At 42.9% G+C, this 288,358-nt stretch overlaps 1 protein-coding gene across 1 annotated transcript; it reads left to right on the forward strand.

Annotated features, from left to right (window-relative positions):
• Positions 1-75,272: 75,272 nt before the first annotated feature.
• Positions 75,273-209,891, forward strand: LOC106597376 (cadherin-7). The gene is made up of 12 exons (XM_014188578.3): positions 75,273-75,645; positions 95,234-95,733; positions 141,743-142,037; positions 148,051-148,170; positions 151,113-151,280; positions 151,848-152,035; positions 161,472-161,725; positions 162,487-162,623; positions 172,123-172,244; positions 187,517-187,634; positions 187,992-188,243; positions 204,513-209,891. Exons 2-12 carry the CDS (start codon positions 95,410-95,412, stop codon positions 205,016-205,018), a joined length of 2,484 nt encoding a protein of 827 aa, XP_014044053.1. The 5' UTR covers positions 75,273-75,645; positions 95,234-95,409; the 3' UTR covers positions 205,019-209,891.
• The last annotated feature ends 78,467 nt before the right edge of the window (positions 209,892-288,358 follow it).

Raw genomic sequence — 288,358 nt, forward strand, 5'->3', positions numbered from 1 at the left:
TCCACCGCATCTCTAGATATCGCCCTTCCGTTTCTGCGGTGAAATGTGGCAGAGAGGTGTTTGCCAGACCATGAGACAAACCCGAAAATCAGTCTTCTCAAAAAAATGTCTGTGGCGTCCAAACCGTTTGGCCTAAAGGAAGCACTTTGAAGTTTGTGGAAATGTGATATTAATGTAGGAGAATTAAAACACGTTTGATCTGGTAAAAGATAATACAAAGAAAAAACATGCGTTTTGTTTTTTGTACCATCAGATTTGAAATGGAAAGAGAAAGGCCATAATGTATTATTCCAGCCCAGACACAATTTCGATTTAGGCCACTAGATGGCAGCAGTGTATGGTGCAAAGTTTTAGACTGATCCAATGAACCATTGCATAGCTCTTCAAAATGTTGTATCAAGACTGCACAAATGTGCCTAATTGTTTTATTAATACATTTTGAAGTTCATAAGTGTGCACTATCCTCAAAAAATAGCTACTGAAATAGCTACTGAAAATTGGACAGTGCAGTTAGATTGACAAGATTTAAGCTTTCTGCCCCTATCAGATATGTCTATGTCCTGGGAAATGTTCTTGTTACTTACAACCTCATGCTAATCACATTAGCCTAAGTTAGCTAATGTGTGTGGGGGTGGGGGGGGGGTTGGGCATTCCATATGTTAGCTTAGACAGGACTTAGACTCTAGAGGGTTAATTCAGAACATTAACACTGTATCGGAAGCTGGTCCTTTAACAGAAGCAAAACAACACTGCTGGTTAATTCAGAACATTAACACTGTATCGGATGCTGGTCCTTTAACAGAGGCAAAACAACACCACTTGTTAATTATAATTGTAAAAAAAAATTGCGGCGCAGGGACAATGTTAATGTTTGACCTGACCAGGGTCTCCAGCAGTGCAAGCTTGATTGAATTCTGTATTCATTTAGACAGCCTCTGTTGGGAGTACGTCAGTAACAGATAGGGTTCAGCTAAGTTCTCCAGTTAAGTAACCACCAGCCAGCTGTTATGGCAATGCCAATATGGCAAATGCCATTTTTGTCTGCCTTTCTTTAGAAATTGGATAAGGCCTCAAGACGTGGCGGGTAGTGCAAGGAAGAACAGTCAACAGCAGACTGTCAACAGTGTTTACTTTTCTTTCTATGTTCTTTCTCCCAGAATGCATTCTGAGTAATAATACCCCATGGCTAGACAGCACCGTCCAAGCCTGCATGTTAAATGATTCATTCATTGTAATATTTCCTGGAAGCACTCAGTTGCATTTGACACACAAGTGGTTTGCTGAGAGTGATTGTCCATATTTGTGAACCCGGTATCTTATATATACAGTGCATTCGGAAAGTATTCAACCCCTTCTCTTTTTCCACATGTTGTTACATGCTTCCCCCCCCCAATAATGAGAAAGCGAAAACAGGTTTGTAGAAATTTTTACAAATTCATAAAAAAACAAAACCACAAATAACTTATAAGTATTCAGACCCTTTGCTATGAGACTCGAAATTGAGCTCAGGTGCATCCTGTTTTCATTGATCATCCTTGTTTCTACAATTTGATTGGAGTCAATTCAATTGACTGGACATGATTTGTAAAAGGCACACACCTGAAAAGGCACACACCTGTCTATAAAAGGTCCCACAGTTGACAGTGCATGTCAGAGCAAAAACCAAGCTATGAGGTCAAAGGAATTGTCCGTAGAGCTCCGAGACAGGATTGGGTCGAGGCACAGCTCAGGGGAAGGGTACCAGAAGATGTATGCAGCATTGAAGGTCCCCAAGAACACAGTGGCCTCTATCATTCTTATATGGAAGAAAGTTGCAACCAAAAAAATACTCTTCCTAGAGCTGGCCACCCGGCCTAACTGAGCAATCGGGGGAGAAGGACCTTGGTCAGGTAGGTGACCAAGAACCCGATGGTCACTCTGATAGAGCTCCAGAGTTCCTCTGTGAAGATGGGCTAATCTTCCAGAAAGACAACCATCTCTGCAGCACTCCACCAATCAGGCTTTTATGGTAGTTGACAGACGGAAGCCGCTCCTCAGTAAAAGGAACATGACAGCCCGCTTGGAGTTTGCCAAAGGCAACTAAAGCCTCTCAGACCATGAGAAACAAAATGTTCTGGTTTGATGAAACCAAGATTGAACTCTTTGGCCTGAATAACAAGCGTCATGTCTAGAGGAAACCTGGGACCATTTCTACGGTGAAGCATGGTGGTGGCAGCATCATCCTGTGGGGATGTTTATCAGCGGCAGGGACTAGAACACTAGTCAGGATCGAGGGTAAGATGAACGGAGCAAAGTACAGACAGATTCTTCACGAAAACCTTCTCCAGAACGCTCAGGACCTTAGACTGGGGGCGAAGGTTCAACTTCCAACAGGACGACGACCCTAAGCACACAGCCAAGACAACGCAGGAGTGGACTTGGGTCAAGTCTCTGAATGTCCTTGAGTGGCCCAGCCAGAGCTCAGACTTGAATCCGATTGAACATCTCTGGAGAGACCTGAAAATAGCTGTGCAGCAACGCTCCCCATCCAACCTGACAGAGCTTGAGAGGATCTGCAGAGAAGAATGGGAGAAACTCCCCAAATACAGGTGTGAAAAGCTTGTAGCACCATACCCAAGAAGACTCAAGGCTGTAATCACTGCCAAAGGTGTTTCAATAAAGTACTGAGTAAAGGATCTGAATACTTACAGTATGTAAATGTACATTTCAGTTTAAAATGTTGTATATATTTGCAAAAGTTCTGAGAACCAGTTTTTGATATGTCATTATGAGGTATTGTATGTAGATTGATGAGGGGGAAAAAAACGATTTAATCAATTTTAGAATAACGCTGTATTGTAAAAAAAAAAATCAAGGGGTCTGAATGCACTGTAAGTTTAGTTAATATTCATGTTTAGCAGTATTGATAACTGTTACGTTTGGGTCTTGTCGAATTCTTTCTGCAAGTGGTTCAATTGCCAATCAATTGACTGATTTCCTGATATGAATTGTAACTCAGTAAAACCGTTAATTGTTACATGTTGCATTTATATTTTTGTACAGTATACATGTATTTGTGCCTGAAAACAAAAGACATAATGAAGTAGCTAGACACTTTAATGTTGACACGTACTTTGCTCTGCCGTGCTGAAGTACCAAGACTAATTGATATTTCAGATAGAGAAGTGACAATGTCATGTCAGCCGAGTTCATGCCCACTAGTTTTGATTTACATTTGGTTGAGTGAAAGCAATGTGAAATCTTCCGAAAAATGTTGCCATGTCATTGGATTTACAGTAGGTTAAAAGTTTGGTGCAAAAACGACTAAATGTCCCTACGTTGATTACTACACATGCAAGTCCAATCAGTTTTTAATAACCATTTCGCTGTACCGTTAACAACTTCTGTATCCTGTGCATGTGACAAATAAACTTTGATTGTATTTGATATAGTGTGTTTACCAGAGGCAGTAATGTAACTTTTTGTTTAGACATGTAGCTAGCTAGCTAAACAATTAACCATGATCCCAACTCATAACATTACTACCCTGCATGAATCTACAGGTAGCTAAAGCTAACCAACTAGGTTCAATGTTGGCTAGCTAGCTAACATTTGGCTATAAATAGCAATGCAAATGGCTCTGATACAACAAATTTTACTACACAGATCATACACGTAACATTAGCTAGCGAGCAAGCCAGCTAACATTGGCTAGCTAGCTAACAGTATGCTTTAACTTGCAATTAAAATGACTTTGACAAAATTTGAAACGTATAATATCTGAAAATGTAGCTAGCTAGACTCTCTTACCCATATACATGTATGAACGCTTCTAACTTCCTGTCACAGATGCCATGGTTTCCCTTAGTTTGAAGATGTAATCCGTTTTTTGCAGTTCTTCAATATTATCTTTCAAAAAAGCTGTGTTAGAAAGGATTACCTACACACCCTGAGCAGCTCACGTTATAGACTGGTCTGCCATTCTATCTGAACTTATCTATTGGCCCAGCCCATCCATTATCTCAGCCAATCATGGCTAGGTTCCTGTCTTTTTCCGTGGCTAAACCAAGTAGGTTTGTAATTTAACAATTTTATTCATATTTACAGATGGCATACATGTTTTTTTTTATTAATGCACATGAAAGTTCACATTTTCCAGAAGGCATTTCTGATTACATTCAAATGTTTCTCTTGTGAAGTAGTGACGTGCGACATACGCCTAGTTTACTGAAACAAGTCACATATTGACGTGATCTGTTAGCTAGCTAACCAATTTGACGTGATCCATCAATCAATGTAGCCTATTATGTCAGTCAGCAGCTATCATGATTAAACACTCTTAAAAACAGTGTTGAAAAAGGGGATAATAAGGACAACTTCGCTAGTTAGTCAGACCTACGTTAGTTAGAGAAAAAGTACATTAGGTCTACTTACCACTATGTATAGCCAACAGCACAAAGTTTCAGTTTGGGTTTATTTGGGTTTATCTCAAGAGAAACTGCTCATTGAGCTAAAAAAAACGACAACAAAAAAAACGAAAGAAAAAAACTAATGGATTTCAAATATTTAAATAGATGTTGATAAATTCTGTCTTTAATAACTAAAAAATAACCGACATTTCAGTTGATCGCTCAGCACTGAAAAAAGAATTTCTCCCTCCATCCGAGACCCACTGCTGCGCAAATCAAATGCAACGTGGGAAACTCACTATATCTGCAATAATTTAATTGCAGTGGTTTTAACATTGGGTAGTTTTATGTTGTACTTCATGACCAGAGATCAAAAGATAAATTAACTCCTTGATAAATTAACCTGTTTGGGACAGCCGGGCGACGTTGTATTCGATCAAAGAGAGAAAGAAAAAAATGGAGTCCTCTCGTGCATGCGCGCTCCAGTGTCAGTGTTCCCTGCCTGACCACTCACAAACACTCCAGCTGTTTTTCGCCCAGAGACTGCAGAGCTCTCATTCCACTTTCTGGCGCCTTCTTAGAGCTAATGGAAGCCTTAGAAAATGTCACGTTACAGCAGAGATGCTGTATTTTTGATAGAGATGCCCTAGAAGGACAACAAATTGTCAGACAGGGAACTTCCTGCATGGAATCTTCTCAGGTTTTGGCCTGCCATATGAGTTCTGTTATACTCAGTGTCTTCTGATCCCTCCTGTCTCAGCCTCCAGTATTTATGCAGCAGTAGTTTATGTGTCGGGGAGCTAGGGTCAGTCTGTTACATCTGGAGTATTTCTCTTGTCTTATCCGGTGTCCTGTGTGAATTTAAATATGCTCTCTCTAATTCTCTCTTTCTCTCTTTCTGTCTTTCTCTCGGAGGACCTGAGCCCTAGGACCATGCCTCAGGACTACCTGGCATGATGACTCCTTGCTGTCCCCAGTCCACCTGGCCGTGCTGCTGCTCCAGTTTCAACTGTTCTGCCTGCGGCTATGGAACCCTGACCTGTTCACCGGACGTGCTTGTTGCACCCTCGACAACTACTATGATTATTATTATTTGACCATGCTGGTCATTTATGAACATTTTAACATCTTGACCATGTTCTGTTATAATATCCACCCGGCACAGCCAGAAGAGGACTGGCCACCCCTCATAGCCTGGTTCCTCTCTAGGTTTCTTCCTAGGTTTTGGCCTTTCTAGGGAGTTTTTCCTAGGGAGTTTTTCCTAGCCACCGTGCTTCTTTCACATGCATTGCTTGCTGTTTGGGGTTTTAGGCTGGGTTTCTGTACAGCACTTTGAGGTATCAGCTGATGTACGAAGGGCTATATAAATACATTTGATTTGATACTCACAGACACCATTCAAACAGTTTTAGAAACTTTAGAGTGTTTTCTATCCAAATCTACTAATTATATGTATATTCTCGTTTCTGGGTAAGAGTAGTAACCAGTTTAAATCGGGTACATGTTTTATCCGGCCGTGAAAATACTGCCCCCTAGCCCCAACAGGTTAATGTTCTGAATTAACCAGCCTAAGTTGGTCTGTGTTAAAGGTGCTACACATAGGATTTTTTTGAATTTTTGCATTGTAATTTATGGAAATCGCTCTCAAATATATTTTTTATTGCTCAATTTATTGCGTGTGTGTGTGTGTGTGTGTGCGCGTGTCTCTCTGTGTGTGTGCGTGTCTCTCTGTGTGTGTGTGTGTGTGTGTGTGTCTCTGTGTGTGTGTGTGTGTCTCTGTGTGTGTGTGTGCGTGTCTCTCTCTCTCTGTGTGTGTGTGTGCGTGTCTCTGTGTGTGTGTGTGTGTGTGTGTGTGTGTGTGTGTGTGTGTGTGTGTGTGTCTGTGTGTGTGTGTGCGTGTCTCTGTGTGTGTGTGTGTGTGTGTGTCTCTCTCTCTCTGTGTGTGTGTGTGTGCGTGTCTCTGTGTGTGTGCGTGTCTCTCTCTGTGTGTCTCTCTGTGTGTGTGTGCGTGTCTCTCTGTGTGTGTGTGTGTGTGTGCGTGTCTCTCTCTGTGTGTGTGTGTGTGTGTCTCTCTCTCTCTGTGTGTGTGTGTGTGTGTGTGTGTGTGTCTCTCTCTCTGTGTGTGTGTGTGTGTGTGTGTGTGTGTGTGTGTGTGTGTGTGTGTGTGTGTGTGTGTGTGTGTGTGTGTGTGTGTGTGTGTGCGCGTGTCTCTCTGTGTGTGTGTGTGTGTGTGTGCGTGTCTCTGTGTGTGTGTGTGTGTGCGCGTCTCTCTGTGTGTGTCTCTCTGTGTGTGTGCGTGTGTGTGTGTGCGTCTCTCTGTGTGTGTCTCTCTGTGCGTGTGTGTGTGTGTCTCTCTGTGTGTGTCTCTCTGTGCGTGTGTGTGTGTGTCTCTGTGTGTGTGTGTGTGTGTGTCTCTCTCTCTCTCATATGAAGGCTGAAACGAAGGACAAAAACAGGAGAGAAGGAGAAGAAAAATGGTAAAGAACACAACATAACTAAACAAACGAATGCTGGCAGGAACCAAAACAAACGAGGGAACGGGAGGGGGAAAAGAAAGTGAAGCTGAGGTTGAGGAGGTCACACCTTTCAACACCATCCCTCCCTTTCCTTCCCGTTCTCTCCTCCATCCCCCCCTTTCCTTCCCTTCACGTTCTCTCCTCCATCCCCCCCTTTCATTCCCTTCACTTTCTCTCCTCCATCCCTCCCTTTCCTTCCCGTTCTCTCCTCCATCCCCCCCTTTCCTTCCCTTCCCGTTCTCTCCTCCATCCCCCCCTTTCCTTCCCTTCACGTTCTCTCCTCCATCCCCCCCTTTCCTTCCCTTCACTTTCTCTCCTCCATCCCCCCTTTCCTTCCCTTCACTTTCTCTCCTCCATCCCCCCCTTTCCTTCCATTCACTTTCTCTCCTCCATCCCTCCCCATCTCCTTCTCCTCCACTCTCTCATGCACTTTTTCACACCAGGTCTCAACCCCCTCCACCTTTTCACTCCAGGTCAACCCCTTGCTTATTGCTGAAAAATATTCTCTTTACAGCTGTTTGAATCTGGTGGTCTACTGGTTTTGTTCCACCTGCTGCCGCTCCGGAGAAATCAATAGGAGAATATCACAGCTAATCACAACACTGGCAGGTAAGTAATACTGTGAAACACTATCATTCCACTATTAGCGGCAGATATATTATGGACATATTCTGAAATTACAATGCAACAAATCCGATGTGTAGCACCTTTAATGTGTTTTGTTTGTTGGTGGCCACATGGGAACAAAGTAGCTGCAGACGAAATCTATAAACTCTGAAACTCCCAGCTGTTTGTCCTCTTTCTAACAGTCTCTTCCGGCCATCGATTTTCTGAGTTAATGCTGACGCTAAGAGACCAACCAAGTCCTCTAGTCTTGTGGATGTCCTTGTCCAAAGCTGTTACGTTGGAAGGTTTTGGGATTTTTTCACGAGTTCCCATAGACGACTTGTGAAAGGCCTGGCGAGGACACTACAACCATTCTATATGAGATAATTACAGATCCATGAAGCAATGGGACATAAATTAACAGAGGCGGGGAACATCCATCAGCCAGGCCTCCCGTTCCTCCCATGGGCTCACCACTGTTGATTTTTCTCCCTTCTCCCCGGACCAACGACATCGATTCCCCCCACAGTGAAGAGCAGAAGAAAAAAAACATGCAGGGGGGGGGGTCACCCAAGTCTGACGACTTCCCAAGACACCTCATTTATCGATATATCTAAAATACTACTTATGAACGGAATTTAGAATATAATTTAGAACAGGCTAGTAATAGGGGTTGCAACAATTTCAGCTGATAATTTTAGAAAGAGAGGGTCCAGATTGTCTAGCCCTGCTGATTATGGGTCCAGATTTTTCAGCTCTTTCAGAACATCAGTTATCTGGATTTGGGTGAATGAGAAATGGGTGAGGCTTGGGCAAGTTGCTGTGGGGTGTGCAGGGCTGTTGACCAGGGTAGGGGTGGCCAAGTGGAAAGGTCAGGTGGCCAGCTGTAGAAAAATTGTGGATTTATCGGGGGTGACAGTGTTTCCTAGCCTCAGTGCAGTGGGCAGCTGGGAGGAGGTGCTCTTATTCTCGATGGACTTTACAGTGTCCCAGAACATTTTGGAGTTTGTGCCGCAGGATGCAAATTTCTGTTTGAAAAGCTAGCCTTTGCTTTCCTAACTGCTTGTGAATGTTGGCTGCTAACTTCCCTGAAAAGTTGCATATCGCGGGGGCTATTCGATGCGAATGCCGTACGCCACAGGATGTTTTTGTGTTGGTTAAGGGCAGTCAGGTCTGGAGTGAACCAAGGGCTATATCTGTTCCTGTTTCTACATTTTTTGAATGGGGCATGCTTATTTAAGATTGTGAGGAAAGCACTTTTAAAGAATAACCAGGCATCCTCTACTGACGGAATGAGGTCAATATCCTTCCAGGATACCCGGGCAGGTCGATTAGAAAGGCCTGCTCGCTCAAGTGTTTTAGGGAGTGTTTGACAGTGATGAGGGGTGGTCGTTTGACCGCAGACCCATTACGGACGCAAGTAATGAGGCAGTGATCGCTGAGATCCTGGTTGAAGACAGCAGAGGTGTATTTGGAGGGAAGGTTGGTTAGGATGATATTTATGAGGGTGCCCGTGTTTACGAATTTGGGGTTGTACCTGGTAGGTTCATTGATCATTTGTGTGGGATTGAGGGCATCTAGCTTAGATTGTAGGATGGCCGGGGTGTTAAGCATGTCCCAGTTTAGGTAACCTAACAGCACAAGCTCTGAAGATAGATGGGGGGCAATCAATTCACATATGGTGTCCAGGGCACAGCTGGGGGAAGAAGGTGGTCTACAGCAAGCGGCAACGTGAGAGACTTGTTTCTGGAAAGGTGGATTTGTAAAAGTAAAACCTCAAATTTTTGGGGCACGGACCCTGGATAGTAAGACAGAACTCTGCAGGCTATCTGCAGTAGATTGCAACTCCGCCCCATTCGGCAGTTCTATCTTGTCGGAAAATGTTATAGTTAGGGATGGAAATTTCAGGGGTTTTGGTGGCCTTCCTAAGCCAGGATTCAGACACGGCTAGGACATCCTGGTTGTCAGAGTGTGCTAAAGAAGTGAATTAAACAAACTTAGGGAGGAGGCTTCCAATGTTAACATGCATGAAACCAAGGCTTTTTCGGTTACAGAAGTCAACAAATGAGAGCACCTGGGGAGTGGGAGTGGAGCTAGGCACTGCAGGACCTGGATTAACCTCTACATCACCAGAGGAGCAGAGGAGGAGTAGGATAAGGGTACGGCTAAGGGCTATAAGAACTGGTCGTCTAGTACGTTCGGAACAGAGAGTAAAAGGAGCAGGTTTCTGGGTGTGGTAGAATAGTTTCAATGCATAATGTACAGACAAAGGTATGGTAGGATGTGAATACAGTGGAGGTAAACCTAGGCATTGAGTGATGATGAGAGAGGTATTGTCTCTACAGACATCAATTAAACCAGGTGAGGTCCGCGCATGTGTAGGAGAGGTTCTGCAGAAGGAACGAGTTGTGCGTTCCACCTGGCCACCACATTCAGCTAGTGTCTTTTGCTCCTATCACCTGCACATTAAGAGTGGAAGCCTTTTCTGTTCACATAGTTGAACTCGTTTTGGGATGGTGCTTTTATGGCGATGTGGGTGCAGTCTATTGGTCCATTTGTATTTGGGAACCCATTGATGGCAAAGAACCCCCCCCCCCTTGACTTCAACCTGTTGTTGATTGTGTATGGAAATTGTATGTTATTGTTCATCTTCCCTGTGGCTCAGTTGGTAGAGCATGGTGTTTGCAACGCCAGCATGGTGTGTGCAACGCCAGGGTTGTGGGTTCGATTCCCACGGGGGGCCAGTACAATTTTAATTTTCTTTTTTTAAATGCAGGAAATGAAATGTATGTATCCACTACTGTAAGTCGCTCTGGACAAGAGCGTCTGCTAAATGACTAAAATGTGTAATGTAAAATGTTCATTTTGCTGATGATTGCATCCAAAGCATTGGCTCATCGAGAGCTGTGAGACGCCGATCAACAAGCTCCTGAAAATTGCCCGTTACCAAAAACCCGAGGATGGATAGCACTAGGATGTGCACTGGAATGGCATGTTTTGCCTTTTAAAGTAGGTTTTAAATCCTAGTAAAAATACAAAAAAATTGTTTTGGAGACACGGTATTTTATGAGCCAATCTGTACTTTCTGAAGAAAAAGTAAAAAAAAAAAAAAAAACATGCTCTCTGCGAAATGCATAGTGTGCCAAATCTTCCAACTGAGCAAGATCAGCCATCTCTCATTCCATTTCCCATTAACTCAGTCTTTTATAGTATTTACACAATGGTTTCACTTTCACACGTGCCTCTAATTGAACAAATGACTGTAATTTATATTAATTATTATCATAAGAAATGCTCTGATATGGTCAAATTATGTAGCACGTCAAGATATGTTGCATGAATTCACAATGGAAATACAAAGAAATCAAAATATCCTTGAATTGTTACTCTCACAATTTCACACATTTTCAACATATATTTTCCCCTTTCTATGCCTGACAAGTAGTTTCCATAGTCTACCACTTGCCACTGTGCGTACGCATGGTAAATTTACACTCACACTTTGCATGGAATGGTTCACGCACGCATGATTGATAAATGAGGTCCCAGGGCTATACTGGTTGGTGAAAAGGTTGTGTGAAAAATGCAAAGCTGGGCCAAACATACTGTGTGGATCTCTACATATGCTGGTGTCATTTGACAAAGTGGTGTACAGCATTACCAATACACATGTACATGATGCGTCACAGTTCCTCTCAGTTGGTCTCTGACTCATTGGAAAGTAGTAAAAGTGAAACCTATCTGGTTTGTATCCGCCTACATACTCTAGTTGTGTTACGCTCCGTATTGCATGGGATTTGCATAAAAAAAAAAAAATCCCAATCAAATCTCTCTGTAATCTCAGTGTAAATATTCCATGGCAGATATAGTCAGAGCTCCCCCGCCGGACCTTGGAATGACTCTCCACCTCCCCATGCCTCTATCTTCTTTCTCCTTTCCCCTAAGGGAGAGGCAGCTTAATTATAAGCCATAGCGGATAATGGGATGGGGAGAGGGAACAGATGCCTGGTGCAAAGTCAGTCAGGGAGACTAGCTGTATTCCCTCAGAGTTTGTACTCTGGTCTCCAGTGCTCCCCCCACACTACACTCTTTGCTAAATCCATTGCTCATTAAAAAAGTATTTGCCTCATTAGCATAGTTTGTATCTTGTTATCTCAATTTCCACACCACTTGATAAGTAAGAGGGGGGGGATCACTTTATTTATTTTGTGTGATGGGGCACAAAAGAAAGAAAGTGAAATAATATGTTGTCTGTATGTGTTGATTATGTTCCTAGTGAACATTTTATGATGGTAATGCTGTGCTTTTGGAAAACTATTATTTATGTTCACGAAATCTAGATAAATATTAAGGAATTAAAAAAAGCTAGATGCTAGTACTTACATTTTAGTAGCGAATTTTTCCATTAGTTTGTTAGCTAGCGGACTAAACTCCACGATGAAGGAAGTCCTTCACCGTGGAGTTTAGTCCGCTATTATTTAGCTAGAATCACTCAGCTAGCTAATTAACGTTAGCTAGCTACAGTTGTTTGTGATGATATTGGTGATTTACGCCATGGCTACATCTGACACTATAGCTTTATTCTTATTCACGGTGATTCATTTTTCAAATTTACTTTCATTAAAATGGTTGTTCCCACTTAACATTCCCTTCCTTCATCTTTAGCGCTTGGTGTTGATGTTGGTAAATCAACATGGCCATGTTCTAACCAGCAGTTTCAGAGCACTCAAAAGGTGCCGTCTTGAAATGGATTAACCAGAAATAGAAATAGCTAACAGTCAATGAACATCAACTCTCACCCAGTAACGTCGAAGAAAAATCGATAACATAGGTGTTAATATCATAATAAGGGACAAAAGTTTACAATGAAGAAAGAAACAATTCTTAACAACACTCACTGCGGATACGACAAATAAACTTAAGGACCTGAGAAGCTGTGTCTCTTCCACTCTTGAAAGATAAAGCCCTTCACGACAATGCCTGAAAATCAACCAACAATACAATATTTATGAGCCAACGGCTGTCAGACCTGTTTCACAATTTGAGGAAGATTGTAAACAACAGCAGTGAGAGGATGGAGAAGAAAAAAAACCTAGCTAGTGGCTTCAAAGCTCATCTGAACCCCACTGACAAGAGGCACAGTACTGGTTCCATTGATGTGTTGCAGTAATCCAAATGACAAATGAAACATATCAAGGATAGAGGCTTTGTAAAGGCATTATCTCGTCTTTAATAGCCTGTCGAACTGTGCTTCGCAGTCGGAAAGGGAGTGTTGTAGGTACGCAGGCTGTGGTCAAACCAATTCCCCTTACTGTGGTAGCTAGGGATTTTTGAAGGGCCATGAGAATGATGTTGAGTTATTCTATTGAAGTGAAGATTACTGCTTTACCTTTCACACCTGGATCACATAGTTTACTTTTGCAAAGTCTGGACTGATACCTATCTGTATGTATGAAGCTCCAAGAAATTGATTCAATAGTACAATCGTCAAATGATGTGGAATAGAGTTCCATGTAGCCATGGCTCTATGCACAGTGCATTCGGAATGTTCTCAGACCCTTGACCTTTTCCACATTTTGTTACGTTACAGCCTTGTTCTAAAATGGATTAAATCGTTTTTCCCCCCCCCTCATAAATCAATGACACACAATACCCCCTAATGACAAAGCAAAAACAGTTTTTATACATTTTTACAAATGTATAAAAACAAAAAAACAAATATATCACATTTACATAAGTATTCAGACCCTTTACTCAGAACTTTGTTGAAGCAATTTTGGCAGCAACTACAGCCTTAGGTATGATGCTACAAGCTTGGCACACCTGTATTTGGGGAGTTTCTTCCATTCTTCTCTGCAGATCCTCTCAAGCTCTGTCAGGTTGGATGGGGAGCATCGCTGCACAGCTATTTTCAGGTTTCTCCAGAGATGTTCGATCGGGTTCAAGTCCAAGCTCTGGCTGGGCCACTCAAGGACTTTCAGACACTTGTACCAAAGCCACTCCTGCGTTGTCTTGGCTGTGTGCTTAGGGTCATTGTCCTGTTAGAAGGTGAACCTTCGCCCCCAGTCTGAGGTCCTGAGCACTCTGATGCTGGTTTTCTTTAAGGAGCTCCCTGTACTTGGCTCCGTTCATCTTTCCCTCATCCTGACTAGTCTCCCAGTCCCTGCAGCTGAAAAAACATCCCCACAGCATGATGCTGCCACCACCATGCTTCACTGTAGGGATGGTGCCAGGTTTCCTCCAGACGTGACGCTTGGCATTCAGGCCAAAGACTTCAATCTTGGTTTCATCAGACCAGAACCTCCTGTTTCTCATGGTCTGAGAGGCTTTAGTTGCCTTTGGCTAAATCCAAGCGGGCTGTCATGTGCCTTTTACTCAGGAGTGTCTTCCGTCTGGCCACTCTACCATAAAGACCTGATTGGTGGAGTGCTGCAGAGATGGCTCTAGGAAGAGTCTTGGTGGTTCCAAACTTCTTCCAGTTAAGACTGATGGAGGCCACTGTGTTCTTGGGGACCTTCAATGCTGCAGAAATGTTTTTTGGTGCCCTTCCCCAAATATGTGCCTCAACACAATCCTGTCTCAGAACTCTAGGGACAAATCCTTCGACCTCATGGCTTGGTTTTTGCTCTGACATGCAATGTCAACTGTGGGACCTTATATAGACAGGTGTGTGGCTTTCCAAATCATGTCCAATCAATAGAATTTACAACAGGTGGACTCCAATCAAGTTGTAGAAACATCTCAAGGATGATCAAAGGAAACAGGATGCACTTGAGCTCAATTTCGAGTCTCATAATAAAGGGTCTGAATATTTATGTAAATATATATTTATTTTTTAATACATTTGCGGCAATTTGTAAAACCCTGTTTTCGCTTTGTCATTTTAGGGTATTGTGTATAGATTAATTTAATACATTTTAGAATAAGGCTGTAAAGTAACAAAATGTGGAAGTCAAGGGGTCTGAATATTTTCTGAATGCGCTGTAGTACTGTACGCCTGCCACAGTCTGTTCTGGACTTGGGGACTGTGAAGAGACCTTTAGTGGCATGTCTTGTGGAGTATGCATGGGTGTCCGAGCTGTGTTCTAGTAGTTTAAACTACTAGAGGAAGGCAAAGTGATGAGGAAGGCACAGTGATCCCAAAATGTTGGTAAATACCCATCAAATTGCTGGGAGTTTATACATGGAGTGTGCGACTTTCTTTATTTTGATAGTTTATAGTTTATTCGCCGTTAGTCAGCACCTCCACACTAACTATTATTCTGGGTGTGTGCCAGCTCATGTTTTATTTTATCCACTAGTAGTTTAAAACAGACAACTTGGTGCATTCAGCTTTATTCAGCTTTGCTTCTTACCAAAAACAACTAGTGATGAAGTCAATCTCTCCTCCACTTTGAGCCAGGAGAGATGTACATGCATATTATTAATGTTAGCTCTCCATGTACATTTAAGAGCCAGTCGTGCTGCCCTGTTCTGAGCCACATGTCATTTTCCTTAGTCTCTCTTTGTGGCACCTCACAACTGAACACTAGTCCAGGTGCGACAAAACTAGGGCCTGTAGGACCTGCCTTGTTGATAGCGTTGTTAAAAAGGCAGAGCAACACTTTATTATGGACAGACCTCTCCCCATCTTAGCTACTGCTGTATCAACATTTTTACAATGTTACTCCGAGCAGTTTAGTCACCTCAATTTGCTAAATGTTCACATTATTTATCACAATATTTAGTTGAGTTTTATTCAGGGTTTAGTGAATGATTCGTCCCAAATATTATGCTTTTAGCTTTTGAAATGTTTAGGACTAACTTATTCCTTGCCACCCATTCTGAAACTAACTGCAGCTCTGTGTTAAGTGTTGTAGTCATTTCAGTCGCTGTAGTAGCACAACAGTGCATGACACTTTTCATTTGAATAAACTGGTGATTACAGTCTTTTAAATGTTCGTTTCTTTCACTCCATAATGTTTACAGTTCATGTGTTGAGACTATACTTATTTCCTTCATGTACAGGAAGCAACCAACCCACTGGGAAAACACTGGATGATTCAAAAGTTGTTTCCTCGTCAGATCAATGAAAATGACGTTGAACCGACGTAGAATAGACGTTGAATTGACGAGCGCTTCATTATCCATCTTTACCACCATAACAACAATGCATCACTGCCGTTAAAAATGTGACCTTTTTTTTCCCCTTCTCTCTCACAAAAGGATATCTGGAAAAACAGCTGGCTTGGTAGTGTAGTCCCCCAGGGGATCCCTCCCTAACAGGCTCTCCTGTTACGTCTTGTACAGTTGGATGGTTTGTTTGTTTAACATAGTACAAATACATACACCCCGGCATTTGCCCCCCCCCCCCCCCCTGCCCCATGACTGCTGATACCGATTATTAACCTTCCTGCTGAATCGTCAATTAATCCACTGTGAGGTTGTTGCCGAGCGCTTCTGGAGCCAAGGGGGATTTCGACAGCACTGCATCCAAAACGACCACTTGCGATATGAGTTGGTTTAAGCCTCATTGATATTCTGAGCGGTGGAGAGAAGAGCGGGGGGAGGAAAGAAGGGATGAGGGAATGTCATTCGTTACATATGTCATTTTCCCCCGGGGCCTCGGCCTGATGTGCTTTACAACCTCAGCCAATGGGACTACCCCCCGCTCCAAAACATACACACACACACACACACACACCTTACTCCAGCAACACACACACACACACACACACACACACACACACACACACACACACACACACACACACACACACTGTACACACACTGCTCCCCCTTCATACCTCCCCGAACCTCGTCCACCTTGGGGCGGTGCAGCCCGTCGGTGAAATGAGATTGCAAAATGGAAGGGGGAAGACATTTAAATGATCAAGTGGCCAAAGCCTGGAATCCCCCCGAAGTATTGTAATTGAGGTGAGGAGGTTCAATACATCAAATTAGGATTGGATGATGAAATACTGGGAGATGACCAGCACCATTCATTCACACTGGGAATTGTGACTGGGGAAGTGATATGGTGATGTGACCTTTCAGGTACTCCCCCATCTGATATACAGTAACAACTCCCCTCTGACCACAGATGGCTCAGTGGGTTAGTTAGAGCATGATGACAGTAACACTAGGGTTGTGGGTTAGTTAGACACTAGGGTTGTGGGTTAGTTAGACACTAGGGTTGTGGGTTAGTTAGACACTAGGGTTGTGGGTTAGTTAGACACTAGGGTTGTGGGTTAGTTAGACATTAGGGTTGTGGGTTAGTTAGACACTAGGGTTGTGGGTTAGTTAGACACTAGGGTTGAGGGTTAGTTAGACATTAGGGTTGTGGGTTAGTTAGACACTAGGGTTGAGGGTTAGTTAGACACTAGGGTTGTGGGTTAGTTACAGCATGATGACAGTAACACTGGGGTTGTGGGTTAGTTACAGCATGATGACAGTAACACTAGGGCAGTGGGTTAGTTAGACACTGGGGTTGTGGGTTAGTTAGACACTAGGTCAGTGGGTTAGTTAGACACTAGGTCAGTGGGTTAGTTAGACACTAGGTCAGTGGGTTAGTTAGACACTAGGTCAGTGGCTTAGTTAGACACTAGGTCAGTGGGTTAGTTAGACACTAGGTCTGTGGGTTAGTTAGACACTAGGTCAGTGGGTTAGTTAGACACTAGGGTTGTGGGTTAGTTAGACACTAGGGTTGAGGGTTAGTTAGCGCATGATGACAGAAACACTAGGTCAGTGGGTTAGTTAGACACTGGGGTTGTGGGTTAGTTAGACATTAGGTCAGTGGGTTAGTTAGACACTGGGGTTGTGGGTTAGTTAGACACTAGGTCAGTGGGTTAGTTAGACATTAGGTCAGTGGGTTAGTTAGACACTGGGGTTGTGGGTTAGTTAGACACTAGGTCAGTGGGTTAGTTAGACACTAGTTCTGTGGGCTAGTTAGACACTAGGGTTATGGGTTAGTTAGACACTGGGGTTGTGGGTTAGTTAGACACTAGGGTTGTGGGTTAGTTAGACACTAGTTCTGTGGGCTAGTTAGACACTAGGTCAGTGGGTTAGTTAGACACTGGGGTTGTGGGTTAGTTAGACACTGGGTTTGTGGGTTAGTTAGACACTAGTTCTGTGGGCTTTTTAGACACTAGGTCAGTGGGTTAGTTAGACACTAGGGTTGTGGGTTAGTTAGACATTAGGGTTGTGGGTTAGTTAGACATTAGGGTTGTGGGTTAGTTAGACATTAGGGTTGTGGGTTAGTTAGACACTAGGGTTGAGGGTTAGTTAGACATTAGGGTTGTGGGTTAGTTAGACACTGGGGTTGTGGGTTAGTTAGACACTGGGTTTGTGGGTTAGTTAGACACTGGGGTTGTGGGTTAGTTAGACACTGGGTTTGTGGGTTAGTTAGACACTAGTTCTGTGGGCTTTTTAGACACTAGGTCAGTGGGTTAGTTAGACACTAGTTCTGTGGGCTAGTTAGAGCATGATGACAGAAACACTAGGTCCGTGGGTTAGTTAGACACTAGTTCTGTGGGCTAGTTAGAGCATGATGCCAGTTGTGGGGTTGAATCCTGCATTGCTCTTTGGGATACGATGGGGTAAGAATGTTGTAAAAAGCCCATAAAGCATTTATATTATTCTTTAACAATCAATGGGTATATCATTCATTGAAATAACGATTGAAACAGCTGGAAATATTGCAGATTGTACCTTTTAATATTACGGCTGTGTTATACTTATCCCCTTTAATGACTATATCTGACCACAGTCATTTAGTTGTTTTTAAAGAGAATATACAGTGACACCTTCTTAGTGCAACAAGGTTAAACGCCTTGCTGTCTGCGCTATCTCGCTCATATGCTTCTAACTTCAAAGCTATATCTTCTCAGTGTTCACACAAGGTAACAACTGCCCTCAGATCAATTGGCAGAACGAAGCACAACATGGGGTTGGTGGTGCATGAATCTACTGTTGATTGGGGTATAATGCCTGGTGTGCTTTTTATTTGAGATTAATGCCTCCTTCAAACAGTCACAGCCCACACCATCAGCGGGTAGATATGAGCTACACACCTCTAATGACTACACCAACACTATCAAAACCAAACCAACCACCTTGCGATGCACAAAGCGGAACTGGGTGCCTGTTGCGAAGACGGTGTGATATTACTTGAAAGCAAGGATTTTAATGTAAGTAATTAAAGTTTGGTTTAGCTCAATTTATGAGGGGTGTTTCGTTTGGCTGTCACCTCTTTTGGTGACAATCCACAATCCTCAATTAGTTTTTCAGCCAAACAGTACAACCAGCCATTAGTACAACTTGGTGTTGTATAAAGCAGACAGATGGGGCTGGGGAAATGTAACTACCAGTCTAAATATACTGTGACTACTGTTCATGTAAATGTGGTAACAGCTTTTCCGTCCTCCCTATTCCCTTCCCTGTAAAACACGGTGCAGCCTAATGCAACAAAAAAAACAATCCCTTCTTAGCAATACGTGTTCTTGTTAACTCTCTGGTGTGCAGTTAAGTGCCCATCCTCATCATCGCCATGTCAGTTCACAGCAGTCCGCATCATTGGCCTACCCATGGTGCCTTGCTCCACCTGTGGTGTGATGGACACCTCTTAGAGGGCCGGGATTGATTGGTTGCTTGCTGTCAGCAGCTAATCAAAAGAACACCTGGCTAGAAGAATTGGGGCCACGTTCTCTTGACCTTCCATTAGAAGATGGGGAAATGAGAGTCAATGTGGCCATCTTTAAAGACCTTACCCTCAGGAGTGTTCCTTGGTAACATCCCAGAGGACCTTACCCTCAGGAGTGTTCCTTGGTAACATCCCAGAGGACCTTACCCTCAGGAGTGTTCCTTGGTAACATCCCAGAGGACCTTACCCTCAGGAGTGTTCCTTGGTAACATCCTAGAGGACCTTACCCTCAGGAGTGTTCCTTGGTAACATCCTAGAGGACCTTACCCTCAGGAGTGTTCCTTGGTAACATCCCAGAGGACCTTACCCTCAGGAGTGTTCCTTGGTAACATCCTAGAGGACCTTACCCTCAGGAGTGTTCCTTGGTAACATCCCAGAGGACCTTACCATCGGGAGTGTTCCTTGGTAACATCCCAGAGGACCTTACCCTCAGGAGTGTTCCTTGGTAACATCCTAGAGGACCTTACCCTCAGGAGTGTTCCTTGGTAACATCCTAGAGGACCTTACCCTCAGGAGTGTTCCTTGGTAACATCCCAGAGGACCTTGCCCTCAGGAGTGTTCCTTGGTAACATCCCAGAGGACCTTACCATCGGGAGTGTTCCTTGGTAACATCCCAGAGGACCTTGCCCTCAGGAGTGTTCCTTGGTAACATCCCAGAGGACCTTACCATCGGGAGTGTTCCTTGGTAACATCCCAGAGGACCTTACCATCGGGAGTGTTCCTTGGTAACATCCCAGAGGACCTTACCATCGGGAGTGTTCCTTGGTAACATCCCAGAGGACCTTACCATCGGGAGTGTTCCTTGGTAACATCCCAGAGGACCTTACCATCGGGAGTGTTCCTTGGTAACATCCCAGAGGACCTTACCATCGGGAGTGTTCCTTGGTAACATCCCAGAGGACCTTACCATCGGGAGTGTTCCTTGGTAACATCCCAGAGGACCTTACCATCGGGAGTGTTCCTTGGTAACATCCCAGAGGACCTTACCCTCGGGAGTGTTCCTTGGTAACATCCCAGAGGACCTTACCATCGGGAGTGTTCCTTGGTAACATCCCAGAGGACCTTACCATCGGGAGTGTTCCTTGGTAACATCCTAGAGGACCTTACCCTCAGGAGTGTTCCTTGGTAACATCCCAGAGGACCTTGCCCTCAGGAGTGTTCCTTGGTAACATCCCAGAGGACCTTACCCTCGGGAGTGTTCCTTGGTAATATCCCAGAATCATGCTTTGATGTCAAGTCGCTCTCAAAGGAGGTAGTTGTAGGGAGTGGGACTGTGGAGCTTGGGCAAGTTTCCAAAATTATTTTGTAGCTGGATTTCTCTAGGAAACCCAGCTTCAATTGAGTAACAATTGCAAAAACGATGTTTGATGAAACTGAACGAAATGTGTGAAACTAAGCATTTTGCTGTTTTACAAGTAGTGTGGGTCTGGGTCAATGAGAGAAATAAAGGTGGTCGAGATATCGACTGATGCTGCTGTTAATGGGGTGGCAATGTGAATTACTTATTAGACAGGATGATGTCTCCTTATTAGATAGGATGATGTCTCCTTATTAGACAGGATGACATCCTTGTCTGTTTATTAGACAGGATGATGTCCTTGTCTGTTTATTAGACAGGATGATGTCTCCTTATTAGACAGGATGACGTCTCCTTATTAGATAGGATGACATCCTTGTCTGTTTATTAGACAGGATGATGTCTCCTTATTAGATAGGATGATGTCTCCTTATTAGACAGGATGACGTCTCCTTATTAGACAGGATGACGTCTCCTTATTAGACAGGATGATGTCTCCTTATTAGACAGGATGATGTCCTTGTCTGTTTATTAGACAGGATGACGTCTCCTTATTAGACAGGATGACGTCTCCTTATTAGACAGGATGATGTCTCCTTATTAGACAGGATGACGTCTCCTTATTAGATAGGATGACGTCTCCTTATTAGACAGGATGACGTCTCCTTATTAGATAGGATGACGTCTCCTTATTAGACAGGATGACGTCTCCTTATTAGACAGGATGACGTCTCCTTATTAGATAGGATGACGTCTCCTTATTAGACAGGATGATGTCTCCTTATTAGACAGGATGACGTCTCCTTATTAGACAGGATGACGTCTCCTTATTAGACAGGATGACGTCTCCTTATTAGACAGGATGATGTCTCCTTATTAGACAGGATGACGTCTCCTTATTAGATAGGATGACGTCTCCTTATTAGATAGGATGACATCCTTGTCTGTTTATTAGATAGGATGACATCCTTGTCTGTTTATTAGATAGGATGACATCCTTGTCTGTTTATTAGATAGGATCATGTCCTTGTCTGTTTGCGCACACACACACACACACACACACACACACACACACACACACACACACACACAACCAGCTTGAGCGACTCTGATTTTAAACAACCTTAATGATTCCATTGTAGAAGGTAAAAGGCAGTGTATCTTCCTTTTCAAGGTGCCCAGTGTGGTAAGATCAAATATCAATAAACCATTTTATACGGGGTTACCCCTATCTCAAGTAAAACCCATGTCCTTGACCTCACGCCTGGACAAGCTCACTGAGGGGAGTGAACCTCTAGGTCATACACTATACCAGGATAGGTGCAACATCAGAGATGATGTACAATGGTTCCAGCCACTACCCCACCCATCTTGTCTCAGACCTTATCTCCCCCAAGGTCGAAGGAGGGAGTGACTGGTGCACAGACATTGTGGAGACAAGTAATTGGTTGCCCATTAATCACGCCATCCCTTCATATGGTTTGTATTAGGAAAAAGATACATACCCACGTATGAAGACAATGCTCCCTCCTGTCCTCTTCTCTTTCTGATATTCTGCATAGCAACAGGGACATGTGATGATAGACAAGCCTGACTTCTCCCCTCTCTGGGCCCCAGGTGACCGATGGTCACTCTGACAGAGCTCTAGAGTTCCTCTGTGGAGATGGGAGAACCTTCCAGAAGGACAACCATCTCTGCAGCACTCCACCAATTAGGCCTTTATGTTAGAGTGGCCAGATGGAAGACACTCCTCAGTAAAAGGCAGTGAGAGGAACTGGGAGACTAGTCAGGATTGAGGCAAAGATGAACAGAGCAAAGTACAGAGAGATCCTTGATGAAAACCTTCTCCAGAGCGCTCAGGACCTCAGACTGGGGCGAAGGTTCACCTTCCAACAGGACAACGACCATAAGCACACAGCCAAGAAAATGCAGAAGTGGCTTCAGGACCAGTCTCTGAATGCCATTCAGTGGCCCAGCGAGAGCCCGTACCCAATCGAACATCTCTGGAGAGACCTGAAAATAGCTGTGCAGCAACGCTCCCCATCCAACCTGACAGAGCTTGAGAGGATCTGCAGAGAGGAATGGGAGAAACTCCACAAATACAGGTGTGCCAAGCTTGTAGCGTCATACCCAAGAAGACTCAAGGCTGTAATCACTGCCAAAGTTGCTTCAACAAAGTACTGTGTAAAGCTTCCCGAAAACATATTTAAACGTCACATTTCAGTATTTTATATTTAATATATTTGCAACAATTTCAAATAAACTATTTTTTGCTTTGTCATTATGTGGTATTGTGTGTAGATTGATGAGGAAAAGGTCAAGGGGTCGTGAACTTTCCAAATGCACTGTAGATCGTAGCGGATTACTGTAAAAGCACAACAACAATATAATAATATATGCCATTTATCAAACCCACTGTCCATGCATTACAAGCACCATGCTCTACCATCTGAGCTACAGAGGACGAGGAACTTAGGGGCATGCATGCTGTCCTTGAGCTTCCAACCAGAACATCTTAAACTGAGCCATGTTATTTATGGTCTTTTTGAAGAGTCTTTCAGAAAAGAATGAGAGATTAAAGCTATTCCTGAGATTCCAAGAAATGTCACGCAGTAAAGTGGTTCTTGGTACTCTGACAGGAGAAAAAGCTTTGTGATGTAGTTTCTTCCCCATTTACCTAGTCATAGACCTTTACAGAAATGTTGGAAATGCTTATTTATCAGATTAACAAATGTTAATGACATCTGCAGTGTACATCACATGAGACCCATCACACTGTAATGATATTCTATAAGGGTCCTGTTCATTAGAGCAGGCAATGGAGAAACTTAACATTTTTATTTTTTTTAACATTTTGAAACAGAAAACAAAAAAGTTTATTGGACCACTCCAATCAATCAATCAAATGTATTTCTAAAGCCCTTCTTCTTACATCAGCTGATGTCACAAAGTGCAGTACAGAAACCCAGCTTAAAACCCCAAAACAGCAAGCAATGGTTTCAGTTAGTTTTCTTCTGTTGCCTGTTCTTCTTCAACAGGCAATGCGCCTGTTGAGCTACTGGCGCATTGCCTGCGTAGGCCTAAAAACAAATAAAAGAGTTTATAAAGACATTATACTACTTTTACAAAGTAAGCAACACTGTTTCAGTACAAACCGTCAACATGGATCTCGGGGTTTCTCAGTACAAACCGTCAACATGGATCTCGGGGTTTCTCACTACAAACCGTCAACATGGATCTCGGGGTTTCTCACTACAAACCGTCAACATGGATCTCGGGGTTTCTCAGTACAAACCGTCAACATGGATCTCAGGGTTTCTCAGTATGAACCGTCAACATTGTGTTTTCATGATTCACATTTAAATCAGCTAACGTGGGTTTCTGTAGTCATTTAAATCAGCTAACGTGGGTTTCTGTAGTCATTTAAATCAGCTAACGTGGGTTTCTGTAGTCATTTAAATCAGCTAACGTGGGTTTCTGTAGTCATTTAAATCAGCTAACGTGGGTTTCTGTAGTCATTTAAATCAGCTAACGTGGGTTTCTGTAGTCATTTAAATCAGCTAACGTGGGTTTCTGTAGTCATTTAAATCAGCTAACGTGGGTTTCTGTACTCATTTAAATCAGCTAACGTGGGTTTCTGTAGTCATTTAAATCAGCTAACGTGGGTTTCTGTAGTCATTTAAATCAGCTAACGTGGGTTTCTGTAGTCATTTAAATCAGGTAACGTGGATTTCTGTAGTCATTTAAATCAGGTAACGTGGGTTTCTGTAGTCATTTAAATCAGCTAACGTGGGTTTCTGTAGTCATTTAAATCAGCTAACGTGGGTTTCTGTAGTCATTTAAATCAGCTAACGTGGGTTTCTGTAGTCATTTAAATCAGGTAACGTGGGTTTCTGTAGTCATTTAAATCAGCTAACGTGGGTTTCTGTAGTCATTTAAATCAGCTAACGTGGGTTTCTGTAGTCATTTAAATCAGGTAACGTGGGTTTCTGTAGTCATTTAAATCAGGTAACGTGGGTTTCTGTAGTCATTTAAATCAGCTAACGTGGGTTTCTGTAGTCATTTAAATCAGGTAACGTGGGTTTCTGTAGTCATTTAAATCAGCTAACGTGGGTTTCTGTAGTCATTTAAATCAGGTAACGTGGGTTTCTGTAGTCATTTAAATCAGCTAACGTGGGTTTCTGTAGTCATTTAAATCAGCTAACGTGGGTTTCTGTAGTCATTTTATGAAGAGGGAAATATTACAACAAATTTAGGCATGTTTTTTTGGGGTTTTCCTCCTTGCTGCTCTTGCTGGAAGTAATATTACATTGTGTTGTCAATATTAAACACCAACTATAGACTATGATCTTACTGTGCAAAAGCTTTGTCTTGACATTTTTACATTGAACACCTTTCCACTTTGTTTACAGAGAGATCGAGATGAGATTATTCAGAGCACTATCCCACGTTATTGTGATACATCTGGGTTTTCATATTATATCAAGAAATGACAGGAGACAGACTCACAATCTATAGATGTTTGATTAGACTGTTGGGCGCTGTTCTTATTAGAACAGAATAGAGACTTTATTGTACATTTTTGTGAGATATCGTCATTTCGTATTCTGTCAATCTCAACCCCCAAAATACACACACACACACACACACACACACACACACACACACATTATTATAACACCTTATCCTGTAATTTAATACAAGCCGTTGGCATCTAGCAGTGAACAGTGATGTCACAGGCGAGGCAGATTTTCTGAACCCACGAGAGGGAAGGTTGTCAAGGGCATTGTTTTATGTCACCTTGAGTCGTGTACAGTAGTATGTCTCCGTCATTCCTGCAGGAACATTAAATGTCAGTGTAATAGCTTGTGCCATACATTGCAACCCAGTCATTACTTCTTTAACACATAACTGAGATGCCCCATTTTTATAGACTCCGCTGCACTCTGCATACAAAACACCCTTAGCCAGGATTCAGCTATCAGATTTCAAAAGAAAATACATTTGAAAATGTCGGATCCTTGGACGTGGTAAAGGTTAACGTTTCACACGTAGTGCTGTAAGAATGTTTTCGGTGTGTTTTACATGATTTTGTGAAGGGTTTGACGATGTAAAAAAATATATATATATTAAAAAAAACACTGAAAAGTTACTCCAGCATTTGGACCTTGACACTACATGACTTGTAAACAACAACAACAAGCTCTCCAACAAACAAACTAAAGTACATGTACCGATTGCCTAAACCCACGCATTCTCACACACGATGAACAAGGTTACCTTGTCGTAACAGTGTGAAAATAACTAGTTAATATATGGGAGGGACCATGAATAATATTCATATAATATAAATTGTGATATATAGGCTCATGTTGCTAGCAGACCTGGGTTACAATAGTAAATGTCTTCTTTTAAATAGTCTAGCCTCATGCATTTGGAACAGTCCCAAAAGAGCAAACCCTGCCTACCAAATTAATTTGAAAGTAAACTAATATTATTTGAACCCATGTCTATTTGCTACAGCCATACAAAATGTATTCACATTGCCCTGCACTTGGAGGTGTAGAACAAGTCCATACTCATAGGAAGGAAAACCTTTTGCATTTCCATTACATGTGCAGTGCTATAACCACATACAACAAAATGACGTTGTCAAACTCCCATAGTGAGCGATGGGTGTGCCAAGTGATAAAATGGATATTGGCTATGATCTATGACAACACACAGCTTTTACTACAAACGTACAGTAACACCACTGCTGTGTCTACAGTGCCTCCACTCCCCGGCCTCTACAGTGCCTCCACTCCCCGGCCTCTACAGTGCCTCCACTCCCCAGCCTCTACAGTGCCTCCACTCCCCAGCCTCTACAGTGCCTCCACTCCCCAGCCTCTACAGTGCCTCCACTCCCCAGCCTCTACAGTGCCTCCACTCCCCAGCCTCTACAGTGCCTCCACTCCCCAGTGCCTCCACTCCCCAGCCTCTACAGTGCCTCCACTCCCCAGCCTCTACAGTGCCTCCACTCCCCAGCCACTACAGTGCCTCCACTCCACAGTGCCTCCACTCCCCAGCCTCTACAGTGCCTCCACTCCCCAGCCTCTACAGTGCCTCCACTCCCCAGCCTCTACAGTGCCTCCACTCCCCAGCCTCTACAGTGCCTCCACTCCCCAGCCTCTACAGTGCCTCCACTCCCCAGCCTCTACAGTGCCTCCACTCCCCAGCCTCTACAGTGCCTCCACTCCCCAGTGCCTCCACAGTGTCTCCACTCCCCATCTTGTATACTGCCAGCACTGGAAACAAATATCTCACCACATCTGTAACTGTGCAAGTACACAGCACATACTGTAGATAATGAAGTGTCTTAAGGTTCAGGGGTCAAATGGCGGAGGATTGTAGGAAGTGACTCTCTCTGTGCAGTGGGTAAGAGTGAGCGAGAGAGAGAGAGAGGGGGGAGAGGAGAGGGGGGGAGAGGAGAGAGAGAGAGGGGAGAGAGGGAGAAAGAGAGCGAGGGAGAGCGAGGGAGAGAGAGAGTGAGTGAGAGCGATCGAGGAGAGAGAGAGGAAAGAGACGTGGGGAGAGAGCGAGAGAGAGTTGTTGTAATATACAGTCGAAGTGTATTGAGAGGAGGCCTCTTTGATCCAGAAGGTCACAATAGCACTCCTCATTAATTTAGGTTTTATTTTCCTCTGAGGTTCAGGCCTCTCCAGCAACGTTAGCATTAGCATGATGGAATCAGCTGAGGTTCAAGCCTCTCCAGCGACATTAGCATTAGCATGATGGAATCAGCTGAGGTTCAAGCCTCTCCAGCGACATTAGCATTAGCATGATGGAATCAGCTGAGATTCAAGCCTCTCCAGCGACATTAGCATTAGCATGATGGAGTCAGCTGAGGTTCAAGCCTCTCCAGCGACATTAGCATTAGCATGATGGAATCAGCTGAGGTTCAAGCCTCTCCAGCGACATTAGCATTAGCATGATGGTATCAGCTGAGATTCAAGCCTCTCCAGCGACATTAGCATTAACATGATGGAATCAGCTGAGATTCAAGCCTCTCCAGCAACATTCGCATTAACATGATGGAATCAGCTGAGATTCAAGCCTCTCCAGCAACATTAGCATTAACATGATGGAATCAGCTGAGATTCAAGCCTCTCCAGCAACATTAGCATTAACATGATGGAATCAGCTGAGATTCAAGCCTCTCCATCAACATTAGCATTAACATGATGGAATCAGCTGAGATTCAAGCCTCTCCAGCGACATTAGCATTAACATGATGGAATCAGCTGAGATTCAAGCCTCTCCAGCGACATTAGCATTAACATGATGGAATCAGCTGTGCGTGGGTGGGTGTGTTAGAGAGAGAGCATGAGTATTCTTTGTCTGGTGATGTACAATGGACATTTTCACCTACTTCAGTCCATTTCAGGCAGACAGTCACTCTCCCATGGCAACGAAACTATGGCATAAATAATGAATAGGTCAGAAGCTGCTATTAACAAGTTCTCTCAAAACCAAAGGGTACATTGCATTTGTTGAAATTACCAATGAGGCGCATGACATTATGTAAGATTGTACTTACTGTCATCAATCACACTCCCAACTAACATGCCATTGTGGTCACCCACCAAGGTGTATAGTGTGTAGCTTCAGGCCCTGTTCACTGTATAATACACTATTTCTATAGATGAGACAAAGCAACATACCCATTACAGAGAAATACTGTACAAACATTGAGGCCTTATTCTCCCCTGAGTACCGATAGCTGGAAAATGACTATTCCCAAACAAACAATTTTCCTCTCAAGTTGTTTGTTTTCTTTTCTTTCGCTGACAGGGAGCATATATGAAACCGTCCTTTAGTTGACTGGTGGAAAATCTTTTGCTTGTTTCAATAATTAACTGCCGTTATAAACCAAATACTTTTTCTGGTGGGGATCTTTCTTCCTGGAGGTTCTCAGGCGGTGCTCCTCAGAGCTCCCTGAGTGTTGTCTCCAAGACTTGGGACACACAGTACAAGACCTGGGACACGCAGTACAAGACCTGGGACACACAGAACAAGACATGGGACACGCAGTACAAGACATGGGACACACTGTACAAGACATGGGACACACAGAACAAGACATGGGACACGCTGTACAAGACATGGGACACGCTGTACAAGACATGGGACACGCTGTACAAGACATGGGACACACTGTACAAGACCGGGGACACACTGTACAAGACCGGGGACACACTGTGCAATACCTGGGACACACTGTACAAGACCGGGGACACACTGTACAAGACCGGGGACACACAGTAGAAGACATGGGACACACAGTACAAGACATGGGACACACTGTACAAGACCGGGGACACACTGTACAAGACCTGGGACACACTGTACAAGACCTGGGACACGCAGTACAAGACATGGGACACGCAGTACAAGACCGGGGACACACTGTACAAGACCGGGGACACACTGTGCAATACCTGGGACACACTGTACAAGACCGGGGACACACTGTACAAGACCGGGGACACACTGTACAAGACCGGGGACACACAGTAGAAGACATGGGACACACAGTACAAGACATGGGACACACTGTACAAGACCGGGGACACACTGTACAAGACCTGGGACACACTGTACAAGACATGGGACACACTGTACAAGACATGGGACACGCAGTACAAGACATGGGACACGCAGTACAAGACATGGGACACGCAGTACAAGACCGGGGACACACAGTACAAGACATGGGACACACTGTACAAGACATGGGACACACTGTACAAGACATGGGACACGGAGTACAAGACATGGGACACGCAGTACAAGACATGGGACACACTGTACAAGACATGGGACACGCAGTACAAGACATGGGACACGCAGTACAAGACATGGGACACGCAGTACAAGACCGGGGACACACTGTACAAGACATGGGACACACTGTACAAGACATGGGACACGGAGCACAAGACATGGGACACACTGTACAAGACAGGGGACACACAGTACAAGACCTGGGACACACAGTACAAGACCTGGGACACACTGTACAAGACATGGGACACACTGTACAAGACATGGGACACGCAGTACAAGACATGGGACACACTGTACAAGACCTGGGACACACAGTACAAGACATGGGACACGGAGCACAAGACCTGGGACACACAGTACAAGACATGGGACACACTGTACAAGACCTGGGACACACTGTACAAGACCTGGGACACACTGTACAAGACCTGGGACACACTGTACAAGACATGGGACATACTGTACATTTTTCCATTTTAGTCTTTTAGCAGACGCTCTTATCCAGAGCGACTTAGAGAAGTGAATGCATACATTTCATACATTTCTTTCCATACTGGTCCCCCGTGGGAATCAAACCCACAACCCTGGCGTTGCAAACACCATGCTCTACCAACTGAGCCACACGGGACCAAGACATGGGACACGCAGTACAAGACCTAGGACACACAGTACAAGACCGGGGACACACTGTACAAGACATGGGACACACTGTACAAGACAGGGGACACACAGTACAAGACCTGGGACACACAGTACAAGACCTGGGACACGCAGTACAAGACCTGGGACACACAGTACAAGACATGGGACACGCAGTACAAGACATGGGACACACTGTACAAGACCGGGGACACACTGTACAAGACCGGGGACACACTGTACAAGACCTGGGACACGCAGTACATGACCTGGGACACGCAGTACAAGACATGGGACACGCAGTACAAGACCGGGGACACACTGTACAAGACCGGGGACAGACTGTACAAGACCGGGGACACACTGTACAAGACCGGGGACACGCAGTACAAGACATGGGACACACTGTACAAGACATGGGACACACTGTACAAGACCGGGGACACACTGTACAAGACCGGGGACACACTGTACAAGTGGATGTGTACTGTACATTCTTCTCAAACATATTGTGATGGCTTTGTTTAAAAAATGTTCATGATTGATTGAAGAGTTTGTTTTGAAATGCCTGTATCTATACTAAAGAAGGCCAGTAAGAATATGAATTTCACAATTGATGTATTTGTTTTCTGAGTATTTGTGTGTTGTCCCTTTGGGGCCCTTAATTTTTTTTTTAAACATAACAAGATTCATTTTTCTGATAAATGTTCAGTTTTACCTTTAAATGAGGGTCCATGCAGGGAGTAATCAGGACTAAGAGTTCAGTCAAGACTTACATGGTCTAACTCTTCATTCATTTAAGATCCCATGATGCACCAGTGCTCTGACGAATCTTGTGCCGTAAGCAAGCGAATGTTCCAATACATCTGATCCTTTATGTAATGCACCGAACAACATAGGGACTGAGTTTTTTTGGGTAATGGGGTTGCTCCCTATGCACTTGCCAATGTTAATCTATGGAACGATATTAGTAACCAGACAGCAAACAGTGTTAATGTTTTTCCCCATTGATAACCTGAATGACAATGAACCTGACTCTCTCCCTGAGGACATGATGAGGGAAAATACATATTTTAAGAGGAAAAGCACATTTTTAGCACCTAAAAGAAATGCCTCTCTTGAAACGTATTGCTGTCTAGTTGAGAAAGATGTACATAATCTACTGTCTAAGAAAAAATTATGCAAGGTATTACACAAAAGGTCCAAAGCTATAAAGACACAAGGTGAGACCCAGATGCAGACATGGGAGGCAGATGGTTTGAGTCTCTGATATTTATTATAGTCTAAGGGGCAAAAGGCAGGTCGGGGACAGGCAAGAGTTCATAACCAGGTCAGAGTCCAAAACGGTACAGGGCGGCAGGCAGGCTCGAGGTCAGGGGCAGGCAGAATGGTCAGGCAGGTGGGCTCAGTATTGACAGGCAATTGTCAGAACCAGGAGGATGAGAAAAGACAGAGACTGGGAAAATCAGGAGCAAGGAGAAAACCGCTGGTTGACTTGGCAAACCGGACAAACAGAGAACACAGGTATAAATACACAGGGGATAATGGGGAAGATGGGCGACACCTCAAGGGGGGTGGAGACAAGCACAAGGACAGGTGAAACAGATCAGGGTCTGACAAAACCAGAGAAAGAATCTCTTATGGAACTGAACAATGACTCCAGTATCATTATAAAACCTGCTGACAAAGGAGGTGCAACAGTGATACTACAGTAAATGCAGCAGACTATGAAAAGGAAATTCTGAGACAACTTAGTGATGATGAATTTTACAAAAGACTCCCAAAGGACCCAACTAATCAATTAAAGTCTCTGATCCATGATAAATTGTCAACAAATTTTCAATAAAGGGGAAATTACAAAGCCAGAATATGAGTTTAGGAAAGTTGACTGCCCACCCACACGTCATATACGCTCTACCCAGAATTCACAAGAGCACCTATTCCAGGCAGGGCCATTGTGAGTAGGTATGGATCTCTGACAGAGAATATCTCTGCCTTTTGTAGACCATTTTGTGAAACCCTGGGCGATCTTCCTCCCCACGTATACTAGAGACTCTATTGATTTTATAAATTGTTTTGAAATCTGTGGACCATATACCTGATGTTACCAGTCTATATATTAACATCCCCCATCAGGCATCAGGGCGGCCTAGAGGCCCTCATGTTCTACCTCAATGAATGTCCCCCTAATGCTCTACCCAGCACCAATATGTATTGTGGACTTGGCTGAACTGGTACTAACCTCCAACTATTTTCTCTTCAGAGGAGACTTTTTCCTTCAGACCAAAAGGGACAGCGATGGAGAGCACTATAGCTGCTAATTATGCTAATCTATATCAAGGAATGAATGAAAAACACGTGGTGCTGAATCCACACCTTAAACCTTTTCTCTCTAATATTCTCCTAATTCTGAGATATTTGGATGTCATTTTTATGATCTATCCAGGTACCAAGGAAGAACTTTCGGAATTCCATGCTTATCTAAACTCTATGAATGAACACCCTCACTTCACCATTAACTATGACTGATCACAAATCAGTTTTCTTGATGTGATGGTTTATTAAGGACAAAACCTCCCTTCCTACAGATCTCTATAGGAAGCCTACGGACAGGAATACCCTCCTGAGAGGTGACAGCTTTCATCCACGTCCACTCATTAAAAGTCTCCCTATAAGTCAATTCAGTCGTATCAGAAGAATAAGCAGCTCTGATGCCTCTTATCAGAGACAGAACAGGGACCTCAGCACAAAGATTTAAGGAAAGGGGGATACAAAGACAATTGGGTAAAACATGCCCAATGATGGTTTTGAAGGTTTAACACAGTTGGAGAGCCTTCAACCAAAAGTCAAAGAAAAAGCAGAACATGTCCCATCATGCTTTATCCAATACTTACCATTGGGGAAGGCATTTAAGGACATTATCAGGAAACACTGGTACATTATTGATACTGACCCACAATTGAAACCCATTTTTAAACATCCCTCCACATATGGTTTTTAAAGACCCCCAAACGTGAGAGATATTGTGGTTACATCTGATTACCCATCAGAGAAAAGGGACACTTTTTTTGGACAAGGTTCTGGAGGATAATTACAAATGTGGCCAATGTGCTCAATGCAGCTTCATGTACAAATGCTGCTAAGTTACCCACCCCCTCACAGGACAAATATTTAAGATCAAGGGCCTGATTACCTGCATGTCCACCTATGTTATTTACATGTTGAAATATCCTTGTGGTCTGTCTTACATAGGAAAAACCCGTTGAAGCCTTAAGACACGGATCAGTGAGCAACGCAGCAATATACGGACAGGTGAGACAACAACAAAAAATCTGGTTGCTGCTCATTTTGTACAAGCTGGACTTCCTATTAGTTCTCTGAGATACATTGGAATATAAATGGTCAAGATGTCACGCAGGGGAGGGGACATTGAGAGAACTTCTTCAAAGGAAATCTTTCAGGCTCATAACACTGTCTCCTCTTGGCCTTAACTAAGAGTTTGACTTGAAACCGTTTTTAAAGTTTCAATATGTCTAAATTGTGTTTATTTATTTTTTTATCCTAATTGAATATTGTATGTATATTACTGTAAATATTGATCACATTCCCTGTGAATGATCATATATTTTGATACACTGAATGGTAATATTGTGAAACAATGTTATACATTTTTTTACCACCTGTTTCAGGAAGTGATGTCGCTGAGTACTGTCCCTGTATATAGGACTGTCCACCTCCACCTGGGATATGGATACCTGATGAAGACCTAAGGGTCGAAACGTTGTTAATAAATATCACCTGGGAGCATGAGCAGCAGTGTGCAGCGTTTTCCTTTCTGTTTTACATAATAATAAGTCATAAAAACATAAATGGGGTAAAATTAATCTTAAACTTCACAAGGCATTTGATACATGCAGATTTGAGTGTTCTTGCAGGGAGTAAAGCTATCAAGACTCCCCTAAAGTAAAAAACATTCAGTTCTGTGCAGAGGGACAGCAGTTGTCCAGTCCGAATCAGTTTATATTGCTTTAACACTCAACCTTGGACTAGTTGTGTACACCAGGGTTCCCCAACTGAATGTAGTTGATGAAGCATTGCCTGATGTGAACCATGCCTTGAACAAAGGAGATCTCAGAAGACCTAAGATTAAGAATTGTTGACTTGCATAAAGCTGGAAAGGGTTACAAAAGTATCTCTAAAAGCCTTGATCAGTCCACGGTAAGACAAATTATCCATAAATTGATCAAGTTCAGCACTGTTGCTACTTTCCCTAGGAGTGGCCATCCTGCAAAGATTACTGCAAGAGCACTGCGAAGAATGCTCAATGAGGTTAAGAAGAATCCTAGAGTGTCAGCTAAAGACTTACAGAAATCTATGGAACATGCTAACATCTCTGTTGACGAGTCTATGATACGTAAAACACTAAACAAGAATGGTGTTCATGGGAGGACACCACGGAAGAAGCCACTGCTGTCCAAAAAAACCATTGCTGCAAGTCTGAAGTTTGCAAAAGTGCACCTGGATGTTCAACAGCACTACTGGCAAAATATTCTGTGGACAGATGAAACTACAGTTGAGTTGTTTAGAAGGAACACACAACACTAATGGTGGAATTGTTGACGATCGACTATCGCCCCGTAGCACTCACTTCCATCATCACGAAGTGCTTTGAGAGACTAGTCAAGGATCATATCACCTGCACCCTACCTGACACCCTAGACCCACTCCAATTTGCTTACCGCCCCAATAGGTCCACAGACTACGCAATCGCAATCACTGCACACTGCCCTAACCCATCTGGACAAGAGGAATACCTACGTAAGAATGCTGTTCATCGATTACAGCTCAACATTTAACACCATAGTACCCTCCAAACTCCTCATTAAGCTCGAGACCCCCGCCCTGCAACTGGGTCCTGGACTTCCTGACAGGCCACCCCCAGGTGGTGAGGGTAGGAAACAACATCTCCACCCCGCTGATCCTCAACAGTGGGGCCCCACATGGGTGTGTTCTCAGCCCTCTCCTGTACTCCCTGTTCACCCATGACTGCGTGGCCATGCACGCCTCCAACTCAATCATCTAGTTTGCAGACGACACTACAGTTGTAGGCTTGATTACCAACAACGACGAGACGGCCTACAGGGAGGAGGTGAGGGCACTCAAAGTGTGGTGTCAGGAAAATAACCTCACACTTATCGTCAACAAAACAAAGGAGATGATCGTTGACTTCAGGAAAGAGCAGAGGGAGCACCCCCCCCCCCCAACAACATTGACGGGACAGTAGTGGAGAAGGTGGAAAGTTTTAAGTTCCTCGGCGTACACATCACGGACAAACTGAAATGGTCCACCCACACAGACAGTGCGGTAGCCGCCCCTCTTCAACCTCAGGAGGCTGAATAAATGTGGCTTGTCACCAAAAACACTCAAACTTTTACAGATGCACAATCGAGAGCATCCTGTCGGGCTGTATCACCGCCTGGTACGGCAACTGCTCCGCCCACAACCGTAAGGCTCTCCAGAGGGTAGTGAGGTCTGCACAACGCATCACCGGGCAAACTACCTGCCCTCCAGGACACCTACAACACCCGATGTCACAGGAAGGCCAAAAAGATCATCAAGAACAACAACCACCCGAGCCACTGCCTGTTCACCCCGCTATCATCCAGAAGGCCAGGTCAGGACAGGTGTATCAAAGCTGGGACTGAGAGACTGAAAAACTCAAGGCCATCAGACTGTTAAACAGCCTTCACTAACATTGAGTGGCTGCTGCCAACATACTGACTCAAATGCCACTTTATATAATGTTTACATACCCTACATTGCTCATCTCATTTGTATATACTGTACTTTATACCATCTACTGCATCTTGCCTATGCCGTTCGGCCATCCATATATTTATATGTACATATTCTTATTCATTCCTTTACACTTGTGTGTATAAGGTAGTTGTTGTGAAAACTGAGGATCTCTGCTGTAACGTGACACTTTGTAACGCTCCCATAGGCACTCAGAAGGCGCCAGAACGTTGAATGATGACTTTGCAGCCCATGGCTGAAAAACAGTAGCGCATTTGGATAGTGGTCGATCTGAGAACAATGAGACGGGGGCGCGCGTGCACGTGAAGAGTCCATTTTAGATTTTGAGTCTTTGAACGAAAACAGGGTTTCCCGGTCGGAATATTATCGCTTTTTCACGAGAAAAATCGCATAAAAATTGATTTTAAACAGCGTTTGACATGCTTCGAAGTACGGTAATGGAATATTTAGAAATGTTTTGTCACGATACGCGTCCGCGCGTCACCGTTCGGATAGTGTCTTGAACGCATGAACAAAACAAAGGATATTTGAACATAACTATGGATTATTTTGAACCAAAACAACATTTGTGGACGAAGTAGAAGTCCTGGGAGTGCATTCTGACGAAGAACAGCAAAGGTAATCCAATTTTTCTTATAATAAATTGGAGTTTGGTGAGTGCCAAACTTGGTGGGTGTCAAAATAGCTAGCCCGTGATGGCGAGCTATCTACTCAGAATATTGCAAAATGTGCTTTTGCCGAAAAGCTATTTTAAAATCGGACACCGCGATTGCATAAAGGAGTTCTGTATCTATAATTCTTAAAATAATTGTTATGTTTTTTGTGAACGTTTATCGTGAGTAATTTAGTAAATTCACCGGAAGTTTGCGGTGGGTATGCTAGTTCTGAACGTCACATGCTAATGTAAAAAGCTGGTTTTTGATATAAATATGATTGAACAAAACATGCATGTATTGTATAACATAATGTCCTAGGAGTGTCATCTGATGAAGATCATCAAAGGTTAGTGCTGCATTTAGCTGTGGTTTTGGTTTTTGTGACATTATATGCTAGCTTGAAAAATGGGTGTCTGATTATTTCTGGCTGGGTACTCTGCTGACATAATCTAATGTTTTGCTTTCGTTGTAAAGCCTTTTTGAAATCGGACAGTGTGGTTAGATTAACGAGGGTCTTGTCTTTAAAATGGTGTAAAATAGTCATATGTTTGAGAAATTGAAGTAATAGCATTTCTAAGGTATTTGAATATCGCGCCACGGGATTCCACTGGCTGTTGAGTAGGTGGGATGATTTAGTCCCACATACCCTAGAGAGGTTAACAATTTACAGACCTGTCACGCTCGTCGGAAAGGACGGACCAAGGACCACCAGCGTGAGTTGAGTTCCAGAGCTTTAATATACAGTGAAACTAAGAAAACAACAAACATGCAACGAACGTGAAGTCGTAGTGCTCAACACACTAACACAAAAACAATATCCCACAATGCAGGTGGGAACAGGGACTCCTTACGTATGATCCCCAATTAGAGACAACGATAATCAGCTGCCTTTAATTGGGAAACATACTCAAACCCAAACATAGAAATATAATTGACTAGAACACCCCCTAGTCACGCCCTGACCTTCAACACCATAGAGGCTTTCTATGGTCAGGGCGTGACAAGACCTTTTCCTTTTTTGCTTCCTTTGTTACATACTTCAAGCTCCAAAACCAAATAAAAAAAATTCACATGACAAATGTCCACTTATGAAATTGTTCATTTCTCATAACACCTTGCTCTAGTTAAGATAAGGTTAAAAAAGAGCTTTCACTTAACTGGAGAGCCAATGCAGAGGATTATAAACTAAACAGGCTATAAACACCAGCCATGTTCTACTGCAAGAGTGCAAGAGACGATCCCATGCTGTTGTGATTTGTAACCTGATCAACGCACTAAGCCCCCCACTCACAGCACAGCTCGCAGACCCCATAAAAGACATTGTAAAACCACACTAAGGCATTATGCAACGACAGACTTCAATACTTCAATATCCCGCCGACTGCTTGAGCTGTTTTGCAAAACTGCCATGATTGACGCAAGTTGCGTCTGTCAAAAGCAAAACAAAACAAGCGGCAAGGAGCCCTAAACAGTTTCGTGGTAAGTCTGTCAGCGCCTGAGATACTTTGCCCTCAGATTCATTCCTTCCCGCCGAGTGGATCCCCCCCCTCCCCCACACCCCATAATTCAATTTCCTATTCTGTCACGCATCATTAAATAAAGATCACTCCCATCCCACCTCAACACCGCAGGAAGCAAGGGCTGGACACCAAATGGCACCCTCTTACTGAAGGGCACTACTGTTGACAAGGGCCCATAGGTCTAAGGGGGGACATTTGGGATACACCTGGTCTTCCCTTTGTATATTTATATACACTGAGTGGACAAAACATTGAGAACACCTGGTCTTCCCTTTGTATATTTATATACACTGAGTGGACAAAACATTGAGAACACCTGGTCTTCCCTTTGTATATTTATATACACTGAGTGGACAAAACATTGAGAACACCTGGTCTTCCCTTTGTATATTTATATACACTGAGTGGACAAAACATTGAGAACACCTGGTCTTCCCTTTGTATATTTATATACACTGAGTGGACAAAACATTAAAAACACCTGATCTTTCCATGACATAGACTGACCAGGTGAATCCAGGTGAAAAGCTATGATCACTTATCGATGTCACTTGTTAAATCCACTTCAATCCGTGTAGATTAAGGGAGGAGACAGTTTAAAGTAGGAGGATTTTTAAGCCTTGAAACAATTGAGACATGGATTGTGTGTGTACCATTCAGAGGGTGAATGGGCAAGACAAAACATGTAAGTGCCTTTGAACGGGATATGGTAGTAAGTACCAGGCGCACAGGTTTGTGTCAATAACTGCAACGCTGCTGGGGTTTTCCACACTCAACAGTTTCCCGTGTGTATCAAGAATGGTCCACCACCCAAAGGACATCCAGCCAGCTTGACACAACTGTGGGATGCATTGGAGTCAACATAGGCCAACATTCCTGTGGAACGCTTTCGACACCTTGTATAGTCCATTTCCTGACGCATTGAGGTGTTCTTAATATTTGGTATACTCAGTGTACATCTAGATAGTCTATCTTGCAGTCTCATTTGTAGGAGATCCCCGTGTGTGAGCTATAATAATTGCAGGACTTTCCAAGTCAATATAATGTGTGTTGTAAAATGTCATACGTAGCTTGTGGATTTACAATGACTGTGTTCAATAGTAATAGAATCCAATTCAACGGGAGTTAGCATTTAGCATTTAGCAGTCACTTCTAAACCTGAGAAGGGACAACTTCTACATGTTATGCAACAAAAACAGTTAAATATATCCAAATCGGATTTAAGTAACCACATTGTGGGACTGTTACAACACATAAATCATGACAGATTTGACGAATAACAGATTTGTTGAATGTGCTCCAATCTGGTCAATGGAACATCTGTGTTCCATTGACTCCTTTACCGCATCTATGGAACGAAGGTGGTTCTTATGTTGCTATGGAACAAAGGTGGTTCTTATGTTGCTATGGAACAAAGGTGGTTCTTATGTTGCTATGGAACAAAGGTGGTTCTTATGTTGCTATGGAACGAAGGTTGTTCTTATGTTGCTATGGAACGAAGGTGGTTCTTATGTTGCTATGGAACGAAGGTTGTTCTTATGTTGCTATGTAATGAAGGTAGTTCTTATGTTGCTATGGAACGAAGGTGGTTCTTATGTTGCTATGGAACGAAGGTTGTTCTTATGTTGCTATGGAACGAAGGTTGTTCTTATGTTGCTATGGAACGAAGGTGGTTCTTATGTTGCTATGGAACGAAGGTGGTTCTTATGTTGCTATGGAACGAAGGTTGTTCTTATGTTGCTATGGAACGAAGGTTGTTCTTATGTTGCTATGGAACGAAGGTTGTTCTTATGTTGCTATGGAACGAAGGTGGTTCTTATGTTGCTATGTAACGAAGGTGGTTCTTATGTTGCTATGGAACGAAGGTGGTTCTTATGTTGCTATGGAACGAAGGTAGTTCTTATGTTGCTATGGAACGAAGGTAGTTCTTATGTTGCTATGGAACGAATGTGGTTCTTATGTTGCTATGGAACAAAGGTGGTTCTTATGTTGCTATGGAACGAAGGTGGTTCTTATGTTGCTATGGAACAAAGGTGGTTCTTATGTTGCTATGGAACGAAGGTGGTTCTTATGTTGCTATGGAACGAAGGTGGTTCTTATGTTGCTATGGAACGAAGGTTGTTCTTATGTTGCTATGGAACAAAGGTGGTTCTTATGTTGCTATGGAACGAAGGTGGTTCTTATGTTGCTATGGAACGAAGGTGGTTCTTATGTTGCTATGGAACGAAGGTTGTTCTTATGTTGCTATGGAACGAAGGTTGTTCTTATGTTGCTATGGAACGAAGGTGGTTCTTATGTTGCTATGGAACGAAGGTTGTTCTTAGGTTGTTCTTATGTTGCTATGGAACGAAGGTTGTTCTTATGTTGCTATGGAACGAAGGTTGTTCTTATGTTGCTATGTAATGAAGGTAGTTCTTATGTTGCTATGGAACGAAGCTGGTTCTTATGTTGCTATGGAACGAAGGTTGTTCTTATGTTGCTATGGAACGAAGGTGGTTCTTATGTTGCTATGGAACGAAGGTGGTTCTTATGTTGCTATGGAACGAAGGTTGTTCTTATGTTGCTATGGAACGAAGGTTGTTCTTATGTTGCTATGGAACGAAGGTTGTTCTTATGTTGCTATGGAACGAAGGTGGTTCTTATGTTGCTATGGAACGAAGGTGGTTCTTATGTTGCTATGGAACGAAGGTGGTTCTTATGTTGCTATGGAACGAAGGTAGTTCTTATGTTGCTATGGAACGAAGGTAGTTCTTATGTTGCTATGGAACGAATGTGGTTCTTATGTTGCTATGGAACAAAGGTGGTTCTTATGTTGCTATGGAACGAAGGTGGTTCTTATGTTGCTATGGAACAAAGGTGGTTCTTATGTTGCTATGGAACGAAGGTGGTTCTTATGTTGCTATGGAACGAAGGTGGTTCTTATGTTGCTATGGAACAAAGGTGGTTCTTATGTTGCTATGGAACGAAGGTTGTTCTTATGTTGCTATGGAACGAAGGTTGTTCTTATGTTGCTATGGAACGAAGGTTGTTCTTATGTTGCTATGGAACGAAGGTGGTTCTTATGTTGCTATGGAACGAAGGAACCATGCCTCCGTGATGAGTAAGGAACCTTGCCTTAGACCTGCAGAGTTGTGTTGGCTCTCCAACATAATGTTAGGCTTTAGCTCAGGGGGCTAACAGTCTTGTAATGCATTGGAGACCATACACCTACGATAGCATAATAGTAGAATCCATTTTGTTTATTTATTTTACCTCTTTTTCTCCCCTAATTGGTAGTCTTGTCTCATCACTGCAACTCCCGTACAAACTCAGGAGAGCTGTGCATCCTCCGAAACACAACTCAATCAAGCCGCACTGCTTCTTGACACAATGTCCACTTAACCCGGAAGCTAGCCACATGGGTCTCCCAGTCACGGCCGGCTGCGACAGAGCCTGGACTCAAACCCAGAATCTCTAGTGGCACAGCTAGGACTGGGATGCAGTGCCTTAGACCACTGCGCCACTCAGGAGATATCCGTTTATTTTCTTGTTGCAATTGAAAGATATGTTTGATAAAGACTACACTCTTAGAAAAAAAGATGCTATCTAGAACCTAAATGGGTTCTTCGCTGTCCCCATAGGAGAATCCTTTTAAGAAACCTTTTCGGTTCCATGTAGAACCCTTTCGGTTCCATGTAGAACCCTTTCCACAGAGGGTTCTACATGGAACCAAAAAGGGTTCTAACTGGAGCCAAAAAAGGTGCTCCTATGGGGTACAGCTGAAGAACCCTTTTGGAAGCCGTTTTTACTAAGAGTGTAGTCTGCCCTGAGTTCATTCTGGATGTAGCGTAGGAACTATGAGCTCATAGGATTTGAGGACAGGTGATGTGGAGTTCAGGCACCAGCAGCATATTTCTGTTGTGCTCACTTAAGAACACTACAGAATGTCTAGCATCTATCACTTAAGCACAGTCTGTGGAAGTTCACATATTTAGACATTCACCAAATCCTGAACCCTGAACCCGCTTGTAGGTTTGTTGTATGTTATTTCCACTTCTTGCCATCCATAAAAAAAGAAAATAACCCATGCTTTATGTCACAGTCATATAAAACTGCAGGAATGCAGCTATCTCTTTGTACCAAGAAAACTAAAAGCTTTTCTCTTGTAGTGTGTGTATGGAGGTCTCAATTCTGTTCTTTATATGTTCTGGCCTTGGATATTCTTGACGTTTTTTTTTGTTGATTACCACGAGCATACAGTGCGACCGTTGAATAAAATGCACAGAATGCCCTTTAATGACAAAAAAGCTCATTAAACCAACAATCCGTGCTCATAACACGCTGAAATGTTGCTTGTAATGTGTCCTGAAGTTTGCACCACATATGTTAAAAGTTCAACTCTATTGTCGTGTTTTCTTGAATCGAACCAACGATAATAGCATGAGTTTTTTGTCACCATAGACTAATAGTAATAGTCAATGAAGGCTATTGCAGTCGGATAAACAGTAAATTGATGCAGAATAAATGTTGCTACACGGACTAATTTTATACTGTATGAGTGATATAAGAAGGAATATTGAACATTTTTATTATTTTCTTTCCCACAAACACCTTTCATTGACTTCACCCCGAAATGTAAGTTGTTTTGAATTATTGTTATTTACATTTTTGCCCCTGTAGCCTACAGTAAGTCATTAAAATATGTGAAATACAGAATTACAGTTGTATGTGTTATATTGGAAAGGAAATAAATTCCCATACAACCAGAAGACCTCTGTTGCACAACTGTAACTTTGGATAAAATAAAGTCTGCACTAAATAGCTATATAAGACATTTACATTTACATTTACATTTAAGTCATTTAGCAGACGCTCTTATCCAGAGCGACTTACAAAATGGTGCATTCACCTTATGATATCCAGTGGAACAACCACTTTACAATAGTGCATCTAAATCTTTTAAGGGGGGGGGGGGGGTTAGAAGGATTACTTTATCCTATCCTAGGTATTCCTTAAAGAGGTGGGGTTTCAGGTGTCTCCGGAAGGTGGTGATTGACTCCGCTGTCCTGGCGTCGTGAGGGAGCTTGTTCCACCATTGGGGTGCCAGAGCAGCGAACAGTTTTGACTGGGCTGAGCGGGAACTGTGCTTCCTCAGAGGTAGGGGGGCCAGCAGGCCAGTGGTGGATGAACGCAGTGCCCTTGTTTGGGTGTAGGGCCTGATCAGAGCCTGAAGGTATGGAGGTGCCGTTCCCTTCACAGCTCCGTAGGCAATCACCATGGTCTTGTAGCGGATGCGAGCTTCAACTGGAAGCCAGTGGAGAGAGCGGAGGAGCGGGGTGACGTGAGAGAACTTGGGAAGGTTGAACACCAGACGGGCTGCGGCGTTCTGGATGAGTTGTAGGGGTTTAATGGCACAGGCAGGGAGCCCAGCCAACAGCGAGTTGCAGTAATCCAGACGGGAGATGACAAGTGCCTGGATTAGGACCTGCGCCGCTTCCTGTGTGAGGCAGGGTCGTACTCTGCGAATGTTGTAGAGCATGAACCTACAGGATCGGGTCACCGCCTTGATGTTAGTGGAGAACGACAGGGTGTTGTCCAGGATCACGCCAAGGTTCTTAGCACTCTGGGAGGAGGACACAAGGGAGTTGTCAACCGTGATGGCGAGATCATGGAACGGGCAGTCCTTCCCCGGGAGGAAGAGCAGCTCCGTCTTGCCGAGGTTCAGCTTGAGCTGGTGATCCGTCATCCACACTGATATGTCTGACAGACATGCAGAGATGCGATTCGCCGCCTGGTTATCAGAAGGGGGAAAGGAGAAGATGAATTGTGTGTCGTCTGCATAGCAATGATAGGAGAGACCATGTGAGGATATGACAGAGCCTAGTGACTTGGTGTATAGCGAGAATAGGAGAGGGCCTAGAACAGAGCCCTGGGGGACACCAGTGGTGAGAGCGCATGGTGCGGAGACAGATTCTCGCCACGCCACCTGGTAGGAGCGACCTGTCAGGTAGGACGCAATCCAAGCGTGGGCCGCGCCGGAGATGCCCAACTCGGAGAGGGTGGAGAGGAGGATCTGATGGTTCACACTATCAAAGGCAGCAGATAGGTCTAGAAGGATGAGAGCAGAGGAGAGAGAGTTAGCTTTAGCAGTGCGGAGAGCCTCCGTGACACAGAGAAGAGCAGTCTCAGTTGAATGCCCAGTCTTGAAACCTGACTGATTAGGATCAAGAAGGTCATTCTGAGAGAGATAGCAGGAGAGCTGGCCAAGGACGGCACGTTCAAGAGTTTTGGAGAGAAAAGAAAGAAGGGATACTGGTCTGTAGTTGTTGACATCGGAGGGATCGAGTGTAGGTTTTTTCAGAAGGGGTGCAACTCTCGCTCTCTTGAAGACGGAAGGGACGTAGCCAGCGGTCAAGGATGAGTTGATGAGCGAGGTGAGGAAGGGGAGAAGGTCTCCGGAAATGGTCTGGAGAAGAGAGGAGGGGATAGGGTCAAGTGGGCAGGTTGTTGGGCGGCCGGCCGTCACAAGACGCGAGATTTCATCTGGAGAGAGAGGGGAGAAAGAGGTCAAAGCACAGGGTAGGGCAGTGTGAGCAGGACCAGCGGTGTCGTTTGACTTAGCAAACGAGGATCGGATATCGTCAACCTTCTTTTCAAAGTGGTTGACGAAGTCATCCGCAGAGAGGGAGGAGGGGGGGGGGGGGGAGGAGGATTCAGGAGGGAGGAGAAGGTAGCAAAGAGCTTCCTAGGGTTAGAGGCAGATGCTTGGAATTTAGAGTGGTAGAAAGTGGCTTTAGCAGCAGAGACAGAAGAGGAGAATGTAGAGAGGAGTGAGTGAAAGGATGCCAGGTCCGCAGGGAGGCGAGTTTTCCTCCATTTCCGCTCGGCTGCCCGGAGCCTTGTTCTGTGAGCTCGTAGTGAGTCGTCGAGCCACGGAGCAGGAGGGGAGGACCGAGCCGGCCTGGAGGATAGGGGACAGAGAAAATCAAAGGATGCAGAAAGGGAGGAGAGGAGGGTTGAGGAGGCAGAATCAGGTGATAGGTTGGAGAAGGTTTGAGCAGAGGGAAGAGAGGATAGGATGGAAGAGGAGAGAGTAGCGGGAGAGAGAGAGCGAGGGTTGGGACGGCGCAATACCATCCGAGTAGGGGCAGAGTGAGAAGTGTTGGATGAGAGCAAGAGGGAAAAGGATACAAGGTAGTGGTCGGAGATTTGGAGGGGAGTTGCAATGAGATTAGTGGAAGAACAGCATCTAGTAAAGATGAGGTCAAGCGTATTGCCTGCCTTGTGAGTAGGGGGGGAAGGTGAGAGGGTGAGGTCAAAAGAGGAGAGGAGTGGAAAGAAGGAGGCAGAGAGGAATGAGTCAAAGGTAGACGTGGGGAGGTTAAAGTCACCCAGAACTGTGAGAGGTGAGCCATCCTCAGGAAAGGAACTTATCAAGGCGTCAAGCTCATTGATGAACTCTCCAAGGGAACCTGGAGGGCGATAAATGATAAGGATGTTAAGCTTGAAAGGGCTGGTAACTGTGACAGCATGGAATTCAAATGAGGAGATAGACAGATGGGTCAGGGGAGAAAGAGAGAATGTCCACTTGGGAGAGATGAGGATTCCAGTGCCACCACCCCGCTGGCTCGATGCTCTCGGGGTATGCGAGAACACGTGGGCAGACGAAGAGAGAGCAGTAGGAGTAGCAGTGTTAAGACCTTCTATCATATTATGCTTGGTTAGATAGGTAGCTAACTTCTGCACCTACATTCATTTGCTAGCTATACCATAGCTTTCTTAATGCTTTCAAATATGAAGATGTGGCTACAATTATGTTTGTGCTGTTGTCTGTGACTAATAATGTTCGTAACATGTTTTGTGCTGCTACCATGTTGTGCTGCTGTAATGTTGTGCTGCTGTAATGTTGTGTTGCTGTAATGTTGTGCTGCTGCCATGTTGTGTTGCTGCCATGTTGTGCTGCTGTAATGTTGTGTTGCTGCCATGTTGTGTTGCTGTAATGTTGTGTTGCTGTAATGTTGTGCTGCTGTAATGTTGTGCTGCTGCCATGTTGTGCTGCTGCCATGTTGTGCTGCTGCCATGTTGTGCTGCTGTAATGTTGTGTTGCTGCCATGTTGTGTTGTTGCAATGTTGTGTTGTTGCAATGTTGTGGTGCTGCTGTAATGTTGTGCTGCTGTAATGTTGTGTTGCTGCCATGTTGTGCTGCTGTAATGTTGTGTTGCTGCCATGTTGTGCTGCTGTAATGGTGTGTTGCTGTAATGCTGTGCTGCTGTAATGTTGTGGTGCTGCCATGCTGTGCTGCTGTAATGTTGTGGTGCTGCCATGTTGTGCTGCTGTAATGTTGTGTTGCTGCCATGTTGTGCTGCTGTAATGTTGTGTTGCTGCCATGTTGTGTTGCTGTGATGTTGTGTTGCTGCCATGCTGTGCTGCTGTGATGTTGTGTTGCTGCCATGTTGTGCTGCTGTAATGTTGTGCTGCTGTAATGTTGTGTTGCTGCCATGCTGTGCTGCTGTAATGTTGTGTTGCTGCCATGTTGTGCTGCTGTAATGTTGTGTTGCTGCCATGTTGTGCTGCTGTAATGTTGTGTTGCTGCCATGCTGTGCTGCTGTAATGTTGTGCTGCTGCCATGCTGTGCTGCTGTAATGTTGTGTTGCTGCCATGCTGTGCTGCTGTAATGTTGTGTTGCTGCCATGCTGTGTTGTTGTCTTAGGTATCTCTTTATGTAGTGTTGTGGTGTCTCTCTTGTCGTGATGTGTGTTTTGTCATATATTTTTTATTAATTAATTTTTATTTTTAATCCCAGGTCCCCGTCCCCGCAGGAGGCCTTTTGCCTTTTGGTAGGTCGTCATTGTAAATAAGAATTTGTTCTTAACTGACTTGCCTAGTTAAATAAAGGTTAAATAAAAACATTTAAAAAAAAATGTTTATATTGTATCAGATAGGAATGTATCCACTTTCCATGTGTGTAGAAAGAGTATAGAGATAGGTCAGTCTTCTTGGAGACCCTTGCTCATATCCATCTCATTTTTTGAATGTTGCTATAGGCACAGCCAAACAACAGAGGTAATGGATTCAACTTCTGCTTACTTCCCTACTGCAGCCCGCCAGTGACAAACTCGCCAGAGGAAATTATTAGAAAAAGTCCATTTATAGAGTATAAGATTCAAGTAAACAAATATAAGTGTCATTTTATATTTAATTCAAGTTCACTAACGTTAGCTTGACCTAACAGTAGGCTAGTTCTGTTGTGATAATAACTTTAGTTGAGCTATGGTAGAGTTAATTAAGGCCCGGGCCGTCCACCAAGCCAATAACTAGATTGATAAACCATAGGCTACATAACTATAAAACGTTGGTGAGCATCCACACCAGAGGAAAGATAACTGTTTATCGTTCTACAGTCCTACACTTGTCAATCAACTGAGCAACGCATCCTACCTGCCTATAAATAAGGCGGTAACACAAGACCATTTGTGAGTTACTCTTCCTGGGGTCCGGCGAAATGAAGGCAGTTTATACAATTTTAAAAACATTACAATACATTCGCAGATTTCACAACACACTGTGTGCCCTCAGGCCCCTACTCCACTACTACCACATATCTACAGTACTAAATCCATGAGTGTGTGTATAGTGCGTATGTTATCCTGTATGTGTACGCATGTGTCTGTGCCTATCTTTGTGTTGCTTCAGAGTCCCCGCAGTTCCGTAAGGTGTTTTTAAATTGTTTTTTAAAATATAATGATCTAACCACTAGGCTACCTTGCCACCCCGTCAGGTCTCTAACACACAGATACTGGTTCAGACCATTCATGAGGTCTCTAACCCACAGATACTGGTTCAGACCATTTATGAGGTCTCTAACACACAGATACTGATTCAGACCATTCATGAGGTCTCTAACACACAGATACTGATTCAGACCATTCATGAGGTCTCTAACACACAGATACTGGTTCAGACCATTCATGAGGTCTATAACTGGTTCAGACCATTCATGAGGTCTCTAACACACATATACTGGTTCAGACCATTCATGAGGTTTATAACACACAGATACTGGTTCAGACCATTCATGAGGTCTATTACACACAGATACTGGTTCAGACCATTCATGAGGTCTCTAACACACAGATACTGGTTCAGACCATTCATGAGGTCTATAACACACAGATACTGGTTCAGACCATTCATGAGGTCTCTAACCCACAGATACTGGTTCAGACCATTCATGAGGTCTCTAACACAAAGATACTGGTTCAGACCATTCATGAGGTCTCTAACACACAGATACTGATTCAGACCATTCATGAGGTCTCTAACACACAGATACTGGTTCAGACCATTTATGAGGCCTCTAACACACAGATACTGATTCAGACCATTCATGAGGTCTATAACTGGTTCAGACCAGTCATGAGGTCTATTACACACAGATACTGGTTCAGACCATTCATGAGGTCTCTAACACACAGATACTGGTTCAGACCATTCATGAGGTCTCTAACACACAGATACTGGTTCAGACCATTCATGAGGTCTCTAACACACAGATACTGGTTCAGACCATTCATGAGGTCTATTACACACAGATACTGGTTCAGACCATTCATGAGGTCTATAACACACAGATACTGGTTCACACCATTCATGAGGTCTATAACTGGTTCAGACCATTCATGAGGTCTATTACACACAGATACTGGTTCAGACCATTCATGAGGTCTCTAACACACAGATACTGGTTCAGACCATTCATGAGGTCTATTACACACAGATACTGGTTCAGACCATTCATGAGGTCTCTAACACACAGATACTGGTTCAGACCATTCATGAGGTCTCTAGTACACAGATACTGGTTCAGATTATTCATGAGGTCTATTATCACAGTCCAATCCAAAACCCATCCCACTTCCTCAATCACAGTCCAATCCAAAACCCATCCCACTTCCTCAATCACAGTCCATTCCAAAACCCATCCCACTTCCTCAATCACAGTCCATTCCAAAACCCATCCCTACACAGACTAAGGGGCCTGTACGGGCATAATATTCACTGACAGGATTTCTTGCAAGGTCTCGGCTACGAACTCACAAAGACCCAAGAAGCATTCACAATGAGTCCAATTTTCTCCAAATTTGATTTGATTTTGAATACATACACACAAACTATTTAGGTCAAACGACCTGGGTTGATGAGGAACCGTCACTGCTCGTGGGGCCTCTACTACCATTGTTTCTTCCCCGCCATTCCACTATTTCGGAGAGGCTTGCATATCCTGTTGCACACGGAAAAAGGTGGAAGAGTGGGGGGAGGGGCTAGTGATGTGTAGCTGAAGTAAGAAGCTAAATATTAGTTAGATATTAGGCCATTCATTAGCTAAATTATGGCGATAGGCAAAATATTTACCTGTCAAAGTGTAAGGAAAATAAATTAACAGATTATTAAATGGCAGATCTGGAGTTTGTTCCTCTAGGCTGTGGTCTGTGGTCCCCAGGCACACAGAGTTTGTTCCTCCAGGCTGTGGTCTGTGCTCCCCGGGCACACAGAGTTTGTTCCTCCAGGCTGTGGTCTGTGCTCCCCGGGCACACAGAGTGTGTTTCTCCAGGCTGTGGTCTGTGCTCCCCGGGCACACAGAGTGTGTTTCTCCAGGCTGTGGTCTGTGCTCCCCGGGCACACAGAGTGTGTTTCTCCAGGCTGTGGTCTGTGCTCCCCAGGCACACAGAGTTTGTTCCTCTAGGCTGTGGTCTGTGCTCCCCGGGCACACAGAGTTTGTTCCTCCAGGCTGTGGTCTGTGCTCCCCGGGCACACAGAGTGTGTTTCTCCAGGCTGTGGTCTGTGCTCCCCGGGCACACAGAGTTTGTTCCTCCAGGCTGTGGTCTGTGCTCCCCGGGCACACAGAGTGTGTTTCTCCAGGCTGTGGTCTGTGCTCCCCGGGCACACAGAGTGTGTTTCTCCAGGCTGTGGTCTGTGCTCCCCGGGCACACAGAGTGTGTTTCTCCAGGCTGTGGTCTGTGGTCCCCGGGCACACAGAGTTTGTTCCTCCAGGCTGTGGTCTGTGCTCCCCGGGCACACAGAGTTTGTTCCTCCAGGCTGTGGTCTGTGCTCCCCGGGCACACAGAGTTTGTTCCTCCAGGCTGTGGTCTGTGCTCCCCGGGCACACAGAGTGTGTTTCTCCAGGCTGTGGTCTGTGCTCCCCGGGCACACAGAGTGTGTTTCTCCAGGCTGTGGTCTGTGCTCCCCGGGCACACAGAGTGTGTTTCTCCAGGCTGTGGTCTGTGCTCCCCAGGCACACAGAGTTTGTTCCTCTAGGCTGTGGTCTGTGCTCCCCGGGCACACAGAGTTTGTTCCTCCAGGCTGTGGTCTGTGCTCCCCGGGCACACAGAGTGTGTTTCTCCAGGCTGTGGTCTGTGCTCCCCAGGCAAAGCTCCATTATTGATTAGGCCTACGTTTTGTTTTTAGACAATACAATTAGTATACCTGGCTACAACAACACAGTGCAATGAGGCATTTATTATTGTTATCAAGTGAAAACGCAATTATTTTCCATAGGCTGTAAACTGCAGTGATGTAGGCTAATTTGATGAACCTCACACATGTTGTTTTGTTTGTTGAAATAAGTGCATAAGCCTACAGCCTAGGCCTGGTTATGAAACCATTTGGATCAGTTTGGGTCTATCCTCAACCATTTACAAGGTCCAGAAAGGTACATGAGCAGGACACTCATATGGTCTATATTTTTCAGGATGCATGTAGCCCGGTGTTAAGATTGGCCTACTATAAAAAAAAATATGAATGAAAAAATATGGGCTTCTTCTTTCCAACTTCCTGCTGTAGACTATTTTACATGCAGCAAGCAAACGCAAGCATGCATCTCTCATCCAATACGCTATTAGTAGGCTAAATAAATAATCATAAGTGTCCAACAAGCTTTTGTTATCTAGCTTTTCCTGGGACTCCATAAGGTTTACGAGGAATAGCCGTGACAGCGAAGAGGAGCACAACAGAACAAAGACAGACGGGCTCCTGATGTAGCCTATAGCCTATGTTAGAAGCGTACGCATATTAGAACACAATTCAAAAGCTCAGAATTAGGTTTAATACTGAAGTGAATATATACAGTCAATTTACACAGCGAAAGAAAAGAAAGTTGGATCACTTAACCAAATCATAGGTAGCCGACACTATGTGCGCTCTCTCCCAGTCCCTGGGTACCAGCTCAAAATGCTACCCTATTGTTTCAGTTTTTGAAGGGACAATAAATGTATCCTGCCCTTGCTACAAAAAAAAACACAATGTAATGAATAATGTTATTATTGTTTTCAAGTGAATACAAAACTCTAGTCTAGGCTGTAAACAGCAGTGAATAGCCCGTGTTATTTAAATAACCACTCAAAAGCCTGGCTATTTGAATGCATATTCTGTTCGAAATAACTGTATCCAGCCTGCCTGATTGGGCTACCATTCTGATCAGTTATGGGGGTTTTTTTTCACAGCAGTTTGTCCTACAAGGTCCAGGCATATTAGCAGCCCCGTAATACGGTGTATTTTTATTTCAGGGTGTTTCGGCTAAGAGAAACGTGCTAATGCAGGAATCTCTAGTGGCACTCATATGAATTATGAAAATACGCGACCGTGGAGAAAGTTGTTTCCGCGTTTGGCTTTCATTATTTTTTTTTTTTAAGCGTTTGAAAATGAGGTGGATAGAACCCATGTTTGTTTTTCTTCTTCACACACTAATCCTTTCATTTCATTTTCTTCATGGCCTGTTCTACACACTCTTCCTCTCACTCCTTTTCAATGGGGATTTACATGCCTTTTTCATGCCTTATTTAGGTGGGTCACAGTCATCTCTGTCACACCCTTCAATCCCCTGCTCGAGTCACTTAGGAGCCTTCACCACATTGTCTCCCCCTAACACATTTGGTTTCCCCCTCTTTTGGTCTGTGGTTCACCCCCTAACAACACCACGTGTTTATATAAGGTCTGTGTAAAATGGAATCCCATGCTGCTTCTTGTGGGTGGAGGATGTGGCCCCTCTAAACAGCTCCCCTCTTTTCCCCCCCTTCTTTCTCAAAAGGAAGTATATCGGATCACATTCCTTCTTTTCTTTCGTTCGGTTCCTCATTTAATCTCGGTTGGACACAGCTATCCATATGCAGACATCTGAAGTGGAGGTGGGAAAGGGAGGAGGAGAAAGAGGGGAAGAAAAGGGGTGGGAGGTGGGGGTTCGTTGGGATGGGGTTTGTTCAAAGCTGAGCGAGCATGATGACCACACCGGCGGCCCTCCTCTTCTAACACCGTGTGAACGAGCGGCGATAGCGGGGGCATTCGCCCTCATTCAGTGGGCTCTCCGAAGCGTGAGCACACATCCCCCGCAGGAGATGAAACCACAGTGATTTAAAAACGACTCAGTCTCTCTCTCTCTCTCTCTCTCTCTCTCTCTCTCTCTCTCTCTCATAGAGAGAGGGAAAAAGGGATGAGGGATAGAGAGAGGAGGGGTCAAATACTACAGGCTTGACTGCTTCAGTGTCGTTGACAACAGCCACCTTACAACAAGGGCCTTGATTGATTGAGACCCACAGTCACTCCTTCACAAAAGAGGGAGAAAGAGAGACAGAAAACAGAGGCGCGAGAGAGGGGCCTAAAGGAGGGGAAAAAAGAGCTGTGACTGCACCTCCAACCCTCTCTCAGCCCCCAACCATCTCTCAGCCCCCAACCATCTCTCAGCCCCCAGCCCTCTCTCAGCCCCCAACCCTCTCTCAGCCCCCAGCCCTCTCTCAGCCCCCAACCCTCTCTCAGCCCCAACCCTCTCTCAGCCCCCAACCCTCTCTCAGCCCCCAACCCTCTCTCAGCCCCCAGCCCTCTCTCAGCCCCCAGCCCTCTCTCAGCCCCTAACCCTCTCTCAGCCCCCAGCCCTCTCTCAGCCCCCAGCCCTCTCTCAGCCCCCAGCCCTCTCTCAGCCCCCAGCCCTCTCTCAGCCCCTAACCCTCTCTCAGCCCCCAGCCGTCTCTCAGCCCCCAACCCTCTCTCAGCTAGCCCTCTCTCAGTCTCCAACCCTCTCTCAGCCTCCAACCCTCCCTCAGCCCCAACCATCTCTCAGCCCCCAACCCTCTCTCAGCCCCAATCCTCTCTCAGCCCCAACCCTCTCTCAGCCTCCAGCCCTCTCTCAGCCCCCAACCCTCTCTCAGCCCCCAACCATCTCTCAGCCCCCAGCCCTCTCTCAGCCCCCAACCCTCTCTCAGCCCCCAACCCTCTCTCAGCCCCAACCCTCTCTCAGCCCCAACCCTCTCTCAGCCCCCAACCCTCTCTCAGCCTCCAACCCTCTCTCAGCCCCCAACCCTCTCTCAGCCCCCAACCATCTCTCAGCCCCCAACCCTCTCTCAGCCCCCAGCCCTCTCTCAGCCCCCAGCCCTCCCTCAGCCCCCAACCCTCCCTCAGCCCCCAGCCCTCTCTCAGCCCCCAGCCCTCTCTCAGCCCCCAGCCCTCTCTCAGCCCCCAACCCTCTCTCAGCCCCCAACCCTCTCTCAGCCCCAACCCTCTCTCAGCCCCAACCCTCTCTCAGCCCCCAACCCTCTCTCAGCCCCAACCCTCTCTCAGCCCCCAACCCTCTCTCAGCCCCCAACCCTCCCTCAGCCCCCAACCCTCCCTCAGCCCCCAGCCCTCTCTCAGCCCCCAACCCTCTCTCAGCTTCCGACCCTCTCTCAGCCCCAACCCTCTCTCAGCCTCCAACCCTCTCTCAGCCCCCAACCCTCCCTCAGCCCCCAACCCTCCCTCAGCCCCCAGCCCTCTCTCAGCCCCCAACCCTCTCTCAGCTTCCGACCCTCTCTCAGCCCCAACCCTCTCTCAGCCCCCAACCCTCTCTCAGCCCCAACCCTCTCTCAGCCCCAACCCTCTCTCAGCCCCCAACCCTCTCTCAGCCTCCAACCCTCTCTCAGCCCCCAACCCTCCCTCAGCCCCCAACCCTCCCTCAGCCCCCAGCCCTCTCTCAGCCCCCAACCCTCTCTCAGCTTCCGACCCTCTCTCAGCCCCCAGCCCTCCCTCAGCCCCCAACCCTCTCTCAGCCCCAACCCTCTCTCAGCCCCCGGCCCTCTCTCAGCTTCCGACCCTCTCTCAGCCCCCAGCCCTCTCTCAGCCCCCAGCCCTCTCTCAGCCCCCAGCCCTCTCTCAGCCCCCAGCCCTCTCTCAGCCCCTAACCCTCTCTCAGCCCCTAACCCTCTCTCAGCCCCCAGCCGTCTCTCAGCCCCCAACCCTCTCTTAGCCTCCAACCCTCTCTCAGCCTCCAACCCTCTCTCAGCCTCCAACCCTCTCTCATCCTCCAACCCTCTCTCAGCCCCCAACCCTCTCTCAGCTTCAGACCCTCTCTCAGCCCCCAACCCTCTCTCAGCCCCCAACCCTCTCTCAGTCTCCAGCCCTCTCTGTCTCCAACCCTCTCTCAGCCCCCAACCCTCTCTCAGCCCCAATCCTCTCTCAGCCTCCAACCCTCTCTCAGCCTCCAACCCTCTCTCAGTCTCCAACCCTCTCTCAGCCTCCAACTCTCTCTCAGCTCTCACCCCTCAACCCTTCTCTCATCCTCAAACCCTCTCTCAGCTCTCATCCTCCAGCCCTCTCTCATCCTCAAACCCTCTCAGTCTGCAGCCCTCTCTCATCCTCAAACCCTCTCTCAGTCTGCAGCCCTATGTCAGCCTCCAACCCTATCTCAGCCTCCAACCCTCTCTCCTTCTCCAGCCCTCTCTCATCCTCAAACCCTCTCAGTCTCCAGCCCTCTCTCATCCTCAAACCCTCTCAGTCTGCAGCCCTCTGTCAGCCTCAAACCCTCGCTCAGCCTCCAGCCCTCTCTCATCCTCAAACCCTATCTCAGCCTCCAACCCTATCTCAGCCTCCAACCCATCTCTCAGCCCCCAGCCATCTCTCATCCCCCAACCCTCTCTCAGCCCCCAACCCTCCCTCAGCCCCCAGCCCTCCCTCAGCCCCCAGCCATCTCTCAGCCCCCAACCCTCTCTCAGCTAGCCCTCAGTCTCCAACCCTCTCTCAGCCTCCAACCCTCTCTCAACCTCCAACCCTCTCTCAGCCTCCAACTCTCTCTCAGCTCTCATCCCTCAACCCTTCTCTCATCCTCAAACCCCCTATCAGCTCTCATCCTCCAGCCCTCTCTCATCCTCAAACACTCTCAGTCTGCAGCCCTCTCTCATCCTCAAACCCTCTCTCAGTCTGCAGCCCTCTGTCAGCATCCAACCCTATCTCAGCCTCCAACCCTCTCTCAGTCTCCAGCCCTCTCTTAGCCTCCAACCCTCTCTCAGTCTCCAACCCTCTCTTAGCCTCCAACCCTCTCTCAGCCTCCAACCCTATCTCAGTCTCCAGCCCTCGCTCATCCTCAAACCCTCTCTCAGCCTCCAACCTTATCTGTCTCCAGCCCTCTCTCATCCTCCAACCCTCTCTCATCCTCCAACCCTCTCTTAGCCTCCAACCCTCTCTCAGCCTCCAACCCTCTCTCAGCCTCCAACCCTCTCTCAGCCTCCAACCCTCTCTCAGCCTCCAACCCTCTCTCAGCCTCCAACCCTCTCTCAGCGTCAAACCCTCTCTCAGCCTCCAACCCTCTCTCAGCCTCCAACCCTCTCTCAGCCTCCAACCCTCTCTCAGCCTCCAACCTGCTCTTAGCCTCCATCACTCCAAACTCCTCTCAGAAGCTTGCGAGAACAGCATCATCCTCCTCCTCCTCCTACACACACACACACACACAACCCCCCCAGCAAGAGGAAATGGAGGAGAAAGAAACCTTCATCTAATTAGGAAGTTTAATAAAGTCATTCCAAGAGGAATGCTTGTGTTTTTGTGTCCTTTGGGCAGACATTGTTTCCACATGGCAGGCTCACATGACTCACTGGCACAAATAAACACATCTCTTAAATATTTTCACACTTATTACTTTGTGTCACCTTGGGTGTTTGGGATCTTTTGTCTCACGGTGGAGACACCCTTGTGCTTTATTCTCTGTTCTTCCACTAGTTTATTTGCAATGCCTGAAGTTTAATTGAACGTTTCGCCACATATTTTGTTGTCTTCGAGAGAGTTGAGGCAAACTAAACAGATAAATACAGACAAATTAAAACATTACACATTTACATTGATTGTTGAGTTCAGGTCAAATCAAATTTGATTTGTCACGTACACATGTTTAGCAGATGTTATTGCAGTGTGTAGCGAAATGCTTGTGTTCCTAGCTCCAACACTGCAGTAATATCTAACAATTCACTACAATACACACAAATAATTTAACTAAGAAATATATACATTGTGTATGTAACACAAGCTGGGAGTGTACAGTATGTAACACAAGCTGGGAGTGTACAGTATGTAACACAAGCTGGGAGTGTACAGTATGTAACACAAGCTGGGACTGTACAGTATGTAACACAAGCTGGGAGTGTACAGTATGTAACACAAGCTGGGAGTGTACAGTATGTAACACAAGCTGGGAGTGTACAGTATGTAACACAAGCTGGGAGTGTACAGTATGTAACACAAGCTGGGAGTGTACAGTATGTAACACAAGCTGGGAGTGTACAGTATGTAACACAAGCTGGGAGTGTACAGTATGTAACACAAGCTGGGAGTGTACAGTATGTAACACAAGCTGGGAGTGTACAGTATGAAACACAAGCTGGGAGTGTACAGTATGTAACACAAGCTGGGAGTGTACAGTATGAAACACAAGCTGGGAGTGTACAGTATGTAACACAAGCTGGGAGTGTACAGTATGTAACACAAGCTGGGAGTGTACAGTATGTAAAACAAGCTGGGAATATGTAACACAAGCTGGGAATATGTAACACAAGCTGGGAATATGTAAGACAAGCTGGGAATATGTAAGACAAGCTGGCAGTGTACAGTGACTTCAGAAAGTCTTCATACAACTTGATTTATTCCACATTGTTGTGTTACAGCCTGAATTCAAAATGGATTAAATAGAAAAACTCTCACCCATCTTCACACAGCACCGCATAACGACAAAGTGAAAACCTGTTTTTAAAAATGTTTGCAAATCGATTGAAAATTAAATACAGAAATATCTTGTTTACATAAGTATTCACACCCCTGAGTCAATACTTTGTAGTAGTGATTACAGCTGTGAGTCTGGGTAAGTCTCCAAGAGCTTTCCATGCCTGGATTGTACAATATTTGAACATTATTGTTTTCAGAATTTATTAAGGTCTGTCAAATTGGTTGTTGATCATTGCTAGACATTTTCAAGACTTTGCAATAGATTTCCAAGGAGATTTAAGTCATTCTGTTTTCAACTCTCTCTCTACCGCACCTGCTATCTCGAACTGACTGACTGACTGACTGTCTGTCTGTCTGTCTTTGCTCTCTCGCTCTATCTATAATCTCTTACCATACAAACAGCAGTCTTCCCACCTTGTCCAGTTTGCTGTTGTATTTGCCAGCCAACTAGCTCTTTCGTCATCACTAGCCATGTATCCACCCCCCAAAATACATGATCAATATTTTTGTGTATGCTAAAGTATGACACTCGTTGAATGTAAATGCCGTGCAAGGTTAATTGATTCGATAGCTTCCAAGCAAATGCCAAGGGGACAAGGTGACTGAATCCCAGTTGGTTCTCTCCGTGCTGATGGGGCGATTCTGCTGGCAATCTTTATCTGGCACAGAATTATGATGCCTGAGATGCGTTACATCTGTAATACTCGTAATACTCAATTCATTTGTTCATTTATTCTGTCATTCATTCATTCACTTATTCAGCCATTTGTCCATTCACCCGTTCATCCAACCGTTCCTCCACCCTTTTATCCCATCCATCCATCCACTGATCTATCCATCCATCCATCTATGTACTGTAGTTATTTGTATATATGATAGGGTACCTTATCACCAGTGTGAATATACAAATAACTACATTTAACAACACATTGTTGAAACTTGGATAACTGCTTGTAAACAGATTATGCTTCACCTGCTTATTTGATTTCTTAATTTGGAAACATTTTAAAAAGAGACACTCACTTGTTTGAGCACGTAGTCTACGTCAGGTTCTAATCGACTCTGCTCAGTGTCAAACCATTTCTAAAACATTCTTATTGTACTGTCTATCTTAGTTAATCAGCTAAATTACAGAATACCAAAGCGGTTCCCTTGGAAACAAGGAAGGTTGACAATGACAATTTTTTTTTTCAATAACCTTCTTTACATAAGAGAACCTGGACTCCTTCAAGAAAGCTCCATGACCATGGCTTAAAGTAGCTTTCCAGTTTGTAACCTCAGCCCTAACTGATGTGCTGTCTGTCACCTGAAGCAGGATGGCAAATGGTCCAGGAACACAAGGAAAGCACAAAGAACAATGCCCAAGGACTAGTCAGCCCCTCCCCCTCTGAGAGGAAAACATGTATCTCTCTGTTACAGTATCCAGAGGACTGACTGCTGAATGTATCTCTCTGTTACAGTATCCAGAGGACTGACTGCTGAATGTATCTCTCTGTTACAGTATCCAGAGGACTGACTGCTGAATGTATCTCTCTGTTACAGTATCCAGAGGACTGACTGCTGAATGTATCTCTCTGTTACAGTATCCAGAGGACTGACTGTTGAATGTATCTCTCTGTTACAGTATCCAGAGGACTGACTGTTGAATGTATCTCTCTGTTACAGTATCCAGAGGACTGACTGTTGAATGCATCTCAACTGAAATATCACATTTACATAAGTATTTAAACCCTTTATTCTGTACTTTGTTGAAACACCTTTGGCAGTGATTACAGCCTCGTGTCTTCTTGGGTATGACGCTACAAGCTTGGCACACCTGTAATTGGGGAGTTTCTCCCATTCTTCTCTGCACATCCTCTCAAGCTCTGTCAGGTTGGATGGGGAGCGTCACTGTACAGCTATTTTCAGGTCTCTTCAGAGATGAGGACATTCAGAGACAAGAACATTCAGAACCACTCCAGGACATTCAGAGTCACCCCTGCGTTGTCTTGGCTGTGTGCTTAGGGTTGTTGTCCGTGCTTCACTGTAGAGACGGTGCCAGGTTTCCTCCAGACGTGATGCTTGCCATTCAGGCCAAAGAGTTCAATCTTGGTTTCATCAGACCAGAGAATCTTGTTTCTCATGGTCTGAGAGTCCTTCAGGTGCCTTTTGGTAAACTCCAAGCGGGCTGTCATGTGCCTTTGACTGAGGAGTGGCATCTGTCTGGCCACCCTGCCATAAAAACCTGATTGGTGGAGTGCTGCAGAGATGGTTTTCCTTCTTGAAGGTTCTACCATCTCCACAGAGAAACTCTAGAGCTCTGTCAGACTAGCCATTGGGTTCTTGGTCACGTCCCTGACCAAGGCCCTTCTCCCCCGATTGCTCAGTTTGGCCAGGTGACCGGCTCTAGGAAGAGTCTTGGTGGTTCCAAACTTCTTCCATTTAAGAATGATGGAGGCCACCGTGTTCTTGGGGACCTTCAATGCTGGAGAAAAGTTTTAGTAGCCTTCCCCAGATCTGTTCCTAGACACAATCCTGTCTCGGTGCTCTACGGACAATTCCTTTGACCTCATGGCTTGGTTTTTGCTCTGACATGCACTGTCAACTGTGGGACCTTATATAGACAGGTGTGTGCCTTTCAAAATCATTTCCAATCAATTGAATTTACCACAGATGGACTCCAATCAAGTTGTAGAAACATCTCAATGATGATCAATGGAAACAGGATGCAACTGAGCCCAATTTCGAGTCTCCTAGCAAAGGGTCTGAATACTTACAGTTGAAGACGGAAGTTTACATACACTTAGGTTGGAGTCATTAAAACTCGTTTTTCAACCACTCCACACATTTCTTGTTAACAAACTATAATTTTGGCAAGTCAATTAGGACATCTACTTTGTGCATGACACAAGTAATTTTTCCAACAATAGTTTACAGACAGATTATTTTACTTATATTTCACTGTATCACAATTCCAGTGGGTCAGACGTTTACATACACTAAGTTGACTGTGCCTTTAAACAGCTTGGAAAATTCCAGAAAATGATATCATGGCTTTAGAAACTTCTGATAGGCTAATTGACATCATTTGAGTCAATTGAAGGTGTACCTATGGATGTATTTCAAGGCCTACCTTCAAACTCAGTGCCTCTTTGCTTGACATCATGAGAAAATCAAAAGAAATCAGCCAAGACCTCAGAAAAACAATTGTATACCTCCACAAGTCTGGTTCATCCTTGGGAGAAATTTCCAAATGCCTGAAGGTACCACGTTCATCTGTACAAACAATAGTACGCAAGTATGGGACCACGCAGCCGTCATACCGCTCTCTAGGAGACGCGTTCTGTCTCCTAGAGATGAACGTACTTTGGCACGAAAAGTGCAAATCAATCCCAGAACAACAGCAAAGGACCTTGTGAAGATGCTGGAGGAAACAGGTACAAAAGTATCTATATCCACAGTAAAACGAGTCCTATATCGACATAACCTGAAAACTGCTCAGGAAGGAAGAAGCCACTGCTCCAAAACGTTAAAAAAATTTAAAAATAAATGTACTTAACCAGAGAAGTCATATTGAGATTGACACACGGAGACAAACAGACAGACCAACAGACCGGCAGAAATGACAGACACACAGACAGACCAACAAATAGACAGACAGACAGACAGACAGACAGACACACAGACAGACACACAGACAGACCAACAAATAGACAGACAGACAGACAGACAGACACACAGACAGACACACAGACAGACCAACAAATAGACAGACAGACAGACAGACAGACACACAGACAGACACACAGACAGACCAACAAATAGACAGACAGCCAGACAGCCAGACAGACAGCCAGACAGCCAGACAGACAGCCAGACAGCCAGACAGCCAGACAGACAGCCAGACAGTCAGACAGCCAGCCAGACAGCCAGACTGCAAACTTTGAAACAGACAACATGTAGGCAAATATTTTCATCAAAATGTGTAGGGCTATGCATGGGGCTATGTGTAGGGCTATGTGTGGGGCTATGCGTTGGGCTATGTGTGGGGCTACGTGTGCACACAGGCACATAAAAGACACAGTACCAAATCCATAATTCTATCTACTTTCAACCTATTCTTTCCTCTACAAGATCTCATTCAGAAGACTCCCGTGGGGACCACAAAACAGTGTGATGAAGCCCTCAGAATGAGAAACATTCAGCGCTCAGCCTTCCCAACGCCCTATCAGGAACTGGTACACACATGACAATTGTTCTTAAGTTTGAAACGTGTATTATTACAGGGAAGGGTTTACCTCTGTAGCTCAACACATACATCACTCAAGATATTTTGCCAAAAGACCTAGTCCATTGTCATTCAATAGCCTTGTCTAATAAACGGCCAACGAATATTGACTGAGTGCTGAGCCTTTGAGGACAAAAGGCTCACCTGACACTTCTGTTGAAAGAGAGAGAGTTGTGTGCTATTTAAATAAAAAAATAAAAAATAAAAAAATGAATGTTGGACAGTCTGCATTCTTCACTCTTTTTTATGAAACATCAATATTTTGACTAAAGAGCCACTATCAGCCTGTGCTTTATGAAGAGCCTGTATCAGCCTGTGCTTTATAACAAGCCTGTATCAGCCTGTGCTTTATGAAGAGCCTGTATCAGCCTGTGCTTTATGAAGAGCCTGTATCAGCCTGTGCTTTATAACAAGCCTGTATCAGCCTGTGCTTTATGAAGAGCCTGTATCAGCCTGTGCTTTATGAAGAGCCTGTATCAGCCTGTGCTTTATGAAGAGCCTGTATCAGGCTGTGCTTTATGAAGAGCCTGTATCAGGCTGTGCTTTATGAAGAGCCTGTATCAGGCTGTGCTTTATAACAAGCCTGTATCAGGCTGTGCTTTATAAAGAGCCACTATCAGGCTGTGCTTTATGAAGAGCCACTATCAGGCTGTGCTTTATGAAGAGCCTTTATTAGGCTGTGCTTTATGAAGAGCCACTATCAGGCTGTGCTTTATGAAGAGCCTTTATTAGGCTGTGCTTTATGAAGAGCCACTATCAGGCTGTGCTTTATGAAGAGCCTTTATTAGGCTGTGCTTTATGAAGAGCCACTATCAGGCTGTGCTTTATGAAGAGCCTTTATTAGGCTGTGCTTTATGAAGAGCCTTTATTAGGCTGTGCTTTATGAAGAGCCTTTATTAGGCTGTGCTTTATAAAGAGCCACTATCAGGCTGTGCTTTATAACAAGCCTGTATCAGCCTGTGCTTTATGAAGAGCCTGTATCAGGCTGTGCTTTATAACAAGCCTGTATCAGGCTGTGCTTTATAACAAGCCTGTATCAGGTTGTGCTTTATAACAAGCCTGTATCAGGCTGTGCTTTATAACAAGCCTGTATCAGGCTGTGCTTTATAACAAGCCTGTATCAGCCTGTGCTTTATGAAGAGTCTGTATCAGGCTGTGCTTTATAACAAGCCTGTATCAGGCTGTGCTTTATAACAAGCCTGTATCAGGCTGTGCTTTATAACAAGCCTGTATCAGCCTGTGCTTTATGAAGAGCCTGTATCAGGCTGTGCTTTATAACAAGCCTGTATCAGCCTGTGCTTTATGAAGAGCCTGTATCAGGCTGTGCTTTATAACAAGCCTGTATCAGCCTGTGCTTTATAACAAGCCTGTATCAGGCTGTGCTTTATAACAAGCCTGTATCAGGCTGTGCTTTATAACAAGCCTGTATCAGGCTGTGCTTTATGAAGAGCCTTTGAGCTAGATTCAATCCGATTGCCCTATTCACCTTTTAAAGGCAATGTTTCCGTGTTTGCAGAGACTGCATTCACTGTAAGTATATAAATTACCTTTAAACGTCAATCACGCTATAACGTGGATATCCCGCGATCTGGACTGAATCTAAGCGTTTATCAGGGCGTGTTTTTAACATGAACAAAAGGGGGATGCAGCATACATGAGAGTTACTGGTTGTGTAGGCTTTCATTCTAGCCCAACAGTAACACACCTGATTCATCAGATCTATGTCATTTTGAATAGCCCTAGTGCACTTAATGCTGAAGGATCAAATAAAACAACCACTGTCAGTAACTACTTTGAAAACAAAGTGATTTTGATATCTGGTTCAGGACTATCCTTGTCAATTCGTACAGACACAAAGGTCATTTTTGACTGTGAGACGTTTCTCACTTGTTTGTTTGTTATAATTTTTGGTTTAGCTGTCCCTCGAGATGCCTGTGTAGTTGTTCATTCTATATCAAAGGAAATGGGATGACAGACACAAGCTTCCCTGCCTCTGGGGAACCAAGTGTCACAATGGGACTCGTTGAGTGACAGACCTGGCTTCAAATACTATTTGAAATAAATTTCAAATACATTTTCTGTGGTTGTTTGAGCATGCCTGGCTTAATGAACCGATCGAAAAGTCAGGAAACTGCAAACCCTGCACATCTGACACTACAGGACTCAAGCAAGACTTGACTCAAGCAAATGCTCAAAGTATTTGAAAAATGCCAAATTGCTTTTGAACCCAGTTACGCCTCGTATCACTATTCTAGATGTATTTGTCGAGCAGTGAGCAGAATGTGACTTATGTCAAGAGTGATGGACATGGAATATGGGTAAGCCATCATTTCACATGTTAACCATATACTGTATCTGTCAGCCATGGTTAAAGAAACATTGACTAGTATGTAACACTGGAATAATAACGGTAATTAAAATGTTCCTTCGCTTTTGGCTCGATAGACAAACGGCTTCATGTACTGTACAGTATGCTTCAAGTTTTAACGTTTCAAAGTTTATTCTTCATGTGTACTGGATATAGCATGTGTAAAGCAGTACAGTGAAATGCTTACCCGCGAGCTCTTAACACAACAATGACGTAATAAAAGTAACAATATACAGTAGATAATTGAAAACAGAAATACAAGGGAGGATCAAATATATACAGATCAGTGGCAGTACCATATCAATGTGTTGAGGTAGGTATATACTGCACAGATAAACAGGGCTAAAAAGCGACTAGCAGCAGGATGAATACTAAATGAAATCAAAGTTTATTTGTTGCGTACAGCGTTTAGCAGATGTTATAGCAGGTGCAGCAAAATGCTTGTGTTACTAGCTTCTAACTATGTAGTAAAAATGTAAAACAATTAAAGAAATAATAAGAAAAACTTTTAATAACAACAAATCATAAATGTTGGGATCCAGTTAACCTCTATGGGATCGGGACATAGACATATCTGATATGGGCAGAAAGCTTAAATTCTTGTTAATCTAACTGCACTGTCCAATTTACAGTAGCTATTATAGTGAAAGAATACCATGCTATTGTTTGAGGAGAGTGCACAATTATGAACTTGAAAATGTATTAATAGACCAATTAGGCACATTTGGGCAGTCTTGATACAACACTTTGAACAGATATGCAATGGTTCATTGGATCAGTCTAAAACTTTGCACATACACTGCTGCCATCAGGTGGTCAACAACTACATTGTGCCTGGGCTGGAATAATACATTACGGCCTTTCTCTTGCATTTCAAAGATGGAACAACAAATTAAATCTAATGTGTTATATTCTTCTACATTAATTACACATTTCCACAAACTTCAAAGTGTTTAGTTTTAAATGGTACTAATAATATACATATCCTTGCTTCAGGTCCTGAGCTACAGGCAGTCAGATTTTTGTATGTTTCATTTTAGGCGAAAATTGAAAAACAGGGGTGGATCCTTAAGTTAACAACCCCAAATAACACTATCAGTAATCCAAATGCAATCTATTTACAACAAAAATATATAATAAGAATGATATGTACAGTAGAGCAGTAGATACGGTATACTCTGTTACAGTGATTAAGAATCCAGTATATACACTGGGTATACGTTACACAGGGATGCTGGCCCATATTGACTCCAATGCTTCACACAGTTGTGTCAAGTTGGCTGGATGTCCTTTGGGTGGTGGACCATTCTTGATACACACAGGAAATTGTTGAGTGTGAAAAACCCAGCAGCGTTGCAGTTCTTGACACATTCTGATGCGACTGGCACCACCTACCATACCCTGTTCAGAGGCACTTAAATATTTTGTCTTTCCCATTCACCCTCTTAATGCTTCTACACCTGCTTCTGCTCTTAATGCTTCTACACGTGCTTCTACACCTGCATTGCTTGCTGTTTGGGGTTTTAGGCTGGGTTTCTGTACAGCACTTTGTGATATCAGCTGATGTAAGAAGGGCTATATAAATACATTTGATTTGATTTGATGCACACATATACAATCCATGTCTCAATTATCTCAAGGCTTAAACATCCTTCTTTAACCTGTCTCCTCCTCTTACATTTACATTACATTTTTAGTCATTTAGCAGACGCTCTGATCCAGAGCGACTTACAGTAGTGAATGCATACATTTCATTTCATGCATTTTTTTTTTTGTATTGGCCCCCCATGCTGGCGTTGCAAACACCATGCTCTACCAACTGAGCCACAGGGAAGACATCTACACTGATTGGAGTGGATTTATTAACAGAATAACTCAATAAGGGATCATAGCTTTTCACCTGGATTTACCTGGTCAGTCTGTCATGGATAGAGCAGTTGTTCTTAATGTGTTGTACAGGCAGTGTATATAAACAGTATAACAAAAGACAGTGTACAGTAGTAGACATATTAGAATAAAGGAAAGGGAGGTACCTAGTCAGTTGTACAACTGAACGCCTTCAACTGAAATGTGTCTTCCGCATTTAACCCAACCCCTCTGAATCAGAATAAGCTGCAGTGTATATAAATATATACACTACATATAAATATATACAGTACATATACTCTAATAAATATATACATTACATATAAATATATACAGTACATATACTCTAATAAATATATACACTACATATACTCTAAGTAGATACAGTGCCTTCAGAAAGTATTCACTGCTCTTGACTTATTCCACTATTTGTTGTGTTAGTCTGAATTTTAAACTGATTAAATTTAGATTTTTTTTGTCACTGGCCTACACACAATACCCCATAATGTCAAGGTGGAATTATGCTTTTTGAAATGTTTACTCATTAATTAAAAAGGAAATGCTGAAATGTCTTGAGTCAATAAGAATTTAACCCCTTTGTTATGGCAAGCCTAAATAAGTTCAGGAGTAAAAATGTGCTTAACAAGTCACATAATAAGTTGCATGGACTCACTCTGTGTTCAATAATAGTGTTTAACATGATTTTTGAATGACTACCTCATTTCTGTACCCCACATATACAATTATCTGTAAGGTCTGTCAGTCGAGCAGTGAATTTTAAACACAGATTCAACCACAAAGACCAGGGAGGTTTTCCAATGCCTCACAAAGAAGGGCAGCTATTTGTACATAAAAATACATTTAAAAAAAGAAGCAGACATTGAATATCCCTTTGAGCATGGTGAAGTTATTAATTACACGTTGTATGGTGTATCAATACACCCAGTCACTACAAAGATACAGGCGTCCTTCCTAACTCAACTGCCAGAGAGGAAGGAAACCACTCAGGGATTTCATCATGAGGCCAATGGTGACTTTAAAACAGTTAGAGTTTAATTTCTGTGATAAGAGAAAACTGAGGATGGATCAACAACATTGTAGTTTTACTAACCTATTTGACAGAGTGAAAAGAAGGAATATAGAACTATTCCAAAACATGCAACAACAAAAAAATTACTACAAAGTGTAAAATATATTTTGCACAGGCAAAATCCGTGAGGAAAACCTGGTCCAGTCTGCTTTTCCACCTGACACTGGGAGATGAATTCGCCTTTCAGCAGGACAATAACCTAAAATACGTCAAATCTACACTGGAGTTGTTTACCAAGAAGACAGTGAATGTTCCTGAGTTACCAAGTTACAGTTTTGACTTGAATCTACTTCAAAATCTATGGCAAGACCTGACAATGGTTGTCTAGTAATGATCAACAACCAATTTGACAGCGCTTGGAGAATTTTGAAAATAATAAATGGGCAGATTCCAGGTGTGGAAAGCTCTTAGAGACTTACCCAGACTCACAGCTATAATCGCTGTCAAATATGATTCTAACATGTATTGACACAGGGGGTTGAATATTTATCTAATGGAGATAAATTAGTGTTTTCATTTTTCATAACTTCTTTACAAATGTTATAATTCTTCTTCCACTTTGACATTACAGGGTATTTTGTGTAGATTGTTGACCATAATTAAATTAATTTTAATCCCACTTTGTGTGTGTGTGTGTGTGTGTGTGTGTATTGTTGTTTCTAACTTCTTGCCCTTTGTGCTGTTGTCTGTGCCCAATAATGTTTGTACCATGTTTTGTGCTTCTACCATGTTGTGCTGCTGACATGTTGTGTTGCTACCATGTTGTTGTCATGTTGTGTTGTGCTGCTACCATGCTGTGGTGTCATGTGTTGCTGCCATGCTATGTTAGGGATAGGGATTTGTAATTTGGAAGTTAAACATGTAGCTAGATGTAGTAACGTTAGCTTAATGCTAACCAGCTGGCCTGGCACATCGTTGCCCATGAAAGGAAGTTAGGCTAGCGAGCAATTATTTTAGCCAGGTAGCCTAGGACAACAAAAACTAAAAGCGTGTACTGTATGTAGGGTTGCAAAGGGTCGGGATTTTGCCAGAAATTTTGCATGGGAAGTTAAGCCCTGGAATTTGGGGAATTTTGCTTAAATTCATCAAAAGAGTTAGCTTATAACAGTTAACCTTTTTTTGTGGGATACACATAAGGCAATTCTAGGCATATTTTGGTTAAACTATCCCCAATTCAATGGAATTGCAACCCTCTGAATGCACAGTGCATTCTTCCATCACATGTGCAGCTGATTCTCAAGATCTTGCACACTAATGAGATGCTATTGAGCCCACAGTACTACACTGCCTGAGCCAAGGACTACATGCTTTCTGGTAAGTTTTGATTAAAATACTGGGCGTGGGGAATATTTTATATGACATACATTATTTTTGGTTAACTAGTAAATAGTAGCCTACAGCAAAGTGTGTTTAAATCATTTCTAACTTGTTAGCAATTTCTGCTAGTTAGTTTTTGCTACCATGTGGGTTTAAGCTTGCTTGAGCCTGCTAACTGAGGAGTGTTAATGCACCTGTTTCCATACATGTTTCATTTTAAAACATTTATCTTACAAATGAGTTGTTTAATCTATCTGCTTAACTATTTATCTGTACATGGAATTGCGTTTGTTTGTTTTTTTACTCATTTTTCCCTAATCTTTACAGGAAAATGCCACGGGCACTATCTTATGTGTGGAGACATTTCACTGCAGCTAATGTAGAAGGAAAAGCTGTGCAAATACTGTGCCAAATCATATGTGAAGAATGCAACAAAGATGCAGAATCATCTGGCCAAGTGCATAAAGTTCCCTCAGCGCTCACAACAAGCAACCTCTGACAAAAGTCCCTCTACTTCTATTCAAGGTGAAAATTATGAATCAGACACCTTATCGATAGCAACAGCTCATGGTCCTCCTGGAATCAGATGTTTTTTGACTCAATGGAGGAACGTAGTCAGAGAAATGCTGATGAATGTCTTGCTCGAACTGTGTATGCAACTGGTTCCCCTCTGATGCTCACAGGCAATGTGTATTGGAAGAGATATCTGAATGTTCTTTGCCCAGCATACACCCCTCCAACCAGACATGCTTTATCTACTTAGTTGCTTGATGCAGAGTTCAACAGAGTTCAAGTAAACGTCAAGCAAATCATAGAGAAAGCAGACTGTATTGCCATCATCTCTGATGGGTGGTCGAATGTTCATGGGCGAGGAATAATTAACTACATCATCTCCACCCCTCAACCAGTATTCTACAAGAGCACAGAAACAAGGGACAACAGACACACCGGTCTCTACATTGCAGATGAGCTGAAGGCAGTCATCAATGACCTTGGACCACAGAAGGTATTTGCACAGGTGACAGACAATTTTGCGAACATGAAGGCTGCCTGGTCTAAAGTGGAGGAGTCCTACCCTCACATCACACCCATTGGCTGTGCAGCTCATGCATTGAATATGCTCCTCAAGGACATCATGGCACTGAAAACAATGGATACACTCTACAAGAGAGCCAAGTAAAATTGTTAGGTATGTGAAGGGTCATCAAGTTATAGCAGCAATCTAACTCACCAAGCAAAGTGAGAAGAATAAGAGCACCACATTGAAGCTGCCCAGCAACACCCGTTGGGGTGGTGTTGTCATCACGTTTGACAGTCTCCTGGAGGAGAAGGAGTCTCTCCAAGAAATGGCCATATCGCAGTCTGCCGATATGGACAGCCCCAGCAAGAGGATCCTCCTGGATTATGCATTTTGGGAGAGAGTGGTAAGCAGCCTGAAACTCCTGAAACCTATAGCAGTAGCCATTGCACAGATTGAGGGAGACAATGCCATCCTGTCTGATGTTCAGACTCTGCTTGCAGATGTAAGAGTAGAAATCCGTACTGCCCTCCCCACTTCACTGTTGCTCCAAGCAGAGGAAACTGCAATTCTGAAATACATCAAAAAGCATAAAGACTTCTGCCTGAAGCCCATACACACCGCAGCGTACACCCCAAGTATGCTGGCAAGAGCATCCTGTCTGGTGCAGAGATCAACAAGGCCTATGGTGTCATCACTACCGTGTCTCACCACCTTGACCTGGATGAGGGCAAGGTTCTTGGCAGTCTGGCGAAGTACACTTCCAAGCAAGGGCTTTGGGATGGAGATGCAATATGGCAGTCGTGCCAACATATCTCATCAGCCACCTGCTGGAAGGGACTTTGTGGATCTGAGGCTCTTTCCCCTGTTGTCTCCATCATCCTCCAAATCCCACCAACACCAGCCGCCTCAGAGAGCAACTGGTCCTTGTTTGGGAACACACACACCAAAGCACGCAACAGGCTGAACAATATTTGAGGCTTTTCGAGCCTGACAACGAGCCATCCTCAACAAGGTTGGAAAGTGACAGTGAAGATGAGGCCTCAGAGTCTGATGTTCAAGAGGTGGACATTGAGGAGGTCCAGGGAGAAGACATGGAAGCCTGAGAGGAAGACAACCAAAGCTTTAGTTTCTAGACTATCATTTTACAGATGTATGTTGAAAACGTTTTTTTTGGAAGATGCGACGGATCATTGGGCATCATTCAATATTCCCCTTTCTTTTGTTGTTCAGTGAAATCATCCCATGTGAAGAGTCAACTCATTTAATTAAAGTTCAATTAGACATTAAATTGTTTTTTAAAATTTCTATTGGAAGGATTTAATCATTTGCAATTATGTCTACTTATGATAAGGTAAAAAAAAAATTCTGTCTCCATATGATATGGTAAATATATCCAATGCAAAATAACGTCTACATTTAAATGGTATTAATATTAATTTGCATATATTTCTGTTAATTCCCATATATTCCAGTTAATTCCCATATATTCCCACAGAAAGTTTCTACCTCTGAATATTCCCCAAAATGTACACCCCTAACTGTATGACAGTCATAGACCGTTTCAGCAACATAAAAGAGGATGGCATTGGCGTTTCTCTACAAGTAGGGTGAGTCAGCATGTTTTTCTACTTGCGCACACACACACAGACACAGACACAGAGACAGACACAGAGACAGACACAGACACAGACACAGAGACAGAGACACAGACACAGAGACAGAGACACAGAGACAGAGACACAGAGTCACAGACAGAGTCACAGACAGACAGACAGACAGACAGACAGACAGACAGACAGACAGACAGACAGACAGACAGACAGACAGACAGACAGACAGACAGACAGACAGACAGACAGACAGACAGTAAAAAAAAGTCATATTACAAATCAGAATCAAATGTTATTTGTCAAATGCGTCGAATATAACAGGTGTAGTAGACCTTACAGTTAAATGCTTACTTACAAGCCCTTAACCAACAATGCAGTTTTAAGAAAATACCTAAAAAAAAGTAAGAGATAAGAATAACAAATAATTAAAGAGCAGCAATAAATAACAATAGCGGGGCAATATACAGGGGGGTACTGGTACAGAGTCAGTGACGGCTATATACAGGGGGGTACTGGTACAGAGTCAATGTGGAGGCTATATACAGCGGGTACCGGTACAGAGTCAATGTGGAGGCTATATACAGGGGGTACTGGTACAGAGTCAATGTGGAGGCTATATACAGGGTGTACTGGTGCAGAGTCAATGTGGAGGCTATATACAGGGTGTACTGGTACAGAGTCAATGTGGAGGCTATATACAGGGTGTACTGGTGCAGAGTCAATATGGAGGCTATATACAGGGTGTACTGGTGCAGAGTCAATGTGGAGGCTATATACAGGGTGTACTGGTGCAGAGTCAATGTGGAGGCTATATACAGCGGGTACCGGTACAGAGTCAATGTGGAGGCTATATACAGGGGGTACAGGTACAGAGTCAATGTGGAGGCTATATACAGGGGTACTGGTACAGAGTCAATGTGGAGGCTATATACAGGGGGTACAGGTACAGAGTCAATGTGGAGGCTATATACAGGGGGTACAGGTACAGAGTCAATGTGGAGGCTATATACAGGGGGTACCGGTACAGAGTCAATGTGGAGGCTATATACAGGGGGTACCGGTACTGAGTCAATGTGGAGGCTATATACAGGGTGTACTGGTGCAGAGTCAATGTGGAGGCTATATACAGCGGGTACTGGTACAGAGTCAATGTGGAGGCTATATACAGGGGGTACAGGTACAGAGTCAATGTGGAGGCTATATACAGGGGTACTGGTACAGAGTCAATGTGGAGGCTATATACAGGGGGTACCGGTACAGAGTCAATGTGGAGGCTATATACAGGGGGTACAGGTACAGAGTCAATGTGGAGGCTATATACAGGGGTACTGGTACAGAGTCAATGTGGAGGCTATATACAGGGGGTACCGGTACTGAGTCAATGTGGAGGCTATATACAGGGGTACTGGTACAGAGTCAATGTGGAGGCTATATACAGGGGGTACAGGTACAGAGTCAATGTGGAGGCTATATACAGGGGTACTGGTACAGAGTCAATGTGGAGGCTATATACAGGGGGTACTGGTACAGAGTCAATGTGGAGGCTATATACAGGGGTACTGGTACAGAGTCAATGTGGAGGCAATATACAGGGTGTTACGGTACAGAGTCAATGTGGAGGCTATATACAATGGGGTACTGGTACTGAGTCAATGTGGAGGCTATATACAGGGGATACCGGTACAGAGTCAATGTGGAGGCTATATACAGGGGGGTACCAGTACAGAGTCAATGTGGAGGCTATATACAGGGGTTACCGGTACAGAGTCAATGTGGAGGCTATATACAGGGGGGTACCAGTACAGAGTCAATGTGGAGGCTATATACAGGGGTTACCGGTACAGAGTCAATGTGAAGGCTATATACAGGGGGTACCGGTACAGAGTCAATGTGGAGGCTATATACAGGGGGTACCGGTACAGAGTCAATGTGGAGGCTATATACAGGGGGTACCGAGTCAATGTGGAGGCTATATACAGTGTGTACCGGTACAGAGTCAATGTGTAGGCTGTATACAGGGGGGTACCGGTACAGAGTCAATGTGCAGGGGCACCGGTGTTGAGGTAATTGAGGTAATATATGTACATGTAGGTAGAGTTATTAAAGTGAGTATGCATAGATAATAACAGAGAGTAGCAGCAGCTTTCCAGAGGTGTGGGGGGGTGGGGGGGCAATGCAAATAGTCTGAGTAGCCAGATACAACCTATAGTATGTTGTGATAATTGCATTGTTTGCTCTATAACCCATTAGTTCATAAACCACCGTGATATACAAAAAGACAACATTCACACAGTGGCAGAAATAAAATCAATTACACGTTTGTTTCATCACAAACCCGGAGAATAAAATCTGTCTGGTGAAGAATACACAGCAATTATTAACAAACAGTTACATGACCTACAGCATGTTCAAGCAAGTTCATGTTTTCTTCAGTTCACTTAACAACTAGTGATTTAGAACCACAGAGTTAACCTCAAGTCAGCACAGAGACAACAGGAGCCCTGCTTCCACTATTCCAGCACCATTTAAAACTTCAACGTTTAAACATCATCCATCATCCATCCATCAATCAACAAGGCTATAATACCAGTGAAAACAAAACTTAAACTATTTAGTCCAATCAATGTTGTCAAATATCATGTGGCTGTCGGTAGCCTAGTGGTTAGAGTGTTAGGCCAGTAACCAGAAGGTTCCTGGATCAAATCCCTGAGTTGACAAGGTAAAAATCTGTCCTTCTGAGCAAGGCAGTTAACCCACTGTTCCCTGGGTGCTGTGGATGTTGATTAAGGCAGCACCAGTACCTCTCTGATTCAGAGAGAAATAGCTATTTGACTACATGGGGACTAACAAAAGTTCTAAAGTTGGTCAAATTGTTTGTTTGCTATTCTTATGGGACTTCTGGTCCCCACAAGAATAGTTAAACACATCCACACCATTGAGATACCTAGTCAGTTGAAATGTGTCTGCTGCATTTAAGGTTAGAATTAGTGTTAGAATGACGTCAATAAGGCTTAGAGTCTGAAGTTAAGTTTAGGGTTAAGGATACATTTTCGGGTTAAGGTTAGGATTAGGGTAAGAGTACAGGTTAGGGGTTAGGGAAAATAGGATTTTGAATGGGACTGAATTGTATGTCCCCACAAGGTTAGCTGTACAAGACTGTGTGTGTGCGTGTGTGTGAGTGTGTGCAAGTAAAAACTAAAATGTGGGACTCACCTTACTTGGAGTCTCCAATGCCATCCTCCTTTCTTTCATGTTGGCAAACCGGTCTATGGCTCTGTCATACAGTACGCTTTTAGTTTTTGTTGTCCTAGGCTACCTAGCTAAAATGCTTACTAGCCTGACTTACTCGCATGGGAAACAATGAACCAGCTATGTTAGCTAGCTATTTACAGCTAAGCTACATATTGAACTTCAATCATCACAGGCCAATGGCACAATATATTCATTTATGGTGAGATCAGAATCACCATCATAATAATTTGCCTGTAGCGAGAATTAAGTCAAAACCACCAGTCCAAATCTCCATTCATGTCTTATGAAAGGACCGATTTAGCAAGCTAGCTAACGCAGGAAATCAACACAAACAGACCAGAAACTGACACGTTTTTCCAGACAATTACGTTTTGCGTTGGATATGATTTGATTGGCGGCAACATGTCATACTCTTCTGGTCCAGACAGCATCAGATACACGGGCTACACATACAGAGACAGAGGGGCGCTGTTTCCCCCACTCGGATGATTTCTCCCGTGAGATTCAGCCACTTGCGAATTGAAGGGAAATTATGAAAACACAGGAAGATGAAAGAAATGATTTTATCATTTGTATTTTTTTTTTTTTTATTGGTCAAATATTTGGGGAAGCCTGACTTCCATGAATACATGCAACTGTACCTAATGTAAAATATGATGGCAGATCTTTGATGTTATGGGGCTATTTTGCTACCAAGTACCAGGACATTTTAGCCCAAAACCTGGTTGCCTCTGCCAAGAGGCTGAAACTTGGCCACAAGTGGATCTTTCAGAGAGACAATGACCACAAGCCCACACACAAATCTACAAAGAACTGCATTGAAAACATATTGGTTTGAATTGAAAAAAAGGCGCAGACCGAAGGATATCAAAGGATCTGGAAAGATTCTGTATGGAGGAATGATCTAAGATCCCTCCCAATGTGTGCTCCAATCTCATAAAACATTTTAGAAAAAGGTTAAGTGTTGTTATCCTTACAAAGGAAGGATGCACAAAGTATTGAAAACAGGTGTGCCAATAATTTTGAAAGCTATCTATTTTAGATTTATTTTTTATTTTTTATTACTTGTTAAACAAAATATTTTTCTCTGTATTAGTATAATATAATGTTGCATACAATATAGCTCAGTATTTCAATTATTTATTTGAGTATTTTTGTTCATCTTTAGAAAGAGTGTGACTATGTCAATTTCATCCTCATGCCTTGTCTGCAAGACATGTTTTTGAGTGACAATAATTAACACACGAGCAGTCAATCTATTTTCATTTTACACAAGAGCATTGTGAGAGCACACCAGTATTTAGTGGTAATTAGCCAAGTTCAAGCCTACTATCCTACAGATATTCATTCTAATTCAAAATCATTGTTAAAATAAGAATGGCTATATTAACGTATGCCAATAATATTGTTGAGCCAGGAAAAGTAGCCTAGAGCCATGCGCTTGACTGCCTCCAATTCCACTAGGTCTATAAGATGCCATTTGAAGCAAGCTTCAGGACATTGTTTCACGACCGGCAGTTAGATTTTTCTCCAACTTTTCCCCCCCAGTATGCGGAATCGTCTCGGTCTGCTTCTCGCTGCAGCTGTGACTTCTCAATGGAGATCATTGTAGCGACAACACGTAGTTGGAGCTAGGGAGCTGAGCAGCACAGTTATTGCAATCACGTTGAACGCGCCGCTGTCTGTGGCAGTGGCATCGTCCGGACTGAGAGAGAGAGAGAGAGAGAGAGCGAGAGAGAGAGCGAGAGAGAGAGAGAGACATCAAACGACAAGTAGTGGTAAGGGGAGGTTTATAAGATGTTACAGCGCGGCTTTCTCAACACTTCAACTGTGGCAGTGCCTTTACAATGTGTTGGATTGGTTTTTGGAGCATTGGCTATGTGATTGCGGGTTCCTTTTGAGTGCGTTCCAGAGAGGAAAAGGTATGAACCGCTATTCACTTTCTATGTTAATTACCTGTCCAAGGGTGTGATTTTAAATTCTAGTGAATTTCTTTAACACAAATGTTCCGTATGCACTAAAAAAAATGTGTTTCTTCAAAACTCGGACTGCATATGTATATTTTCTCAGCAGAAATTGCCCTCAATAAATCTGGAAGAATAAAACAAATTGGAATATTTTCAAATCCGAAAATATCTATTTTGCCTAGCCTATTTCTCTATAAAGGTGTGTAAACTGACAGTGATGTTTGTTACATGGGATTTATATTTTTATATGATAGTGAGGCCTCTAATGATTTTTTTTTTAAAACATCGTTGATTCATGAATTAGCATTCTGTATAACATAAAGCTGTATAATTATGGGTACGGTTTAAACTGCGACTCATGTCAATGTTGTATTGGTTTAAACTTGGATGTATATTAACCGAGTTACTATTTAACATTACTTTTTGGACGAATGGGAACTATCATTAATAATGCTTAAACTGAAAATGTATCTAGGCTACCTTTATCGGTACACTTTTGAGTGACACTTTGGGTTTCATAATAAATATAGGCAGACATATGTCAGATAATTGGCGAAGGTTAACTCTTGCCGATATGAAATTACACAGTATCTCTCGGTATCCAACGTCTCTTGCATCGTTCATCAGTCGAGTCAATGATAGTGCGGTCTGAACAACGGAACTGGCCCTCCAGGTCCAGCGTGTAGGGCCTCTTTTGTCCACTGCGTGGCGTCGTGGATGGTAGTAGCCAATAGTTTAGTAGGCAATGCAAACGTATTTTCACGATTTCACTTATCTCATAAAAATATAGCAATAATTGCACGTTTTGGGGCTTATTCGGTAGTGTTTACCTGATTTAAGTAGAATCCTGTTTAAAAATATATTGTTATAAGTATCATTTATATTCCTAAAACATAAGTTGAAAATTATACTGTTGCTGCTTCCTGTTGTCATGGATTTTTGATTTACAGTTTAGTGTCAAGAAACTGGTTTTAATGTATAAATTCATAATCAATATGCTGAAATAGGTCGTGATATTTTGATTATTTGTTTTCAGATTACTTGTATTTTGCTAAATTAGTACCTAGATTATAAACTGCACAGCACCAACATTTGCCAAGCCTCCTATTAATTAGCTTGTTCTACTGTAGTCAGTAGCATGTGCAAATGAATCACTCACGTCGATATTGTATTAAAATCAATGAAACTGGGACAATAACAGCAGCCAGATGTACCATTTGCTCTCTTCTAAAAGACATACATTCCACAGACATTCTTATCCAGGGCGATTTACACTCGCAATCAGGGTTAAGTGCTTAAGTGCCTTGCTCAAGGGCATATTGGCAGATTTTTTTAACTAGTCATGTCGGAGATACAAACCAGCGACCTTTTGGTTACTGGCCCAACGCTCGTAACCGCTAGGCTACAAACCACAAAAAAACTTGGGTAAACTACAAATATCTGTCGATTAGATGATAGATGGCCAATACAAAATAGGAAACACAACACTTTTTTGCCTGGATAATTTCAAAGAATCATCACCTCACAGGTAGTTCTACATAGTGACATAGGTTGCCTTTTTCATAGCTGACTGTCAAATCTGTGTATTTGTTTGTGACCAGCAACTTTTATGCAGAGAGTGCTCTGAATTATTTGTGCTGTTCGAATTTGAAAATGACAACTGCTTTCTTCCATAGGGGCGGCGCACAATTGGCCCAGCATCTTCCAGGTTAGGCTAGTGTAGGCCGTCATTGTAATTAAGAATTTGTTCTTGCCTAGTTAAATAAAGGTTCAAATTTATAAATGATAATAAAAATAATAAACGACCATGTTGACCAAACCGGCTCCAGGCGTGCGTCCGAGTGCGTGCCACCGTGCTCAAGTTGATTTTATCTACAGCTCACCAGACACATTCCTGACACACAGGTTAAAATACCAAAAGCAACTGTGAACGAACTATATTCATTTGGGGACAGGTTGAAACACACATGAAACATTCATGGACATTTAGCTAGCTTGCAGTTGCTAGCTAATTTCTCCTGGGAGATAAACATTGGGTTGTTAAGTTACCTGAAATGCGTATGGTCATGGACATTTAGCTAGCTTGCTGTTGCTAGCAAATTTGTCCTGGGAGATAAACATTGGGTTGTTATTTCACCTGAAATTAATATGGTCCTTTTTACTGGATCTTTGTAGAATGTTTGACCCATTTTTGAGTCACACAGAATCCTGTGTTCTCTACTACAACAATTCATCCACAAATGACAGGGGAAACCTAGTTAGTTTTTAGTTAGTTTTCTTTGATAAAATCTCGCCTCGTAAATGTTTCTTCTTTGCCGATTTTAAATGGCGGTTGGAAACCTACTTTAGGATGCATTACCGCCACCACCTGGACTGGAGTGTGGAACTTGTTCATCTTTCTAACATCCAAGTGTGTATGTGTACATTTATTTTGCAACGGCTCCCTCACTCAACGCGGCCGGTTTGGTCAGCATGTTAGTCCTACGATGGACAGGGGTGTATGATAAAACCAATGGTACCAAACCAAAGATATTTGTCAGTTTAAAGCAAAAGGATGTGTAATTCCACTCAATTGTGTGTGGTGAAATTGCAAGCTTGTTTAAGGTAGTAAGACTAACTGTTTACATTAGTGAAATTAGCGCAACATAAAATAATTTTATTGCAAAATAATTCTACATTTCAATTTAAGATAATATGATATGTTGCCCACTCAAATCTTGTTTCTCACTCATTTAACCATTTGGAGAGTTTAAAAAAAAACAATTCAGTCGGGCGGTCTAGACTAGAACCTCCATACTGTCCGTGGTAGCATGCTGAAAGTTCAACGTCCATGCTGTAGCAACATGTGAGCTATAGGCCTATATCCCATGGTTATTCGATTTAAGTCATCTGATTGTAACATTTTTGGGCGGGAACGCAAAGTCAACATTTTATGTTTTGAAGAACATATATTAAATTTACAATATATTATGTATGCCAACAAATTGAGATGTCTAAGAAGTTGAATCAAAATATATCTTTCTTTAACAATTTAAGACAATATTTTTTTCGAAAATATATTAGACTGCAATGTATCTTAAAGGTGTTTCTTTCTAAACAGATTGTTGTTGTTTTATTTCTTTGTTAACGTTGGCCTATAAGGTTATGTATTGACGCTACTGTGCACACCTGTTTATTATTCGGGCTGAGCTTGAACAACAAGACATGATTGAGGATGATGGTGTAGACCTTGTTTTTGCCCGGCGGTAGGGACATGATAAGCGATCACGGCGGAGGCACTGCTTCACATGTTGATTATGTCCCTATACCGACCTAACGTCCTAGTAGAGATGCTAATACGGTGTGTGTGTGTGTGTGTGTGTGTGTGTGTGTGTGCCTTATTCCTTACAAAAAAAGATTGCAGTTTTGAAACTGCAGTAAAAGTGCAGTAACTGCAGTCAACTGTGGTATTTTGGACCAAGTGATTGCAGTGTACTAGTTATACTGCACTGTAACTGCAGTTACACTGCAACATTTCTGCAGTAAAAAAAAAAAAAAACGGTGTTATTTTGGACGCAGTATTTTCAGCCTACTGCAGTTATATTGCACACTGACTGCAATCTTTTTTAGTACGGGATGTCTTGCAGAAAAGATATAGGCCTATGATAAATAAACAAGTAGAATCACGTTGCTCCTGGAAATAAATCAACAGGCTCACCATTTCTATGTTGTTTTTAATAACTTACCTCTGTGCTGGCATGTTAATTAGTTAATGTGTTAAATAAGAAGCACATCAAGTGGCTAGCAGCATACCGAAAGTGCAAAAACACTAGGTTATATTTATGGTGTTGGTTAATAATGCCCCTCAGAAAAAGCTTGAAGGTGATGGGGTGATGTTTTATGTTGTCATTATTTTTGAGAGATGGTTTGATATATATTTATTAAAGCTTTTGTAAGAGTCGATCCAAAATAGGTTAATTAATGGGTTAGGGCGGTTTCGGGTTTGCATCATCCTGCCTATGTCTCCAAACTGTTTCTCAACCACATGCATGTTAACTTCTGCCTCAGTCTCTCTGTACCACAATAAAGAGCTGCAAATTGAGTCGGCTGGCGATAATAATGAGGCCATATGTTACTAGTCACTGCCTGCGCTGTGCTTGATGTCCAGATGCCAGGAGCGGCGGGCACTCTCTGCGTTTGAGCGTTCTGTCCCCAGCGGAGACTGGGGTCGTTCCCACAGCAGGGGGCATGTGCTCTAGAAGCCTGTGTTTGCACGTCGCTTCGAGGCAGCTCTCTTTCTCTAGCGAATGAGTTGAGGAGAGATAGAGAAGAAGGGGAGCTACGGTACAGTAGTGGGAGAGGGGAAGGAGGGGTTGATGTGGAGGGATGGTGACGGTGCAAGCGCTCAAATTGCACACTGTTTAAGTGCGCTCTCCTCTGGCTCTGTGGATTTTACAGTTACTAGTCACGGCGGGGAGCGCACGCTTGCCGCCTGTGCAACTCATGTCAGATGGCACGAGAGTCTAATGAGACTTCATCATCCTGTCTCAGTCCATTTGGGCGAGCCGCAGAAAAACTGTGTCCGTCGTGCAGTGCCAATACCGACAGAGGGCATATTTCCGGACAGGGATGAAAAATAAGTGGGGGAGAGAGAAAGGGGAAACGGGGGAGAGAAACATACACACACACACACACACACACACACAGAGAGAGAGAGAGAGAAAAGGGTTGGCAAGTCTGCTTTGAGCTATAGAACAATTTGCCCTGTGAGAGTGAGGCAGGGATCTTGGCCTGGAGGACCCATGGTGCCCTGGTGTGCACTGTGTACATATCAGGGAGGAGAGAGGATTAGGGGGGGGGGGGGGTGTGTGTGTGTGTGTGTGTGTGTGTGTGTGTGTGTGTGTGTGTGTGTGTGTGTGTGTGTGTGTGTGTGTGGTGTGTGTGTGTGTGTGTGTGTGTGTGTGTGTGTGTGTGTGTGAGGGTCTGATGGGGGGGGGGGTTGGACACTCGTTGGCAAATGTTTGGGAGGGGTCTAGTGAGACCCAGCTGCTGAATAAAAGATAAACGTACTGCTAGGTTGCATCCCAAATCGCACCCTATTCGCTATATAGTGCTCTACTTTAGACCAGGGCCCATAGGACTGGGATTCAATCCGATCACGCTTTGTCTGCTTTTTATAGGCACTGTTTCCGCGTTCGCAGACACCACGTTCATGGTAAAAGCTGCATATATCGCCTCAATCGGAAATAACATTTATTAAATGGTGCATAGCCGACAAAGCGCGATCAGACTGAATCCCAGCACTAATCTAGGAATACCTTGTTGGGCCTAGACTTGGAGCTCCGGTACCGCTTGCCAATTGGTAGCAGAGAGAACAGTCTATAACTAAGGTGGCTGGAGTCTTTGACAATTTTTAGGGCCTTCCTTTGACACCGCCTGGTATAGAGGTCCTGGATGGCAGGAAGCTTGGCCCCAGTGATGTACTGGGGCCGTACGCACTACCCTTTGTAGTGCCTTGCGGTCGGAGGCCGAGTAGTTGCCATCCCAGGCAGTGATACAACCAGTCAGGATGCTCTCGATGGTGCAGCTGTAGAACTTTTTGAGGATCTGAGGACCCATTCCAAATCTTTTCAGTCTCCTGGGGGGGAATAGGCTTTGTTGTGCCCTCTTCACGACTGTCTTGGTGTGTTTGGACCATGATAGTTTGTTGGTGTTGTGGACACCAAGGAACCTCTCATCCTGCTCCACTACAGCCCCGTCGATGAGAATGGGGGCGTGCTCGGTCCTCCTTTTACTGGAGTCCACAATCATCACCTTTGTCTTGATCACGTTGAGGGAGAGGTTGATGTCGGCAAACTTAATGATGGTGTTGGAGTCGTGCCTGGCCATGCAGTCAGGAGTGAACCGGGAGTATAGGAGGGGACTGAGCACGCACCCCTGAGGGGCACCCGTGTTGAGGATCAGCGTGGTGGGTGTGTTGTTACCTACCCTTACCACCTGGGGGTGGCCCGTCAGGAAGTCCAGGTTTCAGTTGCAGAGGGAGGTGTTTAGTCCCAGGGTCCTTAGCTTAGTGATGAGCTTTGAGGGCACTATGGTGTTGAATGCGGAGCTGTAGTCAATGAATAGCATTCTCACATAGGTGTTCCTTTTGTCCAGGTAAGTGTTCTGACTGGTTAAAGAGCGACTGCTCCTAAAAAGCATCGTCTCGTTTTAAAAATGTCCTTTGTGGCATTGATAGGAGTCAGAAACATTTCACGTAGAGTAAACATTTACTACAAAGTGTAAATAGGATAATTTTGTTCATAAAGTCAATCTGGTCCAAAACTGAGATTTTTGAGATGACAGGAAAGAATGGTATGTAACAGAATGAAAGGTAACATAACAGTTTTCCATGGGTTTGGATTATTTGAATCCTGCCCACATGGCCACAGCTGGCAGCACCCAAGTAATCATCAATTCGGAGCACGCCAGTACACGACCCAATTGATATGCCCATGGTCAATTTGGTTTAACATTCAATATCCATATGGGGCTAGTTAGAGACCATCAGTAAATTATACAATGTGCATGGGAAAATATTTTAAAAGAACAGTAGCTCAAAATTTCAATGACTTAAAAACCTCAAACCAACTATAAACTGAAGAAATTCATATACAAATATTGAAAGCATTTAACAAGAGAACTAAAAGATGTGCAACATGAAAATATTGTCCCATTTGCATTGTGTAATTTATTGATAGTCCCTTACTATACCCAGAGATGTGCTTGACTTCAGATAGCTTCAACCGGCTGATAGGCTAATTGGCTAAACAATTTGTCTAACTCTTCCCACCTGCGAACACACACACACTACACGCACATCAACCACACCCTGAAACCAACTCACGTAAGAATTCAGTCATTTCTTAGTGAACCAAGTATAAAACTGGTTATGGTAAGGGTTATTTTTATTTTTTATTTAACCAGGTAAAATCCATTGAGGTTAAAAACCTCTTTTGCGAGGGCGACCTGGCAAGAAGGCAAAACATGGAAATAGCAGCATGTCCATAAAACATTACAGAAAAATACAAAATACACACAAAAGACACAATTAAAGATTAGAAACAACTACAGTTATAACAAACAGTGTTGTCGATCAGAGTCTTTAAAACAGGCAAGGACACTAACTCCCCTAACTTTAAAATCTTCTGAAGCATGTTCCAGGATGAAGGGGCATTATGGGAAACAGATTGTTTCCCCATCTCAGTTCTAGCCTTAGGGACAGCAGCGACTGTGAACGAAAAGTGACTGATCTGGTCAGTAAGAAACAGAGACACAAAGGGAGTTGTCCCATCAAAGTGTACCAGTGCTTTAGCCTCCTGGTGGAGAGACAGGTCCATTACACCATAGCATACAGATCACAGTGATGGGTAAGTAATCTAGCGTTGGTAATGAGTCTTAAAGCACCATGATGCACTGTGTCCAGAGTTTTCAAGATACTTGCTGAGGCCTGCGTATAGACAATATCACCAAAATATCATCATAAAAAAATTGCTTTGAACAAGATCTTTTCTGACTAACACTGAAAAGCAAGATTTGTTCCTGAAATGGAAACCCAATTTCAACTTCCGTTTCTTGGTCAAGTTATCAATGTGAGTTTAAATTTAAACTTTTCTTCTAACCAAATCCCAACATACTTATAGAAGGTGACCCTATCAATTTGCTGGCCTGTTATAGTTAAAATCGGTATAGTGACTACATCTGTTTACTTTCAGGGAAGAGAACACCATGAACTTTGTTTTCCTTTCATTAAGCACATGTTTCAATTGGAAAATGTGCTTTTGAATAACATCAAAGGTCAACTGTAAGTCCTGAAAAGCCTTCTCAGTACTAGATGCGCTAGAATAAATAATTGTGTCTTCAGTATACAGATAGAGATTTGCAGAGTCAACCGTCTTCCCTATATAATTTATATACAGTGTAAAAAGGATCGGACCTAAAATTGAGCCCTGGGGAACTCTTTTTGTAAGCTTTCGAAACTCAGAATAAATGTTTTTTTTGTTACCTTTATTTAACTAGGCAAGTCAGTAAAGAACACATTCTTATTTTCAATGATGGCCTAGGAACAGTGTCTTGTTTAGGGGCAGAATGACAGGTTTTTACCTTGTCAGCTCGGGGATTCGATCTTGCAGCCTTTCAGATACTAGTCCAACACTCTAACCACTAAGTTCCATACCGTCCTTAGCTACACACTGTGTTCTGTCAGAAAGATAGTTTTGGAACCAATCCATCAACACTTAAACCAACCTTTTTTAGTCTATACAACAGCAGGGCATGGTCAACAGTGTCCAAGGCCTTCGATAAGTCAATAAAAAGTGAAACACAATGATTTTTCTTGTCCTGATCATCTAGAATATCACCTACAACCTTACTTACAGCAGTAACTGTACTGTGCTTGGTTCTAAAACCCGACTGGAATTGAGATAAAACTGAGCTATTATAAAGAAAGTCTTTCAACTGTGAGTTCACAAGGTTTTCCAAAACTTTTGCCAGTGCAGACAGTTTAGATATGGGATGACAGTTATCCAACTGGGACGGATCTCCACCTTTATGTAAAGGTGCAACATAGGCTGCTTTTCAGACTTTTGGAGTGGTATTACTTGCAAATGAAAGAATTTAATATATGAGTGAGAGGGGCAGCAACTCTGCACCAATTTTTTTTTTTTAAATGGGTTTAATTCATCCGGGCCAGCTGCTTTCTTAAATATCAATAGATTTTAGTTCCTTTACAGCTTCTGAAAGCTCAATCTCGGTAAAATTAAATGGATGAATCATAGGCCGGCATGTGGCAATTTCATTCACAGCCTCATTAGAGATTTTAGGAAGGAGTTCATTATCAAATAAATGCCCAGCTTTAGCGAAATGCTCATTAAACATGTCAAGCAGTTTATTATAGTCAGTCACATCCATTGAATTTGAGGTCAATTTCAGCGGAAGACCAGAGGAGTTCGTGTTAGCATTCATGGATTTAATGGTTTTCCATAATTTCGTCGGGTTATTAAGGTTTGCCTTGGTGGATTCGTAATAGAAGCAAGATTTTCATTTCCTTATTAACAAGGTGCACTTATTTCTCAGTGCTCTGATTAACTACCATTCAGTCTGGGAATTACCCTTTCTGGCTTTGGCCCATTGTGTATTTCGTTTATGGATCAAATCAGATAATTCCCCTGTAAACCAGGGATTGTCTCTACCGCTTACCCGGTACTTTTTGAGAGGGGCGTGTTTATCACAGATAGTAGAAAACATAGAATCAAAATAGGAGAATGCCTCTTCGATATCTTGAATAAGTGCAATCCTATCCTAGTTGCATGCATAAAGTTCATGCAGGTTTGTCTTCTCACAGAACTGCCTAAAATTTTCGTTTGACTATGAACCGAGAGGGCACTTTGGGGATTTTGGTGTCTCTAATGCAAATCAAATTTTATTTGTCACATGCGCTGAATACTACAGGTGTAGACCTTACCGTGAAATGCTTACTTACAAGCCCTTAACCAGCAATGCAGTTTCAATGATCACTTAAAAATCATTAGCAAAAATACCAACGGCCCAAGTATTTATGCGGATTGTTTGTTAGAATAACATCAATGATTCTCGTGACTGTATTTATCATTTTAGTAGAATTGAATGTAATGCACAGTCCTCTTATGCCCTCAGAGTTGTGAGATTCCAGTTTAAATCGCCCAAAAGGACCATTTCATTTATCCCCCAACCACACATCAATTCAGCCAGAGAATCCTGGGATTCTACTTTTGCAGATGGAGGTCTATAACGTCCTATCAAATCTAAGTTCACAGCTTTCGATAACTGCAACTTCAATGCTAAAAACTCATTAGATAAAGACCTTAGTTCGGTAACCATATATATATGTCTTTAATATAGATGGCTATACCTCTACTTTGTCGGTCACATTGTTAAACATTATAACCATCCAAGCCTATAGACTGATTTAGAACATATTTCTTAACCCATGTCTCGGACAGTACTAAGACATCTGGGTCAGCAGTGTGAACCCAGACTTTTATCATGTCCAATTTCGGCATTAAACTCCTCACATTAATATGCATCAGTCCCAACCCTGATCTAGTTATAAAATCATTTGGAGTGGGAAGTTCATCCATAGCCAATGGGTCTGGGTTTGGGTGAATGTTTCCTGATCCATAGCCAATGGGCCTGGCTTTGGGTGAATGTTTCCTGATCCATAGCCAATGGGCCTGGGTTTGGGTGAATGTTTCCTGATCCATAGCCAATGGGTCTGGGTTTGGGTGAATGTTTCCTGATCCATAGCCAATGGGCCTGGGTTTGGTTGAATGTTTCCTGATCCATAGCCAATGGGTCTGGGTCTGGGTTTGGGTGAATGTTTCCTGATCCATAGCCAATGGGCCTGGGTTTGGGTGAATGTTTCCTGATCCATAGCCAATGGGTCTGGGTTTGGGTGAATGTTTCCTGACCCATAGCCAATGGGTCTGGGTTTGGGTGAATGTTTCCTGATCCATAGCCAATGGGTCTGGGTTTGGGTGAATGTTTCCTGATCCATAGCCAATGGGCCTGGGTTTGGTTGAATGTTTCCTGATCCATAGCCAATGGGTCTGGGTTTGGGTGAATGTTTCCTGATCCATAGCCAATGGGCCTGGGTTTGGGTGAATGTTTCCTGATCCATAGCCAATGGGCCTGGGTTTGGGTGAATGTTTCCTGATCCATAGCCAATGGGCCTGGGTTTGGGTGAATGTTTCCTGACACCAAAAGCAGAAGAATAATAAAACACCTTGATTTATTTCTTGCTAAAATCTCTCTGCCCATAGATTATTTAAAATAATCCAAACTATAGTCATCTGATACAACAAACACAGTTTTTAGCCAGACCAAACCCTGTAGATGAGAACGTTTTATGAGCATGTCACAGTAGGAGTCAAATGGTAACACAATCGGATCACTCTGAAAGACAAAAGCTGCTATATCATCAGTCAAAGTAGGGTTTAACGGTATCTCTGGGTTAGGGAGATGAGATTGTTTTTGATCATTTAGACTATGCAATGAGCCATAAACCATGTAGGCAGCAATTAAAACCATTTGTACAAAAATACAAATTTTAACCACTGAAACCAACAATTCACTAGTTAGAACGGTCAGCGCATTCAACAGCCGTTGCAGGAATGTACTGACAGGGATTTTACCCAGTGTGTGGGTCTGGTCAATGCCCCCAGTCGCCTCGCAGTAGGCTACCGCATTGTGAGGCAGAGCGGGCCCAGTAGACCGGTCAATCACCGGTGGCTAGTCCACCTGGCAGGGGTATCCTGGGCTAGGAAGCCCAGCGCATCTAGACGTTATGTCACAGCGCAGATACCAACCCTTCGGCTTCCACCACACATCACAGCAAGGCAAGAGAGGAGTCAGAAGACTCCGCTAGAATGGCGAAATACAGATAAAGAATCTGACCGTGGAGGAGTATCCAAGGCTAGTCGGCCCAACGTGTCTAGACCGTCAGTCACAGCACAGATGTATTCTCTCTCGGCTTTCAGGGAGGGCACCACACCGGCTTTATCTCCTTGTGTAGAAACCAGCAGATGTCAATTTAACACTCTGATTGCTTTGATCCTGTAGGACATTCGATTTTGCCTGTTGTGTAATGACAACTCTCGCAGCCTTTAACGGTTTTGCTAAGTAATAAAAACTTGTAACACATGAAACAAACAACAAACAGTGTGACACAACATGCTCAGCAAAACTGCCCTGCCTCCATCTTGATTGAATTGTAGTGGGTGGTAAGGGTTAAGGTAAGGGTTATGGTTTGGAATAGGGTTAAAACATAAAAAAAATGTAACAAGTGCCTAGCACTGGGATTGAGGCCTCAATTGTCAGAACCAAAACGTGCAGTTTAAGCCCTCCCTCTATCCCCATCCACAACACCCTAGCAAGCCACGAGCCTTTACGAGATTGTAATAGGCAGCCATGTTGCCGCTAGTAGCCAGTATTGAAGGCATCTCCCGGAGACCTGGGGACATGGACAAACGTCGAAAACTGAAGTTGATCTGGTGTGACCTGGCTGGGAATAACATCCCTTAGGCTACCATCAAGTTTATACACAGCAGCACCAACTCTCAGGGCTTTATTCAGTCGAATCTGCATTACAGTACTTTTGCATCTAAACATATGACTTCTCTTGTGGCCAGATCAAATCTCAGAACGATTTTGTGTAGTTTAAAAGCTCACTCCTCAGCTTGATGTCCACTGAATCAAATTGCTAGTTTTTCAGTGGTACAGCTGGCTAAGACGATAGCAGGAGGGCAGTGGCGTGTGTTTGCGAGACAGAGGACCTGAGATCCAGTCTTGGTGTGAGCTGGTGAGGGAGGCAGAGGTATTGTTAAGCTAGGAGCGTTACACCTGTTACATGTGCATGACCGCTCCTGTAGGAATTTTGTTGGCTAATATAAAGAAAGATTTGACATTGCCAAGACAGATCAGGACAAATGCTTCCGCTGTAAGTGTGCAGTCATCAAGTTCTGCCCCGCTCTACTCTTGTCTGTGGTCATTGCACAATAATGACTCATATGGCAAGGGTGAACAGGGATAGGACATAACATGGACATCAGAGTTTCCCATAATTCCATTCAGTGTTCGCAGACCTGGGTTCAAAAGTGTTTTTTTGTAATATAGCTAGTTTGTAATCGCTCCCCGTCCCTTACAAATTTGCCATAAACCCTCAGTGATTGCATGTTTGAGGGTTCTGGGTAGGACTGTTTGATTTCATGGTGCCAGATGGGCAGGTGTTTGCACTTTTGGGACACCTCCATTGGTTCCATTGTGCAGGGCAGAAACTTACCAGTAGTAGTTGATCCCAGGTCTGGTAGTCAGGTCCATTCAGGTCTGTTAGTGGAGATGGCCCAGGACAGAGTTTTGGAAACCCTGATCTAGAATAGTAAAAAAAAAAAAAATGGCCCCCATCAGGAATTCAACCATCTACAAGCGACACACTCTACGAACTGAGCCAAACAGGAATAGAATAGTGAGACATTATCTGTTAATCTAGGTGGTAATTTCCTGTGCCACTGCCAATAGCTGTTTAGCTCATCTTGAACTCTACTTCTTCAATTCAACAGACTGTATGTACAGGATGCTGTTTAAAGAGAAGACATCTAGTCAGTTACTAAGCGCTTGTAATAACTCCCTGTAAAGTGAGGCTTATAAAAGAGATTAGAGGGTTTAGATAAGACATTTCCCCTTCATGCATCACCTCAGAAGCACTGCAGCGTGTGGGAAGAAAGAGGGACGGAGAGAGAGAGAGAGAGAGAGAGAGAGAGAGAGAGAGAGAGAAGAGGGGGCAGAAAGAGAGAGGGGGGATAGAGAGAGAAAGAGGGAGGCAGGGAGAGAGAGAGAGGGAGGCAGGGAGAGAGAGAGGGGGGGCAGATGCAGAGAGTGAAAAACAGAGGCAGGGAGAGAGAGAGGGGAAGAGGCAGAGTGAAAAACAGAGGCAGAGAGAGAGGGGTGGAGGCAGAGAGTGAAAAACAGAGGAAGGGAGAGAAAGGGAGGGAGGATGATCAAAGAGAATGGCATAACTTCATCTTGCCCCTCTGAAGGAAGGGCCTTGTGAATGGTGAAGAGAGTCTATGTGGGTTTATGTCAACACAACTTCCAGAGTTACGGTACCCCATTTCGATGTTGTTTTTTGTTGTTGTTGATGAAGAGACATACCCCTCCCCTCTGGATTTCCATGAATCCAATGTTCTGTCCGCTTAGTGAATGGAGATTCCATCGAGTTGAATAGCCATGGGGGGTATCTTGTCCAAAGGCCATGTTTCAGAAAAACAGAGAATATTGCATTTCCAAGAGTCCCGTTAATAGCAAATCAGTGATCGGAGGTCATTCATCTAATTATCAAGTACATTGGCCAATAGAATGGAGGGAAGTGGTGGCCGGTTTTCCCTTCTAAGTCTCACCAGGATGCACGCTTTACTACCTCTTTTTTGCCTGACTTTACTCTTGGGAAAGATTGGGATGGAGGTACACAAAGAGCCCAGGGCAGATGAGTCGAAGTTGAAGCTGGATTAGAGGGTCGTAACTGCTGATCTGATGTTCAAAAAAAGTTAAGATAAACGCCAAAATAATCAGAAAATAACAAAGTTGGGTCGGAGCTTGCATGACGGCAACCATACAGTCCTGCTCCATCTTGTTCCAGACTCTAAGCCAGGGATGGACAACTGGCTTGTAGTAATCATGGTCAAATTTCCAACCACGGGGGCCCATTGATTTTGTAAGTCACTCTCTAACTGCTAATTTCTCTCTCTCTGTTTTATTTGCAAGGTGGGATGGTTTAAGGCCTGCTCTGACTTCATGTGTGAGTATGGATGTTGGTACGCAGACTCGCGAGCCACTGCGATGAGTTCAGATTGTTTATGGCCCCCATCCCTGCTCTAAGTGTTTGGCTTTAAAAAGATTCTGCACTCTTAGAAAAAAATGGGTTCCAAAAGGGTTCTTCGGCTGTCCCCATAGGAGAACCCTTTTCATTTCCAGGTGGAACCGTTTCTTGGTTCCATGTAGAACTCTTTTGGCATTCCGTGACACACCTTCTGTGTAAAGGGTTCTACATGGAACTCAAAAGGGTTCTACCTGGAACCAAAAGGTTTCTTACCTGGAACAAAAAAAGATTATTCAAATGGTTCTCCTATGGGGACAACCGAAGAACCCTTTTAGGTTCTAAGAGGGTGTACTATACTACCGAAAGTCTTTCGCTCACTTTATTTCCCTAGAGACGCTGTAGAAGGATTCTAAGATTAGATCTTTCGTCACTTGAACTAAAGGTTATATCTATTTAAACTGCAGCGAGTCTCCTTAATCAAGCGCTGATGTGGAGTTGAGTTTTACTCGGAATGAAAATCTTTACTTTATTTTGTCCCAATAGTTACTTTCTGCCATCTTTTGTGCTCGCGTCATCAGTTCTACTGAGGAGAAAAGAGGGAGAGTTCTTGTGAAGCCGAAGGCCGTACATGACCGTTTATTCTGTTTATTTTAACTTTGGTTGTTGTTGTTGTTGTTGTTGTTGTATAATGCATCTGCAAGGTCTCCCTCGAAGGGAGCGTGCTGAAACTCTAATGACACACACACACACTCTAATGCCATTGCCTTTTAGTAGAGCTCAGGGTGATAAAATACATTTGTTTCACCCAACACACACACACACACACACACATGCTCCTGATGCCCTCAACGAACCCAAACAGTCTCCGTGCTAAAACAAATCTTCATGGTTTCATGGCCCTCTCTCTCTCTCTCTCTCTCTCTCTCTCTCTCTCTCTCTTTCCATTCTTCTGTCTCTTTCTGCCCCAACGACATTGCTTATGATCTATATCTTCTTTTCTGTCAAATGAGCAAGGACAAGCAGTTCCCTGTTGGGCAAACTTGCAGCAATTATCTTGTTCTCTTCTCCCTGTAAGTCTTCAGAAACCCCAATGGAAGGCCAAATGTAGGCCTTAAGGATGTACTCTTGGTCTAATGGGTATGGTGTTGATTTCACTTGCAGGAGACCAGGAGTTTGAATCCCACCAGAATTGTATTTATTATGCACACTGTAGAAAAAAGTTTTTCAGACCCCCCCCCAAAAAATAAATAAAAATGATTGGACAAGTTCCCTCCTCTGTTTTGGACCATTTTCTTCCATTTGGTACCTAATCGTCTTGTGTAGCCAGCCTTCCAAAATCCTGTCTCATTCACTTGACAATTGGCTCTAAGTAGAAATTATGTTTCCCCTCAGGAGAGGCATTTGTGCGGTGATGGGTTGGGGGGGAATTCTTGTTTTGTCTGTGTCTCTTATCGTGTCGGACAAAGTTTTTAGTGGCCTATGCAGCATTCGTTTTTGTATATTTTGATGCTAGCTTAATTGGAAACACAATGTCTCTTTGGAACTCCACCCTTGGTTTTATAAGTGGCAATTGATTTAATCTACTACTCAACCTTTTTTATCGTCTTTCTATCCAGTCTTTCGAACGGTAAAGTGATAATCGAGGCCTTCCATGGCCAGTTGCCTAGTGAATACGACACAGTAGTGAAATACGTGTAGTTCAACTAGTAATTTAACAAGATTTTTTGAAGTAGCTTAGTGTTAGTTAAATACATTTTTCAAATCTTGGTAGTGTTTTCAGCTGTTGGCAAAAAAAAAATCTAATATAATATGGGTTAAGGAAGCAACAATTTTCTTTCTTTTTCAGCAGCAGACCTGAATAATTCTCACTTGACATTTTTTGATAGGCTACATTACACATTCTGTGAACATCTGACTTCTCTCTTTCAATTTGTAGTCTATGACGTTTCAGATTTAGATATGATAATTTATCACAAAGTAGTTTTGATGTTTTAACTACTATTTTCAAAGTAACTTTAGTTAAATAAACTATATTTTCTGAAAGGTAGATTTAGTGTAGCTTAATTTGTGCTAGTGTGAAGTAATTGGTAACTTAGTAAACTATATTTCCAGGGTTGGTCCCCCGCAACCATTCAAATACATTGGACATTCCACTGATAAATGTGGTGTGGTAGATAAAGCAAAGAGGTCTAGTGCCTCCAACTCCCCTGGAGAACTTTTGGGATTGAGAATCAGTTTAACCAGCCATGCTCAAGTCAGCTAACCCAGACCAGTCCCATATGACTTACTGTTTTTCCTACCAGTAAATTATGGCACAAATATTTTGGGATATTCATTTAGACTTCCTTAACTTCTTTCTTTAGACTTTTTACAAGGTTTCCGGTGGGACTGATCTTGTAGCATTTCTCAATGTCATTCACCATCATCGTGGTCCTCTGTAGCTCAGTTGCTAGAGCATGGAGCTTGCAACGCCAGCATAGTGGGTTTGATTCCCGGGACCGCCCATACTTACAAATGTATGCGAGCATGACTGTACGTCGCTTTGGATAAAAGCGTCTGCTAAATGGCATATATTATATTATATTATCATGTATGTGGTGTATAGCAGTGGTGATCGGTGCCGTTTTAAGATGAGGGAGGACACATTTATTTTTTTCTTGAGCATGGCCTTATTTCTATTACAGCATATTGGATGACTGTCATTCATATTCCATTCAACCAGCTCAATGTAACAGTGATAAGTGTAGGCTACTACATGATACTCTAGTTGTCCCTATACCCATCATGAGGCTGCTACAACCTAGCCTATGAATGAAAGTTTATAACGTAGGTGCACACGTAGGTCAAGAGACAAATGTGAGGTGACAGACAGTGACACATGGACAGACGGTGACACATTCAATACCGTCTTGCACACTCTTGCTTGCATCTAGCTGATCTAGGGTGTAATCATTAGTCCGGCAGTTTCAAATGAGAGTTTCTATTGGACAAATTCAGCTATGTTTATCCCCGTTTTCGTTTGCTTTTGTTTAAGAAACGTTTTTCAGCAGAATCGGCGTAATGAATACACCCCTGATCACAGATAAACACGGTTTATGCCTCCCAAGTGGCGCAGCGGTCTAAGGCACTGCATCGCAGCTCTTAAAGCATCACTACAGTTTGATCCCAGGCTGTGTCACAGCCGGCCGTGACCGGGAGACCCATGAGGCGGTGCACAATTGGCCAGCGTAGTCCAGGTTAAGGGAGGGTTTGGCCGGCTGGGATTTCCTTGTTCCATCGCGCTCTAACAACTCCTTGTGGCGGGCCGGGCACCTGCAAGCTGGACGGTGTTTCCTCCAACACATTGGTGCGCCTGGCTTTCCGGGTTAAGCGAGCAGTGTGTCGAGAAGCAGTGTGGCTTGGCAGGCTCTCAACCTTCGCCTCTCCCGAGTCCGTACGAGAGTTGAAACTGAACATTTTGACAATCTCTCTCTCTATCTCTCTCTTGCTTCTCCTTCATTTTGGAATAAATGAATTTGTTCAAAAAATGTTATGCACTGCAGTGCTAACTAGCTGTAGCTTATGCTTTCAGTTCTAGATTCATTATCTGATCCTTTGATTGGGTGGACAACATGTCAGTTCATGCTGCAAGAGCTCTGATAGGTTGGAGGACGACCTCCAGAGGTTGTCATATCTACTGTGTAGGTCTATGGAACGGGGTGCGAACCATGAGCCTCCTAGGTTGTGTATTGAAGTCAATGTACCAAGGGGAGGACAGAAGCTAGCTGTCCTCCGGCTACACCATGATGCTACCCTGCAGAGTGCTGTTAAGGCTACTGTAGACCATTGCAAAACAGTGTGTATTAGTGAATTATTTGGTGACGTGAATATAGTTAGTCTAGTTTTATCTAAAAAGGATAACTTTTTAAATGTTTTAAAATTGTTATTTTTATGAAGTTCACTGATGAGGGTTCTCCCCTTCCTCCTCTGAGGAGCCTCCACTGGTGTATAGGCCTAATACTGAATGCCAAGCAAACGCCATTGTAATGCTGTGCAGCTGGAGTATTCTCTTCGTATAGCTGCCCACAGGCATAATGCTCTTTTAGCTCTTACAGTAAGAGCAAACAAAGGCTTCTGGAAGTGAGCAGACTGCTGATGTCATTTCTACACAACTCAAAAGGCATGGGCTCTACCAGGAGCTACAGTAAGTCACACAGAGACAATGAGAGAAGGTTTTCTCCACGTTGATATGAGCAGACAAATCGCTCCCAGGGAATCTGTGGATTGAGCAGTACTGTATTATATGACTGCTTCCTTGTTCCTTTGAGCATCTAAAAGGAAGTGTCCACTTGTGTTATTACTGCTCGTTATATACGCAAGCCGTGGCATGAGAATGTTCATCCTTACATTTATTCTCTTTCTACACCCCACCCTCTTTCTCCCTTTCCCTCTCCCCCTCCCCTCTCTTTCACGCTCTCCCTCTCTCCCTCCCCTCTCTTTCTCCCTCTCCCCCTCCCTTCTCTTTCTCTCCCCCTCCCCTCTCTTTCTCACTCTCCCCCTCCCTTCTCTTTCTCCCTCTCTCCTTCCCCTCTCTTTTTCCCTCTCCACCTCCTTCTCTTTCTCCCTCTCCCCCTCCCTTCTCTTTCTCCCTCTCCCCCTCCCCTCTCTTTCTCCCTCTCCCCCGCCCTCTCCCCCTCCCCTCTCTTTCACGCTCTCCCCCCTCTCTCCCTCCCCTCTCTTTCTCCCTCTCCCCCTCCCCTCTCTTTCTCCTCTCTTTCTCTCCCTCTCCCCCTCCCCTCTTCTCTTTCTCCCTCTCCCCCTCCCCTCTCTTTCTCCCTCTCCCCCGCCCTCTCCCCCTACCCTCTCTTTCACGCTCTCCCCCCCTCTCTCCCTCCCCTCTCTTTCTCCCTCTCCCCCCTCCCCCTCTCTTTCTCCCTCTCCCCCGCCCTCTCTCCCTCTCCCCCTCCCCTCGCTTTCTCCCTCTCCCCCTCCCTTCTCTTTCTCCCTCTCTCCTTCCCCTCTCTTTCTCCCTCTCCACCCCCTTCTCTCTCTCCCTCTCTTTCTCCTTCCCCTCTCTTTCTCCCTCCCTCTCTCCATCCCCTCTCTTTCTCCCTCCCTCTCTCCCTCCCCTCTCTTTCTCCCTCTGCCCCTCCCCTCTCTTTCTCCCCCTCCCCTCTCTCTCATTATTTCTGATAGGCTCCAATTATCAACTGCAGGTGTGAAGTAGACGTGTTCTGACACCTTGGCAACCAGCAATCACAATCCATCCGTCTGTCTGCTGAAGGATACACTTGCTCGTTAAACACCACCTGGAGTGTCTCTTCTGTTCAACCTCCCCAGTTTACTCAGTGAATGGTGGACAACGCTGGTGGATGGTGGACAACGCTGGTGGATGGTGGACAACGCTTCTTCTTGAGTCTTTTCCAGTAAAATTTCAACAAACAAATTGTATCACAAAGATGCGACTGAACTGTCCCCCCATGTGGAGTGTGATTAGTGTGTTGATTGTGCTCGTACCCATTTGGGAGATGGGCTGCTCTGGCCTGACCTTGAACTCAGTGCCCCTGCATCAGGTCAGGATGTACCAAAGGAGCGGCGAAGAGGGGGCACACCACAGGCAGAGGCGCAGCTGGGTGTGGAATCAGTTCTTTGTGCTGGAGGAGTACATGGGGGACGAGCCACTCTACGTGGGCAAGGTAAGAGTTTCTGGGGTGTATTACTACAGTAAATAGGTGGATGTGTGACTGTGCTAATATGGAAAACGTACAGGTCGATTGGGTGAAGTACATAAATATAAAAAAGGAGTTTGTGCTACTTGTGTTATCTAATATTTCTGTACGTTTTTATGCATTTGTTAGAGACGTGAATTCACAGGAAGGATATATGAGGAACAGAGAAACGTGTTTCAGAGAGTCTTGAGTTCACAGGCTTTCGCCCATCTCCGTGATCTGCTCGTGTAAAAAAAAAAAAACTCTTGATATAAGACTGCAAGAAGAGTACAGAAGTTTTTTTTTAAATAGCAGGGTAAAAACAAGTTCAGGGGTTTATTTAATGAGAAGAAACTTTCAGAAGGCTTGCTCATAGAGCTGACAGTATCCCCGTTCTACATGACAGACGACCATACCCCATCTGCAAAAATGGCTTTCTATCTGAACACTCTGTAACATTGCATCCTCCTGAACCAGGCCCCTGGTGTCCACTTACGTCTCCTGCTTAAGGTCTGACAACAATTCTGGTTTTTGATAGGGCACCTCCAACATGAAGTAATGAATGGACTGGTACATATATCCACCAGGAAGAGGAAGCTCTGATTGTTACACAATACAAGGGGGGGGGACCGTTCCTTCGGTTAATTTATCTTTCTTTGGGGTTGGCAGTGTGCTAGGGACCCCATGCTACTCCCTCAGTGCATGGTCCCGTGTGGCTCTGTTGGTAATGTATGGAGCTTGCAACGCCAGCGTTGTGGGTTAGATTCCCATGGGGGGACCAGTACGGTGAAAAAAAGTCTGAAGATGTTTCCACTCACTACTGTAAGTTGCACTGGATAACAACTTATAACAACAACAAAAAATGCAATAATGCCAGAGATAATACTTCAATGACTATTGTTGAATGGCACTGAGTTGGCAAATCAGAGGCATTGTAAAGCTACGTACAGCAACAGGGAGGTCTGTATCAGCTACGAAGACTGAAGATCCTTCCACTTAGCAGGAATGACACGGGCTGTATAAGAATTTACACATTTATTCTTCTCTCTTAATCAACTCTACCATAGGCTATAGAAAATAAAGACGGGTACTTAAACGGTGCCATTTTGTTATTAAGGCTCACGCTTATTCTCGTTTTACGATCTGAAAGAAAAACAGAACAGCAACTGTAGCAGAGTCCTCTGGAACGCGACTGAGAGGATATTTGATTCGCCAACCCAGTCAAATATGCGCCGACGAGTTCGTTGCTATCAAAGCCTTTCTTTATCTATTCCATTGCTTTCAGTATTCACACAGCTCTCATATGTAGATGGCAAGGGGCATACAGATGAACATGTCTCTTTCATTTGTGAATTCGAGAGGTTGTTTGAGCACACATGTCTCTCATGGCGGGGGTGAATCTAACGAGCGATGCGTTACACATAAATGAATCTTGAACATGAAAAGGGGAGGACAACACTAGGAAGTCGAGAACGTAACCATTTCTGCAGTTCTGAGCCCCTTAGTCTCTTCTGCACTTATTTAAATCCTTTCAGTCAGCGTATTGTCAGGCCTCGGGATACAAACCTAAATATCAGTCAGGATATTGTCAGGCCTCGGGATACAAACCTAAATATCAGTCAGGATATTGTCAGGCCTCGGGATACAAACCTAAATATCAGTCAGCGTATTGTCAGGCCTCGGGATACAAACCTAAATATCAGTCAGGATATTGTCAGGCCTCGGGATACAAACCTAAATATCAGTCAGCGTGTTCTCAGGCCTCAGGATACAAACCTACTTCAATGTGTTGAACTATACTATTTTTACTGACTGACAAAGGATTGCCACCCTACAGATGTTTACAATTCAAAATGTACAACACAATGTAAGGTTAAGGTAGAGCATAGAGATAGATGTATTCTCTGTAGAGCTAATCTGCAGTTGTCATAAATATATTTAAATATTTTATAATACATATACAGTATATTGTTAGGTGTAGTTTACAGTATATATTGTTAGGTTTAGTTTACAAAATATATTGTTAGGTGTAGTTTACAGTATATATTGCTAGGTTTAGTTCACAGCATATATTGTTAGGTGTAGTTTACAGTATATATTGTTAGGTTTAGTTCACAGCATATATTTGTAGGCTTAGTTTACAGTATATGTTGTCAGGTGTAGTTTACAGCATATATTGTCAGGTGTAGTTTACAGTATATTGTCAGGTGTAGTTTACAGCATATATTGTCAGGTGTAGTTTACAGTATGTGTTGTCAGGTGTAGTTTACAGAAGGTTGTAAGGTGTAGTTTACAGTATGTGTTGTCAGGTGTAGTTTACAGCAGGTTGTCAGGTGTAGTTTACAGTATGTGTTGTCAGGTGTAGTTTACAGCAGGTTGTAAGGTGTAGTTTACAGTATGTGTTGTCAGGTGTAGTTTACAGCAGGTTGTAAGGTGTAGTTTACAGTATATGTTGTAAGGTGTAGTTTACAGTATATGTTGTCAGGTGTAGTTTACAGCAGGTTGTCAGGTGTAGTTTACAGTATATGTTGTAAGGTGTAGTTTACAGTATATGTTGTCAGGTGTAGTTTACAGCAGGTTGTCAGGTGTAGTTTACAGTATATGTTGTAAGGTGTAGTTTACAGTATGTGTTGTCAGGTGTAGTTTACAGTATGTTGTCAGGTGTAGTTTACAGCATATATTGTCAGGTGTAGTTTACAGTATGTGTTGTCAGGTGTAGTTTACAGAAGGTTGTAAGGTGTAGTTTACAGTATGTGTTGTCAGGTGTAGTTTACAGCAGGTTGTCAGGTGTAGTTTACAGTATGTGTTGTCAGGTGTAGTTTACAGCAGGTTGTAAGGTGTAGTTTACAGTATGTGTTGTCAGGTGTAGTTTACAGCAGGTTGTAAGGTGTAGTTTACAGTATATGTTGTAAGGTGTAGTTTACAGTATATGTTGTCAGGTGTAGTTTACAGCAGGTTGTCAGGTGTAGTTTACAGTATATGTTGTAAGGTGTAGTTTACAGTATATGTTGTCAGGTGTAGTTTACAGCAGGTTGTCAGGTGTAGTTTACAGTATATGTTGTAAGGTGTAGTTTACAGTATGTGTTGTCAGGTGTAGTTTACAGTATATGTTGTCAGGTGTAGTTTCTGCCACATTGTGTATGCCTATCCAGACCTTTTAAAACTGCAAAAGGAGAATCAAGAGTGACCTTGGATAGGAGGTTGGGGCTAGAGGCTAGGGGTCAGTTTGGGATTGGGCCATTTCGGTTTTGTTTACTGAGTTAACTCTGCCTGTCTTCATACAGATGGCTTGTCTGTCGGCAATTGGAGCATATAGCAGACACTGTGTTTTGTGTTCTGGAGTCAGCGGATGGCTGTTCTGGTACTCAACATTTTTCCCTTGTTGACCACTCCACCTTTCCTTCCCCTTCAACCCCAATCCACCCGGGTTTCACATTCATGTTACAGTGGACACCGAGTCTTCCCTCAGCCCCCCCCCCCCCCCCCCCCCCCAAGTAGAGGCATATAGCACTTAGCCTATATCGAAGTGCTCTAAAAGTCTGCTCTAGTGCTGAGCGGTGTTACAGTACTACATAGAGACATAACAACATGGAACTCTATTCCACATCAGGTAACTGATGCAAGCAGTAGAATCAGATTAAAAAACAAAAATATAAAAAATACACCATATGGAACAGCGGGGACTGTGAAGAGACACACACAGAGGCACAGACACATGCTTACACAAACAGATGCTATATCACACGCACTCTACACACACGGACACCTGGATTTTGTATTGTAGATACAGTATGTGGTACTAGAGTAGTGGAAACAGTTTGGGGAAGGCCCTTTCCTGTTTCAGCATGACAATGCCCCCCGTGCACAAAGCGAGGTCCATACAGAAATGGTTTGTCGAGACCGGTGTAGAAGAACTTGACTGGCCTGCACAGAGTCCTAACCTCAACCCCATCGAACACCTTTGGGATGAATTGGAACGCCGACTGCGAGCCAGGCCTAATCGCCCAACATCGGTGCCTGACATCACTAACGTTCTTGGAGCTGAATGGAAGCAATTCCCCGCAGCAATATTCCAACATCTAGTGGAAAGCCTTCCCAGAAGAGTGGAGGCTGTTATAGCAGCAAAGGGGGGACCAACTCCATATTAATAACCATGATTTTGGAATGAGATGTTCAACGAGCAGGTGTCCACATACTTTTGATCATGTAGTGTACCTGCCTTAATATTGCTGGACCCCAGGAAGAGTAGCTGCAGGAACTAATGGAGATGTTTTAATAAATACAAATACTGGTGGTATATATATATAGGACCATGACTGCCTGAGAGATGCATCATCAGGACGGGAGGCAATCGTCTGCGTTGGGTTTGTCATTTTTTTCAGGCAGTCGAGTCATGCTCGATATTGTCGCATTGTGGTCATAGAGTCGTGGTCAACTTCAACTGACTCCAAAATGACTGGTATTTAGTCAGGATCATTATGACACGATTATGACATACATGCTCATGACAAGACTTTATTATGGCATCATAATGCATTAGACCCGTAGGCTGTAACAACAGTGTTACCAAAGTAACAACCTGGATACAGTGTTCCTACAGAGCTGCTCTGGACCATTATCAGAAGCTCATTCTAGGCTTAGTCAGAGTCATCACAAAGCACAGTGGGGCGAGGGGGGGAGGGGGGGGGGGGGGTGGTTGAGTCTTGGTGGCATTCAGCCCACAAAAGACACGAGTGCCTCGACATTGAGACTCGAGGGGGATCATTGAAAATGGACAGACATGAGCACTCGTTGTAATTGACTCATTTTACCTCAATTCTTGAAATGAATTGAGGTAAAATGGCATTAAGTTTTTAAGCGCCATATACATGGAACAAATTTCTGGAATACGCTACAATTGGACACACACTAGTGCCTTTCGGAAATGACATGTTCACAGAGGAAATTACATTTTATAATATTTTTATTTATTTTATTTCTCATGCTCCTGCCTTTGATTGTTATAATTGTGTCTTTAATTCCTTATTCCAATAGCATTTTGTGAATCAGGGATGCTTTGTAAAAGAGACATTGGTCTCAATGGGATGGAACATAATTGTCTGAGCCCGTCAGAAGTAAAGGAAGTGAGACAAAACAAGCTCAAAAGAGTCTCGCAGCCAGTCACCCTAACCTGTCAGTCGAGTTCCCACAGATCATACGCACTTGAATTTCCATTCATTCGACTCAATTGTCTGAAGACAAGGACCAAGTGGAGTGTTCCTCACAACAAACAACTCACGGGTCTCTTGTAGATATTTTTGTCTTTGGGTCGTTCCACAAAAAGAGTGTCTTTTGCATCCCTTTGATATTTTAAGTAAAAATTGTGCACCAATATTGAATTTTAAAAGCCTGTTATATTAAATGAAGTGCCCTTCGATATAGACCACATGGAGATTTAAATAAACCAGATTTTTTTTAATATGAATAAAGACTTGCTAAAGTGCCAAAAATTCAGCTTTTTGACATTTATTTATTTCATTTACGTTTGTCCCTCATTTTAAGGTCAACCCTGTGGCGTGAACTGAACTCTCGTTTTAATATGGTGAAACTATTCCTTTTTCAATATTGTTAACATTATGATAATGCCCTTTTAGTGTAAGAGCTGTTTGAAAAGACCTGCTGAAATTTCTGCCTGTTTTGGTGGGATGGAGTTTTGGCCTGCCTGATGACATCAACAACATTTTAACCAATCTCATGTCACATTCCATTTGGGGAACCATTTTATTTCAAATTGAATCAAATCAAATTGTATTAGTCACATGCGCCGAATGCAACAGGTGAAATGCTTACTTACGAGCGCCTAACCGACAGCGCAGTTGTAAAAAATATGGATAATAATAAGAGATAAAAGTAACAAGTAATTAAAGAGGAGCAGTAAAAAATAACAATTTAACCTCTCTGCGGTATGTGGGACGCTAGCGTGCGCTAGCGTCCGATTTCAAAAAGGCTTTACGGCTAAAGCATAACATTAGATTATGTTAGGACAGCGCCTAAACAAGAAAAACCACACAGCCATTTTCCAAGCAAGGAGAGGCATCACAAAAACCAGAAATACAGCTAAAATGAATCACTAACCTTTGATGATCTTCATCAGATGGCACTCATAGGACTTCATGTTACACAATACATGTATGTTTTGCTCGATAAAGTTCATATTTATATCCAAAAACCCCATTTTACATTGGCGTGTAATGTTCAGAAATGTTTTGCCTCCCAAAACTTCCAGTGAATGAGCACATCAATTTACAGAAATACTCATCATAAACGTTGATAAAATATTCAACAGTTATTTAAAGAATTATAGATACACTTCTCCTTAATGCAACTGCTGTGTCAGATTTCAAAAAAGCTTTACGGCGAAAGAACATTTTGCAATAATCTGAGTACAGCGTTCAGACACGAAACCAAACCCGCCATTTTGTGGAGTCAACAAAACTCAGAAATAATATTATAAATATTCACTTACCTTTAATGATCTTCATCAGAATGCACTCCCAGGAATCCCAGGTCCACAATAAATGTTTGTTTGGTTCGATAAAGTCCATAATTTATGTCCAAATACCTCCTTTTGTTCACGCGTTCAGTCCACTACTCCAAATGCAGGAAGCGAGAGCAAATGTCACGACGAAAAGTCAAAAAAAGTTATATTTACGTTTGTAGAAATATGTCAAACGATATATAGCATCAATCTTTAGGATGTTTTTAACATAAATCTTCAGTCATATTCCAACCGGACAATTCCAATGTCTTCAGAAAAGAAAAGGAACACAGCTAACTCTCACGTGAGGGCGCGCCTCTGAGCTCATGTCATTTCCTCCCTCTTCAACTTCCAGGCCCCGTTGTTCGCTCCATATTCACAGTAGAAGCATGAAACAACATTATAAAGACTGTTGCCATCTAGTGGAAGCCTTAGGAAGTGCAAAATGAACCCTAAGTCACTGTATACTGGATAGGGAATCACTTGAAAAACTACAAGCCTCAGATTTCCGCACTTCCTTGTTGGATTTTTCTCAGGTTTTTGCCTGCCATATGAGTTCTGTTATACTCACAGACATCATTCAAACAGTTGTAGAAACTTCAGAGTGTTTTCTATCCAAACCTACTAATGATATGCATATCCTACCTTCTGAGCCTGAGTAGCAGGCAGTTTAATTTGCGCACATCTTTCATCCAGACGTCAATATACTGCCCCCTACCCTAGAGAAGATATACAGGGGGGTGCCGGTACAGAGTCAATGTGCGGGGGCACCGGTTAATTGAGGTAGTATGTACATGTAGGTAGAGTTAATTAAAGTGACTACGCATAGATGACAACAGAGAGTGGCAGTGGTGTGGAGGGGGGGGGGCAATGCAATAGTCTGTGCAGCATTGTATGTCAACATTCTTAAGCCCTTTCTCCTGTCTACATCAAGCCCATTCTCCAGTCTACATCAAGCCCTTTCTCCAGTCTACATCAAGCCCTTTCTCCAATCTACATCAAGCCCTTTCTCCAGTCTACATCAAGCCCTTTCTCCAGTCTACATCAAGCCCTTTCTCCAGTCTACATCAAGCCCTTTCTCCAGTCTACATCAAGCCCTTTCTCCAGTCTACATCAAGCCCTTTCTCCAATCTACATCAAGCCCTTTCTCCAATCTACATCAAGCCCTTTCTCCAGTCTACATCAAGCCCTTTCTCAAGTCTACATCAAGCCCTTTCTCAAGTCTACATCAAGCCCCTTCTCCAGTCTACATCAAGCCCTTTCTCCTGTCTACATCAAGCCCTTTCTCCAGTCTACATCAAGCCCTTTCTCCAATCTACATCAAGCCCTTTCTCCAGTCTACATCAAGCCCTTTCTCCAGTCTACATCAAGCCCTTTCTCCAGTCTACATCAAGCCCTTTCTCCAATCTACATCAAGCCCTTTCTCCAATCTACATCAAGCCCTTTCTCCAATCTACATCAAGCCCTTTCTCCAGTCTACATCAAGCCCTTTCTCCAGTCTACGTCAAGCCCTTTCTCCAGTCTACATCAAGCCCTTTCTCCAATCTACATCAAGCCCTTTCTCCAATCTACATCAAGCCCTTTCTCCAATCAACATAAATTGTTTTGGGAAGTTCCAAGTCATAACTAGATAAGGATTGTACCTAGTTTCAGCGAACTGCTGCATCTTTTCTACTTTCTATTCTTGTGTTTGTTTGTCATTTATCTGTTGATTTTAAAATGGCAATATATCACCGTGGACAACAATTTGGTATGACTGTTTGTGCCTAACTATTTTCTGACTCTGACAGCCTTCTGTGATTGTGATATATACTGAACAAAAAGATAAACGCAACATGTAAAGTCTTGGTCCCATGTTTCATGAGCTGAAATAAAAGATCCCAGAAATGTTTCCAGACCTTCAAAAGCTTATTTCTCTCAAATGTTGTGCACAAATGTTTTTACATCCCTGTTAGTGAGCATTTCTCATTTGCCAAGATAATCCATCCACCTGACAGGTGTGGCATATCAAGAAGGTGTGGCATATCAAGAAGCTGATTAACAGCTGGATCATTACACAGGTGCACTTTGTGCTGGGGACAATAAAAGCCCACTCTAAAATGTACAGTTTTGCCACACAACACAATGCCACATTTCTCAAATTTTGAGGGAGAGTGCAATTGGCATGCTGACTGCAGGAATGTCCAACAGAGCAGGGGTGCTGAGGAGTATTTCTGTCTGTAATACTGTAATAAAGCCCTTTTTTGGGGAAAAACTCATTCTGATTTGCTGGACCTGGCTCCCCAGTAGGTGGGCCTATGCCCTCCCAAGCCCACCCATGGCTGTGCCCTTGCTCAGAAGTGGAATCCATAGTTTAGGGCCTAATTTATTTAAATTGATTGATTTCATTCTATGAACTGTAACTCAGTAAAATCGTTGAAATTGTTGCATGTTGCGTTTTTATATATTTTTTTCTGTATAATTTATCTTTTTGACCGTATATGCCTTGATGAATCATATGCATATTTCCCAATGCTGGAACCCCACTGCTAAAAGCAGCTACCAAGACCAAGAGGGTCTCTGAACCTCTCCACGTCTCCATACCGATCTGATTACCTGATTGCAAGGTGACTGGAATTAGTGTCAGTAGTAACCTTGTCAAAGCCTGGTTAATATGTATGCTACATGGTGGGCTGCAACCTTAATAAGACAGCTGAAGCCAAGTTTAATATCGTGCCGCAATTATTAAAACATGCGCCCTCCGGGTCTCAAGAGGGCGCTAAGTAATATTGATAGTTATTATGGATGCGCATGGCTGGAGAATATGTAAGTCGCTAAGGGGGTTGTAATTATTATAGGGCCTTGCTAGCAAGGGCTGTGGCCTGAGCCAGGATCCGTAGCAGTTAATTGGTGCACTCGGCATTTGAGGGTATTTCCCTTGGGGAATGTAAACCCAAGCTTCAGTCACTTTTAAAGCGGCGTACAAACTCAAACACAGAGTTAAACTTTCCAAGTTAATGTTTATATAGTCACAGCAGGCTGGTACTTTTATTTTTAATTAACCTGTATATGTCCACTTCCTCCAACAAGCCTAAAATAAAAAGCTCTTTCAAAATGGATACAGTTTGGCCTGAGCTAATCGCATTTTCCCCTATCCTCCCCTTGATGGCCCATTCCCTCTCGAGGGGAAGCCATTTTCCACTATCCTCCCCTTGATGGCCCATTCCCTCTCGAGGGGAAGCCATTTTTCCCTATCCTCCCCTTGATGGCCCATTCCCTCTCGAGGGGAAGCCATTTTCCACTATCCTCCCCTTGATGGCCCATTCCCTCTCGAGGGGAAGCCATTTTCCCCTATCCTCCCCTTGATGGCCGGGTCAACACCGAGGAGAAGCCATTTTCCCCTATCCTCCCCTTGATGGCCGGGTCAACACCGAGGAGAAGCCATTTTCCCCTATCCTCCCCTTGATGGCCGGGTCAACACCGAGGAGAAGCCATTTTCCCCTATCCTCCCCTTGATGTCCCGTTCACCCTCGAGGGGAAGCCATTCTACCCCAACCACCCAAACTCCCAACCTTCCTTTACTCCAGAGTACAGGAGGTTTGTGGCACCTTAATTGGGGAGGATGGGCTTATGGTAATGGCTGGAGCAGAATGAGTGGAATGGTATCAAATACATCAAACACATGGTTTCCATGTGTTTGATGCCATTCCATTTGCTCGATTCCAGACATTATTATGAGCCGTCCTCCCCTCACCAGCCCCCACTGATCCAACGTTTAGACAATTGAAGCCAGCCTCCCCACCACCACTGGAAAAAAGCATGTCAGTCAATACGGGCGAGAGCAGATTAAATATGTGTTCCCTACTCCACATTAATGATTCCCCCTCTCACCCTCTCATCCTCACCACATGAATGATTCCCCCTCTCACCCTCTCACCCTCACCACATTAATGATTCCCCCCTCTCACCCTCTCACCCTCACCACATTAATGATTCCCCCTCTCACCCTCTCACCCTCTCACCCTCACCACATTAATGATTCCCCCCTCTCACCCTCACCACATTAATGATTCCCCCTCTCTCACCCTCTCATCCTCACCACATTAATGATTCCCCCTCTCTCACCCTCTCATCCTCACCACATTAATGATTCCCCCCTCTCACCCTCTCATCCTCACCACATTAATGATTCCCCCTCTCTCATCCTCACCACATTAATGATTCCCCCCTCTCACCCTCTCATCCTCACCACATTAATGATTCCCCCTCTCACCCTCACCACATTAATGATTCCCCCTCTCACCCTCTCACCCTCACCACATTAATGATTCTCCCTCTCACCCTCTCACCCTCACCACATTAATGATTCCCCCCTCACCCTCTCATCCTCACCACATTAATGATTGCCCCCTCTCACCCTCTCACCCTCACCACATTAATGATTCCCCCCTCTCCCCCTCTCACCCTCACTACATTAATGATTCCCCCTCTCACCCTCTCACCCTCACCACATTAATGATTCCCCCCTCTCACCCTCTCACCCTCACCACATTAATGATTCCCCCGCTCACCCTCTCATCCTCACCACATTAATGATTCCCCCTCTCACCCTCTCACCCTCACCAGATTAATGATTCCCCCCTCTCACCCTCTCACCCTCACCACATTAATGATTCCCCCTCTCACCCTCTCACCCTCACCACATGAATGATTCCCCCTCTCTCACCCTCTCACCCTCACCACATTAATGATTCCCCCTCTCACCCTCACCACATTAATGATTCCCCCCTCTCACCCTCTCACCCTCACCACATGAATGATTCCCCCTCGCTCACCCTCTCACCCTCTCACCCTCACCACATGAATGATTCTCCCCCTCTCACCCTCTCACCCTCACCACATTAATGATTCCCCCCTCTCACCCTCTCACCCTCTCACCCTCACCACATTAATGATTCCCCCATCTCACCCTCTCACCCTCACCACATTAATGATCCCCCCTCTCACCCTCTCACCCTCACCACATTAATGATTCCCCCCTCTCACCCTCTCATCCTCACCACATTAATGATTCCCCCTCTCACCCTCTCATCCTCACCACATTAATGATTCCCCCCTCTCACCCTCTCACCCTCACCACATTAATGATTCCCCCCTCTCACCCTCTCACCCTCACCACATTAATGATTCCCCCCTCTCACCCTCTCATCCTCACCACATTAATGATTCCCCTTCTCTCACCCTCTCACCCTCACCACATTAATGATTCCCCCCTCTCACCCTCTCATCCTCACCACATTAATGATTCCCCCCTCTCACCCTCACCACATTAATGATTCCTCCCTCTCACCCTCACCACATTAATGATTCCCCCTCTCACCCTCTCATCCTCACCACATTAATGATTCCCCCTCTCACCCTCTCACCCTCACCACATTAATGATTCCCCCCTCTCACCCTCTCATCCTCACTACATTAATGATTCCCCCCCTCACCCTCTCATCCTCACCACATTAATGATTCCCCCCTCTCACCCTCTCACCCTCACCACATGAATGATTCCCCCTCGCTCACCCTCTCACCCTCTCACCCTCACCACATGAATGATTCTCCCCCTCTCACCCTCTCACCCTCACCACATTAATGATTCCCCCCTCTCACCCTCTCACCCTCTCACCCTCACCACATTAATGATTCCCCCATCTCACCCTCTCACCCTCACCACATTAATGATCCCCCCTCTCACCCTCTCACCCTCACCACATTAATGATTCCCCCCTCTCACCCTCTCATCCTCACCACATTAATGATTCCCCCTCTCACCCTCTCATCCTCACCACATTAATGATTCCCCCCTCTCACCCTCTCACCCTCACCACATTAATGATTCCCCCCTCTCACCCTCTCACCCTCACCACATTAATGATTCCCCCCTCTCACCCTCTCATCCTCACCACATTAATGATTCCCCTTCTCTCACCCTCTCACCCTCACCACATTAATGATTCCCCCCTCTCACCCTCTCATCCTCACCACATTAATGATTCCCCCCTCTCACCCTCACCACATTAATGATTCCTCCCTCTCACCCTCACCACATTAATGATTCCCCCTCTCACCCTCTCATCCTCACCACATTAATGATTCCCCCTCTCACCCTCTCACCCTCACCACATTAATGATTCCCCCCTCTCACCCTCTCATCCTCACTACATTAATGATTCCCCCCCTCACCCTCTCATCCTCACCACATTAATGTTTCCCCCCTCACCCTCTCATCCTCACCACATTAATGATTCCCCCCCTCACCCTCTCATCCTCACCACATTAATGATTCCCCCTCTCACCCTCACCACATGAATGATTCCCCCTCTCACCCTCTCACCCTCACCACATTAATGATTCCCCCCTCTCACCCTCTCACCCTCACCACATTAATGATTCCCCCTCTCACCCTCACCACATTAATGATTCCCCCCTCTCACCCTCTCACCCTCACCACAATAATGATTCCCCCTCTCACCCTCTCATCCTCACCACATTAATGATTCACCCTCTCACCCTCTCACCCTCACCACATTAATGATTCCCCCTCTCACCCTCTCACCCTCACCACATTAATGATTCCCCCTCTCTCAACCTCTCATCCTCACCACATTAATGATTCCCCCCTCTCACCCTCTCATCCTCACCACATTAATGATTCCCCCTCTCTCATCCTCACCACATTAATGATTCCCCCCTCTCACCCTCTCATCCTCACCACATTAATGATTCCCCCCTCTCACCCTCTCACCCTCACTACATTAATGATTCCCACTCTCACCCTCTCACCCTCACCACATTAATGATTCCCCCCTCTCACCCTCTCACCCTCACCACATTAATGATTCCCCATCTCACCCTCTCATCCTCACCACATTAATGATTCCCCCTCTCACCCTCACCACATTAATGATTCCCCCCTCTCACCCTCACCACATTAATGATTCCCCCTCTCACCCTCTCACCCTCACCACATGAATGATTCCCCCTCTCTCACCCTCTCACCCTCACCACATTAAGGATTCCCCCTCTCACCCTCACCACATTAATGATTCCCCCTCTCAACTTCTCACCCTCACCACATTAATGATTCCCCCCTCTCACCCTCTCAACCTCACCACATTAATGATTCCCCCCTCTCACCCTCTCACCCTCACCACATTAATGATTCCCCCCTCTCACCCTCACCACATTAATGATTCCACCCTCTCACCCTCTCATCCTCACCACATTAATGATTCCCCCCTCTCACCCTCTCATCCTCACCACATGAATGATTCCCCCTCTCACCCTCTCATCCTCACCACATTAATGATTCCCCCCTCTCACCCTCTCACCCTCACCACATTAATGATTCCCCCCTCTCACCCTCTCATCCTCACCACATTAATGATTCCCCCCTCTCACCCTCTCACCCTCACTACATTAATGATTCCCCTTCTCTCACCCTCTCATCCTCACCACATTAATCTCTCACCCTCTCATCCTCACCACATTAATGATTCCCCCCCCTCATCCTCTCATCCTCACCACATTAATGATTCCCCCCTCTCACACTCTCATCCTCACCACATTAATTATTCCCCCCTCTCACCCTCTCACCCTCACCACATTAATGATTCCCCCCTCTCTCACATTCCCCCCTCTCACCCTCTCACCCTCTAACCCTCACTACATGAATGATTCCCCCTCTCTCATCCTCACCACATTAATGATTCCCCCCCTCACCCTCTCACCCTCACCACATTAATGATTGCCCCCTCTCACCCTCTCATCCTCACCACATTAATGATTCCCCTCCCTCACCCTCTCATCCTCACCACATTAATGATTCCCCCCTCTCTCACCATCACTACATGAATGATTCCGCCCCCTCACCCTCTCATCCTCACCACATTAATGATTCCCCCTCTCTAAACCTAACCACATGAATGATTCCCCCCTCTCACCCTCTCACCCTCACCACATTAATGATTCCCCCTCTCACCCTCTCACCCTCACCACATTAATGATTCCCCCTCTCACCCTCTCACCCTCTCACCCTCACCACATTAATGATTCCCCTCTCACCCTCTCACCCTCACCACATTAATAATTCCCCCTCTCACCCTCACCACATTAATGATTCCCCCTCTCACCCTCTCATCCTCACCACATTAATGATTCCCCCTCTCACCCTCTCACCCTCACCACATTAATGATTCCCCCCTCTCACCCTCTCACCCTCACCACATTAATTATTCCATTAATGATTCCCCCTCTCACCCTCTCACCCTCACCACATTAATGATTCCCCCCTCTCACCCTCTCACCCTCACCACATTAATGATTCCCCCTCTCACCCTCTCATCCTCACCACATTAATGATTCCCCCTCTCACCCTCACCACATTAATGATTCCCCCCCTCTCACCCTCACCACATTAATGATTCCCCCTCTCACCCTCTCACCCTCACCACATGAATGATTCCCCCTCTCTCACCCTCTCACCCTCACCACATTAATGATTCCCCCTCTCACCCTCACCACATTAATGATTCCCCCTCTCACCTTCTCACCCTCACCACATTAATGATTCCCCCTCTCACCCTCTCACCCTCACCACATTAATGATTCCCCCCTCTCACCCTCTCACCCTCACCACATTAATGATTCCCCCCTCTCACCCTCACCACATTAATGATTCCCCCTCTCACCCTCTCATCCTCACGACATTAATGATTCCCCCTCTCACCCTCTCACCCTCACCACATTAATGATTCCCCCCTCTCACCCTCTCAACCTCACCACATTAATGATTCCCCCTCTCACCCTCTCATCCTCACCACATTAATGATTCCCCCTCTCAACCTCACCACATTAATGATTCCCCCCTCTCACCCTCACCACATTAATGATTCCCCCTCTCACCCTCTCACCCTCACCACATGAATGATTCCCCCTCTCTCACCCTCTCACCCTCACCACATTAATGATTCCCCCTCTCACCCTCACCACATTAATGATTCCCCCTCTCACCTTCTCACCCTCACCACATTAATGATTCCCCCCTCTCACCCTCTCACCCTCACCACATTAATGATTCCCCCCTCTCAGCCTCTCACCCTCACCACATTAATGATTCCCCCCTCTCACCCTCACCACATTAATGATTCCCCCTCTCACCCTCTCATCCTCACCACATTAATGATTCCCCCTCTCACCCTCTCATCCTCACCACATTAATGATTCCCCCTCTCACCCTCTCATCCTCACCACATTAATGATTCCCCCCTCTCACCCTCTCACCCTCACCACATTAATGATTCCCCCCTCTCACCTTCTCATCCTCACCACATTAATGATTCCCCCCCTTACCCTCTCACCCTCACCACATTATTCCCCCTCTCTCACCCTCTCATCCTCACCACATTAATGATTCCCCCTCTCTCACCCTCTCATCCTCACCACATTAATGATTCCCCCCCTCATCCTCTCATCCTCACCACATTAATGATTCCCCCCTCTCACCCTCTCATCCTCACCACATTAATTATTCCCCCCTCTCACCCTCTCACCCTCACCACATTAATGATTCCCCCCTCTCTCACCCTCTCACCCTCACCACATTAATGATTCCCCCCTCTCACCCTCTCACCCTCTAACCCTCACTACATGAATGATTCCCCCTCTCTCATCCTCACCACATTAATGATTCCCCCCTCACCCTCTCACCCTCACCACATTAATGATTCCCCCCTCTCACCCTCTCATCCTCACCACATTAATGATTCCCCTCCCTCACCCTCTCATCCTCACCACATTAATGATTCCCCCCCTCTCTCACCATCACTACATGAATGGTTCCGCCCCCTCACCCTCTCAACCTCACCACATTAATGATTCCCCCCTCTCACCCTCTCATCCTCACCACATTAATGATTCCCCCCTCTCACCCTCACCACATTAATGATTCCCCCTCTCACCCTCTCACCCTCTCACCCTCACCACATTAATGATTCCCCCTCTCACCCTCTCACCCTCTCACCCTCACCACATTAATGATTCCCCCTCTCACCCTCTCCCTCTCACCCTCTCACCCTCACCACATTAATGATTCCCCCCTCTCACCCTCTTCACCCTCACCACATTAATGATTCCCCCTCTCACACTCTCATCCTCACCACATTAATGATTCCCCCTCTCACCCTCATCACATTAATGATTCCCCCCTCTCACCCTCTCACCCTCACCACATTAATTTTTTCCCCTCTCACCCTCTCACCCTCACCACATGAATGATTCCCCCTCTCTCACCCTCTCACCCTCACCACATTAATGATTCCCCCTCTCACCCTCACCACATTAATGATTCCCCCTCTCACCTTCTCACCCTCACCACATTAATGATTCCCCCCTCTCACCCTCTCACCCTCACCACATTAATGATTCCCCCTCTCACCCTCTCACCCTCACCACATTAATGATTCCCCCTCTCACCCTCTCATCCTCACCACATTAATGATTCCCCCTCTCACCCTCTCATCCTCACCACATTAATGATTCCCCCCTCACCCTCTCATCCTCACCACATTAATGATTCCCCCTCCCTCACCCTCTCACCCTCACCACATTAATGATTCCCCCCTCTCACCCTCTCATCCTCACCACATTAATGATTCCCCCCCTCACCCTCTCACCCTCACCACATTATTCCCCCTCTCTCACCCTCTCATCCTCACCACATTAATGATTCCCCCTCTCTCACCCTCTCATCCTCACCACATTAATGATTCCCCCCCTCATCCTCTCATCCTCACCACATTAATGATTCCCCCCTCTCACCCTCTCATCCTCACCACATTAATTATTCCCCCCTCTCACCCTCTCACCCTCACCACATTAATGATTCCCCCCTCTCTCACCCTCTCACCCTCACCACATTAATGATTCCCCCCTCTCACCCTCTCACCCTCTAACCCTCAATACATGAATGATTCCCCCTCTCTCATCCTCACCACATTAATGATTCCCCCCTCACCCTCTCACCCTCACCACATTAATGATTCCCCCCTCTCACCCTCTCATCCTCACCACATTAATGATTCCCCTCCCTCACCCTCTCATCCTCACCACATTAATGATTCCCCCCTCTCTCACCATCACTACATGAATGGTTCCGCCCCCTCACCCTCTCAACCTCACCACATTAATGATTCCCCCCTCTCACCCTCTCATCCTCACCACATTAATGATTCCCCCCTCTCACCCTCACCACATTAATGATTCCCCCTCTCACCCTCTCACCCTCTCACCCTCACCACATTAATGATTCCCCCTCTCACCCTCTCACCCTCTCACCCTCACCACATTAATGATTCCCCCCTCTCACCCTCTCACCCTCACCACATTAATGATTTCCCCTCTCACCCTCTCATCCTCACCACATTAATGATTCCCCCTCTCTCACCCTCTCATCCTCACCACATTAATGATTCCCCCCCTCATCCTCTCATCCTCACCACATTAATGATTCCCCCCTCTCACCCTCTCATCCTCACCACATTAATTATTCCCCCCTCTCACCCTCTCACCCTCACCACATTAATGATTCCCCCCTCTCTCACCCTCTCACCCTCACCACATTAATGATTCCCCCCTCTCACCCTCTCACCCTCTAACCCTCAATACATGAATGATTCCCCCTCTCTCATCCTCACCACATTAATGATTCCCCCCTCACCCTCTCACCCTCACCACATTAATGATTCCCCCCTCTCACCCTCTCATCCTCACCACATTAATGATTCCCCTCCCTCACCCTCTCATCCTCACCACATTAATGATTCCCCCCTCTCTCACCATCACTACATGAATGGTTCCGCCCCCTCACCCTCTCAACCTCACCACATTAATGATTCCCCCCTCTCACCCTCTCATCCTCACCACATTAATGATTCCCCCCTCTCACCCTCACCACATTAATGATTCCCCCTCTCACCCTCTCACCCTCTCACCCTCACCACATTAATGATTCCCCCTCTCACCCTCTCACCCTCTCACCCTCACCACATTAATGATTCCCCCCTCTCACCCTCTCACCCTCACCACATTAATGATTTCCCCTCTCACCCTCTCATCCTCACCACATTAATGATTCCCCCTCTCACCCTCACCACATTAATGATTCCCCCCTCTCACCCTCTCACCCTCACCACATTAATTTTTTCCCCTCTCACCCTCTCACCCTCACCACATGAATGATTCCCCATCTCTCACCCTCTCACCCTCACCACATTAATGATTCCCCCTCTCACCCTCACCACATTAATGATTCCCCCTCTCACCTTCTCACCCTCAACACATTAATGATTCCCCCCTCTCACCCTCTCACCCTCACCACATTAATGATTCCCCCTCTCACCCTCTCACCCTCACCACATTAATGATTCCCCCTCTCACCCTCTCATCCTCACCACATTAATGATTCCCCCTCTCACCCTCTCATCCTCACCACATTAATGATTCCCCCTCACCCTCTCATCCTCACCACATTAATGATTCCCCCTCCCTCACCCTCTCACCCTCACCACATTAATGATTCCCCCCTCTCACCCTCTCATCCTCACCACATTAATGATTCCCCCCCTCACCCTCTCACCCTCACCACATTATTCCCCCTCTCTCACCCTCTCATCCTCACCACATTAATGATTCCCCCTCTCTCACCCTCTCATCCTCACCACATTAATGATTCCCCCCCTCATCCTCTCATCCTCACCACATTAATGATTCCCCCCTCTCACCCTCTCATCCTCACCACATTAATTATTCCCCCCTCTCACCCTCTCACCCTCACCACATTAATGATTCCCCCCTCTCTCACCCTCTCACCCTCACCACATTAATGATTCCCCCCCTCTCACCCTCTCACCCTCACTACATGAATGATTCCCCCTCTCTCATCCTCACCACACTAATGATTCCCCCCCTCACCCTCTCACCCTCACCACATTAATGATTCCCCCCTCTCACCCTCTCTTCCTCACCACATTAATGATTCCCCTCCCTCACCCTCTCATCCTCACCACATTAATGATTCCCCCCTCTCTCACCATCACTACATGAATGATTCCGCCCCCTCACCCTCTCAACCTCACCACATTAATGATTCCCCCCTCTCACCCTCTCATCCTCACCACATTAATGATTCCCCCCTCTCTCACCATCACTACATGAATGATCCCTCCCCCTCACCCTCTCATTCTCACCACATTAATGATTCCCCCCTCTCACCCTCTCACCCTCACTACATGAATGATTCCCCCCCTCACCCTCTCATCCTCACCACATTAATGATTCCCCCCTCTCATCCTCTCATCCTCACCACATTAATGATTCCCCCTCTCTCACCCTGATTTTCAGAAACATGAAATCAAACAAACTGAGATAGTAGGGTATAAAAATAAAACAATTAAAAAGTGAAAAAAGTGAAAAGATTGTTTGTGCTCCCTTAGTTCATTTCATGTTCTGGATCAACAAGCACCCCTCCCACCCCACAATCCTCTTTGGAGTGTTTCCCAACATATGAAATGTAACACTGGGTCTTTTAATCTAGCTGCCAGTCTCAGGGCTGCTCCACCATTTAATCTAGCTGCCAGTCTCTGGGCTGCTCCACCATTTAATGTAGCTGCCAGTCTCTGGGCTGCTCCACCATTTAATGTAGCTGCCAGTCTCTGGGCTGCTCCTCCAGTCTCCGGGCTGCTCCACCATTTAATGTAGCTGCCAGCCTCTGGGCTGCTCCACCATTTAATGTAGCTGCCAGCCTCTGGGCTGCTCCACCATTTAATGCAGCTGCCAGCCTCTGGGCTGCTCCACCATTTAATCTAGCTGCCAGCCTCTGGGCTGCTCCACCATTTAATGTAGCTGCCAGCCTCTGGGCTGCTCCACCATTTAATGTAGCTGCCAGCCTCTGGGCTGCTCCACCATTTAATCTAGCTGCCAGCCTCTGGGCTGCTCCACCATTTAATGTAGCTGCTGTCTCTGGGCTGCTCCACCATTTAATGTAGCTGCCAGTCTCTGGGCTGCTCCACCATTTAATGTAGCTGCCAGTCTCTGGGCTGCTCCTCCAGTCTCCGGGCTGCTCCACCATTTAATGTAGCTGCCAGCCTCTGGGCTGCTCCACCATTTAATGTAGCTGCCAGCCTCTGGGCTGCTCCACCATTTAATGTAGCTGCCAGCCTCTGGGCTGCTCCACCATTTAATCTAGCTGCCAGCCTCTGGGCTGCTCCACCATTTAATGTAGCTGCTGTCTCTGGGCTGCTCCACCATTTAATGTAGCTGCCAGTCTCTGGGCTGCTCCACCATTTAATGTAGCTGCCAGTCTCTGGGCTGCTCCACCATTTAATGTAGCTGCCAGCCTCTGGGCTGCTCCACCATTTAATGTAGCTGCCAGTCTCTGGGCTGCTCCACCATTTAATGTAGCTGCCAGTCTCTGGGCTGCTCCACCATTTAATGTAGCTGCCAGTCTCTGGGCTGCTCCACCATTTAATGTAGCTGCCAGTCTCTGGGCTGCTCCACCATTTAATGTAGCTGCCAGTCTCTGGGCTGCTCCACCATTTAATGTAGCTGCCAGTCTCTGGGCTGCTCCTCCGGCCTCTGGGTTACTCCTCTAGTCTCTGGGCTGCTCCACCAATCTCTAGGCTGCTCCTCCAGTCTCTGGGCTGCTCCACCAGTCTCTGGGCTGCTCCACCAGTCTCTGGGCTGCTCCACCAATCTCTAGGCTGCTCCTCCAGTCTCTGGGCTGCTCCACCAGTCTCTGGGCTGCTCCACCAGTCTCTGGGCTGCTCCACCCTGCTCCACCAGTCTCTGGGCTGCTCCACCATTTATCAGAGCAGCAGATGAAAGTCATCAGGTTGGCAATCACCAGCACTTTCTCCTGGCTCATCTTCGAGTGCCACTGCAACAGCCATTCTCTCTCACAGAGACACCACACACACACACCACACACACACACACACACACACACACACACACACACACACACACACACACACACACACACACACACACACACACACACACACACACACACACACACCCTAATAATGGAGCAAATGAATAGTCTGCCTTTGATATAATTAGGTAGATGGGCTGGTGGCTGTGGTATGAACAAGTTCGTTTAATTCAAGCCAGCAGAGCTCTTTATGTGCCGAAAACGATATGAGCAGACATTTCTGATTCTAACGCCGATGATAAAAGGATAAAAGCTCTGGATTTCATTCGAATGGAGCAGTACCATAAAGCAGTACAATACTATTTGCATTTATATAGCTAGCACCCTTGAGGCGTTCATTTATTCACCCCCCCAAAATATAAGCCAAAAGAATTTCAAACAATGAGACTGCAAGCACACAAGAGTCCAGTGAATCAATCTGAAGCTAATAAAATCCTTTCCCCCCAGGATTCAAATACTTTTTGAAATCATTCAAATATTTACAATGTTTGCTTTAGCCTGCATGGAGGTGCCAAATGGGTGGGGTTTGCTGTTTTGCGACTATTCTATTGGTTCCATTGCACCAGGCAAGCTCAATCAAGCCAAGCTTAAGAATTTGAAGGATTTCAAATAGTATTTAAACCCAGGTCTGCTAAGAACCTTGGAGGTGTGCTGGGGTAATTATTTTGGTTCTTTCAGATATGTCTGTCTGTTTAGGCATGAGGGGCTCTCCAACAGACTGAAAATAAAATGATGAAATCTGTAGGCGCTTCTCCACCTGAGCTTAGAGCGGAGGAAGACAGCGGGAGCCAATTTCCGTCCTGGATCTGTCGTTTATTGTTAGATGTTATGAACAAAGACTTCAAAGTGAGATGAGGAATGGAGGCCCTGAAATGTCAAGCATTCTTTCTTTTCTCCATCTCTCTCTCTCTTTCTCTCTGGGTCTCTCTCTCTTTCTCTCTGGGTCTCTCTCTCTTTCTCTCTGGGTCTCTCTCTCTTTCTCTCTGGGTCACTCACTCTTTCTCTCTGGGTCACTCTCTCTTTCTCTCTGGGTCTCTCTCTCTTTCTCTCTGCGTCTCTCTCTCTTTCTCTCTGGGTCACTCTCTCTTTCTCTCTGGGTCTCTCTCTCTTTCTCTCTGGGTCTCTCTCTCTTTCTCTCTGGGTCTCTCTCTCTTTCTCTCTGGGTCTCTCTCTCTCTTTCTCTCTGGGTCTCTCTCTCTTTCTCTCTGGGTCCCTCTCTCTTTCTCCTATATCTGTATCTCTTTCTCTCTGGGTCTCTCTCTTTCTCCTCTGTCTGTATCTCTTTCTCTCTGGGTCTCTCTCTCTTTCTCTCGGTGTCTCTCTTTCTCCTCTGTCTGTATCACTTTCTCTCTGGGTCTCTCTTTCTCTTTCTCCTCTCTCTGTATCTCTTTCTCCTCTGTCTGTATCTCTTTCTCTCTGGGTCTCTCTTTCTCCTCTGGGTCTCTCTCTCTTTCTCCTCTGGGTCTCTCTCTCTTTCTCCTCTGGGTCTCTCTCTCTTTCTCCTCTGGGTCTCTCTCTTTCTCCTCTGTCTGTATCTCTTTCTCTCTGGGTCTCTCTTTCTCTCTCCATTTACCTCTCTTTTTCTTTGGGTCTCTCTCTCTTTCTCTCTCCATCTCTCTCTCTTTCTCCTCTGTCTGTATCACCGTCTTTCTGGGTCTCTCTCTCTCTTTCTCCTCTGTCTTTATCGCCGTCTTTCTGGGTCTCTCACTTTCTCCTCTGTCTGTATCGTTGTCTTTCTGGGTCTCTCTCTCTCTTTCTCCTCTGTCTTTATCTCTTTTTCTCTGGGTCTCTCTCTCTTTCTCCTCTGTCTGTATCTCTTTCTCTTTCTTTCACTCTCTCTTTCTCTCTCCATTTATCACTCTTTTTCTTTGGGTCTCTCTCTCTTTCTCTCTCCGTCTCTCTCTCTCTTTCTCCTCTGTCTGTATCTCCTTTCTGGGTCTCTCTCTCTCTTTCCCCTATATCTCTCTCTCTTTCTCTCTGGGTCTCTCTCTTTCATCTCTGTCTCTCTGGATCTCTCTCTCTCTGTCTCTCTGGGTCTCTCTCTCTTTCTCTCTTGGTCTCTCTTTCTCTCAGGGTCTTTCTTTCTTTCGGGGTCTCTCTCTTTCTCCTCTGTCTGTATTACTTTCTCTCTGGGTCTCTCTCTCTTTCTCTCTGGGTCTCTCTCTCTTTCTCTCTGGGTTTCTCTCTCTCTTTCTCTGGGTCTCTCTCTCTTTCTCTCGGGGTCTCACTTTCTCTCAGGGTCTCTCTCTCTTTCTTTCTGGGTCTCTCTCTCTTTCTCCTCTCTCTGTATCTCTTTCTCAAGGCGTCTTTCTCCCGCTCTGTCTCTCTCCTCCACAACACAATAAGCTGAGGGCACTACACTCTTAGAAAAAAGGGTTCCAAAAGGGTTCTTTGGCTCTTCCAGGTAGAATCCCTTTTGGTTCCAGGTAGAATCTTTTTTGGTTCCAGGTAGAACACTTTTGGGTTCCATATACAGTGATTACTCAACTAAAAGTTTAGCAATTATGCTGCGGGACTTAGAGGTAATTTGTGGTTTAGTACAGTACCCTGTGTCACCACTTCATTGCTCCAGACCAGCGCAAGGGGGAGTTAGCGCACTAATTATGCTTTTGGGTCCCAAGGCACTACTGTGTCTCTAACCGACAATAAATGAGCGACATATATCAAATAGAAACTGATAATTGTGCACGACTTCAAAGTTGAATTTCAATTAACTGAATGATGAGGATGAAGAAAGTGATTGAATTTAGAACAATAGTGTAAGAATTGCTATTCCTCTGTCCTGCACGTGCACATCCTCAAAAATACACTTATTTTTTGTTTCTACTCATCAGTATACTTACTAAAACTGTTGTAACACTAAGGTTTTTATTGTAAGAGAAACAAAAATGTTCAATTATTTTCCATGATATTCTTAAGATATAGGTGTGTTGACTGAATATAAGCAAGTGATGTGTTTATTTAGTTATGGATCCATAACGAATTACTATGGGAATAAATATCACTGAATGACAGAAATATTGGAACAAAGTTGTCTAATGAAGGGAAACAAATTGTTGCTTAGTGGAAATTACTGATTCAAACACACACTGTCACTATTATGGCTATTAGCAGGGCTATTAGCAGGACAATAGACTCTTGCCTAAAAGGAGTTTAGGGGGAGAATTGTATCTTCAAATGTGTTTCTTAGTTAGGTTGGCTGTATCACAACCAGTCATGATTGGTTGCAATTTCAGTTTAATCCACCAGAAAAAACAGAACCAATAATACAACAAATATTGTTGTTAAACTCAAACATACTAATTGATAAAAAATAAACTTTATCAATTGGAGCCTTTAACACATGGAAGAAGGAAAAGTATTATAATTTTAATTAACTCTGTTTTTCACAAGCGTAGCAGGCTGTGAATTCTGCAAACAGGGTTTCTAGGATGGGCTATTAGCAGGACAATATATATTGGTCATACTGGTCATGACTCCCGAGTGGCGCAGTGGTCTAAGGCACTGCTTCTCAGTGCAAGAGGAGTCACTACAGTCCCTGGTTTGAATCTAAGCTGTATCACATCTGACCGTGATTGAGAGTCCCATCATCATCCAGGTTAGGGGAGGGTCCTTGTCCAAGAAATAGGCACAGTGGGTTTATGGTTTCTCTCATTCTTAAAACAGAAATAAATATTTTGACCTTTATAAATATTATTTTGGCATTTTTTCAGATTACATTTCGCTCACTTACATTTTTTAAAAATAAATAATCTCCAAAATATCGTTATATTTAGACTACCCGCTGTGGTCAACTATTTCAGCAACGTTTCGCGCTGCTCTGAGACAAGCATGGAGAAACGACAATGTTCAATTATATTCCATGATACTTAAGATATATGTGTTGACTATTGAATATAAGCAAGTGCTGTCTGTTAAATAATCAAGTTGATGGCACAGTCTGGCACCTACATAAATCTAAGTGACTCACTCATTCATGGCTTTGGATCAAAATAAATAAGTACCAACATTCTTTCTGATAGTCTTTAATAAAGAACTGTTTTGGTTATCCTGACCTGGACACCATGTATTATAATTGGCCATTATGGGCTATTAGCAGGACAATAGACTCTTAATAACACCTCTCTGTATTTTGATACTTTGTGCAAGGAAATTGATCAGCATGAAAAACTTTGTGGATGTGGCCTCCTGAGAGGAGCAGCGGTCTAAGACACTGCATTGCAGAAATAAATAATTAAAAATAACAAACTGGCTTTATTTACAAATTAGTGAGAATGTCTCACCCCATGTTCAATAAGGGCTTTTTTCTCGCTCACTCTAGGTTAAATGAAAACAAAATTATCTCAAAAATATCATTATTTTTTTAAACAAAGCAATTATTATTATTAATTAATTAATTTAGAATGATATAAAAGCCCCTTAGATATTCTCACAGACCAGATTTGCCCTAACGAAAAATGCCCCTTAGATATTAATATTAGAATCCTCCAATCCTCTAAAGGAAATTATTGGCAGAGTCACATACATTTTACATTTACATTTTAGTCATTTAGCAGACGCTCTTATCCAGAGCAACTTACAGTAGTGAATGCATACATTCCAATTCATTTCATACATTTTTTTCTCCATACATCCACGTCATTGAAAAAAATACCTGAGTCTCACTAGTGTTGAGTAATGTGCTGTTAAAAGTGCTGTAGGTCTTATTTATTTTGAAAGCATATTGAAGTTAAAAGCAATAGGATTTGAAGCAATAGCTTACCCGCTGTGGTCAACTATTTCAGCACCGTTTTGCGCTGCTCTGAGACAAGCATGGGAACTGGTCTTGATAAATCAATTAGTTTTTTATTTTCACTGAATCCCCTTTTGGGTATAGGTTAGACTACAATTATACAATTAGGGTGTAGAAATGTTATGCTCTGAGTAGCCTACTCCCGACCGTCAGGTTGTACAGCGCCATATTTTCTCTTCCATCCTAACAGAAACCCTGAGGGTTTCGTTTTTCTTGAAATAGAAACACCATAATAGTAATCAAATTAATTAAGCAACATTTCTTAAAATCAATCCCACATACTATGTTCTTACAAAAAATGGTTTTCAATTCTCTAGTACAGGCAATATTGAAGGCTATCAAATGTTTCTCAAAGATGCCCTCTGATGGTCAAAATAGCACTAACTAGCATTGATGGTAGCAATGGCTGACAATTAAATAACGTGCCATAGAATTCTGCGGCCGCCCACAAGGTGTTGTCTGTCCTCGGTTGCAACACTCACTACCAAGTTCCAAACTGCCTCCTGTGTGGCTCAGTTGGTAGAGCATGGTGTTTGCAATGCCAGGATTGTGGGTTTGATCCCCACGGGGCACCAGTACGGAAAAAATGTATGAAATGCATGCATTCACTACTGTAAGTCGCTCTGGATAAGAGCGTCTGCTAAATGACTAAAATGTAAATGTAAGCAACGTCAGCACAATGCCTGTTTGTCGGGAGCTTCATGAAATGGGTTTCCATGGCCGAGCAGCTGCACACAAGCCTAAGATCACCATGCGCAATTCCAAGTGTTGGCTGGAGGGGTGTAAAGCTTGCCACTGCTGGATTTCGGAGCAGTGGAATCACGCTTCCCCATTTGGCAGTCCAACAGACAAATCTGGGTTTGGCAGATGCCAAGAGAACGCTACCTCCCCGAATGCATAGTGCCAACTCTAAAGTTTGGTGGAGGAGGAGTAATGGTCTGGGGCTTTTTTTCATGGCTAGGCCCATTACTTCCAGTGAAGGGAAATCTTAACTCTACAGCATAAAATGACATTCTACACAGTTCTGTTCTTCCAACTTTGTGGCAACAGTTTGGGGAAGGCCCTTTCCTGTTTCAGCATGACAATGCCCCCATGCACAAAGCGAGGTCCCATACAGAAATGGTTTGTCGATTAGTGTGGAAGATCTTGACTGGCCTGCACAGAGCCCTGACCTCAACCCCATCGAATACCTTTGGGAGGAATTGGAATGCCGACTGCGGGCCAGGCCTAATCGCCCAACATCAATGCCCAACCTCACTTATGCTCCTGTGGCTGAATGGAAGCAAGTCCCCGCAACAATGTTCCAACATTTAGTGGACATCCTTTCCAGAAGAGTGGAGGCTGGTATAGCAGCAAAGGGGACCAAATCCATACCAATGTCCACGATTTTGGAATGAGACGTTTGACGAGCAGGTGTCCACATACACGACTAGTCTAGCTGTTATTCTGCCCTGCATAAAAATGAACAGAGTGCACTGACAAACTCTCTTGTTAAATTAATTTGGGAGATAGACTTTTCAATTGGTCATGTCTCTGTTTCCTATGAGTTTGAGAGATTGTAACTCAAGTTGACCAAGATATTGTCGAAAATGTAATTTATTGTGAACTTCCCCTTTTAACTTTCTGAACAGGACTTCCACCAGTGGGAATAACAATATTAGGACTAATGTTGGAGCAGTTTGAAGATGTTTCCAAAGAAAGATGGGACACAGGCTTTGTTTTTGTGATGGGAATGAGTTTATATGTAACATATTAGTCATTTACATATCGCAATCATTGCTTGTAAAACCTGTTACGTGAGTTACTTTCAAAGTAATCTGTATTCTATCCCTGTCTGCCTGACCTGGGACACAAAGAAGCAAACAGAACTTTCCACAAAATAACGTCATACTTCCTTAGCTAGTGTGCTAACCATTACCCTACCATAAGGTTGCTGTAGACAATAACTTCTTTACCTCTCCCATGAGAGTAAGGGTAGCACGTTACCGTAGTTACCCTTAGTGTAATAGCACTGTTATTACTACAGTTACAAATTGTTGTTGCATATTACTTTAGTAAATACTTTGCAAATACATAGTAAAGTTCAGCCGTTTTTTGGGGGGTTTGAAGAATAAGTTGTGCTTTTCCAAATGTTTCCAAACAACGTGCTATATAATAAAGGGGGATGATTGAGTCTAAGTATTGAATAAGGGCCGCCACCTGTATGGGGGTCTGTCAGCTCTCTGTCTCAGCCGCTGTAATTGAATTTGCCTAAGCAAAATCCCATGCACCGTCTGGGAGGGAGGCCTGCCAAACTCGCCCGACAACATGCCCATCACTCAGGATATGGCATGCATTTCGACGCCCCTGATTTGTTAGGAGGGTTTATGTGCTGGCGAACAGGGATGCTCATTGGGCGGGGAAACAGCCAGCAGTCAGAGACTGGTAATTGATGTGTGCTGACAGGCGATACAGCGCCACAACACATTCCTTAATCGGGTGACATTTGCGGCAGGGATGGTTGAGATTTAGGGTTTGTTGTGGCGGGGAAGGTTGCGATGTCGGGTTAGCCACGATACAGGAAGTGAGACAGATGAACACTAAATCAGTGTGTCTGAAACGAGCTGGGTTTGTAATCTCACTGGTGTAATTGGTGTTCGCCACATGCCAGTGGACAAATGAGCAGGCTCGTAATAGCCTGGTTCAATTGTCTCCCTTTATCTCTGTTGCAATATGCTGCGTTTGATAGACGTGAACATCACACACACACACACACACACACACACACACACACACACACACACACACACACACACACACACACACACACACACACACACACACACACACACAGATATAGACACACATGAACACACAGACAGACAGACAGACACACACACCATAGGTATGTACAACCGCCAAAGGGTAAAAATAGCCATCACCCTGAGATGGTCATCTTTGGGCCATTTGAGGACGCTGGGTAGTTTACAGCAGGGTTGAGGTCAATTCAGGTTTTCCATTCTGTCAATTCAGGTTTTCCATTCTGTCAATTCAAGAAATGAATTAAAATTCAATCAAATAGCCACTTAATTACAATGTCATTATGTTAATTTGGTCTGTTGAAATAATGTGGAAACATTAGTTGCCTAAACTCTTTTTTTTGGTCCGGTGTGATGTTTCTCCACATTGGTATGTTTGTGTCTAGATATACATTTGTACAATCGTTCTGTAGTCTGAAATCTGTTGTTTGTTGTTTACATTCTCTGTGGCAGATATAAAGCAAATAACTTCTGTCGCCATGCTTGTGTTTACCTACATTTAATACTAACCCATATTGTTTTCTTTGAGCCACCGAAAACTTGCATTTGGTATACGTTTCTAGTCATCCTTTCTGGTGGGCCTTCTTCTAAGCAGATGTTAGTTATTGTCCTCAGATGTGACATTGTGACACGGTACTCTAGCGCGTCTGTCCTGTGGAATGGTAGGAGATGACTACAAGAGATCTCAAAGACAGGGTTTAACCCACTAGACTTGGAAGAATGACAGCCATGAGCCTGGTTCTACTCTGTGTGGTTTTAGATATTTTCTGACATGACCTGATCATCCTAAAGGGATAGATCCTGAACTAGGGCAGTTGCGGTGACCGGATTACCACCACATCGGTAGTCATGAGTCAGGGGACCCACTGAGTCATGGTAATCTCCTGTAGGCCTACATGAATGAAGCTGATGCGTTGGTAGTACCCAGCTCGCTAACGGCCATCAGGTTGCTAATGCATGGCCTTGTACTAATCGCTCTATTGTCCCTCTGATCACTCTAATCACTCTAAACATGATTGAATTTGAATAATTCTGAGGATAAATGGTGATGTCTGAAATGGACTCAGGGATTTCCCAGCCTGGACACAATATGCACAAATACATTTGGGACTCGTTTCAGGAAACTAGGCATATGCTGCACTACTTCACAGGAGAACTATTTGAACGTAAACTTTTTTTTTATTTTTATCAAAATATATATATTTTTCTCCAGAAATGTCTTCTGGAACATGTGACCTTTCATGTGCCTTAATAACAATCTTGTATGACATCTGTAAATACAAATAGAATTGTTAAATTTCATGCCTAGTTGGTTTAGCCACAGAAAAAGCCAGCAACCTTCCCGCGAGCCATGATTTGCTGGACATGCCAAGAGATGAGTCCGCCATGTAGCATGCCTCTGTCTATAATATGAGCTGGTCAATATTTGTAGGTAATCCTTTCTAGCGCTGCTTTCTTTGAAAGATTTCAGATAGTAGAACTGCATAAGCGTTGCTCTCCACTTTCTGGAGGACCGAGTTTTGAAATCAGTGAAATTAGATTATGATAGCTAAGGAGATGGAGAAAATTCTGCCGTTTGATTGCAAATATGTAGACTGAGTCGAAACGACAACACACAGAAGGCTGTTGTAAAACACCTGTCTCCGGATTACATTTTCAAACTAAGGGCAACCATGGCATCTGTGACAGACATGGAGAAGCACCTATCCATGTATACGTGTAAGAGAGTCTAGCTAGCTACATTTTCAGATTTTCTAATTTGGTCATAAGTCGTTTAATTTCAAGTTAAAGTGTACTGTTAGCTAGCTAGCTAACATCAGCTGGCTGGCCAGCTAGCTAACATTATGTGTATGATCTGTGTTAGCTAGCTAACATTGAACCTGGTTGGTTAGCTACCTGCAGATTCATGCAGGGTAGTAACGTTATGAGTTGGGATTATGGTTCATTGTTTAGCTAGCTAGCTACATGTCTAAACAAAAGACTCCGCTATGCAAGTACTGTAACTATTTCTCTTAGAATGTTCATGATATCACTGCGACAACTATAGATAGACGTAGCTGGTTAACTTGCTCTGGCTATCTACTTCGATTTCAGAGCACTCTTGTCTGAGTGTGCCAAAGCGCAGAATAACTGACTAATCTACGAACACTCAACACCTGTTGAATATGGCCGGCGTCAGTAAATGTCTGCAAAAAAAGCTTCATTAAATTGTTACCAGCAGCACAGTTACAGTCACCAACTCTCTGGATAACATAAAAACAGCCTAACCAGCTCTGCTGGTGAGTGTGTGTCTCATTTGTGTCTGGAAGTAGCTAGCAAGTTAGCCAACATTAGCCAATTACCTTGGGTGCTTGACTGCTGTTAGGTCAGAACACTCGGATCGACCCTACTTTTCGGCCAGAGCGTCGAGTGTGCGCCCTGAATGTTCCGAGAGCAAATCGCTCTAAATTAAAAAATGTCCAATCTTAAAAAGCTTATTTTTAAGCTTTTTTATGAACGCCCAGAGCACACTCTGGATCAAGCAGTGTGCCCGGGAGGAGATGGATTCCTGGTCTCTGGATACAGAAGCCTGCCGGGGAAGCACGAGAGGCAGCCCCCCCAAAAAAAATTGGGGGGGCACACGGGTAGATTGGCGGAGTCAGGGTTGAGACCTGAGCCAACTCCCCGTGCTTATCATGGTGAGCATGTGCCTGCTCCTTGCATTCTCCCTCCAGTGCGCCTCCACGGCCCAGTATACTCTGTGCCAGCTCTGCGCACCCGGTCTCCAGTGCGTCTCCCCAGTCCGGTGAGACCTGTTCCAGCTCCACGAAAGAAGCCTCCAGTGATGATCCATGGCCCGGAGCCTGTAGGGATAATCCATGGAAAGAAGCCTGTAGGGATGATCTATGGTCCGAAGCCTCCAGTGATGATCCATGGCACGAAGCCTCCAGTGATGATCCATGGCCCGGAGCCTGTAGGGATGATCCATGGCACGGAGCCTGCAGCGACGCTCCCCAGTCCAGAACCTACAGCGACGCTCCCCCAGTCCGGAGCCTCCAGCGACGCTCCCCAGTCCGGAGCCTCCAGCGACGGTTCCCAGTCCGGAACCTACAGCGACGCTGTCCAGTCCGGAACCTACAGCGACGCTCCCCAGTCCGGAGCCTCCAGCGACGCTCCCCAGCCCGGAGCCTCCAGCGACGCTCCCCAGTCCGGAGCCTCCAGCGACCTCCACAGACGGCCTGCAGCCGGAACCTCCAGCGGCGGCCTGCAGCCCGGAAAAAGGGGGAGGCTTGCAAGCCAAAGAACACCATCCCAGCCGTGAAGCACGGGGGTGACAGCATCATGTTTTGGGGGTGCTTTGCTGCAGGAGGGACTGGTGCACTTCACAAATAGATAGCATCATGAGGCTGGAAAATGATGTGGATATATTGAAGCAACATCTCAAGACAGGAAGTTAAAGCTTGGTCGTAAATGGGTCTTCCAAATGGACAATGACCCCAAGCATACTTCCAAAGTTGTGGCAAAATGGCTTAAGGACAACAAAGTCAAGGTATTGGAGTGGCCATCACTAAGCCCTGACCTCAATTCAATACTATAGAACATTTTTGGGCAGAACTGAAAAAGTGTGTGCGAGCAAGGAGGCCTATAAACTTGACTCAGTTACACCAGCTCTGTCAGGAGGAATGGGCCAAAATTCAACTTATTGTGGGAAGCTTGTGGAAGGCTACCGAAAATGTTTGACCCAAGTTAAACAATTTAAAGGCAATACTACCAAATACTAATTGAGTGTATGTTAACTTCTGACCCACTGGGAATGTGATGAAAGAAATAAAAGCTGAAATAAATCATTCTCTCTACTATTATTCTGACATTTCACATTCTAAAAATGAAGTGGTGATCCTAACTGACCTAAGACAGGGAATTTTTACTAGGATTAAATGTCAGGAATCGTGAAAAACTGAGTTTAAATGTTTTTGGCTAAGGTGTATGTAAACTTCCGACTTCAACTGTATGTGTGAAATGCCTAGCGTTCGTCGTTGATCTCGGTCGGCACCAAGCCTTCTTGGAAAGGGTTTGGTTGGGATCTCCTGTGGGTGTAAGGCTCTGATTGTCCACAAGAGGTCACAATGTCCTTCATAGTTGTCTAGTCTCCATGGGTTTTAATTCCTCAGAATAGCTACTTAGCTGTACCAGTGATTGCCTGAGAGGAGAGTTTTCTCCTTTCTCCACCTCATGTGTCAGAGTTTGAACCACTTTATATATGCAACTGTAGGCTGGTGATGTCCTGGTCTGATAGGTGAGTTTATTTTCTTCCCCTCGTGTTCAAAGTTCCAACCATTTCACATTTAGCGACCGCTCCACACTTTTCTGGTATAATGTTAATTTCGTTAACAAGGCTTTTTATGCACTCTGGTGACGTTTGTGTCCGTCTGACACACTCTTCTGACCTCACTCGGGGGCATGGCTACTTAATTTGCAAAATATATGATTAGACTCCTTAAATCACACTCCTATCTTAACAAAAATACTTTCATCACTGTTCATGTCCTATGCACAACGTATTGGATGGAAACTTGACACATAAAGGGGGTTTCCTTTCAGTAATTACGGTATTACATCCATACAGTTTTTAATGACATCACAAAATGAAAAACAATATGACATTAGTTTTCTACACCTCCCCACTGACTGTTCCACACATTCTTTATGATAGAATTATTGTTCCATTATCCACTTTTTGGAAGTTAGAGTTTTGGGTGGGCAAAAATCTCTGGAGACAAAGTGACATTCCTTTAGCCAATACTGGAGGGTAGAGAGAGTGTCAAAACCCCCACACCAATCCCCTCCTCCCCTCATTTCAAATTTTGTGTCAAAACAGATTGAGCATGTCGGTAGAGAGCAGGGGAGGGGCCGTGTGGTACAGTAGCAGGCGAGAGAGAGAGAGAGAGAGAGAGAGAGAGAGAGAGAGAGAGAGAGAGAGAGAGCAAGAACTATTAACTCGCACTGGTAGACTAACTAATTGCTAGTTTTCATCTCATCTGATTACATAGTACATGTCTTGAATGCATCAAACCGAGAGAAGCTAGTTAACCTCTCTAGGGTCGGCGGGACGAAATCGTCCCACCTACTCAACAGCCAGTTGAATCCCGTGGCGCGTTAATCAAATACCTTAGAAATGCTATTACTTCAATTTCTCAAACATATGACTATTTTACACCATTTTAAAGTCAAGACTCTCGTTAATCTAACCACACTGTCCGATTTCAAAAAGGCTTTACAACGAAAGCAAAACATTAGATTATGTCAGCAGACTACCCAGCCAGAAATAATCAGACACCCATTTTTCAAGCTAGCATATAATGTCACATAAACCCAAACCACAGCTAAATGCAGCACTAACCTTTGATGATCTTCATCAGATGACAACCCTAGGACATTATGTTATACAATACATGCATGTTTTGTTCAATCAAGTTCATATTTATATCAAAAAACAGCTTTTTACATTAGCATGTGACGTTCAGAACTAGCATACTTCCGGTGAATTTACTAAATGACTCACGATAAACGTTCACAAAAAACATAACAATTATTTTAAGAATTATAGATACAGAACTCCTCTATGCACTCGCTATGTCCGATTTTAAAATAGCTTTTCGGTGAAAGCACATTTTGCAATATTCTCAGTAGATAGCCCGGCATCACAGGGCTAGCTATTTAGACACACACCAAGTTTAGCACTCACCAAAATCAGATTTACTATAAGAAAAATGTTATTACCTTTGCTGTCTTCGTCAGAATGCACTCCCAGGACTTCTACTTCAATAACAAATGTTGGTTTGGTTCAAAATAATCCATACTTATATCCAAATATCCTCTGTTTTGTTCGTGCGTTCAAGACACTATCCGAATGGTAAAGAAGGGTGACGCGCACGACGCATTTCGTGACAGAAAATTTCTAAATATTCCATTACCGTACTTCGAAGCATGTCAACCGCTGTTTAAAATCAATTTTTATGCAATTTTTCTCATAAAAAAGCGATAATATTCTGACCGGGAAAGCGTGTTTAGGTTCAAAGACTAAAGAAAATAAAACATGGGGTCGACTCGTGCACGCGCCTCAGCCCATTGTCCTCTGATAGAGCACTTGCCAAAAGCTCTAATGTTTTTCAGCCAGTGGCTGGAATTACATCATTCAGCTTTTTCCCGCCTTCTGAGAGCCTATGGGAGCTGTAGGAAGTGTCACGTTACAGCAAAGATCCTCAGTCTTCAATAAACAGAGTCAAGAAGCTCAAGGAATGGTCAGAGAGGGAATTCCTGTACAGAATCTTCTCAGGTTTTTGCCTGCCATATGAGTTCTGTTATACTCACAGACACCATTCAAACAGTTTTAGAAACATTAGGGTGTTTTCTATCCAAAGCCAATAATTATATGCATATTCTAGTTTCTGGGCAGTAGTAATAATCAGATTAAATCGGGTACGTTTTTTATATGGCCGTGTAAATACTGCCCCCTACCCCCAACAGGTTAAGCTAGCTAGCCAGCTAGGCTAATTGAGGCTAGCCTTCATAACGTTACTGTGCTTCTCCCCGTCCTACAGATACAAATAACAACCTCACCAATAACAACTCTATTCAGATTATTGTCATTTCACTTTTAATTCTGTCATTTTAATTCCATCTTCCATTGATTAGGTATCTCCTAACTTGCTTGCCACACAAGCAGAGCAGCAATGCCATTTTCTCTCTTTCTCTGCAGGATGTGCTAGGAACGGAGCGCATGTCTTTTTTTTGCCACTTTTTCCAAATCATAAATATAGAGTGGCATCATGCAGCCCATGTGTTTTGATTTCTAACACGTTGTGAGGTTTGTAGGCCTATCACAATTAAGACATTGTGAGGTTTGTAGGCCAATCACAACTAAAGTTGCCAATTAACTTTAAATTAAGAATAGAGGACCTGAAATTCTCACTTTAATGCCTTTCACAGAATAGCCACTCCAACACACCTAACACATGGATTGCTTTGCAATTGTTTGAGAACAATATCCTTTCTATTATATTAAGCTATGCCTTGTTAAAAGTTAATTTGTCGAATTTCTTTCCTTCTTAATGCGTTTGAGGCAATCAGTTGTGTTGTGACATGGTAGGGGTGGTATACAGAAGATAGCCCTATTTGGAAAACCAGTCCATATTATGGCAAGAACAGCTCAAATAAGCAAAGAGAATTGACAGTCCATCAATACTTTAAGACATGAATGTCTGTCAATCGGGAAAATGTCAAGAACTTTTAAAGTTTTCTTCAAGTGCAGTCGCAAAAACCATGAGGTGCTATGATGAGACTGGCTCTCATGAGAACCGCCACAGGAATGGAAGACCCAGAGTTACATCTACTGCAGTGGATAAGTTCATTAAAGTTACCAGCCTTAGAAATTTCAGCCCAAATAAATGCTTCACAGAGTTCAAGTAACAGACACATCTCAACATCAACTGTTCAGAGGAGACTGTGCGAATCAGGTCTTCATGGTCGAATTGCTGCAAAGAAACCACTACTAAAGGACACCTATAAGAAGAAGAGACTTGCTTGGGCCAAGAAACACGAGCAATGGACATTAGATTGGTGGAAATTTGTCCAAATTGGAGATTTCATCTCACAAAGACTGCCGTGTCTTTGTGAGACGCGGTGTGGGTGAACGGATGATCTCCGCATGTGTATTGGAGGAGGAGGTGTTATGGTGTGGGGGTGCTTTGCTGGTGACACTGTCTGTGATTTATTTAGAATTCAAGGCACACCTAACCAGCATGGCTACCACAGCATTCTGCAGTGAAACGCCATCCCATCTGGTTGGGGCTTAATAGGACAATCATTTGTTTTTCAAACAGAACAATGACCCAAAACACACCTCCAGGCTGTGTAAGGACTATTTGACCAAGAAGGAGAGTGATGGAGTGCTGCATCAGATGACCTGGCCTACACAATCCCCCGACCTCAACCAAATTGAGATGGTTTGGGTTGAGTCGGACCGCAGAGTGAAGGAAAAGCAGCCAACAAGTGCTCAGCATATGTGGGAACTCCTTCAGACTGTTGGAAAAGCATTCCAGGTGAAACTGGTTGAGGGAATACCAAGAGTGTGTAAAGCTGTCATCAAGGCAAAGGGTGGCTATTTGAAGAATCTCAAATATAAAATATATTTTGATTTGTTTAACACTTTTATGGTTACTACATGATTCCATATCTGTTATTTCATAGTTTTGATGTCTTCACTATTATTCTACAATGTAGAAAATAGTAAAAAATAAATAAAAACCCTTGAATGAGTAGGTGTGTCCAAACTTTAGACCGGTAGTGTACTATATATGGGTTGTATGCGTGGAAGCCCGGTGATGCTAAATCTGTTTATGTTAATTAACGGTCAAGTACCGTGAGACCGGCAGTCATTTACATGACAGTTACCGGTTGAGTAAAATTTCATGACCGCCACAGCCCTATCCTAAATTGAGGACCGAAATATTCTACATGGATAGATTCTGAACTGAGGACCAGCGCTCCCGATTGGCATAGTGCCGATAAGGCACTGCATCTCAGTGCAAGAGGCGTCACTACAGTCCCTGGTTCGAATCTAGGCTGTATCACTTCCGGCCATGATTGGGAGTCCCATAGGGCGGCACACAATTGGCCTAGCATTGTCCAGGTTTGGCCAGGGTAGGCCGTCAATGTAAATAAGAATTTGTTCTTAACTGACTTGCCTGGTTAAATAAAGGTTAAATAAAATAAAAAAAATGCATAGATCTTGAACTAAAGACCGGAGCATTCTAAATGGATAGATCCTGAACTGAGGAACAGAGCATCCTAAAGGGACAGATCCTGAACTGAAGAACAGAGCATCCTAAATGGATAGATCCTCAACTGAGGAACAGAGCATCCTAAAGGGACAGATCCTGAACTGAGGAACAGAGCATCCTAAATGGATAGATCTGGAACAGAGCATCCTAAAGGGACAGATCCTGAACTGAGGAACAGAGCATCCTAAATGGATAGATCTGGAACAGAGCATCCTAAAGGGATAGATCCTGAACTGAGGAACAGAGCATCCTAAAGGGATAGATCCTGAACTGAGGAACAGAGCATCCTACAGGGATAGATCCTGGAACAGAGCATCCTAAATGGATAGATCTGGAACAGAGCATCCTAAAGGGATAGATCCTGAACTGAAGAACAGAGCATCCTAAATGGATAGATCTGGAACAGAGCATCCTAAATGGATAGATCCTGAACTGAGGAACAGAGCATCCTGAAGGGATAGATCCGGAACTGAGGAACTGAGCATCCTAAAGGGATAGATCCTGAACTGAGGAACAGAGCATCCTAAATGGATAGATCCTGAACTGAGGAACAGAGCATCCTGAATGGATAGATCCGGAACAGAGCATCCTGAATGGATAGATCCGGAACAGAGCATCCTGTAAGGGATTGATCCGGAACTGAGGAACTGAGCATCCTATAGGGATAGATCTTAAACTGAGATACATTTGTAACTCAGTGAACCTGTACTTTATCAAGAGAAAGAAGCTGTACACAATATCAACACATGACAGCTCCTGTATGTTCCTTACCAGAAATGTACATGTTTCAAAACATGTTGGAAATACAATAACACATTTTATTGTAATTACGCAGAACAATTTGTCTGGAGAGCATGTATTTGTATTCCAAACATATTGGAAGCATTATTATTAAGTCATTTCACATGCCATGGAACATGTTAGAATTTCAAACAGAATGTGTTAATTCCCAGTAGGGTTGACTACTGAAAAAAGATGATGACTTATCATGAGAGGCTGAATATCTGGCCTAATTTTGAGTACTTATTTACATGATTTAAAAAAAAAAAATCTGAGGGTGGTGTGCTATGTTTTCTTAAGTCGTGGTCTGCATAATTTTCTTTCTATGGTCATTTTTTTAATATATTTTTTCACATCAGTTGGGAAAAACACCACTCAAATATCAGAAGTGTTCATTCCCTGTTTTTGTTTGCACAACTATTGCCCTTGTTGTTATTTGAGGAATCTGAAGGTACAGTATCTACATGTTAGGGACAATGACTACTACCTATTTTGGCAGCATCCAAAGCATTCTTCAGTTTCAAATGTTTTATTGATATTCTACTGCACTAACTGCAATGTGGCCTTGACGGAATTGATCACCTCACCTATTCAGAAATCTCAAAACATTTGAACAACTTTGAACAAATAACCCAAAAGCCGAAAACTAAAGCAAACTAAAGCATAAACAGTTCAACGTTTAAATTCAGCAGCAGCCAGACTTGACACTTTGGGCCAAAGTGTGTCACTACAATGCCGTGCATGCAATTTAAGCAGCTACGGGCAGTCACTTAGAAAAGACAATTGAGCTATGCCATGGAGACTGTCTTTTTATTGGGGCTGCAAGCCTTTGCCTGTAGAGAGTAAGGCGGATATGGACTTCTTTGTTTTTCTCCTTGGTTCAATACTGTATACACAGACTGAGCAGAACACAGAACAAAACACAACCCTGTCCCCCAAACACTCTCTCTCTCCTCTCTCTCTCTCTCTCTCCTCTCTCTCTCCTCTCTCTCTCTCTCTCTCCTCTATCTCTCCTCTCTCTCTCTCTCCTCTCTCTCTCCTCTCTCTCTCTCTCTCTCTCTCCTCTCTCTCTCTCCTCTCTCTCTCTCTCTCTCGCTCTCTCGTGCTCTCGCTCTCGCTCTCTCTCCGCTCTTTCTCCCTCCACTCACCACTCTCCTGAGTCTAGAGGGTTAGATTGAAGACCTGAAAAGTAGGATGGTTTCAATAGAAGGGGAGAAAAAGCTATGGGCTTGGTTTGTGCCCCCCCCCCACCCCCCCCAGAGACCGCGTTAAATAAGGCTTCTCAGACAGAGAAAAAAAATAATTCTCTATGTGAAACAGAGGGAGAGAAAGAGAGGGGGTTGATGGGTAGAGAGGGAAAGAAAGATAATGTAAAGGGAGTCGGGAGGGAGAAGGGCAACAGAGATTTCCTGTTTGATATCGTATAGAAGCCTTTTTTTATTCTCCAGACAAATATAAGAAGGAAGGATTGTCTTAACGTTATTTTATGCAAATAAACCCAAAGGTACCCATAGGTCTATGATTTTAGGTTTTTACGTAAAGCACTTTTATTAATAGCATTGATTTATTATAAATCTCAGTAATCCCCAATGTGATATGAAAAACACTTTGTGGACTTTGGAACAACTCCCTCACACAGGATGTCAGATTTGAAATAGATTTGATGACCAAAATTAGCATTTTAACTTGAAATGCTGTGACTAATATTTGAATGAATCCCATGGAAATAAAGAGCGAAGTTTGAACACAGGCTAAATATTGAGCTGTGAAAATCAATCTTGATAAACCAACTCTAATAAATAAGAAATGACGGAAAAACCTAATTTTCTTAAAACAGATCTCCGAAAACTAGGGAACCTGGAGTGGTGCCTGAGAAATGGAAAGCGTGTTGTATGTTGATGTATTGCGTTTAACAAGAGATCCTCGACCAGGGCTGGCAATTGGTATTCATGTGTTCCAGAAATGATCTGATTGTGAAAAAGACTGAGGTGTGCATAGTAAAAGAACAGAAGAACTCGACATAATCTCAACACACAATTCCCAGCTGTTTTATTGTATGTATTTTTCTACCAAATCAAAACAATTTCAACATGATCTATTCTACATTAGTTAAATGGTATGTATTTCTTAATAAATGGTTTCGAATTTCCTTATTCCGTGGAGTTTGGACTGAGACAGATCCCTTGGTAAGGTAATGTCATGGCTTTTTGTAGGCAGTCGAGGAGTTTGAACTAGATGTCAAAATAAATCCTATTTTCACTAAAGCAATGATTTTGGCCGATATTATGACTAAATGTACTACATTTTCTGGAATACTATCCTAGATTGTTTGGAGTGTTTGTTTGTTAGAGAAGAAAGAGAAAATCAGGACAGAAGAAAAAGGATATCAAAGTGAAACAGTTCTCTAAAGACACAGGAGACAATAATACAAGAAACAACACTTCTGTAGCTTGTCAACTATGTGTCTGTCTATCCCTGTTCTCTCCTCTCTGCACAGGCCATACAAACGCTTCACACCGCGTGGCCGCTGCCACTCTAACCTGGTGGTCCCAGCGCGCACGACCCACGTGGAGTTCCAGGTCTCCGGCAGCCTCTGGAACTGCCGGTCTGCAGCCAACAAGGCTGAGTTCATCTCAGCCTATGCTACCCTCCAGTCCCTAGACTTCCTGGCGCTGACGGAAACATGGATTACCACAGATAACACTGCTACTCCTACTGCTCTCTCTTCGTCTGCCCACGTGTTCTCGCATACCCCTAGAGCATCGAGCCAGCGGGGTGGTGGCACTGGAATCCTCATCTCTCCCAAGTGGACATTCTCTCTTTCTCCCCTGACCCATCTGTCTATCTCCTCATTTGAATTGCATGCTGTCACAGTTACCAGCCCTTTCAAGCTTAACATCCTTATCATTTATCGCCCTCCAGGTTCCCTTGGAGAGTTCATTAATGAGCTTGACGCCTTGATAAGTTCCTTTCCTGAGGATGGCTCACCTCTCACAGTTCTGGGTGACTTTAACCTCCCCACGTCTACCTTTGACTCATTCCTCTCTGCCTCCTTCTTTCCACTCCTCTCCTCTTTTGACCTCACCCTCTCACCTTCCCCCCCTACTCACAAGGCAGGCAATACGCTTGACCTCATCTTTACTAGATGCTGTTCTTCCACTAATCTCATTGCAACTCCCCTCCAAATCTCCGACCACTACCTTGTATCCTTTTCCCTCTTGCTCTCATCCAACACTTCTCACTCTGCCCCTACTCGGATGGTATTGCGCCGTCCCAACCTTCGCTCTCTCTCTCCCGCTACTCTCTCCTCTTCCATCCTATCATCTCTTCCCTCTGCCCAAACCTTCTCCAACCTATCTCCTGATTCTGCCTCCTCAACCCTCCTCTCCTCCCTTTCTGCATCCTTTGATTTTCTCTGTCCCCTATCCTCCAGGCCGGCTCGGTCCTCCCCTCCTGCTCCGTGGCTCGACGACTCACTATGAGCTCACAGAACAAGGCTCCGGGCAGCCGAGCGGAAATGGAGGAAAACTCGCCTCCCTGCGGACCTGGCATCCTTTCACTCACTCCTCTCTACATTCTCCTCTTCTGTCTCTGCTGCTAAAGCCACTTTCTACCACTCTAAATTCCAAGCATCTGCCTCTAACCCTAGGAAGCTCTTTGCTACCTTCTCCTCCCTCCTGAATCCTCCTCCCCCTCCCCCCCCCCCCTCCTCCCTCTCTGCGGATGACTTCGTCAACCATTTTGAAAAGAAGGTTGACGATATCCGATCCTCGTTTGCTAAGTCAAACGACACCGCTGGTCCTGCTCACACTGCCCTACCCTGTGCTTTGACCTCTTTCTCCCCTCTCTCTCCAGATGAAATCTCGCGTCTTGTGACGGCCGGCCGCCCAACAACCTGCCCACTTGACCCTATCCCCTCCTCTCTTCTCCAGACCATTTCCGGAGACCTTCTCCCCTTCCTCACCTCGCTCATCAACTCATCCTTGACCGCTGGCTACGTCCCTTCCGTCTTCAAGAGAGCGAGAGTTGCACCCCTTCTGAAAAAACCTACACTCGATCCCTCCGATGTCAACAACTACAGACCAGTATCCCTTCTTTCTTTTCTCTCCAAAACTCTTGAACGTGCCGTCCTTGGCCAGCTCTCCTGCTATCTCTCTCAGAATGACCTTCTTGATCCTAATCAGTCAGGTTTCAAGACTGGGCATTCAACTGAGACTGCTCTTCTCTGTGTCACGGAGGCTCTGCACACTGCTAAAGCTAACTCTCTCTCCTCTGCTCTCATCCTTCTAGACCTATCTGCTGCCTTTGATACTGTGAACCATCAGATCCTCCTCTCCACCCTCTCCGAGTTGGGCATCTCCAGCGCGGCCCACGCTTGGATTGCGTCCTACCTGACAGGTCGCTCCTACCAGGTGGCGTGGCGAGAATCTGTCTCCGCACCATGCGCTCTCACCACTGGTGTCCCCCAGGGCTCTGTTCTAGGCCCTCTCCTATTCTCGCTATACACCAAGTCACTTGGCTCTGTCATATCCTCACATGGTCTCTCCTATCATTGCTATGCAGACGACACACAATTAATCTTCTCCTTTCCCCCTTCTGATAACCAGGCGGCGAATCGCATCTCTGCATGTCTGTCAGACATATCAGTGTGGATGACGGATCACCAGCTCAAGCTGAACCTCGGCAACACGGAGCTGCTCTTCCTCCCGGGGAAGGACTGCCCGTTCCATGATCTCGCCATCACGGTTGACAACTCCCTTGTGTCCTCCTCCCAGAGTGCTAAGAACCTTGGCGTGATCCTGGACAACACCCTGTCGTTCTCCACTAACATCAAGGCGGTGACCCGATCCTGTAGGTTCATGCTCTACAACATTCACAGAGTACGACCCTGCCTCACACAGGAAGCGGCGCAGGTCCTAATCCAGGCACTTGTCATCTCCCGTCTGGATTACTGCAACTCGCTGTTGGCTGGGCTCCCTGCCTGTGCCATTAAACCCCTACAACTCATCCAGAACGCCGCAGCCCGTCTGGTGTTCAACCTTCCCAAGTTCTCTCACGTCACCCCGCTCCTCCGCTCTCTCCACTGGCTTCCAGTTGAAGCTCGCATCCGCTACAAGACCATGGTGATTGCCTACGGAGCTGTGAAGGGAACGGCACCTCCATACCTTCAGGCTCTGATCAGGCCCTACACCCAAACAAGGGCACTGCGTTCATCCACCACTGGCCTGCTGGCCCCCCTACCTCTGAGGAAGCACAGTTCCCGCTCAGCCCAGTCAAAACTGTTCGCTGCCCTGGCACCCCAATGGTGGAACAAGCTCCCTCACGACGCCAGGACAGCGGAGTCAATCACCACCTTCCGGAGACACCTGAAACCCCACCTCTTTAAGGAATACCTAGGATAGGATAAAGTAATCCTACTAACCCCCCCCCCCCCCTTAAAAGATTTAGATGCACTATTGTAAAGTGGTTGTTCCACTGGATATCATAAGGTGAATGCACCATTTTGTAAGTCGCTCTGGATAAGAGCGTCTGCTAAATGACTTAAATGTAATGTAATGTAATGTTATTCAGTTCTATAATTATTTTGAAGAATCCATTTGACACTGTACCAGTCAAAAGTTTGGACACACCTACTCATTCAAGGGTTATTCTTTATTTTTTGTTTATTCTACATTGTAGAGTAATAGTGAAGACATTAAAACTATGAAATAACACATATGGAATCATGCAGTAACCCAAAAATGTTTAAACAAATATTTTAGATTTTAGATTCTTCACATAGCCACCCTTTGCCTTCATGACAGCTTTGCACACTCTTGGCATTCTCTCAACCAGCTTCATAAGGTAGTCACCTGGAATGTATTTCAATTAACATGTGTGCCTTGTTAAAAGTTCATTTGTGGAATATCTTTCCTTCTTAATGCGTTTGAGCCAGTCAGTTGTGTTGGGACAAGGTAGAGGTGGTATACAGAAGATAGCCCTATTTGGTAAATGACCAAGTCCATATTATGGCAAGAACAGCTCAAATAAGCAAAGACAAACGACAGTCCATCATTACTTTAAGACATGAAGTTCAGTCAATTGTGTAAATGTCAAGAACTTTTAACGTTTCTTCAAGTGCAGTCGCAAAAACCATCAAGTGCTATGATGAAACTGGCTCTCATGAGGACCGCCACAGGAAAGGAAGACCCAGAGTTACCTCTGCTGCAGAGGATAAGTTCATTAGAGTTAACTGCACCTCAGATTGCAGCCCAAATAAATACTTCACAGAGTTCAAGTAACAGACACATCTCAACATCAACTGTTCAGAGGAGACTGCGTGAATCAGGCCTTCATGGTCAAATTGCTGCAAAGAAACCACTACTAAAAGACACCAATAAGAAAAAGAGACTTGCTTGGGCCAAGAAACACGAGCAATGGACATTAAACTGGTGGAAATTTGTCCTTTGGTCTGATGAGTCCAAATTGGAGATTTTGGTTCCAACCGCCGTGTCTTTGTGAGACGCAGAGTAGGTGAACGGATGATCTCCGCATGTATGGTTCCCACCGTGAAGCATGAAGGAGGAAGTGTGATGGTGTGGGGGTGCTTTGCTGGTGAAACTGTCTGTGATTTATTTAGAATTCAAAGCACACTTAACCAGCATGGCTACTGCAGAATTGTGCAGTGAAACCCCATCCCATCTGGTTTGCGCTTAGTAGGACAATCATTTGTTTTTCAACAGGACAATGACCCAACACACCTCCAGGCTGTGTAAGGGCTATGTGACCAAGAAGGAGAGTGATAGAGTGCTGCATCAGATGACCTGGCCTCCACAATCACCCGACCTCAACCTAATTGAGATGGTTTGGGATGAGTTGGACCACAGAATGAAGGAAAAGCAGCCAACAAGTGCTCAGCATTCCAGGTGACGCTGGTTGAGGGAATGCCAAGACTGTGCAAAGCTGTCATCAAGGCAAAGGGTGGCTACTTTCAAGAATCTCAAATCTAAAATATATTTTGATTTGTTTAACACTTTTTTGGTTACTACGTGATTCCATATCTGTTATTTCATAGTTTTGATGTCTTCACTATTATTCTACAATGTAGAAAACAGTAAAAAAAATTAAGAAAATCCCTTGAATGAGTAGGTGTGTCAACTTTTGACTGGTACTGTATATAGAGAAACTTAATATTGACACTGATTCCATTTTGAGGTGTCATTAATCTCATGTTTCCATAATTCCTAAGTAGTTTTATATTGTATTATAACCTCTGCTCTTCCCCTGTAGCTGCACTCGGACGTGGACAAGGGTGAAGGGCAGGTGAAGTACGTACTCAATGGAGAGGGAGCTACCTCCATCTTCACCATCGACGAGAACACGGGTGACATCCACGCCACCAAGCGTCTGGACCGCGAGGAGCAGGCTTACTACACGCTCCGGGCTCAGGCCAGGCACCGCCACACTAACCTGCCCGTGGAGCCAGAGTCTGAGTTCGTCATCAAGGTCCAGGATATTAATGACAATGAGCCCAAGTTCCTGGATGGACCCTACTCAGCCAGGGTCCCCGAGATGGCCCCAGTGGGTGAGTGACATTAAGTGAAATCATCAACCCAGCGTGCAAAACATGTCAATCAAATCATATCAACCACGTTATTTCAACCACGTCATGTCAGCCACGTCATGTCAGCCACGTCATGTCAATGACGTTATATCAACCACGTCATTTCAAACACATGTCAACCTGTTTTGCCTGCTGGAAAGGCCTATAGCGTGGTGCAGAACATTGATAGGGGGTGACAAGCAATAGGCATACACGGTAGTAGTATGGACACTGTAGGAGTATGAATACTGTTGTAATATGAATACTGTAGTAGTATGGACACTGTAGTAGTATGGACACTACAGTAGTATGGACACTACAGTAGTATGGACACTGTAATAATATGAAGACACTGTAGTAGTATGGACACTGTAGTAATGTGAAGACACTGTAGTAGTATGGACACTGTAGTAATGTGAAGACACTGTAGTAGTATGGACACTAGTAATATGAAGACACTGTAGTAGTATGGACACTGTAGTAGTATGGACACTGTAGTAGTATGAAGACACTGTAATAATATGAAGACACTGTAATAATATGAAGACACTGTAGTAGTATGAAGACAATGTATTAGTATGGACACTGTAGTAATGTGAAGACACTGTAGTAGTGTGGATACTGTAGTAGTATGGACACTGTAGTAGTATGGACACAGTAGTAGTATGGACACTGTAGTAATGTGAAGACACTGTATTAGTATGGACACTGTAGTAATATGGACACTGTAGTAGTATGGACACTAGTAATGTGAAGACAATGTAGTAGTGTGGATACTGTAGTAGTATGGACACTGTAATAGGATGAAGACACTGTAGTAGGATGAAGACAATGTAGTAGTATGAAGACAATGTATTAGTATGGACACTGTAGTAGTATGGACACTGTAGAAGTATGGACACTGTATTAGTATGGACACTGTATTAGTATGGACAATGTTGTAGTATGGACACTGTAGTAATGTGAAGACACTGTAGCAGTATGGGCACTGTAGTAGTATGGACACTGTATTAGTATGGCCACTGTAGTAACATGAAGACACTGTAGTAGTATCAAGACACTGTAATAGTTTCAGGACACTGTAGTAGGATGAAGACGCTGTAGTAGTTTGGACACTATAGTAGTATGAAGACACTGTAGTAGTATGGACACTGTAGTAGTTTAGACACTATGGTAGTATGAAGACACTGTATTAGTATGTTCACTAGTAGTGTGGACACTGTAGTAGTATGGACACTGTAGTAGTATGGACGCTGTAGTACTATGGACACTGTAGTAGTATGGACAATGTAGTAGTATCGTCACTGTGGTAGTATGAAGACACTGTAGTAGTATAGACACTGTGGTAGGATGAAGTAACTGAAGTAGTATGGACACTGTAATATTATGGACTCTGTAGTATGAACACTGTAGTAGGATTAAGATGCTGTAGTAGGATGAAGACACTGTAGTAGTTTGGACACTATAGTTGTATGGACAGCGTAGTAGAATGAAGACAATATAATAGGATGAAAACACTATAGTAGTGTGGACACTGTAGTAGTATGGACACTGTAGTAGTATGGACACTGTAGTAGTATGGACACTGTGGTATTATGAAGACACTGTAGTATTATGGACACTGTAGTAGTATGGACACTGTGGTAGGATGAAGGCATTGGAGTGGTATGGACACTGTAATAGTATGGACACTGTAGTAGGATTAAGACACTGTAGTAGGATTAAGACACTGTAGTAGTATAGACACTGTTGTAGTATGAAGACGCTGTAGTAGTATGGACACTATAGTAGTGTGGACACTGTAGTAGTATGGATGCTGTAGTTGTATGGACACTTATTGTGTTTACATGCGCACTAATAATTGTGTTATTAAAGTGATTATGGCAGTATGCAGAGTATGCATTTGTAATATAAACACCTTACTCTTAATCGCCGTAAAGTCGTAAGGTCAAAATGGAAGTAAGCATACATCTGGTTTTCTGAGCAATCTTTCAAATTATTAGGACATGTAAGCAAACACCTTAAATGGCATTTCAGCAGTTTATTTGATCTGGGCATATGCTAGCACCATCTGAGCTAGCCTCCCTCTTTAGCGCGAGTGAAGTGAGTTTGGAACAACTGAATGTATGCGTCTTGGAAGTAGTTTTCACATACAAACTTTATACTGTATGTCCCAACTCATAACTAAATATGCTTCCCAAAAAATAACATGGTCGCTGTGGTAGAATGTTTATTTTGATTGGTGATTTTCTGCATTCATCAGAGTGCCATCAGGTAGCCTGATCTCAGATGTGTCCATGGAAACAGGATTATTAGGGAAATTGTTCTTGTAAAGCATTTAAACGTTTTAATCTAACTATTATATCAATCTGACTATCTGCAAAAATCACATTATTGTGTGCATGTAACCGCCCTGTCGTATGGAGACTAGTATGGAGACTAGTATGGAGACTAGTATGGAGACTAGTATTGGAGGATGTTTTGTTTGACATTCTCAGTAGTTTTGTTTTTCAATTCCTGGCTTATAATATCTGGAGCAAATGTTTTGGCCGTTAGGCCATCGTCCTATAGGCACACCGCTTCGTGATAAGATGGAAAGCCAGCGAGGAACTGGGCAAGCTGCAGTATAATTGGCTCTTTTCTCTCTTGTGATTTTCATTGACAATGGACTGCTACCCAAATGGCACCCTATGCCCTATATTGTGCACTAATTCTGACCAAGGCCCATTAAATGTAGGGCTCTATTTAGAGAATAGGGTGCCATTAGTGTATCACACCATTGTCAATGAAAACGTCATGAGAAAAGAGCCGCTTATATCGTAGCTTGGACTGGTCCTCGCTGGCTTTTCATACGTCTTATCTAAAATCGTTAACACCAGATGGGAGATTAATGGAATTTATTAAGAGACAATGATTTGTTTAATCTGGTCATTAGAGGCCAGAGCTTGTTTGTGAGAAAGCCAACCTTTGTGACCAAAGACAAAATGGCTCTCAAGATCTCTCTTAAGCCAATTGGACAAACAAATTGGAGAAAGAAACCTGAAATCTGCCGTCTATAGTGTTTTATTTTGTACCTGTGGAAGAGTTACAGGGGAAAGGAGGGGGGGGGGGGGGGGTTGAATCAATTGGAAGCTGTGGATGATTAGGTGGCCATTATGGTATGAGGGCCAGATTGGGAATTTAGTCAGGACAATGGGGTTAACACCCCTACTCTTACGATAAATGCCATGGGATCTTTTTGACCACAGAGAGTCAGATCTGTTCTCCCATCAAGCAGCATCCGGTCTCCCATCCAGCTACATCCGGTCTCCCATCCAGCTACATCCGGTCTCCCATCCAACAGCATCCGGTCTCCCATCCAACAGCATCCGGTCTCCCATCCAGCAGCATCCGGTCTCCCATCCAACAGCATCCGGTCTCCCATCCAGCTACATCCGGTCTCCCATCCAGCTACATCCGGTCTCCCATCCAGCTACATCTGGTCTCCCATCCAGCAGCATCTGGTCTCCCATCCAGCAGCATCTGGTCTCCCATCCAGCAGCATCCGGTCTCCCATCCAACAGCATCCGGTCTCCCATCCAGCAGCATCCGGTCTCCCATCCAACAGCATCCGGTCTCCCATCCAGCTACATCCGGTCTCCCATCCAGCTACATCCGGTCTCCCATCCAGCTACATCTGGTCTCCCATCCAGCAGCATCTGGTCTCCCATCCAGCAGCATCTGGTCTCCCATCCAGCAGCATCCGGTCTCCCATCCAGCTACATCCGGTCTCCCATCCAACAGCATCCGGTCTCCCATCCAGCTACATCCGGTCTCCCATCCAGCAGCATCTGGTCTCCCATCCAGCAGCATCCGGTCTCCCATCCAGCTACATCCGGTCTCCCATCCAACAGCATCCGGTCTCCCATCCAGCAGCATCCGGTCTCCCATCCAGCAGCATCCGGTCTCCCATCCAGCAGCATCCGGTCTCCCATCCAGCAGCATCCGGTCTCCCATCCAACAGCATCCGGTCTCCCATCCAACAGCATCCGGTCTCCCATCCAGCAGCATCCGGTCTCCCATCCAACAGCATCCGGTCTCCCATCCAGCAGCATCCGGTCTCCCATCCAGCAGCATCCGGTCTCCCATCCAGCAGCATCCGGTCTCCCATCCAGCAGCATCCGGTCTCCCATCCAGCAGCATCCGGTCTCCAATCCAGCAGCATCCGGTCTCCCATCCAACAGTATCCGGTCTCCCATCCAGCTACATCCAGTCTCCCATCCAGCTACATCCGGTCTCCCATCCAGCAGCATCCGGTCTCCCATCCAACAGCATCCGGTCTCCCATCCAGCAGCATCTGGTCTCACATCCATTTTCATATCGTTCCTACTTTCGCTCCTTTTTATGAAATTACAAAATGAGTGAGAATTCCTGCTCCTTTAAAAATAAGAAAATATGCTGCTTGTGTAGCTGTGCTGTTCCTCAGTGCGACATATGTAAACATAATAAATGTTCTGGAACCTTCTCCACGGTTCTGCGCCATGACACCACATGGGAAGGTCCCCAAACGTCTTTATGGACTTTTTACAACCGAGAACATTTAACTATAATTTCTCTTTTGAGCCAAAGAGTCATAAATACTGCTTAAATGAGGGAACTGGCGGGTCCTATTACCGTAAAAAGTAATATATGTTTCCCCAAAATGTGAGAGCTTTAATGTTCTCTTTAAGTGCCACCAAAGTACCAGAGTGGTGACGTCTCTATAGCCCTTATGAAAGAAATATGTTCAAAATCACAATTGGCCGTCGAAGGTGAAACACATAAATTAAAATTAAAAAAAGTAGTGACAGAAAAAAAGACTAGAAACGTCCAAAAGTTTTTCTTCATAGACAGCAGTTGAATTGAACATAGTGAAAGAGAAGCTGGCTGTGAAGCTATTGAACAACAACAAAAGGAGGAGGTGGTCTTTTCAATCACAAGTAGAAACGAACAAAAGGGGGAAATTATTTCTCTCAATCCAAGGGTAAAGATACCCTGCTCTACCAATACATTTGAAGAGTGAATATACCTGGCTGAAAAGGTCCCATTTGGACTGAATTGATTGTGCTGAAGAATTACAAGGCCAGTTGAATCACCCAAGTAGTGATTGGTTGACATTTTATATGCCGATATTGTATTTTGCAGAATACACAATTTTCTGTGTGTGTGTGTGTGTGTGTGTGTGTGTGTGTGTGTGTGTGTGTGTGTGTGTGTGTGTGTGTGTGTGTGTGTGTGTGTGTGTGTACCAACAGAAATGGTGAAACATATGCATGCAATCAAAACTCGCAGCTGTAAGTCTGTGGTAGCTTTCATGTGTGCTGGCTTGAAAGTTATTGTTTTTCACATGGCTGAAATGATTAACTCACAAAACAACTTTTATTAGCATTCCAGTTGTTTTAATTAGGATCATGTCCACAAAGTTAATGGAGCATAAGCAGGCTCTATCACAAGTTTGATATTAGCAAAGTGATGTGTAGGAACAGTTTGAATTGCATATAAAGGCAAGACCAGCTCTAGCCTACCCCATGCAATTGCTACAACCCTACTGTACTCTATGGAACAATTTTCTTATAAATGGGGAACACGGTAGCCTTTGATGTAGACTTAGGGTTGTAATATTCTGCAAACTTTTCCCCAAAATCCCCAGTTTTACAGAAATCCTGGTTGGAGGATACCCAGATTTCCCGCTCATTCTCTTTTGATTCTGAGAATCTTCCGACTGGATTCCATTCATCAAAACTTGATGATGTGTTGATCATTTGAATCAGCTGTGTGCACCCCTTTGTGTCACCGGGATCAGGATTAAGAACCACAGGTGGATAAACACCAGTATCTAACCGGGTCCTCATGGGATCAAATCCTGGTCCACAGCTACTTCGACTCAAATATTCCCCCCCGAATTTCTCTGTCCGGTCGGGTTCAAAAGGCTTTTTTAATAGTTTTTTATTTTTTATAATTGAATTATTTGTTATTGCAGGCACATCTGTGGTGACGGTGGTGGCGACAGATGCAGACGACCCCACGTATGGAAACAGTGCCAGGGTGGTCTACAGTATCCTTGAGGGCCAGCCCTACTTCTCCGTGGAACCAAGAACAGGTCAGCAATACATCACATCATAGTGGTGTGTACTATCAAAAACCAGGCTCTTTGCTCTCTGCTGTCGTTTATACAGTAATTATACACCAGTGATTAAACCTCAGCAGGGTTATATTTTTTGGGGGATTACAAAACTGTGAAATATGAGAGATGTTGGAGTATTCTAACATTATGTTACACGGCAAAGTCAAGTTTCCCCAAACAATTACACTGACATTTTAGAGCGTTTTTATGTTTTGTCAATCTTCAGTTTATAGATTAAATGCACGACTGAGTGTTTCCTCACATTGCCGATGACGTTTGTCCCGTCTTGGCGGAAGACGTCGCTTTTTGAATCAACGCTCATTCATTTGAATTGTGTAGCTGGATCTGGTCCCTGGTGCCTGATGAGTTTTGATCAAGTTGTCTCTCAACACCACTTCAGCTGGCAACACAGCGTCTGATTGAGGCGGATGTAAACCTTAAATGCAATCAACGTGTTTTCATTACCGTGCTCTTTTCATCACATATAATGTAGCCTCGTCATCAGTTAAGACAACAAGTCTCTTGATTAAGCGTTCTTGAGAACGTGTTGCTACAGTCTAGTAAGATTCAAAGGGAAGGGAGAAGGAGGGAGGCTTTTGATTTGAACTCAGTGACTTTGATTCAGAGGAATAACTAAATATATATTGAAAGACGGGAATGTGAAACGGATGACGTTTAAGTGAACAAAAAAAAGTGAATTATGATGAATCCGTGTTAGGTTGTGTGTAGAACATTTTCTGGGAGAGATTTTAGAAGAAGTCATTTCTCTGCATCTAGATGATCTGAAAATACAGTGTTAACAACGATATGTTTCTAGAGGAATATACTGTATGTCCATTTGGATTTACAGTATGCAGCATCATACCTGCTATCCTCCACCTATTTCACCTTATAATTGGATGTACATCACTTCCAAAGGAGGAAATAATGCTTTAGAAATGAGTGTCAAACTTCCTTTTGACACAGCCTCTCTCTGTCTTTCCAAACTGTCACTTATCTGTTCAATAAAATCTGTCAATCCCTTAAAAATATATATATCAAAGGTAGAAATGATTATCTATTTATCCTTCCTAGGGAGTTTATGCTAGCCGCTTTGCTTCTGCACTTTGTGGTTTTAGGCTGGGTTTCTGTAAAGCACTTTGTGGTTTTAGACTGGGTATCTGTAAAGCTCTTTGTGGTTTTAGACTGGGTATCTGTAAAGGTCTTTGTGGTTTTAGGCTGGGTATCTGTAAAGCTCTTTGTGGTTTTAGACTGGGTATCTGTAAAGGTCTTTGTGGTTTTAGGCTGGCTATCTGTAAAGCTCTTTGTGGTTTTAGGCTGGGTATCTGTAAAGCTCTTTGTGGTTTTAGGCTGGGTATCTGTAAAGGTCTTTGTGGTTTTAGACTGGGTATCTGTAAAGGTCTTTGTGGTTTTAGGCTGGGTATCTGTCTGTAAAGCTCTTTGTGGATTTAGGCTGGGTTATCTGTAAAGCACTTTGTGGTTTTAGGCTGGGTATCTGTAAAGGTCTTTGTGGTTTTAGGCTGGGTATCTGTAAAGGTCTTTGTGGTTTTAGGCTGGGTATCTGTAAAGGTCTTTGTGGTTTTAGGCTGGGTATCTGTAAAGGTCTTTGTGGTTTTAGGCTGGGTATCTGTAAAGGTCTTTGTGGTTTTAGGCTGGGTATCTGTAAAGGTCTTTGTGGTTTTAGACTGGGTATCTGTAAAGGTCTTTGTGGTTTTAGACTGGGTATCTGTAAAGGTCTTTGTGGTTTTAGGCTGGGTATCTGTAAAGGTCTTTGTGGTTTTAGACTGGGTATCTGTAAAGGTCTTTGTGGTTTTAGGCTGGGTATCTGTAAAGGTCTTTGTGGTTTTAGGCTGGGTATCTGTCTGTAAAGCTCTTTGTGGATTTAGGCTGGGTATCTGTAAAGCACTTTGTGGTTTTAGGCTGGGTATCTGTAAAGGTCTTTGTGGTTTTAGACTGGGTATCTGTAAAGGCATTTGTGGTTTTAGACTGGGTATCTGTAAAGGTCTTTGTGGTTTTAGGCTGGGTATCTGTAAAGGTCTTTGTGGTTTTAGGCTGGGTATCTGTAAAGGTCTTTGTGGTTTTAGGCTGGGTATCTGTAAAGGTCTTTGTGGTTTTAGACTGGGTATCTGTAAAGCTCTTTGTGGCAACTGCTGATGGAAAAAGGGCTTTATAGATACATTTGATTGCTACAACTCAAACTGTGGTTATGATGGTTCTCCTGATGTTAGTGTTAGGGAGGTGCAGGCGTACAGTAGTCTATTTCCAGATTAAAAGCCTCTCCTCTGCCATCAAAGACAGTGTTTACAACCTACTGTAACGCGCTGCCTCACATTACATTGGGTGCATGAAACAGAGTGCTGACCATGGGCGCCGGGGTCAAACTGTAATAATGTTCCTGAGTTATGGAGCGTTCTCCAAGGATTATTCTAGAATACAGCAACATGGGCATTGTCATACCAGGGAGAAAGTATTCCCAGCGAGCATAAGCGGTTGCAATGACATCGTTATGACGTCTTTTATGATGTTGTGGTCAGGTTGTGTACTGGCTGTTTAAGGATGTTTTGTTAATGTCGTTTCATCAACAATAAAAAAATATGTTGTAATCTAATTATCTGACAAGATAAAAACCTAAATATGACGTCTTTTTTAGATGGTGTCTTAATTTCGCAAATCTCGCAAATTTAGCCCGCTGGGCTGGTGGTTGTGGAATTTGTCTATTCTTTTGTTCCTTTATGCTTTATATTTTCTTTATTCCTTTATAATCTTATAATGAATCTGAGTAATTAATGAATCCGTTGTTTCAAGCCGGTTGAAAAATTGCCACATAGAAGACATAACAGAAATTGATTCATAAAACATACCAAGTTATAATATAAATAAATGTCTTAAGTAAAGTGTTACTCAATCTTTCTTTGCAGGCGTGGTCAGGACGGCTCTGCCCAACATGGACCGCGAGGCACGGGAACAGTATCTGCTCGTCATCCAGGCCAAGGACATGGTGGGCCAGATGGGAGGACTCTCCGGGACCACCTCTGTCACGGTGACGCTCACTGACGTCAACGACAACCCACCACACTTCTCTCGCAGTAAGAGCCTCTTTACTTTATCATGGTCATTTAGCCCTAAACCCAACACTGCTATACACATCTAAAGGAACCATGGAACCTTGTTGGTTACAACTTGATGTTGTTTTTTAAACTAGAGACCTGTTTTTTGCACTGAGTCTCAATCCATCACATCCACTGATATCGCCCATCTGCGGTGAAAGGTGGCAGAGCTAGAGCGGTATGTTTGTCAGACGATGTGACATCCTGAAAAATCGTTCTTCTCACGAAAAAACGTCTGTAGCATCTGAATGGTTTGGCCTACAAAACTATTATAACGTGTCTGCGTGGACACAGAGTGAAGGGAGCAGCAAAGGCGATAAGCACGGCCACAAAGCGAAGGGAGCAGCCAGGCGATAAGCGCGGCCACAGAGTGAAGGTGGAAAATGGTCTCCTCGATAACTTGTCTGGGCTGGTTTCTCTCCCTCCATCTTTTTCCTCTCTCTGGATTTCCTTGTCTCCCCTCACCTCTCTCTCTCTCTCTCTCTCTCTCTCTCTCTCTCTCTCTCTCTCTCTCTCTCTCTCTCTCTCTCTCTCTCTCGCCTGTAGAAAGTTATCAGTTCAGCGTGCCCGAGTCCCTGCCGGTGGCCACGACGGTAGCCAAGATAAAGGCGCTAGACTCAGATGTGGGTCCCAATGCTGAGATGGAGTACAGGATCGTGGATGGGGATGGCCTGGGACTGTTCCGAATCACCCCCGACCCAGACACACAGGAGGGCCTCATCACTCTGCAAAAGGTACTATCAGACCTCAAGATAAGACCCAGATGCAGACAGTTCGAAGTAACATTTTTATTTTTATTTTTATTTTTTTTTACAAAAAACACGGGGCAGGCAAATGACAGGTTAAAGGGCAGGCAGAGGTCAGTAATCCAGAGCAGAGTCCTAAAGGTATAGAACGGCAGGCAGGCTCAGGGTCAGGGCAGGCAGAATGGTCAAAACCGGGAAAACCAGAAAACAGGGACTAGAGAGAAAACAGGAGTACGAGAAAAACACTGGTAGGCTTGACGAGACAAGACGAAGTGGCAACAGACAAACAGAGAACACGGGTATAAATACACAGTGGATAATGGGGCAGATGGGCGACACCTGAAGGGGGTGGAGATAAGCACAAAGACAGGTGAAACAGATCAGGGTGTGACAGGTACAATGCAGACCTCTCCTCTAAGAAGCCATTGCTGGAGGTCTCCTATAGTATCGAACAGTCCTAATAAGGACACCGTATAGGACTGATAGTGTCTGTATTAGGACAGTGGAAGTTGTCTCAGTCTCTTGGAGTTTGGAGTTGGTGTCCAAACCAAGTGAGTTTGACACAAATTCCATGGCTTTGTGAATGCCCAAATACTGACACTGTATAGGACAGAGATCAAATCACATTTTATTGGTCACATGAGTTGAATACAACAGATGTGAAATTGTGCGCGTGTGTGGCTTCAATGTGCATGTGTGTATGTTTTTGTGTGCGTATGTGTTGGAGTGTCAGTGTAGTATGTGTGAGTGTGTGGGTAGAGTCTAATGAGTGTCAATAGAGCCACTGCAATGGAGTTAGTGCAAAATAATTTATTTTGTAAATTGTCTGGGTAGCCATTTTATTAACTGTTCAGCAGTCTTATGTCTTGGTGTTAGAAGTTGTTCAGGTGCCTTTGGTTCCAGACTTGGCACCCCCGTTAGCAGAGAAAACAGTCTATGACTTGGGTGGCTGGAGTCTTTGACATTTTTTAGGACCTTCCTCTGATACCGTCTGGTATAGAGGTCCTAGATGGCAGGGAGTTCGGCTCCAGTGATGTACTGGGGCCATACTTACTAGCCTCTGTAGCAGATGCCAAGAAGTCAAATGTCAAGTAGTTTCCTTACCAAGTGGTGATCCAGCCAGTCAAGATGCTCTCGATGGTGCAGCTTTAGAACTTTTTGAGGATCTGAGGGCCCATGCCAAATATTTTCAGCATCCTGAGGGGGAAGAGGTGTTGCCCTCTTCACGGCTGTGTTGGTGTGTTTCGACCTTAATAGGTCCTTAGTGATGTGGACACTGAGGAACTTGAAGCTCTCGAATCGTTCCACTACAGCCCTTTCGATGTGAATGGGGGTGTGCTTGGCCCTCAATTTCCTGTAGTCCATGATCAGCTCCTTTGACTTGTTGAGGGAGAGGTCGTTGTCCTGGCACCACACTGCCAGGTCTCTGAACTCTCATCGCCGTCAGTGATCAGGCCTGGGGGCGGCCCATCAGGAAGTCCAGGATCCAGTTGGAGAGGGAGGTGTTTAATCCCAGGGTCCTTAGCTTAGTGATGAGCTTTGAGGGCACTATGGTGTTGAACGCTGAACTGTAGTCAAAGATCAGCATTCTCACATAGGTGTTCCTTTTGTCCAGGTGGAAAAGGGCAGTGCGGAGTGCAATAGAGATAGGCCATCTGTGGATCTGTTGGGGTGGTATGCGAATTGGAGTGGGTCCAGTGTTTCTGGGATGGTGTTGATGTGAGCCATGACCAATCTTTCAAAGCCTTTCATGGTTACATATGGGAGCTACGGGGCGGTAGTCATTTAGACAGGATAGGGAACTGGCGCCTGCGGCCCCCTTATCCTCTTACATCTAGATGTTCCGCTAGCGGAACGCCTCACCAATATCCAATCGTAGAGCGTGGCGCGAATAACAAATACCTCAAAAATGCAAAAACTTCCATTTTTCAAACATATGACTATTTTACACCATTTTAAAGACAAGACTCTCCTTTATCTAACCACATTGTCCGATTTTCAAAAAGGCTTTACAACGAAAGCAAAACATTAGATTATGTCAGGAGAGTACCCAGCCAGAAATAATCACACACCCATTTTTCAAGCTAGCATATAATGTCACAAAAACCAAAACCACAGCGAAATGCAGCACTAACCTTTGATGATCTTCATCAAATGACAACCCTAGGACATTATGTTATACAATACATGCATGTTTTGTTCAATCAAGTTCATATTTATATCAAAAACCAGCTTTTTACATTAGCATGTGACGTTCAGAACTAGCATACCCACCGAAAACTTCCGGTGAATTTACTAAATTACTCACGATAAACGTTCACAAAAAACATAACAATTATTTTAAGAATTATAGATACAGAACTCCTTTATGCAATCGCGGTGTCCGATTTTAAAATAGGTTTTCGGTGAAAGCACATTTTGCAATATTCTGAGTAGATAGCCCGGCCATCATGGCTAGCTATTTTGACACCCACCAAGTTTGGCACTCACCAAACTCAGATTTACTATAAGAAAAATTGGATTACCTTTGCTGTTCTTCATCAGAATGCACTCCCAGGACTTCTACTTCAACACCCAATGTTGTTTTGGTTCCAAATAATCCATAGTTATATCCAAATAGCTGCGTTTTGTTCTTGCGTTCAAGACACTATCTGAAGGGTGACGCACCGGCGCGTATCGTGACAAAAAATGACAAAATATTCCATTACCGTACTTCGAAGCATGTCAAAAGCTGTTTAAAATCAATTTTTATGCGATTTTTCTCGTAAAATAGCAATAATATTCCAACCGGGAGACGTTGTATCCGTTCAAACACTGAAAGAAGAAAAATGGAGTCGTCACATGCACGCGAGCGCCAGTGTCATTGTTCTCAGAACGACTACGTTCCAAAACCCCTACTGATTTTCGCCCAGGGACTGCAGAGTTATCATTCCACGTTCTGGCGCCTTCTGAGAGCCTATGGGAGCCTTAGAAAATGTCATGTTACAGCAGAGATCCTATATTTTCGATAAAGAGGCTACAGAAGGCCAAGAAATGGTCAGACAGGGCACTTCCCATATAGAATCTTACATTTACATTTTACATTTTAGTCATTTAGCAGGTTTTGGCCTGCCATATGAGTTCTGTTATACTCACAGACACAATTCAAACAGTTTTAGAAACTTTAGGGTGTTTTCTATCCAAATCAAATAATTATATGCATATTCTAGTTTCTGGGCAGGAGTAATAACCAGATTAAATCGGGTACGTTTTTTATCCGGCCGTGAAAATACTGCCCCCTATCCTAAACAGGTTATGTAGGCCCGCGGATCAATTTCCAAAAAATAACTTACTGTTGAGGGTTAGAATAGTAGAATATACAACCTGCAAATTCGAAATTTGGTTGTGCATCAGCAGTTTTTCCCAGCAACAAAATATCCCATAAGGCTAGGGACGGCTCTGACTGCATGTGTGGGACTAACCTGATCCAGCCTGGCACTAACCTGATTCAACTAAACAAAGGTCCAGATTTAAAACACACAATATTATGCCAGAACACACCAAAGCTCTCCAGGACTGGAGCTGGAGACCCTTGTTGTAATGACCGACCAAATCTCTTAGGGTTGAAAATAATGTTAATAAAGCCACAGTCTGTAAGACGTCCCAGTAATTTCAACGAAAGAAATACAGTACAATTCTGGAATTTGAAGAGCTTGACTTCTAAATGTCAAAGGCTTCTTTTCACTTAATCATAAAGGTATTGACTCTAACCAAAATATAATTACCACAAAAGAAACACTGAAGCTTCAAATAGAGTTGAACGTTTCTCTTTGACTTCTTTTCTTGTACAATTTGAATTAATTACAGACAGTGAGTGTACCTCGATAGCTCAATACCTTGCACTTGATATCTTAAAAAGCAATACTTTCATAACTCTGACTGGAGAATTATATTAGGAGCTCTGAGAAGGTAGAAGACATGTTAAGAAGATAGTGCTTCAGAAGACATTAAAAAGATACTGCTTCAGAAGACATGTTAACAAGATAGTGCTTCAGAAGACATGTTAAGAAGATACTGCTTCAGAAAACATATTAAGTGTCGTATATCTTTTTCTTAAAATCAATATTTTACCTTGGCACAGTCCTGTACCGTGAGTCAATATCACGGCAGGGTTCAGAGATTGATGGAGGCTTATATGAGTTCAGAACACATCTATATGTCTAATGTTTTAATGGCACATGCACAAGTACAGTGAAATGCCTTTCTTGCAAATTCAAAACCCAACAATGCAATAACCAATAACAATGTATTACTAGAAAAAACACAAGAAATAAGAAGAAATATGAAGAACACAATTAAGTAAGCATACTATATACAGGGTCAGTTTAATACCATACTATATACAGGGTCAGTTTAATACCATACTATATACAGGGTCAGTTAATACCATACTATATACAGGGTCAGTTAATACCATACTATATACAGGGTCAGTTCAATACCATACTATATACAGGGTCAGTTAATACCATACTATATACAGGGTCAGTTTAATACCATACTATATACAGGGTCAGTTAATACCATACTATATACAGGGTCAGTTAATACCATACTATATACAGGGTCAGTTAATACCATACTATATACAGGGTCAGTTAATACCATACTATATACAGGGTCAGTTTAATACCATACTATATACAGGGTCAGTTAATACCATACTATATACAGGGTCAGTTTAATACCATACTATATACAGGGTCAGTTAATACCATACTATATACAGGGTCAGTTTAATACCATACTATATACAGGGTCAGTTAATACCATACTATATACAGGGTCAGTTAATACCATACTATATACAGGGTCAGTTAATACCATACTATATACAGGGTCAGTTAATACCATACTATATACAGGGTCAGTTTAATACCATACTATATACAGGGTCAGTTAATACCATACTATATACAGGGTCAGTTAATACCATACTATATACAGGGTCAGTTAATACCATACTATATACAGGGCCAGTTAATACCATACAGGGTCAGTTAATACCATACTATATACAGGGTCAGTTAATACCATACTATATACAGGGTCAGTTAATACCATACTATATACAGGGTCAGTTAATACCATACAGGGTCAGTTAATACCATACTATATACAGGGTCAGTTAATACCATACTATATACAGGGTCAGTTAATACCATACTATATACAGGGTCAGTTAATACCATACTATATACAGGGTCAGTTAATACCATACTATATACAGGGTCAGTTAATACCATACAGGGTCAGTTAATACCATACTATATACAGGGTCAGTTTAATACCATACTATATACAGGGTCAGTTAATACCATACTATATACAGGGTCAGTTAATACCATACTATATACAGGGTCAGTTAATACCATACTATATACAGGGTCAGTTCAATACCATACTATATACAGGGTCAGTTAATACCATACTATATACAGGGTCAGTTAATACCATACTATATACAGGGTCAGTTCAATACCATACTATATACAGGGTCAGTTAATACCATACTATATACAGGGTCAGTTTAATACCATACTATATACAGGGTCAGTTAATACCATACTATATACAGGGTCAGTTAATACCATACTATATACAGGGTCAGTTAATACCATACTATATACAGGGTCAGTTTAATACCATACTATATACAGGGTCAGTTTAATACCGTACTATATACAGGGTCAGTTAATACCATACTATATACAGGGTCAGTTTAATACCATACTATATACAGGGTCAGTTAATACCATACTATATACAGGGTCAGTTTAATACCATACTATATACAGGGTCAGTTAATACCATACTATATACAGGGTCAGTTAATACCATACTATATACAGGGTCAGTTAATACCATACTATATACAGGGTCAGTTAATACCATACTATATACAGGGTCAGTTTAATACCATACTATATACAGGGTCAGTTAATACCATACTATATACAGGGTCAGTTTAATACCATACTATATACAGGGTCAGTTAATACCATACTATATACAGGGTCAGTTAATACCATACTATATACAGGGTCAGTTAATACCATACTATATACAGGGCCAGTTAATACCATACAGGGTCAGTTAATACCATACTATATACAGGGTCAGTTAATACCATACTATATACAGGGTCAGTTAATACCATACTATATACAGGGTCAGTTAATACCATACTATATACAGGGTCAGTTAATACCATACTATATACAGGGTCAGTTAATACCATACAGGGTCAGTTAATACCATACTATATACAGGGTCAGTTAATACCATACTATATACAGGGTCAGTTAATACCATACTATATACAGGGTCAGTTAATACCATACTATATACAGGGTCAGTTAATACCATACTATATACAGGGCCAGTTAATACCATACAGGGTCAGTTAATACCATACTATATACAGGGTCAGTTAATACCATACTATATACAGGGTCAGTTAATACCATACTATATACAGGGTCAGTTAATACCATACTATATACAGGGTCAGTTAATACCATACAGGGTCAGTTAATACCATACTATATACAGGGTCAGTTAATACCATACTATATACAGGGTCAGTTAATACCATACTATATACAGGGTCAGTTAATACCATACTATATACAGGGTCAGTTTATACCATACTATATACAGGGTCAGTTAATACCATACTATATACAGGGTCAGTTTATACCATACTATATACAGGGTCAGTTAATACCATACTATATACAGGGTCAGTTAATACCATACAGGGTCAGTTAATACCATACTATATACAGGGTCAGTTAATACCATACTATATACAGGGTCAGTTTAATACCATACTATATACAGGGTCAGTTAATACCATACAGGGTCAGTTAATACCATACAGGGCGCCCTCAGGGTCGTTAATACCATACTATATACAGGGTCAGTTAATACCATACTATATACAGGGTCAGTTAATACCATACTATATACAGGGTCAGTTTAATACCATACTATATACAGGGTCAGTTAATACCATATTTACAATGTGCAAGGATACTGGAGTGATGGAGGTAGATATGTATAGGAGTAAGGTGACTAGGCAACAGGATATAAGATAAACAGAGCAGCAGCAGCTTGTATGTGAGAGGCTGTGCATGTGTGCAGAGTCAGTATAAATGTATGTTCATATTATATGTGAGTGATCAGATGATGGGGTGACAGTGTGTCTGAGTGTGTAGGGCCCGGTGAGTGTGCATAGAGACAAAAATAAAAGGTCAATAAAGATACAAGGTTAACTCAGATAGTCCATGTAGCTATTTTGTTAGCTATTTATCAGTCTTATTGCTTGGGGATATAAGCTGTTCCAGAGCCTGTTGGTGTCAGACTTGAAGCACCGGTACCGCTTGCTGTGCAGAAGCAGAGAGAATAGTCTTTTTGTTTGTTTTTGTATTTATTAACGATCCCCAGTAGTTCCTGCCAAGGCAGCAGCTACTGTTCCTGGGGTCCAGCAACATTAAGGCAGTTATATATCATTTTAAATATTACACCACATTACATTTCAAAACACTTTTCACAACACATTAAAGTGTGTTCCCTCAAGCCACTACTCTACTATCATATACAGTATCTACAATACAACATCCATGTGTACGTGTGTGTAGAGTGTGTGTCTTATAATGTGTATGTGTGTCTGTGCCTGTGTGTGTGTGTGTGTGTGTCTCTTCACAGTCCCCGCTGTTCCATAAGGTGTATTTTTATCTGTTTTTTAAATCTGATTCTACTGCTTGCATCAATTACCTGATGTGGAATAGAGTTCCATGTAGTCATGGCTCTATGTAGTACTGTGTACCTCCCATAGTCTGTTCTGGACTTGGGGACTGTGAAGAGACCTCTGATGTCACTTGTGGGGTTTGCATGGGTGTTCGAGCTGTGTGCTAGTAGTTTAAAACAGACAGCTTGGTACATTCAGCTTTATTCAGCTTCACTTCTTATAAAACAAGTAGTGATGAAGTCAATCTGTCCTCCACTTTGTGAGCCATGATAGATTGACATGCATATTATTAGTGTTAGCTCTAAGTATACATTTAAGGGCCAGCCGTGCTGTCCTGTTTGGAGCCAATTGTAATTTTCTGAGGTCCCTCTTTTTGGTACCTGACCACACGACTGAACAGTAGTCCAGGTGTGCCAAAACTAGGGCCTGTAGGACCTGCCTTGTTATGGACGGACTTAGCCGCATCTTTGTTGCTGTTGTATCAAATTGTTTTGACCTTGACAGTTTACAATCCAGGGTTACTCCAAGCAGTTTAGTCACCTCAACTTGCTCAATTTCCACATTATTTATGACAAGTTTTAGTTGAGGTTTAGGGTTTAGTGAATGATTTGTCCCAAATACAATGCTTTTAGTTTAGAAATATTTAGGACTAACGTATTCCTTGCCGCCCATTCTGAAACTAACTGCAGCTCTTTGTTAAGTGTTGCAGTCATTTCAGTCGCTGTTGTAGCTGACGTGTATATTGCTGCATCATCCGCATGGCTTTACTCATTAGTAAAGATTGAAAAAAGTAAGGGGCCTAGACAGCTGTCCTGGGGAATTCCTGATTCTACTTGGATTATGTTTGAGAGACTTCCATTAAAGAACAACCTCTGTGTTCTGTTAGACAGGTAACTCTTTATCCACAATATAGCAGGGGGTGTAAAGCCATAGCACTTAAGTTTTTCCATTAGCAGACTATGAAAGACACTTGTATAAAAGACACCTGGGAGCCAGAAATCTTTCTGATTGAGAGGGGGTCAAATACTTATTTCCCTCATTAAAATGCAAATCAATTTATAACATTTTTGACATGCGTTTTTCTGGATTTTTGTTGTTGTTATTCTGTCTCTCATTGTTCAAATAAACCTACCATTAAAATTATAGACTGATCATTTCTTTGTCAGTGGGCAAACGTACAAAATCAGCAGGGGAACAAATACTTTTTTCCCCCACTGTATTTACAGGTGATTTTACTTTTACACTATTTTTTATTTTTTTTATTTCTTAATTTCTTTCTTTCTTATGCGCAATTACGTTGTTTCCTGCCATTTGTTTTTTCTGGTGCAGCCCCGTCCCCTTGTGTGATTATCATATACACATGTGGGTCTGAAAAGATGATTCCTGTCCTCAATAGCATGCAGTGAATTCACACTGGATGCAACGACAAAATTTGTATTACTTCCTGACATTTAAAGCATACTCAATGCTCCAAATGTATACAACTTTCAATTTTTGCGTACCCACGCAACCTACTATTTAGAATGCAAGTGCTGGTATTCAGACAGACTCGCATTCTGACCCTACCTCTTTGCCTTCTTCCTTCCTAACCATCTCTCTCTCTCTCTCTCTAACCTTTCCAATCGGTAGGGCCTGGACTTTGAGACCAAGTCGAGCTACACCCTGCGTGTCGAGGCGTCCAATAGAAACATCGACCTGCGATTCCTGTCCCTGGGGCCGTTTAGCGACACAGCGACAGTGCGCCTCAACGTGCAGAACGTGGACGAGCCGCCCGTCTTCTCCTCGCCGTTCAGCAAGATGGTAATCTCGGAGGAGGCAACGGTAGGAACCACCATCGGGACCATCTTCGCACACGACCCAGACTCCACCAACAGTCCCATCAGGTAGGGGTGTGGCCAGGATTCATCATCGCAAGTTTACAATCTCTATGCTATGTTACCGTTTGAATGTTTTTGGGTCAGTTCTGCCTTTTTGTGTTCCTTTGTTGTTGGTAATTGCTTGTTATGTATTTGGTACGCATCAGTTGTAGACTTTGTCCAGTGGGGGAAAAGGTTTTCTTGTTTTCTTTTTATTTATGGATAGCCAGGGGCATGATCCAACACTCAGACATAATTTACAAATGAAGCATGTGTTTAGTGATTCCACCAGATCAGAGCCAGTAGGGATGACCAGGGAAGTTCTCTTGATAACTGTGTGAATTAGACCATTTTCCTGTCCTGCTAAGCCTTCACTTTTGTGTGTCAGGGGAAATGTATGGAGAAAAAGGTACGTAATTATCTTTAGGAATGTAGTGAAGTAAAAGTTGTCAAAATATAAATAGTCAAATAAAGTACAAATACCCTCCAAAAAAACGACTTAAGTAGTACTTTAAAGTATTTTTACTTAAGTACTTTACACCACTGCCATTATCATTCAAGGTAATGTAGAGAAAAAAGACGGAGATTTCATGGAATTATAGTTAATGGAAGCTCCTAACTCCTTAATTCTAACAGCCTGCATGTATGTATGCCTGATTAATGCATTGCTAATGCATTTCACACAGAAGATCCATAGAAGTGTTGCCATGGCGGGTGCCAGTTGAATATGGTCCTTGATAGCAGAGCCTTTCCAATACGCTCCCTCTCTCCTGTCTACTTAACTCCAGATACTCTATAGACCGCAACACCGACTTGGAGCGTTTCTTCAACATAGACGCCACCACCGGTGTCATCAGCACCGCCAAGCCTCTGGACAGAGAAGTTAACGCCGTACACAACATCACCATCTTCGCCACGGAGATCCGTAAGTCAAGTGTTCTTAGTCTGCTCTGTCCACACGGTTGCTACATTACATTCGGCTGTTGTCAATCAACGTTGCAACTTAGATATATTGTCCAGAAATGTACACAATATGCAACTCCATAGTGCACCTTTAACTATTTAGCCCCCTCCCTTATCGGCTCAAGAGCACACCCAAAAGCTATGTAGTGTCTCTTCACCAGTGACATCACACACAGACTCTAAGGCTGTTGTAAGACATGTCCATCATTACCTCTAGCTACTTTACACTCTTAGGAAAAAAAGGGTTCCAAAAGGGTTCTTCGGCTGTCCCCACAGGAGAACCCTTTTTGGTTCTAGGTAGAACACTTTTACTTTTCAGGTGGAACCCTTTTGGGCTTCATGTAGAACCCTCTGTGGAAAGAGTTCTACTGTACATGGAACCTAAAAATGGTTTTACCTGGAACCAATAAGGGTTTTTCAAAGGGTTCTCCTATGGGGTCAGCCAAAGAACCCTTTTAGGTTCTCGATAGCAGCTTTTTTCTACGAGCTCACAAGAGCTCACTCTTCACTTTTGTTACACTCATTGTGACTGCACAGAGTGGACCAGTGCCTTCACCGCACCTGTGACTTAGGACTATATTTCAAACTTGACAAATCCCGAATTCTATTAAAATGAAGTAAATCCCGTATCAAAAAAGACAGACTTAAGCTTCCTATACTATTTCTCAATGAATATCATTAGTCGAAAGCTCACTGGGATTTTACCAATTTCGCTTGGCAGTCTGGAAAGCAGAAGGTCTCCTTGACTCTAGAGGAGAGTTCTGAGCAGATGCTCTGCTGCAGTAGAGGTCGACTGCTGTTGATCGCCGGCTCCAGAACTCGTGGTGTTTGATCGAGCCTCACCATGATTCCAAATGATGGCCGAAGCTGGAGCACCCACACACACACACACGCACACCTCCCAACTCCCAGACTTTCCGGCTGATGACTTTGTCCGTGACCTTTGGCAAAAAAAGTGCACCTGTTCCCCAATCACTCCATCTGACTCACTTTCTACTGAGGCTGGAACTCAGCCAAACCTGCACCGTGGCAAACCTCCATTGGGGTGGTACGGTTGTAACTATTATACAAACTCCTCACAATTGGTATAGGGGTGAGTGGGGTAAGGTGACCCAAAGGGGTATGTAGAGGAACCCTTGTTTCTAGGAATCCATACACAAAATGTATAATTTGAACAAATATTTAGGAAGAGGTTATCATTTCATGGAGTCTATGAAGGAGGAAACCACATGGAAAAAGCGGAAAGCAAGTTAGGTCAAAAATCTGATTTTCACTAAGTCAAATGAATTTATTGTGTTTCATGATGCTTGTATCTAGACCAAAGTAGATCATTTTAAGATTGTTCTATACATCAGTTGGAGTCTCTATAAGATTCAATATGATGATCTAAAGCTAGCATTAAAGTGCATCCTAGCTGTGTGGGCTAATGTAATCTAAATGTTTGCCTTTGGGTAAATTGAGCCAATGGCCTATGGGGTAAATTAAGCCAATGGTTAGAGCCAATGGCAAGTTACGCAAATTGAAGTGTTTTCTTATATTGATCTGAATTCTGTTGAGTTAAGAGTCTATGATTGTGAGTTCTGCTCCAATATCAAAGTAGCCCCTTTGGGGACACAGTTTTCAAATGCCACCTCACTTAAAGTCAATAGATCATGGTTCCCTGACAACAACAAAAAATTCTAAAATTGCATTTTTGAAACTGCAGTATAAGTCCAGTAACTGCAGTCGACTGTGGTATTTTGGATGCAGTAATTGTAGAACAACTGCAGTGTAGATGCATTGCAGCTCCCTTAAATGTATCTTGGCAGGGTAGATCGAGGTGTCTTCTATTTATCTCTGCTTGGGGAAACATGCCTGATCCCTGAAGAAACAATGTATCCATTGTGTTAGCCAAAGTTTGCAATTCGCTAAATAATTAAGGTGTGTATGAAAACAAATCTTAGGGCCGGTTTCAAGGACACAGATTAGTTAAGTCCTGGACTAAAAAGCACGCTCAAAGGTGAATCTCCATTGAAATAACAAGTCCAGGACAAGGCGTAGTCTGTATTTGGGAAACTGGCCCTAACTGTGCTATCAGATATAATGATCCAGCTCACCTTAACAAATGAAGGCCTTTCACCCTTTAAAACATTAGCAAAATGTCCTATACGTTGTGCTATATGATAATACAATATACTATATGATAATACAATATACTATATGATAATACAATATGATAATACAATATACTATATGATAATACAATATACTATATGATAATACAATATGATAATACAATATACTATATGATAATACAATATACTATATGATAATACAATGTGCTATATGATAATACAATATACTATATGATAATACAATATACTATATGATAATACAATGTGCTATATGATAATACAATATACTATATGACAATACAATATACTATATGATAATACGATATACTATATGATAGTACAATATACTATATGATAATACAATATACTATATGATGATACAATATACTATATGATAATACAATGTTCTATATGATAAGACAATATACTATATGATAATACAATATACTATATGATAATACGCTATACTATATGATAATACAATATAATATATGATAATACAATGTGCTATATGATAATACAATATACTATATGATAATACAATATACTATATGATAATACAATGTGCTATATGATAATACAATATACTATATGATAATACAATATACTATATGATAATACAATATACTATATGATAATACAATGTGCTATATGATAATACAATATACTATATGATAATACAATATACTATATGATAATACAATATACTATATGATAATACAATATGCTATATGATAATACGCTATACTATATGATAATACAATATACTATATGATAATACAATATGATAATACAATATACTATATGATAATACAATGTGCTATATGATAATACAATATACTATATGATAATACAATATACTATATGATAATACAATGTGCTATATGATAATACAATATACTATATGATAATACAATATACTATATGATAATACAATGTGCTATATGATAATACAATATACTATATGATAATACAATATACTATATGATAATACAATATACTATATGATAATACAATATGCTATATGATAATACGCTATACTATATGATAATACAATATACTATATGATAATACAATATACTATATGATAATACAATATGCTATATGATAATACAATATGATAATACAATATACTATATGATAATACAATGTGCTATATGATAATGCAATATACTATATGATAATACAATATACTGTATAATAATACAATGTGCTATATGATAATACGCTATACTATATGATAATACAATATACTATATGATAATACAATATACTATATGATAATACAATATACTATATAATAAGGCAATATGCTATAGTAAAATACAATTGCAGGAAAAGCTGGACTTCAGATGTGAGATGTTTATTTGATAAATTGGTTGAAAGGCTGTCATCTTTGGATGATGTGGTGGTTTGGATGTTTCATGACTCGTTTGTCTCACTTTGGCGTGGGGATACAAAGTTAGAATGAGTCCACAGACTTAACACTTTGAGTGTCGATTTAACACTGTTTTAATTTATTTCATTTTATTACACTGGAGAATTTGCAGTGTGAGCATCTAACTTGCCATTTGCAAGGTTTGCAATGGGCTTTGAATTACTCTGCAGTATTTTCAGGTATCATAAAAATTCATTGCAACTTTCAACCTTTTCAGTGGCATGTTGAAAGTGTCATACAGTAGTCATACATGAGTGTCACAATTTATTTATACTTATCAGTTCAAAATATCTTTGGTTTTCTTTTGACTTGATTTTATATACCTGGACATTCAGGAGAATGGACATTTACAGCATGTTCAGATAGAAATGTATTGTGTAGATCAAATATAACTGTCAGATAGATTGGAATAGTTTAGGAGATTGTGTGTTCTAGACAATCTATCAACATGCAATTCCAGATACAGCCCTGCCATTAGTTGGAGGCAGCCAATCAGAAAAGTAGTCACTGAGATCTGGATTCAAATATTTTTGAAAAAGTAGTCATCTTTGGGGGATCTGTTTTCAAATAGTTGTAGTCACCTCCAAAGTAACTGTTTGTTACCCCGCAAAAATCTCTCTCTCTCTCTCTCTGTTTCTCTCTCTCTCTCTCTCTCTCTGTTTCTCTCTCTCTCTCTCTCTCTCTCTGTTTCTCTCTCTCTCTCTCTCTCTCTCTCTCTCTCTCTGTTTCTCTCTCTCTGTCTCTCTCTCTCTCTCTCTGTTTCTCTCTCTCTCTCTCTCTCTCTCTGTTTCTCTCTCTCTGTTTTTCTCTCTCTGTTTCTCTCTCTCTGTTTTTCTCTCTCTCTGTTTCTCTCTCTCTGTTTCTCTCTCTCTGTTTCTCTCTCTCGTCCCCGTCCCCCCCTCTCACTTCGGCATATCAGCAGCAGGTGTGCATGATGTACTGACAGATGTGCACAATCTATTTCTATGTCGAGCTGCAGTCAACAACTGTGGAGACATATACAGAATGCTACAGTAGTGAAAGGAGTGTACAGTGCCTTCAGAAAGAATTCACCCCTGACCCCCGGGTTCGCGCACCCCGCCTATTCCACATTTTGTTGTGTTACAGACAGAATTCATACCCCTTGACCTATTCCACATTTTGTTGTGTTACAGACAGAATTCAAAATGGATTAAAAATAAATAAATGCAGCCATCTACATGTAACCGATGTGAAATGGCTAGTTAGTTAGCGGTGGTGCGCGCTAATAGCATTTCAATCAGTGACGTCACTCGCTCTGAGACTTGAAGTAGGGTTTCCCCTTGCATTGCAAGGGCCGCGGCTTTTGTGGCGCGATGGGTAACGATGTTTCGTGGGGTGTCAGTTGTTGATGTGTGCAAGGGTCCCTGGTTCAAGCCTGGGTTGGGGCGAAGAGAGGGACGGAACCTACACTGTTACATACACACAATACCCAATAATGACAAAGTGAAAATATGTTTTTCGAAATTGTAACAAATGTGTTAAGTATTCAGACCGCTGAGTCAATACATTGTCATTTCTTTGCCACATTTTTTTGCAGTTTTACTTTAGTGCATTATTGCAAACAGGATACATGTTTTTGGAATATTTGTTTTCTGTACAGACTTCCTTATTTTCACTCTGTTATTTAGGTTAATATTATGGAGGAACTACAGTGTTGTTGATCCATCAGTGTTCTCCCATCACAGCAACTCTGTAACTGTTTTAACATCACAATTGGCCTCATGGTGAAATCTCTGAGCGCTTTCCTTCCTCTCCGGCAGATGACGCCTGTATCTTTGTAGTGACAGTGTAATTAATAACTTTACCATGATCAAAGGGAGATTCAATGTCTTTTTGCCCCCCCCCCCCCACCCATCTATCAATAGGTGCCCTTCTTTGCGAGGCATTGGAAAACCTCCCTGGTCTTTGTGGCTGAGTCTGTGTTTGAAATTAACTGCTCGACTGAGGGACCTTACAGATAATTGTATGTGTGGGGTATAGAGATGAGGTAGTCATTAAAAAATCGTGTTAAACACCATTATTGCACACAGAGTGAGTCCATGCAACTTATTATGTGACTTGTTAAGCACATCTTTACTCCTGAACTTATTAGGCTTGCCATAACAAAGGGGTTCAATTCTTATTGACTCAAGACATTTCAGCTTTTCATTTTGTATTAATTTGTAAATATTTCTAAAAACATTATTCCACTTTGACATTATGGGGCATTGTGTGTAAGCCAGTGAGAAAAACCTCTCAATTTAATCCATTTTAAATTCAGGCCGTAACACAACAAATGTGTAAAAAGTCAAGTGGTGTGAATACTTTCTGAAGGCTATGAGCAATGGAATTTCGCATTGCAAACACATGTATGTTAACAGGAACTGATATTGTGATATTGGCCACGTTCCAGACCGACTACAAAGCAGTTGAGCTGCACATTAATCAAGGATTTGGGCATCAGATTGCAATATCATGTTAATGCTGTTACTGTCATGTTAAACACTTTCAGGGGTTGTGCGATTTGCGAATGTAATGTAGGCGGCCTGGAACACAGCCAATGTGTTATCCACTAGATTGTATAGATGGCAACTGACACTTACTAAATGTGTGCTGTATTAGTAAGCTAGCTATTGGCGCAGTTGAAGCAAGGCTTTACATCAGGGCGTCAGGGGTGTTCACACCATAGCAAAACATTTTGCAACGGAAAACAAAAACAAACCAGTTCAGATAGCACCTCCCCATTTCACTCTCGTTTGAATCATTTTCTCCCCTTTCATACCTGCTGAACACAACCCAGGAATTGTGAGCAAAGCAATGCTCAAATTATTACATCTATGCCTTAATTAGACTGAACTGACCAACTATGTATATGACAGGCAGACAGCTGATGATCGAGCACAGGTTTGAACCCCCAGCATTGTAGTGAAACTCAAAGTAGATATGTGATGATAAAACATAATTTTGGAGTATCATTTCTGTAGCTTCTTCTGGCTAGATGAATTGATTTCTGTAATCGAAGGGAAAAACCTTTGACCTTTGAGCTGCAGCCTAGATAAATCTAAATCATACTTCAGATCCTCTTCATCAGCCAGAAGAGCTGACCCACAGTGAGGACAGTTAGAGGGAGGAGAAAGAGGGAGTCTGTTGGAATGATATTGTGGACATATGCTTTTTACCATAGAGGACAAATGGAGAGAGGGTTGTTGTAATGGCCAAGCAGACACACACACACACACACACACACACACACACACACACACACACACACATACATGCACATACACAGACGTACAAACACACAAACACTCCCATGCGCGCCCACCCACACCCACACACACACACACACACACACACTGCCAGATGTTGTCCTTCTGGTGGAGCTGGTGCCATTTGCCCTCCACAGGTGTTCAGTGTTTGCCGGTGGAATTTGTGTATAGATTACAGAATTTCCCAAGTAATCACAGGGGATAAAGTTCTAACTAAATATACCCATTACTGTTGACTGAACTCACAGGGGATAATGTTCAAACTAAACCTACCCATTACTGTTGACTGAAATCACAGGGGATAATGTTCAAACTAAACAGACCCATCACTGTTGACTGAAATCACAGGGGATAATGTTCAAACTAAACAGACCCATCACTGTTGACTGAAATCACAGGGGATAATGTTCAAACTAAACAGACCCATCACTGTTGACTGAAATCACAGGAGATAATGTTCAAACTAAACAGACCCATCACTGTTGACTGAAATCACAGGAGATAATGTTCAAACTAAACAGACCCATCACTGTTGACTGAAATCACAGGGGATAATGTTCAAACTAAACAGACCCATCTGTCACGACTCCTACCGAAGGTAGCTCCCCCTCCTGCTCGGGTGGTGCTCGGTGGTCGTCGTCACCGGCCTACTAGCTGCCACTGATTCCCTTTTGTTTTCCCCCCTTTACGTTATTACGTGCACCTGTTCTTAGTTGGGCTAATTAGCGGGCTTTATTACCCAGCAGGCCCGCCTGCTCTTTCTGCGGGATTATTTCCATTGTATGCTGTGCGTGGTTACACGCTGTTTGTTGCACATTTTTCAGTGGTGCGTATGTTTGCGCAAGCTGTGTTTTGTCCCGTGTGTTTGGGGCACTTTGCTTTGTAGTGCGCTCTGTGCGCTGTTTGGGTTGGCTGTCGTTTGGTCTGTAAGCCTATTAAAGCCAATACCCTGAATCGCTGTTTTCCTGCACTTGATTCCTCGTCAACAAACACCCACGCCTTACACCATCACTGTTGACTGAAATCACAGGGGATAATGTTCAAACTAAACAGACCCATCACTGTTGACTGAAATCACAGGGGATAATGTTCAAACTAAACAGACCCATCACTGTTGACTGAAATCACAGGGGATAATGTTCAAACTAAACAGACCCATCACTGTTGATCTCACCTGTGACTCTGCCCACATGCTACAGACGTAGAGGATTATTCATATTAAGACATAAGTGACTCCAGATACAGCCAACCCATCTGTTGAGTAAATCTATCTCTCCGCACATGAATTACACCCGTGTCTTTGAGAGACAACCAGATCTCAGGTATATTTTCCTCAGCTCACCACTCCCCACTTATGGTTGAACTGTGGAGAAATCTGCAGAGAAACAGTTGAGGGACATACAGTAAGTACCCCAACATCAATGATAGGAACATCAATCTCTGAGGTATACCGTTTACTATGACATAGCAGAAAGTGTTTTTTCCTTTCTAGGTTATTATTTAAAGTTCAATAGATTTCTAGTAATACCAATTCATCTTGATTTATGAAGACGCTATACATAGTAGATGATAATGCATCACACACAGTATATGGTGTTAGGGCCATTGGTCATTACACACTGAGTTTGTAGGAAGTTGAAAATTATATAAAAACACGGATCAACTATTCTCGTGCGTCTGTTTTGACAAATCTGTATTTTTATCTATGAACGTTCTGCCTTCAGACCATTCTCCAGTGGAGAATTTAGCGTGCCGAGAAACCTTGGCATGTCGGTTACCCCAATCCATGATTTATATTAAGATAAAGGTTCAGCTGAAGAGAAGGTAAACAAGACATAATTAGCTTGTTATAAAGCAAACAACATGCGTCGTCAAGAGCATGCCGAGTCACTCAGTGAAGACCACAGAGTTGTTGCCGAGCTCCGACTCTTAATAAGAACACTTCCAGACACCCCCAGTCTTCCAGACTTCCTACACAGTCTGTTTTCGGAATGTTTTCTTAAAGGGATAGTTCACCACATTTTAAATATTGGTTTCGCTTACCCTGTAAGCAGTCTATGGACAAGGTAATGTAGCAACCCACGCTTTGGTTTTTGTTTACGTGGCCACTGTTTTCAAACGCTAACTTTTTAGCATTTTTGTTCAAGTCTCTAAACTTGTCTGTGTAGCTCCATAAAGTTATTTTAAGACACACTAATACAGGTGTGTGGTGAAATCAGTTAAAGGAACTTGATGTTGTGGGGCAGAACATGCAACTGTCTCGGTATTGGTTCAAACATTTAGCTTTCCTGCATCCCCTCATTCTGCTTTACCCCTACCCCTACCTTAGACAGTGCTGTTGAAATTACTGTTGACCTTCATTGCAAAACAGTGTATTTTAATCAATTATTTGGTGACATATGAATATATTTAGTATAGTTTTAATACTAAAAATACTTTTTTTAATGTTTCACTGTTTACATTTTTATGAAGTTTCACGGAGGAGGATGGTCCTCCCCTTCCTCCTCTGAGGAGCCTCCACTGCCAGATACATGCATATATTTTTATTATTATTTGTATTTTTTATTGAATTGATACATGCTTATAGACCAGGGCATTTGGTTGTGCTTATCCTTGACCACTTGTTTCTTTTTTTTTCAGTGGACCCATTGCAAGTGGGAAAGGGTGTAGTTCTGATCACAGTGACGGACATCAATGACAACGCGCCTGTCTTCGCCATCGAGTACGAGACCTACCTTTGTGAGAGTGCCAGACCTGGACAGGTATGTCAACATCTTATGATGCATTTGAAATCTCCTATTGGTAATGGAAGACTGAGGGCCATATACAGTACATTAGAATGGGATGACACAATTGAATGTTCTGATGCAGAGTTCAAAGATGATAATGTTTTGGTAGCGCTGTTATATTGGATAAAACAATTATATTTGATATCATTGTCGCAATTAAAACAAATGAATAATTAGCATTGTTGGGGAGTAGTGAACTAGATGTAGTTAAACTAGTAATTTAAGAACATTTTGCAGTAGCTTGGTGGTAGTTCAAATTCAAATATTGGCAGTGTTTTCAGTAGTTAATTACTTTCTTTACCATGTAGCGGTGTAGCTAACTACTGGAACTACACACTACTGTTTTACCATGTAGCGGTGTAGCTAACTACTGGAACTACACACTACTGTTTTACCATGTAGCGGTGTAGCTAACTACTGGAACTACACACTACTGTTTTACCATGTAGCGGTGTAGCTAACTGATGGAACTACACACTACTGTTTCACCATGTAGCGGTGTAGCTAACTACTGGAACTACACAGTACTGTTTTACCATGTAGCGGTGTAGCTAACTACTGGAACTACACACTACTGTTTTACCATGTAGCTAACTACTAGAACTACACACTACTGTTTTACCATGTAGCGGTGTAGCTAACTGTTGGAACTACACACTACTGTTTTACCATGTAGCGGTGTAGCTAACTACTGGAACTACACACTACTGTTTTACCATGTAGCGGTGTAGCTAACTACTGGAACTACACACTACTGTTTTACCGTGTAGCGGTGTAGCTAACTACTGGAACTACACACTACTGTTTTACTGTGTAGCGGTGTAGCTAACTACTGGAACTACACACTACTGTTTTACCATGTAGCGGTGTAGCTAACTACTGGAACTACACACTACTGTTTTACCATGTAGCGGTGTAGCTAACTACTGGAACTACACACTACTGTTTTTTGCAAAAAGAAGTAGACAATCCTTTCCTTTCTTTTTCGGCATCAGACCTGCCTAATTCTCACTTGAAACATTGTTTTTGCGTTTAATAGGTTAAATTACACATTCTGTTAACATATGACCCGGAAGTGATCTATTCTTGCAATTTGTAGTTTATGACATTTCAGATTTACATATGATAATTTTTCACAAAGTAGTATGGATTTAGTGAACTACTTTTTCAAAGTAACTTCAGTTTAGTAAACTATATTTTTCTAAGGGTATCCTTGATGTAGCTCGACTTTTTCCAGTGTGAAATAATTGGTAGCTTGGTAAACTAAATTTTCGGATTAGCTTCCCCATCACTGATAATTAGGCATATCAATAATTGGGCAACATTTTGAGGTGGAAAAAGATTTTCTGCGCCATAATTGTCTCATAGCCAATTGTATAAAACAGCAGCGGTCAGGTGAAGGTAGTTAGAGGCATCACATGGATCTCCATAGCAGGTGCCTAATCAGGGGATCAAAGCGTTGTGCTGCCATGTGGAAAAGGGTTTTATAAGGGGATGCAAAACAGGACTGTGGGGGGATTGTGGCATGAAATTGGTTTGTGTGAAAACGTGGCGTGGTGTCAAGTACTCGGTGTCAGCTCGCCACGGCAACCAACCAGCCAAGCTGAGACCACACGTTTACTTATGCATCCATTCTCTGTCTCTGTGGAGTGGGAGCACAGCTGTGGTGTGTGTGTGTGTGTGTGTGTGTGACATTACACCTTTTTGAGTTGTGAAAATGGCATCATTAAGTCCTCACAACAACAACAACAAAAACACAATACCAGTGAATTGTTCACACCACATTGACATACCCCCATACCCAAGAATCTCTTCAAGCAATCCATTGAAATACAATAGCATCACACACCACTGCCCGTCATAATTATAGTAGGAGATGATAGCCGTATTAAATATGTGGTGCTCTCTTAATGAGTGCAATTAAGCCCAATCAGGTTAACAGGGATACACGGCCTGATGGACCTGTGTGTCCTTTGGTGACCTTTGACATTAGAATATTGTCTTTTATGTAATGGCTGAGTTCAAGGCCCTCATGCGCTTCCAATGAGGCGATTTATACACATGAATGGACACTTCTCTTCCTCATGGCCCACTGCCTGTAGAGATACAGATGGTATGGCCGAGGAGATAACATCTCCTTAATGATAACTATATATTAAATAGTTATATATTAGATAGTATTATATTTATTTAACTAGGCAAGTCAGTTAAGAACAAATTCTTATTTACAATGACAGCCTACCCTAACCAGAACGATGCTGGGCCAATTGTGCGCCGCCCCTATGGGACTCACGATCACGGCCAGTTGTGATACAGCCCGGGATCGAACCAGGATCTGCAGTGACACCTCTAGCACTAGAGATGCAGTGCCTTAGACCGTTGCACCACACGGGAACCGGGTAGTTTGAGCCCTGAATGCTGATTTGCGGACAGCTGTGGTATATCACGGGTATGACAAAACATGTATTTTTACTGCTCTAATTACGTTGGTGACCAGTTTATAATAGCAATAATGCACTTGGAGGGGGGGGGGGGGGGGGGGGGGGGGGTGTATGGCCAATATACCACAGCTAAGGGCTTTGTCAAGGCACTCCAACTTGAGTCTTGCGTAAGAACAGCTCTTAGCCATAGTATATTGGCCATATACCACACCTCCTCGTGCCTTATTGCTTAATTATACAGACCTATATCCAATATATACTGTATATGCACGTTAGACTCATTTAAATGTTTGTCTTAATTTAGCTTATGTGCCCCACTGCCTGTAGAGACACAGATGGTAAGACAGAGAAGTTTTATCTCCTTTATGATAACTCTATATTATATACTGTAGTTAGTGGTATTCAATCTCATATGGAATAACTATATATTATATAGTTAATGGTATTTCAATCTCATATGGAATAACTATATATTATATAGTTAATGGTATTTCAATCTCATATGGAATAACTATATATTATATAGTTAATGGTACTTCAATCTCATATGGAATAACTATATATTATATAGTTAGTGGGTATTCAATCTCATATGGAATAACTATATATTATATAGTTCATGGTATTCAATCTCATATGGAATAACTATATATTATATAGTTAGTGCTATTCAATCTCATATGGAATAACTATATATTATATAGTTAATGGTATTCAATCTCATATGGAATAACTATATATTATATAGTTAATGGTATTTCAATCTCATATGGAATAACTATATATTATATAGTTAGTGGTATTCAATCTAATATGGAATAACTATATATTATATAGTTCATGGTATTCAATCTAATATGGAATAACTATATATTATATAGTTAATGGTATTCAATCTAATATGGAATAACTATATATTATATAGTTCATGGTATTCAATCTCATATGGAATAACTATATATTATATAGTTAATGGTATTCAATCTCATATGGAATAACTATATATTATATAGTTAGTGGTATTCAATCTCATATGGAATAACTATATATTATATAGTTGGTGGTATTCAATCTCATATGGAATAACTATATATTATATAGTTGGTGGTATTCAATCTAATATGGAATAACTATATATTATATAGTTAGTGGTATTCAATCTAATATGGAATAACTATATATTATATAGTTCATGGTATTCAGTCTCACATGGAATAACTATATATTATTTTAATGAACACGATGGGAGACAGAGAGCTGGTTTCCAGAGCAGGTGTTTATTGTAAAGGACCACAGGAGGAGGCAGGTAGCTGGGTCCAGGGGCAGGCAGAAGGTCATACACAGGGGTCCAAAAAGGCAACAGTACAGGCAGGGACAAGGCTAGTAACGTCGTCCGGGAGATCAGGCAAGAGGTTGATAACAGGAAATCCTATTATATAGTTAGTGGTATTAAATCCTATATGGAATAACTATATAGTATATAGTTAATGGTATTAAATCTCATATGGAATAACTATATGTGGTGGTATTCAATCTCATATGGAATAACTATATATCATTTTTTATTTAACTAGGCAAGTCAGTTAAGAACAAATTCTTATTTACAATGACAGCCTACACCGGCCAAACCTGGACGACTCTGGGCCAATTATGCGCCGCCCTATGGGACTCCCAATCACAGCCAGTTGTGTCTGTAGTCTATAGTGACGCCTCAATCACTGAGATGCAGTGCCTTAGACCGCTGCGCCACTCGGGAGCCCGATATAGTTAATGGTATTCAATCTCCTATGGAATAGGAGTCAGATGAACTCATGGATACCATTTGTATGTCTCTCTTTTTAAAGGAAGTTGAAGGTAGTTTCTGGAACGATTTCTAATTAGCGTTAGCGCAATGACTGGAAGTTTATGGGATCAGCTAGCTGATCCCATGGACTTCCAAATCATTGTGCTAATGCTAGTTGTCAAAATGCTCAAATTATCTCTTTAGACTGATTTGAGCTCCAAAAATGTTCACATATACTGTAGAGTATCTGAATATTACTCTGGCCTTCAATATGTTTGGGCTGTATAGCCAGCTGCTGTGGTAATTGTAATGCCAAACTTGGAGTTGACATGCCAAACTTGGAGTTGTCATAGTATGACAACAAATATATGAGTTGGCTATAGAGTAAAAACAGATCTGAACAGCGGTAACTTGTGAAAATCATTGTCATCCCGAGGCTGTGCCACTTAAACAATTCAAAGGAGTCCCTGTTTGCAGCACTGAGAGACACTGAGCAAAACAACATGAAAAACCCTAGCCTACATACATGCACCTTCTCCCAAATGAATTAAGTGGATTCCTGTACTACTTTGAAAAGAAACTTCAGGACAATGATGATTTTGATGCTGTTGGGATCTCAATAGACCAACATCAGATAAGGAGTAGCAAAGAATATCAAAACTGTAACGCATTTGACATAAAACTTTTTTTTTTGCAACAGTGCATTAGTATCTAACAATACACACAAATCTGACTCCAACCTAAGTGTATGTAAACTTCCGACTTCAGCTGTATATAATATTTACAAAACCAACGTCAACAGTGCCTTAGACTCCTGTGAGTTCGGCATTCACTGCCAATACCTGATTGTAATTGGATGACAAGGGCAATCCTGTAAAAACAAACAACTTGATTGTGTCCCTGATTGACTAAGCTGCGTTGAAGCCGCCACAAAGAGGGCTGAGAGAGAGAGAGAGAGAGAGAATATTGTTCTCTCTCTCTCCTATGACTCCCGTCTGATGAAAAAAAATCTCAAACAGCTACCATTAAGGCCTTAGAAACAACATACTGGGTACAATGTACCTACCGGCCCTTTGAGACAGACAGCGGAAGTCTAAGCATAAGGGGAAATCTAATCAAAACCTCTGAGACTGTTAGGGTTGTTGAAGTGGTCACAAACAAAATAGTTAATAGATTTTTGAGAAATTTGTGTTCTTAGAGGTTTCTCTTTGATTGGGTGGTCCTGGTTTTGTAGCCTGGACGCTCAGCTGGGGGAGGGACGCTAAAAAGGGGTGGGTGGTGTACTTCAATCCGTCAACAGTATTGTAGGATTTGCAGGACAGGGGTCTAAGCTGGAAGGGTATTACAATCAAGCAGGCATGTTTTGTTGTTACAAATGGTAATGACCGGTTACAATGGTCAGCGGTAGGGGAGACTGGGGCTGGTTGTCACACGTTTGACTTTTTCCGATATTAGAAGAAAATAGCAATTAATAGAACTGAGAGCAAAAATAAATCTGCACTTTGGTACATACTCCTAAGTACTTAGTTTTATCAAGCATATGGAATTTAATCAAAATAAGAACGTGTTCTTAAACTGACTTGCCTAGTTAAATAAAAAAATGAAATACATATGCCCCAACCGGTATCCTAATGAAACTGAACACTTGGGAACATATAGGCCTACACGTTTGAACATTACATTTTTCTCCATATTTACAATTTACTCCAGAACCTGGGACAAATGTTTTTACAAATGTGAGCATAACACCTCTCAATACAAGTACCATAACCTAAACAGGACAATACTCATATTAGTCTCTGTCTTAGTTATTGTGCCATATCCCCAAGAACTCCTTGTTCCCACTGCTTTCTTATTCAAAAATACACCCGGAGGAGCAAATTATTTTAATATCAAAACAAAAGAAAATTCTACATTTTTGTTAATCATGTTTTTTTAATTACCTTTCAGTATAAATAGTTACCATGATTGTTTCAATTAAAAAAGGCATTGGGAAAGGAAGTGTGACTTCAATGTATGCTAAATAATTATGTGCTAAAGACACATTTTAATTAAGTAAAATCCTTAACCTTCAATGACTGTTTATCACTCATTATAAACTTAAAGATACACTATGGAAAGGTAGTCGCTAATGGTTTACGTCAACGCTTGCATGTCTGCTGTATGGTTTGAATGAGATGATAAGAAACAACAAGAATCAGAAACCCTTAGCTTTAGGTTTGTGGTTGTGTCTCTGTCCGATTCGGTCATTTCAGTAAATTAAGGATACCTTTCCCGCCATCGATCCACACACCTAGATATTTCAATTAAGATAGAAATAATTAAAATCTGCAATGGCATTTTTTAAAGCTCATTTTTAAAGCAATAACAGCTTGCCGTCACTGTCATGTTTATTAAGTGTTCATAGGGCGGCGCACAATTGGCCCAGCGTCATCCAGGTTTGGCCTTGTTAAATAAAGGTAAACTAAAATGTTTGCCTTTTCGATGAAGAGTTAATACAAGGGATTACCAATAGCTGTTCCTTGTTGTTCCTTGTTAATGGCACTATCCTTACATGACCCATCCTCCTCCCTGGAGTTTTGCTTACAAAAGCAAAGCAATAATGAACAAGCCAAATGTATTAATTTCCTAAACCCTCAAAAGGTTTCCACTTCAGCCGTTGCAATACAAAACAGATGGCGGGTGTGTAAGCGTCAGTCCCTAAGTCCCATCGGCAATCCACACCTGCAATGGGGTTATTCATGTAGTTTGTCTCGCTCTGCCTTCTGTTTTCTATCTCAGGGTACCTGCTCTATTATTTAGGTGCCCTTGATTTCGGCCATTTTTCCAACTGTCATCCCTTTATTGGTTATGATGTGTCGTCCAGAGCTGATTTTGACTGCCAGTTTTTTTTTCACACAAAGACCTGTGCTGTAATGGCAAACGATGAAGAAGAATTATAATGCTAAATCCCATGCAGAGTACCGTTGTTATATGTCGGTCCAGCACTTGTCAAAGTTATTATTTGAATGTATGTCTTTTTCCATATGACTGCTGCCTTCCTAAATGACTGGTATAGGATTTGAATAGTAACTGGCTGGCTAACAAGTAGACCCACTGTAGCGTGACAGGTCTGAGGTGTCGTCTCTGCCCAGCCTTTCGTACATGTGTAGCATTTCTAGCTGGCTGCATGTTCTCTAGGGGGGCTTCCATGGAGCGACGGATAATAGTGTTAAAAAGGCAAATGAAAGAGGTTACAGCTTGTTATCACAGATAACTGATATAATAATACACCTACAATATACACTACACGATCAAAAGTATATGGACACTGGTTCTGGGAAGGTGTCCACTAGATGTTGGAACGTTGCTGCGGAGACTTGCTTCCATTCAGCCACAAGAGCATTAGTGAGGTCGGGCTCTGATGTTGGGCGATTAGGCCTGGCTCGCAGTTGGTGTTCAATGGGGTTTAGGTTACGGCTCTGTTCAGGCCAGTCAAGTTCTTCCACACCGATCTCGACATGCTTTTTCTGTATGGACCTCGCTTTGTGCACGGGGTTATTGCCATGCTGGAACAGGAAAGGGCCTTCCCCCGATTCTAGACTGACGATTCTAGAATGACATTCCAGAATTGTCTAGAATGTCATTGTATGCTGTAGCGTTAAGACTGTTATTCCTCCTCCACTAAACTTTACAGTTGGAACTATGCATTGGGGCAGGTAGTGTTCTTCTGGCACCGCTAAACACACATTCTTCCGTCAGACTGCCAGATAGTGACGCGTGATTCATCCCTCCAGAGAATGCGTTTCAACTGAGTCCAGTGGCGGCTAGCTTTACACCACTCCAGCTGACGCTTGGCATTGCGCATGGTAGTCTTAGGCTTGTGTGCGGCTGCTTGGCCATGGAAACCCATTTCATGAAGCACCAGACGAACAGTTCTTGTGCTGACGTTGATTCCAGAGGCAGTTTGGAACTCAGTAGTAAGTGTTGCAACCGAGGAAAGACGATTTCTACGCCCTACGAGCTTCAGCACCTGGTGGTCCCGTTCTGTGAGCTTGTGTGGCCTACCACTTCGCGGCTGAGCCGTTGTTGCTCCTAGATGTTGACCGGGGCAGCTCTAGCAGGGTAGAAATTTCACGAACTGACTTGTTGGAAAGGTGGCATGCTATGACGGTGCCACGTTGAAAGTCACTGAACTATTCAGTAAGGCCATTCTACTGCCAATGTTTGTCTAGAGATTGCATGGCTGTCTGCTCAATGTTATACACTTATCAGCAACGGGTGTGGCTGAAATGGCCAAATCCATTAATTTGAAGCAGTGTCCACATACTTTTGTATGTATATATATATGTATATATAGTGTACCTATAATATACCTATAGTGCCATTAACCATGGGCACTTTTCAGTCAAGGGCCCTTTTTGGGGAAATATCATGATCTTGAAAGGGTGAACAATACAGTATATATGGGTAAAGCATGCTATGTTCCAAGTGTGTATCATATCATCTATATTTTACATATCTATCTGCCTGTGGGCTACTTGACCCATGACACCGTTTTTGAACCCTTCTCCTCATAGCAATGTACTGAACAAAAAATATAAACGCAACATGTAAAGTGTTGGTCCCAAAAGCAGAAAATGTGCTCATAAATAAATCAAACAGAAAATAAAACAAACAGAAAATAAACCAAACATATAAATAACACTTATATAAAATAATAACTGTTTATTTATACATTATTTATTTGATGATCCTAAAAGCCCTTAAACCTCTCAAAGTCCTGTGCCAAATATTCACTCACTGTTAAGTGAGACGGGACAACACATATTGAGCTACCTAAACAAATAAGACACTAAATCCATCCAGATAATCACGTGGGTTTAAACTTTAAATCCTCGCACGGACAAGGTAGCACATTTGTGGATTTATGTCAATTTATCACGAAAAAATACTGTTGTTGTTGCTTTACTTACTCCAGGGTGCACAAATGGAATCAAATTCATTATATAGGGCTCTGGTCAAAAGTAGTGCACTATATAGGGAATAGGGTGACATAGGGCTCTGGTCAAATGTAGTGCACTATTTAGGGAATAGGGTGCCATAGTGCACTACTTTTGACCAGAGCCCTATCTAGGGAATAGGGTGCCATAAGGCTCTGGTCAAAAGTAGTGCACTATATAGGGAATGGGGTGCCATAGGGCTCTGGTCAAAAGTATTGCACTATATAGGGAATAGGGTGCCATAAGGCTCTGGTCAAAAGTAGTGCACTATATAGGGAATAGGGTGCCATAGGGCTCTGGTCAAAAGTAGTGCACTATATAGGGAAGAGGGTTCAATAGGGCTCTGCTCTGGTCAAAAGTAGTGCACTATATAGGGAATAGGGTGCCATAGGGCTCTGGTCAAAAGTAGTGCACTATATAGGGAAGAGGGTTCAATAGGGCTCTGGTCAAAGTGTTGCACTATATAGGGAATGGGGTGCCATAGGGCTCTGGTCAAAAGTAGTGCACTATATAGGGAAGAGGGCCCCATTTGGGACAGAAACCCTGTTGGCATGGTGGTGCATTTCCAGTTTCCAGGAGATTTTCTCACATTGAGTTTTGTGCTGACTTGCTCTTCACGAGGGCAGGGCTCGGCACGGCCGGTGTTTTACCCAGCCAAAGCTAGGGGGATTAGGCCACCGCAGAGCGTCGGGCCGGGGGGAATCTTCTTATAGCGCCACCTGATGGGCCTCCGCTGATAATCATCTTTCAAACACAGCACTTTTAAATGGTGTGTTTTTTTTTCATGTGTGTCATAAATCGTAAGCCAGCCCGGGAATGGCTTTTCCACTTTAATGCTTAAATTGTCCGAGGCAAACATTGTGTGTACTGATTTTTCTCTCTCTCTCTCTCTGTGTGTGTGTGTGTGTGTGTGTGTGTGTGTGTGTGTGTGTGTGTCTGTGTGTGTGTGCAGTATTAGTTATTTGGCTTAAACTCGCGCTGCCCCTTTTCCATTTGGTTTGGAACTGATATGATGGTGTTTTTGAGATCATTTCAAGGTGATATAATAATAGAATTCATACTCCTATGTATTTTCATCTATTTCAAATCAAATGTTATTTGTCACATGCTTCATAAACAGCAGGTGTAGACTAACAGTGAAATGCTTACTTCCGGGCCATTCCCAAAAATGCAGAGTGAAAATGTTTGTAATTATAGAAAAACAATAACACAAGGAATATATACACAATGAGTAAGGATAACTTGGCTATATACACAAGATACCAGTACCGAGTCGATGTGCAGGGGTACGAGGTAATAGATACAGTGCCTTCAGAAAGTATTCACACCCCTTGCCTTTTTAACATTTTTGTTTTGTTACAGCCTGAATTTAAAATGGATTACATTTAGATTTTTTTTTGTCACTGGCCTGCACATAATGCATCATAATGTCAAAGTGGAATTATGTTTTTGGACCTTTTTATAACTTAACAAAAAATAAAAAAGCTGAAATGTCTTGAGTTAATAAGTATTCAATCCCATTTCTTATGGAAAGCCTAAATACCTTAAGGAGTAAAAATGTGCTTAACAAGTCACATAATAAGTTGCATGGACTCATTCTGTGCGCAATAATAGTGATTAACATGATTTTTGAATGACTTCCTCATCTCTGTACCCAACACATATAATTACATGTAAGGTCCCAGTGAATTTCAAACACAGATTCAACCACAAAGACCAGGGAGGTTTTCCAATGCCTCGCAAAGAAGTGCACCTATTGGTAGATGGGTAAAGAAAATATCCCTTTGATCATGGTGAAGTTAATAATTACACTTTGGACGGTGTATCAACTCGGACGGAGCTCCCGAGTGGTGCTGCGGTCTATGGCACTGCATCTCAGTACTAGAGGTGTCACTACAGACCCTGGTTCAATTCCAGGCTATATCACAACCTGCTGTGATCGGGAGTCGCATAGGGCTATGTACAATTGGCCCAGCGTCGTCCGGGTTAGGGTTTGGCCGGGGTAGGCCATCATTGTAAAATAAGAATTTGTTCATAACTGACTTGTCTGGTTAAATAAAGGTTAAATAAAATAAAAAATACAAAAATCAATACACCCAGTCACTACAAAGATACAGCCATCCTTCCTTAACTCAGTAGCCGGAGAGGAAGGAAAGCGCTCAGGGATTTTGCAATGAGGCCAATGGTGACTTTAAAACAGTTATGGAGTTTAATGGCTGTGATGGGAGAAAACTGAGGATGGATCAACAACATTATAGTAACTCCATAATACTAACCTAATTAACAGAGTGAAGCATGTACAGAATTTAAAAAATCCAATACAACACATTACTGAGTACTCCTCTCCATATTTTCAAGCATAGTGGTGGCTGCATCATGTTATAGGTATGCTTGTAATCGTTCAGGACTGGGGAGTTTTTCAGGAATAAAAATAAACAGAATGGAGCTAAGCACAGGCAAAATCCTAGAGAAAAACCAGGTTCAATCTGCTTTCCACCAGACACTGGGAGATGAATTCACCTTGCAGCAGGACAATAACCTAAAACACAAGGCCATATCTACACTGGAGTTGCTTACCAAGAAGACGGTGAATGTTCCTGAGTGGCCGAGTTACAGTTTTGACTTAAAAATACTTGAAAATCTATGCAAGACCTGAAAATGGTTGTCCAGGATCAACAACCAATTTTACAGAGCTTGAATAATTTTGAAAAGAATAATGGGCAAATGTTGCACAATCCAGGTGTGGAAATCTCTAAGAAACTTAGCCAGAAAGACTAAGCTGTAGTCACTGCCAAAAGTGCTTCTAGAAAGTATTGACTCAGGGGTGTTAATACTTATGTAAATGAGATATTTCTATATTTCATATTAAATACATTTGCAAACATTTCTAAAAACATGTTTTGTCATTATGGGGTATTGTGTGTAGATGGGTGAGGAAGAAAAAAAATATTTAATCCTTTTTGAATTCAGGCTGTAACACAACAAAATGTGGAATAAGTCAAGGGGTATGAATATGTTTTGTAGGCAATATATGTAGATATAGGTAGGATTAAAGTGACTAGGCAACAGGATAGATAATAGACAGTAACAGCAGTATACTGTAGGTAGGGGTACAGTGACTAGACAACAGGATAGATAATAGACAGTAACAGCAGTATACTGTAGGTAGGATTAAAGTGACTAGGCAACAGGATAGATAATAGACAGTAACAGCAGTATACTGTAGGTAGGAGTAAAGTGACTAGGTAACAGGGTAGATAATAGACTGTAGCAGCAGTATACTGTAGGTAGGATTAAAGTGACTAGACAACAGGATAGATAATAGACAGTAGCAGCAGTATACTGTAGGTAGGGGTAAAGGATAGATAATAGACAGTAGCAGCAGTATACTGTAGGTAGGATTAAAGTGACTAGGCAACAGGATAGATAATAGACAGTAGCAGCAGTATACTGTAGGTAGGATTAAAGTGACTAGGCAACAGGATAGATAATAGACAGTAACAGCAGTATACTGTAGGGAGGATTAAAGTGACTAGGCAACAGGATAGATAATAGACAGTAACAGCAGTATACTGTAGGGAGGATTAAAGTGACTAGGCAACAGGATAGATAATAGACAGTAACAGCAGTATACTGTAGGTAGGGATAAAGTGACTAGGCAACAGGATAGATAATAGACAGTAACAGCAGTATACTGTAGGGAGGATTAAAGTGACTAGGCAACAGGATAGATAATAGACAGTAACAGCAGTATACTGTAGGGAGGATTAAAGTGACTAGGCAACAGGATAGATAATAGACAGTAACAGCAGTATACTGTAGGGAGGATTAAAGTGACTAGGCAACAGGATAGATAATAGACAGTAGCAGCAGCGTATGTGATGAGTCAAAAGAACTAGTGCAAAGAGAGTAAATGCAGATAGTTAAATAGTTAACCAATCGCTATGGACTAACTATTTATCAGGCTTATGGCTTGGGGGTAGAGGCTGTTCAGGGTCCTGTCTGTTCCAGAATTGGTGCATTGGTACCGCTTGCCATGCGGTAGCAGAGAGAACAGTCTATGTCTTGGGTGGTTGGAGTCTTTGCCAAATTTTAGGGCCTTCCTCTTTTTGTTGTTCTGCAGCAGACCTAGATGGTAATTACAATACACACATATTTATCAAGTCATATTATATAAATAGAATACCAGGTTCTACTAACAATACTGTATATCAACCTAATGAAAAACAAACCAATGTAACGCTATTGTTATTATTATGAGTATTGTTGAAAAGGTCATCATATTGGTAAGTGGCTAATCTTGACCACACGCAGGAGGGTTCAATGAGGATTTTGTAGGTGGTGTAACGGTCTCCTAAATTTGTCCCAGCCCCTATAGAGTATGGTACTGCCTTTCCTCTCGATGTATCACTAATATCACCTTCCTTATTGTCATGTCAGATGTTATAGCTGGTGTTTTACAGTATATGGCTCTATCTCTTGGTGTGACCTGTTGTCATCTCTTGAAAATGCTGTCTGTGTGCATTTTTATTATAAATGTTGATTTGGATCTTCTTTTTCACTCAGTGGCCCAGTATGGTGTTCATATTATACGGAGCCCTTTGGGGGTCATGGTGGAGAAAGAAAAAAAACATCCAGGCTAATCCTCAGATAGGCTCCACAAATCCACCAGGAGTCAGGAGTAGCTTAACATTCGATTCGTGGTTTATCAAGTCAGCCATATCATCCATGGTTCTGAAAAAGGGAGTAAATATTCTGTAAATAAATGGGGTTATCTCAATAATATATTCAAACAACGAAGAAAATCTTTGTATTTCATACCCAGATTGAAGTAGAGTTCAATTAACTCTCATCAATCCATTATAAAGACATGCACTCAAATCTGCAGGAGTGATCCAAAGGAACAAATTCATGAATAGAGGTAATTAATAAAAACATTTGAGGGAACACATTATTATTTTTTTGTATTTTACCCTTTTTTTCTCCATGATTTCAATCTTGTCTCATCGCTGCAACTCTCCAACGGCTCAGGAGAGATGAAGGTCGAGTCATGCATCCTCCGAAACATGACCCTCCAAACTGAGCTTCGTAACACCTGCACGCTTAACCCAGAAGCCAGTTGCACCAATGTGTCAGAAGAAACACCGTTCAACTGACACAGCGGTCAGCCTGCAGATGTCCGGCCCACCACAAGGAGTCACTAGAGCATGACGAGCCAAGTAAAGCTTCCCCAGTCAAACCCTCTCCTAACCTGGACAGCACTTGGCCAATACCCGGGATTAAACCCGGGTCTGTAGTGATGTCATTAGCACTGCAATGCAGTGCCTTAGATCGCTGCTCCACTCAAGAGGCCTGGGAACACATTTTTATATTGAGGGAACACATTTTCATATCGAGGGAATACATTTTCATATCGAGGGAATACATTTTCATATCGAGGGAACACATTTTCATATCGAGGGAACACACTTTTATATCGAGGGAACACATTTTTATATCGAGGGAATACATTTTCATATCGAGGGAATACATTTTCATATCGAGGGAACACATTTTCATATCGAGGGAACACACTTTTATATCGAGGGAATACATTTTCATATCGAGGGAACACACTTTTATATCGAGGGAATACATTTTCATATCGAGGGAACACACTTTTATATTGAGGGAATACACTTTTATATCGAGGGAATACATTTTCATATCGAGGGAACACATTTTCATATCGAGGGAATACACTTTTATATCGAGGGAATACACTTTTATATTGAGGGAATACACTTTTATATCGAGGGAATACATTTTTATATCGAGGGAACACATTTTATATTGAGGGAACAAAAAAAGGAGGGAACTGACTTTTTTACTCCCACTATGACCCTTAAGGGGTTCCATAATATTAGGACAGCTCTCGACAGGTGATAAATACAAGTCCTGCTGAGACTGTTCTTATATAGACACCGTACTCTAGAATGCAAGACAATAAACTGAACTGACCTGAACTGAATGTAACCTTTGGTCATCTATCTCCTACAGGTCATTGAGACCATCAGTGCTGTTGACCGAGACCAGCCTCAGAGTGGACACCGCTTCTTCTTCTCCTTGACCGCTGAGGCTGCTGGGAATCTCAACTTCACCCTGAGAGACAACAAAGGTAAGTGCCTGACCCGGAATGGGTAGGGGTAAATGTTAGGGTATAGGGTAGAAACCTCACAAGGATCCCGGATAGCACTAACCGGCCAGACACATGGTCATATTGGGCCGATAAAACATGCATAGTTGGCAGCAGGACAGTCTAAACGAATAAGGGAGCAATTCAAAATGGATGCTTAGTCACCAGGCAGGAGCAGCTCCACAACCATATTGTGGTTTCCTTGCCTTGATTGTCTATTTTCCATTATGTAAACCCCATATCGGCTAACGTTTGTCATGATTTGTTGGAATCCACCAAGTATTACTGTCTGAACACAATTTTATCAGTGTATTAATATGCCTTCCCCCTCTCCCCGAGACAACACCGCTTCTGTGCTGACCAAAAGAGGGGGTTTCCAGCGCCGCCACCAGAACGTGTACCGCCTCCCCGTCCTCATCATGGACAATGGGAGCCCCGCCCTCAGCAGCACCAACACTCTGTCCATCCGGGTGTGCGACTGCGACCCTGATGGGATCCCCCAGTCATGTGGGAGTGAGAACTCCATGCTCTCAGCGGGCCTCAGCACCGGGGCCCTCATTGCCATCCTGGCCTGCATCCTCACACTACTGGGTAAGCCATTTTACCAAAACACATCAGGGCCACAAGCTCCTTCATGTGGCCCCTTGACTGATATCCAGAGAGAGAGAGAGAGAGAGAGAGAGAGAGAGAGAGAGAGAGAGAGAGAGAGAGATCCAGTTACCTCAGGCTCCTGAGAAAACAGAGGTTTGACTGAAAGGTCCCTTTCAAAGCTGCGGTTGTGTTATTACTTCCCCCAATGATCTCTTTGCTTAAAACCATCTCTGTTAGACAGAATGACTCAACATATTTCTGATCTAGGATCAGTTTTGGCTTTTCGATCATAATGAATCAGATTATATGGACAGGGGGGGGGGGGGGGGGGGGGTCTGATCCAAGATCAGCTCTCCTACTCTGACATGCTTTTTGAGTGTCTATCTCTAACGATCATCCTGAATTACCAAAGATATATGAGGCATGGTTATATGATGTTTTTACATTATTCTGCCTCAATGTTCTCTCCTGTTGTTGTGGAGAATACATTGTGTGGCAGCATCCATGTATTTCTGAAGACCTATCCCACATGTTCTTCAGACACCCAACGTTCTTCCTGCCTGTATGGGGCACTGGGTCTGCATCTCACATGGCATCCTATTCCCTTTGTAGTGCACTACTTTTGACCAACCCCCATAGGGCTCTGTTCAAAAGCAGTGCACTACGTAGGGTATAGGGTGCCATGTGAGACGAAGACTAGGATTAGTCCATCTCTGAAAAGCCTCAACTGAGCCTCCATTTTGTGCTAACTAAGCCTTTTCCCTGGGGGTCCAGCCCAGCCTAATCCGTCATGGTCGAGAGCACGGGGCTGGTGGATATGTAGAGAGCCAGGAGAGACAATGTGGAAGGAAACTGAAAATTACAAAAAAAATGTAAATAGGGATTTAACCACCGATGAACTTACTGTGTTGGTCACTTATGGTGCTTGAGTCACACTGGGAGAGAAGCACAAGGCCCCAAGCTAAGCTGTCCCCACAGAGTCACAATGGGAGAGAAGCACAATGCCCAAAGCTAAGCTGTCCCCACTGAGTCACACTGGGAGAGAAGAACAAGGCCCCAAGCTAAGCTGTCCCCACTGAAGCAGTGTGGCATTTCAGAGTTTTTTGTTGTTGTTATTTCCATTCAACACATTCGTCCCGATTCATGGCCCTTTTAATTGCACCTGGCCGAACTCATTTGTGTTCAGTAGGGCAGACTAAATAAAGCATATTTATGTGGCTGAATAATTGTAATGAGGCAAGCTTGGAGTTTCTGTTCTTTTCTGTACTCTCGAGGCAGTCTTAACGAATTTCGGGGGAGCTCCTCAAACAATGACAGCAGCTGTTCCAGAGGTATCTGTGCGGTCACAATACTGCACTGTTGTTCTCTCTACCTTGTAACTCTGGAACCAGAAATAGATAAACCATAAATAGAGAGGTCACGTAAGGTCATCTGACATAAACTCAGCAAAAAAATGAAACTTCCTCTCACTGTCAACTGCGTTTATGTTCAGCAAACTTAACATGTAAATATTTGTATGAACATAAGATTCAACAACTGAGACACAAACTGAAAAAGTTACACAGACATGTGACTAACAGAAATTGAATAATGTGTCCCTGAACAAAGGGGGGGGGGGGGGGGGGGTCAAAATCAAAAGTAATAGTCAGTATCTGGTGTGGCCACCAGCTGCATTAAGTACTGCAGTGCATCTCCTCCTCATGGACTGCATCATATTTGCCAGTTGTTGCTGTGAGATGTTACCCCACTCTTCCACCAAGGCACCTGCAAGTTCCTGGACATCTCTGGGGGGAATGGCCCTCACCCTCCGATCCAACAGGTCCTAGATGTACTCAATCGGATTGAGATCCGGGCTCTTCGCTGGCCATGGCAGAACACTGACATTCCTGTCTTGCAGGAAATCATGCACAGAACGAGCAGTATGGCTGGTGGCATTGTCATGCTGGATGGTCATGTCAGGATGAGCCTGCAGGAAGGGTACCACATGAGGGAGGAGGATGTCATCCCTGTAACGCACAGCATTGAGATTGCATGCAATGACAACAAGCTCAGTCCGATGATGCTGTGACACACCAGAGCAGGACGGACCCTCCACCTCCAAATCGATCCCGCTCCATAGTACAGGCGTCAGTGTAACGCTCATTCCTTCGCCGATAAACGCAAATACGACCATCACCCCTGGTGAGACAAAACCAGACTCGTCAGTGAAGAGCCTTTGTGTCATCCGTTTCGGGAAAGTACCTGCGTAATTGCGCACCCGACTCACTCAGGTGCTTCGCTCTATCACATTTGACATTGTCTGGTAACATTGAGTTAATTTGCACACAAAAAAATCATACAATGATGGAATGACCTGTGTGTTGTCCTGTTTATTGCAGACAGAGAAGAGCTCCAACTTCTTAATCATAGCCTCAATATTTTCCCGCCAATTGAATATAGTTGCGGAGAGTCCCTGTAATCCTAGATTAAGATGATTCAGGCAGGATAAAACATCACCCATATAGGCCAGCACCTGAACACGAGAGTTCAGGGACCTTACTTTAAAAAAGTTAACAATTTTCACTGTAGTATCCAAAACATCTTTCAAGCTGTCAGGTATTCCCTTGGCAGCAAGAGCCTCTTGGTGGATGCTGCAGTGTACCCAAGAGGCGTCGGAAGCAACTGCTTGCACGTGCGTTACCACTCCACTAGGTCTCCCTGTCATGGCTTTTGCGCCATCAGTACAGATACCAACATGAGCAACAGCTACGTTTGGCTACATACGGACCGTTAGTGGAATTCCCGTGAGAGAGTAACAGTTAATGTGATTGGATGTTAATTATTTGACTAGGCTACCTGTATTTGACATTGTGTTGTTATTTCGCTGAACACCAGATAGTTTAATTTTATTTTTGGCAGTGAAACGAGGTTACTCAGATGAGAAAAAAAACTCACCTAAATGTATAGCCCCGTTGGAAAACAGTTTGAAGAATTAAAAAAAAAAAAAATTATAATAATGTATTTAAAAATATATATATATTTAAAATGTGAATCACATTTTTACTTGGCATACCCCCGATGGCATTGCCCGTACCCCTGGGGGAATACCTGCCCCAAACAAACAATAACCCACTCTCAGAGACAACTGGTAAATAGTCCCTTATAGATGAGTTTTTAATTTTTTTATTTTACCAGGTAAGTTGACTGAGAACACATTATCATTTACAGCAACGACCTGGGGAATAGTTTCAGGGGAGAGGAGGGGGGATGAATGAGCCAATTGTAAACTGGGGATGATTAGGTGGCCACGATGGTATGAGGGCCAGATTTGGGAATTTAGCCAGGACACTGGGGTTAACACACCTACTCTTACGATAAGTGCAATGGGATCTTTAATGACCTCAGAGAGTCAGGACACCTATTTAACCTCTCTCGGGTATGTGGGACAAAATCGTCCCACCTAGTCAACAGCCAGTGGAATCGAGTGGCGCGAAATACAAAAACCTTAAAAATGCTATAACTTCAATTTCTCAAACATATTACTATTTTACACCATTTTAAAGACAAGACTCTCGTTAATCTAACCACATTGTCCGATTTCAAAAAGGCTTTACAGCGAAAGCAAAACATTAGATTATGTCAGGAGAGTACCCAGCCAGAAATAATCACACAGCCATTTTTCAAACTAGCATATATGTCACAAAAGCCAAAACCACAGCTAAATGCAGCACTAACCTTTGATGATCTTCATCAGATGACACTCCTAGGACATTATGTTATACAATATATGCATGTTTTGTTCAATCAAGTTCATATTTATATAAAAAAACAGCTTTTTACATTAGCATGTGACGTTCAGAACTAGCAAACACACCAAAAACTTCCGGTGAATTTACTAAATTACTCTTGATAATCGTTTACAAAATACATAACAATTATTTAAAGAATTACAGCTACAGAACTCCTTTATGCAATCGCGGTGTCAGATTTTAAAATAGCTTTTCGGCAAAAGCACATTTTGCAATATTCTGAGTAGATAGCTCGGCCATCAAGGCTAGCTAAACAGACACTCGCCAACATCGAGGCTCAGTATACTCAGAATTACTTGTAGAAAAATTGGATTACCTTTGCTGTTCTTCGTCAGAATGCACTCCCAGGACTTCTACTTCAACCACAAATGTTGTTTTGGTTCAAAATAATCCATAGTTATGTTCAAATATCCTCTGTTTTGTTCGTGCATTCAGGTCCCTATCCGAAGGGTGATGCGCGGACGCATGTCGTGACAAAACAATTCAAAATATTCCATTACCGTACTTAGAAGCATGTCAAACGCTGTTTAAAATCAATTTTTTGGCTATTTTTCTCATAAAATAGGGATAATATTCCAACCGGGCGACGTTGTTTTTGTTCAAAGGCTGAAAGAAAAACATGGCCACTTCTCTGGGCCGCGCATCTCCTGTCTTTGAGCCACCAGCCTGACCACTCACAAACAGCGCTCCTGTACCTAGCCCAGAGACAGCAGAGATCTCATTCCACTTTCTGGTGCCTTCAAAGAGCCTATGGGAGCCTTAGAAATTGTCACGTTACAGCAGAGATCCTGTATTTTTGACAGAGATGCCACAGAAGCACAAGAAATGGTCAGAGAGGGCACTTCCTGTATGGAATCTTCTCAGGTTTTGGCCTGCCATATGAGTTATTTTATACTCACAGACACCATTCAAACAGTTTTATAAACTTTAGAGTGTTTTCTATCCAAATCTACTAATTATATGCATATTCTAGTTTCTGGGAAAGAGTAGTAACCAGTTTAAATCGGGTACGTTTTTTATCCGGCCGTGAAAATACTGCCCCCTACCCTAGAGAGGTTATCGTCCCATCCGAAAGAAGGCACCCCACACAGTGCAGTGTCCCCAATCACTGCCCTGGGGCATTGGGATATTTTGTTTTAGACCAGAGGAAAGAGTGCCTCCTACTGGCCCTCGATATTCCATGATGTCAGTCAGTCAGGTGGCTCGATGCCGGCAGAGACTTCTATTGCATTAACATTGAAGCCTATCTCAGCAGGACCTCACTAAAACCCCGGTTACAGCCCTACCTCTAAAAACTATAATATTGTTATCATAAATGGTCTGCACTTGTATTTATAGCTCTGTCCATGAGTTAAAGAGTGGCTATATTTCTCCAAGCCCCATCCCTCAGCTGTTTACCAAAATCAGTGGTCGGCTGTCGGATTTGTTACTGTTCGAACTGCAGATTGCCCCTTTAAAGTTGCCATTACACCTCAGCAGATTCACATCTGACATTTTTAGGCAACATATTGATGACCATTATAAAGTAATCTATTATTGAACGAATTGGCCAATGAAATGTCAATGGATGACGCTTTCCATTGTCTTTTTAAAAGTGAAGCAAAAACTGTGTCAGTATTTGGTGTGTCAGTCAGACACCCAGTTCCCCAAAAACCAGTGGCCTGTAACAGATAATATACAACAGTGACTGTGTCTCAATCTGTTCCCTTCATTCTGGCTGACAAAGACTGTCATCGTGGTGATTGGTGAGTGTTGACTGGCCCCCATTCAGCTGAAGTACATCATCGCTCTCTTGCAGTGTTGATTTTAGCATGTAAATCTTGGTTGGGCGAATACAATATATATATATATATATTTTTTAGATGCACGCCAGCAAATCCACTACACAACACAACACTAAACAATACATGAATTGCATTTTAACGGTGACAAACGTTGCCCACAAACTGTTAGGGCCTACATAAAGCTGTCCCAACAGCAGAGCTTTACCCTTCAGCACCATGGAGTGAATCCTTACCACCTCTAAACCTGGCTATCAGCAGAGCCTTGTCTGGCAGCAAAACAGTTCATTCAGCCTCATTTACTGCCTTTAAAAAAACATAGCTGATATGGCTGACTTTCTTAAACAAATGCGGTTTCTACTGACAATTGATTTGATTTGAACTATGGCATAAGGGAACGATGAATGGATAAGAGGCAATCCGTAATTTTGATTTAGACATTAATGAGCGAACTAATATAACTATTTGTACACCAACAGAATTCAGAACATGGGCCTTTCTTACAGTATTGTCTTTGTACACTAAGTCAGAACCATAGGATAAACAAAGGTGAATATAATCAGACAATGAAAGCTCTTTTCCATGATGACAATGAAAGCAATATTCGATGATTACATTTCTCTAAAACAGGCAATAGGCTACATGTGTACCACCAAGTTAGAACAGTAGGTGAAATTATGAGGGGGGAAAGGTACCAAATTATTAAGGTGAGGCACATGGGCTACTAACAGCTTACTACACAACATACACTTAGTATCACTTTCTTAGCTACAGTATACATATCTCCTTGGCATATTACATAATTTATACAGCAGCATACAAGACATTTTTAGACCCATTGTGCTGTGCTCACTTAAACAGGAAGGTTCTCCAGATTTATGGGGCTTTTAAGACAACTGGGAACTCTGAAAAAAACAAGGTTGAATCATGATGTCAGTAAACTTCAGGTCGGAGCTCTAGAAAGAGGCCCGAGTTCTCGAATTGGAATTCCGAGTTGGATTACAGTTCAAAACGTATTTTCCCAGTCAGATCCCAGTCAGATCTCGTTTTTTTCAGAGTTTCCAATTGTTTTGAACATGGCAGAAGTCATGCTGGATTGACAGTATGGCCAATGTATTCAACCTTTTCTGGCATATAGTGTATGGCGTGTGAATGTTTATCCCTTTAAGCTTGGAAAAGAGACCCTTACACCCAGACTTGGAGCACACACCCACTCCACCGAATAGCAGGCAGAGGAAGCAAAATAGTGATTGCTTTGCAAGGCTTGCAGTTAGCCACTGATTCCTTCCAAACCACTCATTGTTGAATTTGCGGTTTCCAACTTGTTGTGTAAAATATATGTCCATGAGCACCGATACGTTTTATCTGTAATTTTTCTTCATTTGACAAGGACTGAAAAGGATTTGCCAGTAGATTGTCTACACGATTTATGGTGATAGCTGCTTGATAGCTAAGATTTTGAAAATATAATGTTGACATGATCAGTCCCATCAAAGTTACGGTAGATATAAAGTGATTTGACATCATTTTATCTGTGGCCAATGACCTTGAGCCTTCTTGGATGGGCACTTCTAATGTAAATCTATGGCAACACCCAAGGGGATTTCAACTTTCTAGCTCTCCCTGTAGATTTTGCGGTGACCCACCTGCCCTGAATGACAGGTCGCCACTGCTCTCTTGACATAATATGTCAAACACTCTATTTGTCCTTAAAAGGACCAAGTCTGGGAGAGAGAGAGAGAGAGAGATACAGTTGAAGTCGGAAGTTTACATACACTTAGGTTGGAGTCATCAAAACTCGTTTTTCAACCACTCCACAAATTTCTTGTTAACAAACTATAGTTTTGGCAAGTCAGTTAGGACATCTACTTTGTGCATGACACAAGTAATTTTTCCAACAATTGTTTACAGACAGATGATTTCACTTATAATTCACTGTATCAGAATTCCAGTGGGTCAGAAGTTTCGTACACTAAGTTAAACAGCTTGGAAAATTCCAGAAAATTATGTGATGGCTTTAGAAGCTTCTGATAGGCTAATTGACATCATTTGAGTCAATTGGAGGTGTACCTGTGGATGTATTTCAAGGCCTACCTTCAAACTCAGTGCCTCTTTGCTTGACATCATCGGAAAGTCAAAAGAAATCAGCCAAGACCTCAGAAAAATAATTGTAGACCTCCACAAGTCTGGTTCATCCTTGGGAGCAATTTCCAAATGCCTGAAGGTACCATGTTCATCTGTGCAAACAATAATACGGAAGTATAAACACCATTGGACCACGCATCCGTCATGCCGCTCAGGAAGGAGACGCATTCTGTCTCCTAGAGATGAACGTACTTTGGTGCGAAAACAGCAAAGGACCTTGTAAAGATGCTGGAGGAAACAGGTACAAAAGTATCTATATCCACAGTAAAACGAGTCCTATATCGACATAACTTGAAAGGCCGCTCAACAAGGAAGAAGCCACTGCTCCAAAACCGCCATGAAAAAGCCAGACTATGGTCTGCAACTGCACATTGGGACAAAGATCGTACTTTTTGGAGAAATGTCCTCTGGTCTGATGAAACAAAAATAGAACTGTTTGGCCATAATGACCATCGTTATGTTTGGAGGAAAAAGGGGGTGGTTTGCAAGCCGAAGAACACTATCCCAACCGTGAAGCACGGGGGCGGCAGCATCATGTTGTGGGGGTGCTTTGCTGTAAACTTCCGACTTCAACTGTATATATATGATAGAGAAATATATGAGAGAGAGAGATAAGAGAGAGAGATGAGAGATATGAGAGATATGAGAGCGAGAGCGATGAGAGAGAAATATGAGAGAGAGAGAGAGATGAGAGAGAGCGATATGAGAGAGAGAGCGATATGAGAGAGATAGAGATATGAGATAGAGAGAGACATGAGAGAGAGCGATATATGAGAGAGGTATGAGAGAGAGATATGAGATATAGAGAGAGATGTGAGACTGAGAGAGAGATGTGAGACTGAGAGAGATATGAGATGGAGAGAGATATGAGAGAGAGCGATATGAGAGAGAGATAAGATGAGAAAGAAGGAGAGAATGGAACAACATATGGCAGAATCTTGCCTCCATCACCCATGCTCACAAACACAAAGGAAGTCCTCATTCATGTTGTATGTCATTGTGCTAAACGTTATTATTTTCAGTTTATTGAAAGAGAGAGAGAGAGAGATAGAGAGAGAGAGACTAACAGTAGCTTGGCTCATTATATAAAATGTCGATGACAATGGGCCCGCTGCTAATGATTCCTCTTGTTGTCTCATTGATTTTGCAAGATGGATTGTTTTCTCAATTCAATTACGGAAAATTGGGCATAATGTTCAATTGATTTACCGCACATTTTGCCCATTCTTCTTTGGCTGAATTGCCGTGTTGCTGTGCCTTAAGTGAGGCCTGCCACGTGCAATTTGTACCACTACTGTTGAATCAGTGCACAGGTCCTTTTGTGGCACGTTTAATTTTCTATATATAGAAGTGGTGTATCTGGTACAAAATACATGTTTATTTTGTGTACACACAGTCGTCTATTAAGTCAATGCCACAAAGCGTGACCGACGAAGCGTGCAATCTGTAAAACCACAGTTGAATGAGTGTGCATGGGGTCCTTATGATACGTTCATAATCGAAATACAACATCTATTCAACCGTCGGTAAATGTAGATGTATTAGGAGTCGTATCTGTTTTTATTTTGTTTATTTTTATATAACCTTTATTTAACAACATAAGTAAATTGAGAACCAATTCTCATTTACATTAACGACCTGGCCAACAGGCATGAATTGCAACGGTGAACTGGACAACACACAATACCACTGAAAATACAGAAAACACAATATACAGATGAAAGGTACTTATCGATCAAATATCAGACAAAGATTGGTTCATTTTGATAGACATATTAGGGGTATCTGACACAAAATGCATATTTAAGAAGGAGTACATTTGTTTATTCAGTCAGTGTTACAAGCTGTGTTCATTTGTTTACTGTACCCAGCAGTCTTTTCAATTGAATGGAACAACATATGGCAGAATCTTTTCTCCAGCACCCATGCTCACAAACACAAAGGAAGTCCTCATTCATGTCGTATTTCATTACTCTAAACGTTATTATTTTCAGTTCAGCGCTTGTCCAAATTCATTTATTTGTATTTATTGTGTGCATAATGGACAGTAGGACAAAGAATGACCAAACAATACCCCTTCAAGGTTTCATTATAATAACCAAACAATACCCCTCAAGGTTTCATTATAATGACCAAACAATACCCTCAAGGTTTCATTATAATAACCAAACAATACCCCTCAAGGTTTCATTATAATGACCAAACAATACCCCTCAAGGTTTCATTATAATAACCAAACAATACCCCTCAAGGTTTCATTATAATGACCAAACAATACCCTCAAGGTTTCATTATAATAACCAAACAATACCCTCAAGGTTTCATTATAATGACCAAACAATACCCCTCAAGGTTTCATTATAATAACCAAACAATACCCCTCAAGGTTTCATTATAATAACCAAACAATACCCCTCAAGGTTTCATTATAATAACCAAACAATACCCTCAAGGTTTCATTATAATAACCAAACAATACCCCTCAAGGTTTCATTATAATGACCAAACAATACCCCTCAAGGTTTCATTATAATAACCAAACAATACCCCTCAAGGTTTCATTATAATAACCAAACAATACCCTCAAGGTTTCATTATAATAACCAAACAATACCCCTCAAGGTTTCATTATAATAACCAAACAATACCCTCAAGGTTTCATTATAATAACCAAACAATACCCTCAAGGTTTCATTATAATAACCAAACAATACCCCTCAAGGTTTCATTATAATAACCAAACAATACCCCTCAAGGTTTCATTATAATGACCAAACAATACCCCTCAAGGTTTCATTATAATAACCAAACAATACCCCTCAAGGTTTCATTATAATAACCAAACAATACCCCTCAAGGTTTCATTATAATGACCAAACAATACCCCTCAAGGTTTCATTATAATAACCAAACAATACCCCTCAAGGTTTCATTATAATGACCAAACAATACCCCTCAAGGTTTCATTATAATAACCAAACAATACCCCTCAAGGTTTCATTATAATGACCAAACAATACCCCTCAAGGTTTCATTATAATAACCAAACAATACCCTCAAGGTTTCATTATAATAACCAAACAATACCCCTCAAGGTTTCATTATAATAACCAAACAATACCCCTCAAGGTTTCATTATAATAACCAAACAATACCCCTCAAGGTTTCATTATAATAACCAAACAATACCCTCAAGGTTTCATTATAATAACCAAACAATACCCCTCAAGGTTTCATTATAATAACCAAACAATACCCTCAAGGTTTCATTATAATAACCAAACAATACCCCTCAAGGTTTCATTATAATGACCAAACAATACCCCTTTATTCTTAGAACCCTTTATTATTCTTAGTACCCTTTATTATTCTTAGAACCCTTTATTCCAAGCTGGAAAGTGGCACCAACATTTCTATGCATACATTGCCTCACTACCTCTGGGTCTTTTTTTGCCCCTCTCCTCTCCTCCTCCTCCTCATCTCCCCCTCCTCCTCCTCCTCATCTCTGTCTCCTCTCCTCCTCCTCATCTCCCTCTCCTCTCCCTCTCCTCTCCTCCTCTCCCTCTCCTCTCCTCCTCCTCATCTCCCTCTCCTCTCCTCTTCCTCCTCATCTCCCTCTCCTCTCCTCTTCCTCCTCATCTCCCTCTCCTCTCCTCTTCCTCCTCATCTCCCTCTCCCCTCCTCCTCATCTCCCTCTCCTCTCCTCCTCATCTCCCTCTCCTCTCCTTACTTCCCCATCATCACCCACTCTCCCTCCTCCTCCCCATCTCCCTCTCCTCCTCCCCATCTCCGTCTCCTCTCCTCTTCCTCCTCATCTCCCTCTCCTCATCTCCCTCTCCCCCTCCTCCTCCTCCTCATCTCCCTCTCCTCATCATCTCCCTCTTCTCTCCTCATCTCCCTCTCCTCTCCTCCTCCTCTCCTCTCCTCATCTCCATCTCCCTCTCCCCCTCCCCCTCCTCCTCCTCCTCCTCATCTCCCTCTCCTCTCCTCCTCCTCCTCATCTCCCCCTCCTCCTCATTTCTGTCTGCTCTCCTCCTCATCTCTGTCTCTTCTCCTCCTCCTCATCTCCCTCTCCTCTCCACTCCTCCTCCTCCGCTGTTGCCTTGCGAAGACGTAGAGTGATGTGACCAAACACCCCACCCTCCACATCCACCCTCCACCCTCTGCTTGTTTAGCCCAGGGAGGTGGTACAGTGCCTGGGGATGAGGTATGGGTTGGGCAGCTTCCATATTTTAGCCTGGCGGTGGCAGCGTTAAAGGATGGATCATTAGACGTTTGCCTCCCCTTCCTTGCTTGCTCACTCAGCAGCGACGGGTGTTATTTTCAGCTCTGGGAGTATAGATCTGACTCTGATGGCGAGATGAGGGGTCTTGGCAGGCAGTTTCTCTAACCCCCGATGGGTGGACTGTGACTGTGTCTCGGGGAGTGTGTGTGTGTGTGTGACACAGAGATGTGTGTGTATCTGTTAATGTTTGTGTGTGCATGTGTTCGACGAGGGGAGATGTATAGCATAAGCTTTAAATGCAAGCAGCTGTGGATATGTGTGCACAGCCCATGTCGTCAACTGCTCAACAATGGAGTGTGCAGTGCGGCAATAGTATATTAGTCTTTAAAGGGGTATTTCATGCAAAATCTATATTTGGGTCACTTTACCCTTACCTTGAGTTGTGTCTGCAGGCCCATGGTGACAGAGTCCACAATAATCCATTATTTACTTCAGGCTGGAGTTAATATATTGGCATCGTCAGATTTCATGAATGGAAACAGCTGAACCAAACCTGCACTGCAACGCAAAACTTCCTCAAAAACACTTTCCCTTTAAGTTGGTGTGCTGTTTGATTTTGGTATAACCTAGAGCATGTCCCTTCAACTTTGCTTTTGGCATTTTACGAGTAAATTGGTTTATATTGTTTAAGACTTTTTTTAATTTTACGATAAAACTTTTCTATCTTGTCAAAAGGTACCATCGAAAATAGAGAAAGAGAGAGGTCCTACGTTGACATGCTATGCTACGTTGACATGCTATGCTACGTTGACATGCTTTGCTACGTTGACATGCTTTGCTACGTTGACATGCTTTGCTACGTTGACATGCTATGCTACGTTGACATGCTTTGCTACGTTGACATGCTATGCTACGTTGACATGCTATGCTACGTTGACATGCTACGTTGACATGCTTTGCTACGTTGACATGCTATGCTACGTTGACATGCTTTGCTACCTTGACATGCTATGCTACGTTGACATGCTTTGCTACGTTGACATGCTTTGCTACGTTGACATGCTATGCTACGTTGACATGCTATGCTACGTTGACATGCTATGCTACGTTGACATGCTTTGGGGGCCGCACTTGGACCGTTTGCTTTTTTAGGGGTGGCTGCTTTATGACTGGCATATACTCCTGTATTATTACTCAGATAGACATATGCTGTGCTCATTTCAAGGATTTAGCGCTGGCCTGCCCAGGGTAAGCAGCTTGTGGGAGCAGCCAACTGCATGGGGACACTCACCGACTGCCCCCCACACAAATGGCACCCTATTCCCTATATAGTGCACTACTTTTGACCAGGGCTCATAGGGCTCTGGTCAAAAGTAGGGCACTACAGTATATAGGAATTAGGGTACCATTTGCGACACAGCCACTGTTAAACCCTGATATGTAAACAGGTTTGTCTGGTTGTTTATCTCTGTGTGTGCACGTTCCAACAACACGTGCGGGCCAATAGCATATTTCCCAAAATCTAAATCTTGCGAATCTCGTGAAGCCATTTGGGAGTCCATTGAAGGTAGATGGAGATAATTTTGGATATGTCAAGCTAAACCAGAAGTAAACCTGAAATATCCTGAAATCAACCTGAAATAACCTGAAATCATCCTGAAATCAACTTGAAATCAACCTGAAATCAACCTGAAATCATCCTGAAATCAACCTGAAATCAACCTTGAAATAACCTTAACTCAGGACTGTGGTGACTAACACTTTTTCCAGAGAGTGAGAGGGGGGGGGGGGGGGGGGGGGGGGGTCTGAAAACCCAGTGAATAACATTGGCTTATTGTAATAAATCTAACACAGGTAGTATCTACCCATGGTTCCGTTCTCCACCACTACTGGCCCTGTGTCTCTATCCATCAAATTATTTCTCAGAGCTTGCCTCCCAGGGTCTTGTTTATGGGGTTGTTGATTTGGTTAAGGGTCGTGTTGATGGGGTTAAGGGTCGTGTTGATAGGGTTAAGGGTCTTGTTGATGGGGTTAAGGGTCGTGTGGATGGGGTTAAGGGTCGTTGATAGGGTTAAGGGTCTTGTTGATAGGGTTAAGGGTCGTATTGATGGGGGTAAGGGTCGTATTGATGGGGGTAAGGGTCGTGTGGATGGGGGTAAGGGTCGTGTGGATGGGGTAAGGGTCGTGTGGATGGGGGTAAGGGTCGTGTGGATGGGGTAAGGGTCGTATAGATGGGGTAAGGGTCGTATGGATTGAGTAAGGGTCGTGTTGACGGGGGTAAGGGTCGTGTTGACGGGAATAAGGGTCGTGTTGACGGGAATAAGGGTCGTGTTGACAGGCATAAGGGTCGTGTTGGTAGTGTTAAGGGTCGTTTTAATAGGGTTAATGGTCGTATGGATGGGGCTAAGGGTCTTGTTGATAGGGTTAATGGTTGTGTTGATACCGTAAAGGGTCTTGTTGATAGGGATAAGGGTCGTGTTGTTAGGGTTAACAGTCGTGTTGTTAGGGTTAAGGGTCATGTTGTTAGGGTTAATGGTCGTGTTAGGGTTAAGGGTCGTGTTGTTAAGGTTAAGGGTCGTGTTGATGGGTGTAAGGGTCTTGTTGATAGTGCTATGGGTTGTGTTGTTAGGGTTAAGGGTCGTGTTGATGGGGTAGGTTCGTGTTGATGGGGGTAGGATCGTGTTGATGGGGGTAGGATCGTGTTGATGGGGGTAGGATTGTCTTGATGGGGGTAGGATCGTGTTGATGGGGGTAGGATTGTGTTGATGGGGGTAGGATCGTGTTGATGGGGGTAGGATCGTGTTGATGGGGGTAGGATCGTCTTGATGGGGGTAGGATCGTGTTGATGGGGGTAGGATCGTGTTGATGGGGGTAGGATCGTGTTGATGGGGGTAGGTTCGTGTTGATGGGGGTAGGATCGTGTTGATGGGGTAGGATCGTGTTGATGGGGGTAGGATCGTGTTGATGGGGGTAGGTTCGTGTTGATGGGGGTAGGATTGTCTTGATGGGGGTAGGATCTTGTTGATGGGGGTAGGATCGTGTTGATGGGGGTAGGATCTTGTTGATGGGGGTAGGATCTTGTTGATGGGGGTAGGATTGTCTTGATGGGGGTAGGATTGTCTTGATGGGGGTAGGATCGTCTTGATGGGGGTAGGATCGTGTTGATGGGGGTATGTTCGTGTTGATGGGGGTAGGTTCGTGTTGATGGGGGTAGGATCGTGTTGATGGGGGTAGGATCGTGTTGATGGGGGTAGGTTCGTGTTGATGGGGGTAGGATCGTGTTGATGGGGGTAGGATCGTGTTGATGGGGGTAGGATCGTCTTGATGGGGGTAGGATCGTGTTGATGGGGGTAGGATCGTGTTGATGGGGGTAGGATCGTGTTGATGGGGGTAGGATCGTGTTGATGGGGGTAGGATCTTGTTGATGGGGGTAGGATCTTGTTGATGGGGGTAGGATCTTGTTGATGGGGGTAATATCGTGTTAATGGTAGTACGGGTCGTGTTGATGGGAGTACGGGTCGTGTTGATAGGGTTAAGGGTTGTGTTGATATTAAGGGTCCTTAACTCACACAGGTGGCAGACAGACCTGTCTTAACATTGCCAGTATTTTTCAGTGTACAACCCAAAATTCTGAAGGAACACCTTTGTACTGTATAAGTCCACAATGGTCCTGGACAGAATTGCGATGGCTCTGTTTAGTTTGATGATAAATGTTTCCCCAATGATATTCATTGGCATACCATTTTTTCTTTGTCTAATCATGATTAACTCATCTTGGTACTCTGCCCTTTGTTGATAGGGATGCTGACTGCCTTTTTCTCTCTGTCTCTCCCTCTGTCTCCCCCTTTCTCTCTCTCTCTCTCTCTCTCAATTCAATTTCAATTTAAGGGCTTTATTGGCATGGGAAACATATGTTAACATTGCCAAAGTGAAGTAGATAATAAACAAAAGTGAATTAAACAATAAAAATTAACAGTACACATTACACTCACAGAAGTTCCAAAAGAATAAAGACATTTTAAATGTCATATTATGTCTATATAAAGTGTTGTAACGATGTGAAAATAAAGGGAAAATAAATAAACATAAATATGAGTTGTATCAATGGTGTTTGTTCTTCATTGGTTGTCCTTTTCTTGTGGCAACAGGTCACAAATCTTGCTGCTGTGATGGCACACTGTGGTATTTCACCCAGTAGATATGGGAGTTTATAAAAAATTGGGTTTGTTTTCAAATTCTTTGTGGATCTGCGTAATCTGAGGGAAATATGTGTCTCTAATATGGTCATACCTGTCTCTCTCTCTCTCTCTCTGTCTCCCTCTCTCCACAGTGCTGGTCCTGTTGATCGTCACCATGCAACGACGGAGGAAGAAGGAACCCTTGATCCTGGACGAGGAGCGTGATGTGCGCGAGAACATTGTGCGCTACGACGATGAGGGCGGCGGCGAGGAGGACACCGAGGCCTTCGACATGGTCGCTCTGCGCAACCTCAACGTAGTCCGCGAGAGCGGCAGCAAGAACCGCCGTGACGTCACCCCAGAAGTGCCCACCCTCTTCTCGTCTTCCCGGCCACCGCCGGACAACGGCATCTTCCGCGAGTTCATCTGGGACCGGCTGAAGGAGGCCGACGTGGACCCGTCAGCGCCGCCCTACGACTCACTGCAGACGTACGCCTTCGAGGGAAGCGGCTCAGCCGCAGAGTCCCTCAGCTCGCTGGATTCGCTGAGCATAGACTCAGAGCAGAACTACGACTACCTTAGCGACTGGGGGCCACGCTTCAAGAAACTGGCAGACCTCTATGGCCACAGCAACGGAGGCAACCTCTTCGCCTCTTAGCCCTCGGTCGAGCCCCGCCGAACCATCAGCGTGGACAACAGAACAAACAAGTGAAGGAAACGGAAGGATATGAATAAGGATACAAGAAAGGAAATTTTAGATGACGATAGGATGATGCTGTACTCTGAGAGGACATTTGATTGGTGTGTATAAATGCATCAATGTGGGCTGAGAATAAACTGTAGGATGGTGGATTACCATTCAAAATGTTTTTTTTGGGCACTCTGCACACTGGCTGGATTTTTCAAACAAAGACATTTTGGAGATTTTGTTAGTAAATGTTTTAACATGATGGAAATGATGCAAAGCTTAAACCGTTGGGACGGTCTCCAGACCCGTTGGAAGAACCTCAACGCACAAATGTCCAGACTTTCTCATGTCACAATGATGTTCAAACGGGACGAGAATTGAACCGATATCTATGCTTCAGTGGTGTTACAACAGTGACATTTCAAGTACAACATCTTGTCATGGTGAAATGAACAGCCTGACCTCTTCAACTGGCCCTGTAGTCTGTCCCAGGGTTCACTATGATCTGTAACATTTGTTTCAAACTGATATTTAGAGGTTCACAGCTTTGCTGTAAAACCTATTGTTATTCTTAGATTATAATGTTTTCCTTGACATGGTAAAATAACTCAAGCATAGATTGATAACTTTTGTTCGAATTTGGCACACAGAAACTAGAGGCCATGAGTAACTTGGTCTAAAAGAATGGTACTGATTGACCTATAGGTAGCGCTGTTATACACAGTCTCACTTAAACCCTCATATCTGCCGCCCAGTTTGACCTACAGACTTTAAACTTTGTATGTAGGTGTCTTTCCTCATGCTGAACAAATTTACCTCAAGGACCCATAAGGCCAGCCAGGATACATTTTCCTTAATCTTGGACATTTTGGAAAACCTTTGAAAAACGTATACTCACGATAAAAATAACATAAATAAGGGATTGGTTAACAGATGGCTGAGTAATTATTAAATCTAGAAATCTGATTTACGTGTCCATTTAAATCCTTTCAATGTGTAACTTCTTAAGGTCATCAAAGACATTACCATGATGAACCATGTTAAGTTTGGCATTGATATCGTAAAGGCCAAATGTAGCTGTTTTTATATCAATATCAAAGAATTTCTTGTTAACAATTAAATACCTTACTGTAATAGTTTTCCATTGAAATGACCAACAATAGCTTTTTAGCAAATAACTATTTCTCAAGCAAGAAGGATTTTCTGGGAGTGGTGTAAGTGGGGATGGGAAAACTCAAAACTAGCTGTTATTGGCAGAGAGGTTTGGAACTCTTTGTTATTGGTTTATTAACCAATTTACCGCCTGGTGATATCACCAGGAGGTAAATTGAACTCCCACCCATGCAAACCTGCTGATTAGAACGTTCAGTGTAGATTGTATTTTCAAAAGATGGCAGAGTTATTGACAAATAAAAAATTGGATTTAACAAAAAAATTTTTACTGCAAATATATTCCACAGTGGCCTATCAACGTGAAACTATTATTGACATCCCTAAAATGAACCACACTGAATTATTATTACCAACTCATTCTTTTCATATGTAACACTAATGCTCAAAACCACATTCTCCTCATAAAACCATACGTAACTTTCACTCCATATTTTGATTGCTCTTAAAGGAAGATAGTTCCTACATGATAGAGTGCTTTGTTATTCAATTGATCTTCTGTCCTTTGTCATCCTGTGAACCCTGTTCATTGCTGCTGGCAGGCAGTTATATTTATGGAACAGATTCACAAAACAGGATAACTCCTTATGGATTTTACAGCAGGTTTTCATCAATGGTGGATTTGATCAATTCAGGCTTACTCTGGTCCATATTCAGTAGGGCTCACCGTAGCAACGTTTTTTGAAACAGAAAACAGAAATGGGTGTTTCTTATTCAACCGGTAATCCAGTAGTCTCTGTCCCTTTTCTTCCATTTGGTGCCTAACGAACACGGTCATGATCTACAATCCTATAACGGTATCTAGACACCTGTCCGATTTTTGTCCGCTCTCACGCTCAAGTTCCGAATGAACATGCTTAGATTGGCACAATGCCTCTGAAGTTCCGAATGAACATGCTTAGATTGGCACAATGCCTCTGAAGTTCCGAATGAACATGCTTAGAGTGTCACAATGCCTCTGAAGTTCCGAATGAACATGCTTAGATTGGCACAATGCCTCTGAAGTTCTGAATGAACATGCTTAGATTGGCACAATGCCTCTGAAGTTCTGAATGAACATGCTTAGATTGGCACAATGCCTCTGAAGTTCCGAATGAACATGCTTAGATTGGCACAATGCCTCTGAAGTTCCGAATGAACATGCTTAGATTGGCACAATGCCTCTGAAGTTCCGAATGAACATGCTTAGATTGGCACAATGCCTCTGAAGTTCTGAATGAACATGCTTAGATTGGCACAATGCCTCTGAAGTTCCGAATGAACATGCTTAGATTGGCACAATGCCTCTGAAGTTCCGAATGAACATGCTTAGAGTGTCACAATGCCTCTGAACGATGTAGCAGGGAGGGTGAGATAAGGCAAAGAGACTGGGGTTGGGGGGGTAGCGATGAGGAAAACACTATAATGTCAGAGCATGGAAACCTTGTAAACATCTGCAGTGAATGCACCGTATGGGTAAGTTCAAAATGTAAAGCTGTTGTGATTGTTTTATCTATCCTATGAGGTGTTCTAGCAACCATGATGGTTAAAATTGTTTTCAGTAGTTTTTTTTTTCTTCATGGAAACATAGCTGTAACAGCTTTGGAAAATACAGTTAGTGTTGGAAAAGATTTACAGCAAAGCTGTGGGCACTTGTAAAAATACCAAGCCAAGGAGAATGTCAACTGTTATTTTGCATGCAGTGAGTAGAAATGGAACTGTAGGAAATCCAGGATGGAAAAGCAAGTAAAAAACAGCAGGGAGACAAAACAAATCTAGTTTTTGGTTAAGAGCTCTGATGTGGCCTTATACATTTGATGCTCATTAGTTGGAGAAAACATTACACCATAAATGGAACCAACACAGTTCTGCATATCCTTTTTCACACTATCGTGCTGACCCAAACCGTACAATGTTGGCAATATATTTTTCTCATTGTCCCATTTCAACAGTTTCATCAACTATAGTGGATGTGTAACACACCACCCCCATGCATATAGTTCAATAGTACAGTAAAATGTTACTTAAATCCAACAGGTATAATGAAGTACAATGCAGTCCAAATGCATTTATCGAGAGCAACAGCATAAGCACCTGCTAAAACCCCCCTTATAATATCTTCAGTTTCAGCTCATAACGATCTTGATTTATTATCAGCTATTTTGAGGCTGTTGAAAAAATGTATGCCTACAAATATCTAAAGTTGATTATAAACGTATAATATATGTTTTATTATATTATTCTTTACTATAATAAATCGTTAAACTGTTGGCTTGAAGTGTTACCAGAAATGAGGAAGACATGTGCCTATACTTCTTTAAACAGCCATCCACAGTACAGTATTTGAGTTACATAAAAACAATAAAACCTTTAATAGGATTCTTTTCAGTTAGAAAAACACATTTAATGAATACCTTTGGGTTTTCAATGAATGCATTTTAGCTAATCTCTACCACAACTGATAATTAAGTAATTCTGCTTCCAAAGTGATGATAATGAAGATTGAGGTTATTTTCTTTAGTAATGGTTGTCATCGTTAAGGAAACATAATTATTTGTTAACTGCCTTGCTAAATGGAATTTTAAAGAGATATCGAAATCTCGTCAGGCCTGGCTCAAAGTTCTAATAAATATACTGTTTAATTAAGCAGATTGCCAGAGATCATCTGTACTTGGATGAGACCGAAAGGGAGAGACTTTGCTTTACCACAAAAATGAGTGTATACAAAAAGATATATACACAAATTAAAACTATCGTCAATAATATTATGAGTTTGTTCTATATTTCTTTGGTATAGAAAGTTGGATTTTATCCATGAAGCATTTCATTTGCACCCATTCTTAGTTGTTGTTCTTGTTATGGTATTAGAATACTGCAAACCCTTAGGTTATAGTGGAGACTTAAGGTGTGGATGTCTTCATGTCATATATCCCACCTGTACAGCTGTAGGTACATTATTACTTGTGAGGGACGTACTAAATTACTAGAAACAGAAATAGCCCCGTTTCAGACACTGATTTGATGCATAATCACTTTTTCTGAATGGCAGCAAATACTGTAACGGTGGGTCCTGACAGTACCTTTACGGTCTTTCAAAAAAGTCAAAAATGTCAGCTTGTCCCACATGATAATTGATGCCACGAAATATTGATGTCATAATTCTTTTTTTTTTAAAGAACTTAAGCATTTAGGAGTACCTGCACGTCTCGTTTATTGGCTTATTTTTTTTTTTCTATTTTATATTATGTAAACAACTTTGTGATTATTTGGTTGATGTTTTTCTTTTTTTTTTCTTTTTTACGAAAGCATTGTATGTACGAACGGCTTGTTTTCACTCTGATCTGAGGAATATGACACCCGGTGAATATCAAAGTGGCCTTGCCTGTTAGGAAAAGAGAAAATGGACAACTGGTGTCAAGTGACTGATAAGGTGTTCACATGAGGGTATCCTCGGTCTCAGCGTAGACTGACGACATTCTGAACCCCAACACAACTCAACACTACTCAGCAGACAATCACTGCTCTGTTCCCCCCCCCCCCCCCCCAGCCCAGCCAGTCTTGTGTATTTGTGCATAGAGAGAGGAAACTGAAACTCACATTTTTTTTGTAAAGGAAATGTAAAGGAAATGCCGACAATGGCTCTTGACTGTAAGTCACCCGTTCAACTTTCAATAAAGTCATAAATATTGTTTCATTCTAGAGTTTTTGTCTCAAGGAAGTAACTTTTCACATTGCACCCTAACATTTCTTGAGGTTCACTTGCATACCGACTAGCTCTCACAGTCTCACGTCAGAATTAGACCATGTTTCTTATTAAAGTCAAATTTTGAGGGTAGTTGCAAATGTCAAATATCGATTTGTTTAAGGTTAAGTTTATCCATTATATCTGAAATCTTAAGGTTAGGCATTAACTCTGAATGGTTAAGGTAAGGGTTAAGATTTGGGATAGGCTTAAAACTAAAATCTCATAAATGACTTTCTATCACTGGATTCGAACTTGCAACCTTTGGAATTAGAGCAAAACCCAAACCTATTTGAAGGTAACAGCGCTCACTGCTGCCCCTAGTGGCTGGTTTCCACATCATCTCCCGACGTCCTCAGACATGGATGGACGTCGAATACTGACTTGTATCACGGGTGACCTGGGTGTGAATACAGTATTTCATTGCATCCATTGGTGAAGACTCAAACAGTTTGCTGGAAGCATGAGCAGTAAGTGATTTATAAATGGTAAAATATGTTTTGTAGAGGGCTATTGGCTTACACACAAATCATCTCAATAATAGCTTAAAAGAAAACCAGACGTGCGAATTAACACACAGATGTAGAATAACCTAGTTCATAGGCCTAACCTCATGGATACAGTAGCCTTTGTTTTTATCTCTGACTGCAAATGTAATCATTGCTGCTGCAGCGAGTTGATTGCTATGACATGTTTGTGTTTTGTGCCTCACAACCGACCATGATTGCAATCAATCTTGACATAGGAGATACACTTGTTCAAAACAACACCAGTGAATAACTGCATTATTGTCTTGATATGAAACTATTATTTTAGATAATGGTAGATTCTTTCCTACTCACAGTCACTTCCTCGCATACTTACTGAAAAAAGTACAATTTTTATTTAAAAAATTGTATTCATTACATCAGACACATCACTCTGACAGACTACTATTGATTACACCATCCTTCTGATAGACTGCTATTGATTACACCAGACACTCTGATATACTACTATTGATTACAGCATCAGTCTGATAGACTACTATTGATTACAGCATCAGTCTGATAGACTACTATTGATTACACCATCACTCTGATAGACTACTATTGATTACACCATCACTCTGATAGACTACTATTGATTACACCAGACACCATCACACTGATAGACTACTATTGATTACACCAGACACTCTGATAGACTACTATTGATTACAGCATCAGTCTGATAGACTACTATTGATTACACCATCACTCTGATAGACTACTATTGATTACACCAGACACTCTGATAGACTACTATTGATTACACCATCACTCTGATAGACTACTATTGATTACACCATCACACTGATAGACTACTATTGATTACACCATCACTCTGATAGACTACTATTGATTACACCATCACTCTGATAGACTACTATTGATTACACCAGACACTCTGATAGACTACTATTGATTACAACATCACTCTGATAGACTACTATTGATTACACCATCACTCTGATAGACTACTATTGATTACACCATCACACTGATAGACTACTATTGATTACACCAGACACTCTGATAGACTACTATTGATTACACCATCACTCTGATAGACTACTATTGATTACACCAGACACCATCACACTGATAGACTACTATTGATTCCACCTGACACCAGCACACTCACAGACAACAATTCATACTAGTCATTCTGTTGGGTGGCTGCATGTCCCTCCTCAGTCCTCACCCTCCCTTTTCTCAATTTACCCCTGAGCAGGCAATCTATGTAGCCGTGACTTTTTCTTCATTATCGATTCTCTTGCAGAATTGGATATATGATTTTATACGTTAAATGAAATTGCTTTAAGAAAAATCAAATTATTCGGGCTAAGGGCCTTAGGAAAAACTCATTAAAAAGGCAACGATAATTAAGCAAGTGATGGCCATTTTACACCTAGGCAACAGGAGGGTACTGTAGTGCGTTGACCTATGTTGAAAACATACTGAAAACAACTCACTGACTTTGATATGAAGCCAGAACATGTTTGTCTTTTAAAGGTAATATTCTGGCCTAGTGATCAGTGCATCGTTTCACAAGATGGCCAGTTCTACTATAAGAATACTGAAAGGAGGCTCAACTGTGGGGTAAGAGACAGACAGACGGACAGAGACTCCAGACACTAAACTTTAATCAGAATCAACCGCACTCATCACTTCAAATGTAATATCACCTCTGTCCCCAAAGTCTGCTCTCAATATGAAAAACAGATGGGCTCTAAGAGACCCCCTTGAGTCTCCAAGCCAATCAAGACTTGGGGAGAAAAGTGCCAGAAGGATCCCCAAAACTTACTAGGGGTACAGGGAGCAATCAGGGACACACAGCGCTATCAGCACCTCAATCTGATTTACTGCAGATTAGTCCTGGCAGGCCCCTGGCTTCTAACCATGGGAGTGGGGTGGGTTGAGGGCACTCCATGTGGTTGGTATTGTGTCCACAAATCAAGTACAAATTACCTTTTGGGCCGAGAAACTTTCAGAGAGAGTGTAGGATGACTCAGCTGGAATCCAATATAGTGCTTCAATCATCTGAAACCTGTCAGAGGGTTTAAAGGTTTAGAGTCGTCTTCTCTATCTCATCACAAGTTCCTGTGGTGGTGATGGGGGTGGTGGTTACTCCTGTGGTTTACTCCTGTGGTGGTTACTCCTGTGGAGGTTACTCCTGTGGTGGTTACTCCTGTGGTGGTTACTCCTGTGGTGGTTACTCCTGTGGGTTACTCCTGTGGAGCTTACTCCTGTGGAGGTTACTCCTGTGGTGGTTACTCCTGTGGTGGTTACTCCTGTGGTGGTTACTCCTGTGGTGGTTACTCCTGTGGTGGTTACTCCTGTGGTGGTTACTCCTGTGGGTTACTCCTGTGGTGGTTACTCCTGTGGAGCTTACTCCTGTGGTGGTTACTCCTGTGGTGGTTACTCCTGTGGTGGTTACTCCTGTGGGGTTACTCCTGTGGTGGTTACTCCTGTGGTGGTTACTCCGGGTGGTGGGGGGGTGGTTAGCGGGGGGTGCGGGGGCTGAGTGGGGTGGTGGTTGGGGAAGTGGTTATTGATGGGGTGGTGATTGGGGGGATGTTATTGATGGGGTGGTGATTGGGGGAGTGGTTATTGATGGGGTGGTGATTGGGGGGCTGTTATTGATGGGGTGGTGATTGGGGGAGTGGTTATTGATGGGGTGGAGATTGGGGGGAGTGGTTATTGATGGGGTGGTGGTTGGGGGAGTGGTTATTGATGGGGTGGTGGTTGGGGGGCTGTTATTGATGGGGTGGTGATTGGGGGAGTGGTTATTGATGGGGTGGTGATTGGGGGAGTGGTTATTGATGGGGTGGTGATTGGGGGAGTGGTTATTGATGGGGTGGTGATTGGGGGAGTGGTTATTGATGGGGTGGTGATTGGGGGGCTGTTATTGATGGGGTGGTGGTTGGGGGGGCTGTTATTGATGGGGTGGTGATTGGGGTGGTATTAAAGATAGCTGGTCTTTTTTAAGATGGGGGGAGGGTTATGGCTTGCGAACTGGTTGACTGTAGGTCCCCCTTACAGCTATAAATCCATTCTGTCAGAGTTCTTGTTGTGTTGTGTTTATAGAGCCATCAACATGCTGGGTGGTGGTTATAACTAAATCTACTGTAGTACTGAAGATGTGATGGCCTAGCTAGCAGAATATTTGGTACCCTTTCACCAGGTGAAAACCTGACGGCAACATAAAATCAACATTACATTTTGGTATCTGATTGAACACAAACAATAATTCACCTTGAAATCAAAATAAACTTTCATTGATATGGGACTAAAATCTACATTAGAAAACGCAACCAAACAGACTTTTTCTTTTTACATTGATAGAAAGTTGAAATAACAAATAAATAATATACTTTGTATGTACAGGAAACTGCCAAAATGAAGCAAACACACTATTGAAAGAAGGTGCTTCCACACAGGTGTTGTTCCTGAGTTAATTAAGCAATTAAAACACACTGTCATGCTTAGGGTCATGTATAAAATGCTGGACAGGCTGAGTTGCCCATTATTTTGGCTACCATGGCTAGAAGAGATATCAGTGACTTTGAAAGAGGCAGAAGCTTCAGTGACAAAGACTGCTTTAAGGATTAGCCCCTTGTCACGCCCTGACCTGAGAGAGCCGTTTGTCTCTGTTTAGTTAGGGCGGGGTGTGATATGGAGTCGGCATTCTATGTATTTATATTTCTATGTTTTGGCCAGGTATGGTTTCCAATCAGAGGCAGCTGTCTATTATTGTCTCTGATTGGGAACCATACTTAGGCAGCCTTTTCCCCACCTGTGTTTTGTGGGTAGTTGTTTTCTGTTTTGTATTCTTTACCTGACGGAACTGTTGGCTTTTGATTTTGTTTCTTTTGTTCTAGTGTTTCATTGTTTAAAAAATCATCATGAGCCCGTACCACGCTGCGCTTTGGTCCACTCCTTCTAACGACAGCCGTAACACCCCTTTAAAAAAAAAATGCCTAAAATGACATACCCAAATCTAACAGCCTGTAGCTCAGGCCCTGAAGCAAGGATATGCATACGTTAGCTCAACCATCCCATGGAAGGTACACCGATCCCGAATACGTTTTTAAATTGATGATGTTTAACAATATACCATGGCCATCGCCATCACCAGATCTCAACCCAATATGCCATGGCCATCTCAGTCACCACATCTCAACCCAATATGCCATGGCCATCTCAGTCACCACATCTCAACCCAATATGCCATGACCATCTCAGTCACCACATCTCAACCCAATATGCCATGGCCATCTCAGTCACCACATCTCAACCCAATATGCCATGGCTGTCTCAGTCACCAGATCTCAACCCAATATGCCATGGCTGTCTAAGTCACCACATCTCAACCCAATATGCCATGGCTGTCTCAGTCACCAGATCTCAACCCAATATGCCATGGCTGTCTCAGTCACCAGATCTCAACCCAATATGCCATGGCTGTCTAAGTCACCACATCTCAACCCAATATGCCATGGCTGTCTCAGTCACCAGATCTCAACCCAATTGAACACTTAAGAGATTCTGGAGTGGCACCTGAGACAGCATTTTTCCACCACCATCAACAAAAAAACAAATTATGGAATGTCTTGTAGAAGAATGGTTTTGCATCCCTCCAATAAAGTTCCAGACACTTTTAGAATCTATGCCAAGGTGCATTGAAGCTGTTCTGGTTCGTGGTGGCTCAACGCCCTATTAAGACGTTATGTTGGTTGTTTCCTTTATTTTGCCAATGACCAGTTTTTACCGTATTCTCGACATAGCTTATCCTAATGTACCTACTACTGTACATATTTTCTTTCAAAAGTTTATAATCTCTATACACATCATGCATTTATATTCTGGATTCTGACACATGCTCACTATAATATAGCTACTCTTGATTGCTAATTGGACTCGTTCTGTCATTTCTTGATTTCTTGTTTAGATGTTTTTGATTAGTTGTGTATTTGTATCAGAGGAGGCTGGTGGGAGGAGCTATAGGAGGACGAGCTCATTGTAATGACTGGAATTGTCACGCTCGATTTCGGAATGAGACTAAGGTGCACCGTGGTAGCCGTACATTTTACTTTTATTAAAAATGACACCGGAAAAAAATAAAAAATACAAAACGAACATAAAGCTACATGCAGTGCAGAAAGCAACTACACACAAACAAGATCCCACAATCACAGGTGGGAAAAAGGGCTGCCTAAGTATGATCCCCAATCAGAGACAACAATAAACAGCTGCCTCTGATTGGGAACCATACTAGGCCAACAAAGAAATAGAAACATAGATATGCCCACCCAAGTCACACCCTGACCTAACAAAATAGACAATAAAAAAGGCTCTCTAAGGTCAGGGCGTGACAGGAATGGAATAAATGGAACAGAGTCAATCGTGGTTTCAAATCAAATCAAAATCAAATTTTATTTGTCACATGCGCCGAATACAACCTTACAGTGAAATGCTTACTTACAAGCCCCTAACCAACATTGCAGTTAAAAAATATATATAAATAAAAATATAACAAATAATTAAGGAGCAACAATAAAATAACTGTAGCGAGGCTATATACAGGGGGTTCCGGTACAGAGTCAATGTGCGGGGGCACCGGTTAGTCAAGGTAGTTATGTACATTTAATACATACATGTAGGTAAAGTGACTATGCACGGATAATAAACAGAGAGTAACGGCAGCGTAAAAATGGGGAGTGGGGTGGGGACAATGCAAATAGTCAGGGTAACCATTTTATCAACTGTTCAAGAGTCTTAAGGCTTGGGGGTAGAATCTGTTAAGAAACCTCCGGTACCGCTTGCCATGTGGTAGTAGAGAGAACAGTCTATGTATAGGGAGACTGGAGTCCTTGGCAATTTTTTGGGCCTTCCTCTGACACCGCCTGGTATAGAAGTCCAGTATGGCAGGAAGCTTGGCCCCAGTGATGTACTAGGCCATACGCACTACCCTCTGTAGTGCCTTGCGGTCGGAGGAAGAGCAGTTGCCATACCAGGTAGTGATGCAACCAGTCAGGATGCTCTTGATGGTGCAGCAGTATAACTTTTTGAGGACCTGAGGACCCATGCCAAATCTTTTCAGTCTCCTGATGGGGAATAGGCGTTGTCATGCCCTTCTTTACGACTGTCTTGGTGTGTTTGGACCATGATAGTTTGTTGGTGATATGGACATCAAGGAACTTTAAGCTCTCAACCTGCTCCACTACAGCCCCGTCAATGAGAATGGAAGCTTACTCGGTCCTCCTTTTTCTGTAGTCCACAGTCATATCCTTTGTCTTGATCATGTTGAGGGAGAGGTTGTTGTCCTGGCACCACACTGTCAGGTCTCTGACATCCTCCCTATAGGCTGTCTCATCGTTGTCAGTAATCAGGCCTACCGCTGTTGTGTCATCGGCAAACTTGATGGTGTTGGAGTCGTGCTTGGCCATGCTGTCAGGGGTGAACAGGGAGTACAGGAGGGGACTAAGTACACACCCCTGAGGGCCCCCAGTGTTGAGGATCAGCGTGGCAGATGTGTTGTTACCTACCCTTACCACCTGAGGGCGGCCCGTCAGGAAGTCCAGGATCCAGTTGCAGAGGGAGGTGTTTCGTCACATGGTCCTTAATTTAGTAATGAGCTTTGAGGGCACTATGGTGTTGAACGCTGTAGTGAATGAATAGCATTCTCATGTAGGTGTTCCTTTTGTCCAGGTGGGAAAAGGCAGTGTGGGTGCAATAGAGATGGCATCATCTGTGGATCTGTTGGGGCAGTATGCAATTTGGAGTGGGTCTAGGGTTTCTGGGATAACGGTGTTGATGTGAACCATGAACAGCCTTTCAAAGAACTTCATGTATACAGATGTGAGTGCTACGAGTTGGTAGTCATTTAAGCAGGTTTCCTTGGTGTTCTTGGGCACAGGGGCTATGATGGTCTGCTTGAAACATGTTGGTATTACAGAGTCGGTCAGGGACAGGTTGAAAATGTCAGTGAAGACACTTGCCAGTTGGTCAGCGCATGCTCGGTGTACACGTCCTGGTAATCCGTCTGGCCCTGCGGCCTTGTGAATGTTGACCTGTTTAAAGGTCTTACTCACATTGGGTACGGAGAGCGTGATCACACAGTTGTCCGGAACAGCTGATACTCTCATGCATGCTTCAGCGTTGCTTGCCTCGAAGCGAGCATAGAAGTTATTTAGCTCATCTGGCAGTCTCGTTTCACTGGGCAGCTCACGGCTGTGCTTCCCTCCGTAATAGTTTGCAAGCCTTGCCACATCCAGTGAGCGTCGGAGCCGGTGTAGCATGATTCAATCTTAGTCCTGTATTGACGCTTTGCCTGTTTGATGGTTCGTCTGAGAGCATAGCAAGATTTCTTATAAGAGTCCGTTAGGATCCCGATCCTTGAAAGCGGCAGCTCTACCCAGCTCTACCCTGCTCAGTGTGGATGTTGCCTGTAATCCATGGCTTCTGTTTGGGGTATGTACGTACAGTCACTGTGGGGACGACGTCATCGATGCACTTATTGATGAAGCCAGTGACTGATGCAGTGCGCTCCTCAATGCCATCGGAAGAATCTCGGAACCTATTCCAGTCTTTGCTAGCAAAACAGTCCTGTAGCTTAGCATTTGCGTCCTCTGACCACTTCCTTATTGAGCGAGTCACTGGTACTTCCTGCTTTAGTTTTTGCTTGTAAGCGAGAATCAGGAGGATAGAGTTATGGTCAGATTTGCCAAATAGAGGGTGAGGGAGAGCTTTGTAGGGGTTTCTGTGTGTCGAGTAAAGGTGGTCTAGAGTTTTTGTTTGATGTGTTTAATACCGTTCCATTCATTCCATTCCAGCCATTAAAATGAGCCCGTCCTCCTATATATCCTCCCACCAGCCTCCACTGAGACATTCTACTGAACTGTAGGAGCTAGTAACAGATGCATTTCCCTGCAATTGCTATAACACCTGCAGATCTGTGTATGAAACCAATAAATGTTGATTTACTTTAATCTTGATGTGACGAACTATGGTTGAAAATGATCAGATATGGCTACATGTAACAAATGGAAAAGCATATCGTTTCTATTGACGTGTTCATCTCTCCTTTTAAGTAACAGGTTCTAAAAACGCTAATGAAAATGTAATACAAAATGTACTGTTTGACGAAATGTCATTAAAATATTTTCATTCATTTTTTTCCAATGAGCTGAAAATGTACATCTCACTCTCCACCTTGATGTTATATACAGTCATCAAACAATGTTTACACTGCTATTGCGACGTTGGGCAAGGGTTCAGCACGGAAAATGACAAAAACCAAAGCGTCTTCCAGCTGATGTGGTTCTCCTTTACACGTAGAACAATAACTTTTAGAACACTATGCATAAAGATAGCACACCTTACCTATCTTTCAGAGGCATTCATGTGCATCTAGGTATTGAGGACATTTGCTTTGCATTTTCCTGAGTGTGCAAGTTTCGAAAGAAGGTTAAAGCTCTAGTATTCCCCCACACAGTTGACTATCTCTAATGTAGAAGCGTACAGTTTTTTTTGTGTCTCGGATTGAATGTGTATCGACCCTCTTCAATTGAAATACATTTAGTGCAAAGGAAACATACCACTGATTCAATATTGTGAGGACATTGATTGTCAGCTCCATGGCCGTAAGATTACATCCTCCCAAATCTCCTTTCAGGATGAAGGAATGGGCTGCCTGGATAATGAATGCAATGAATTTGAGCCCTTTTTTATTTTTCATGTGATCGTTACATATTCCCTTTTTCAATGCAAAAAAAAATAAGACTCAGCTCATACTGCATCAGCACAATGGACAAGATTAGCATGTGTGTGTGTGTGTGTGTGTGTGTGTGTGTGTGTGTGTGTGTGTGTGTGTGTGTGTGTGTTTGTCTTGGCCACTTAAGTGTAATTGCTTTGTTATGTGATATTTGTGTTCCGACATCGTGTCACCGTTAGCAAGTGATTTAATTTGCACTCAGCCTCTTGCTGTTTTCCATACTCTGGGACAAGCGCTGGGAGGATTTCTAGAATCTATTGACATACTGTAATGGTGAATGTCTGTCATCAGTTCAAAGAAAGAGACACCTCTCTGTGAACCACTTTTTAACTTCTGGAGATGTTCTAGTCAAACTTGTTCAAACATGTTTCTGGAATGAAAGATATAGAGTTGAACTAGTGTTTTCCAAAATGGTGGACAGGGAGGGAACCAACCAGGGAAGGACCAACCCGGTTGTAAACAGGGTTAGTTCATTACACAACAAATGAAATAAAATGGACTGAAATAAGGAGGGACCAACTTTTACTTGTTCAAAAGGAAGCGCTCATTTCAGTTTTACGTTACCAAAACATCTTGCCATGTTTTCCACTGTATGTGCGAAGGAGCACGACTTTGGTTTATTTGCAACGTGACAAGGGACTGGATCACAACTAGAAGCACGGCTTTTTATTTTATTTTAGCTGGTCGAAGGAATATTCTCAAAACTCTTGGTGGGAAACAAACGATAGCTGCTGATACTGAGGAGCAAAGGACAATATGAACAGAATGGTTTGGTTCAGCACGACACTGAGAAAATGCGTGTTACTAAAGTTTTCTTGACCTTGCCGTCTGCGATACACAGTGTCAAGGCCATGGAACAATTCTCTCAATTGTTATACAGCGCTGGTAGCCCCGCAGAGGGGCGGGTCGGTGTTAAGGAGTGACTGGAGTGATGAAACATTTCATGTAAATGCAGTTTGAGAAGAGATTGACCTGTTCGCCAATGATGAAGGCGCATCGTTCATTCCGAATGGGAACGCATAGAACTGGAAGAAACCCTGCTGATGGATTGGCCAGCCAGAGCAGAGCGCCTTCACAGAAGTCAGAAGAACTCATATTTAATCATCCCTCAGACCTCTGCAGCTGTAAATGATTTAAGATAAAGCTTTCTGCATGAGGGTGCAGCGAAGGTGACTTGGTGAACTACTCATACTTGTTGAATAACCTCCCAGAGCTAATGTAAATTAGTCAATAAGGTGAAACCTGGTTGGCCACATTGGAAAAAAATAGCAAGCATAAAAAGTACTGTTGCTATGGGAACTCAGAACTGCTTTTATATGAAGGAGTGGAGTTGGAAAAACAGACCTGTTGCAGACTTCCTGATTGTTCTTTTAGGTTGACACTTGTAAAGAGAATAATATTGATTCTAAGCCATTTGTCCATTGTTATTCTAACCGTTTTAGCAGCCTTGGTCAGACTTCAGTCAGACTGCATGGCTATGGCTAAGAGGGCTAATTAGAGCTACATTGTGTCTGTGATTGGACAGAGAGACAGAGAAGGGGGGGGGGGGAGTGAGAGGAAGGGAGAGAGTCGTAGAGCGAGAGGGAAGGAGAGAGAGAGAGGGGGGACAGAGAAGGAAAGAGAGAGAAAGGAGAGAGAGAGAGAGTGAGAGAGAGAGAGAGAGAGAGAGAGAGAGAGAGAGAGAGAGAGAGAGAGAGAGAGAGAGAGAGAGAGAGAGAAAGAGATGATTTAGCCTGCTGCTGATGTGTTGATGTCTGTGTTTGTCACCCTTTGAGTAATGATCTCCTCCAGCACCCCATTGGGCAGCGTTAACAGCCATAATCAGGTTAACCTCTGCCCAGACAGCAACATTGATGGTGTTCGCACTCTGTCTGCATATCCATCCCACCTTCTCACTCCTCCTCCAAACCCTCCTCCCTCCATCCTGGCTTCCTCTCTATGCCACATTCTCCATTTTCCCCTCTCCCTTTCATTTATTCTTTCTCCCTTTCTGCGCTACCTCAATTTTTGTCTATCTTTCACAGCATTATCTTGTACTTCTCTTCTTCTCTCTTCATATCCTGTACTTCTTTCTTCATTTCCTCTACTTCTCTCTTCATATCCTGTACTTCTTTCTTCATATCCTGTACTTCTTTCTTAATTTCCTCTACTTCTCTCTTCATATCCTTTACTTCTCTCTTCATATCCTGTACGTCTCTCTTAATTTCCTCTACTTCTCTCTTCATATCCTCTACTTCTCTCTTCATATCCTGTACGTCTCTCTTAATTTCCTCTACTTCTCTCTTCATATCCTGTACTTATGTCTTCATATCCTCTACTTCTCTCTCTGGCTCTCTTGAGTTATGGTTGTAATAATGGGATGCGGTCCAGATGGGTTCCGCCGCATTAAGCCGAGCCCATATGGTGGCTTGCCTCATGAACATACTTGATGGAGGTCTCTTTCGGTATCACTCATAAAACCTCCATAGGGTGTTTTTCACTCATAAAACCTCCATAGGGTGTTTTGGCATTCAATGTATAATGAACTTTGGCAAACGAATCAGAAGCTGATTGATTATATTTCCTCGTCAGATTACTCAAGCTCAAGGTTAGAGTAGAGGTATGCAATAAGTGCTACGAACAGGTTTTTCAAAAAAAAATTTGTGCCCCTATTTGAGTAAAATCATCCACCGTGAATTTCAATTGGAAATCAAAATACGATTATACTTGTGCAGCAAGGATGGGAGTTTTAATTCAGTCAGTCCACAAAACAATGTTATGTGAAATTCAAGAAATTAAATTGAATATCCAACAGTTAGTTTATTGTTAGTTGAGAAAACGTCCTATTAACGTCTACTGTATAAAACGTTTTCACATGGGGCCCCATTTACTAAGGGCATTGTCCTATTTCTTCAAATAACCAGTAAAAGACCTCCATCAAGTATGTTTGTTTTTTACACTGCTGCTATCGCTGTTTATTATCTATGCATGGTCACTTTACAAATGACCGTGACTAACCTGTACCTCCGCACATTGACTCTGTACCGGTACCCCCTGTATATAGCCTCCACATTGACTCTGTACCGGTACCCACTGTATATAGCCTCCACATTGACTCAGTACCGGTACCCCCTGTATATAGCCTCCACATTGACTCAGTACCGGTACCCCCTGTATATAGCCTCCACATTGACTCTGTACCTGTACCCCCTGTATATAGCCTCCACATTGACTCTGTACCGGTACACCCTGTATATAGCCTCCACATTGACTCTGTACCGGTACCCCCTGTATATAGCCTCCACATTGACTCAGTACCGGTACCCCCTGTATATAGCCTCCACATTGACTCAGTACCGGTACCCCCTGTATATAGCCTCCACATTTACTCTGTACCGGTACCCCCTGTATATAGCCTCCACATTGACTCAGTACCGGTACCCTCTGTATATAACCTGCACATTGACTCAGTACCGGTACCCCCTGTATATAGCCTCCACATTTACTCTGTACCGGTACCCCCTGTATACAGGCTCCACATTGACTCAGTACCGGTACCCCCTGTATATAGCCTCCACATTTACTCTGTACCGGTACCCCCTGTATATAGCCTCCACATTGACTCAGTACCGGTACCCCCTGTATATAGCCTCCACATTTACTCTGTACCGGTACCCCCTGTATATAGCCTCCACATTGACTCAGTACCGGTACCCTCTGTATATAACCTGCACATTGACTCAGTACCGGTACCCCCTGTATATAACCTCCACATTGACTCTGTACCGGTACCCTTCATCAGACCAGAGAATCTTGTTTCTCATGGTCTGAGAGTCTTTAGGTGTCTCTTGGCAAACTCCAAGCGGGCTTTCATGTGCCTTTTATTGAAGAGTGGCCTCCTTCTGGCCACCCTACAATAAAGGCCTGATTTGTGGAGTGCTGGAGAGATGGTTGTCCTTCTGGAAGGTTCTCCCATCTCCACAGAGGAACTCTAGAGCTCTGTCAGAGTGACCATCAAGTTCTTGGTCACCTCCATGACCAAGGCCCTTTGCCCTCGATTGCTCAGTTTGGATGGGCGGCCAGCTCTAGGAAGAGTGTTGGTGGTTCCAAACTTCTTCCATTTAAGAATGAGGGAGGCCACAGTGTTTTTGGGGACCTTTTGTCTTCTTGGGGACCTTCAGTACTGCAGACATCTTTCAGTACAATTCCCCAGATCTGTGCCTCGACACAATCCTGTCTCGGAGCTCTACGGAAAATTCCTTCAACCTCATGGCTTGGTTTTTGCTCTGACATGCACTGTCACTGTTCGACCTTATATAGACAGGTGTGTGCCATTCCAAATAAATTGTGTGCCTTTCAAATCAACTGAATTACCACAGGTGGACTCCAATCAAGTTGTAGAAACATCTCAAGGATGATAAATGGAAACAGGATACATCTGAGCTCAATTTCAAGTCTCATAGCAAAGGGTCTGAATACTTATGTAAGTAAAATATAAATTATCTTGGACCAGATATGCAAAAAGTCCCAAATGCAATTTCCCAAGAAGGAAGTGACCCTACCTAAATAATGCAAAAGGTACATTTTAACTTAATCAATGAGGAGTGAGAATGCAGGAGCAGTCAACTAATAAAGCATGCAGCGGACCATTTGTGGTGCTGAAACGTAAAGCTGCAAGAGCATTGCAATCAATAGGAGGTGAACAGCGCCTGGTGCTGAAAATATAGCTAACATATTATGCAAGTGGTGCCCAGCAACAGATGGAGGAAAAACCACACCAGTGGAGTAATTCAATTCAACAATAATCTTCATTTTAATTTGACTTTACAAACAACAAGAGGGCTTAATTGGAGTCTATTTCTTCTGAGCGAAGGCCTTTATAAAATAACTTAACTGGCTGAGGTCGGCTATGAGGCTTCACAGCATCTTTCACAAAGAAAGAATAATTAAATCTCCCAATAGAAGGGGGATTCTTTTTTAAAAATTTTATTAGGCCTACTTACATTTGCAACTGGCCAAAAAAAGGTAACATCCTACATAAAAGAATTATGAAAATAATAAAAAGGCAGATGGTCTGTGTCTGAATGTCTGTATCGGAATAGCCTGCTCCTGTAATGACCAAACAAACAGAAAATACTGTCCGCTTGAGATCTAAAATATTCCTGAATGTGCACTAATAATAACAATAGTAATAATCACAATAATGTTAGCAGCCTATATGACTATCATTTAAATACTAAGTTACTTACTTAATAATGGGAAAAGTATATTTTTTTTCCTTGGACAAGATCTTGTGGATGTCGGGTGAGAGGGATGTGATTTCGATGCGCAGGCAGTCCTCCATTGTCGTGAGTCTTGATTGTGTTCATAGAGGAAAAGGAGGACTCGCAAGTGTCAGTCGATGCAAACATTGTTAGCACATAAAATGCAAGTTTCTTTATTGTGCTGTGTTCCTCTGAGCATGCCACCCAAAACGCACACAAGGAGTGCATACCTGATTTGGCTCGACGTCTGGAACTTAATCAGCTCAGTTTGAACTGCGGCCTCATCCAGCGAGGGAATCGCTTTCTTAGCAAGAGAGGAGAATTCTCCACCTGGGTGGACTATGAAATGATCACGTACAAAAGCAATGATATCCTTGGGCATGCTGTAGTCTTCAAATGTGGTGGAGAAGTTGTCCCTCAGCTGCTTGATGAAATCTTCCATCACCTCTGTGTCAATGCTGTGGCCTGGTCCCTCTTCCTGTCATTTCTTCAGTGTGCTGAAGTGCAGTAGCCTTCCAGATGACATGTCCAAATCGAACAACTCAAGCTTCCTAGTAAAGTCCTCACATTTTTCCACCATGTCCACGACCGTTCCTTGTAACTGCAGATTCAACACGTTTAAGTAACAGAATATGTCAGCCAAAAAAAAGTAACATTAGAGAGCAATTCGTCCATTTCCAGAATACAAAGGTGGTCAGCTGCTGCCCTCATTTAGATTTTTCTGAGAAAATCCACAACCTGGTCATGCAGCTCACAGAATGGCTCTAGAGCTTTTCCTTTACACAGCCCAGCGCATGTTGTTGTACAGCAAGAAATCATCGAGGATGGCCTCCTCTGATTCTGTCATAAGCTTGCGGAAAAGACGGTGTTGGGTGCTTGATGTCCCCCTGACATTACTTTATCTATCACATCTTTTAGCTCACCGTTTAGTCTGGCACACAGCACACTCTGATGGAATTCCTTCAACCTGCTGACCAAGCACCTGTGTCTGCCCACCATAGCAGGAGCCCCGTTGGTGACCACAAAGTTGACTTTTTTTTTTCGCATGACAGGCCATGCTGCGTAAAGAAATCTTCCAGTTTTGTGAATAGGATGTCCCCCGGTGATGTGTCCTTTGAGGGGAATCAGTGCCAGTAGCTCTTCTTAAAAAGTAATTTCCATGAAAATAACAGACATATACACACACACAACTGTGCTCCATCGGTGTTGTCAGTACTCTCGTCAATAGCCTGACTGAGCCCCTCCAGAACAATCCTATGCACATCATCCGCCAGTGCAAGGACGTGGCGGCTGGCTGTTGACGCAGACAGGGGCACCTGTTTGACAGACGCTATTATGCTATCCATAGGCTTGTCGGTAGCCAATTCTTCTAAAACTGTCACCATGCACTTTTTAAATACCTCCGCAGTCTGTGAAGGGCATGTTGTGTTGGGTTAGAACTCAGGATGCTTTTAGGGAGGCACTTGTTGTTGGGTCAGGCCACAAAGGAGTATTCTACTGCCGTGTGTTTAGCTTGCAGTAAATGCTTACATTTTTCTGTGTTGGGGCCTCTGTCTGGGGCGGGAAGGCCACTTTGAAAGTATCATGCTTAGATTCATTATGCCGTCTGAGATTGAATTCTTTGCAAACAGAGACATTTTCATTACAAATAAGACACACTGGCTTGGCCTTGGAGAAAGATGGTAAGATGAAGAAAAATCTCTCTGTCCATTCTTCCCTGAAACTTCGATTTTCATTATCCACCTTTCTTTTGCTATCATTGTTCGGAACGAATGTTGACATTAAAAAAAGGTAATGTAGACTACATTAGGCTACGTTGACCTGTTTTTCCCCACCAATCAACGCACAGAGAAATAGACCAAAAATTATCATTGAGTAGAGACATTGGTAATTTTATGAGCTGAATTAATCAGATTGAAATTATTACGTTATTGTCACTGAATGTATTATGTACTAATCAAATGTGTTAAAAATGTTGTTCAATTTGTAGTGTAGGCCTATTAATTGTGCTATTGTTATATGCTAATTATGTTCTGGTCCGCCAACAATTAGCTCAGAAAAGAATTGTCCTGAGGTCAAACCTAGTTGACGAACCCTGGCATAGAGTATTATTTTTTCAGCAGGAGCCGTTGCTTTCCAACCTGTGTTTTCCCTCAATTGTATTTGAAAAATTGCTAAAGGCCTGTTTTGTCTGCATGCTGTTTTTTCACTGACAGATTTGCCTCGCGTTACCGACTGTAGGCTATTCCTTGTTATTGGCCTACAATCCACAGCTAGGCTATATTTTTAAAGAAGCTATTGATCCTCTGTAGCTAAATTATAGGTCTTCTCATGGTGTAGTAGGCTATGACTGAATGATTTAATTTATTTCTGAACAGACAGCAGTAATTATATAACTTTGGAAAATGTATTTACATTGATCAGTGGTGCTACAGTTCCTTCAGAACCCTTTGCATGATTCTATAAGAAAATAAATGATGAATTGCAATGCTGGAGACATGAGAGTTTCAGGCTCATGTCCATCAGAGCAGAGAGGGAGCGATATCATAGAAAGTGAATCTCATTGTAGTGATGTGAGAGATACTGGCGCGCTTCTCACACAGCCAAGGCCATGCGTTGGTCTCAAACGTAGGTTACAATGTTGCACAAACCATAAACCCGGGCCGGGCCGGCCCACCCCGAATCATCTCTTAGAATATTGGTCCCGTGCTGAAAATCAACTTTTTAACATTCGTTTTTTTTGTGGGGCCAGGATAATTAACGAAGAGGCATCTCGAATGAACTTTGATCGCTTTTGTTCGAATTTTTAAATAGCAAAAAGTTAAAATTATCCATGCCAAATAGGTTCCAAAATAAAAAAGTTCAAAACAGAGAGATGTCTGATCCTGTTCCGGCAGGACCCGGCTGAAATTAAGCACTAATTTCCACAGACAAAGAACAGGACAAAGCTACAAGTCCTAGGTCTCTCAATACTGTATGTCATGACCAAGCAAGCTAAAGTTAGCTAGCTAGCTAGTTGACTTTCTGATGTTAGCCTAATGTTGTTAGCTAGCTCAGATAATTTACATGGCTAGCTTGCTAGCTAGCCACCACCACACATAGTGACATTGATGTGCTAGACATAACAGCTATCATCATCAGGTGATGGTTGGCCATGTCGCTAGCTAACTAGCTAACTTAGCTACAAGGATAGCTTGCTAATGTTAGCATGGTAGACAATTAGGCTAATGCTAACTTACGTAAGTTAGACTATTAGATAGCAAGCACGCAATTCATTTAGGAGCAAAGTGGCTCAGCCCGAAAGTGGTAGGCCACACAAGCTCACAGAGCTGAAGCGCGTAGCGTGTAAAAATCCTCTGTCCAGGGTTGCAACATTCACTCCCGAGTTCAAAACTGCCTCCTGAAGCAACATCAGCACAATAACTGTTTGTCGGGAGCTTCATGAAATTGGTTTCCATGATCGAGCAGCCGCACACAAGCCTAAGATCACCATGCGCAATGCCAAATGTTGGCTGGAGTTGAGTAAATCTCACTGCCATTGGACTCTGGAGCAGTGGAAACGCGTTCTCTGGAGTGATGAATCATGCTTCATCATCTGGCAGTCCAACGGATTAATCTGGGTTTGGCGGATGCCAGGAAAATGCTTCCTGCCCCAATGCATAGTGCCAACTGTAAAGTTTGGTGGAAGCGGAAGAATGGTCTGGGGCTGTTACATGGTTTGGGCTAGAACCCTTAGTTCCAGTGAAGGGAAATCTTAAAGCTACAGCATACAATGACATTCTAGACGATTCTGTAATTCCAACTTTTGTGGCAACAGTTTGGGGAAGGCCCTTTCCTGTTTCAGCGTGACAATGCCCCCGTGCAGAAAGCGAGGTCCATATTGAAATGGTTTGTCGAGATCGGTGTGGAAGAACTTGAGTGACCTGCAGAGAGCCCTGACCTCAACCCCATCGAACACCTTTGGGATGAATTGAAACGCCGACTGCGAGTCAGGCCTAATCGCCCAACATCAGTGCTCGACCTCACTAATGCTCTAGTGGCTGAATGGAAGCAAGTCCCCACAGCAATGTTCCAACATCTAGTGGAAAGCGTTCGCAGAAGAGTGGAGGCTGTTATAGCAGCAAAGGGGAGGGATCAACTCCATATTAATGCCCGTGATTTTGAAATGAGATGTTTGACGAGCAGGTGTCCACATACTTTTGCCATGTAGTGCCGTCTGGTCAGAAAGAGTATGACATTGTTGCTGCCCTTAGCTTTGAATGCAAGGGAAGCCCCCAAGTATTTGACCTCCCTTGATAATTTTTTTTCAAAATAATAGCCAATCAGCGTTGAGCTAAACAGGTCAGCTGTGAATGGTCCTGGCGCACAAACAAAAAATGTCAAGGGAAGCCAGTTTAGATTTGGCTTCAGAACAATCACAGCAGCCCAAAGCCAAATGTCATTATTGACAGAAAAATAACTATATACAGTTATATGTTTTGTGGACTATATGTCAAGTACACATGAAACAAATGTGTGATTGAATTTATTCTGCCACTGTGACTTCTTATGGTCTCGGCCTTAGGTCTATATATCACGGTGTCAAGGCATATGAACTAACAGGTTATACAGTAAACAATGCAATTATCACAACACATTTGTTCTAATATGGCATTTTTTTATTTTGGCTTTACGGTGATTTTAGTCACACACCACTACTGGAAGCCAGTGAGTGAGACTCTCTGTCAGTCACTCAGTCAGAACATAAGTTCATGGATCATAAAAAATGGAAAGGTGGTGCCAAGAAAAGTTAGAGACCAAAAAAAAGGCTATTCAGGCCGACAATGTCTGAAGAAATTTGCTACAACTTCTGGTTTTGCTAGTCCGAGTGCTGCAGAGCACAGTGGTGCAAGAGCCAATCTACTAGACATTTATAGTGCTTTTTATTAAACACAAGGCATCATGTAATTTGGGCTCCCGAGTGGCGCAGCAGTCTAAGGCACTGTATCTCAGTGCTAGAGGTGTCACTACAGACCCTGGTTTGATTCCAGACTGTATCACAACTGGCCGTGATTGGGAGTCCCAAAGGGCGGTACACAATTGGCCCAGTGTCGTTAATTTTTGGCCACCATTGTAAATAAGAATTTGTTATTTGCATAGTCTATAAAGGTTAAATAAATAAAATATTGAATGATTGCTAAATAATCCTAATAGTCTGTTAAAGGTGAATTACGGAGCTGTCTGTGTATTTTAATGGTTTTATCAATGTTTCGGTTATTTGCTTTGCTTCTAAATCTCAGTGTCTCTTCAGCCAGCGAGGCAACTAGGGTTTTTGAACTGTAGCAGAAAGGAAGAGCTGATTATCTGCCCCTTCATTGGCTAGAGTACTTGGTCCCACCTGATCTCACCTTCTCCCGCCTGCCTTCCATCTTTGAGGACATGTATTTCCATTGTTAGAGCGGTCACACGACTTGTCAATATAATAAATCACATTTGACTGCAGTGACTAGGGACTCTGGTGTCAGATTACATTACATATCCACTGCCATTGGAGGCTGGAAAGTCCCGCCTAAAATGTAATTCGCTCATCAATGGGAATCGGATGATTTCTCCAGTGAGATTTAGCCACTTGCGAATTGAAGGGAAATTATGAAAACAAAGAGAAACGAAAGAGAAACTATTTGATCATTTGAATTGGTCAAATATTTGGGGAAGCCTGGCTTCCCTTGCCATCCATGAATACATGTCACTATCCACAACAAGTCCATTTGGTGGAAACATACCACTGGTGGGAAAAATGCACATATTTTCTTCATCTGCATTCTAGAATATTTGCATGAAAATGTGTCGCCAATTGGATGGAAACTTAGCTAGTGAGGTACGTAATGGTTACCCAGAAATGATTTGATATTGATATTGATATAAAAATGTCTGCAATGAATCTGAAAGGATCCAATGCAGACCACAGCAGATTGCTAAACTTGATGCGTCCATAGCATATTTCTAAACTGTATTTTATACGGATAATATGAGCGTAGGCTACTCTGTTTTCGCTGGGCAAAACAGGAGAAAATGAAACAAGTGCTTATTCAAATATAAATATATATTTTAAAAAAAACACGTATTCGTTTTTTTTCTTCAGTTTCACACTTGCGATCCCCTAAAACCTCCCATCCTCCACTTTGAGAACCAATGATTTATAAGGAATTTATTCAGTGATTTTATACTTTATCGAATACATATGTTTATTAATTCACAACTAGGATGTTGCTGGGCTCAGAATAAGCAATGTGGTACCACTGCAGTGAGAAAGGATGCTAGGCTTAGCAGAGACAGCTCAGAGGTGAGTGCAGTGGAGGTAGGAAGAAAATAGAGAGAGAGAAACACAAATGTACTGCCATTTCCTTAATATGTAGTAGTCATTAACACTAGTCCATGATATGTAGTAGTAATTAACACTAGTCCTTAATATGTAGTAGTAATTAACACTAGTCCATGATATGTAGTAGTAATTAACACTAGTCCTTAATATGTAGTAGTAATTAACACTAGTCCTTAATATGTAGTAGTAATTAACACTAGTCCTTAATATGTAGTAATAATTACACTAGTCCTTAATATGTAGTAGTCAATAACACTAGTCCATGATATGTAGTAGTAATTAACACTAGTCCTTAATATGTAGTCGTAATTAACACTAGTCCTTAATATGTAGTAGTCATTAACACTAGTCCTTAATATGTAGTAGTCATTAACACTAGTCCTTAATATGTAGTAGTCATTAACACTAGTCCTTAATATGTAGTAATAATTAACACTAGTCCTTAATATGTAGTAGTCATTAACACTAGTCCTTAATATGTAGTAGTAATTAACACTAGTCCTTAATATGTAGTATTAATTAACACTAATCCTTAATATGTAGTATTAATTAACACTAGTCCTTAATATGTAGTATTAATTAACACTAGTCCTTAATATGTAGTATTAATTAACACTAATCCTTAATATGTAGTATTAATTAACACTAGGGTAGAGGGGAACACATATGACATATGACACAATAATCGTAATTACAGTACCAGTCAAATGTTTCCACACACCTTCTCATTCAAGGGTTTTTATTTATTTGTACTATTTTTTACATTGTAAAATATTAGTGAAGACATTAAAACTATGAAATAACACATATGGAATCATGTAGTAACCAAAAAATTGTTAAATAAATCAAAATATATGTTATATTTAAGATTCTTCAATGTAGCCACCCTTTGCCTTGATGACAGCTTTGCACACTCTTGGCATTCTCTCAACCAGCTTCATGAGGTAGTCACCTGGAATGCATTTCAATGAACAGGTGTGCTTTGTTAAAAGTTCATTTGTATCATTTATTTCCTTCTTAATGTGTTTGAGCCAATCAGTTGTGTTGTGACAAGGTACAGGGTATTGTGTGTAGATTGATGAGGGGAAAAAAACAATGTAATTTTAGAATAAGGCTGTAACGTACCAAAATGTGGAAAAAGTCAAGGGGTCTGAATACTTTCCAAATGCATTGTAATTCGTTACTTCCACCCCCGCACACTACACGATAAAGGCTCAACAGTTCTGACACTGCCAGTAGTTTGTTGGAGCCTACAAATGCACGTAGTGGTACTTAATCAGCAGACCTAGACCCTGTCACACTGAACGAGCCAAGACGTCGGACAATCGTTTATAACCTATGAATTTGCCCACGACGTGGACATTTTGTCTGGGATGGCAAAATCGTGGTATAAGACGGCTAAAATCGTACAGTCTATGTGGGCCTTATTAAAGGCCCAGTGCAATCAAAAACATGATTTTCTTATTTTTTATATATACTTCCACACTGTGAGGTTGGAATAATACTGTGAAATTTTGTTTTGGCATGCCTGGTGACACCAAGCGGTAAATTGGTAAATAGACCAATAAGAAATAGAGTTCCAAACTTCTCAGCCAATAACAATTAGTTTTCACTTTTCCCCTCACCACTCCCAGACAGTCCTAGCAAAATTCTTGCTTGAGAAATTGCTCTCTGCTAAGAAGCTATTTTTGTTTCTTTTTGACCATTTTAATTGAAAACAATCAAAAATAAGGTACTTCATTCTTATCCAGAAATGGTTTGATATTGAGATAAAAACATCTGCATTGAACCTTTAAGGAATAAGACTTAAATACTTAAATTCATATTTTAGAAAAGAATCAATCAAAAACAACAACAGATTTCACTAGATTTTCACACTCTGTGGATAAAGGAATTGGTTGTTATTTACTACAGTTTTGACCTGCAATATAATCATTTGAAAGATGGCCTTTAAAAGGTCAGTTTTCCAACATAATTCAGCATGTGTAATTGGCTTTTAGACACTTGGTGAGGGCACTCAACCATTATATTTAGGTTTTTGGAGGAAATATTTCACACATTTAGATTATTTTTTGTTTTAAAAGGGAAATTCATTCATTTATTTTGTTTTAAAAAGGATATTCTTCACCAACTATAATACAGTGGCCACGCTTAATATATGAAAACATTTCAAATTCTGTAGGAAGATGGAGGATACAACTTGATGAGCAAAAGATTCAAGAGATGACAGAAAGGATTTAACACAGATCAGTTACAGCATCCCACGCTTTTGTGTTTTGAATGCTCCAACCCCCTTCCCATCAACTTCATAGGGGTTCAAAGTGAGTGGGACAGGCTTTGGTTAGCAATGCACAAGTGAGATCCCTTAGGAGAGTTATAGAATAGAGAGGTAGCCAACCCCCCCCCCCACCCCCCCCCCTCCAATCAAATCCTGCCTATGGCCCCCAAATAGCTTGGGTCATCACTGATTATAAGCCTTATAATAATTTATTATAATGCCTTCAGGCATGATTATAACAAGTAATACAGTATGATGCCTGTCAGCTTTAAGTAGTGTTCCCAAACTTTCTTTACAAACAAAGCACAACAGTGGACTGACGGAACCAAGGACTTGCTTTTCATGACTGTCTTTGTGGAAGACGCTACAAGAGTAATGTGTGCGCTACAGAGATAACTGCCATTGTCCATTGGGGCTCTGTATTGAGCCCCAATGGCGTTGCTGGGGTGAAGGCAGACCTGGGTTCAAACACTATTTGAAATCTTTTCAAAATACTTGTTTTTTTTTGTGTGTTGCTTTTGCCTACTTGGAGTGCCAGGTGAACAGGGGTTTGCACTTTTGCAACTTCTACTATTGGTTCCACGGTGGCAGGCAAGCTCAATCAAGCCCAGCTGAAGTATTTGAAATTATTTCTGGGAGAAGGACGTCTGCATCACAGAGAGAGAGAGAGGCCCTCGGAAGTGAAGGAAGAAAATGGAAACAACTGGTGGAACACAGGAGCCATGCTGCTTAAAACAAAACATTTCAAAGGGAGGAGGCTTTGTGTCTAGTTATAACTGTGTAGTTGGAATGTTTGCCTTGGAGGCAGATGAGGAGAGGGGAGAGAGAAGGAAACAAGGTTAGAAACGGCTAAAATGTCACGAGGAAACAAACTGATTGACAGCAGACTGTCCATTGGTCTAATCTGGGATTCAGTAACATCTCAGGTCATGACTGTCATGAGGATCAGTCTGTTACTTTAACAACATTTACCATATAACATAAAGTAATACTTCATATTGGGAAATACTGTAGATTCTAATGCAGTGAGATGCATAATTACTATACAATACGCATAGAATGTGGATATGCATGAACGCGCGTCACAATGGTCAAATGAAAACACAATTTGAGACACCTGTCAAACAGGTTATTATTGACACAGCAGCTCTACTGTACAGTTACCTAGCAAAATAGTGTACAAGTGATTGCTAATTAACTGTAAACTATTTTAGCTGGCTAACTAAGGATCTTGACTAACTGTGAGGCAAAACAATTCACTTATTTACTGTTAATTAGCAACCACAGCTGTCTATGCTTGCAAGCGCGACAGTGTCTCCAAAGCAGCAAGGTGTCTACAGCAATGTTTACTTTTTGACATTCTATGAGAACTCCACTTTCCAAGTGTATTATTAGGTAATAAGAGATTTAACCGTGGGCTGTATAATAAATCATTACCTAATTGCTTAATGCTACCTAGAAATGTAATCAATTACGTACTATTGTGTACTTAAATTGTACTTAAACTTTTACTTAAGAAAAATCACCTGTATCAGAGGATTAGTAGTGTGGCGTACCACTCACAGACAGCCATGATAGGCTACTGAAAATCACCAAGCGTTTGATGATGATGGCACGCCCTTGAGGATGATATTGACATATTACAAGCAAAACGGTTACCCAGGTAACCTTTAGGAACCAACTTATCTTATGAAGTCCAGCCCGTTGCGTCTAGGTGTATCTGGGGAGTAGGGTGAAGTTGCCCCTAGGTGCTAATCTTTGGTCACTCGCATTTCCCCTCTAATGGTTAAGGTTAGGACCGAGGGAGTGGAAGCTGATCTTTATTTAGGGAAACTTTACACCAGAGCTTTATCTGGAGATGAATAGGAAAATAACCTGGAGAGGAAGTTTGCCCCAGGACATACATTGCGCATTTCCTGCCTGCTTTGATGCAGTAGATGCAGCGTTTCTCCTCAGCTCTCAATGTCAAACCATTTTCTCTGCTGTCGTTTTTCCTCTGAACTCAATAGCAAACCATATCATCTGCTGTCGTTCCTCCTCTGAACTCAATATCAAACCATTTCATCTGCTGTCGTTGGTCCCCTCAGGACTCAATGTCAAACCATTTCCTAAGCTGTCGTTTCCCCTGAGGACTCAATGTCAAACAATTTCCCCTCCTCAGGACTCAATGTCAAACCATTTCCTCTGCTGTCGTTTCTCCTCAGAACCAAATGTCAAATAATTTAATCTGCTGTCGTTTCTCCTCAGGACTCAATGTCAAACCATTTCCCCTTCTCAGGACTCAATGTCAAACCATTTCCCCTTCTCAGGACTCAATGTCAAACCATTTCCCCTTCTCAGGACTCAATGTCAAACCATGTCCTCTGCTGTCGTTTCTCCTCAGAACCAAATGTCAAACCATTTCCCCTCCTCGGGACTCAATGTCAAACCATTTCCCCTCCTCGGGACTCAATGTCAAACCATGTCCTCTGCTGTCGTTTCTCCTCAGAACCAAATGTCAAACCATTTCCCCTCCTCGGGACTCAATGTCAAAGCATTTCCCCTCCTCGGGACTCAATGTCAAACCATGTCCTCTGCTGTCGTTTCTCCTCAGAACCAAATGTCAAACCATTTCCTCTGCTGTCGTTGGTCTCCTCAGGACTCAATGTCAAACCATTTAATCTGGATTTTATCGTGACAGCGTATATCACTTCAGTATGAACTCATATGAGCCCTCTATAGCTGCACCACTTATACATATTTCAAATGAATACCATAATTTCCGGACTATTAAGCGCACCTGAATATAAGCCGCATCCACTGAATTTAATTTTTTTTTAAATTTTGAACATAAATAAGCCGCACATGTCTATAAGCCGCAGGTGCCTACCGGTACATTGAGACAAATTAACTTTACACAGGCTTTAACGAAACATGGCTTGTAACAAAAATAAATAGGCTTTAACGAAACACAGCTTGTAACAAAAATAAATAGGCTTTAACGAAACACGGCTTGTAACAAAAAATAAAAAATTAGCAGTAAGCTTTACCGGTAGTTGTCTTTTTGCACTGAGTCAATTCCTCACGCTGCTGTTTCCAACATCTTATCATCGACTCCTTAAGACCAAGCTCCCGTGCAGCAGCTCTATTTCCTTTTCCAACAGCCAGATCAATCACCATCAACTTGAAAGCTGCATCATATATATTTCTCCGTGTCTTTGCCATGATGAGGGTGACAAAATGACTACCGTAATCAGAATGATGGGAAGTTTGAGAGTGCTCGATTTAATCTAAACAGTAAACAAAAAAGTTGTTTGACCTTAACCCGTTCGGCAATTTCATTGGTCTAATGAAAGCTTTATGCCGCCAAAAAACTGAGCACGTCACAGAATGTGTTTTTTTGGAGAGAAAAAAATTGAAAGCGGGAAAAATCCATATATTATCCGCGTCATTGTTTAAGCCGCGAGGTTCAAAGCCTGGGAAAAAAGTTGCGGCTTATAGTCCGGAATTTAGGGTACCCTAATGTCAACACCTTTGCATCACACCAAAACTAACAACGTACTGTAATTTCCTTCACTGAAATGACTGGCATCATCCATGACAAAACCAACATCTAAAAGCCTCTCAGTCTCTTCAAACTGCCCATATCATCAACATCCACTTTAATGAAAACCATCAATGTTCTCACCTGCAAAGCTACTGGTATCTCTTCTCATCTCCAAAATAATATATTTTTCAACAAGAAGCCATTCTCACACTACTCTGCATTATTTTTAAGTAGTTCTTTGCAGTTCAAAAAACAGGTTTCTTTCCTCTTTAATTAAGTGATAATTAAAATATAGGTGCGGCGGCTCAAAATAAAATAAAATAAAATTTTATTGGTCACATACACATGGTTAGCAGATGTTAATGGGAGTGTAGCCAAAGCAGCGGCTACTCTTCCTGGGGTCCAGCAAAATTAAGGCAGTTTATACCATTTTTTTTACATTACAATACAGTCACAGATTTCACAACACACTATGTGCCCTCAGGCCCCAACTCCACCACTACCACATATTTACAGTACTAAATCCATGTGTATGTATAGTGTGTATGTTATGTGTGTGTGTGTGTGTGTGTGTGTGTGTATGCATGTGTCTGTGCCAATGTTTGTGTTGCTTCACAGTCCCCGCTGTTCCATAACGTGTTTTTAAATCAAATTTTACTGCTGGCGTGAATTACTTGATGTGGAATAGAGTTCCATGTAGCAGTCTGATGGCCTTGAGATAGAAGCTGTTTTTCAGTCTCTCGGTCCCAGCTTTGATGCACCTGTACCGACCTTGCCTTAGTACAACATTGTGGGGCATTGTTTGCTCACAGCTCTTTTTGTGCAACCTTGAGTGAGAATGTCATTCCAGTTTATGTACTTTGTTGTGTTATGCCATTTCGTGTTATATATCACTATGGCCACTGACATTGGCTTCTGAAAGACTGACGTATGGCCTTGTGTCATTTGAGAACAGTTGACTAGATCAGTAGTTTTTCATCGGCAGGGACTGGGAAACTGGTCAGAATTGAAGGAATGATGGATGGTGCTAAATACAGGGAAATTCTTGAGGGAAACCTGTTTCAGTCTTCCAGAGATTTGAGACTGGGACAGAGATTCACCTTCCAGCAGGACAATGACCCTAAGCATACTGCTAAAGCAACAGTTGAGTGGTTTAAGGGGAAACGTTTAAATGTCTTGGAATGGCCTAGTCAAAGCCCAGACCTCAATTCAATTGAGAATCAGTGGTATGACTTAAAGATTGCTGTACATCAGCGGAACCCATCCAGCTTGAAGGAGCTGGAGCAGTTTTGCCTTGAAGAATGGGCAAAAATCCCAGTGGCTGGATGTGCCAAGCTTATAGAGACATACCCCAAGAGACTTGCAGCTGTACTTGCTGCAAAAGGTGGCTGTACTAAGTATTGACTTTGGGGGAGTGAATAGTTATGCACGCTCAAGTTTTCTGTTTTTTTGTCTTATTACTTTTTTGTTTTACAAGAAAAAATATTTTGCATCCTCAAAGTGGTAGGCATGTTGTGTAAATCAAATGATACAAAACCCCCAAAATCCATTTTAATTCCAGGTTGTAAGGCAACAAAACAGGAAAAATGCCAAGGAGGGTGAATACTTTCGCAAGCCACTGTAATATGGCTATTAACTTTTTAGTGACATGGGGCAGTATTCGGAAATTCAGATGAATGACACGCCCAAATTAAACTGCCTGCTACTCAGGCTCAGAAGGTAGGATATGCATATTATTAGTAGATTTGGATAGAAACACTCTGAAGTTTCTAAAACTGTTTGAATGATGTCTGTGAGTATAACAGAACTCATATGGAAGGCAAAAACCTGAGAAAAATCCAACCAGGAAGTGTGGAAATCTGAGGTTTGTAATTTTTCAAGTGATTCCCTATCCAGTATACAGTGACTTAGGGTTCATTTTGCACTTCCTAAGGCTTCCACTAGATGTCAACAGTCTTTAGAACGTTGTTTCATGCTTCTACTGTGAATAGGAAGAGAATAAGAGCTCCTGGAAGTAGATGAGTGAGAAAATGACATGAGGTCAGTGGCGCACACTCCCGTGAGAGTTAGCTGCGTTCCTTTTCTTTTTAGAAGACAAAGGAATCGTCCGGTTCGAATATTATGGAAGATTTATAATAAAAACATCCTAAAGATTGATTCTATACATCGTTTGACATTCTATACATCGTCTGAAATATAACTTTTTAGACTTTCGTCTGAACTTAACTGCACGAGCACAATGCATTTGGAGTACTCTACCGAACGCGCGAACAAAAAGGAGGTATTTGGACATATATATGGACTTTATCGAAACAAATGAACATTTATTGGGGAACTGGGATTCCTGGGAGTGCATTCTGACGAAGATCATCAAAGGTAAGTGAATATTTATAATATTATTTCTGAGTTTTGTTGACTCCACAAAATGGCGGGTTTGGTTTAGTCTCTAGATTATTGCAAAGTGTGCTTTCGCTGTAAAGTTTTTTTGAAATCTGACACAGCGGTTGCATTAAGGAGAAGTGTATCTATAATTCTTTGAATAACAGTTAAATATTTTATCAACGTTTATGATGAGTTTTTCTGTAAATTGATGTGCTCATTCACCGGAAGTTTTGGGAGGCAAAACATGTCTGAACATTACACGCCAATGTAAAATGGGGTTTTTGGATATAAATATGAACTTTATCGAGCAAAACATACATGTATTGTGTAACATGAGGTCCTATGAGTGCCATCTGATGAAGATCATCAAAGGTTAGTGATTCATTTTAGCTGTATTTCAGGTTTTTGTGACGCCTCTCCTTGCTTGGAAAATGGCTGTGTGGTTTTTCTTGTCTCGGCGCTGTCCTAACATAATCTAATGCTATGCTTTCGGCGTAAAGCCTTTTTGAAATCGGACAATGTGGTTGGATTAACAAGATATTCCTCTTTAAAATGGTGTAAAATAGGTGTATGTTTGAGAAATTTGAATTATGAGATTTTTGTTGTTTTGAATTTGGCGCCCTGCTATTTCACTGGCTGTTGAATAGTGTGTCCTGCATTTCCCAGTTTTAAACCAGAATTTTAAAAAAAACTTTATGGTTCTACAAAGAACATTTGAGATTGAGAAAGATTCTTTATAGAACCATTCTCCATATAGGTTCTACAAAGAACAGTAAAAAGGGTTCTATATAGCCTACAAAAGGGTTGTAACCACAGCGGAACCCTTTTTTTAATAACCTTTTTTTAATGGTTATTTCATAGAACCTTAGGAAAATATTCTTTATAGCACCATACAGGTTCCATTTAGAACCTTATGAGCATGGTTCTTTATAGAACCTTAAAATAAAGTTTCGTATAGCACCAAAAATGGTTCCGCTATGGTTACAAGCCAAAGAACCCCTATTTGGAATTATACAGAACCATTTGTTTTAGTGTACAATTCCTAACATTCATCTGCTAATGAGAGGTGCCACAGTCCATAACATTAGTCTGTTATTGAGAGGTGCCACAGTCCATACCATTAGTCTGTTATTGAGAGGTGCCACAGTCCATAACATTAGTCTGTTATTGAGAGGTGCCACAGTCCATAACATTAGTCTGTTATTGAGAGGTGCCACAGTCCATACCATTAGTCTGTTATTGAGAGGTGCCACAGTCCATACCATTAGTCTGTTATTGAGAGGTGCCACAGTCCATACCATTAGTCTGTTATTGAGAGGTGCCACAGTCCATACCATTAGTCTGTTATTGAGAGGTGCCACAGTCCATAACATTAGTCTGTTATTGAGAGGTGCCACAGTCCATACCATTAGTCTGTTATTGAGAGGTGCCACAGTCCATACCATTAGTCTGTTATTGAGAGTTGCCACAGTCCATACCATTAGTCTGTTATTGAGAGGTGCCACAGTCCATACCATTAGTCTGTTATTGAGAGGTGCCACAGTCCATACCATTAGTCTGTTATTGAGAGGTGCCACAGTCCATACCATTAGTCTGTTATTGAGAGGTGCCACAGTCCATAACATTAGTCTGTTATTGAGAGGTGCCACAGTCCATACCATTAGTCTGTTATTGAGAGGTGCCACAGTTCCTAATTGGACAGCAGTTTATGGCAGCTAATAAAGGCATTATGGTTCAAGGTTAAGGTTATGGTACCCTTCATAATGTGCACACTAAAAACAAATGGTTCTATATAGTTCTAAATAAGGGTTCTAAAGGGCTTGTAACCATAGAAGATCCCTTTTTGCTGCAATAGAGAACCTTTTTTGAAGGTTCTATCGCTACCCGGTCTACCTGCATTGACTCTTTTGACTCATCACATACTCTGCTGTTACTGTCTATTATCTATCCTGTTGTCTAATCACTTTACCCCTGCCTACAGTATACTGCTGCTACTGTCTGTTATCTATCCTTTACCCCTACCTACTGTATACTGCTGCTACTGTCTATTATCTATCCTTTACCCCTACCTACAGTATACTGCTGTTACTGTCTATTATCTATCCTTTACCCCTACCTACAGTATACTGCTGATACTGTCTATTATCTATCCTTTACCCCTACCTACAGTATACTGCTGTTACTGTCTATTATCTATCCTTTACCCCTACCTACAGTATACTGCTGTTACTGTCTATTATCTATCCTTTACCCCTACCTACAGTATACTGCTGTTACTGTCTATTATCTATCCTTTAACCCTACCTACAGTATACTGCTGTTACTGTCTATTATCTATCCTGTTGTCTAGTCACTTTACCCCTACCTACAGTATACTGCTGTTACTGTCTATTATCTATCCTGTTGTCTAGTCACTTTACCCCTACCTACAGTATACTGCTGTTACTGTCTATTATCTATCCTTTACCCCACCTACAGTTTACTGCTGTTACTGTCTATTATCTATCCTGTTGTCTAGTCACTTTACCCCTACCTACAGTATACTGCTGTTACTGTCTATTATCTATCCTTTACCCCACCTACAGTTTACTGCTGTTACTGTCTATTATCTATCCTGTTGTCTAGTCACTTTACCCCTACCTACAGTATACTGCTGTTACTGGCTATTATCTATCCTTTACCCCTACCTACAGTATACTGCTACTGTCTATTATCTATCCTTTACCCCTAACTAAAGTATACTGCTGCTACTGTCTATTATCTATCCTTTACCCCTACCTACAGTATACTGCTGCTACTGTCTATTATCTATCCTTTACCCCTACCTACAGTATACTGCTGTTACTGTCTATTATCTATCCTTTACCCCCTACCTACAGTATACTGCTGTTACTGTCTATTATCTATCCTTTACCCCTACCTACAGTATACTGCTGTTACTGTCTATTATCTATCCTTTACCCCTACCTACAGTATACTGCTGTTACTGTCTATTATCTATCCTTTACCCCTATCAACAGTATACTGCTGCTACTGTCTATTATCTATCCTTTACCCCTACCTACAGTATACTGCTGTTACTGTCTATTATATATCCTGTTGTCTAGTCACTTTATCCCTACCTACAGTATACTGCTGTTACTGTCTGTTATCTATCCTTTACCCTTACCTACAGTATACTACTGCTACTGTCTATTATCTATCCTTTACCCCTACCTACAGTATACTGCTGTTACTGTCTATTATCTATCCTTTACCCCTATCAACAGTATACTGCTGCTACTGTCTATTATCTATCCTTTACCCCTACCTACAGTATACTGCTGTTACTGTCTATTATCTATCCTTTACCCCTACCTACAGTATACTGCTGTTACTGTCTACTATCTATCCTTTACCCCTACCTACAGCATACTGCTGTTACTGTCTATTATCTATCCTTTACCCCTACCTACAGTATACTGCTGTTACTGTCTATTATCTATCCTTTACCCCTACCTACAGCATACTGCTGTTACTGTCTATTATCTATCCTTTACCCCTACCTACAGTATACTGCTGTTACTGTCTACTATCTATCCTTTACCCCTACCTACAGTATACTGCTGTTACTGTCTATTATCTATCCTTTACCCCTACCTACAGCATACTGCTGTTACTGTCTATTATCTATCCTTTACCCCTACCTACAGTATACTGCTGTTACTGTCTACTATCTATCCTTTACCCCTACCTACAGCATACTGCTGTTACTGTCTATTATCTATCCTTTACCCCTACCTACAGTATACTGCTGTTACTGTCTACTATCTATCCTTTACCCCTACCTACAGCATACTGCTGTTACTGTCTATTATCTATCCTTTACCCCTACCTACAGTATACTGCTGTTACTGTCTATTATCTATCCTTTACCCCTACCTACAGTATACTGCTGTTACTGTCTATTATCTATCCTGTTGCCTAGTCACTTTATCCCTACCTATACGTACATATCTGCCTCAATTACCTCGTACCCCTGCACATCCACTAAGTATTGGTAGTACCCCGTGTATATAGCCAAGTCATTTTATTTATTCCTCGTGTTATTATTTAAAAATAATGTCTATTTTCTTTCTCTCTGCGTTGTTGGGAAAGGCCCGTGAGTAAGCACTTCACTGTTAGTCTACACCTGCTGTTTACGAATCATGTGACCAATAACATTTGATTTGGCCATGCTCATAAGGTTCTAAATGTATCCTGTATGGTGCAATAAAGAAGATTTTCCTTTTGGTTCTACAACCCTTTTTTTATGGTTCTTTAGAGAACCTTTATGGAGAATGGTTCTATAAAGAACATTTCCTCCATCTCAAAAGTTCTTTGGAGATCCTTTTGAATCATACAGGGTTTGTACTTATATATTTTTTGACTCTATTTAGCCATGTTATATTGTTAAAAATACATAGGTTTTATTATTGTGTTAAATGAACTAGTTGAATCAGGTGTGCCTAGTTCTAGAACAGACAGGGTCCCTGAGGAGAGAATAGAGAACTACATTTTAGCTATTTAGCAGACGCTCTTATCCAGAGCAACTTACAGTAGTGAATGCATACATTTTATACATTTTTTTTTCTCCGTACTGGTCCCCCGTGGGAATCGAACCCACAACCCTGGCATTGCAAACACCATGCGCTACCAACTGAGCCACACAGGACCCAACTACTGATCTAGTCAACTGTTCTCAAATGACACAAAGTCATACGTGTGTCTTTCACAAGGCAAAATCACTGGCCACAGTCATATGTAACATGTAATGGCATAACACAGCAGATTAGATCAACTGGATGAACACTCTCACTCAAGGTTGCGCAAAATAGCTGTGCTTTAACCACGCCCCAAAATATTTGTAGGAGCCGTCACCCCTACATTTTAATTATCACTCAAAGAGCAAATAACTATTTTTTTTTAACTGAAAATAACCATTGAGGGGCTCAAAGGGTTCTTTGGGTCATTATGGTTCCATATAGAACCATCACCCTTCCCAAAGAATGCTTGAGGAACCCCTTTCTTAGTGTGAGCTGTATAACACAAGTGTGCTTTCAACCTACAGAGGTAGGATCTTAATTTGAGCCAGTTTGCTACAGCACGAAAATTATCCTGCACCAACAGGAAATGTGAATTATTATGTGGATTATAATTAATGTACATTTTTATGTAGGGGTTGATACATTTTACATTAGGGCCTTTTGAGAAAAATTTGCAGAAACAAAAGATTGATCAAATTAAGATCCTACATGTAAAACTTCGGCCCGAGATGTACCCAACCAAAGCTAGTCGGCTCAGTATCAATTTTCAAGGTGGTTTTGTTCAGCAGAAACTTTAAAGGAAGACTTAGCAATATGACGTTGCAACGAACAGCACTGCAGATATTGAGATGAGCGCGACGAAAGACTCTCACAGTCACAAAGTACAGTATCAGTGCATGCATGGCATAGCACAGGAGGTTGGTGGCACCTTAATTGGGGAGAATGAAATTGTGGTAATGGCTGGAGCGGTATTGGTGGAAGGATATGAAATACATCAAACACATGGTTTGATACCATTCCATTAGCTCCGTTCCAGCCATTATTATGAGCCGGCCTCCTCTCAGCAGCCTCCACTGGTGCACAGGTATGTTTCATCTGCTACAACATGGGCGGTAGCTACGGGACCAAAACAGCTGAGAAGTTTAGGCTCGCACTTCAAGGTTCTTTGTTGTTATGGAAATTGACCCACAATGTGTTTATTTCGTGTATGCAACGTCATTTCACTGACTCTACCTTTATATTATGAGTCACTTGGCTCATCAACATCATGAGCTCAGTAACGGACAAACCTTTAAAGGTCAACTTTAGGCAACAAATCCAAAGAAGCTTAAGGTTATGGTTATGGGATATGATACTCTAAATTTGGTACAGTAAAGTACCTTCTCTCTTTTGATTAGTTCCTTAGCAGACAAAAGGCTGTTTATTCGTGATGACGCTCATTACACTTTTATAGTAGGCACGCAATTCATCTGATAAGAAATGCTCTGTGATAAGTGTCACTATCTTACTCTCCTTTACTTAGACTTCATTTTTATTAAATAATAATAATTAGTGTCCTACTTCACACATGTACAAGTGTGTGTTATACACATGTGAATTGGAAATGTGTTTTTTTGCATATCCCACTCCCCTTGATACACTCTCGGAGAGTGGGGTCACAGATCAGCCATTATTGGCCCCAACCCTGGAGCAATTAGGATTAAGAGCCTTGCTGAAGGGCACATCGACAGATTTTTCACCCAGTCGGCTCAGGGATTAAGTGTCTTGTTCAAAGGCTCATCGACAGATTTTTCACCCAGTTGGCTATGGGATTCAAACCAGTGACATTTCAGTTACTGGCCCAATGCTCTTAACCGCTAGGCTACCTAAAAATGTATGTATTTATATGCAAATGATTTAATGAATTATGCACATTTCAGAGTATTATATATTTTGCTATTCATTCTCTGTCTATACTTGGAAGACCTTGGACACCAATATATGAAATAACTGTTCAGTGGTTATCAGAGAGTTATTTGAGATATTTAAGGCAATGCTTTGAGGGAATTGCCTGCATTTGCATATTCCCAGAAGGAAAAACTCATAAGGACGTAATTTCAACCAGTTTTGCCTGCTGGGTTACCGCCATGCTTTTATAAAGATGTACAGTGATGCCTTTTTAATGCTACCATTAACATGATGCCTTTTTAATGCTATCATTAGCATGACATAACATGTATGACATGACAACAAAGATTTAATATAAGTAGCATAATGCTGTTATGGTATTTAACATGGCAAACATTTGGAAAACATATTTCCTCTCCATGCACATTAACAATGTAATATGGAAACTGCTCGGCCTCCGACCGCAAGGCACTACAGAGAGCGTAGTGCGTACAGCCCAGTACATCACAGGGGCCAAGCTTCCTGCCATCCAGGACCTCTATACCAGGCGTTGTCAAAGGAAGGCCCTAAAAATTGTCAAAGACTTCAGCCACCCTAGTCATAGACTGTTCTCTCTGCTACCACACAGCAAGCGGTACCGGAGCGCCAAGTCTAGGTCCAAGAGGCTTCTGAACAGCTTCTACCCTCAAGCAATAAGACTCCTGAACATCTAATCAAATGGCCACCCAGACTATTTGCATTGCCCCCCCCCCTGCTCTTTTACACTGCTGCTACTCTCTGTTGTTATCATCAATGCATAGTCACTTTAATAACTCTACCTACATGTACATATTACCTCAACTAACCGGAGCCCTCGCACATTGACTCTGTACCTGTACCCCCCTGTATATAGTCTCGCTAATGTTATTTTACTGCTGCTCTTTAATTAACTTGTTACTTTTATTTCTTATTCTTATTCATATTTTATTTAAACTACATTGTTGGTTAGGGGCTCGTAAGTAAGCATTTCACTGTAAGGTTGTATTCGGCGCATGTGACTAATACAATTAGATTTGATTTTGATTTGAAAAACATTTATTTGATTTCATATCCATTTTCATTTTAGTAATTTAACAGACGCTCTTATCCAGAGTTAGTGCATTCATCTTAAGGGAGGGAGGGGGATAAGACTGACTGAGATGTCTTGCAGTATTTAAGATAGTGGTACAGCACTCATCTAGAATTCCCCTACTCAGACTATAGCAACAACAAAAACTTATTGAAAGACACAAATACTTGCAGAGATGAGTTGTCTTCCCAGACTATAAATGAGCACATGGTAGTTCTAATATGGTGTCCATACACATGACTGTCCTAAAATGGACACCATATTCTCATTAATGTTTGTGACCTGTTATAACAGAAATTATGTCATGCTCATGCCAGATACTGCGAATAACAAGGATCATTACCAAGTTTTGTTTCTATGGCGTTTGCATGATGCCTGTGTATTGACGATACTATGAAAAAAATCTGCTCTGGTGGTCCCTTTCTCAACTGTCACCAAGTTTAACGTTGAGTGTTGGCTGGCCGTGATGTGTCCTAGACAGCCAGGATGTGTCCCCAATGGCACTCTGTTCCCTACATAGTGTACTACTATGGGTCCTGGTCAAAAGTAGTGCACTACATAGGAAATAGGGTGTTATTTTGGACGTAGCCCCAGTGTTTGGAGACAGCTCCTCCACCCTGGCAAACAGGAGCCTAGCAATTACATCGGATCTCCAGGAGACAAACAAGGACTTATCAAAGGCCTTCAGCACCAAACCAAAGCAGACTTTGAGTTAGTGCCTGTGTGTGTTTGTTTGTCTCTGTGTGGGTGCGTGAATGCGCTCGTGTGTACGGTGGGGGGTATAGAGAGAGATAAAAACTAAACAATCCACTATATATTAGGTGCCACCTTAGCAGCCAAACACTCTGTAGTTACCCTCCAGTACCCTCCAGCCAAACACACTGAAGGTACCCTCCAGCAAAACACACTCTGTAGGTACCCTCCAGTACCCTCCAGCCAAACACACTGTACAGTAGGACCCTCCAGCCAAACACACTGTACAGTAGGACCCTCCAGCCAAACACACTGTAGGTTCCCTCCAGCCAAAGACATTGTAGGTTCCCTCCAGCCAAAGACATTGTAGGTCCCTCCTGCCAAACACACTGTAGGTTCCCTGCAGCAAAAGACATTGTAGGTTCCCTCCAGCCAAAGACATTGTAGGTTCCCTCCAGCCAAACACACTGTAGGTCCCTCCTGCCAAACACACTGTAGGTTCCCTCCAGCCAAAGACATTGTAGGTTCCCTCCAGCCAAACACACTGTAGGTTCCCTCCAGCCAAACACACTGTAGGTTCCCTCCAGCCAAAGACATTGTAGGTTCCCTCCAGCCAAACACACTGTAGGTTCCCTCCAACCAAAGACATTGTAGGTTCCCTCCAGCCAAACACACTGTAGGTTCCCTCCAGCCAAACACACTGTAGGTTCCCTCCAACCAAAGACATTGTAGGTCCCTCCTGCCAAACACTCTGTAGGTTCCCTCCAGTGAAACACACTATACAGTGTCTCCCTCCAGCCAAATACACTGTAGGTACCATCTTGCCACTGAAAATGTTGTTTGTGAAATGCTTAACCGGGACCCTGACCTAGACTAAATGTATTCATAAAAATGCCAGGCCCAAACTTGTCACGCTCGGGCTACAAATCCAAACTGTACAGGAACGGACCACCACATCAGGGATGGAAATTGGTATATGAGAATTATATTTTGGTGCATCAGATGACCTGGCCTCCACAATCAACCGACCTCAACCCAATTGAGATGGTTTGGGATGAGTTGGACCACAGAGTGAAGGAAAAGCAGCCAACAGGTGCTCAGCATATGTGGGAACTCCTTCAAGACTGTTGGGAAAGCATTCCAGGTGAAGCTGGTTGAGAGAATGACATAGTGTGCAAAGCTGTCATCAAGGCAAAGGGTGGCTATTTTAAAGAATCTCAAATATAAAATATATTTTGATTTGTTTAACACTTTTTTGGTTACTACATGATTCCATATGTGTTATTTCATAGTTTTGATGTCTTCACTATTATTCTACAATGTAGAAAATAGTAAAATAAAGTAAAACCCTGGAATGAGTAGGTGTGTTCAAACTTTTGACTGGTACTGTACCTTGGAAGTATGCTGCTTCTTGGCATCCTGGTCATGTCCATACCCTTTACTTATCATGGCCTTTAAGGGGGGCAATGGGGGATGTAGCTGGAGGAGCCTTCTCTCTCCCAGGACACCACTACACATTTACAGACACTAAGCAGAGACACAAAGAATACAATTACATTCACTAAGCAGAGACACATTGCCAAGCACAGAACCCTGGGCCACTTAACCCTGAGTACCATCAAACCATTGTGGCTCATAAAATGTATTAATCTTGGGAGGGCCAGACCTAACCTTTTGGGGGCCCTAGGTCAAGATTTGGTTCGGGGGGGGGGGGGGGGGGGGGGACGCTCTTGATGGCGGAGAGTACATTTGAAAATGTTGAAGTTAAGTTCCTGCAACTCTAAATATTTTACCATGGGGTGTAGATAGGGCTGGCTTGTATACCGTATTTTACTATATACCGGTATTGATGCACGGATCGGTATGAGTTTTTACTTGACCTTCTATAATGGTATTTCAATGTTTGGTATGTTAAATGTGATACGCAACTCCAGCGAGTATAATGTCAGTTTTGAAGTTTAATCTGTTTGCTTCTGTGCTTCTGGAGTCATCTCTCTTCCTCTCCTCCTCCATGCCGTTAACCACACCAAGCCCTGCCTCCTGTCACTCATGGAGAGAGCAGATGCTCATCCACAAAGTCCTTTCTACCATTCCCTCCACATGGTCAGGTGGATACAATGTTGGTTACATGCTGCTTTTCACAAGCGTTCTATAATTACACTATTTGTTTATGTATCTTACTGTTTGCTAGTTTGTCTTTTGTTAGCAAGGTGTTGCTAAAATAATTTGTGTTAGCTGCTAATGCTAATCGCTAGTTATCTGGCTAGCTAGCTTGCTAAAATAAGAGTCAGAGCAAATGTAGCTAGTTAGCTAATACTGCCTGGTACCAGTGCTGGTGTAGGCCTAGATAAGCGTGTTTGTGCAACAGTATCTTCTAAATCAGAGAGGAATAAGTGAAGGATTAATATGTTGGCTAACTAGCTAGCTACATGAAGTATGAAAAAAATACTGTAAAATCTAATTAGGGTCACCTGGAAACACTGACAAAAACTTTGGTTCCTATCCTGTCGACAATTCCTCACTGGCTTAATCATTTGTTGTCATGCCAATCAACAATGTATTCAATGTGCTGGCCACTATATTCCAACTATAGAATTAAAATAATCATTCTATTTCCATGATTCCGACAGTTCAATTAACTAGACCTAGATTTGTTGGGCCCATATCATGCTGCATGGAACAATGTGGAAATGAAAATAAAAGTGCAGGAAATGCAGAAATGTATGAAATGCTGAAAATTATTTTTCTTTTGAGTTCGATTGAACAGTATAAATGGAGAAAGCCCCATTGAAATCATGTATAATATATGTGTTGCCACCCAAGGGTCATCAACTACTCATAAAGCATATTCAGAACTTTTATTATTCAATAACATAAAATTCCGGCAAATACTGTCATAACGTCAAAAATTTGAAAGATATTGTGATATGATATTTTGTCCATGTATTGGTCACATACACATATTTAGCAGATGTTATTGTGGGTGTAGGAAAATGCTTGTGTTCCTAGCTCCAGCAGTGCAGTAGTATCTAACAATTCACAACAATACACACAAATCGAAAAGTAAAAGAATGGAAATTAAGAAATATATAAATATTAGGACGAGCAATGTCGGAGTGGCTTTGACTAAAATACAATAGAATGCAGTATATACATTGACTTCAGAAAGTATTCAGACCCCTGGACTTTTTCCACATTTTGTTAGGTTACAGCCTTATACTAAAATATATTAAATAGTTGTTTCCCCTCATCAATCTACACACAATAGCCCATAATGATGAAGCAAAAACAGGTTTTAGCAAATTTATACAAAATCAAATACTGAAATATCACATTTACACACAGTAACAGTCAAAAGGTGATTTCTGGAGGTTTCTGAGTCAAAGGTGAACAAGGTGATTAGCTCACTAAAGAACTCTAAAGCCAAAGATGTGTTTGGGCTGGACTCTACCTTTCTTAAAAACTACAAAGATTCACTCATTGGCCCCATTACTAAGGTCACCAACACATCTATTGGTCTGCGGGTGTTTCCAAGGGTATGGAAGTCGGCCATCATAACGGCCATCTTTAAATCGGGTGGCCCTGCTGACGTGAGCAACTACGGGCCCATTAGTATACTGCCTGTGGTGTCGAAGGTTGTTGAAAATGGTGTAGCAGAACAACTGATTGCCCACCTCAACAACAGCCCCTTCACATTACACTCCATGCAGTTTGGCTTCAGAGCGAAACACTCCACAGAAACGGCCAACTGCTTTCTTCTGGAAAATGTGAAGTCCAAGATGGACAAAGGGGGCATTATTGGGGCTGTGTTTCTGGACCTAAGGAAGACTTTTGATACTGTTAACCATGAGGATCTCATCACAAAATTGTCCAAGTTCAACTTTTCCCCCGATGCCTTGAGATGGATGAAAGCATACCTTGAAGGCAGAACTCAGTGTGTCAGAGTGAGCAATGAGCTGTTGTCCACTCTTAGCTATGATGTGGGCGTGCCCCAAGGGTCAATACTGGAGCCCCTCCTGTTCAGCCTGTACATTAATGATCTGCCTTCTGTCTGTACTGGGTCTGAAGTTCAAATGTATACGGATGATACAGTGATATATGTGCATGCAAAGAGCAAACAACAAGCTGCACAAGAAATATCTACTGTAATGGTCCAGGTTACAAAGTGGCTCAGTGACTCGTGTTTGAATCTCAATATGAAAAAAACTGTCTGCATGTTCTTCACAAAGAGGGCAACAGATGCTACTGAGCCAGATGTCTATGTGTCAGGGGAGAAGCTCCAGGTGGTATCTGATTTTAAGTACGTTGGCATCATACTTGATTCCAACCTCTCTTTTAAAAAGCAGGTGAAAAAGGTCATTCAAATAACCAAATTCAACATAGCTAATTTCTGATTTATACGTATTTGTTTGACTCCGCCACCTAACATACTGCTTGACTAGTTGGGCCCAAGCTTGCTGTACAACATTAAAACCCATTCAGTCTGTCTACAAACAGGCTCTCAAAGTGCTTGATAGGAAGCCCAAAAGCCATCATCACTGTTACATCCTCAGAAAGCATGCGCTCCTGAGTTGGGAAAATCTTGTGTAATACACCGACGCATGTCTTGTATTCAAGATCCTAAATGGCCTGGCTCCCCCTCCACTCAGTACTTTTGTTAAACAGAAAACCCAAACATATGGCAGCAGATCCACAAGGTCTGCCATGAGAGGTGACTGTATACACTGGCTTCCTGTTAAGGCAAGGGCTGATTTCAAGGTTTTACTGCTAACCTACAAAGCATTACATGGGCTTGCTCCTACCTATCTTTCCGATTTGGTCCTGCCGTACATACCTACACGTACGCTACGGTCACAAGACGCAGGCCTCCTAATTGTCCCTAGAATGTCTAAGCAAACGGCTGGAGGTAGGGCTTTCTCCTATAGAGCTCCATTTTTATGGAATGGTCTGCCTACCAATGTGAGAGACGCAGACTCAGTCTCAACCTTTAAGTCTTTACTGAAGACTTATCTCTTCAGTAGGTCCTATGATTAAGTATAGTCTGGCCCAGGAGTGTGAAGGTGAACGGAAAGGCTGGAGCAACGAACCGCCCTTGCTGTCTCTGCCTTGCCGGTTCCCCTCTTTCCACCGGGATTCTCTGCCTCTAACCCTATTACAGGGGCTGAGTCACTGGCTTACTGGTGTTCTTCCATGCCGTCCATGGGAGGGGTGCGTCACTTGAGTGGGTTGAGTCACTGACGTGGTCTTCCTGTCTGGGTTGGCGCCCCCCCTTGGGTTGTGCCATGGCGGAGATCGTTGTGGGCTATACTCGGCCTTGTCTTAGGACGGTAAGTTGGTGGTTGGAGACATCCCTCTAGTGGTGTGGGGGCTGTAATTGGCAAAGTGGGTGGGGTTATATCCTGCCTGTTTGGCCCTGTCCGGGGGTATCATCGGATGGGGCCACAGTGTCTTCTGATCCCTCCTGTCTCAGCCTCCAGTATTTATGCTGCAGTAGTTTATGTGTCGGGGGGCTAGGGTCAGTCTGTTACATCTGGAGTATTTCTCTTGTCTTATCTGGTGTCCTGTGTGAATTTAAATATGCTCTCTCTAATTCTCTCTTTCTCTCTTTCTGTCTTTCTCTCGGAGGATCTGAGCCCTAGGACCATGCCTCAGGACTACCTGGTATGATGACTCCTTGCTGTCCCCAGTCCACCTGGCCGTGCTGCTGCTCCAGTTTCAACTGTTCTGCCTGCGGCTATGGAACCCTGACCTGTTCACCGGACGTGCTTGTTGCACCCTCGACAACTACTATGATTATTATTATTTGACCATGCTGGTCATTTATGAACATTTTAACATCTTGACCATGTTCTGTTATAATATCCACCCTGCACAGCCAGAAGAGGACTGGCCACCCCTCATAGCCTGGTTCCTCTCTAGGTTTCTTCCTAGGTTTTTGGCCTTTCTAGGGAGTTTTTCCTAGCCACCGTGCTTCTTTCACATGCATTGCTTGCTGTTTGGGGTTTTAGGCTGGGTTTCTGTACAGCACTTTGAGATGTCAGCTGATGTACGAAGGGCTATATAAATAAGATTTGATTTGATTTGATATAGTTCCCTTAAGGAAAAACACCTTGAGTCAATCCGCTTTCTCTGTGAGAGCTTCCCACGTCTGGAATACACTGCCATCAGACACACATAACTGCACCACCTATCACACTTTCACAAAAAACATGAAGACATGGCTAAAGGTGAATCAGATTTGTGAACATAATCCCTAGCTGTGTATTGCCGCTTTCCATGTTGTCTGTTGTCTGTACCTTGTGAGGTGTGGAAACACTGTTGCTTTTATGGATTTTGTCTTGTTGCTTTTTGTGCTATGTTGCTCTGTCTGCATGCTATGTCTTGCTGGTCCAAAGATGCTCTACGTGTGCTCACTGCTCATTGATTGTCAGTATTGTAATTGTTTTTAATAACCTGCCCAGGGACTGCGGTTGAAAATTAGCCGGCTGGCTAAAACCGGCACTTCTACTGAAACGTTGATTAATGTGCACTGTCCCTGTAAAAATAAAATTAACTCAATAAACTCAACCTCAAAGTTTGGACACACCTACTCATTCAAGGGTTTTTCTTTATTTTTACTATTTTCTACATTGTAGAATAGTAGTGAATACATCAAAACTATGAAATAACACATATGGAATCATGTAGTAACCAAAAAAGTGTGAAACAAATCAACATGTATTTTATATTTAAGATTCTTCAAAGTAGCCACCCTTTGCATTGATGACAGCTTTGCACACTCTTGGCATTCTTCCAACCAGTTTAACCTGGAATGCTTTTCCAACAGTCTTGAATGAGTTCCCACATATGCTGAGCACTTGTTGGCTTCTTTTCCTTCTCTCTGCGGTCCAACTCATTCCAAACCATCTCAATTGGGTTGAGATCGGGTGATTGTGGAGGCCAGGTCATCTGATGCAGCACTCCATCACTCTGCTTCTTGGTCATATAGCCCTTACACAGCCTGGAGGTGTGTTGGGTCATTGTCCCGTTGAAAAACAAATGATTGTCCCACTAAGTGCAAACCAGATGGGATAGGGTATCGCTGCAGAATGCTGTGGTAGCCATACTGGTTAAGTGTGTCTTAAATCCTAAATAAATCACAGACAGTTTTCTGTCTGTGATTTTTGCTTGGCCTCTATTGCAAAATGTCTAAAAACCTGTTATCTCTTTTCCATTATGGGGTATTGTGTGTAGATTGCTGAGGATTTGTATTCATTTAATCCATTTTAGAATAAGGCTGTAACGTAACAAAATGTGGAAAAAGTCAAAGAAAAAATACTTTCCGAAGGCACTGTACATAATGAAATGAGTGAAACAGCATGTAAACACTATTAAAGTGACTAGTGTTCCATTATTAAAGTGACCAGTGATTCCATATCTATGTACATAGGGCAGCAGCCTCTAACGCTTCGAACACACAGACAGCGTCGTGGCGCTTTGAAGCACCTGTACTGACCTCGTCTTCTGGATGATAGCGGGGTGAACAGGCCATGGCTCAAGGTGGTTGTTGTCCTTGATGATCTTTTTGGCCTTCCTGTGACATCGGGTGCTGTAGGTGTCCTGGAGGGCAGGTAGTTTGCCCCCGGTGATGCGTTGTGCAGACCGCACTACCCTCTGGAGAGCCTTGCGGTTCTGGGCGGAGCAGTTGCCGTACCAGACGGTGATACAGCCCGACAGGATCCTCTCGATTGTGCATCTGTAAAAGTTTGCGTCGAAATCACCCAGCCCTAGGCGTAGAGAAAATGTGTGACTTATGCCATGTTAATATGATATCTAATAAAATCAAATCGGGGACTCCTGGAGGTCAGGGCCCCTGCCCTTCGTGCCCAGTCGGTAATTTAACCAATCTAAAATATGTTAGCTGACATGGCTTATTGAGTGACTGTCACACACTGACACAACAAGAGCAAAACTGCTAATGCACAAACAAACTTAGAAATTACACCTTGTGTATACTACTATTCTAACTCTTAACAGTAAGTTGAGACCCTGACTGAGTTCCATTATATTTTTGTCGGGGGCCCCCTAGTGGCCAGGGGCTCTAAGTGACCGCCTATGTAGCATATGCCCAGGGCCAACCCTGCATCTTCGGTTAGAAAGTCAGGGCCTCATTAAAGTTAAATTGCTCATGTCACTAGTACGAACCATATCATTCTATGCAATCATGTGAGTGTAGTTCACCGAACCTCCACTTCAATCTCTTCTTCACCCCTCTTTGACCTATTTCTCCTCTCTGCAGCAACCCCAGCAGCCCGATTGACCTATTTCTCCTCTCTGTAGCAACCCCAGCAGCCCGATTTACCTATTTCTCCTCTCTGTAGCAACCACAGCAGCTGATTGACCTATTTCTCCTCTCTGTAGCAACCCCAGCAGCCCGATTTACCTATTTCTCCTCTCTGTAGCAACCACAGCAGCTGATTGACCTATTTCTCCTCTCTGCAGCAACCCCAGCAGCCCGATTGACCTATTTCTCCTCTCTGCAGCAACCCCAGCAGCCCGATTTACCTATTTCTCCTCTCTGTAGCAACCACAGCAGCTGATTGACCTATTTCTCCTCTCTGTAGCAACCACAGCAGCTGATTGACCTATTTCTCCTCTCTGTAGCAACCCCAGCAGCCCGATTTACCAATGTCTCCTCTCTGTAGCAACCACAGCAGTTGATTGCCATGATCAGGGAGCTCAAGTACATTGAGGGAAAAAAGTATTTGATCCCCTGCTGATTTTGTACGTTTGCCCACTGACAAAGAAATGATCAGTCTATAATTTTAATGGTAGGTTTATTTGAACAGTGAGAGACAGAATAACAACAAAAAAATCCAGAAAAACGTATGTCAAAAATGTTATAAATTGATTTGAATTTTAGTAAGGGAAATAAGTATTTGACCCCCTCTGCAAAACAAATCAAATCAAATGTATTTATATAGCCCTTCTTACATCAGCTGATATCTCAAAGTGCTGTACAGAAACCCAGCCTAAAACCCCAAACAGCAAGCAATGCAGGTGTAGAAGCAAGGTGGCTAGGAAAAACTCCCTAGAAAGGACAAAATCTAGGAAGAAACCTAGAGAGGAACCAGGCTCTGAGGGGTGGCCAGTCCTCTTCTGGCTCTGCCGGGGTGGATATTATAACAGAACATGGCCAAGATGTTCAAATGTTCATAAATGACCAGCATGGTCAAATAATAATAATCATAGTAGTTGTCGAGGGTGCAACAAGTCAGCAACTCAAGAATAAGTGTCAGTTGGCTTTTTCATAGCCGATCTTTGAGAGTATCTCTACCGCTCCTGCTGTCTCTAGAGAGTTGAAAACAGCAGGTCTGGGACAGGTTGCACATCCGGTGAACAGGTCAGGGTTCCAGCAGGTCTGGGACAGCAGGTCTGGGAAAGGGTAGCACGTCTGGTGAACAGGTCAGGGTTCCATAGCCGCAGGCAGAACAGTTGGCCAGGTGGACTGGGGACAGCAAGGTGGACTGGGCCAGGTGGACTGGGGACAGCAAGGAGTCATCATACCAGGTAGTCCTGAGGCATGGTCCTAGGGCTCAGGTCCTCCGAAAGAGAGAAAGAAAGAAAGAGAGAAAGAGAGAGCATATTTAAATTCACACAAGACACCGGATAAGACAAGAGAAATACTCCAGATGTAACAGACTGACCCTAGCCCCCCCGACACATTAACTACTGCAGCATAAATACTGGAGGCTGAGACAGGAGGGGTCAGGAGACACTGTGGCCCCATCCGATGATACCCCCGGACAGGGCCAAACAGGCAGGATATAACCCCACCCACTTTGCCAAAGCACAGCCCCCACACTACTGGAGGGATATCTTCAACCACCAACTTACCATCCTGAGACAAGGCCGAGTATAGCCCACAAAGATCTCCGCCACGGATGACTTAGTACTTGCTGGCAAAACCCTTGTTGGCAATCACAGAGGTCAGACGTTTCTTGTAGTTGGCCACCAGGTTTGCACACATCTTAGTTGGGATTTTGTCCCACTCCTCTTTGCAGATCTTCTCCAAGTCATTAAGGTTTCGAGGCTGCCGTTTGGCAACTCGAACCTTCAGCTCCCTCCACAGATTTTCTATGGGATTAAGGTCTGGAGACTGGCTAGGGCACTCCAGGACCTTAATGTGCTTCTTCTTGAGCCACTCCTTTGTTGCCTTGGCCGTGTGTCTTGGGTCATTGTCATGCTGGAATACCCATCCACGACCCATTTTCAATGCTCTGGCTGAGGGAAGGAGGTTCTCACCCAAGATTTGACGGTACATGGCCCCGTCCATCGTCCCTTTGATGCGGTGAAGTTGTCCTGTCCCCTTAGCAGGAAAACACCCCCAAAGCATAATGTTTCCACCTCCATGTTTGAGGGTGGGGATGGTTTTCTTGGGGTCATAGGCAGCATTCCTCCTTCTCCAAACATGGCGAGTTGAGTTGATGCCAAAGAGCTCCATTTTGGTCTCATCTGACCACAACACTTTCACCCAGTTGTCCTCTGAATCATTCAGATGTTCATTGGCAAACTTCAGACGGGCATGTATATGTGCTTTCTTGAGCAGGGGGACCTTGCGGGCGCTGCAGGATTTCAGTCCTTCACGGCGTAGTGTGTTACCAATTGTTTTCTTGGTGACTATGGTCCCAGCTGCCTTGAGATCATTGACAAGATCCTCCCGTGTAGTTCTGGGCTGATTCCTCACCGTTCTCATGATCATTGCAACTCCACGAGGTGAGATCTTGCATGGAGCCCCAGGCCGAGGGAGATTGACAGTTCTTTTGTGTTTCTTCCATTTGCGAATAATCGCACCAAATGTTGTCACCTTCTCACCAAGCTGCTTGGCGATGGTCTTGTAGCCCATTCCAGCCTTGTGTAGGTCTACAATCTTGTCCCTGACATCCTTGGAGAGCTCTTTGGTCTTGGCCATGGTGGAGAGTTGGGAATCTGATTGATTGATTGCTTCTGTGGACAGGTGTCTTTTATACATGTAACAAACTGAGATTAGGAGCACTCCCTTTAAGAGTGTGCTCCTAATCTCAGCTCGTTACCTGTATAAAAGACACCTGGGAGCCAGAAATCTTTCTGATTGAGAGGGGGTCAAATACTTATTTCCCTCATTAAAATGCAAATCAATTTATAACATTTTTGACATGAGTTTTTCTGGATTTTTTGTTGTTGTTATTCTGTCTCTCACTGTTCAAATAAACCTACCATTAACATTATAGACTGATCATTTCTTTGCCAGTGGGCAAACATACAAAATCAGCAGGGGATCAAATACTTTTTTCCCTCATTGTAGGTCCTCTCTATACAATGCATTTATATGACATGTGCTCGATGAGATATGCAGCTTAGCTCACCTGTCACTCTCCAGTTTTGAGTGTTGTGGTATTGTAGACATCACTACAGACACTTAGCAATGAAAGTTCTTGTGTGTGTATGTACTGACATCTATGTGTAACCGATCGATGCACACACACACACACACAATTATTATTATTTGGTTGTATTGTTTATTTTATTGTGTACATTTTTGTGACTTTAGATTTTATTTTATTTATTTTATATTTAAGTCTGTAATGTAAATTGTAATGTATTTTTTGTCTGTAATGTCTTTTTCGTTAAGTGTCAGACCCCAAGTAAGACTAGCTATCGCTAATGGGGATCCTAAATTAAACCTAAATGAAATCTTTTGTTTTAAAACCTTTGAAGCAAAAGAGTGTCTTATCGGTCTTCCCTCACCTCAATCAATCAAATTAATTTATAAAGCCCTTCTTACTTCAGCTGATGTACAGAAACCCATCCTAAAACCCCAAACAACAAGCAATGCAGGTGTAGAAGCATGGCTTGGCGTTCATTGTCTAGCGCCAAGAGAGACAATGGAGTGTTGGAAGATATATCAGTGGAATAAGTGTGCTGCAGCAGTAACAGGAGAGCTGGCAAACACTGAAGTTCTCATTGGGAATGCATTACTATTGTGTCTTTCGAGGGCAGTCTTTGGTTCTTAGGAGTTGGCGAGCTTGTGATTGAGCAACATGAAAAGCAAATCCCCTCCAAGTTCCCCGTTCTCTCTTCCCCCTTCCAAAATATATTCTCAACTCATCAGCATGGATAATATACTCGAGAAGGAAGGCAAGCTCAGAAATGTTGCCCCAACAAACTGTGTTGTGAATGGTGGGTGAAATAGGCGTTATATTAATCCTATATTGCTTTTAACTTAAATATTGACCCAACTAAGCATATTATCAAAGTCGAGCTCTTTTGGTCAGCACAAAACAGAGCACTTTGAGACTAGTTTCCCTTGTTCTTTTTTCTTACGGAGAAAAAAACACGTGGGCTCCTGCATGCGGTGCTGAGCAAAATGAGACGGAGGAGGATGACGCCGCGACGGCTAAGCCGTTCATGTATAGACCCCTAGATTACTTAGCCTTTGATGGACTCGGAATTTAAAACCAATTTGCTTTCAGTAATGAGAATCTCCATTAGAGGCTACCGCCTAATTGAGAGAAAGTGAGGGGAAAGGGAAAACGAGACAGAGAAAGCAGTGAACGTTGGACCCAGAGTGGAGAAGCGGGGGATGGTGAAGGTGGGGGGGGGGGGCAGTCAAATTTGCACCTTAATTACAAAGCAGGTGCTGCCAGTCCAGGCGTAATGGCTCAGGCAGAAAGGTCAAGAGGGTTTAACCGTCATTTTCCCCCTCATCAGATCCTTTTTTGGTATTTCACAGTTTCACTTTCCCATTTCAATAAATCAGCATCTTATTAACAGGTTGATGGGCCGATGGAACCAGAGAATTAGACATTGTGTCTTTGTTAGTGTGTTTGTTTATTCAGCTAAGCATTGAAGTGTGCAACAATGACACTCTAGACCGTATCAAGATCTTATGAAAATAAGGAAAAGGAAACTAAATAAAAAATGCAGACTACTGAATTAACGTCTATATTCACTAAGTTAAACCCAGCAATAGATCAAACGTATAGACCATAAGGTTGTCATGCCATTGGCTGAGCTCCTCAGGAGAATTAGGTGGGAAGAATTTCATGTCAGGGAAGGAAACAACACTAAGATTGACAGTGAAATCAATCCACTGAGGATGAAAGAACTTTCAGAGCATTGAAGGAAGTTTTCTATTTGAGGACCTCTTTATCCTTTCAACATACTTAATTTTCTTATTGTGTGAAAGACTGGCATTGTGACATCTGCAATTAGTGTTGAATGGGGGGGGGGCACTCTTTGGCGCACTCGCAGACAAATTCACTTTCACTCAACCACTGCCTGGCTCTGAAAGCTGCAATCTGTATTTGGTGACACTGCCACGTTCGTTTGCGATATTAGAACAACAAAGAAACTACTTCAAACAACCAACACTGTTTTTCCATTTCGAAAATGCTGCCCTAGGGGATGGCTGCCATTTTAAGGGCTCCTAACCAACTCTGATATTTTTTGTGTTTTTTCGCATTGTTTGTAACTTATTTTGTACATAGTGTTACTGCTTCTGTCTCTTATGACCGAAAAGAGCGTCTGGATATCAGAACAGCAATTACTCACCTCAAACTGGGCAAAGATTATTTATTTAATGAGTCCGACGCGAAGTGTATACTGAAGAAAAGACTGAGGTACACAGGGCCTAGATCAGGGTGCCTTGTGAGAATTCGTCGGCGGGTAACGCGCCTCTACCATCGTTCGATTGGCCAACGTGCAATCACTGAAGAATAAACTGGATGAGCTCCGTTCGAGGCTATCCTACAGTACCATCAGGACATTAAAAACTGTAATATCTTTTGTTTCACCGAGTCATGGCTAAACGACGACACGTATAATATACAGTTGGCTTGGTTTTCCGTGCATCGGCAGGACAGAACTGCTACGTCCGGTAAGATAAGAGGTGGTGGTGGTGTGTGTCTATTTGTCAATAACAGGTGGTGCACGATGTCTAATATTAAGGAAGTCTCGAGGTATTGCTCACCTGACGTAGAGTACCTCATGATAAGCTGTAGACCACACTATCTACCAAGAGAGGTTTCATATATAGTTTTCGTAGCCATCTATTTACCAACACAAACCGATGCTGGCACTAAGACCGCACTCGACAAGCTGTATAAAGCCATAAGCAAACAAGAAAATGCTCATCCAGAAGCGACGCTCCTAGTGGGCAGGGACTTTAATGCAGGCAAATTGAAATCCATTTTACCTCATTTCTACCAGCATGTCACATGTGCAACCAGAGGGAAAAAAAACTCTAGACCATCTTTTCTCCACACACAGAGATGCATACAAAGCTCTCCCTCACCCTCCAATTGGCAAATCTGACCATAATTCTATCCTTCTGATTCCTGCTTACAAGCAAAAACTAAAGCAGGAAGTACCAATGACTTGCTCAATACGGAACTGGTCAGATGACACGGATGCTATGCTACAGGACTGTTTTGCTAGCACAGACTGGAATATGTTCCGGGATTCATCCAATGGCATTGAGGAGTATACTACCTCAGTCACCGGCTTCATCAATAAGTGCATCGACGACGTCGTCCCCACAGTGACTGTACGTACATATCCCAACCAGAAGCCATGTATTACAGGCAACATTCGCACCGAGCTAAAGGCTGGAGCTGCCGCTTTCAAGGAGCAGGACACTAATCCAGATGCTGATAAGAAATCTTGCTATGCCCTCAGACGAACCATCAAACAGGCAAAGCGTCAATACAGGACTAAGATTGAATGCTACTACACCGGCTCTGATGCTCATCGGATGTGGCAGGGCTTGCAAACTATTACGGACTACAAAGGGAAACCCATCCACGACCTGACCAGTGACGCGTACCTACCAGACTGGCTAAATGCCTTTTATGCTTGCTTCGAGGCAAGCATCACTGAAGCATGCATGAGAGCACCAGCTGTTCCGGACGACTGTGTGATCACGCTCTCCGTAGCCGATGTGAGCAAGCCCTTTAAACAGGTAAACATTCACAAGGGTTCGGGGGCAGACAGATTACCAGGACGTGTACTCAGAGCATGCGTGGACCAACTGGCAAGTGTCTTCACAGACATTTTCAATCTCTCCCTGACCGAGTCTGTAATACCTACATGTTTCAAGCAGATTACCATAGTCCATGTGCCCAAGAAAGCAAAGGTAACCTGCCTAAATGACTACTGCCCCGTAGCACTCGTCAGTAGCCATGAAGTGCATTACATTTTAGTCATTTAGCAGACGCTCTTATCCAGAGTGACTTACAGTAATGAACACATACATTTCATTTCATGCATTTTTTTGTACTGGCCCCCCATGGGAATCAAACCCACAACCCTGGCATTGCACACACCATGCTCTACCAACTGAGCCACAGGGAAGGCATTGAAAAGCTGGTCATGGCTCACATCAACACCATCATCCGGAAACCCTAGACCCACTCCAATTCGCATACCGCCCCAACAGACCCACAGATGACGCATTCTCAATCGCACTCCACATTGCCCTTTCCCACCTGGACAAAAGGAACACCTATGTGAGAATGCTGTTCATTGACTACAGCTCAGAGCTTTCAGAGCATTGAAGGAAGTGTTCAATTTGAGGCCCTCTTTATCCTTTCAACATACTTCATTTTCTTATTGTGTGAAAGACTGGCATTGTGACATCTGCAATTAATGTTGAATGGGCGGCCCACTCTTTGGTGCACCCGCAGACTATTTCACTTTCACTCAACCACTGCCTGGCTCTTAAAGCTGCAATCCGTATTTGGTGACACTGCCACGTCTGTTTACGATATTACAATAACAAAAAACCTACTTCAAACAACCAACACTTTTTTTCCCCCTCTGTAATCATTGGGCATCATTGCACATGTGATACAACAGCATTATGAGTATGTACTGCAATTATTATTATTATTACAATGCTGCTCTCCTCTGTTTCATCAACAAAACAAAAACGATAATAAATGTGCTGGGGCGAACAGTGGCACCTTATGCAGATTTCAATATAAGTTCAATAACTATCGTAGGAAAGAAACAGCATAAATCATAACATATTTCACAATTTTTTTCTATGTTTTTACGTTACCTTTCATGACACATTCTTGAATTTGCTTACTAACATAAACATCAATATAAAATATCATCTCAAAGGCCCGTTCCATCCTATCTGTGTACCTGCTGTTGCTATCTTTGAAACTAAAATAAAAATCGGTTACACTTTCAAGTTAAGTTTTAATGTCACATGCACAATGTCACATTGCAAGCTCTAAACCCAACAATGCAGTAATCAATGTCAATGTAGTACTAAAAATAACAATGTGGAACAAAAACACATGACATTTTTTAAATAATAATTAAGAAGAACATGAGAAGGAAGTAAGCAATATACAGGGTAAGTTCCAATACCATATTTACAATGTGCAGGGATACTGGAGTGAAAGAGGTAGATATGTATAAGGGTAAGTTGACTAGGCATCAGGATATATGATTAACAGAGTAGCAGCAGCGTAGAGTACATTCGGAAAAGTATTCAGGCCCCTTGACTTTTTCCACATTTTGTTACATTACAGCCTTATTCTAAAATGGATTAAATAAAACATGTTCCTCATCAATCTACACACAATACCCGATAATGACAAAGTGAAAACGGGTTTTTAGACATTTTTGCAAATGTATTAAAATAAAAAGCTGAAATGCCTTAGTTACATAAGTACTCAGACCCTTTGCTATGAGAATTTGAGCTCAGGTGCATGCATTTTCCATTGATCATCCTTGAGATGTTTCTACAACTTGATTGGAGTCTACCTGTGGCAAATTCAATTGATTGGACGTGATTTGGGAAGGTACACACCTGTCTATATAAGGTCCCACAGTTGACGGTGCATGTCAGAGCAGAAACAAAGCCATGAGGTCAAAGGAATTGTGCGTAGAACTCCGAGACAGGATTGTGTCGAGGCACAGATCTGGAGAAGGGTGCCAAAAAATGTCTGCAGCATTGAAGGTCCCCAAGAAGACAGAGGCCTCCATCATTCTTAACTGGAAGAAGTTTGTAACCACCAAGACTCTTCCTAGAGCTGGCCAATTGGCCAAACTGAGCAACCGGTGGAGAAGTGCCTTGGTCAGGGAGGTGACCAAGAACCCGATGGTCACTCTGACAGAGCTCGAGAGTTCCTCTGTGGAGATGGGAGAATCTCAGAAGGACAAGCATCTCCGCAGCACTCCACCAATCAGGCCTTTATGGTAGAGTGGCCAGACGGAAGCAACTCCTCAGTAAAAGGCACATGACAGCCCGCTTGGACTTTGCCAAATGCATTTATAGACTCTCAGACCATGAGAAACAAGATTCTCTTGTCTGATGAAACCAAGATTGAACTCTTTGGCCTGAATGCCAAGTGTCACATCTGGAGGAAACCTGGCGCCATCCCTACAGTGAAGCATGGTGGTGGCAGCATCATACTGTGGGGATGTTTTTCAGCGACAGAGACTGGGAGACTAATCAGGATTGAGGGAAAGATGAACGGAGCAAAGTATAGAGAGATCCTTGATGAAAACCTGCTCCAGAGCACTCAGGATCTCAGACTGGGGTGAAGGTTCACTTTCCAGCAGGACAATGACCCTAAGCACACAGCCAAGACAAGGAAGGAGTGGCTTTTGGACAAGTCTCTGAATGTCCTTGAGTGGTCCAGACAGAGTTCGGACTTGAACCGGATCAAACATCTCTGGAGAGACCCGAAAATAGCTATGCAGCGAGGCTTCTCGTCCAACACGACAGAGCTTGCGAGGATCTGCCGAGAAGAATGGGAGAAACTCCACTGTTACGTTCCCCAGGTTCTGTGTTGTGGTTTGTGTATTATCATGTATGTATTTCAGGAAATGGATTCCTGAAATTCTCTACGAGCAGCTGATTGGTCAATCAACATTGATGATTGGAGAGCTGACCCCGCCCCCTCGTCAGGACGCAGCTGTCTCCAATTACTAACTTCTTCTGAAGCTATATAAGCCCCAGTTCTGTTGCTCAGAAAGAGATGATTGCAGAGAGATATTTGTTGGGAGACCCAGAGATAATGGTTGAGAGTTATAGCATGTTGGTGGTTGCTAAGACATTTGGTATGTACTGTGTAGTTGTTGCTGTGAGAGCTGATTGTAATGTTCTGTGTTAGTTTGTTGTTCAGAGAGAGCTTCTTTAATGTCCTGAGTTAATAGTTTTTTTCTCAGTTTGTTGTGAAGACATTTGGAATATTCTGTTTCATTTGTTCCCAGGGGGGAAGGGGAAGGCACCTAGGGAGTGCTTAGAGTGCTTAGGTATGCTGCAGTAGTTTGTGTCGGGGGGCTAGGGTCAGTCTGTTACATCTGGAGTATTTCTCTTGTCTTATCCGGTGTCCTGTGTGAATTTAAATATGCTCTCTCTAATTCTCTCTTTCTGTCTTTCTCTCGGAGGACCTGAGCCCTAGGACCATGTCTCAGGACTACCTGGTATGATGACTCCTTGCTGTCCCCAGTCCACCTGGCCGTGCTGCTGCTCCAGCTTCAACTGTTCTGCCTGCGGCTATGGAACCCTGACCTGTTCACCGGACGTGCTTGTTGCACCCTCGACAACTACTATGATTATTATTATTTGACCATGCTGGTCATTTATGAACATTTTAACATCTTGACCATGTTCTGTTATAATATCCACCCTGCACAGCCAGAAGAGGACTGGCCACCCCTCATAGCCTGGTTCCTCTCTAGGTTTCTTCCTAGGTTTTTGGCCTTTCTAGGGAGTTTTTCCTAGGGAGTTTTTCCTAGCCACCGTGCTTCTTTCACATGCTTTGCTTGCTGTTTGGGGTTTTAGGCTGGGTTTCTGTACAGCACTTTGAGGTATCAGCTGATGTACGAAGGGCTATATAAATAAATTTGATTTGATTTAGGCAAGAGGCCCGCGGGCATACATATACCCGTAGTAATTTATTGTCTATGCACACTAGGAAAGACCTGGGCGGACCATCCCCTGTATTTTGTTTAGTGCACCAGGTGGTGCTAGTTAGGTAAGTAGTGGGTAGGCAGGTAAGGTAGGAGAGGGGGCTTTGATATTTAGTTTCTTTGCTTTGGTTCCGTCCAGCCCCTTTTCCCCAACTTACCGCGTGAAGGAATAAATTCCCTGTTAACGGTATTCTCTGCCTTTTTGTCATCCTTACTCACACCTACACTTCCATACCTTTTTCACACCACGGAGAGTGAAGTTGTAGCAGGGTGTTGCGTTCCCTCTTTCTAGAGGCGTGGGTAACAACAAATACAGGCATGCCAAGCAAAGTACAGAGTCAAGTGTCTGAATACTTATGTTAACGTGAAATGTTATTTTTTGCAAACATTGAAAAAAAAATCTTATTGCGTCATTATGTGGTATTTTGATTAGATTGAGGGGGAAAAAACGATTTAATCCATTTTAGAATAAGGCTGTAACGTAACAAAACATGGAAAAAGTCAAGGGGTCTGAATACTTTCCGAATTAACTGTATATAATGATTGCATGTGAGGAGTGTGTGTGTAGAGTTAGTATAAATGTGTGTGCCTGTCATGTGTGTGTGAGCAAATTAAGTGTGTGTGAGTGTATAGAGTCCTGTGAGTTTGTGGCTATAGTCTATGGCTTGGGTAGTTGGAGTTTTTAACGATTTTCCGGGCCTTCCTTTATAGAGGTCCTGGATGGCAGGGAGCTCGGTCTCAGTGATATACTGGGCTGTCCGCAGCACCCTCTGTAGTGCCGTGAGGGCGGTGTTGCCATACCAAGCAGTGATGCAGCCAGTCAAGATGCTCTCAATTGTGCAGCTGTAGACATTTTTGAGGATTTCAGCCTCCTGAGGGGGAAGAGGTGCCGTCGCACCTTCACAACTGTGGATCATTTTAAGTCCTTGGTGATTTGGACACAGAGGAACTTGAAGCTTTCGACCCGCTCCACTGCAGCCCCGTCGATTTGGATGGGGGCGTGCACGCCCTCCCATTTCCGGTAGTCCGCGATCAGATCCTTGGTCTTACTGACATTGAGGGAGAGGTTGTTGTCCCGGCACCACACTGCCAGGTCACTGACCTTCTCCCTGTAGGCTGTTTATCGTCACTGTCGTGTCGTCAGCAAAACTTTATGATGGTGTTGGAGTTGTACGTGGCCACACAGTCATGGGTGAACAGGGAGTACAGGAGGGAAGCACACACCCCTATGGGGCCCCCGTGTTGAGGGTCAGCGTGGCAGAGGTGATGTTGCCTATTCTCACCACCTGGGGTCAGCCTGTCAGGAAGTCCAGGATCCAGTTACAGAGGGAGGTGTTCAGTCCCAGGGTCCTAAGCTTGGTGATGAGCTTAGAGGGGCCAATGGTGTTGAACTCTGAATTGTAGTCAGTGAAAAGTATTTTCCCATAGGTATGTATTTAATCAAATTCAATGAAATGTATTTATAAAGCCCTTCTTACATCAGCTGGTGTCACAAAGTGCTGTACAGAAACCCAGTTTAAACCCCAAACAGCAAGCAATGCGGTGTAGAAGCACGGTGGATAGGAAAAACTCCCTAGAAAGGCCGGAACCTCGGAAGAAACCTAGAGAGGAACCAGGCTATGAGGGGTGACCAGTCCTCTTCTGGCTGTGCTGGGTGGAGATTATAACAGAACATGGCAAAGATGTTCAAATGTTCATAAATGACCAGCAGGGTCAAATAATAATAATCACAGTGGTTGTAGAGGGTGCAACAGGTCAGCACCTCAGGAGTAAATGTAAGTTGGCTTTTCATAGCTGATCATTCAGAGTATCTCTACCGCTCCTGCTGACTCTAGAGTTGAAAACAGCAGGTCTGGGACAAGGTACCACGTCCGGTGAACAGGTCAAGGTTCCATAGCCTCAGGCAGAACAATTGAAACTGGAGCAGCAGTATGACCAGGTGGACTGGGGATAGCAAGGAGTCATCAGGCCAGGTAGTCCTGAGGCATGGTCCTAGGGCTCAGGTCCTCCGAGAAAGAGAGAGAAAAAAAAGAGAGAGAGAGAGAAAAAATGAGAGAGAGAATTAGAGAGAGCATACTTAAATTCACACAGGACACTGTATAAGACAGGATAAATACTCCAGATATAACAGACTGACCCTACCCACATAAACTATTGCAGCATAAATACTGGAGGCTGAGACAGGAGGGGTCATCCGACAACACCCCCGGACAGAGCCAAACAGGCAGGATATAACCCCACCCACTTTGCCAAAGCACATCCCCCACACCACTAGAGGGATAGCTTCAACCACCAACCTACTATCCTGAGACAAGGCCGAGTATAGCCCATGAAGATCTCCCACACGGTACGAACCCAAGGTGGGGCGCCAACCGGGACAGGAAGATCACGTCAGTGACTCAACCCACTCAAGTGGCGCACCCCTCCTAGGGACGGCATGAAAGAGCACCAGTAAGCCAGTGACTTAGCCCCTGTAATAGGGTTTGAGGCAGAGAATCCCAGTGGAGAGAGGGGAACCAGCCAAGCAGAGACAGCAAGGGCGGTTCGTTGCTCCAGTGCCTTTCCGTTCACCTTCACACTCCTGGGTCAGACTACACTCAATCATAGGACCTACTGAAGAGATGAGTCTTCAATAAAGACTTAAAGGATGAGACAGAGTCTGCATCTCTCATATGGATAGAAAGCCCTGCCTCCAGCTGTTTGCTTAGAAATTCTAGGGACAGTAAGGAGGCCTGCATCATGTGACCATAGCGTACATGTAGGTATGTATGGCAGGACCAAATCGGAAAGATGGGTAGGAGCAAGCCCACGTAATGATTTGTAAGTTAGCAGTAAAACCTTGAAATCAGCCCTAGCCTTAACAGGAAGCCAGTGTAGAGAGGCTAGCACTGGAGTAATAGGATCAAATGTTTTAGTTCTAGTCAAGATTCTAGCAGCCGTGTTTAGCACTAACTGAAGTTTATTTAGTGCTTTATCCGGGTAGCCGGAAAGTAGAGCATTGCAGTAGTCTAACCTAGAAGTGACAAAAGCATGGATTAATTTTTCTGCATCATTTTTGGACAGAAAGTTTCAAATTTTTGCAATGTTAGGTAGATGGAAAAAAGCTGTCCTTGAAACAGTCTTGATATGTTCGTCAAAAGACAGATCTGGGTCCAGAGTAACGCCGAGGTCCTTCACAGTTTTATTTGAGACGACTGTACAACCATCAAGATTAATTGTCAGATTCAACAGAAGATCTCTTTGTTTCTTGGGACCTAGAACTAGCATCTCTGTTTTGTCCGAGTTTAAAAGTAGAACATTTGCCGCCATTCACTTCCTTATGTCTGAAACACAGGCTTCCAGGGAGGGAAAGTTTGGAGTTTCACCATGTTTCATCTAAATGTACAGCTGTGTGTCGACCGCATAGCAGTGAAAGTTAACATTATGTTTCCGAATGACATCACCAAGAGGGAAAATTTATACTGAAAACAATAGTGGTCCTAAAATGGAGCCTTGAGGAACACCGAAATTTACAGTTGATTGTCAGAGGACAAACCATCTAAAGAGACAAACTGATATCTATCAGACAGATAAGATCTAAACCAGGCCAGACCTTGTCCGTGTAGACCAATTTGGGTTTCCAATCTCTCCAAAAGAATGTGGTGATCATTGCTATCAAAAGCAGCACTAAGGTCTAGGAGCACGAGGACAGATGCAGAGCCTCGGTCTGATGCCATTAAAAGGTAATTTACCACCTTCACAAGTGCAGTCTCAGTGCTATGATGGGGTCTAAAACCAGACTGAAGCGTTTCGTATACATTGTTTGTCTTCAGGAAGGCAGTGAGTTGCTGCGCAACAGCTTTTACAAAAGATTTTGAGAAGAATGAGAGATTCGATATAGGCCGATTGTTTTTTATATTTTCTGGATCAAGGTTTGGCTTTTCAAGAGATGCTTTATTACTGCCAATTTTAGTGAGTTTGGTACACATCCGGTGGATAGAGAGCTGTTTATTATGTTCAACATAGGAGGGTCAAGCACAGGAAGCAGCTCTTTCAGTAGTTTAGTTGGAATAGGGTCCAGTATGCAGCTTGAAGGTTTAGAGGCCATGATTATTTTCCTCAATGTTTCAAGAGACTTGAGTGTCTCCTTTGATCCTAGGTCCTGGCAGTGTTGTGCAGACTCATGGCAACTGAGCTCTGGAAGAATACGCAGATTAAAAGAGGAGTCCGTAATTTGCTTTCTAATTATCATGATCTTTTCATCAAAGAAGTTCATGAATTCATCACTGCTGAAGTGAAAGCCATCCTCTCTTGGGGAATGCAGATTTTTAGTTAACTTTGCGGCAGTATCAAAAATACATTTTAGATTGTTCTAATTTTCCTCAATTAAGTTGGAAAAATAGGATGATCGTGCAGCAGTGAGGGCTCTTCGAGACTGCACGGTACTGTCTTTCCAAGCTAGTCGGAAGACTTCCAGTTTGGTGTAGCGGAGTTTCCGTTCCAATTTACTGGAAGCTTGCTTCAGAGCTCGGGTATTTTCTGTATACCAGGGAGCTAGTTTCTTACAATAAATGTTTTTTGTTTTTAGGGGTGAGACTGCATCTAGGGTATTATGCAAGGTTAAATTGAGTTCCTCAGTTAGGTGGTGTCATGACGTGGCCTTTTCTGGGTATAGATCGTGGCATCCCCCTCTCTCTCTAGCCTACACCCAGGTTCTGTTATCTCAGGTCGTAAATTCCTGGCGGAGACTCTCTCCCCCTGGCCATGCAGAAAGAAACACATAGAGAAAACAAAGGATTTCACATAGCGAACTCCTAAATCCCCAAAATGGGGATTTGATAGAAAATGTCCACTTGTGAGAAGGTGGGAATGGTCCGTGGACAATTAAGGGACAGGTATGACGAGTGTGTTTCATTTGGTGACCTCAGAGAGGACAGGAAACATACATAACTATATCTCTGAATATGTACATTTCTCAATTATGGGGTTTGCATCTAATTCTTGTATAAAATGAATGAGTAAAGATGAAACTATTTGTGAAATGATGTAAGGTGATGTTAAACCTTTAATGAAAGAGAATTGCATTCCCTTTAAAGCTTAACTATGTCATTGGCTCGCCCCCGTGAGCACAGACATGATCTGGCGTCATGGAACAGCCCTTTTCTACTATTACAAATAAAAACCCCTCCTGAGGAAATCCTCTTCAGACCACAAAAACCTCAGCGTAAGCTAAGGGTGCAATGGTTGTTGAATTCCTAACCATACCACGTGGAGTATTGGCTACTTGGCAGGAAATGGTTCAACTCTGAGACTATCGATCCCGAAAGAATAAGAGCAAATCTTAGCACTAGCGCGGCTAACTTATGTCAACCTGGGATGCGAAGACTGACAACTGACAAAACATCTTTCATATGAGAACATTTCTGAATGGTACTCTGAAGTATCCATTCTAACCATGAAAGACTTTGATCTTCAGGGAAGCAGAGTTAGAGACGCTCAGATGAACTCTCCAACAGACAGACAGACGATTCCAACAGAGATCACGACGACACACTGAGCGTAAATATATATTGATTGCAGTTAGTCCCGAATGAGTGAGCGTTCATGTGCAAAGGCTTAGTATTTCAATTAATATAATTATCAACTGTGTAGTGATTCCTTTTTTGTCTTTCCCGCTGTTCTCAGTCCACACCCACTTCCCTTTGTCCACCAAGCCGTCATATCGTCTTAGCCCACTAGGGAACCTCCCCTATCATTTCCTTGTAATCATATCTACTGTGTTGTTTGTTTATGCATTTCTCTGATTATTTAGTTAGTTAGTAAATAAATGATTAAGACAATTGGTGTATGGATGATTCATAGTAAAGGCTGGGTTCATGCAGATAACCAACAATTTACGACGTTTGGAATGAGACTAAGGTGATGTAAAGAATAATTCATTAATTATAAGACTAATTGATCAGATATTAAAATATCTGAAGAGTTACATTAGGAAAATTATAACCTTGTAATCTGAAGATTTTCCTTGGTGCCCCGACTTCCTAGTAACTAGGAACATTTACATGATTTGTTTAATCACGTAATAATAATTACAGAGAACTGATTTGATAAAATTTACATTTTAGTCATTTAGCAGACATTCTTATCCAGAGCGACTTACAGTAGTGAATGCACACATTTCATAATTTTTTTTCCCGTACTGGTCCCCCGTGGGAATTGAACCCACAACCCTGGCGTTGCAAACACCATGCTCTACCAACTGAGCCACACGGGACCAAAATACTAGCCTTCACTTTAATGATGCCAAAGACACAACAGTGGTTAACTGATTTTTGTACTCTGACGTCCTTGGGTAGGTGGAGGGAGTCTGGAAGGACATCTAGGAATCTTTGGGTTGTCCGAGAATTTATAGCACTGCTTTTGATGATCCTTGGTTGGGGTCTGAGCAGATTATTTGTTGCGATTGCAAACGCAATAAAGTGTTGGTCCGATAGTCCAGGATTATGAGGAAAAACAGGTCTTTATTCCAGTGAGATTGCTAAGGCAAACACCGCCATGGTTACTTTTGCCCAACCTAGATCGAGGCACAGACACGGCCTCAATGGGGATAGCTGAGCTGGCTACACTGACTGTGCTAGTGACAGACTCCACTAAACTGGCATGCTGGTTAACCTCTCTGGGACATGTGGGATGCTAGAAATCGGACAATGTGGTTGGAGTAACGAGAGTCTTATCTCTCAAATGGTGTAAAATAGTCATATGTTTGAGAAATTGAAGTTATAGCATTTTTTAGGTATTTGTATTTCGCGCCACGCGATTCCACTGGCTGTTGAATAGAGTGGGACGTTAACGTCCCACCTAGCCCATAGAAGTTAATGCAACCGCTGTGTCAGATTTCAAAATAGCTTTACGGCGAAAGCACATTGTTCAATATTCTGAGTACAGAGCTCAGCCATGAAAGCAAGCTATACAGTTACCCGCCAAGTTCTGGAGTCAACAAAACTCAGAAATAGTATTATAAATCTTCACTTACCTTTGCTGATCTTCATCGGAATGCACTCCCAGGACTCCCACTTCCACAAGAAATGTTTGTTTTGTTCGATAAACTCCATATGTATGTCCAAATACCTCCTTTTGTTCGCACGTTCAGATCACTATCCAAAGGCAAAATGCGCGAGCACAAAACCAGAGACGAAAAGTCAAAATGTTCCATTACCGTTTGTAGAAACATGTCAAACGATGTCAAACGAACATGTCAAACATGTCAAACGAACCGGTTGAAAGTTTCTGTTTTCTAAATGAGCGACAACAGTTGAGCATTCCTACAGCATTTCCCTCCAGAAGCCATGAGAAAATTGCCCGGCTGCGGGGACTGTGCAAGGGGATTTATACTACTATCTGTACTTATTGGTGGCACAGACGCTGTTTCATCCTTTCCTACACTTAAATGACCCTTTCCTAACAATTGCGTCTGAAGCTGGGCTTGCAGCAACGCTATAGTCGCCATAAGGCGATCGTTCTCCTGTATATTATGAGTACAGAGACTGCAATTAGAAGGCATAATGTTAATGTTACTACTTAGCTTTGGCTGATGAAGGTCCTGATGAACCATGTCCAGATAAAGCATCCGGGGTGAAAAAGTTGAATGAAAAAAGACGAGCGAGGAATTTAAAAAAAAATATAAACGGTAATTAAAAAGTAAAAAAACGGTAAAATTGGCAGGTAGCAAAGTAAGGGTAGCAACAAACCGCACAGCAGCACTTAAACAAGTCTACAAGTTGTGACCGGAAATTACATCTGATCTATGCCAATATTCCTCTTATCTAGGATGGGTATGGAGTGCAATTGAGATAGCGTCATCTATATATCTGTTGGGGTGGTATGCAAATTGGAGTGGGTCTAGGTTGTCTGGGATGGTGGGGTTAATATGTGCTATAACCAGCCTCTCAAACCACTTCATGATTACAGATGTGAATGCTACAGGGCAGTAGTCATTGTGGGGATAACACACTGGGACAAGGAGATTTGAAAATGACCTGGCAGCTGGTCTGCGCATGCTCTGAGAATGCGCCTTGGAATACCCCTTTGCGAGCGTTGACCTGATTTAAGACCTTAGTCACGTAGGCCTCGCAGAGCGATATCACCCAGTCCTCTAGGTCAGTGGGGGCCCTTCACACTCAACACAGTGTTGTTATTGTCGATGGATGCATAAAATGCATTGGGTTCATCTGGTAGACAGGCATCGTTAGGCAGATCACGGCTGGGTATACCTTTGTAATCTGTAATGGATTGTAGCCCTTGCCCCATGTAGCACGCTTCGGAGCCTGACTAATATGATTCCACCTTATTCCTATATTGTCCTTTTGCTCATTTGATGACTCTGTGGAGGACGTAGCGGGACTTCTTGTATTTGTTCCTGTCATCAGCTGTAGCCTCAGGGTTGTCTGCGTTATCCTGTGTGTGGTAGCCCTGTCCTTTAGTTTAGTGCAAACCACTCTGTTAATCCATGGCTTTCTATTGGGGAAACAGTGAACCTTCACCGTGGGGGACAATGGTGCTAATGCATTTCCTAATGAAGCCGGTGATGGAGTTGTTTAGCTCGTCGATGTTATCGGTGGAGTCTCAGCGCTAGCAAAGTAGTCCTGTAGCATATTCTCTGATTTTGATGACCATTTCTCAACGGAGTGAGTCTAAGGTTACTTCCTGTTTGAGATTCTTCTTGTAAACAGGAATCAGGAGTGCGGATTCATGATCTGATTTGTCGAATGGGGACGAGGGAGGGCTTGCTTGTAACAGTGGTCTATGACTTTATACCCCCTAGTGGTGAAGGAGACATGTTGATGGAAGTAGGGCACCATGTGTCTTAATCGCTGGCAGCAAGGAAAGCAGCCTCCGGGTGAGAGTTTTCCAGCTTGTTTATAGTCTTGTATAGTTTGCTTGTTTTTGTCCTGAGGTGGAATGTATACAACAGTCACGATAACAGCTGAAAACTCCCTCGGGAGGTAGAAAGGTCAGCATTTGACCAACAGGTATTCCAAGACAGGTGAACAATGGGTTGAGATTTCCACTGCGCTCGAGTCAGCATAGCATTTATTGTTAATGAAGAGGCAAACCCATCCCCATCTTGATTTGCCTGACTCCACTGTCCTGTCCGCTCGGTGAATGGAGAATCCATCAAGTTTCATCAAGCAAGGCGACACAGGCCAGCATTTTATGTTGTGATACCTCATCAGTAGACAATAATAGATTATACCAAGCAGTGTACATGGACGGATTCAAATTTCAATTTTCTGGTTCAGTATCAGATGTAACAGGGCAGGGCCTAATTATGTTGTAAATTGGTGGGCAGTATGGTGATGACTTCTGATTAGTATGCTGGTTGGTTTTTATTGGATGTTCTTTCCCAATAGGTAACCAGGTTGGCTAAGTGTGATAAAGTCACTAGATGCTGTACAATATCTGCCTTGCATGAACGCATCGAACATTCCACAAAAGGTTGTTGAATTTAACTATGTATTTATGCGGGATTTTCATGTTAATGGGATGCACTGCTACCCTCTGCTACACTGATGGCCTTTCTGTCACTTTGTCACTCTGCAAGACATGCATATGAATGGCGTAGAAAGAGAGCATATATTTTTCTTTACACACCCACAAATGTACATACAATTACAATGAACTTCAAATCAAATAAAAAAAAATATTGATCACATACACATTGTTAGCAGATGTTAATGTGAGTGTAGCGAAATTCTTGTGCTTCTAGTTCCGACGGTGCAGTAATATCTTATAGCAAACACCTTGTCATCTGTAGATCTCACCCTGGTCAAATCATGTAGACTAAACGAGGTAGTTTGGTTTGTTTTATTTTCACCAATGAAAAACAAGTGACAGACAATACAGATAAAAACGGTGTGGTTAGAAGCCCAAGGACTGATATGAAAACCACACCCAAAAAATATATATATACTGCTCAAAAAAGTAAAGGGAACACTTAAACAACATATCCTAGATCTGAATGAAAGAAATAATCTTAGGAAATACTTTTTTCTTTACATAGTTGAATGTGCTGACAACAAAATCACACAAAAATAATCAATGGAAATCCAATTTATCAACCCATGGAGGTCTGGATTCGGAGTCACACTCAAAATTAAAGTGGAAAACCACACTACAGGCTGATCCAACTTTGATGTAATGTCCTTAAAACAAGTCAAAATGAGGCTCAGTAGTGTGTGTGGCCTCCACGTGCCTGTATGACCTCCCTACAACGCCTGGGCATGCTCCTGATGAGGTGGCGGATGGTCTCCTGAGGGATCTCCTCCCAGACCTGGACTAAAGCATCCGCCAACTCCTGGATAGTCTGTGGTGCAACGTGGCGTTGGTGGATAAAGCGAGACATGATGTCCCAGATGTGCTCAATTGGATTCAGGTCTGGGGAACGGGCGGGCCAGTCCATAGCATCAATGCCTTCCTCTTGCAGGAACTGCTGACACACTCCAGCCACATGAGGTCTAGCATTGTCTTGCATTAGGAGGAACCCAGGGCCAACGGCACCAGCATATGGTCTCACAAGGGGTCTGAGGATCTCATCTCGGTACCTAATGGCAGTCAGGCTACCTCTGGCGAGCACATGGAGGGCTGTGCGGCCCCCCAAAGAAATGCCACCCCACACCATGACTGACCCACCGCCAAGCCGGTCATGCTGGAGGATGTTGCAGGCAGCAGAATGTTCTCCACGGCGTCTCCAGACTCTGTCACGTCTGTCACGTGCTCAGTGTGAACCTGCTTTCATCTGTGAAGAGCACAGGGCACCAGTGGTGTTCTCTGGCAAATGCCAAACGTCCTGCACGGTGTTGGGCTGTAAGCACAACCCCCACCTGTGGACATCGGGCCCTCATACCACCCTCATGGAGTCTGTTTCTGACCGTTTGAGCAGACACATCCACATTTGTGGCCTGCTGGAGGTCATTTTGCAGGGCTTTGGCAGTGCTTCTCCTGCTCCTCCTTGCACAAAGGTGGAGGTAGCGGTCCTGCTGCTGGGTTGTTGCCCTCCTACGGCCTCCTCCACGTCTCCTGATGTACTGGCCTGTCTCCTGGTAGCGCCTCCATGCTCTGGACACTACACTGACAGACACAGCAAACCTTCTTGCCGCAGCTCGCATTGATGTGCCATCCTTGATGAGCTGCACTACCTGAGCCACTTGTGTGGGTTGTAGACTCCGTCTCATGCTACCACTAGAGTGAAAGCACCGCCAGCATTCAAAAGTGACCAAAACATCAGCCAGGAAGCATAGGAACTGAGAAGTGGTCTGTGGTCCCCACCTGCAGAACCACTCCTTTATTGGGGGTGTCTTGCTAATTGCCTATAATTTCCACCTGTTGTCTATTCCATTTGCACAACAGCATGTGGAATGTATTGTCAATCAGTGTTGCTTCCTAAGTGGACAGTTTGATTTCACAGAAGTGTGATTGACTTGGAGTTACATTGTGTTGTTTAAGTGTTCCCTTTATTTTTTTGAGCAGTGTATATACAATACAATACATAAGTATAAATTTTTTTAAAAAGGTTTGTTAAAACAGATAACAAAACCTACTAATTACAAATGTATAAATGTATTGATCAGTAATCACAACAACAAAACATCTAATTGTTTTGTTTAAATATGTGTGTGCATGGGAGTGTCAGACTATATGAAGGAGATCACTGAGTAGTTTAGTTCATCAGGCTGACCCCCTAGTCTTCTTTTGAAGTTATTGAGGGATCATGATGTTTTGGTAATGTGAAGATAAGAATTCCAGACTATGGTACAGTACCTCTGTATCTGAAAGAGAATTGACTATATTCGGTGCGGCAGTGGGGAGGGTGAAGGTTATCGCAGTGTCTTGTGTTATATAGATGGATTTAAGAATTAACCTGGAAGAATCCATTGAAGGGTTTAGGTAAACTGTCTGGCAGGTATGAGTATTTGTAGAAGAAAGTGCATAATTGTGTACATTTATGTCATAAATAGACAAGACATATATATTTGTTTTTACCTTTATTTAACTAGGCAAGTCAGTTAAGAACAAATTCTTATTTTCAATGATACCCTAGGAATAGTGGGTCAGGAGCAGAACATCAGCTCGGGGATTTGATCTTGCAATTTTTGGTTACTAGTCCAACACTCTGACCACTAGGCTACCTGCCACCCAATGGAGCCAGGTAATTAGAGGAGATGGCTAGTCTTGCAAATTTATTTTGTATGATGAGTAATTTGTGTAGGTAGGAGAAATATTTACTGGCCCAGACAATATTACAGTAAATGAGATATGGGCAAATGAAGCAATAGTATAGAGTTTGGAAGCAAGCTTGATGAACCAAACCACTCATCTTTCTGATGATACCAACAGATGCTACAGACAAATTGAATATGATCTTTCCAGGATAACTTTTCATATATTAGAACTCTAGTGGATGTGACTTGTTCCATTTCATTCCCACCAATTGAGATTCTGGCTCAGTTTTTTTTTTAATGTTCTACAATATTTCTCATTCTTACTAGTGAATACAATAAAGTTTGATTTTTTTTTTTTTACATTTAGCGATAATTTGTTTATCTGGAACCATTCAGAAAATGTGTCTATGCCGGAGTTGGCTTCATTAATTTGTGACTCAAAATTATTGTGTGATAAAATCAAATTGGTTTCATCAGCAAAGAGAAGGGGAATTACGGTAGAAGACCCAGCAGTAAGGTTATTGGTATAGATTAGTATGGTACGGCAGAAGACCCAGCCAGCAGCAAGGTTATTGCTATTGATTAGGGATAACGAAGGTCCAATTATCCAACCCTGTGGGACGCCACAGGATATCTTGGCCCTGGTAGATGCACAGCTGTTTGCATGAACAAATTGTTCTCTATCATAAACATAACTATAACTATTTTGCCAATTATATGTATAATCATAAAAATGGGTTATTATACTTTTTGTAATATGTACTGTAGAATTCACGGGAGAGGGATTTGTGCGAAATATTTCATATAACTTCTTTTTACATGGGGATTTTTTGAGACTGGTTGTAAACCAAGGTTTCCAGAACCCTTCTGCAGCTCTCGTACGTGATTTAACTAAGGGAAAGCAGTGGTGAAATACAGAGTTGAAAGATGTGAGAAAAGTTCGGTAAGCAGACTCCACATCGGCCATGAATATAAAAATGTTGCCATGAAATTTCCTCAATAAACATCTTAAAGCCCTCATAATTACTTTTGTTAAATATTCTAGATTTAATGCTACTAATCATTCTCATCTGTTCATTTCCAGCTGCTAAAGAGAAGTGGAAAATTGGAAAGTGGTCAGAAATGCCAGTATAAAGTATACCTGTATTAGCCACATTATTCAAAGAATTTGTAAAAATATTATCAATAAGGGAGGCAGATGAACGGACACTCTTGTGGGGTTTTAGATGAGGGGACACAGATAGCTGGATACGTTTATGTTGTAATCACCCAATAGAAAACACATTTTATCATCATTATTAATCAAATCCAAGGTTGGTGCAAGGATATCAATAAAACTACTAATGTCAGAATTGGGTAGCCAATAGATGCATCCATTTACCATTATTTTACCAACAAAAAATTAACAGGAGGGAATTTCTATGAAAAGAGATTCAACATCAATGTTATCAGATGTAAGTGAGAGGTCCTCTCTTACAAAGAATTTAAAACATTTATGAACCCTCTTCTACAGTGGTGAACAACATTACTTTATCATTTTTATTTAACTAGACAAGTCAGAACAAATTCTTATTTCAATGATGGTGTCAGAACAGTGGGTTACCTGCCTTGTTCAGGGGCAGAATGACAGATTTTTACCTCGTCAGCTCAAGGGATTCAATCTTGCAACCTTTTGGTTACTAGTCCAACGCTCTAACCACTACGCTACCTGCCACCCCATGCCGTAAAGCATGCTTGTCTCTTCAGTCAGCCATGTTTCTGAAAGGGCAACAATGGAACATTCATGATTAATTGATGTGTTGTTTTGTCTCAATTCAATTAGCTGTACTGCATGATTACACCACACCTATTTAGAGACATGTTCTAGAACACATTGTACATGTCCTCTGTGGAAAGACAATAATAATTTCAAGTGAATTACTGCACCACACATTTGAGCCTTTTCTAGTATGATCTCTTACATGCTGACCAGACCGGACACGTCGCGTGTGCGAGCGTCGCAAAACCCACACTGCTCACGCGCACCAACGAGCATCTGTGATGCCAAGGGCTAAAATAGAACTCCTTTCTATTTCTGACGCAGATCGCGCTGAAAGTCCTGCCTCTCCCATCTCGTCATTGGTTTATAGAAGCAGGTACCCACATGCCATCTCCTCATTGGTTATACCCACGTGGGTAATTGAAAGATGAACTGTTTTGCCGGTCATCGTGGTAATACTATGAATGTTTAGATGCCGATCACCATATAAGTTCAAAGATGAAAAAGCCTGGAAGGAGGAGAGATGACTAGAAATGATTCGGTTGACCGTTTTATGTGTGGATTAATTGGCGGAGTAGAGGACCTTGTGCATTTCAGGTAAAATAACAACTCAATATTTATATCCCAGGACAAATTAGCTAGCAACAGCAAACTAGCTAAATAGGACAAATTAGCTAGCAAGTGCAAGCTAACTAGCTAAATTGCCATACATGTTTAATGCTTTTTGACCTGTCCCCAAATTAATGTCATTGGTTCAGAGTTTGTTTTGATATTTTAACCTGCGTGTCGTGATCGTGTTTGGTGTAGGGGGACAAAATACATTTATGCACGATAGCGCACGTGCGCAGCCGGTTTGGGTTCCGTGTTATTGGCTACTGTGCATTAAGAGGCCACTGCATGTACCCTGACTGAAAAATGAACAAGGTGCTTACATTTTCTACTAACTATGTACGCTACTAGTACCGAAAGATAATTTGTTGTCGGGACCATATCTGCAGTTACCTGCACAGCAGAGCAATTGCGTTATACAGTACCGAAATATTTACTACTACTTCCCATCCTTATTCAAATTCATCCCTTTAGGAATTATCTTGACCTTCACAGATGATACTACACTGGGAAAAGAGAAAAACAGAGAAGACATTCTAACGGCTGTCAATTATCCAGTTGGGAATTTCAGCCTGTCTAAATTCCAACAAAGTAAATGACCCTATGGGACGGGTGCTGCACGTATCACCCATCATTACCCTATGGACGGGTGCAGCACAAATCATCCATCATTACCCTATGGACGGGTGCTGCACGTATCACCCATCATTACCCTATGGACGGGTGCAGCACGTATCACCCATCATTACCCTATGGATGGGTGCAGCACAAATAATCCATCATTACCCTATGGGACGGGTGCAGAAGAATACTGGAAACAAAAGAGTTTTAAAGCTGTGAAAAATTTTAAAAAAGATAATCAAGCAATCAGTATTAAACAGACATTTCTTATGATGTTTCAATTACGTATTTATGCCCAACCAAATTGTCCCATATACTTTCTTTAGGCAGCATATTGTTTACTTTTATTTGTTTGTTTTTTTGGCAGTGGATGTAAAACTGATTTGTGGTTGTGTTTTGAATGCTGACAGCTGTTCCTCTTACACCTGGCACAAGACTGTAAAAAAAACTGTTGTTCTAATGAATACCAGATTATTTTATGAATATCACATGTTCTGATGAATATCATATTCAATAAATGAAGTCCTCTGTATGTTTCAAAGGAATCACACAAACAGGTGGGATACCTGATATCTAAATTCTCTGCTGCACTTTTAGGGCCAGTTACCCGGACAGAGATTAAACCTAGTCCTGGACTAAGAAGCACTCTCAGTAAAGACTACTTCAGGTTTAATCTGTGTCTGGGAAACTGGCCCTTAGTTAACCAATGGTAAGTGTATCTGATACATCAGTACACACACCAACACATCACCATCCTTTCATTTTTCATGACCTACATCGTTCCTTTTTTTGTGTTTTAGTTATTGGCAAATATTTAAATGTAAATTGTATTCACAATTATTCAGCATGTCGCTGCCACTGGCACAATGTTCTGTTGAAAAACAGTTCAACATTTTTGCTACACTGCATTTTAGCTGTTGGCCCTTGACGGTATGCCGATCTTGTTGGCTCCCCTTTTTGAATGTATACTGATTTTGGCTTTAAATTAACAAACATCTCATTATCACCTGGTGAGATAAAAACCTGGACTGAATTGTGTGCCGTTTGAAATGTCTCATATATTATCCCCAAGACAATCAAGAGTCTGGCAAAGCAGCCCTCTATCACACAGTTTATTCAAAAAGGATCTTAATGAAATACAGTTGAAGTTGGAAGTTTACATACACCTTAGCCAAATACATTTAAACTCAGTTTTTCACAATTTCTGACATTTAATCCTAGTAAAAACTCCCTGTTTTAGGTCAGTCAGGATCACCACTTTATTTTAAGAATGTGACATGTCAGAATAATAGTAGAGATAATTATTTATTTCAGCTTTTATTTCTTTCATCACATTCCAGGGGGGCAGAAGTCTACATACTCTCAATTAGTATTTGGTAGCAGTGCCTTTAAATTGTTTAACTTGGGTCAAACGTTTCGGGTAGCCTCCACAAGCTTCCCACAATAAATTGGGTGAATTTTGACCCATTCCTCCTGACAGAGCTGGTGTAACTGAGTAAGGTTTATAGGCCTTGCTAGCACATGCTTTTTCAATTCTGCCCACACATTTTGAGGTCAGGGCTTTGTGATGGTCACTCCAATACCTTGACTTTGTTGTCCTTAAGCCATTTTGCCACAACTTTGGAAGTATGCTTGAGGTCATTGTCCATTTGTAAGACCCATTTGCAACCAAGCATTAACTTCCTGACTGATGTCTTGAGATGTTGCTTCAACATATCCACGTAATTTTCCATCCTCATGATGCCATCTATTTTGTGAAGTGCACCAGTCCCTCCTGCAGCAAAACACCCCCACAACATGATGCTGCCACCCCTGTGCTTCACGGTTGGGATGGTGTTCTTCGGCTTGCAAGCTTCCCCCTTTTTCCTCCAAACATAACGATGGTCATTATGGCTAAAAAGTTCTATTATTGTTTCATCAGACCAGAGGACATTTCTCCAAAAAGTACGATCTTTGTCCCCATGTGCAGTTGCAAACCGTAGTCTTTCAGGTTATGTCGATATAGGACTCGTTTTACTGTGGATATAGATACTTTTGTACCTGTTTCCTCCAGCATCTTCACAAGGTCCTTTGCTGTTGTTCTGTGATTGATTTGCACTTTTCGCACCAAAGTATGTTCATCTCTAGGAGACAGAACATGTCTCCTTCCTGAGCGGTATGATGGCTGCGTGGTCCCATGGTGTTTATACTTGCGTACTTTTGTTTGTACAGATGAACGTGGTACCTTCAGGCATTTGGAAATTGCTCCCAAGGATGAACCAGACTTGTGGAGGTCTACAATTTTTTTCTGAGGTCTTGGCTGATTTCTTTTGATTTTCCCATGATGTCAAGCAAAGAGGCACTGAGTTTGAAGGTAGGCCTTGAAATACATCCACAGGTACACCTCCAATTGACTCAAATGATGTCAATTAGCCTATCAGAAGCTTCTAAAGCCATGATATCCTTTTCTGGAATTTGCTAAGCTATTTAAAGGCACAGTTAACTTAGTGTATGTATACTTCTGACCCACTGGAATTGTGATACAGTGAATTATAAGTGAAATAATCTGTCTGTAAACAATTGTTGGAAAAAGTACTTGTGTCATGCACAAAGTAGATGTCCTAACCGACTAGCCAAAACTATAGTTTGTTAACAAGAAATTTGTGGAGTGGTTGAAAAAAAGAGTTTTGAATACTCCAACCTAACTTCAACTGTATGTATTTATGGAATATGTCAACCAGCTGTATGGCAGTATTGTGCCTCAGGAAACACTTTGGCCGAAGGAAGTTCTACAAGGACCACAATGAGATATACTGAGTCTTTGGTCCAGGGAATTTATACATGAACCATACTGAGATACCCTGAGTCTTTGGTCTAGGGAAGTTCTACAAGGACCAGACTGAGATATCCTGAGTCTTTGGTCCAGGGAAGTTCTACATGAACCATACTGAGATACCCTGAGTCTTTGGTCTAGGGAAGTTCTACAAGGACCAGACTGAGATATCCTGAGTCTCAGGCTATCACTTGTCCACACAAAGTTATGTATGATTGATCTCTGGTACATTCATAGATTTGTCAACCAGTCAATACATTGGTTGTCCTAGTGCAGTCAGGGTTAAAACATATATATATATTTTAAACATTTTATTTAACTAGGCAAGTCAGTTAAGAACAATTTCTTATTTACAATGACAGCCTACAGAAACCCGTACAACACTGGGCCAATTGTGCGCAGCCCTATTGGACTCAAACCAGGTTGTCTGTAGTGAAGCCTCTAGCACTGAGATGCAGTGCCTTAGACCGCTGTGCCACTCTGGAGCCCATTCAAACATCATTAAAAACAGTAACAACCATACAACTTTGCCTGTTGCACCACGATGACCTTGCTAACCACCTTTACGACCCTGTTTAACCTGTTCTTGTTGCCAATATGTTACCGAACCGAATCTACATTGATTTGCTAAAACTCCTGTAAAACATTTTTATGGAATCCAATGGATTGGATGGCTACTTTAGCATTATCTAGCCTAGGATGTTTGGCATTGTGGGATAATTAGGAGTACAGTGACACATTCCATGCCTAGATTGAGGTACGTTTTCATACCCGTTTGACCTATATTCGTTACAACTAGAAGCATTATTTACCATAACATACGCTGAATTTTGGATGGCCTTTCTCAACATCCTGTAGTGCACTGAACAACATGATATGAAAAGGTCAGTTGTGGACATCAGATTTCTCTGCTTGTTTTTCATTTGAGTCATGAAGCTTTATGTAGGCTTGACGCAAGCTTTCAGTTATGATGCATTTTCTGTCATATTTGATTGTAATACAGTTAACTCAGTAGAGTCCCTGCACCAAGCAGAACATAACTGGGAGGTTAGAGTTAGGTAGCTCAAAGCAGGGTTAGGGCTAGGTAGCTCAAAGTAGGGTTAGGGTTAGGTAGCTCAAAGCAGGGTTAAGGTTAGGGCTAGGTAGGTCAAAGCAGGGTTAGGGCTAGGTAGCTCAAAGCAGGGTTAGGGCTAGGTAGGTCAAAGCAGGGTTAGGGTTAGGTAGCTCAAAGCAGGGTTAGGGTTAGGTAGCTCAAAGCAGGGTTAAGGTTAGGGCTAGGTAGCTCAAAGCAGGGTTAGGGCTAGGTAGGTCAAAGCAGGGTTAGGGCTAGGTAGGTCAAAGCAGGGTTTGGGTTAGGTAGCTCAAAGCAGGGTTAGGGTTAGGTAGATCAAAGCAGGGTTAGGGCTAGGTAGCTCAAAGCAGGGTTAGGGCTAGGTAGCTCAAAGCAGGGTTAGGGCTAGGTAGGTCAAAGCAGGGTTAGGGCTAGGTAGATCAAAGCAGGGTTAGGGTTAGGTAGCTCAAAGCAGGGTTAGGTAGCTCAAAGCAGGGTTAGGGTTAGGTAGCTCAAAGGAGGGTTGGGGTTAGGTAGCTCAAAGCAGGGTTAGGGCTAGGTAGGTCAAAGCAGGGTTAAGGTTAGGGCTAGGTAGGTCAAAGCAGGGTTAGGGTTAGGTAGCTCAAAGCAGGGTTAAGGTTAGGGCTAGGTAGGTCAAAGCAGGGTTAGTGTTAGGGTTAGGTAGCTCAAAGCAGGGTTAAGGTTAGGGCTAGGTAGGTCAAAGCAGGGTTAGGATTAGGTAGCTCAATGCAGGGTTAAGTTTAGGGCTAGGTAGGTCAAAGCAGGGTTAGGGTTAGGTAGCTCAAAGCAGGGTTAGGGCTAGGTAGGTCAAAGCAGGGTTAGGGCTAGGTAGCTCAAAGCAGGGTTAGGGCTAGGTAGGTCAAAGCAGGGTTAGGGTTAGGTAGCTCAAAGCAGGGTTAGGGCTAGGTAGGTCAAAGCAGGGTTAAGGTTAGGGCTAGGTAGGTCAAAGCAGGGTTAGGGTTAGGTAGCTCAAAGCAGGGTTAAGGTTAGGGCTAGGTAGGTCAAAGCAGGGTTAGTGTTAGGGTTAGGTAGCTCAAAGCAGGGTTAAGGTTAGGGCTAGGTAGGTCAAAGCAGGGTTAGGATTAGGTAGCTCAATGCAGGGTTAAGTTTAGGGCTAGGTAGGTCAAAGCAGGGTTAGGGTTAGGTAGCTCAAAGCAGGGTTAGGGCTAGGTAGGTCAAAGCAGGGTTAGGGCTAGGTAGCTCAAAACAGGGTTAGGGCTAGGTAGGTCAAAGCAGGGTTAGGGTTAGGTAGCTCAAAGCAGGGTTAAGGTTAGGGCTTGGTAGGTCAAAGCAGGGTTAGGATTAGGTAGGTCAGAGCATGGTTAGGGTTAGGTAGGTCAGAGCAGGGTTAGGGCTAGGTAGGTCAGAGCAGGGTTAGGATTAGGTAGGTCAGAGCAGGGTTAGGGCTAGGTAGGTCAAAGCAGGGTTAGGGCTACGTAGCTCAAAGCAGGGTTAGGGTTAGGTAGCTCAAAGCAGGGTTAGGATTAGGTAGGTCAGAGCAGGGTTAGGATTAGGTAGGTCAGAGCAGGGTTAGGGCTAGGTAGGTCAAAGCAGGGTTAGGGCTAGGTAGCTCAAAGCAGGGTTAGGGTTAGGGCTTGGTAGGTCAAAGCAGGGTTAGGGCTAGGTAGGTCAAAGCAAGGTTAGGGTTAGGTAGCTCAATGCAGGGTTAAGGTTAGGGCTAGGTAGGTCAAAGCAGGATTAGGTAGGTCAGAGCAGGGTTAGGGTTAGGAAGGTGTTAGGATTAGGTAGGTCAGAGCATGGTTAGGGTTAGGAAGGTGTTAGGGTTAGGTGAACATTCAAAAATTAGATATTGGATGTGTTGTATAATGCTTAAAAAAACATTTTCAGTGGGAGCACCCTAGTTTCAAACTTTTAACAGAATAAAATACATGTCCTTTTGACAATTCGGAAATATATGAACCACATACTGTGGTAAGGAATCCACAGAACGGCCTCTCTCTCATTTTACCGAGCAACAGGATTGTCAATTCATTTTAGTGGCACGTGGATGACAAATTGTAATGCAATTAAAGGGGGAAATAACTATAATTATAACAGACTCCATACAGGTCGATTTGATGGCTGCACGTCTGGTCACCGTCATAGATCTGGGGGTCAGCCTGATGAACCACACTACTCAGTAATCTCCTCCATGAAGACTGGGGGTCAGCCTGATGAACCACACTACTCAGTAATCTCCTCCATGAAGACTGGGGGTCAGCCTGATGAACCAAACTACTCAGTAATCTCCTCCATGAAGACTGGGGGTCAGCCTGATGAACCACACTACTCAGTAATCTCCTCCATGAAGACTGGGGGTCAGCCTAATGAACCACACTACTCAGTAATCTCCTCCATGAAGACTGGAGGTCAGCCTGATGAACCACACTACTCAGTAATCTCCTCCATGAAGACTGGGGGTCAGCCTGATGAACCACACTACTCAGTAATCTCCTCCATGAAGACTGGAGGTCAGCCTGATGAACCAAACTACTCAGTAATCTCCTCCATGAAGACTGGGGGTCAGCCTAATGAACCACACTACTCAGTAATCTCCTCCATGAAGACTGGGGGTCAGCCTGATGAACCACACTACTCAGTAATCTCCTCCATGAAGACTGGGGGTCAGCCTAATGAACCACACTACTCAGTAATCTCCTCCATGAAGACTGGGGGTCAGCCTGATGAACCACACTACTCAGTAATCTCCTCCATGAAGACTGGGGGTCAGCCTGATGAACCACACTACTCAGTAATCTCCTCCATGAAGACTGGAGGTCAGCCTGATGAACCAAACTACTCAGTAATCTCCTCCATGAAGACTGGGGGTCAGCCTGATGAACCAAACTACTCAGTAATCTCCTCCATGAAGACTGGGGGTCAGCCTGATGAACCACACTACTCAGTAATCTCCTCCATGAAGACTGGGGGTCAGCCTGATGAACCAGACTACTCAGTAATCTCCTCCATGAAGACTGCGGGTCAGCCTGATGAACCAAACTACTCAGTAATCTCCTCCATATAGCCTTACTCTCACACACACACATAT

Source organism: Salmo salar, chromosome 03 (genome assembly GCF_965601325.2).
Source record: "Salmo salar chromosome 03, fSalSal1, whole genome shotgun sequence".
NCBI lineage: Eukaryota > Metazoa > Chordata > Actinopteri > Salmoniformes > Salmonidae > Salmo > Salmo salar.

Excerpts from the sequence above, each read along its gene's own strand:
- LOC106597376 (XM_014188578.3), top strand. The coding sequence starts at position 95,410 with ATGGTGGACAACGCTGGTGGATGGTGGACAACGCTTCTTCTTGAGTCT. Across the intron at positions 95,734-141,742 it reads AGCCACTCTACGTGGGCAAG|CTGCACTCGGACGTGGACAA; the intron begins GTAAGAGTTTCT and ends CTTCCCCTGTAG. Across the intron at positions 172,245-187,516 it reads AGAGTGCCAGACCTGGACAG|GTCATTGAGACCATCAGTGC; the intron begins GTATGTCAACAT and ends TATCTCCTACAG.